Below are 288,358 nucleotides of genomic sequence, written 5' to 3' on the forward strand. Positions count from 1 at the left end.
ATTTCCCTGCAAGTTATTCAACTTGTGCTATGTAGCATGCACTGTCCTGTGAACACACTTTGTTTCTGATATTTGTTAATGACAAATTCAATATTAGATTATTATTTTAATGGAACCTGAGTTTTCTGTCATATCTGTATTGTGTAGGTGTCTCCTATGGTACAATGCATTTCTATTTATTTGAAATAAATAGAAACGCACCATTTCTATTTATTTCAAAATTAATAGAAATGGAATAAAACTCATATCCATATGTGTGTATTTGGTATGGAGAAAATGGATGTGTGTGTGTGCGCACGCCAAATAATTTGCATCTTGTGTGAGCTAAAAAAGAACTCGCAGGAAGAAATCCTATTCTATCTGCCTGATAATCGTTAATTAGTGTAGATTGAATAGGACTTTAGAAATTTCTCCTGTTGTTGGTGGGAATTGACCTGCACACATCCATTTTTCTACACACAAAATGTAGAAAAAATGTGTGCTGGTGATGTTTTGCTAGCACAAGGTGTGGGCTCTCAACACTCCTGCACACAATCTGACATGAAGTTTACATAATCAAGAGGGATTGGTCTTTCAAAAGCAGGCCACTTCCTCATTTCTATAACTGGATGCATGCCAAACAAAAATGAAAGGATAGTTTTATACAAAAAAAGCTTTATTTCCTTTTGTATTTCCACAAGCCGATGTTTTGTAAATTCATTTGGATATTAAAGTAATGCATTTCATTTTTTATAAAATGCAGCATTTAAAAATTTAAATATATTTTCTCAATTATTTGAATTTAAATATCTTGTATGTATAATTAATATAGGTTACAGAAGCGTAAGGATTTACCTCTGATATCCAGCATCTGCAAAATTCAGATTTCTATCAAGGAATGCCAACAGAAGCATTTCATTAGGATGAACTTATGAGCCAGATGGATCCTTTGGAGAATACAACAGAGTATAGGGGTAGCCCCAAATGTTGGGTACTGAAGTTCAGCCTGCAACTGGTATGTACTGTTGCATTTTTACCCCACCACAAATCCTTATAATTGAGAACAAAATAGATATAGGGAATAAGTATGTTTGGCCAGGTCAGCATTATCACTTCATTTTGTTTGGACCTGTCAACTTTTCATCTCAATCTGAAGTTTGAAGATGGTGGTTCAGACAAACATTGTAGCCATTGGAAATAGATTCGGAAAAGCTTTGAGTCAAGATTTAGCTTGAATAGTGATTCTCAATGGTGTTACATTTGGAGAGAATGTACTGCATAATATCAGTTCTTCAACATGATAAGGGATAGTTTTTCAGGGGGATAATGGGGTGATAAGGTATCATTCATAGTCACACAACCTTCCATATCTTTGAGAGTAAGGCCTTGAGTGCTCAACAATATAGAGATGATCTTAGAGCCTTATGTGGCTTTTTGGAGTGCATTTTGTCCTCGGTTCCTTTTCATGGATGATAATGCACTTCTCCAGTTTGAATTTCTGGAAAGTGAAAATATTCAGAGAATGGAGTGGCCTGCCAGATCTCCAACCTGAACCATATAAAACATACTTTGGATGTTTTGGGAAGATGAATAGAAAGTTGTCACCCTTCTACCCCAGGTAAAATCTATCCTACCTTATTGGTAGCATATGGCTTGGTAAGTGAGGGTATTTACATACCTTATTGATTCTTGTGTAACACATAATTCATGGTATGAAATGTGTATGGTTTTGTGATTTTTATTATTTTGTAAAATACGTGTTCATAGTATTTTCAGTTAGTTTTATGAGTTATAATGTCTATACAAAAGGTTAAATCTTAAGAGGTAGTGATAAAATTTATAAAAATACATGACTAACTTCAACACTTGAGTATATTTGTTCTATGCTAAAGGACAAGAACAGTATTAGTTTAATCCATTGTTATATCTTTTGATTTTTTTTTATGGGCTTTGAGTGATTATATTTTATCTCGTATATCAACAAAGGCAAACCTTTACTGCATTACATGCCATAAATAAGAATAAAACAAAAATTATAACAATTTTGCATGCCACAAAAAAATTTAAATTAACAAGCACAGCTCATCCTGCATAATGCACCAACTTGCAATGTGCGCTTCAAGTTATGCACCATATTTATTTGATGTTATGCATGTAAAACTGCACACTGCCATATTACACCACCCTTTCTTACCAGTGTCATTTTGGTTTATTGTTGTCTTTGAGCACATTGCCTATTTTGATTTGTTTTATATTTCATGTGTGAAAATTTATATACAATTCCTGTATGTGCATATTCTTACTACCCATATTGTAAGCAATGAGTTAAAGAAATGAATGGTTTCTGACATATCTGGACCTTAAAAGAAGTTGCACATTCAAAACTGGATGATCTGATGAGCAGTTACAGGTTTATTTTTGGAAAGGGGGGGAGCAAGCTAGACAGCTGATCTTGCATTCAATTTTTGAAAAACCAGCCCAATACTGTGATTAAAATTTAGCCACCAGAAATGTCTGGTTTCTTTCTTTCAAGAAATTTTTATTCAGTCTTTTGAGTTTCAATGTTATTTTCCAGTAATGGCATAATACGTATTGATCAAAATTGGGCAAAGTAATGATAGTTTATAGCTTTTGTGCCTGTTACACAAAAATCTCTGACTGTTATACAAAAATGTGAATACCATAGTGTGCATTTCTGTTCTATTTAAAATAACTAAATGCAACAAGGCATAATATGTTAAGAGTAAGAGTTTAATATCAAAACTCTTACTCTTAACATATTATGCCTTGTTACATTTAGTTATTTTAAATATTATCATATAAACCTTTTGGTATCTCTCATATTGTGTGATTATCTTCACAACTGGGTTGTCATGTCTGCAATACAAGGGTGCCTGCCCACCCACCAATGATAGGCCAACAGCTTTGAAATGGTGCCGTCTGGGTGGTCGGTGCCCACCGAGAATAATTAACAATAGTCTTCTGTATTAGTGAAGCGTTACTTATTTGAGGCAGTGCAATACCATGGCAACTCGTGAAGGATGAGCACAATATGAGATAGAGAGAAAATGATGCCTCCTACACTACTATCATAGTTTTTCTTAAGAGTTACCTATGGTGTATCTACATCGATATTATATAGATATTTATGTTCTATGTACAGGGTGGCACAAAATAAGTTGAACAGTTTTTCTCTGTAACTTTAGAACAAAATGTAATAAATGAAAGCTTTATTCTTGGGCATTTTTTACATCATATGTGAAAAATAATATCAGTCATTTAACATAAAATGTCTGTATGCTTTTTGCGTTAGAACTACTGACTGATTTTGTTTTCCAAGAATGTTGTGACTATTTTGATCTGCTTGAGCAATTGTGTACCTCTCCATAATTAAATTCTCCAAGGGTTGCCTGTAAGATAAACACAAAAAATTACAAACCTAAAAAGAACTAAAAAAGTTATGATTTTTTTTTAAAATGGTCAGTTTATTTTTCTCCATCCTGTACGTGCTTTTTTTTTTCTTTTTTGGGACGTATATCATGTTATAGCAGGATCAGCTGTCAGCTGTACTTTATTATAAGAAAAAGTAACAATTCTTAGACAGAATGATTTAAAATTGAGTAAATTTGTTTGCTCCTTGGTCCCAGTAACTGTTAATGTAATCTGATTTCATAAATGGCATGATGAGCATGAGAAAAGAATAGCACCTCATATGGTGGGATATTCTTTCTCACAAAGCTTACGTGGTGACCACTTCATGTTGTTAAAGCAGAAAGGATCTCCAATCTTTTTTGTTAGGGAGTCATTAACATTTATCAGAGTGCTGCCAGATTACTTGTTTTTTTTTCATAAGTTTTTTTCTTATTAGAATTGAAGATTTGGCTTTAGTGCCATGCTATATATTTGTATAAAAATTTAGCATTTGTTTTTTTTTTTTTTTTTTTTTGGTAGTTGTTGGCGCATCGGCTTCTGTGGCCATAATGCACCTCCCAAGGTTTTTGCAGTACTTTGATCCAAAAATTCCTGTATATCATTGACAAGACACCATGAGCTACTCTTGCAGCCTGTCTGCTCTGCTCAGAGAACTTCAAGTTTGCAGACGAAACAAAGGTTGGCAGGGTTGTTAAGGACACTACTGACGCTATGCTGCTGCAACAAGATCTGGAAAGGTTGAGCAGATGGGCTGAGAGGTGAAAAATCAAGTTTAACATTGACAAATCTAAATACTACATATGGGAAACAGCAACCCCAGAGCAGCATATCAACTCTGTGGTACTACACTGACAGTGGTAGAGAATGAAAAGGACCTGGGAGTAATTGTGCAGGCAGATATGAAGTTCTCTGAGCAGTGCAGACGGGCTGCAAGAGTTGCTCATGGTGTCTTATCAATGATATACAGGAATTTTTCTAGCAGGGATAAGGAGGTGATTATTCCCTTGTATAAGGAAATGGTCAGGCCAAACCTTGAGTACTGTATACAGGTCTGGAGGCCTCATTTCAAGAAGGATGTAGAGCTGCTGGAACGAGTACAGAGAAGGGCAACAAGATTAGTGAATGGAACAAAGGGTTGCTCTTACGAAGAAAGGCTTAGGTTTTGCAAATTACAGTCTGGAGACTAGGCACCGGCGAGGTGATCTGATAGAGGTGTACAAAGCCTTGAATTGTTTGAGCATGCTCAATGCTAATGAGATTCTTCTTCTTGCTCAGAATAATCACCTGAGAGGGCATAAATTCAAATTGTGAAAAGACAGATGTAGGACAGATGTGCGGAAATTTGCCTTTAGCCAGCGGGTAGTTGGTTGGTGGAACAGACTTCCATCCCTTGTTGTGGAAGTTGATAGCCTAAATAAATTTAAGGCTCAGCTGGACAGGTATTTCGAATGGACGGAGGGGTGAAATGGGAGTGGGTTTTTTTTTTTTGGCTGATGCTGCATAAGCTTGCTTTCTTGCATCATATACCTCTACTAATGCTAATTCCAAAAATAGGCCTGCACAATTACCCCAGGTCCTTTTCATTCTCTACCACTGTCAGTGTAGTACCACAGAGTTGATACGTTGCTCTGGCGTTGCTGTTTTCCATATGTAGTACGTTACATTTGTCAATGTTAAACTTCATTTGCCAGCTCTCAGCCCATCTCCTCAAACTTTCCAGATCCTGTTGCAGCAGCATAGCGTCAGTTATTACCGAAGTTATCATCCATTCAAGTATAAGAGATCTATTATATTTAACCAGTTTTTCAACGCTTACAAATATTCCACGTCTGAACCCACCTTACACTCAGAAATTGTTACACTAACTGACAGGTTTTTAAATAGAGGCTATCCTCACTCCGTTATAAATCAAATCAGGTTGCAGGCTAAAAATAAAATAGTAAATATGATACCCATTAATAACACCAATAAAACACATTTTATTTCCATACTGTACGTTAAACAATGGTACAGGCAGCTGAATAAACTGTTCCGTAGGTGTTTCCATTATAGTGTGCCTGCCAATCAATGTTCTCTGTAAATCACTCGGCTTCCCGCAAGATCAGACACTAATATTTGCATCCAGAAAACCTGGGTTTCATATGATCGTTTAGCGATTTATATTAGGACAAAGATCTTGTCTCCTCAAAACTTACTCGGATTGACATTGAGAGCAAGCTCGCATCATCGAAGATTGCATTGTGTCTACACTTTGGGCTCCTTTCTATATGATTGGGCTCCAAAGCGCCACATAACTATGGTCCTTCTTCAACAATTTGTTCAGTGAGTTATGTATAGCAGAGAATTGTCACAAGGCAAAATAAATAACAAAACAAGGTTTATTACACATACTAAATTGTACGATTAACCATTAAAGAACTTGTCATGATTTTGGTAACACTTGTATAAGACTGCTTGGGCACAAACTAGATAGTAGGTTAAAATATTGCTGCTATTGATGTAACAAATTAAGTGTTCTTCATGTGGGCTCTTCCCTCATTGCTCTCACAAGTATTTAAAATGATTGGTGCCTGTCATACCATACAACTGTTCTAATGCTAGAATAGGAAAATATGTCAACTTAACAGTTATAATTGGCATTTTTGACAGCTAGGTTGATAAGTCGCATTATCTGTTAAATCCTAATTACTAAGAGTTGATAAAACAATTGTCAGAATGTGTCCATGAGGAGAGAGGTCCATGAATAAGGATAAAGTTAAAGGGGGGGGGGAGTAGGATTAACTTTGAGTAGTCGGGTTTGGTTTATTCTAGAAAATGCTAGTCAACTTACCAACCAATTTCCGTTCTTCTTCAACACTTCTGGATTTGACTCTTCGCTCCATTAGTATGACTTTGGGGATATCTGTTTAATCGACAATATCTGCTATCTTCCTCGGCTTTCTTTATCTGGTGCTCTTCAAGGCTCTGCTGACTACACTTGGCTCTAGAAAATCTCTTCAAACAAAGAAAACCTCTTGAATCTCATCAACAACTCTCTAAGTTTCTGGGATCTGCTCATCATCAAGTCTCACCAAAAATCCTGTCTGCTATCCCCTCTTCAAATATATACCTCTGCATCCCCCCATCTGAGTTTCCCATGATCCGTTCTGATGTCACGGGTTAATTACGTGGGGCAAAGAATTATATTTAGGGACTGTCATCTTTTGGGACTTGACACTACTAAAAATGATATGTTATATGGAGAAGGGAAATCCCATATTTGTATATGGCAGTTTCTCTTGTTTTTCTATCGGGGTTATCGATCATAAATCTATTCACTTTTACGCACGGAATTTTGAAATTACAGTCAATGTGTTTATCAGATTCAATTGCATAAGAAATCATGTTTCTTGTTCTGCTTACTCATCTTTCTCTGACAAAAGTCGCGTTCTCCCTTCGCCGTTCTTGGGGCTATTACGTGTTTGATGCTTGCCCGTTACTATCGGGAGAACGACCTGACGTCACTAATTGACTAGCACTTAATGGTGGTATGGCATTTCAACGACCGCATCCCCTGGGGCAACGTTGATTGCACGTGCGAAAACGAAAGTGAAACGCATCTGTCTCTGAGGGAGTGCCATAATCCTAAATATAAAGGCCGTGACAAAAGTATAGGGCGTCTTGAAGCATAGAATACTTCTTATAGGCAAGTGATAGGGATAAAAATGAAAGCATTTTTATAAAACTCTTTAGAAATACTGAATTCAAAATAATAGCCAGGCCCATGCAGAAGCTCCATAATATATTAAAAAATCACACAATTCTTCCTTCTTGCTCGGCACAGATAAATGATCGTGTACAAGGTTTTGTGTAGTCAGTGTGATTCATTATATGAGGGTTCCACTCATTGCGTGTTAGAGTTACGTGTCAAGCAACATGCTGCTTCCATCCGCACGTCAAGCACAAACACGTTGGAGTTGGCCTTTCATGCGGTCAGTGAAGGTCACATTTTCCTATTCAATGAGGCGGTAATTTTAAATATACAGCACAATTACATTAAACTATTAATCGCTGAAACGCTTGAAATTAAACTACACGAAAATTCTATCAATGTGCGACGGCCTTATCTAATATCGGATTTTTGGTATTTTTTACGCATGCACTAATATAAATAATCTCTCTATATTTCAGAGTCAAATACACGCACAAGCACTTCGTGATATTCCCATCCTGTGATTTTCTTGGCACAGTATAACCGTAGTCGTTTTTGCACCAATAAAGTCAAAATCAATCAACCCAGCCTGTGAACATGGCGATCAACTGAAAAGCGTGGACTACTGGCCATAAATCATGAACTACTGGCCAGACAAGTTTCAACTTGCACTTGTTGGAAAGAGCGCACACTAGCGGATCTAATCATGTACTATTTTGGCCTTATACTAAATGCAGAGTGGATGCAGTCTCGTTATTTAATTGGTGCACTAACAGACTCCTACTCTCAATTTTGTTTTCCCAGTGATTATATCACACCAGACTGACTCAACATTTCATTGGTCATCCATATTGCCTGGATGCACTGCCTTAGATTTAATATGCTAATTAACTAGTATTATTTCAATATGCTAATTTATCATGCATAGGATTTTTCAGGCCTAACCTATTTTCATATTGTCTCAGGGTTCAGTTTATTCTGTTGCTTATGCAGTATGTTATTTTTATTTATTATTATTTATTTATTATTATTTTTTTTGTCTACAGTGACATACTCCAAAACTATATAATATCTCTGGCATCTGCCCAAAAACATGGCCAAAAATTCGGGAATGCTGCAGAGTTGGTCCACTTCTTTCTCAATGCGTGTCATGGATGATATTAAACCATTATGTTCCAAAGAAGAAATAAAAACCTCTTCAGGGACATATCATCAGAAACATTGAAGTACCAAATCCATCTTTACTGCCCAGATCTGCATTTTTCCGACCTGTGTAACACATTCCTGAAAGGATTAATAATCCAATAAGTCTTCATTTCATCCTCATCTGTTCTTCTAGCATCCTTCACCATTGAAGAATTGGAGGCTATATTTGTAAAGTAGTCAATGATGTGTATAACTTAATGGTTTATCATTTCATTATCGAAAAACAATAAGAAAACAATCAGCTGGTGATTTTGCATTCTTATCTGCAGCCTTCACACCTGGCAAATGTGTGATGACATTATGTTGTGCTGTTTGATTGTTTTCATGAGAGCAACTTTATATATTATCGAAAAACAATAATAAAACAATCAACTGGCGATTTTGCATTCTTATCTGCGGCCTTCACACCTGGCAAATGTATGATAACGTTATGTTAAGCTGTTTGTTTGTTTTCATGAGAGCAACTTTATACATTATCGAAAAACAATAAGAAACCAATCAGCTGGCGATTTTGCATTCTTATCTGCAGCCTTCACACCTGGCAAATGTGTGATAACGTTATGTTGAGCTGTTTGATTATCTTCATGAGGGCAACTTTATACATTATCGAAAAACAATAAGAAAACAATCAACTGGCAATTTTGCATTCTTATCTGCAGCCTTCACACCTGGCAAATGTGTGATAACGTTATGTTGAGCTGTTTGATTGTTTTCATGAGAGCAACTTGATACATTATCGAAAAACAATAAGAAACCAATCAACTGGCGATTTTGCATTCTTATCTGCAGCCTTCACACCTGGCAAATGTGTGATAACCTTATGTTGAGCTATTTGATTGTTTTCATGAGGGCAACTTTATACAATATCGAAAAACAATAAGAAACCAATCAACTGGCAATTTTGCCTTCTTATCTGCAGCCTTCACACCTGGCAAATATGTGATAACATTATGTTGTGCTGTTTGATTGTTTTCATGAGAGCAACTTTATATATTATCGAAAAACAATAATAAAACAATCAACTGGCGATTTTGCATTCTTATCTGCGGCCTTCACACCTGGCAAATGTGTGATAACGTTATGTTGAGCTGTTTGATTGTTTTCATGAGAGCAACTTTATACATTATCGAAAAACAATAAGAAACCAATCAACTGGCGATTTTGCATTCTTATCTGCAGCCTTCACACCTGGCAAATGTGTGATAACATTATGTTGTGCTGTTTGATTGTTTTCATGAGAGCAACTTTATATATTATCGAAAAACAATAAGAAACCAATCAACTGGCGATTTTGCATTCTTATCTGCAGCCTTCACACCTGGCAAACGTGTGATAATATTATGTTGAGCTGTTTGATTGTTTTCATGAGAGGAACTTTATACAATGCTTTTATCCCTCTTGATATAAACATCCTTGTTTTCTTCACTGGCATTGCCTTCAGTTTTGGTGCTACAGTAATGAAATTCTTTGCTAAAGTCTGTCATCTTCTGATTGTTGTAGATTTAATGTTGCTGAACTCAAAAATGGCAACAATATTGTTGTAACACCCACTTTTAAGGGAGAAGGGATTATTAAAGTAAAAAGATTTCATATATTTTAAGAAAACCCATTGCTAAATATTGAGCAATGGGTTGTTCCACAGGTGTTTCCATTATAGCGTGTGCTTGCCAATCAACGTTCTCTGTGAACCACTCGGCTTCCGTCAAGATCAGACACTAATATTTGCATCCAGAAAACCTGGGTTTCATATGATCGTCTAGCAATTTATATTAGGACAATAAATCCTGTGCCCTCAAGACTCACTCAGATTGACACTGAGAGCAAGCTCGCAGCATCGAAGATTTGCGTTGTGTCTATACTTTGGGCTCCAAAGCACCGCATAACTATGGTTCCTTTTCAACACTTTGTTCAGTGAGTTATGTGTAGCAGAGAATTGTCACAAGGCAAAATCAATAACAAAACAAGGTTTATTAAACATACTAAATTGTACAATTAATCATTAAAGAATTGGTCATGATTTGGGTAACACTTGTATAAGACTGCTTGGGTACAAACTAGATAGAAGGTTAAAATATTACTGCTATCGGTGTAACAAATGAACAGTGTTCTTCATGTGGGCTCTTTCCTCATTGCTCTCACAAGTATCCAAAATGATTGGTACCTGTCATGACATACAACTGTTCTAATGCTTGAATAGGAAAATATGTCAACTTAATAGTTATAATTAGTATTTTGACAACTAGGTTGATAAGTCACATTATCTGTTAAAACCTGAGTACTAAGAATTGATACAACAATTATCAGAATGTGTCCATGAGGAGAGATGTCTTTAAATGTGAATAAAACAAGAGGAGGGTAGGTTCGACTTTGGGGCAATTTAGTACAGTTTGTTATTAAGCAACAAGGGTTGACTTACCCAAATAACTCCGCACCGCCTTGGAGGCCGTAGTTCTAGAACAGAGGTTCATTGTGAATTCTCTTCTATCTCTTCCCTTCTGATTTTTCCCTCCTTCTCTTCTCAGCTCACAAATCACACACCCTCAAAAATCTCCCAAATCTCTCTCATCTCTCCTTTCTATCAAGTCTCACCCAAAAGTTCTTCCCCTTTCTTGCTATCGCCTTTTCATATACAGGGTGATTCACTACCAGTGCGACAAACTTGCAGGAGGTGTAGGGGGCACAAAGACGAATCGGAATCACATAGCATTGCAGGGTCCGAAATGCTTTCGTCATGCGGGAGGTCGCGTGAACAAAGAAGCAAAGAAAAAGAACAGAAACAGCAACTCGTTAGTGTAACATAAATCATTTTAATGACAAGTTTTACATTGGCAAAAAGCCATGCTACAGAAGGTGTTCGAAAGTTCGACCTTCTGCCTTCACCGCTCTTGGAGATATTACGCGTTCGACGCTTGCCCGTTACAATTGGGAGAGTGACCTGACATCACTAGTTGACTGGACAATTAACGGTGGTATAGTGTTTCCACGGCTGCATCCCCTGTGGCGATGTTGATTGCACGGGCGAAAATTAAAGTGAAACACAGCTATCTCCAAGGGAGTGACGAAATCCTAAATATAAAGGCCGTGACAAAAGTATAGGGCATCTTGAAGCATAGAATACTTCTTATGGGCAAGCGAAAGGGCTAGAAATGAAAGCATTTTCATACTCCTCCCTTCTACGGCCAAAATTTTTGAGCAAGGGGGAAAGAAAATTTCACACGCTCAAAATTTACAAGTTTCTTTTGAAGTAAACTTGGAAACATGAAATCTTACGGTGGGGGGGGGTGGGGGGTGTAGACACAAACATCTCTCCTCTTACATAATTGGATTACTCTTAACTAATATACATAATACAAAAAAGGATATTACATAACAATTTTCTATGTGTCATTTGGGTGCCTATGGACAACAATGTTATCTTGTCACAAAAAAAAAAAAACTTTCCTTTTTTTTTTTTTTTTTTTTTTTTCAACCTTACCTTGGTCGTTACAATTTCTTCTGCAAGATCACATATAAACAAGCACTAATATATTCTATAATGTTCTGATTATGAAATGGCAAATGTCTATAGGTTGTTAATAAAAAAAAAATGTCTCTTGTATCCTGCACTGTTCTTTATTGACTATGTTGTAAAAGCGTTCTCTCGTTGATGACTTGTCAATCTTGGGGAACCATGCTTTGATCTCCGGGAGAAACACTACACTAGCGGTCCAAAGGGCACTAGGGCGATTCTCTCTTCTAGAGCTGGCTGCGCTGCATGTAGCTGCTTCGACACTTTTCACTCCATGGTAACGTGATACGAAACAAGGAGAGAAAAAAAAAATTAGTATCTGCTCTTGGCCTTAAAGTCATCTACAAGATATTATATATATAATTAGCATTGGATATGAATTATGTTTATGACCATTATTGCAAAGGCAGATAACAGCTTAGATATACAAAGTTATTAAACACTTGTGTAGATATACATTTTGATTAAATGTAAAATAGATTGGTTATTCTTTGGGCTACACAATTACAATACATAATAAAACAATGTTTAAAGTATTCCACACCTAAAATGGTTTAGTCATAACATAGAACAATATAGTTGGTTACTCCATATTATAATTATTGGTAGGGTTACATGGCTATATATGCAATTCTATAACTCTGCAAGTGATGAGGGGGTAGATATATATATATATATATATATATATATATAAACTCAATCGATACTCGATTGGGTCCGACAGGAGTTATATTCCTGCCTGTTATTCATACAATATATAGCTAGGGTTAAATAATAAAAAAAAAGTTTCAAGCAACAAACAATTATGATGATAAAAGTAGAAAGAAAAACATATACAGTCGGTCCTCGTATAGCACGTGTTTGCATTACACGAATTCGATCATACACGATTTATAAATAGGGGAACGTTATCTTATATAACACGAACCGAATTCGCTTAAACACGATTCGCCTTTGTGTTTACAAGAAATGGCAGTCGAACGCGGAATCACCCCAACTGAACCCAACACGATAGCAACGAAGAAGATTCTGAAAATGTATTTATGTGTTTTATATCAGTGAAGGGGAAACACATTTCACCATAATAACGTAAAAACCAACAATTCCAGCTATCGGTATAATCGCAAATGCAATTAGATGGAGTTTACTACCAGTTTATAACAGAAACGCAACTGGAAATTGTTTTTATTGTTTTATGGTAGTAACCTCCAGAAATGTGCTTTAGTAAAATGTGAGGTGTTAATTAATAGTGTATCTCGGCCTTTACGGTGTTATTTATTCAGTTGCTACACGTGCGCAGCTTTGTTTATGTGTATCAAGCGTGCCACCTCGTTTTGTAATTGTGCTTTATTCCCTAAAAATTAGTAAAATACTTAAAAGGTGTGAAAAGGAAGCGTCCTGGCTAAGACACTGCAGATTCAGAGAGAAAAAAAAAGAAGCAATATCGATAAACAGAGGCGGACTGGGTCAAAAATTCTTACCCGGGAAAATTTATATTGGCCTCATACTACGGTTTATGGCCAAAATCACACCGGCCTCCGGCCCACCGTGGTTTCCCCCGTAAGGCTTATGGCCAGTCCGCTTCTGTCGATAGAGAAAAAATATGAAATTGTGAAACGCTTTGAGCGAAATGAAAGACCATGTGATATTGCACGTGCTACAGACCTAAATGAGGCAACGCCGAGAATTACAAAGAATGCAGAGAAAATAAAAACAACTTTCATAGCGGGAACAACTCAAAGTGTAATTAATATCCATTAGATTAAGACACAAGAATTGCAACGGCTGTCATCTGTTTGGATAGAAAATCAAACAAAAAGCATGTTTGCTTACGATAGAAGCAAAAGCATTAGCAATATTTTACTACGACTTACGTATTATAATTTATACTTATGTATTATAAAATACGTAAGTATTTTATTACGACTATTTTATTTAATATAATAATTTTTTACGAATAAAATACGTATTTTATTCGTAAAAAATACTTTTTTACTATTAAAAAATACTAAAAAAATACTAAAAATACTTTATAATATAATATTATTTTTATTACGTATTTTAATCGTTATAAAATACGTAAGTATTTTATAACGATTAAAATTACCCGATTATTTATTGTGTTTGGTAATGTTTTGGTTCCAAATGTGTGTTCAATCTTGGGTGGTCGGCACCTAACCCTACTTTTCCCATAGGGCCTGTTGTTTATATTGCACGATTTTGCATTGCACGAGGGTTTCTAGGAACGCAACTATCGTGCTATACGAGGACAGACTGTATTGAGTAATATACCTAATATGCGACTATAACATGGATATAGACACTTATATGGCTTAACATTTGATTATTATATAATTTTAAAAAAAAAGTTGTTTTTTTTTTTTTTTTTACAATGTAATTACTCAACTATTGGTATCAGATACATATATATATATATAGTTATACAGGGATATAAGTACTGTTTATGATCATATAATGTTGCCGGTTCTCCAAGTTCTCTATCATATAGTACGCTTGCAATGCACTAATGAAGAAACTACTTCTAATACCACCACTGTTAATAGAACTAGTCAAGAAAAGAAGCAAGGCCTTTCAACTCGGCGGGTTTTACTTGATTTTTCTGACCAAGAGTTGGGTGGGGATTACTCCCACCAAGCCATCAGGTAAGTAGCATGCCGTATCTTAATCAGGCCCTCGTACTCTAACCACTGTGTACACACATTAGCGGAGTACACGCCGCAGTGTTCTGTTTGATGGCCCCATGGGCATTGGAATCGGTGGTCTAACAGCTGGAAGAGCCTCTTGTTTGGGGCAGGAAAAGTGTCGTAGGTCGATGACTGTTTTAAATGGAAGGACCTCCTGAAGGGACCGAGCCTTCTCCTTCCCATCCACGATGATCGTTTTATATTTTTTGAGGATCACATTGGCCCATGACCCAAAACACGGGGAAGTGAGAGATTTTGGCTTTAGGAGGGAAGCAATATTCTGATTGTCATATGTGATGATGGCGACCTCCTGTGGCGCTAATGTCCCTTCATGACCTCTTGCTAAGCAGACTTCCAGGAATGCCCAATTGTTGAGGGGGGTAGATAGGGTTTTGTAGGGGCGTCTTGTTGACATAATTTGAAATGGGGAAGATTTGATGAAGGAAGGGGCGTTCCACAGTGTCTGAGTGATTCTCTGATGTCTGCTCTTTGCCCCTCCAGCTCAGAAGGTTTCTCCCGCTGTGGCGGGAAAAATATTTTTCCTGATATCTTTCAGGTTCATACTTCCTGTTTTTTTTGGGATTGATTTCAGGAAAACTGAGTGCCGAGGTCGTCGGGGTCTCTGTGGGGGTACAGATGGAACTCACGCCTTCAGACATGGCAGTTTTCCATAGCCAACGGACTGGTGTGAGAAAGGTCCACACTATACTTAATAGGGATTTGAGATTTTCTTTAGAGATGATTGATGCGACTGTGGGTGGAAAAAAAAAATATAGCAGAAAAGAGAATAATTCCATCTATTCACTCTCTCTCCTCATTCCCCATTTTTTTCAAACAAAGATTTGCTTCATTTTCACGTCTTTCTACTTTTTATTTCAAATTCAAGAGAGAGAAAAAAAAGGGGGGTATCCCACGTCATTTGTACTTCTCATTTACTCTTCCCATACGCTCTTTGACTCTCTTTCAATCATACATGTCCCATTCTTGATTCGCTTTCATACCTTTTCGAGAGAAAAAAAAGGAGCTCCTGATTTATTTGCAAAAACATGCCATGCATGAAGAAACAAAAAAAATGCCTAATAAAGCCATTGATAAGAGTATAATAGGTATTTAAATCAAGGAGAGTAATCCTCCATCAACCAATTGATGAAACCATACTGTCCAAGGTGACTGTCCGGGTGCGAAACTGGATGTGTAAGACAGTTGTGAAAGGTTTGGGTGGCTTACTTGTAGCGCTGGGTCTTCCAAACAATTCTATGTCTTTACAGGCTGTAATAGTTTGAGCAACTAAACACAAGTTTTCATTGTGGCATTTGGTATCAGTCTTAAATTGGATAGTATAAGTGGTTGTTTCTTGTGTTAGTTTAACTGATCTTGTGGCCACTAATATGCTTTGGAAGTTTACTGAAACAGTTCCAGCTAGGCATGGTGAAAATGCTTGAAAAGTAAGGGTAGCTAGTGTGTCACATGCAAAACATCCAATTGGTCTAGTAATGTCTTCCACGAATTTAGGACACACCGTATGGGTTTCCAAATAAAATTCAAATTCAAAAAATGATAGGTCTAACGTTAATGGAGCTGATTGTAACATCTTCGTTGTGAGTCTGCCAGAAAGCTCAATTTCTAACTGGTGTGATATTTGAGTTTTTGGAAGTTGATTAATTTTGCTAGCGACCATTTGTTCCAAATAAGATTCACTTTTCTGACATCTAACCTTTTCTTCATAAAACTGGCACTGTATCATCCGGTCATCAAAAATAAACTGTTTAGAGACACTATAATTTGATTGTGTGTTGCTGATTTCTCCATATTTTGATCGGGACACCAAGGCTGCCTGATCTAGATATGCTTCTGTTACCCCGCACACACACTCACTGTACTTACTTACTTAGGTCTTGTGGGTGCTAGGGTGCGGTCGTTACAGAACTAGTTAGTCTAGGCATGACTTATACTTTTTGTTCTAAGTGTAGTTAAGTCGTTTTTGACACCTTTCTTTTGGTTGGCCATCTTAATTTACCTTAACATGTTCATCTCGCCTATCTGGAATATAGTTCTGTTTATCGTCTGGTGGTTTTGTATAGGACAGTCTCGTATACCCTCAAAAATATAGAGTAAGAATATTTCATCTACTCTCCATTTTCGCAGTGTGGACTGTAGCGTTGTTTTTATCGAGCAATTAAGTGACTAATCGCTTGATACCGCAGTTAACCTCCAGTCATGCTTTAACCTTTAACTTTATCACTTTAGTGGTTGGATGTGAGGTTTTGGCAGAGGACAAGAAAACTCCTATAGTGCAAAACATAATAAAATTTAATACAAGAGAAAGTAAATCTTACATATTTTAGTCCTTCCGTTGATATAAATTCAACAAAAAAAAACATTATGATAATAATAGGATCATGTTCTTTAGAATTATCGTTCTTAAATACAGTTACAAGATTATAAGAGGCTAGAAAGAATACATCTTTTCAACGTCATGTTTTCATACTATACCTTCTCATCTAACTTACCCAACTTAAGATATTGCCTATGGCTTGAGTAGCTAATGCTCCTCGATACTCCGTTACTTCGGGCGACTCTCTCCCTTGCCTTAACAGGGGATCGCAGTTTTTTTTTCTTCCCCTCTTGATCGCTGGTCCTTACTCTCTCGACGACCCGTTCTTCTCTCAACGACTCGTTCTTCTCCTCCCCCAGTTCCCAGGGCCCACGTTTTTTATGTCCCAAATCTACCCATACTGTTTATCCAAATCTCCTTTTCTTATTGGCGAACTCCACATCCTCGTACGTTCGGACTCTACGTCAAGGAACACTTCATCTTAAGGAGTGATCATCATCTCTCGATTACGCCATGTATCAAACATTCTGGCCACACGTGTAGACACTTCACCAGCTCCTTATTAGGAAAATGAAGCTTACATATTCACAAAATGTAGCTTACATATTCACCTAGTTTACGAGGCTCGGAGGAATCTACCATATCCGTTCACACGGGTGTCTGTATCTCTTTCTCTCTGATTTCCCCCCCCCCCTTTTCTGTCGTCATTTGCATGTCAAGTTAAGCGCATCTTTCCTGTGTTTATAGAAATCTAACCCGTAAGTGGCTCCCGAGATAGCCGTCGCCGGCCAGCAACTGCAGGCTTATGTAGTGTTTTACATAGGCTTTCTTTTTAATACATAGTTGCCGTGGCTAATTTCACCATCTTTTAAGTCGCCAATAAAACAGGTTCCGATTTAAGGACATCTAATTTACTTTAATACTCAGTTTTAATAACTCTAAAATTGTCAATAAACGAAGTTTTGGGTAATAATTAAGTAGGGGAATTACGAGAAATTAAAATTAATATACTTATTATAGATTTAGAGGAAAAGGCAGAATTAGCACTGCAACATCTTCCTCTACTCCCGCTTTTTCAGAATTGAGACTGGGGATTTAAAAAAAAATCGCCCTTCTCAATTCTGAAAAACAAATCGGGCCGTAAACTAAAATTCCCAAAGTAAAAGATGGCTTCTTCCTCTACAACTAATCTATATATATTTTCAAACACAAAATACTAGAAGGTTAATATCTATAATAGTATAACATTAGTAATATTGGTATAACATTAGTAATATTGGTATAACATTAGTAATATTGTATCATGAACAATAATAGGTTCTTAAATCTTCCGTTGGATATTCTCACACGTTATCGCGCACGCACAGTCTTACAAGGTATACACTTCTTATCTTCGTGATGTCTTCTCAAGTGTCCATATCACACACACTAATTAATTTATTAAACACAGTCACAGTATTCTGTTGGTCTGTTAGGCTGTAGTACATTTCTGTTCTTAAGATTGATGCACGTCCTTTTCATAGCATAATCGCCTTCCAAGATTATTCTCCAAGCATGATACATTGTTCATGTAATAAAATAAACAAAGTTAGTACATATTCTTATTGTTATATTTATATATGTATTTATCATAATGCTAATATATAACTAATGCTGATATATAACTACAAATAACACTGACCACTAGTAGGAAAGTGACAATCAAATTATTTTTCAAGAGTTTAAACCTTTAAAACCATTAATATTTTCATAATTATTTCACAATTACTATTACAAGTATATCACTCTAACAGTTATTTCATTAAAACTTCATTTGAATGTCAATAGGAGTATTCATAAAGTTCAAAGTTCTAAGTGTCTCTTTTAATTCACTTGAATGTTTTTTTTTTTTTTCTCTCCACTGGACGATGAGTCCCTGCACACACAGTTTGGGGTTTCATAAAAAAAATAAAAACACTTCCGAAGCTCATTTAGACATCAGAAAAGAAGAGAAGAGAAAGACTTTTCCTCCCCTTTCTTCTTATTCTAGGCTGGTAATGCTCACACGATCATTGTCATTCTCACTATAATAGACTTGGTAAGTGCATGTTTGATTTGAGGTTTCCATATTGATGCTTCCACACTCCCACAACACCGCTCCTAGTGTGATTATGATCAACACTATGGGAGGAATTCCTAAAGTAAGGTATAATGCTTCACGAGACCAATTTCGTTCTAAACGAACAATTAATTTTAATTGTCCCCACTGATTCCATACAAGACATTCATAAAAGCCAAATTGTTCTGCTTGGACTGAGTCGATGTGGGGAGTACTGGTTACATCTCATTGATTCCATACTTCCGAATGAGTGGTTAACAGTTCATTATTCATAGAATTCTTCCAGGTCACATTATCCAGATGTGGAACATGTTTAAAAACACATTGTAGTTGAGCTCGTCTCCTAAACTTGCTAGATGTGTTTTACAGTTTCCTTCTGGTGATCTTTTTATATAAATTAGTGCGTCATCTTTCACTAAAGGATAGTTTGAGATTTCTGCTGTGCAAGTGTAGCGACATGTTTGACGTGACATCTTAGGAATTGATAAAGTGGAAATGATACTGCTTTGAATAATCTTACCCTCGAAATACCATTACGGGAAGTGGATTTCCTTTAACTTCACACTGTAGCAAAACTGGATTTCCTTGGATTGTAGCAATATCATTCAATTTGGATATGAGGATGGGTCCATAAGACACTGTCATTATAAAGGAAGCTTGGGCTGTTCCTAGTTCGTTCTGGACTAAGCAGGTGAAATTGTCGTTATGGTTTATTCTCATAACACTTTTAATTTCAAGAGAAGCATTTCCTTGTTTTGTTAGCAGTTTTCCGTTTTTAAACCATTTGTAAACGAAAACATCTGGGTTTGCTGTGGCTTCACATTTTAATTTGAACCGATCATATTCACGTGCGATTTTTGAGGTTGCTCTCATAGTGACTCTTGGCTTATACTTCACTATGACCGTAATTGAGATCATCATAGGATGAGAATAAGTTAGATGATTAGCGACACAGGTAAATGCTTTCTTATCATACTCTGGTGATAGAGTGGTTATCCATTTCAAATAAGCGTTCACTCTTATTTTGTCTGACCATAATTCCTGACTGGCTTGTACTGATCTGTTGATGGGATTGCCATTAAAATGAATCATATCTCAAAGTAGCTGGTGGTTTTCCTGCTAAAGATTTGCATGTAAGAGTGGCTTGCTCCCCTTCGTTTCCACTAAGGAATGAGCCTTCTCCGATTAGAGGTGGTAGAGGTGTAACATAAATTGTTACAATAGCTGTACTAGATCGGAATTGACGTCCGTCCTTAGTTTGAACGTGGCAAAAGTATTTACCTTCATCTGTCAGCTGCAGTTGGGTAATTTGCAATGCAAAATCGTTCTCTCTAGGTGATCCGACGACTTTGTAACCAGGGAGCCCTGGTGGTCTGTAAAGATTGTCTGTGCTTTTTCCATTGAAAAACCATTTTACAGTGATTGTGAGGTTTGAAACTAATCTACAGGGAATGATGATAGTTTGACCAGCAATGGCCTGGTCAAATGGCTGAAGAATGAAGATACCGGTATGATAAGGCGTACACCGAATAAGTAGTGTAACTAGCAGGAACATGGCCTGTGCTGGAGTGGTCATATTGATGAGTATTCTGATATGTATCCTGTCAAAAATATAGTGTCATCCCCTTTTTTTTCCTTGGCCTAAAGTAAAATAAAATTGTAATATGGGAGATAAAGGATTTTTTTTTTCATTAAATTTACTTCAAAGAAAACCTAATATACTAGAATCAGAGTTAAACATAATTTTCTTTTTTTTTTTTTTTTTTGATGGTAAAACACCTTTTTAATTAAATTTCACTCTTTCTTAAATTCACCGAAATTCTTTTTCTACAAAACCTTCTTGGTCGAGCCATTTCACATACTGGTTAACTGCCATCACGGCACAAAAAGTTACCGGATGATCCCAGTGACAACGAAATGGGAACCTCTCCCTAGGCAGCTGGCTCCTTTTAGGACAGCCTAGGTCGTCCAGATTAATAATCTGTTTGTCCGGCAGCACGTCTTAACCAGAGGGCTTTCTCGAACCCCTTGATGAAGATGTAGAGATAAGGCCGGGCTATAACTCGAATCCAAGGGCCGAATAATTGTACCAAGAATGCTCCACGCTTCCAGGGGAGGCCTAATAATTTATCGCAAGTCCATAAATTTTTCGCTTGGAGGTTTTTGGGCAGTTCAAAAAATTCTCCATCGCCCTTCATAACGGTATTCTTCGTTAACCCATCACATCCCATAAAGGCGGCTTCTTTAGGAGAAAGGTTTGCACAGGTGTCTCGACAAAATTGTAAATCTATGCAGCCCCAGTTTCGTGTAGGGATTGGGAAAGGAGTGGACCTACGTCGTGATGTAAGATCGCTCACTCTTTCCTTGATCAACCGGGGGGGTGTATGATGGAGCAGATGTGATGGGGTGATCGTGTTGTTCTCTACTCGAGTCCTGTGGCATCTGTGGATCTTTATGAATGGGGGAACTAGTGGGATAATTAGTAGCAGGCCTTGGGTCCCAATCTTCTTCAAATGTGGGATTCCTTGCGGGCCTTGGGTCCCAATCTTCCTCTTCAAAATTAAGCCTTTTGTTTTCTCTGTTATGTGGAGTGAAAAAACAGGGGTATGGTATCGGCTTTGGTATTGAGCCTTCCCAGGGGTAATGTTATAGCCATATCTTTTGGTGCTTCTTGTCTGCGTGGAAAAAGAAAAGGAGGTCCTTACCTTTCCACTGGGTCGTGATCGAAATTGATCCCTCTTGATCTCTCTCCTACCCTCCTCTTCTGGAATACTACCCCTCCTTCCCCCTCTCAGAGTGTGACATTCTCTGAGTGTGCCACGGAGACAGGTGGGATGCAGGAAATGGGTTGAATGGTAGGTACCTCCTTAACTATCTTGGCCTCCTCTGGTGTTTCTATTGAAGAAAGATCATCTGGGGTGGACTCCTGTGTGATACTTACGAGGTCCTCTCCTTCCGGTTCCGACCATGTGGTGACGAACATCCAACCGATTCTGATACCCCGAAGCATCCGAACAAACTTCAGCACCCAATTCACCCCTACGGTTAATCGTCTCCTGAGGTAGCCGACTTCCATTTTTTCCATAGTTCCCTCTCTTTTTTTTTCTCTGAAGAGGATAAATAAAACACTTTAAAAACTTTATTTATTGATCCATATATATATATGCGCAAGCAGTAAGATCTAGTAGAAAATTTTTTTTTCCCATAAATATACAGAAGCATTGCCTTTTTTTTTTTATTTTTTTTTTTACTTTGGAATCTCTTTCAGCAAGGCGTAAAGCTGAGTCGATGGGGTCTCCCTTTGATTCAAAGTGGACGGTCTTGGTTCGATGACCGCAGTCCTTGTCGAGTTTCTACCACTGGTTGTGCCCGAAGCTGAAGTTAGAATCGAAGGGGTCTCTAGCTGGTATGGCGTAGAGGAAGCTCGACTTGAGCTATTCCTAGGGGTTGTTAATGCCATGAGAGGTACAATCTGCTGCCATTTAGGAAAAAAGTAAAGGTCTCTGGTCAGGAGAGAGGTAATTACCGGGACCCGTTCCATATTCTTACTATTTGTCCGTTTCATAAGTCTAGCGTCATACACCATTTTCTTATTAACCATGGTGAGGAGACTGAGCAAGTCAGTCTTATCTGCTCTTGTTTCCAACATTTCACAAAGATTGTTAACATACCAGGAACCTTTTTTTAAATGTTGCCATGAGGCACAATATGGAACTACTGAAGAGACAACCAAAAGGTTAGCCTGCAAAGTGTTCTCTGATTCTAAACATTCTATGGTGGTGTCATCTACCGTGACCGGGTTTTCCATAGTCACATCGCTTCCTTGACAAACCTGAACTATGAAGATCTTGGGTTTTTCCTTCAATGTTGGGGCAGCACTGTCCCAAAACGGGGCAAACAACTGCTCTAAACCAAATCTACCGTCTCGGGCCTACAAGATCCCGTAGGTCCCGTGTGTCAGGACACAACTTACGAAGCAGTCTGCCTCTGAGTGGTCGTGGGTCGCTATCTGCTTTAAAGCTTGTAAGACTTAATTTACTGTGAAATCATGGTGTATAACCACATCAAAACCAAGGTTAGCAAAGCAGGTAGCTAACCGAACCGTGTCCCTTTCTATTGACTTGATGTCCTTCAAATGGGGACACTGGTGAAAGACCCTATGAGAAAATATCACACATGTGCCTCGTCGGAAATGTGCCATGGAATACATCGAGCTTTCTACTGGCATTTGAAATGGGATTGCTGGCCCCCTCATTTGTCTGGGATTCTTACCTATAGGGAAAGAGGTTAATAATTCGGTCAGCGTCGTAGCTTGTAGTCGTTCGATTACCAATTGTGCTATCCTATCTCCATGGTTAATCTTAAATCCAGTATTTCCAAAATTGAGTATATTAACTTCAAGGTTTTTGAAATATTCGGAACTTTGCATCTCAGCATTTATTTCCAAGTAGTGATTTAAAGGAATGCCTACCCGTGGTAGAATTCTCCCAGTGCAACCGGGTGGTGCACGGATTTGAAGATCTGTTTGAATAGTCACTTTTGACGAAGGAGGAACAAAGTATTCCCTTGGACTATATATGTCGAAAGCTGGATTATCCGGAGACATCCTGGTAGGGGAACAGGCTAGAGTAGATAACTTAGTACAGCAGGCCCCGTTATAACGTGGTTCGCTTTACGCTGATTCGCTATAACGCTGTTCTTATATTATAACCCGTATCTGACTATAACGCTGTCACAGATCGCTATAACGCTCGTTTACAGATTGAATTTTTGGCATATTTAAACGAAATCGTTTCATTTGTTGGAGTCGATAGCTTGAAAATGAATAGCAAAACAGCATTAAAACGTTTTCCACGCCGACGTGAGAAATTTTCCCACGCTCAGTGAAATTTTCTCGTGCGCTAATTTAATTGCAGTACAGTGACTTGTTACGTAGTTCCGAGATCAACATTTTAAAAAATGATCAAATATACTGCTTGTAATATTTGCGTTGTATGCATTTATCCGAAGTCTACTCATCACTCAGTATCGTATTAGACATCGTGCGATAGGCCGCCGTAGCCTAGTGGTCAGGCGCGCGGATGCATAAGTATACGTGCCTTGAATGACCGGGTTCAAGCTCGTGACTGCTGAATACGGTGCTGTTTCTTGTATTCTGTGTATCTTGTAAACTCCTCTGACCGTTTGGTCGCCCGAGTATAAAAAACAAACAAACAGACATCGTGCGAAACGGACAGTTTACTTGAACATTGTATCGTAATTAATGCAACCAACGCAGTTACATTTTCGAAGAGTTAATAATGGCCGATAAGAATGAAAAAGCAACAACATCTGAGCGCAATACGAAGACTATAAATGTAAGGAAAAAGACTGAATTTGAAAATTAAATTAGACGTTTTGAAACGAATCGATTCGGGTCAAAGACAAGCGAATGTGTGTGCCATAATTTAGGACTTGCAAGTTTAACTGTAAGAAAAATTATAAAAAAAAAATAAAGAATTAATTTTAGCAGCAGGAAAGATAACTGTTCCACTGCAAGCAACTAGGGCTAGGCCGGCTATTAGGATTGAAATGGAAAGACTAACTAATTTTATTGAAGATAATATCCAATGCAGAATTCGGTTAATATTATTAAAAGAGAGAGAGAGAGAGATTAGCCAATATAATGATCTGAAGAAAACTCACCTAAAAAAAAAAAAAATGTGGAACCATTTAAAACTAGTAAGGGCTGGTTGAATAGATTTAAAATCCAGGGAGAAGCCGCAAGTGCAGATTAAGGACCCGAAACTTTCAAAAAAGAACTTGTTAAAATTATTGAAGAGGGGTATTATGTATTATACTTCTTAACAAAGTTTTTAACATAGATGAAGCAGGACTTTTGTGGAAACGAATGCCTAAAAGAAGTTTCATATTGAAAGAAAAAAAAAAAAAAACATGCCAGGTAAAGAAGAAAAAAACATGCCAGGTTTCAAAGCGGTGAAGGATCGGTTGACTTTATTGTTGGGTGGTAACGCTGCGGGGGATTTAAAATTAATACCCCTTTTAGTTTATTTGGAAGAGGTCCAAAGTTCAACCCAAAATCGACACATTTTTCTTGATTAAATTCATCAATTAAATTAAATCAATTTAGATCAATTAAATTCATGATTTTAATTGGAATTTTATGTTTAATTTTGATACGTAAGTAGTTACTACATAATTATATACGTATGTAATGCAGAATATTTTATATGTACAAATATTTGAATATTAAATATTTTGACCGACATTTGTGCATCTTTTCACTACCGTTTATTATTGATTAGGAAATATCCTATGGCACCGACCGCAACTCACAAATACATATGTTACCTTATGGGAATGTGGCGCTCGCTTAGCGCGGATTCACTTAGCGCTCTGTTTTTACGGAACCAATTATCAGCGTTAAGCGGGGGTCACCTGTATATGAAGCAGACGGCGATTTTTTTTTTTTTTTTTTCATTTTAAAGCGTATAAGATCATACGTAGTGGTTCCTGTGGTTTGGTTCGAATTTTCCTGGTTTTCTTGAAATTCAGGTTCTGTTGCCCACTGAACAAGTCGATCATAGATACTCAGACCTTCAGAGTGCGGCGGTGCTGTTTCTGTCCTTTCCTCAGAGCAGATTTGAGCTGGCTGAGTCTGAAGTTCAATGTCATTCTCTATATCTCCCGAGGGAGCGCTATGTTTCATTTCATCATCTGTCGATTGGGCTATTTCAGGAGCAGTTATCTCATTTTGTGACTGGGGAAGTATTTTCATTTCCTTATGTTCAGGCGTCGATATAAATTGGGGCTCATGACTTCTACTCCGTAGATTATATTGGTGTGTTGGCTGCGAATGCACTTGCTGTTTTCTGCCTGGAAAAGTGGCATTATCCTCTTGCCTTTGACTGTGTGGAACTGTCTGTTGATCTTGCTTTACCACTGTTGGTTGTTTTTGACTCTTATTAGGTAAATACCTTAACGGGATCGAAACGGGCAAACTTGGCACTTGGAAAACCCCTGGGTCAATCCATTCTTCTTCCTCTGATTCTGATTCAACATATACTTCTTTTGGTTTTGTGTGTTCAGAGGTTTGTTCAGGTAAGGAAGTGACATTCCTCTAGGTCTAGCATAATAAGTATTCGAACCTATATTATTTTGAAAGCGATTTCTTACCCTGTTATCAAAGGGCATCCTAACTTGTGGAGCGCTAGTGTAGTTATTTCTTGGTATCGTTGGTCTCCGATAGCCCTGCCGATAAGTAGGCTCTTGACTCGGGGTAAAGATACGTGGTCCTCCCGTAACATTTTCGCTCCTCTCTGTTTATATCTCTTTCCGATGGTCCTAACGCCCTGCTCTGTCTACCGTAATTCGACCCTACTTGGCGGCGCGCAGCTTCTCTGTTTGTAAACAACACACTGTGCGGAGCACCTTCGGCAATTGGCCTCGCAGCGGTGTCTTGCACATTAGGCAGATAACCCTGGTTATACTGATTTTGTCTTATTTCTTGCAACTGTTGATCGATTCCCGCTGCGAAATTCTGAAATTTGCTGGCAAGGGTAGACAAGTTTCTTTCTAAGCTATGTAAATTAGTGTTGTTCGTTGTTAATGCTTCTAGCGATTGTTGTAACAAATTTATTTGTTCTTGTTCAGGAGTTACAATTTGTTTGTTAACGGTTTCGGCCAGATTTATAGTAACATGTTGTTTAGTTTGAGTCAATTTTTCATTCTGTTCCTCATGAATCGCAATTTCTAGAGCTTGCTGATAAGTGGCTGGATTTTGACTAAGAACCAACCGTTTCAATTTAGGATTTAATCCGTTCAAAAATTGTGCTAATAATGTCTGATCTCTTAACATAAGTATTTCTGGCATTTCGTTCTCAGTTTTAAAAGCTGCTCTCCACAAATTGTTTAAGCGAGTGCCAAACTGAATGACCATTTCGGAAGGTTCCTGCCGAGCAGAGCTAAATTTTTGCAATTGTGATATGAGCGGTTGTGATCGTTCAAAACGTCTTATGAATGCCTCTAAGTTTCTCATAGTCCTTTTCTGATCTTAACTCCATCGAATGAGAGAGAAAATCAGTGGCGGGGCCTTTCAGCCGGCTTTTTACCACTGCAATCTTTTCTCTGTCAGACCAGTTTGCAATGCTTGCAGTTTCTTCTAGTGATTCGAAAAAGAACGAGGCCGACAGCCCTTCGTCGTCTTTCCCAAAGTACATTGGAACTAAATTAAGAAAACCCGCGATTTGAGGCGGATACACCCTTGCAGGTGTTGCCTCATGTTGTGTGGGAAATAAGGGTTCCGATATTTCTAAATTTGCCCCGAATAAGCTTGGACTTTCCATTTTTCTGTGTAGTATTAATACGTTAAATACTTATATTAAGTTAATGCTAATGCACCTACCGTACAGTCCCAATTTTACAAATAAATATACTTACCGTTTTATGGCTAAATGGGCATTTCAAATATTAGTATTAAATTCAGCTTTCTAAGATTTTATGTAACCCACAAAAGTTTTAAAAAAAAATAAAATTCAAACAAAGTTACTATATAGAGAAAGATAAGAAATACAAAAACAACAAGCAGCAACTTTTAAATTCTCTCCTATTTGCTTTTAAAAACATTTATAGTATGTTTACATTACTAACTATTAAGTTTTTTTTTTTTTGTTTTTTTTTATGCCTATATTCTCAAGCCAAAATGTATGCAGCTAACTGCTTTATAATATGTTGCTAATTTTTGGTCTGCATTATCAAACAACTATAATGATAATAATATTGATATTTTATCATCACTAAATAAAAGTAGTACAGTAAAATTCTCTCTGCCAAGATCTCAAAAACACCACCGTCCATTTCATCTTTCTACTTATTAGTCCTGTAAGCTTAATCAGTTTCTCTTCACTACTCAAAACCATCCTGGGCGCAAGGCACCATGTTACCCCGCACACACACTCACTGTACTTACTTACTTAGGTCTTCTGGGTGCTAGGGTGTGGTCGTTACAGAACTAGTTAGTCTAGGCATGACTTATACTTTTTGTTCTAAGTGTAGTTAAGTCGTTTTTGACACCTTTCTTTTGGTTGGCCATCTTAATTTACCTTAACATGTTCATCTCGCCTATCTGGAATATAGTTCTGTTTATCGTCTAGTGGTTTTGTATAGGACAGTCTCGTATACCCTCAAAAATGTAGAGAAAGAATATTTCATCTACTCTCCATTTTCGCAGTGTGGACTGTAGCGTTATTTTTATCGAGCAATTAAGTGACTAATCGCTTGATACCGCAGTTAACCTCCAGTCATGCTTTAACCTTTAACTTTATCACTTTAGTGGTTGGATGTGAGGTTTTGGCAGAGGACAAGAAAACTCCTATAGTGCAAAACATAATAAAATTTAATACAAGAGAAAGTAAATCTTACATATTTTAGTCCTTCCGTTGATATAAATTCAACAAAAAAAAACATTATGATAATAATAGGATCATGTTCTTTAGAATTATCGTTCTTAAATACAGTTACTAGTTACAAGATTATAAGAGGCTAGAAAGAATACATCTTTTCAACGTCATGTTTTCATACTATACCTTCTCAGCTAACTTACCCAACTTAAGATATTGCCTATGGCTTGAGTAGCTAATGCTCCTCGATACTCCATTACTTCGGGCGACTCTCTCCCTTGCCTTAACAGGAGATCGCAGTTTTTTTTCTTCCCCTCTCGATCGCTGGTCCTTACTCTCTCGACGACCCATTCTTCTCTCGACGACTCGTTCTTCTCCTCCCCCAGTTCCCAGGGACCACATGTTTTATGTCCCAAATCTACCCATACTGTTTATCCAAATCTCCTTTTCTTATTGGTGAACTCCACGTCCTCGTAAGTTCGGACTCTACGTCAAGGAACACTTCATCTTAAGGAGTGATCATCATCTCTCGATTACGCCATGTATCAAACATTCTGGCCACACGTGTAGACACTTCACCAGCTCCTTATTAGGAAAATGAAGAGCCTGTAGCTTACATATTCACCGAGTTTACGAGGCTCGGAGGAATCTACCATATCCGTTCACACGGGTGTCTGTATCTCTTTCTCTCTGATTTCCCCCCCCCCTTTTCTGTAGTCATCATTTGCATGTCAAGCTAAGCGCATCTTTCCTGTGTTTATAGAAATCTAACCCGTAAGTGGCTCCCGAGATAGCCGTTGCCGGCCAGCAACTACAGGCTTATGTAGAGTTTTACATAGGCTTTCTTTTTAATACATAGTTGCCGTGGCTAATTTCGCCATCTTTTAAGTAGCCAATAAAACAGGTTCCAATTTAAGGATTTAAGGACATCTAATTTGCTTTAATACTCAGTTTTAATAACTCTAAAATTGTCAATAAACGAAGTTTTGGGTAATAATTAAGTAGGGGAATTACGAGAAATTAAAATTAATATACTTATAGATTTAGAGGAAAAGGCGGAATTAGCACTGCAACACTTCACTACTATCACCAACTCTTAAAATCAAATGATGTTCAAGAATGTTGGTGGTGTCTCCCGTACGAGATTTCAACAGTAGTCTGTCAACATATTGCCTGGTATCTTTTTTCCATTTGAGAAATATATTGGTCAAACCTTTCACCATGCTCATCAGAGACCACTCCCAAGTTTTCAGGGAAAAAAGTCTAAATGGGAATGTAGGAAATGAAACTTTAATGACATGTTGCATCCCAACTCTCTGTAGACTAAAATTTGCTTATCCACAATTTCACTGTAATTTTGTGATTTCTCATTGCCCTAAACTTTCTGGCAGAAGTTTTCGAATGCCTTTCAGGCTCTTATTTTTGTAGCATTTTTAATTTTTTAGTGAATTCCTCACCTTGGAATAGCAGTTTGACTTGGGGACTCACAAAAATTCCCTCTTCTTACCTTGGTCTCATTGATTCAAGGAAACTTTTGCCTCAAACAGGAAAATCCCTCTTTTCTTGTCCATTGCTTTCACAAATATTTTTATCAAACCTAGCTTGATATGCAACAGAGGTAAATGGATTTTTGGCTTATCAACCAAAGGAGGATGTGGTACATTTTTCTGTCCTGGTGTAGTTTTTGAACGATCTGGCCTTTTTTTTTTTCCTGTAGTGGCAATCCCTTGCTTGGCTGTCCCACTTGCATAAAAGCAGCAGTACTTAAGTGTATCCACCTTGCAACCAAGTCAGCAAAGCTACCACTTTTAGGTCTGCACAGATATTCCATTTGTATTCTTGATGGCATAATTTTTGCAAAAGAACCTGTAGGTTCTTGTGTGTTTCATTCATGTGAATTGCATGGGCCAATGGTATAGATCAGGCCTGTGCAAATGTTTTTTTAAGCTGGCAGCATCGAGACATTTGGGAGTGCTTGCAGGTCACAGTTGTTGTGGACGTAGGATCTATCTGACAGTGAAGAGAAAGTCACCTTGTAGTTGGCCTCAACAAGATAAATCTTGAGACCAACTACAATGCAATCAATAAATACAAGAAACATAAATTAACAGCTTTATTTTAATGAGATTTATGAAGCTGTTTACTATCATTAATTCTTATTCCAGTCGGGTATTAATTTTGAATTAGCAACTCTCAGAACACAATGAAGGTTGGTGTCCGTCAGGGATGCTTGGTGTTTGTTTTTATTAATGTTCATTACAGAGAATATTTGTTCACACTTGAGGTGGAACTAAAAATTTACATTTTTCTGACAAAATTTTTCAGGTTACAAAATTTTTTGGTTCAAGAATGTTATGAAATTCTCTCATTCTCGTTATGGAGTTTCGTTATGCTGGAGTCACATTTTAAATCAATGAGCTCAAGCTGAACTTCAGCTGGTGCATTATCAATGCTTGAAGAGAATGGACCCCACACAATCAATAAATATGATTCAATTTTTCAGAAGTCGAGGAATCTGGTCTCAAATTCTTTTTGGTTGATGTTGTATAACGAACAAATTTTATTTCTGAAATATTTCTTAGAGATGCCATTGTAGGAAAATGGACCAGGTTTTTAGAACTCAACTGGTGAGAAAACAAGCACAGTTTAAGAAGGATAACGTTACTAGTGAAATGACTGCACGAGATGGGCCGCACAAAAAAGCAAAAGCGGGCTGTAGTTTTCCCAGGCCTGGTATAGTTGGATACTTATTTCCATTATGGAGTAAAACTGCTTTCAAAACTGACCTTGGATGAATCAGTGAAACGCCCCCACTGCTTGGGGGCGTGCTCCAGATGTATCTTTCATTCCTGGACATTGTCACAATAAACCAAAGCACCATCCATGGATTAATAGGTCGTTATGTTAGATTGCCTCTTCCTGTAAAAAAGACATATTGACACCCTTTTCAAGAAGATTCCACAGCTGAAGTCATGATCCTGGTAATTGAGCCTTGATTTTGGAGAGGTCCAAATCTCCAACAAAATTGTTTAATTCTTCCTGAGAGATTTCATGCAGTTTTGTGGTATTGAGAGTTAGTCTGGATTTTTTTGTTCTGGGTTTTGCATCTTTGGAGACTCTTTTTCTGATCCTGAATCAGTCAGGTGTCTAATTAAACACAGTTCGTGATTTACTACTGTACACAATACTTGTTCACCACTTACTCTCTGAAACATATACTTTTTGAAATACGAAAATGCTTGCTTGGTGTGGAACCCACTTTTATATACAGTAGACTCTCGATTTTCAAGGATAGATGGTAAAAAAATAAAATCACGATTAATCCAAAAATATTGAAAAACATTCAGCAACATACCATAAAAAAAAACAAAAAAAATTGCCACTCACTACTCATGTGTCCAATACGATGCTTTCATGGGTATAAAACATACCTATGGTTAATGATGTATGCTTGAATCAGCCACCAAAGGCTACTGACAGGGGTGCACAATAATTTTTACAATATTTTATTTTATTTTTTATTTTTTACAAGTTTTATTTTAACTTAAAAAGTGTATTGATATCTTTAAAACATGTTTTCTTTTTAACATATTTTAATTATTTTTAACATATTTTAATTAAAATAGGAGAGAAGTAAAAATCAATCTACTTAGAAAAATATGAGAGTATAGAAGGTTTTGTTTTTTTTTTTTTTTTAACTTTTATTATTATTATTATTATTATGAGCTATGTGGTGCAAGGAAGCCTGAGGCTTATGCTGCACCAGCCAAAAAAAAAAAAATTCTGGGTCACCCAGAGAGAGAGAGAAGAAAGGGAATCACCAAGAAAGAGAAGGATTATGATATCCATTTCAGGACCATGGGTGTGCCAAGCCCATACTCACGAGATGTGAGCCCCTGGGATTTGCAACTTTTTGAAAAATAGCGTTTCAAATATTTCTTAAAACCTTTTTTTTCTCAATAGAACACTATTGTCTTGCTGCTCCAGGCAGTCAAGAAGTGCTCCTGCATGGTTTAAAGCAACACTGGCTAATTTTTTTTTGACAATAAACTTTCTTCCTCTTCTTCAAGTTCACCATCATGATTTGGTGGTGGTATAGTAGTCATTACGTGATGTAAAATTTCTTCATTTAGTAATTCATGGTCAGCTAAATCTTTGTTAGAATTAAACCAATCATGGATTGATTACTCATCAACAATTCATCCCCCCCCCCCAATTTGTTCAAATTTTGTAACATTTCTGGTACTAGATCTTTGCAGTTTTCTTCAAATCCTAGGAATCCTCCATTGTTTTCCGGTAAAATTTTGTGCCAAGACCTCTCTTTTAATTGATTTTGCTTTTTATTGATTTCCATATTGCCGAAACTTCATAAATTGCGTCCAAATACAGTCAGGTTTTTCCAAAATATCAATAAATCACAATCATTTTCTTCTGCTAACATGAGAGATAAATTTCTGCAATAAATTGCTTTCATTTGTTGGATGATGACACCTTGATCCATAGCTTGTACTTGTATTAAAGTTGTCACATGGGGGGGGGGATAAATATTGGACAAAAATATTTTGACTTGGTGCATTGTCTAATAGCAGGACAGCTTTCTGTGGCAAGCTCAATTGATGCCCTGAAGGCACAAATTTAGTTCTAAACCAACTGGAAAATATCTCCCTGTCTATCCAGGCTGACTTATATTATTGTAATAATCAGTGCTTTTTTTGTAAGAAAAGAGGTGCCAGAACTCACATCTTGTTAATCTTTTATTTAAAAAATTATATATTCAGTTCTTAACATAATTTTAATTTATTGTATTTAAGACAAATGTTCATAGTAAATTCCAAAGTTTTGTCCAATTCTCGTCCGATAAATCTCGACTCCTTTCCTTGCTGTTAGTATCTATGGCCGAATGTCGTCCTCTGAGTAACGACAGATCAACGTACTTTGAAGGATCGAAAAGTCTCAGAGGTGGTCCAGCAAGTTTGATGAACAAAAGTGCTGAAATTGTCTTAGTCTTAAACGAAGCTCATTCGAAAAACATTCTCAAGAGTCATTTTTTCGTTTTCAGCAACTATTTTTAATGCTGCTTTATGTGCAGCAGATTCTGTGATCAAAAATTTTTTTTCAAAGTGAGCTCAACTGTTGCTTCCTATATTTGCAAGAATAGGTTATCTCATTGTTGGTCCATTCTTTGGAAAGTTTCATCCCCATTTTCATTTCAACTCCAAGAGTTCAAACTTTTCTACAAGGCATACAGCCAAGTTTCATTCTGCAAACACAGAGCCATTCATTTTTCAAGCAAAAATCGTTTTTTTTTTTTTTTTTTATCGTTTTTTTTTTTAGGTCCAGCAGTCCGGCCAGTCATTTGTAGTTTGCCTTTGCTTCTCAAGATCAGATTCAGAAATATCAACAGGCATCGTTATTTTCGTGTGTTCTGTCGTTATGTCTGTTAATATTCTGGCCTTGTTATTAACAAGACAAGTGGTTGAGAAGTAATTAGTAATTGTTTTCATTTTTAAATTTGGAGTCACACTTTTACACTAAAAATTAAAAAAAGATTTTCAGTTCACCAACAATTTTTTAAAATAAAGAAATTATTTACCTTTCACACGTCAATCACTGTACACACACCCACACATGTCAGTTGTGTAATGAAACATAACGGTCGCCGCACTCAGTGTGCGACCACATGACCAATCACAAGCCGAGCAGTGCCATCACAACCAGCGTGGATGAAGTACGCATGCATCGGACTTGACATACAAGCAGCCCGCATGCACCATTTTAATGATTTTGCCGCCAACCTGCTATGCTTGACAGGGCGATTCAAGTCCACGTGGACCAAACATCAAATTTTCAAAGGTTATTTTAAAACTTGGAAAATCCGTCAAAAAAGGGGTGCCAGAACGCCATTCCGGTGTGTTCTATGCCAAAAAAAACACTGGTAGTAATCGTCAGATAAATTTGATATTGAAATACTCAAGAAAGCGAATGGTTTTTTTGCCGTTTCAAATAATGAGACCTGGCAGCATTAGCACAGCAAAGATTTCAATCCTGTTCTTTGGCATTGTAAATTGGCTCCGGCACAAGTTCATTGGTTTCAGTAAATTTTTGGAACTTGCTGGCGAATTCTTGTGTAGCCAGTGCATCACTACTTAGGTTTTCACATTGGATGGCAATCTGATGAATGCTGTGCCTCGGTTTTAACTGCATCAACCACCCAGAAGATGCATTAAAATCGCTCTGTAATTTTAATTTGTGGAAAAAATATTTTTTCCTTGGCTGTACAAACTGCTCCAGAGACTGGACTGCTTTCTGCTCTTTGTTGGCTAGGCCACAACACCATTGCCTTGTCGAGATACTCACATGTAGGCTGTTTCATAATTTTTTAGAAACTACAAATGGTGCCACCTAGTGGTGGACACCAGAGTATTTTGGATCACCTCTCAATTCACTGATTTTAAAAATTAATAATGCCCGCAAAATCTAATAGCTTCCCTTTATTTTTTACGTCTTATATGGTTTGGTCACCAATATTATAATAGTTTATTAAAGATTTAACCGATGCAACATTTTCAAACTTTTGAATAATTTCAAGATTTTGTTCAACTGAAAGTACAACTCTTGCTTTTACCCATCATTTTCAGGATTTCTAAACAAAAAGATATTTACTAAAAAAAATTTCAGCACTCCTAACATAACACAACAATCAATGTGACGCACTAAAACAAACTAAACATTTGTTCTCTTTCTATTGTTTTTTTGAGTGGCGGGTGTGAAGAAGATGGCAGGGGTTGCAGGATAATAGGTGCATCATCTCCCAGTCACAACTTGTAATGCTGCTTCTTGCTTATTTATGACTTGCAAAATGTCTGTTTATACCTATTCTATTTATTACTTGAATTTTATAATTTCCGGTGGATATCTTTTTTACTTTGGAGTCTTGAAGTGTCCCAGTAAATTGAGTCTGCTGTACAGTACTGCCAGAAATACTGTCACAATGTGTTACTGCATGTAGCCTCAAAATAAAAAGACAAGAACTCAAAACTCTGTGGGTTTATTGTTGAACACCTAACAAATGAAGCAACACAACACTCATTCAAAATGCCCCCCTTGTATTTTACACAAGACCTCAAATGTTCCAGCACAACATCTAGCATCAACATCCAGTGGGAAATTGGCCACAGCATGCTCCAGTGATCTCTTTAGGCTCTCCAATGTGGCATACCTTTTACCACACACCATCCCTTCCGAACTAGCCCACAAACGGTAATCAAGTGGATTAAGATCTGGGCTGGCAGGAGGCATTTGTCATGCTTGATGAACTCAGGCACATTCTCTGTCAGCCATGTTTGGGTGACATGGCTTTACCATGTGGGCAGGCGCTAAGTCCTGTTGGAAGATACAGTGCTGAAGAGAGTCTGATTGAGGGGTCTCGCATGCAGCTCCAGAATATCATTTAGGTACATCCTTGCACTGGTTTTCACCCCCTGAATACAAAAATGCATCTTTATTACACCTTTGTAAGACTCCCCACCGAACCATCACTGATGCTAGATGATAACCCCATTCAACCCTTTTAATGGCCTGACATGCCTCTGCACAGCTATGGGCATACACCTTGTCATTTTGATGGTTGTAACTCTCAGTAGTAAAAATCTTTTCATCTGCGAAGAGTATCTGTCAATGCTTACTATTCGTGTACCGACGCTGCAGTGCCTCTGTTGTACAAAGGGTACTAGGAAAGTTTTGCAATACAGCTTTGTTTATTTAATTTTTTCAAAGTAATTTCCTCTACATTCAATACACCTCTCCATCCTCCGAAACCAATCTTTAAACCAGTTCTGCCAAGTTTCACTAGGGAGTAAAGCACACTCGTTGTCCCAAGCCCGTAGAAGGTCCTCATCACTGGAAAACCGCCTCCCTTTTAGCTTCATTTTCACATGCGGGAACAGTGCAAAGTCACAGGGAGCAAGGTCTGGACTGTAGGGAGGGTGCTCGAGAAGTTTCAGTCCTGTCGTGGTCAAATATTCGGTGCAGGCTTTGGCGCGGTGAGCTGGAGCATTATCGTGATGAGGTACCAGGTGTCCATTCTTGACTTTGGCCGCAGGTTCTTCATAGATCCAATGACTTTAGGCAGGCATTGTTCAGTATACCACTTAGCTGTGACTGTCTTCTGCGTGTCCAAAACGACACGTTCCACAATTCCACTCGATTTTAAAAATACAGCTATCATTTTCTTCTTTACAGATCGGGATTTTCTGACAGTTACGGGTGTGTCGTCATCATGAAAGACCCAAACTTTGTTTTGAGCCTTGGTCGGCAGATCGTAATAGTACAGCCAAGTCTCGTCACCTGTCACGATGTTGTTCACATACCGAGATTGTCCCTTATCAAACTTTTTTAACATCTCCCGGCACCAAGTCACACGTCGTGTCATCTGCTCTTCAGTCAGTTGATGCGGCACCCAGGGAGAACAAAGTTTCTTCACGTGCAAATGATCTTGCAGAATCGAACGAATTGCTGGTGCATTTAGGCCCAAAGTATCCTCTATCTGTTGGTAGGTCACTCGCCTGTTTTCGTCAAGCATTTTCCTCACAGCAGTAACGTTTTCCTCCGTAACTGACGTTCGTGGCCTTCCCGGCCTCTCAGAATCCTCCAGAGTGAAATTTCCCCTTTGGAATTCTATATACCACCTGAATATCGTTGTACGATGTGGACAATCATCATCTATTGCAAGAGTCATTTCTTCTAAGCACTGGTCTATGGTTAAACCACGCACGAAATTATACCGCAAAACTGTCCTTATCTCATTTCGTGACCACGATGCCATCGCAAGCACTTTACACTCTCACTACTAATGAATAACTGAGCCCATCGACTTGGCGCGGCGGCTACTATGCACGTATGAACATGTCTCAACATGCAGCAACAAGCAGCTTCCTGTGATTCATTGTTGCGTCATATTGAGACATGTTCATACGTGCATAGTAGCCGCCGCGCCAAGTCGATGGGCTCAGAGCTGGAGTTAGGAACTATCCTGTTCTCCTGCGGTAGGCACTACTGCTCCAGTTCCTGTTAGGAACTGTCCCTTAATGCTGTCCTTAATTCCGTCCTCCACCCCTTGGGTGGAGGATCCAAAGCTCGAACGGACCTTTCCACAGCATCCCAAAGATGCTCTACAGGGTTCATGTCTGGTGAACGGGGAGGCCATTCCATGGTGGCAAAATCTGAACATGGTTTGAAGAGAATTCTTCAAACCATGTAGTAACAATGGCTCTGTGGGGAGGTGCACATCCTGCTGGAAGAGTCCATTATCCTGTGGGCATACGATGACCATGAAGGGATGCAGGTAGTCTGCAAGGATTGACACATAACCTGGACTGTTCAGAGACGCATCTAGATGTACCAGAGGTCCCAACGTGTGCCAGTTAAACACACCCCAGACAATTACCGACTGTCCACCTGCCTGAACAGTTCCTTGTTGACATATGGGTAAAGCTTTGTGAGGTTTCTGCCATATACACACCCTCCCATCCAGGAGATGCATCTCCAAGGTCCAGTGCCGATGTTCATTTGCCCAGTTGAGGCATAGCGTCCTGTGTCATGGTGTTAACAACGGGACTCTGGTTGGTTGGTGGCTAATGATAGCCTAATGGTGTTAGTGGCACCTCCCTCATTCAAGTTGGCTGAAAGAGACTGTCACTCTCTGGTTGGCTGAAACAATGCGAGACAGATGTCGATGGGTACATTCATCCGCCACATTTCTTTGCCCACATCGCTGTTCACGATGAGATGTTATTTCGGAACTGGTGTATTTCCAATACACTCTTGATACTGTCGAATGGCGACAGTGCAATTTCTGTACCACCTACACAATAGAGTGACTCGTGCATTGGGCACCCATTATCATCTCTATTTCACAGTCTGTTAACTCACTATTGAATAACTGACATTGTTAACTGACATTGAATTCCTGGCTGCGGGAATCCAGTGTACCTTGTGGTGTATTTAGTGGGATACCTACCTAGAAACAGGTAAGCCCACCTTTCGTCCGGATAAGGGCTGTCACACTGCGAGGCATTCAGCCCACTAGTTCACGAAAGCATTGCACAGGTACTTCCATCCCTGGTATGGTTGTTCTTTGGATATACGAAAGAGACTGGTGATCGCAGTAACTCTTCAAGGTGACATACCAATGCTTGTTTGTAGCCCTTTTCATACTCATACAATTCAGTCGAAGGCACCTTCTTGAGACGTTGTTATCAAGCATGCAGCTATAATTGGGAAGTTTCTTCTAGTGGTGATGGTTCGACGATTGTTGTTGAGAGATATGTTCGCAGTCTTCACTAACGGTACCGCAGAAAGATCGATGCCTTCATTTCTCGTGTGCGCCTCAGCTTTTTGTCTGAATATCTGGCCTACATGAGTAGATGAGGGGAAAGAAAGCCAGACACTTTGGATAAAGCCCTCTTCAGAATGCTCAATACGTTTCAAAGCGCCATTTGTCAAAACTTCTGATATAGCTTTGTTGGTTGGAAAGCCATACCTCACAATGACTAACATAGATATATCAGGAGTTTTGGCAAATGGCGCTTTGAAACATGTTAGAAACGGGCAATCCTCCCATTTCTAATACAGGCATCTTGAGTAGATTTTGACAAAGAAATGCTCCTTGCTCGAAATATTACAACTGACAAAAATATCTTGAGTGACAGAGACAGTTTTATTATGCATTGAGCTGAGCACTGTTATATTCTCCAAATAGGCCTCTGGGGTTGGGTAAATTCATAATATAATTTTAAGTATTTTTCGCCAACCATATGTTGAAATGACAAAATAAAACGAAAGCCAAAATTTTGATAACTTTATAATTAAGCTTACAATAAAATACTATTTACAGTATAAAACAATTAAAATACCAGGTTAAAAGCGATAAAATATCTGTAAAACAAATAAAATATCATAAAATACAATAAAATATACCAGGTTAAAAGCGAAAAAATATCTGTAGCTTTCTCAACAGTATGCTTTTTACTTTACAGTGCAACTTTAAATACCCACAAGTTCACGGCACATGTCACGTGATTCGATGGCACGTGCACTGTTGTCGTGCGTGTCAGAACCGGAAGTGGCTCGGGAGCGTGTCAGGTGGAATCGTTAATCCTCTCTAAGGATCACTGCCTCAATGAGGGGATGGATACGCATACCCCTGTCTCTATTAATATTGTTCTCAATGGAACTAATCTGCAAGCTCTCGAGCCACTTGTGGTCTCAAAACCTATGTGCCCGGTCAATGATAACTGCTTCGTCCGGGGAGATATGGTGCTGCTTCTCCCAAAAGTGTTCAGCCACAGCGGATTTTCCGTAGTCCGCATTCCTTATCGCCTTTGTGTGGTCCCCAGACGATCCTTGAGACGCTGCTTTGTTTCCCCCACATAACATTCCCCACAATCCAGGCACGTAATGCTATAGATGACCCCACTTGTATTTTCGTTTGAAATGGGGTCTTTCACCTGTGTGCATCTTCCGACCTGGAAGCTGCACACAGCGCGTCTGGTAGTTTCATAATACCCAAGCTATATGCTTGGTTAAACCCGGATAATAGGGAATGTATGCGGTGGCTATCGGCGTAAAAGACTCACCTCTCCTCTGGGGGTAGTCACACTTCAGGAGATCCGCCGTGACGCACTCATACTCTTTCTTTCTATCCTCGGAGGTACTACAATGTGACTTTGCCCTGTCTGTTAGTGCTCTAATCACACTGTTCTTGTGATGGTTGGCCTGAGCTGAATTATAATGTGAATATTGGGCTTTACACATGGGTTTTCTATAAACCTTTGTCTTTAAACATGGGCCTTCTCTGTAGACCAACAAATCCAAGAACGGCAAAGCCCCTCCTTCTTCTACCTCTGAGGTGAATTGTAAGAACGGGGAGAAGCCATTAAGAAAATTTAACACCTCATCTTCACTCCCCTTTCGAATAATTGAGAACGTATCATCAACGTATCTCTTCCATGGACGCATAGGGAGAACCATGTCACTAAATCTAACCTCTAGCTCCTCCATAGCCAGATTAGCTATAATCGCACTAATGGGGGAGCCCATAGCTGCATTGTGAACCTGCCAATACATAGTGTCGCAAAACACCATGGTGGTGCTTGAGAGACATAATTCTATGCCCTTACAAATATCTTCCAAACTTAGTTGTGTCCTACTGCTTAAGGTGGTATCTCTCTGTAGGGCCATGTGTGCACATCGCCCACCATGGTCAATTGGAATACATGTAAACAGAGATGTCACATCAAAAGATGTCAAAATTTCATTTTCTTCTATACGCTGCTCTCTTATAAAATGTACAAAATCCTTGCTGTCCTTAACACTAAACTCGGAAAGTCCTACTAACGGTGACAACAGTTTGGCCAGGAAACCGGATAGTGCATATGTTGGACTGCCTATAATGAAACTATGGGCCGGAGCGTCCATGGAAGAGATACATTGATGATACTATTTAAAGTTGCACTGTAAAGTAAAAAGCGTACTGTTGAGAAAGAAGGCGGAGCCTTCAAAAGCTACAGATATTTTATCGCTTTTAACCTGGTGTATTTTATTGTATTTTATGATGTTTTATTTGTTTTACAGATATTTTATCACGTTTAACCTGGTATTTTAATTGTTTTATACTGTAAATAGTAATTTATTGTAAGCTTAATTATAAAGTTATCAAAATTTTGGCTTTCGTTTTATTTTGTCATTTCAACATACGGTTGGTGAAAAATAATTAAAATTATATTACCGTTATATTCGTTCAGATTGATTACATAGAAACAGCTGGGCACAGTCATTCCACTTCCTCTCTTGAAAGTAATCTAGATTGAGTGAGAGCTTTTGTCTTCATTTAGTTTATCTCCGTTGCCTATTTTGGTGAGAGCTTCCGAAAACACATTTTACACAATTGTCTTTTTCCACCTTAACTTTAAACCTGTAACTACAGGGTTTTACAGTGTCACAAACCTTAATTATACCTAGCTCCCGACAGTGGAACCTGCTTTTTGATGCTCTGCATTACAAGTTGAATCCATCCATATCAATAATCATGCAGATCTTTAAAGCATCACCAACACCACATTCAATTCCCTAAAAGAAAAACAATGGTTATTAATAACAATTGTAGTTTTCTTTCAGTTATAGTAATTTATTACACATAACATAAAAGATGGTGACAGAATTTCCTTCTTTATGTGATGTTTTTATGATCATGCAAAAACCCAAATATCTTGTGATAAGCAATTTATTTAGTTTTAACATTATTTCTTACACTATTAAATTAAAAAAAAATAACTCGCTCATACACATTTTATAAAGAATTGAAAACAAATTTTTCATTCATCTACAACAAATGAATTTACAATTTATGGATCTTGGGCATTGTTCCACAGGGTTCTTCCGTCTTAACGTGTATGCTTGCCTAAACATCGTTCTCTATGAATCACTGAGCTTCTGACAAGGCTGCACGCTAATATATGTTTCCAGAAGGCCTGGGTTTCAAATGAAAGTCAAGTAGTTGGATTAGGACAAAATCTTGCACCCTCAAACTCACTCAGATTTAATTAAGAGTAAGCCCGCAGCATCAAGATCGCGTTGTGATAAACCCAAAGGTTCTCCTTAAGTTGAACCTTCAGCCCGCATAACTCCAACTCAAACTCTACCCAATCATTATATAATTTATTTGTATCAGAGAATTGTCACAAGGCAAAATGATCAACAAAACATGATTTATTAACACATAAGACATGTACACGAGTACAATTGGACTGGTCAATAATTAGAATAATTGGTATGTGATTGATAGGTAAATTAACTGAATGCAAGCATTATCTTGCTGATAGCAGTATTACAGTTTTGTAATGTTCTTCATGTGGCTTTTCCACTAAGTCTCTAACATTGATTCACCATCGCTGATGACAGATATGTCATACAATTGTTCCATTAATTGAATACGAATACTTCTGTCAACATAACATACTGCTGTTCTAAAGCTAGAACAGGGTAATATATTTACTCAATTGTATAATTCGTATTTTGACAACTAGATTAATAAGTCGCATTATCTATTAAAACTGAGTACTAGGAAGTTGTTACAACAATTGTTTGGGTATATTTATGAGGAAAGATGTCTTGTAATTGCTTTAAAACGTGTGTAGGTTCGAGTTTGGGGTAATTTTGAATAGTTTGTCTTTAATCAACAATAGTTAACTTACCCGAAAAACTCCGTGCCGCTTCAGGGCCCGTGTTTCTCTTCCCGAAAATCATTTTTTGTTTTTAACACACAAAATCCATAGAAATCTTCTTACTCTTTTACTGGTCTGTCTTCTCCTTAGTCACACCCAAACTTTTTGTGTCCTGCTTTCCCCTTTTCGAAATATATATCTCTGCATCCCCTATAAGCTTCCTATGACTTGTTCTGAATCTCAGGAGTCAATAAGGGGGGGCGGGGGGAGAATAAACCTTAGGACCTGTCAGCTATTGCGAATAGAGACTACTAAAAAATGAAATGTTATCTGGAGAAAGCAATACGACATTTGTACAGGGCAGTTTCCGTCGTTTTCCAGGGGGGTTGTCAGAAATAAATTGATACTGTACCATGCACGGAGTGTCGAAGTGACAGTTAATGTGTTTATCAGATTCTGATTACACGAGGAAACATGTCGCCTGTCCTGCTAATTTTCCTACTACTGCCCATAAATCACCTTCTGCCCTCTTCTTTCTTGGGGATATATAACGTGTTCGACACTTGCCCACACACAGGAGAACGGCCTGACGTCATTGACTGACTAAACGCCTAGGTGGGGTAATGTTACAGTGGGCGCCTCCCGTGGGGCGATGTTGATTGCGTGGGCAAAACTGCTACACGAACGCAGCTATCTCCGACGGAGCGACGAAGTCCTAAGTATAAAGGCTGTGGCAAAAGTAAAGGGCGTCTTGAGGTACTGAATACCTCTTAAGGGCAAGAAAAAAAAAAACTAGAAATGAAAATGTTTTTCATAGCATTATTGCTGATGAACATGTTCTTTTTTTAAACATGCAATACACACTGGTATTTTACAAAGTTCACAAATTGTATTAACTTTTTTTTGCAGCATAATCAAGCATAAGGAGTTCCTTTATCTCTGACCAAATTTTTGTAACAATTGCTGCACCTCTTTCATGTAACCCTTTTCCTTCTACTTCCTTCAAGATACGTCTCATTTTTGATGTAGATGGTGCAGGCTCTGGTATTGTTTTTGGCGTATTGCTTTTTTCTTTTTTTTTTTTTTTCTCAATTGTTCGTGAATTTTGAACACATCAATATATATAGAAATTTTTTAATTTCACATCTGAATTAAGTAACTGAAGCAAAAAAAATTATTTACAAGTTTATTTTACAACATAATTAACAAAATTATTACCTATAAAACACTTGTTTTGATGTCAAAAAAAATTTTGTCAACCACATATAGTACTCCAAAGAGCACCACCGTGGTACAGTGACAAGCCTCACCATTGGGAAGTAGAAAGTGTAAGCCGTAATCCTTTCTACCCGCAACAAACATATGAATGTCTGAAAACTGTGGGCAGTTGAAGATCTCTAAATTTACACATGGTATTCCCAACTTTTGTTGGGAATACCATGACGGTCATATAGAGCAAGTCTTGCTCTATATGACTGCCCTTGTATGCCACCATATACGAGTATTTATCTGTTGATCTGTAAACATTGTACATTTTTTTGTACAACTTCTTCACTATCACATTCTATCGGCTCACGATATCTGGGATGTAGAATGAATCCATGAATAAAGGATTTCGCATAATTTTCATTTCTTGAATCATTTTTTTCCTCCTTCACTTTAAACCTGTAACTACAGTGTTTTACAGCATCACAAACCTTAATTATACCTAGCTCCTGTCAATGGAACCTGCTTTTGGAAGCTCAGCATTTCAAGTTAAATCCATCCATATCGATAATCATGCACATCTTAAAAAGTATTACCAACACCACATTCAATTCCTCAAAAGAAAAAGAATGGTTATTAATACTCCAAAGAATGTAATACTCTAAAGACCACCACCATGGTACAGTGACAAGCCTCACCATTGGGAAGTAGAAAGTGTAATCCACTATCCTTTCTACTCACAACAAACATATACAGTACTGTGCAAAAGTCTTAGGCAGGCATTGAAATCCTCTGTGGGAAAAGAATTGTGTAGTATAAAGCAATAAAATCAGCTGAAATAAACAAAACATTTATTGTGGATCAAAGTTAAATTACAACAAAACAAATATGAACGGTATTTTTAATATTTCGCATATCCACCTTTTGCTTGCAAAACTGCTGATATTCTGTTAGGATACTGTCTTGAAGTTTTTGTAAATATTCATGTGGAATATTGTTCCATGCATCAAGCAGAACATTCCACAGTTCATCTGCTGATTTTGTGTCTCTTTGTCAAACTCCTTTCTCAATTTTAAATTTGCTACTGTCTTTGTCTAGTCTAATAAAGGAGGTGGCATTCTCATATATTTTCTTCAAAATCATAATATACGTGGTATCTATGCCTTGTCTTTCCAGTGCCCAAAACATTGCCTTACCTTGTATGGAGTTAAATGCCTTTTCATAATCCACAAATACCAGGCATAATGGTGTGTTATATTCATTTGCTTTCTCCATTAGCTATGATATTAAGTAAAGGTGATCCATAGTTGAGAATCCTGTCCTAGAGCCAACTTGCTCTTTCGGTTGGTTCTCATCAAGTATTCTTTCTAATCTGTTAGTAATGACCCTTGTGAGCAACTTGTAGATGTGGGATAACAAACTAATTGGTCTATAATTTGCAATCTCAGATTTATCTCCTTTCTTATTCAGCAAAACTGATTGCATTATTCCACTCCTTAGGCGTCACACCTTTTCTAATGCTTTTTGTGAAGAGTCTTGCCAGTTTTTGTGTCACATCTCTTCGTCCCAATTTTAACAACTCTACAGTAACTTCATCTTCCTCCGAGGTTTTCTGATTCTTCATTTTCTTCAACATATGTTCTACCTCGTTGGGAAGAATATCAGGTATGTTGTATGTGTTACTAATTTGCGATCCATCTTCCCCACTGCTGGCATCATTCCCTCGCTCCTTGTATAATTCTCTATAGTAGTCTTCTGCTATTTGAATTATGCCTTCTCTGCTATTTATAAGTACACCATTGCTATTCTTCTGTTTCAGTATCATTTGTCTTTCTGTATTATTGCTCATGGCTGCTGATTTAAATCCTTTGTTTTCCCTTAATGCTTGTTCTACTTTTCTTGTGTTAAATCTTCTTATGTCCTCTCTGAGTCTCTTTCTAATGGCTTTGCATAACTCAGTATACTCAATTTTCTCCTTGTCAGTGTTTATCTTGGTCTTCATTTGTTGCCTTCGGTTCATCATAACAAGTGTTTCTTGACTAATTTTTTCTTATTTGGATTTCTTTTTCCCTATAGGTTTCTTGGGCTTTATCACTTTCAGAAAGTTGTAATATTCCTCGTTGATATCTTGGTCCTGAGCAGTCTGCAGAAGCTCAAACTTGTTCTTAAGTTTCAGTACATACTGCTTTTTCTCCTCTTCAGTTATCTCAAAAACCTTCATATTATTTACTCAAGTCAGTTTTTTTTTCGTTTTCTTTTCCTACATCTATATCAAGTGTGCATCTTACCATTCTGTGATCACTTCCAACATTTACCTTATTCAGGATGGTAATATCATTCACGATATATCTTCTGTTAGTGAGGATGAAGTCGATTTCATTAGTTGTTAATCCATTTGGACTCTTTCTGTTCACCCTTTTCTTGAAAAAAGTGTTCATTACTGACAATCCTTGAGATTCTGCAAATTCCACAAGTCTTTAATTTCTTTCACCAATTCCAAAATTTCCTATAGTTCCCCTTTCTGTGCTGTTTTATCTTTTTCCAACCTTTGCATTGAAGTGGTCATCATCATGGCTCAACGTTGGTGCATAAATCATTATAACCTTTAGCTTGTACCTCTTAGAAATCCTGAGTATGTCTTGACACCCTTGGTGATGTACTTTTGAATTCCAAAATGTTGTTTTTTATATCTTTATGGATCAGAAAGCCAACTCCACCTTCGCTCCTTTCACTGTTTCCATTAGTGTACAGAGGATTTCCACTTGATAAATTTGTAAGTGATTCATTTCTTCTTGTTTCAGCCAAACCGATGATACTCCAATTCACATTTTCTTGTTCCTTTTCCAGCTTTAATATCCTTTCTTCACTGATGAGCGATCTTACGTTGTAACGGGCCAAGTTCAGTTTCCGTGCATGGCAGCCTGGTCATACCCATCTTAACACCCTCTGCTTCCACTCTGATCCTCTTTGCTGCCGTAAAAGGGGAGTGAAAGCCGCTGGGGACTGAGGACCATTTGTTTCGTCATGCTGTCATGTGCTGGAGGGTTTGGTCTTTTCCTCTTCACGCTGACCAGGCATCTTTAAGAGAACCACTCTACACGTTCGTTGCCACCTAAGTGACGTAACAGGGCTTACCATCGAGGTGTGCATGAGTGGATTTTAGGAAGGCAGGCCAACCGGACTTCTCCTAAATCTTCTGTAATAGAGAGATATTGGATCCATCAGTGTTTTAGACTGCATGTCTGATAACATACAGAATACCTGTTCCCCTCTAAGCCCCTATTGATAATCATGCAGATCTTTAAAGCATCACCAACATCACATTCGTTTCCCTAAAAGAAAAACAATGGTTATTAATAACAATTACAGTTTTCTTTCAGTTATAGTAATTTATTACACATATAACATAAAAGAAGATGACAGAGTTTCCTCCTTCTTTATGGGATGTTTTTATGATCATGCAAAAATCCAAAAAAAAAATTTCATTTGTGATAAGCAATTTATTTAGTTTTTAACATTATTTCTTACACAATTAAATTAAAAAAAAAGAACTCACTTGTAAACATTTTATAAAGAATTGAAAACAAATTTTTCATTCATCTACAACAAATGAATTCACAATTTATTGATCTTGGGCATTATTGCTCATGAACATGTTCTTTTTTAAAACATGCAATACATGCTGGTATTTTACAAAATTTACAAATAGTATTAACTTTTTTGCAGTGTAATCGAGCATAAGGAGTTCCTTTATCTCTGACCAAATTTTTGTAACAGATGCTGCACCTCTTTCGTGTAACCCTTTTCTATTCATCTTCTTCCTTCAAGATACATCTCATTTTTGAAGTAGGTGGTGTGGGCTCTGGTATTGTTTCTTGACATAGTAGTTTTTTTTATTTTTTCAATTATTCGTGAATTATGATCAAAGCAGTATATATTTATTTTTTTTTTAATTTCATATTTAAACCAAGCAATTGAAGCAGAGATTTTAATGAACAAAACTGTTTTATTGACTATAATATTTGCTCTATTAGTTTGACAATTCATGGTGTATTCAATATTAAGAAAAAGTGGGTGGGACATGCTGTATGAAGTAATGAAATTTTTGGATATGGCGTACATGTGATAAGAATATACCCAGATCCCTGACATAACGTGGCTTCGACAATACTCCCCGTATACACACTACTCGGACTCCCTCCAGTCACTATCTGGCAGAGTAGAGGTAGCAAGATTATACACTAGCTGATCAGGAAGCCTCCTAGACAGTTACCAGTAGGTTCGGCCCGGTGTACTAACTAGCGGCTGGCCTGCGAACACCGTTTTAGAGCTGTACCCTCGAAATGTAAGGAATATTGGATCTCGCCACGACGTTCATCATATCCTCAAAAGTCATCAATCATACTGCATGATGGAAGAGATAGGGAAGGGTTGACCGGAACTTAGCTCTAGAGACTAAACATGGGTTCCACCACTTCAAGTCTCCAATAAGCAAAGTTGTGGTATTTCACCGGTTGATGAGAGTCATCTACCACCTAGTACTGCCTGGTAACATAGAGGGGCGGCATGTGGTGTGGGCCCCACACCTCGACCCCTGCTTATGTTGGTTCACACCTGGGTGGTCACCCACCATGTACTTGTGCATGGAGGTTATACCCAGGATTACTAACAGTCCCACCATCGTGAAGGTGCAAGCAGAAGATTTGGCTGTCACAGACCGTCCGGACTTCGCCGAAATTGGGTCCACTTGACTTGAGTGTCACCCGAATATCAGTTCCATCAGCGTTTTAGACTCCCAGGTAGCAAGTACAGCTTGTCTGGCATATCTGAGAGAATGTCTGTGACAACCTCAAGGACCAAAGCTTGTGATTTCCTGAAGCATTACTACAAGCTATCAGCGTCACTTGCTCCTTATTCATTTTGAAACCTGGGGCACACATTTCTTGTGTAACGCCGCCTTTTCTCTCCGTTATAGCGCGGGCATGCTGTGTAACTTTCACCAATATCCATACAACTTTCAAGCATGCTCAACACTAAAATGAATGTCCAGAGAGTCAGGTTTTAATATGATCGTCTACTAGTTTGAATTAGGACATAAACCTCACGTGTTCTTCAATCTTATTCGTGGAATAAAATTGGCAACATCGGAGGGCGCTGTGTTCTCCACTCCGATTCCCTATTGAAATAACAGAGACTCGAGAGTGGCCGCAAATAAAGGTTCTTTCTTAATTCGGATTCCGTGGTCCGTGTGTAACCAGAGAACGTCATGAGGCAAAGTTAGCAAACAAACATGGTTTATTAAACAACAACATTACATAACAACATTACATATAAACGTACAATAAACTTAATATAATAGTATCTAGTATCAAGATAACTGTTAAGTTAGTTTAAGGGAAATTTGGTTGGTACATTAAGTCTGTGTATCTTCATGTAGTTAGGCAAAACGGTTCCTTTTCTTTAAATGATAACATAGATATTCTCCTATCTTCGTGTTAAGTGAGTAGCAAAGGTAATTGCTGGGTAAATAATAGAACACAATATGGTATCATTTAGATAATATTACTTTACAGTTACAATCACATCAAAATACATCTTGAAGCTTACTTTAATGAGAAGAAAGGTGGGTATAATATGACTTACTATCATATACAATTCTATTGATTAAAATGGGATGAACTTACCGCAAAGTTCCGAGCCACGTCGCAGCGAGGACTTCATTATCTCTGGCATCATCTCGTCTCTCTTCTAATCGGGAAAATACCGCTCTCTGCCTCTTTCTTCTTACTGCTCTCCAATCAACTAGACTACGACCACTGGACCACGACTACTGGACAGCAACTCGACAACTCTCTGACCAACCAACTAGACAACTCCCTAGACTTAGACAACCTCTCCTTTGTTCTCCATCTCTATATATAAGTTTGTCCCCTTTCTGCTTTTCCCTCTCATATGCAGGTGTTCATTTAGACGGCCAGGCAAAAAGTGTTTTTGCTTGACACTTTTAGGACCTGACTCACCCAGGGACGATATTTATGAAGGGGCTTGCATATTCGTGCAGGGTTGCTTTGGAGAAGTTTATGTGACATACACCTCTCCCCTTTTTAGTCTCCCCACTACCAAACATTCTTCTTACAAACATTTTCCAAACATTCCAAACATTACTCTTACAATAGTATGACTCTTACTCTCTGCAGAGTGTCACATCTCACTCTCTCTTTTTTGTAAACATGCGTCAGAATGCTGCCTTGGGCGAATACTGACCACTCTCCGCAAGCTGGCGGCACATGACGGGGCGATACTGTTTCACTCGCACGGCGTCACCTGCACACCACGGGGCAGCGACGCAACCTTCTCCATTGGGGGAGGGAGGAAGTTTTACTTATACAGGCCGTGGCAAAGTATTGGCGTTACCAAGGATTACTTATTAAAGAAGTCCAAGAGGTAAAATAAAGTTATTTTACACACCTTTACCCCACCAGAAGATTTTGCGCACGTGAAAAGTTAATTTCTCGTGCTCAAAATTTTAAAGGGGTGTACGTACTCGTCGAATCGAGCATGGAGTTCTTGGACTAGGGTAAAAAAACCACACATTTCTTCTCTTACATAATTGGGTTACTCTTTCTAATCTAAGTAATATCTAAAATCAATTTATAATAACTTGTTATGTATTAAGATGGTTATCTAAGAATAATTAGTATCAAAGCAATACCGTTATATTGTTTTCACATAAATAATTAACACAAATGTTCACGTGTTTCTGGGAGTTCAATGTTCTTAGATGTATCTATGAATGTCTCTTGAATTCACTATTTATACATTATCATGTTTACTGCATCACCTTCTTCTGTTTGTGACAGTTGATTCAGGATAAGCATAGTCTGGTTGAAACTGTTTAACACTGGAACGGAAGTTCTTTGAAGGTTTCTTCTCCTGGTATGCTGGAGACGTAGCTAGTTTGTGACACTCGTCATTTGTTGTCATTCAAAATGGTGATACAACATGAAACAAAGGAACACAATATTAGTATCTGCCCTTATTTCTAATATAATTTGCCAAACATATATATATTTGTTATTAAATATACAACACATTACCACCAATATCTAAGAACAATCCATTATATATGTACTACTATCTAGTAACTTGAAAAGTTATATATTTTGATTAACTATCATATTGATTAAATATCCCTTCAGATATATTCTCAAGGTTTGATAGCAAAACACACAATAAATGCTTATGAGGGTTATATTATGAAAGAATTAGGTAACATACTTAACCCATTTATAAAGCAATGATTTTAGAAAGTGCATAGTTGATATCGACAGGTGCTACAATGCTGCCGATTATTCATACGATTAATAACATAGACAATTATCTTAAAACCTACTTATCTATCTAAAAAAAAGTAATTTCTGCATACATATGATTATTTTTTTTTCATAATATATATATATATATATATAGATATATATATATATTTTTTTTTTTTTTTGATATATATATATAAGACCATTTAATACATAGCTGGTCAACAATTAAATTTAAGCAGTATTAAGCAATTAGATATTGGTTACTAAATAGCCAAAAATACATGTTAGCTACAATAGGATAATATGGTTATAGTCAATACAATCTGTTTGGAGAGAGGTTTTCTCCCCATTTTTTTTTTTCATTTACTAAGAGATCCCCCTGGGATACTCCTTTACATCAGTCCAGAGAGGATCACTCCCACCATTCAGTTGAGCTGGTCTCACTCCGCAGCTGGATCAGGCCCTCGGATTCTGCCCACTGAGTGAGGACACCGACCGAGTGGACCGCGCAAAACTTTTCTTGGTGACCCCAAGGGCATTTAAACTGGTGATTTCTAACCGCAGGGAGACGGTCTTGAGCAGGGCAGGAGAAGTCTTTGATGTTCAGGACGGTCTTGAAAAGAAGCGATTCACGGAGAAGCCGTGCCTTTTCTGACCCATCTGTGAGAATCACAGGGTAACTTCTCAGGAGTTGAGTTAGCCGAGAATCGAACTCCGGGGAAAAGAGGGTTCCTGGCTGGAGAAGGAAAGCACAACCCTGACCATCTGCCGTAATGAAGGCAAGTTCTTCCACTGGCCCTGACTCCTGAATATCTTGTGTAAAACGAGCGTCCAAAAATGCCCAATTTTTGAAAGGCACTTCGAGCGTCTCGAAAGGGCGACTCGTAGTGGCAATCTGGGATGGGGTAAGCTTAATCAGTGTCGGTCTAGCATCTTCAGCGTGCTGCTCAGGGACGTGACGGGGAAGACGACCTTCTAAGGAGCTGTCGTCTACACGTTTCCTTTTGACCACACGCATTCTTGCCGCCTCATGTCTTCGGCAGTGCCTGGCAAGTTTCTTTGGCGTCAATACCAGCTGTGCCGTATGGTCTTGGCAGGTACTCCGAGAGGGGGAAGAGAGTGCTGCATCCCTCCAAAACCAATTCAAATGAGTGCCGAGGAGGGTCCTCAGGCAACTCAACACATACACCCATAACTTGGTTATTGCTGAAACTGTGAGTGGGAAGAAACAAAGAGAAATAGGTGCTAAATTAATCTCTCTTTTTTTTTTCCATTTACTCTTCTCATTCCTTCCTTTTAGACAAAAATTTGCTTCATTTATACTTCTGTTCACCTCTTATGTTGGAATCAAGCGGAGGACATTTGCTGTCATTTACTCTTCACATTCATACTATCCATTTACTGTTCACATTTTTAATCTTCTTTCATTCCTCTTCACACATAGAATTTTATTTATTTAACTAATATTATCCTTATTTATTATTATTTGCGAAAACAAGCTAAGCATGTCGAGACAATAAATGATCCTAATAAGGCCATAGAAAGGAGCGTAATAGGTATTTTAATCCAAGAAATGAGGGCTCCATCAATTAATTGGTGGAACCACACTGTCCATGGCGACAGTCCTGATGCGTAACTTGCTATGTGTGAAACTTGTGAAAAGTTTGGGTGGTTTACTTGTAATGCTGGGTCTTCTAAACAGAATTCTATGTCCTTACAAGCTGTAATAGTTCGTGCGACTAGGCACAAGTTCTCATTATGACATTTGATATCGGTCTTGAATTGAATAGTGTATGTACTTGTTTCTTGAGTTAACTTAACTGATCTTGTGGCCACTAATATGCTTTGAAAGTTTACAGAAACTGTTCCAGAAAGACATGTCGAAAATGCTTGAAAAGTAAGTGTAGCCAGTGTATCACATGTAAAACATCCAATCGGTTTGGTAACCTCGTCAACAAACTTTGGACAAACTGTGTGTGTTTCCAAGTAAAATTCGAATCCGAGAAACGACAAGTCTAATGTTAATGGAGCTGATTGCAGCATTTTTGATGTAAGCCTACCAGAAGGCTCAACCTCTAGCTGATGAGAAATTTGCGTTCTAGGGAGCTTATTAATTTTGCTGGCTACCATTTGTTCTAAATAAGACTCGCTTTTTTGACAACGGACTTTCTCTTCATAGTATTGACACTGTATCATTCTGTCATCAAAAATAAAATGTTTTGACACACTATAATTCGCTTGTACGTCACCAATCTCTCCGTATTTTGGTCGAGATACCAAAGCTGCTTGGTCTAGGTAGGCTTCAGTACTATCACCAACTCTCAGAATTAAATGATGTTCGAGAATGTCGGTGGGTTGATCAAATGCTCCTAGAACTTGAATTTCAATGTTATTTCGTGTGATAGCGAAATTCTTTAATGACAACGTCTCAACAGTTGCATTAGCGTGTGATTGAACTTCCACTATGTATCTACAAGTAACTCCTTCAATCTTTCGGACTTCATACACACGTGTAAACAGGGCTGGCTATCGATAATGAAACAATTCGAACCACTATCTCCTGCAATGCAATTTGTAATCCCTGGCCAACTCAAGGATTCCTTAGTCAACGCCTCAAAAATATAGTCAGGCATACAATGGTGGCCCCAAGCGCAGTAAGCATTTTGTGGGCAGGCCACTTGACTAATCAGATGCAATTCAGTAGGAAAAGTGTAATACATCCGTTTCGTTTGCCAGTGGCACTGTACTTGTTTAAACGTCAACTGTAATTGAAAGAGTTTGATCAGTGTCGGAAACAAACCACATACATTGTTTGTATTCCAAATTTAATAGAGTCACACGGACTTTCGTAGAGATTTTGCATGGTTGAGAGATGTGTGCTTGACATTCCTTTATCTTCGCATGTAAAATCTGATGGTTAGTACAGGTTGAATCAATTACAAGCATAAGTGTTGACAAGTATAAGAGAATCTGTAAGGGTGTGACTCTTACAAGTGGTCTGGGTTCTATGGGAACATGTTCTCCTAAATACTGCTGCATTCTTCCTGTGGTTGTCCTAACCACTGCGCCTGCAGAAAGGCCTGCCAGGCTCGTGAGGCGCCAAGCAGTTCTAAACATTTTCCACATAACACTAACAAGTACAAAAAATCCCTTGACTCTTTGTACTATTGATTTGATGACCAGATTAAAATACCAGATGATTATTACTGCCATGATACCCAGTATCATGTATACTGTATAAGTAACAAAGGGTGGAAAACAGTGTCGGCTGTTTATCACCTCCCAACAAAAAATGCAATTCATTCTCTTACATTCATCCCTTCCTGTCAAATGTATCGTACCTTGTACCACTTTACCTTGTTGGGATACAAAAAGAAACTTTAATGGTCCTGGAGCTAACAAGAACTCCCTTGGTACTTCTGCCTGCAAAGGTTCCTTATCTATTACATACGTCCGTTCGTTCCCAAACTTCCTGATAATCAAGGTACCTTTCTTTAAGGTGGTGAAAACTGGGTCGGTAAACATAACTTCCAATCCTTGCTCTTGGAAATTTGCTTGTTCGTCAGCTAACATATGTCTTCCATGTCTAATCCGATCCAAATTCTCCATTTCCGATGTCAAACACATTCTGTAAGAAACAATTGGTGGATTTCTAACAGTTTGCGCACCGTATTCTGCTAGCCAATATGTTTCAGCCGCTTGTCTTTGACATATGCATGATGCTTGTTGATTACATTCGGTTTCGAAACAGTATTTGATACTACCTTTACAGGGCTCTTTGCTGCATTCGCAACTCTCTTCTCCTTTCTGACATTTATAAATGACAGAAGTGCCATTTTCTTTTAATGACTGTTTCAACATAAAGTGCCCTGGTGGGATCAAAGAACCATTTTTAAGAAGAATTCTGGATACTCACTGTTTAAGGCAATTTCCACAATTGGTAATAGAGCAACTATTCTGTGGAATTAATTTACGCAAAGACAGGGAGGTTTAGTCATTTCACAAACATATGCTCCATGTTTCACTTGGCACAGTTCAACATCAGCTTTACAAAATCGCAGAAATATTCCTAAGATCAACAATCTCAACAGAAATCTCAGGCTGTCGTAGTACCTGTTCCAGACCTCAATCTCAAATCTAGGGGATAGAGAGCAAAGCAATCATTCTAGCATACTCTTCTCATTAGTCAAAAACTAAAAATTTTATTTATTTATTTTTTTTAATCTCTCCAAGCATCTCTGAGGAGACTTGACCAATTAAAACTCTTGTCATCGTCCTGTGAATCAACCCTTGACGCAAGTGGTCCAAGCATCCACTGTAACGTCCTTTCAGCACCACCTGGTGGTTCATTTTGATCAGGACTACTAAGGTCTACAAGATTCTGCTCTTGAGCTTCATCACTCTGCATCTCTACTTCAAGAATGGGATTATTCTGTTCTGTTTCCTCTCTTTCACTGGGAACTGATTCAGGAACTAACACTTCATTTTGTGGTGGGGGAGTGATAGTCACAACATGCGGAGTATGAGTCACTCGATTTCGGCTACGCAAGTTGTAACCATGCGTCTGTGTTGGCACTTGGGTAGCTTCAACTGATTTATCAGCCAGAATATTTTTATTCCTACTTGGGAGATTCCTTAAGGGAATGGATACTGGCACAGTTGTAGGCCGAACTGGCCTTGTTATGGCCGGCCTAGGGTCTATTGGTGGGATTAAATCACAAGCTTCCACAACAGGTTCGTCAAATATCCAAGTTTCCTTAGGCACTGTTTCTGTACAAGTTTCTTCCACCGGTTCATTATCTTCAGCTTCTACTGTCTCTTCAACTCTCAGTTCAGGGAAAACTTTTCGATCAACTACCTTTGTCAATCGATCCACATGCACTAGTTGCTTGTCTCTTGGGTTGAACAAATTCTGAATCTCAAAATTTACTGGCGAAGTTTGGTTGGTTACACGGTAAGGACCTGTACTCAAACGAGCCAGTTTCTTTGTTGCGCCTACCTTTATCTTAGGAGTAAAAAGGTAGACAAGACTTCCCACACGAATATTCTTGTGTACAGCTACTGTAGCTCTTCGTTCTTCTTGTTTTTGCACTGCCTCTTCCAGATGTTGGGACACAATCTCATAGGTTCTTCTAAGACGTGCACACATTTTCTCAGAATAATTTTCCAAGGATGCATAAGACTGTTTTTCTTTCGCATGCCATAAATCAGAAGGCAACAGTAAGTCTCTACCATAAATTAAAAAGTTAGGCGATTCCTGAGTAGCACTATGGGTTGCTGCATGGTACACAGCTATCGCCAGTGGTGTCATTTTGTCCCAGTCTGATTGAGCCTCATTAGCATTAGTAGAGGCATTTGATGCAAGAAAGCAAGCTTATGCAGCATCAGCCAAAAAAAAAAAAAAAAAAAAAACCCACTTCACCCCTCTGTTCGTTCAAAATACCTGTCCAGCTAAGCCTTAAACTTATTTAGGCTATCAACCTCCACCACAAGGGATGGAAGTCTGTTCCACCAACCAACCACCCGCTGGCTAAAGGCAAATTTCCGCACGTCTATCCTACATCTGTCTTTCCTCAATTTGAATTTATGCCCTCTCAGGTGATTTTTCTGAGCTAGAGGAAGAATCCCATCAGCATTGAGCATGCTTAAACCATTCAAGGCTTTATACACTTCTATCAGATCACCTCGCTGGTGCCTAGTCTCCAGACACTGTAATTTGCAAAACTTAAGCCTTTCTTCGTAAGAGCACCCCTTTGTTCCATTCACTAATCTTGTTGCCCTTCTCTGTACTCGTTCCAGCAGCTCTATATCCTTCTTGAAATGAGGCCTCCAGACCTGTATACAGTACTCTGTATCATTTATGACATGTGACAAAATATTTGCTAAGGTGCGATTTAGACGTTCGACTTTGGCATTTGTTTGAGGATGATATCGAGATGTATGGATTTGATGAATGTTCAACCTCTCACACACTTGTCGTACCAACGAGGACATGAAATTTGTGCCCTGATCTGTAAGAATGTACTTAGGAATTCCATGCCTAGTGATTACATTATTAATAAAGGCTGTAGCAACTTCATCCGCTTTTTGAGTCTGGAGTGGGACCACTTGAGCATAACGAGTAAAGTTGTCCACTGCCAACAGCAAATACTTGTTTCCTTTCAGTGACATGGGAAGAGGTCCTAAAATATCTAAAGACACCCTCACTCAAGGGGCGTTTTCGACTGGGACTCTCATCAGAGCCGCTTTAGCTTTAGGATTATAACCCCTACGTTCCATACAAGATGGGCATGATTCAATATAATTCCGGATGTCTGCGTACATGCCTGACCAGAAAAAGTCCCTTTTGACTTTTTCCAGTGTCTTCTGTAACCCTAAATGGCCTCCAGAAAGTAAATCGTCATGGCATGATTTTAAAATTTCCCCCTTCAGACCTTCTGGAACGACTAACTGTTCATTTGGGTCTTCCCGGGTGTTTCCAGGGCCAGACAGAGTATAGTGGTATAATAATCCATCATTACTCATATAAAAGGAATCTGGCACTCTTGTCGATGCCTAGAGTGTTCCTTCTAGCGCTTCAATTAATTTCCGCAAAATCAGATCTTCTCTCTGTAGAGTTTTGATCAAAGTTCTGGTTTGATTTTGAGGAAAAATCACTGATTCCTGATTTGCCTCTGTTGATAATGGAGCGACTACCTTCGTATTTCTTGGTTTCCTATTCCTTTTTTGTGTCTCATCTTCCTCTAAAACCGGTCTAGAAAGAAAGTCTGCATTTGAATGCACTTTACCAGGACGGTAGATAATTTGAAAATCGTATTCTTGCAACAACATACTCCAGCGAGCTAAACGGGGCGATGGATTCTTTAAATTAAGCAAAAAGCTCAACGGTTGATGATCCGTTATTAATGTAAAATGATTTGACACTAAATAAGGCCTAAATTGCATGACTGCAAAGATTATAGCCAAGGCTTCTTTCTCTGTAGTACTATAGTTCAATTCTGACTTTTTTAACAATGTGGACGCATAAGCTACTGGCTGTCTAGAATTCTCATCCATCTGTACTTCTAAGCATGCTGCGACACAATATGAAGATGCATCAGCAGATACGACAAAAGGTTTGGAAAAGTCAGGATAGACTAGCAAAGGTAGTGTAGTCAAAACAGCCTTTAACTGATCGAAAGCCTGCTGCGTTGAGCTGTTCCAGACGAATGGTGTTTCTTTCTTCGTCAAATTTGTTAGAGGTCTCGCAATCTCCGAAAAATTAGGAATAAACTTCCTGTAAAACCCTGCCATTCCTAGAAAAGATCGCACTTGTTTTGCATTCCGCGGGGGACGCGCATCTCGAACGGCAGCCACGTTGTCTGGATTGGGGCGAATACCTTCAGAATTGATTAAATGCCCAAGGTATTTTAATTGTTCTTTTAGGAACTCACATTTCTTAGGTTTTAGCTTAAGGTCGTATTCTCTCAGACGCTGGAAAACCTTTCGCAGCTTCAAAAAATGAGAATCCAGGTCGGATGAAGAAATAATTATGTCGTCGAGGTAAGCGAAAATCGATTCTTCCCCGAGTCCATGAAGCACTAATGATAAGGCTTTCAAAAGCGACGTAAATCCATTCTTTAATCCATGCGGCATTCGAGAAAATTCATATAAAGATTCTCCAGTAGTGAAGGCGGTTTTGTGACGATCAGCTGGGTGCACCTCAATTTGGTGGAATCCGCTTCGCAAATCAAGTGAAGTAAAATAACGCGCTTGTGTGAGATGTTGAAGTACTTCACTAACATTAGGGAGAGAATAATTATCAGAAAGAATTTTAGAATTTAATTTTCGAAAGTCCACACACATCTTATAACTCGAATCAGGCTTTTTGACTAGAACTATTGGCGCTGCGTGTGGGGAATGGCTTGGTTGTATGATGTTGGATTCCAATAGTTCATTTACCTGCCTTCGAACTTCATCTTTTAGCAAATATGGAACTCTATAGGTTGTCTGTTTGACCGGTGTATTATCAGTCAATCTAATCCTATGCTTTAACACCTTCGAATTTCCTAGCTGAGCTGGTGATTTAGCGAAAACATCTCTATATTCGTATAACAAATCGGACAGTTTATGCCTTTGATCATCTGTCAAGTGATCGAGGTCAAAGTCTTGCAAAGTCACAGGAGATGTAGTTTTCTCATTAGCTTTCTCACCTGTAAAAACAACTGTATTATCCCTAACACCCTCAAGACGCAATTCCCATCCCTTTTGGAAGATGGAGCGGCTCGGGTGTCAGATTGGCAACAATAACAGACACTCTGCCATCTGGACCTAATCTGTCTATTGAGCATTTAACTGCCAGGTCATCACGACTTAAGTTAGAGTTAGGTTCTGTCAAAACTAACTGTTCGGCAAAAGCAGCAAGATGGTTACAAACAGCCGTTACTACTTTTTCTGATGAGGCGGGGATCAAATGTTTACCCGTTAATTTAGCTACCGACGGTTTTAAATTCAAATACTGGTCTCTTACGCCTTTCTCCTCGCTACCCTCTTCCCTTAAGCAAATGTTCAATGGGGCAGAGTGTATAATTCCCTTACTTAGATCTATGGTAAATGAAAAACGTCTTAAGACATTTAGTCCTAATATCGAATCGTAACGTCCCTTAAAATTACCTGAAGCTACTAAAACACTTTCTTGGAAAGTAGCATCATCTAACTTAAAATTCGCTGTAACCTCAGTATGAATTGGAACAATATAGCCAGAAACTCCGGTTATAGTTAGGTCTGGTGTTCTCGAATTTAATGACTTCCCATGCTTAATTTTATTATATAAATTTGTACTCATAAGCGTTATACTAGCTCCTGTGTCTACTAGAAATTTAGCCGGAACACCTTGAATAAACCCACTAATTAATGGCAATTTGGAATCATTATCTAATATATATACCCCTTGTTGTACGTGTTTACTACGGGCATACGATTTAGCGACTCCGTTTACATTTTGTTGCAATGAGGTAGTTCTATAACATGAAAAACTCTATTTGGTGCAGGAACTGATCTTTGTCACATATATCTCTCCCTATCTGTTTTTTTTTTTTTTTTTATGAGAACCCCAAACACGAGAGGTATTAGAACCTATAGTACTTAGTACCGTGCTTGGGTTTGAGGTTAAGAAGATGAAAGAAGATATTTGTTGACATTGGACTTGAACTTCTGTAGATTGTAATTTTCAGGAAATACGTATGAAGGAAGGTTGTTCCAGAAAACGGCAGTTGAATGAATAAATGAGGAAGATGAAAAGTTGGTTCTGTGGGTTTGAAGTTGGACAGTAAATGGATGTTGGCTGGTGGCGGCACGTGTTCGGACTGTTTTGAAAGAGAGAGCAGGAATTATAGAAGCCAATTCAGAAGAACAGTGCCCATGGAAGTATCTGTAGAAGAGGCATGCAGCAGAAACAGTGCGTCTATGAGAAAGCGAGTGGAGAGACTCTGTTAGAGATGAATCATTAATTAACCTAACTGCCCTCTTCTGAATGGAATCAAGAAGCTGGAGAGAGGTTTTGGGGGCACCACCCCAGATATGGGAACAATATTCCATGGCAGGGCGAATTTGCGATTTATACAGAGTGAGAAGCTGTTTGGAAGAAAAGTAACGCCGAGAGCGAAAGAGAAAACCAAGTTTTTTAGATGCAGAGGAAGCAATATTTGTAATGTGCTTGTGCCAAGAGAGATTAGAAGTCAGCGTAATCCCCAAAAGAGATATATCATTTTGCCTAGAAATCGGAGTGTCACTAAAGATAAGCATAGGAGAAGAATCCTTTTTGCGAGATATAAGACAAGACTGAGTTTTAGAAGGGTTGAAATCAACTAAGTTGTCTTTGCCCCACTGGAGAATTACCTGAAGATCGGCATTTAAGGAATTGGTAGCAGATTTTCGAGAAGTTGAAGCTGATTGAGCAGGACAAGGTTTCTCAAAGTGGAAAGTTGAATGCAATGTGCTATCATCGGCAAAACTATGGATAGGATTTCCAGTCAATGGAAGAAGGTCATTGATATACAAGAGGAAAAGAGTGGGGGAAAGAACTGAACCTTGGGGGACACCAGCATTAGTGGAGAAGTTAGTAGACAGAGAGCCATCTACCATCATCCTCAGTGAGCGATCAGAGAGAAAACTGGATAACCAATTACAAAAAACAGTTGGCAAACCATAAGATGGAAGCTTGTTTAGAAGACCTTTATGCCAAACACGATCAAAAGCCTTTGAGATGTCAAGAGCAACTACTTGTGTTTCACCGAACCTTTCCATTGCATTAGTCCATAAATGGGTAACATAAGCCAGAATATCTCCAGTGGATCGACACTGACGGAATCCATACTGGTGATCGTTGATCAGACGGAAGGTTTCTAGGTAGTTTAAGAGTTGGCGGTTAATTGATTTCTCCATTACTTTAGAGAGAGTAGAAGTAATTGCAATGGGACGATAATTGGATGGGAGGGATTTGTCACCCTTTTTAGGAACTGGCTGGATATGAGCAAATTTCCAAGCAGGAGGAAAAACACCTTTGGAATAAGAAAGTGAAAAAAGGCGGCAGAGAATAGGAGTAAGTTCAGGAGCACAGGTTTTGAGAACAAGTGGAGAAATACCATCAGGACCTGGAGCTTTCTTAGCATCAAGATTCATCAAAATCCTTCTGATATCCTTTTGACGGAAGACCACAGGAGGCATTGAATGGAGCGTGTTGGGAATGGTGGGAGGTGTTTTACCAAGATCATTAATACATGAGCTGGAAGAAAAATGGGATGCTAGCAGGTCAGCTTTATCCTTGGCTGAAGTGGCAACAGAACCATCTGGTTTGGACAGGTGGGAGCAAAGATGGGCAAAAGTTGCGGCCAATAGCTTTGGCAAGAGACCAGAATGCTCGGCTACCATTAGGGCAAGAAGCAAGTTTTCTACTCTTAGCCTGTTCAAACTCTAGTTTGGACTGGTTAATAACTGCTTTGCAACTGTTGCGAGCTTTGGTGTAGGCAGAAAATGAAACTGAAGAATTAGAAACAAGCCAATTACGATATGCAACATTCTTCTCTTGGACAGCCTTAGCACATTTATTGGAAAACCAAGGTTTAGATAAAGGACGAGATTTTAAAGTGGAGTGTGGGATAAAGGATTCCATTCCTGCAAGAATAATTTCACTGACACGATCTGAGCAAACGTTGACATCAGAAGTTTTGAAACAGTAATCCGACCAAGGAAAAGAAGAAAAGAAGTCTCGCAGATCATCCCATTTTGCATTCTTGTAATGCCAAACAACACGTGGTTGGGAATAGCCATGAGATAAAGGTTCCATTGGAGAAAAGACAATCACCAAGTTGTGATCTGAAGTGCCTAAAGGACCTCTCACTTCAACCGTGAATGGGACAAAGGGGTTCTCTTACGAAGAAAGGCTTAAGTTTTGCAAATTACAGTGTCTGGAAACTAGGCACCAGCGGGGTGATCTCATAGAGGTGTACAAAGCCTTGAATGGTTTGAGCATGCTCAATGCTGATGGGATTCTTCCTCTAGCTCAGAAAAATCACCTGAGAGGGCATAAATTCAAATTGAGGAAAGACAGATGTAGGATAGATGTGCGGAAATTTGCCTTTAGCCAGCGGGTGGTTGGTGGGTGGAACAGACTTCCATCCCTTGTCGTGGAAGTTGATAGCCTAAATAAGTTTAAGGCTCAGCTGGACAGGTATTTCGTACGAACAGAGGGGTGAAGTGGAAGTGGTTATTTTTATTTATTTATGTTACTTTTTTTTTTTTTTTTTTTTTTTTGGCTGATGCTGCATAAGCTTGCTTTCTTGCATCAAATGCCTCTACTAATGCTAATGCTAACCGTGTACTTAGAAGGGTTGTTTGTGAGAAAAAGATCAAGCGTATTGGCTGTATGATTAGGATTGTCCGGTATTCTTGTAGGTAAATGAACAATCTGTGCTAGGTCATTAGTAATTGCAAAAGCCTCAGCATCTCGACCTGCTGGGTCGGTGTGACTAGAAAACGGAAGCCAGCTGGAGTTGTGAACATTAAAATCACCAAGGAAAATTACTTCACTGTTAGGAAAGTTGGACTGGAGAAAGTCAAGTTGCAAAGAGAGGAAGTCAAAGAGCTCCAAGTGATTAGTGGAGTTGGGAGAACGGTAGAGACTACAGATGAATTTGACACAATGAGGTAGAGAGATTTTAAGCCAGAGAAGATCAAAGAGAGGAGATTCCAAATTGCCAAGTCTCTGACAGGGAATATCAGAACGGACATATGCACAAGTACCACCTTTGAGGCGAAAGGAATCATACAGCGAATAATTTGGGCATCTGAGATGAGCAGTAGATGAATCAACCGATATCTGAGATTCTGTCAGAAAAAGTACATGGGGTTTGGCAGACTGCAAGTGGAAATGGACATCGTTGAGATTAGAATTGAGACCACGTATATTTGTGAAATGAATTAGGAAGTCCTTGGGAGGTTTAGATCTTTTCGCAGATAAGCTTGCTCTATTAGTTTGACAATTCATGGTGTATTCAATAGTAAGAAAAAGTAGGTGGGACATGCTGTATGAAGTAATGAAATTTTTGGATATGGCGTACATGTGGTAAGAATATACCCAGATCCTTGACATAACGTGGCCTCGACAATGCTCACCGCATACACACTACTCGGACTCCCTCCAGTCACTATCTGGCAGAGTAGAGGCAGCAAGATTATACACTAGCTGATCCGGAAGCTTCCTAGAGAGTTACCAATAGGTTCAGTCCAGTGTACTAACTAGCGGCCGGCCTGCGAACACCGTTTTAGAGCTGTACCCTCGAAATGTAAGGAATATTGGATCTCGCCACGACGTTCATCATAACCTCAAAAGTCATCAATCATACTGCATGATGGAAGAGATAGGGAAAGGTTGACCGGAACTGAGCTCTAGAGACTAAACATGGGTTCCACCATTTCAAGCCTCCAATAAGCAAAGTGGTGGTATTTCACCGGTTGATGAGAGTCATCTACCACCTAGTACTGCCTGGTAACATAGAGGGGCGGCGTTCCTCCATGTGGTGTGGGCGCCACACCTCGACCCCTACTTACGTTGGTTCACACCTGGGTGGTCACCCATCATGTACTTGCGCATGGAGGTTATACCCAGGATTACTAACAGTCCCACCATCGTGAAGGTGCAAGCAGAGGATTTGGCTGTCACAGACCGTCCGGACTTCGCCGAAATTGGGTCCACTTGACTTGAGTGTAACCCGAATATCAGTTCCATCAGCGTTTTAGACTCCCAGATAGCAAGTACAGCTTGTCTGGCATATCTGAGAGAATGTCTGTGACAACCTCAAGGACCAAGGTTTTGTAATTATCTTGATTTATTTGCCTTCCCAAAACAGCCTTAGGTTGAGTTTGTTCAAAAATACGCCCACTTTTATTTATTTCCCTTCTTTCCCTATTATACGAGTTCATATTACCCTTATTTTGATTATTATAATACGTTCTATTTGCTATTTTGTCTCTGTTCCTGTTAAAATTGTAACCCTGACTGTTAGCATGGGGTGTCCCATTTTTTGGTAAGGTAGTGTACTCGCGCGCGGTATACCTCGCGCACCGAGGAGGAGAACAATTTGGGGTCGGGTAAGAGTTGCACCGACAGCCGCATCGATCAAAACAACGGCCCCTGCCTTCTGTAGTGTTAGCTTGGTTACGGTATGCTTGCTTCCCGGCATAACTCGGCTCTCCGTCGCGCCTGTGACAGCGAGTATTGCTAGCGTCTCTTGGCAACGCCCTGTTCGACTGTAAGTGCCTTACAGGGAACGCTTCGCGGTCGCATGAAGGGGAAGATGCATAAGTTTCAGTGCTCCATTTTTGATATGAATTATTTCCATTGTTTGTAGTACCTTGCGTTTCTAATTTATTTTGCATAACATTATTTACTGATAGAGTATATAACGATTGTTGTAGGTCTCGTATCTGTTCTTGTAACGGCTTTAAAAATTCTTTAAAATAGCTTTCTTGTTGATTGAGCATTTCTCCATCACTGTTAGTTTGCCCACAAAGAGTGTTAACGGATCTATGTTTTGAATCCGAGATGAGGTCATTTGTTTCCTCACGCTTCGCTATGTTTATCGCCTGTGAGAAAGTTAATGGATTTTGGGAGAGCACCATCCTTCTAATTTTATTTGATACCTCCCTGAGAAATTGAGCCAACATTGCCTGGTCTAAAATTGATAATGCCTCAGGGGACTCACTTTGGGTTTTAAACACTAGTCGTGCCAAATTTTTGACGCGGGCGCTAAAATTCGCCACATTTTCGGTGGGCCCCTGCACAGCATTTGAGAATTGACTCAAGCATGTCACTATTGGTTCCGTTTTTTCGAACTGGGCTAAGAAAGCATTCTTGAACACGGTATAATCTTTTTCTCTATGTAATTCTAACGACTGTGCTAAGAATTCCGCTGCAAGAGAGCGAAACTTAGCTTTACAGACTGCCAAAAGTTCAGAATTCCCCCAAAGAGCTAATTCCCCTACACTTTCGAGCATTTCGAAAAAATATTGAACAGATGGGCCTTCATCAGGGCTACCTGAAAAAACTGGAACAAGACTCAAGTAACCTGCAATATTAGCCAACTGCGGCCTAGCTGCATCGGGAGGAGACTGAGTCTGTTCTGTTACGAATAATGGAGCTGAAGGATCTATACCGACCTGTGTGGTTTGTGGGCTCTGTCCCTCCATTTTAAACTTATTCCTGTTTAAGTGAAATTAGATGACCCTATTAATTTTCAGGTAAAAATGTTGGGGTAAACCTATCTATGTACTGTGGGATCCCATTTTCCAAAAACAGTGTGACCTACCTTTACGTTGCTGAAAACAGAATTATATAACGTTAGTAATCAATAATTCTAAACAAAAGTGTCACAACATATAGCAACTATTTATTTTATTGGTTTCCCTTCTCTCTTAGATGTAAAAATAGTACTAGTTACTAGTTGCTAACTGTTATTCAATGTGGGTGTTCCTGAAGACGACCGTGTTACTTGTGCTGATGTGCTACCATTCTCTGCAAACACATCCACGGTACTAGTGCCTTCTCTTCTACAGTAGTAATTTTCTTCTATTTCTTCTTTATTTTCGTTGGTTCTACTGCTGTTTCACTCTTCAGTCTACAGCAATCCTAGTTACCAATAAGTACTTGTAAAACAGTTTTTCATCCCGAAATGACACATCCGATCCTGGTCACGGCACCAGTGTAACGCCGCCTTTTCTCTCCGTTATAGTGCGGGCATGCTGTGTAACTTTCACCAATATCCATACAACTTTCAAGCATGCTCAACACTAAAATGAATGTCCAGAGAGTCGGGTTTTAATATGATCGTCTACTAGTTTGAATTAGGACATAAACCTCACGTGTTCTTCAATCTTATTCGTGGAATAAAATTGGCAACATCGGAGGGCGCTGTGTTCTCCACTCCGATTCCCTATTGAAATAACAGAGACTCGAGAGTGGCCGCAAATAAAGGTTCTTTCTTAATTCGGATTCCGTGGTCCGTGTGTAACCAGAGAACGTCATGAGGCAAAGTTAGCAAACAAACATGGTTTATTAAACAACAACATTACATAACAACATTACATATAAACGTACAATAAACTTAATATAATAGTATCTAGTATCAAGATAACTGTTAAGTTAGTTTAAGGGAAATTTGGTTGGTACATTAAGTCTGTGTATCTTCATGTAGTTAGGCAAAACGGTTCCTTTTCTTTAAATGATAACATAGATATTCTCCTATCTTCGTGTTAAGTGAGTAGCAAAGGTAATTGCTGGGTAAATAATAGAACACAATATGGTATCATTTAGATAATATTACTTTACAGTTACAATCACATCAAAATACATCTTGAAGCTTACTTTAATGAGAAGAAAGGTGGGTATAATATGACTTACTATCATATACAATTCTATTGATTAAAATGGGATGAACTTACCGCAAAGTTCCGAGCCACGTCGCAGCGAGGACTTCATTATCTCTGGCATCATCTCGTCTCTCTTCTAATCGGGAAAATACCGCTCTCTGCCTCTTTCTTCTTACTGCTCTCCAATCAACTAGACTACGACCACTGGACCACGACTACTGGACAGCAACTCGACAACTCTCTGACCAACCAACTAGACAACTCCCTAGACTTAGACAACCTCTCCTTTGTTCTCCATCTCTATATATAAGTTTGTCCCCTTTCTGCTTTTCCCTCTCATATGCAGGTGTTCATTTAGACGGCCAGGCAAAAAGTGTTTTTGCTTGACACTTTTAGGACCTGACTCACCCAGGGACGATATTTATGAAGGGGCTTGCATATTCGTGCAGGGTTGCTTTGGAGAAGTTTATGTGACATACACCTCTCCCCTTTTTAGTCTCCCCACTACCAAACATTCCGCTGATACGTGATTCAGTCGGTATCAATAGTATGACTCTTACAGGGGCGACTTTTCTCTCTGCAGAGTGTCACATCTCACTCTATCTTTTTTGTAAACATGCGTCAGAACGCTGCCTTGGGCGAATACTGACCACTCTCCGCAAGCTGGCGGCACATGACGGGGCGATACTGTTTCACTCGCACGGCGTCACCTGCACACCACGGGGCAGCGACGCAACCTTCTCCGTTGGGGGAGGGAGGAAGTTTTACTTATACAGGCCGTGGCAAAGTATTGGCGTTACCAAGGATTACTTATTAAAGAAGTCCAAGAGGTAAAATAAAGTTATTTTACCCTTGTTGAGATGCTAGACTTTTTGTGGGCAAAGCCTTAAAATTTAAACTTGTCTCATCAGCGTTATATATCTGCTGAGGTGAATAATGTGATACCAAATCAGCGAACTCAGCCAAATATTTCTCTGCTGCACCATGATCAGCTGATAATTGCTCCCCAGTGATCGTTAGCTGGCAAATCCCATGGCACTTCTTCCAGCGATCAAACCAACCGGTACTCACAGTAAATGATTCATCACCTTTCATTAGTTTGTTGAGATGAATGGCCTTTTCTCTAACAAGAGGTTCACTTAGGGGTGTTCCCCTTTCTCTTTCCTGAGTGTACCACATGAATAAGGCTTCATCAAGCTTTTCAAACGTTGAGGGCCTTATTGTTTGTCGATTTTCAACTGATTTTTCTGAAGTAGAGGTACTAAACTGCTCTATCTTTTTGTGGTTTTTTTCCAGTCAGTTATTGTGGCCTTGCCCACTCCAAACCCTATTGCACTTTCACCCTTGTCCAGCCTTTTCAAAACTTCCAGCTTATCTTTCAACGTACACGTTGTGTGTTTCCGTTTCATGGCCATTGTGGCAGCAGACTGAACTGAACTAAACTAAACTACAGTAATGTAGAGCGAGGATTTAAACATTCACGTTTAATGCACAATGTCGCGTGCAATGAGTCGTACATGGAGGGGGGGTTGCTTCCGGTGTGTCACGCTCGCGTACAAACTCTAGTAGGCCTACTATACATTCATTCCTTAATAAACCAGACTTGTTTTACTGCTTGCTTCTGCATTATTGCAGTTATTTGACTACTCCGAACAGGGCTCGGTCCCAATTAGTTCCAACTAGCGGGACTCCAGTGTATAGACATATATCAAACACCAATTCCTCAACTATGTATTTGAATCTACTACCGTATTTCCCCGAAAATAAGACCGTGTCATATATTAATTTTTGCTCCAAAAGACGCATTAGGGTTTATTTTCAGGGGATGTCTTATTTTTTTCATGCACAACAATTTACATTTATTCATTTACAACAATCTACATTTATTCATATATTCCTGTACAAAAATTTACATTTATTCGAGTAGTCATGTCATGTCATCTTCTTCTGGAACATCGTCATAAAGCTCCAAACCCTGAATTCCAACCCGAATTTCTTGCGACTCCATTTCTAGTAGAACCATTGGCCCTAATCTTTCATGTCTAGCAATAGAGCTCTTCTTAAATTAGCACTTCTTGTCCATGTAGCCTGCTCGTAGTGCATTGGCAACACAGCTGTCAGTGATTTTATCCCATGAATTCTTCACCCAAGTCACGACCTCTTGCAGGCTAGGCTTCACAGAGTTTCCACGCTGATTTCTCTCCATTCTATTTTCAATTTAGTCATTGATTTCCATGCGCAAATGGGCCTTGAATTGCTTGTTTATTGCAATATCAAGAGTCTGGAGATAGGCAGTCATTCCTGCAGGAATCATTATTTGATCTATTCTTCTTTCTGCAAGGAAGTTCTTCATGTCTTTAGTGATGGCTGAATCCCAGACTAGCAAACCTCTTTGGCCACCTCGCAAAACAAGTGGTAGCATTAAATCGACCCACTTCCTTATAGCTGCTTGTGTGCACCAGGCTTTTTCAGTTTCAAGAACATAAATGCCTGAAACACGTTCAATCTTATCTTTCTTGCCCTTAGTGATGATTAGAGGCAGGGCTTTCTTTCCATCCAGACGAATTGCCAAAACACAGGTAACACGTGCACTTTCGTAATCAGTGGAGGGTATGTAGATTGAAGACTTACGAGACAGGAGTGGCAACAAAAACTGTTAAGAATGATGGACCACACAAAACCGACGAAAAATTGCAGGCACAAAATTCAGAAAACATTTCTTTTATTTCACACGAGTGCATTAAGTACATCCGTTACACCACACGACGTATTGAATTATGAAGATTCTAATTAGTCACAACTAGGGCTTGCATAAAACCGAGTTTAACCGAAGTTTATTCTTAAAACCGGTTTTAAAACCGATTTTCTCAGACTTAGGGAAAATAATTAAAAGCTTATAACACAGGTATTTATTTTATCTTGGGTAGATTGTACAAATCGTAATCAAATCTTTTAAACAAAGTCTATCACCTCTTATAGTAAAAAAAATAAAAAAAAATTAAAATGCTCCAAAAAAATAACCAGCTTGAGATTATACAAAATTACAAATTATATTCAAATCCTTTGAATAAAAACTATCTTCTCGTATAGTAAACAGAAAATAATAAGCCCTATAATAATAAATAAATAAAAATAATTTGAAAAAAAACAGCTTTGGGAAATTACTTTACTATTTATTGCTCAGCTTTTTTCTGAAAATGATCCTTTAAAAAACACAGTATATTACGCATTTTTCCTGATAGACTTGACCTTATTTTTGTGTTAAAGAGACCAGTAATCGAAAACACTCTCTCAGATTGGACATTTGTTGGTTTAATGGTCAGCAGTGCTCTATAAACTTTCTCCAGCTTTTCACTTCTACAGTTAGTTGCCTCCAAAATTTTAAATTCTTTGCTGATTTCCAATTCACTCGGATATTTTGAAGGCTCTTCAGTTAATCTCTTTATTACACTATCATACTCTCGCATGAGTGTATCTCCAACATCGGAACTAGACGAGTCTTTGTTTTCTTCTAAAAGAACAGTTTGCTTGCCAAACTTAATCATCATTGCTGCTCCATCGGTGGTGCAGGCAACAATATCCTCATCCAAGTTCAAACCAAATTCCTTCAAGTGTCCATTCACAATTTGCTCAGTTCTTCTGCTATCAAGTGAACCATTAATCTCAATAAGACCTAACGACCAACGATTGTCTTTTGAATGCACATTTATATTCATATACCTTTTATTTTGTATAGACGTATATTCGTCTAGAGTCAATGAATACTGTGCACCCAAAACCAATGAATTTTTGAAATGCTGAATGAGTTCTTCTTTCTTAGTTTTATAATAATTCAGAACCATATTTTTAATTCCATTCACTGAGGCTGGTGGTAATTTATCGTATTTATTTCTCTGAAGGTGAAGGCTTGATTGTATAAACTCACTCTTGGCAATGGAATTAAAAGAAAATCCATCTAAAGCGGCTAATTTTGAAATCTCTTCTTCCATAGATTTTTTAACGATAAAGTTTTCTAATGCGGGAGGTTCACTGTTATCTTGTTTAATGCCAATCTGATGCATTTTCTTTAAATGCAACATCAAAGATGATGTAGATCCTCCAGACGACTTCATTATCTTCTGACATTTCGAACATTGTGCTTCATCTTTGCTTTTTCGAGCAAAATAATTCCATACATTTGATTTCATCTTAGACATATTAAGAGTAATAAATATTAATTAGTAGGAATTTATATCACCGACAATTTTAAATAAAAATATTGAAGAAACAAAGGCACAATACTATGCGTCACTCGCGCAAGCACTGAATGAAGAGTCTAAACGGGGCAAGTTTCAAAATTTTCACGAAAGAAATTTTTTTAAGCTGCTTTTTGGAGAACATTTGATCGCAAATTTAATAGGAATAAAGAAGCAAAAAGCTTTCTACGTTTGAAATTTTATGCAATATTCAGCGAATCTGTTTCTAGTGGGTAACCATCAATAAGGCGCGTTCCATAACTTGCCTGGCGAACAAGATAGATGGAACGGAGAAATGTTGAGAATTTTCTTTTACGCTATTGCTCCGACTCACTCAGTCGTGAGTGAGTACACCTGCATCATGCCATGATACAGGTGGGAAGATAAAAGGTATCCCTCCTAGATTTGGACCACTTGCCCATGAGATTCGTACCTAAACATAAAATAAAATAAAATACATGTTTTAAACATAAAGCAGTTGAACGATCCAGACAAACAAAAGAAAACTATATTGGAGGGCTAACTAAAAAAAAAATATTCGAATCCGGTTTTAGAAGCTCGGTTTCGGTTTTAACAACTCAATATGAAAACCGGGTTTAACCGGTTTGCAAGCCCTAGTCACAACCACATCTGTTCGTTATCAAGTGCACACATGTAATAAGTCTGGCATCCATCTGGCTGACAATCTTAACTGGGGCTTATTTTTGGGGTAGGGCTTATATTACGAGCAGTAATTGGAACAAATAGAACAGGAAAAAACGGAACATGAAGAAACAGAACAGTAACAAAACAAAACAGTGAAGAAAAAGAACAGTGACAAAACAGAACAGGGGATTTATTTTTTTGTCGTATCTATTTATTAATGATATTTATCTGTATATTAATCTATATAAAACAAAATATAAAAGAAATGTATATAAAAAATTTTTTTTTAATCACTGCAGGTTGGCATTTGGCGTAAAAACCTCAATTTATCGTCTTGATTTTGGTATTCCTGCACAACTATTGCCACTTGATTACTAAGGGTCTCATACCTCTTTTTTCTGACTTCTGGGCGACCTGTATGGGCATTGGCTAATAATAATCACTGGCAAGCTATATCTCATCTTAATCCATCTAATAGGTTCCAAATGCTTGGTGACTACAATGGAACAATGAGTTTAAGGCATTGTGAAAACCTTCACAACAATTTGTAGTCTTAGGACATCTCTCAGCAGCAGCCTCAAAATGATTCCATATTCTAATTGGAAAGAGAGGTGATCTTCCTGCAACTCCTTCGATGTAGGTTGAGAAGAAATATGTGAGAACTTCATTGTAGTTATCCTCATCCAGAAATGTGGCAGCTAGTTGGTCAAAGACAGTTCTTACATCTGTTATTGGCATAAAGGAGAGAGCAGGTAGGGATTTCAGTTTCAACTTCATGTCGATATCAGACTCGTACACTTCCTTTAAGCCAACACTGTTGATCTTCCTAATAACACTCTGGCAAAGGTGAAAGTAGCACCCTTTTACTTCTGCTTGTGGAAAAGCAACTTGAGCAGCAGACATGCATGCTTTTTCAAAGTCCAGCAGAATCTTTTGGGGTGTTATATTGGGCACCAATTGTTGCAATATGGTAAACATTCTGTTGTATGTATCCATATTCTTTTTTTGCAAAAGAAAATAAATACATGGAGGATATGAATTGCCAAACTTAGCATGCCATGTATACAGCTGATAAAACGTGCTAGGTGCTTTATCAAATGTTCCATCTCCATAAATGACATCCTTGTCTAATTTTGAGAGCAGATCATCATTCCCAATTGCCAATATTCTTTCTGGGTCATCAGCTCCTGTATCATACAAAATGAGGTCAGCATACTTCTCTGTGATAGGAAAATCATTTGTAGCTGGATTGGGAATATAAGTAGTTTCTTTATGTTTAAAAAGACTGCGTGAGTGAGGATTGCTTTGGTAAGTGTTCCAAAACATCCCTATTCACTTCTGATAAAATATTTCCCATAACATTCCTTAGAGTTGCACTAACTGCCTTCATGGCTTGCTTCATCCTAGCCTTTAAAATGTTTGCCTGTGCTTTTTGAGGATTAGAATCATGGCAGTGTTGTGGGACCTCTCCAATGATATTTTTTTCCTGTGTCCTCAAGAATGCCCTGCATTTGTTGGCAAAGTAGACTCTGCATCTCCAGGTAATCACTCCACTCCCGTTTTCCCTATCCTTGGTATATTCATATCCTTGGTACAGTAGAACTTGATTTCCTTTCTCTGTGTCAGTGAAAATTCCACGATAATAATCTGTTAAAAAATAAATTTATAATTAATTAATATTCAAGCTTTGTCATAGTACTAAACTAACTAGTAGATTATATGGGCAGATAAGTAACCGCCGATATGATCATAAATGCATATGAATGCTTACCTTGCGAATAAATTGTATGTCTACAGTGAATATGTGGAAGATGGATCACCCTTTTATTCTGGCAAACTGGCAATACAATTGCTAAGACGGTTTCACAACAAAAATTCAAATGCCACGCGAAATATCTAACAGAAGATGCAGAAGGCCACTAAGTAAAAGTGTTATGTTGCAAACTTACTAGAAACTGCGTTAGGGACGTTGAGTGAAAGGGTACCTATTCCTGATAATCCTATAATCTGGTAAGCTGCTCAGTTCTTAAGAAGTACCTACCTACCTGGGATGAGTTGTTCACAACTTGCAATGCAGGGGCACACTTGAAAAGTGTTTTTCCTGTTTGGTGCATAACGGTAAAAGTATTTGTCTTTATAAATTGATTCTTTAAATTTATAAAGACAAATCTAGAAAACTGTCAACCACTGTAATTACTTAGTATTTTTGGAAATGTAGGCACACAGTTTATTTGTATTTTTGCTAGAACGAAAATGTTTCGTCCCATCTGTGAAGGACTTACTCATTAAATGTTATAGAACTATACATTGATGTTTTTACGCCGAATGGACAATCTGCAGTGATTAAAAATCTATACAACATATAGAGATACAACAATAATGAATGTTTTATTTTTCCCCTGTTTTGATTTGTCATGGTTCTATTTGTCACAGTTCTGTTTCTTCACTGTTCTGTTCTTTCATTGTTCTGTTTCTTCATATTATGTGCTTTCATGTTCTGTTTCTTCACATTATGTGCTTTCATGTTCTGTTCTTTCATGGAACCATTACGAGCATCCTGAAAAATCATGTTAGGGCTTATTTTCCGATTAGGTCTTATTTTTGGGGAAATAGGGTAAATGCATATAATGGATTATCCCTTTTTGTTGGAACAAGAATATTTAGACCCATACCCATACATTTCATTATTATAATTCACACTAGAATCATTCTTATTTCTTAATCTTCCTTACATACAATACTTCCCTAGCAGCAATTATACACACACTATGCTGCCACTTTATTAGGTACACCTACCTAGCAGGGCGATGAAGCCTCCTTTAGCCTTCAAAACAGCCTGAATTTGTCTAGGCATGGTTTTGAAAAAGAAGCTGAAAACATGCAGGAATGGAGTTGGTTGGTTGGTTGTTGGATTTTATTGGTGCATTAGCAACTAAGGCTATAATGCGCCAAAACCAGGTGATATATAAAAATTTAAATTTCACTGACCTAATTACTTAGGTCATGGAATGGAGTACCATGTAGACATGAGTGTGTGACGCAATTCCTTGAGGTTCAGCGGAGGTGTAGGCCTGCAGCAAACAGCCCTTTCCAGCTCATCCCAAAGATGTTTAATAGGATTGAGATCCATGAACTGGGCGGGCCACTGCAGCAAAGAAAAGTCCTTGTCGTGTTCCTGGAACCATTCCATAGTGATTCGGGCTTTGTGCACCACCTCATTATCCTGCTGGAAGTAACCATCTGACTGAGAAAAAACTGTCAACATGAACAGATGCACTTGGTCAGCAACAATGTTTAGGTATGATGTGGCATTCAGATGTGAATCTGTGGGTATCAATGGACCCAACGTGTGCCAAGAAAACATTCCCCACACCATAATACTGCCCCCACCATCTTGCACGGTAGTCGTCAGACATGATGTGTCCACGGATTCATGTTGTTTTTGCCAAATTCTGAGCCCTCCATCAACATGATGCACCAGGAACTTCAACTCGTCAGACCAAGCAACTCTTTTTCCAATCCTCGATAATCCAGTGCTGGTGTTGCGTTGGCCACAGGAGGCATGCTCTCTTGTTCTTCATTGAAAACAAAGGTACACGATGTGGCTGTCGTAGCCCATTCGTGACAGTGCGACTAGGGGTCCGTTGTGATATTTTGTTCTGCGCACCAAGGTTGTATTCTGATGTGATGTGTGACATTGTGGCCCATCTGTTTGCTTTGCTTGCCGACCGGGCTAGCCGGGTGGGTAAAGTACCTGCCTGGCAACCCAAAGGTCGCGGGTTCGATTCCCGCCTCGGGCTTGGATCAAAGTACTGCAAAAAAAAAAAACCTTGGGAGGTGCATTATGGCCACAGAAGCCTATGCGCCAACAACTACCAAAAAAAAAAAAAACATCTGTTTGCTTCCAATTCTAGCCATCCTCTTCTGACCTCTCTCATTAACAAGATTTTCTTCCACAGGAGTGCAGTTGAGAGGATGTTTTCTATTCGTTGCACCATTTTTGATACACCCTTGAAACTGTGGTGCGTGAAAAGTTCAGGAGAACTGCCGTTTCAGAGATGCTTTTTCCAGCACATCTTGCACCTACTACCATGCCTACGCTATGGGAAAAATCATTTGTGTGCACAACAGGAGTGTACCTAATAAAGTGGCAGCACAGTGTATCATCTGATTTAATAGTTACATTACACTTAGGGCATCTTTATCTCTAAACTTGCTTCTAGCCTTAACTTCCTTCCCTTTTATTTATTTCCCTTTTTTTTTTTACCAATATATTGCAACTTCTTGCACTCATATTGCTCAGAGTAGATTTACCTGCTTATTCACCCTTTTAAGTATTTATTACATTTACTTGCCCTGCAGTCCTTTCTTTAACCTAATGCAAGTTAAGTTAAAGTTACTTACTTTCTCATTAATCCCTTTTTTTTTTCCCTTTTTTTAAAATTTGTTAGAATACTAGAGTTTGATATCCTACCTCAATCTTCATTTTCTCTTTCTCTAACAGTTGCGTGACCGCTCACCTGACTTGACTTTCTAAACGCTTTATCACTACCTTTGACTCACTTGTCACTCACATGGAACAGTTTCTCCCCTGGACACCACTCACTTCCTTCAGTGCTAGTATGAGTAACACTTTCAGTTTTTTGAGGGATTTCTGTTACTAGTTCATCCTTCTTACTCCCTTTTCCTTCTGCTCTTTCACATAGGCTCTTCGCATTCTACAGGGTGTCTCAAAAATACACAGCATAAAATCAGGAATGAGTTCCTCATATGTAGACAATAAAAATATTTTATATCAACATAGTTCTGGATGTGCTTGGTTTCTGAGTTTTGAAGGTCTGTCTCTGACACTTAACTGTACACATCACCTTATAGTAATTGTTCAAATTGTCCACCTTCTGCCTGAATACAGGCCTCACATCGAAGTGTCATGGACTTGTGAAGACAATGCCAAATTCCTGGCATGTTTCGTATTGTCTCACAACCTGCCACAATTCGATTGCAGAGATTTTCCACATCAGCTACCGGAGTCGAATACACCAATGACTTTAAATAGCCCCACAAGAAGAAATCTAGTGGGTTTAAATCAGTTGAGTGTGGAGGCCAGGCAGTTGGTCCACCTCTACCTATCCACCAACAAGAAAATCTTCGATTCAGGTAATTGCGAGCTAGATGGCTGAAATGTGCGGGAGCGCCATTGTGCATGAAGTGTGCTTGTTGACGAATGATCAGTGGCGTGTCCAAGACATCAGGCATGTTGTTTTCCAGAAAGTTTCTTTTCGCCTGCCCTGTGAGTTTGTTTGGAAGTACATGGGGCCCAAATAACTTATCACCAAAAACACCCACCCAAATGCTGAGGCTGAACCGTTGTTGGTAATGTGATGGAAGAATTGCATGTGGGTTTTCCTCAGCCCATACATGCTGATTGTGAAAGTTTTGGATTCCGTCTCGTGAACTGTGCTTCATCTGTGAATATCACTAAGGCAGGAAAGTGAGGAGTTGTACCACACTGCTGCAAGAACCACTGGCAGAACATTACTTGCGCAAGGTAATCTGCTGGTGACAAGGCCTGTACCCGTTGCAAATGGTAAGGATACAGTTGATGTTCTCGCAATACTCTCCAAATAGTCGAACATTGAACAGCCAGTTGCATTGCTATTCTGCGTATGCTGATTCCAGGAGTCGTAGATCTTGGTCGTCCTCTGTCGGCAGCACGAGGTGTAAAGGTTCCAGGATCACAAAGGCGGCGATGGATACCTTCAAACATTTTCCTGTCTGGACATCTTCATTCTGGGAACCTTTCGTGGCACAAATGACTAGCCTCTAGAGCATTGCCATCTGCCAAACCGTACATAGAGTGCACATCCGCTTGCTCCTGATTTGAGTACATGGTCGGAATGGAAAACAAAGAGATTTTGTCAGTACCTGACCCAAAACAGATCCCGCAGGGATCTGTTTTGGGTCCTATATTTTGGAACACAGTTTTGGATCAATGGCTGAATAGGCCTAGTGCCTCAAGATGCCTGCAGGTGGCGTACGCGGATGACCTGGTTGTTGGAGTTTCTGGTGGCTCTAGATTGATGCTGGAGCAGAGAATACGAGAAGTTCTGGAGGACCTTTCTGAGTGGGCCTCCTTAAACAAATTAAAAATTTCATCTATGAAAACTAACTTCATGGTGTTTAAAAAACATTTTGATTATAACCGTCCGCCCAGAGTATTGTTAAATGGAAAACAAATTCCTTTTGTGTCTAGCACTAAATACCTAGGAGTTATTCTGGATGACAGGTTAGGATTCCATTTGCACGTATCACACCTCAATGATAAAATCAAGAAATTCACGTCTTCGGTGATTAGAATCTCCAAAAAAGAGTGGGGACTTAACAAACGAACGATGTCACTGTATTACAAAACTATCTTCCTGCCAATTGTTGCTTATGCGGCTGGTGTGTGGTCGGGATCAGTGATTAAAGTAAAAATAAAAAACAAACTCATGTCATTACAAAGATCTATGTTGTTGGCGCTATTGCATGCTCCGAGGACGGTATCTACGGCTGCTCTACAGGTAATTGCTGGATCTATTCCTCTTGATCTCTACATTGCATATCGTGGAATGGTATTTGCTTTGAGAAAAGAAATCCCTACTAATTATTTGGACATTTCCATCAACCTGGATGCCAGTGTTAAGGAGGAGAAACTTAGAATCTGGAATAAACTAATAGAGATATGGAGGAATAGGTGGATTTCGTCGGAGGTCAGAGAAATAACTAGGAAAATTATTCCTGCTGCGGACTTTGCTACTTCTAAAACAGTTTCGTCATGGTTTTGTCCTTCAATGTTCACCAACTATATGCTGACAGGATATTGGGTCCTTTCGAGACAAATTATGTTCATGGGGTCTGGAGCCAGATCCGTGGTGTTCTTGTGGTGATGCGGAAACTTGGCTGCATACACTGTTTCATTGCCAATTTTATAACGTTGAGAGGCGTCGTCTTTTCGACGTTTCGTTTTCGAATCAGTTCGTCTTTTCGAACTGATTCCCGATCTAGCTGAAAACAACGTGCAGGTGTTTGTGAACGGAGTGTCTAATTTTCAGGCATTGCAGGTTTTTGCTGCTGCAGTGTTCTCTAGGAGATCAATTATAAGGAACCTATCAGAAAATGAACTGGCTGTGTATGTTGGGAGTTTTGCTTGATTGCATCTGGGCTGGGAGCCTCAGACCTGGAAGCTTGTGTCAATAGTATAGCACCTTCTCTTTGGGTGTAGAAACAGGATAATGTTTCGAAGTGTTACTGTAAAGTTAATGTCATTCTAAGTGTATGTATTGATATTTGCATGTTAATTTTTTTTTTTTTTTTTTTTTTTTCCCGCCAGCCTCCAAGTTTGGGCAGCCTTGGGGGCAGGAATGTTGGCACCTACCAGTATAGCACTACTTCCGGTAGGGAGGGATTTGTGCATTACAGCACACTCCGAGAATGGTTGATCCAGGTGTTGGTTAATCCCTGGTGGAGAAGATTTTCCAGGCCTGTTTTGCAGACGTTCTGAGTTTTTACAGGAGTAAAAGGTGGAGATGGGCTTATGTCTAGGAGCCACCCTTTATATCAGGACACACACAATCAAATGTACAGAAAGACTACAGTATATATAAGAGTATGTATAATATCTGTATATAAATATTGTATAAATTGATTATTGTATATTTGAGAATGTATATACAGTTGTGTGTTAATAAAAAAAAAAAAAAAAAAAAAAGTACCTTGTGATGAAGGAAATCACCTGCGGGAGATAAGACATTCCGGTTAATAACTTGGGAACCAAGCATTTCTGGAACTATGTTGATATAAAATATATTTATTGTCTACACATGAGGAACGGAACTCATTCCTGAAGTTATACCGTGTATTTTTGAGACACCCTGCATAGTCCCTCTATCTTCTGCTTGGCCTTAACTGTCTATTTTCTTCTTTCCCTTCATGCTATTTCAATAGCTTTGTAGGAGTTCCCCACTTTTATCATCGCTTTCACAGTTCTCCTTCCTTACTGAGAACAACTTCACGACGCAATGTTCAGGGCTTTGCTTTCACCATTTGAAGGTTCCTTTGCATTCCCAATTTCTTCCTTCCTAGAGGATGGTGCTACTCCCACCCAAGAGAAGTAATCTCTCCTATCTCTTGCAGGATATCTTTCTTCTGCACTTATACAGGGTGGCCACTGAAAGACTGAATGATATAAAACAAAAATAACTTTTACAAACACATGTTTTTTTTTAATTTTTTATTATGTTATTTGGAAATATAATTAATGGATTTTTTTTAGTAATATGCGTGAAAAACATCATCCCTCAAATGACCACCATATTCCTGCTCACAAATACAGGCTCTTTCCACAGCATTTTCAATGACCGTACGCAAGGTTTCAGGTTGTAAATGTCGGATTTCGGCTCAAATGTTCTCCTTAAGTTCTTGAATTGTTCAAGGTTTATTTACGTAAACCCGTTCTTTCAAGTAGCCCCACAAAAAGAAGTCTGGAGCCGTCAAATCAGGTGAATGCGGAGGCCAAACAAATTCAGCATTTTTTGAAATTATTTGTTCACCGAAAATTTCTCACAGGAGGTCCATTGTCGCCCTGGCAGTGTGCGCAGTAGCTCCATCCTGTTGGAACCATGCCTCCTGATTATCTTCGACCGCTGGGCGTAAAAAATTTTCAAGCATTGTCCTAAAATAGGGGCCGATAACTCTTTCAGCCATAACACCGCACCAAACAGTGCATTTTTGGGGATACAATTGATGCTGATGTAATTCCCTGGGATTCTCAGTACCCCAAAATCTGCAGTTTTGTTTGTTGATGTACCCGTTTAAATGAAAATGGGCCTCATCACTCATCAAGTTGTTCAAAAAGTTGTTGTTATCTCTGGCTAGGTGTTGAAATCGAATGGCGTACTGAAGGCGCTGCTGAGTGTCTTGGGATAGTAAAGCTTGGACCATTTGGATCTTGTATGGAAACATTTTTAAATCCAGTTTCAGAATCTTCTGAAGCGATGTTCTGGCGATGCCTAGTTGAGCAGAGCGACGGCGGGTAGAGGCAGATGGATCCTCAAGGACACTGTGCCGTACAGCTTCCACCGCTGCATCAGTGCGCACAGTGCGCTTAGGACCTCTTCCCGGAAGATCGCCGACTGATCCAGTTCTTTCAAACCGGGTGATTAGGTACTGAATCATGTTATCGCTAGGAGATACTCTTACTTTAAAATGTTGCCGGTATTTTCTCTGAGTTTCAATAATTGATCTTTCACTGGAATAGAAAAACCCAATGAGTTTTACTCGTTGCTGGACATCGTACATAGCCATTTTAATCTCCAAGGGATCCTCTATAACCTGTAAAAAAAGAAACTAAAAAAGATTTAAAATGAACAAGTTGTGACTTTTTCAAGCCCTTCAGTCTTTCGGTGGCCGCCCTGTATTTCATCTCCTTTCCCTTACTTATTTTTCTTCCACTTTCTCTGTCCCACTCACTCACTTCCACATCTCCTTTCACTTACTTCATTTCAACTCTTCCACTTCTCTGCCAAAAATGAGAAACTTTTTTTTCTTCCTAACTCCTCTCTTCTTACTTCTTGCCAATCTGAAACTCCTCTCGGATTCTACTCTCTCTCATTTGTCCATCTTCCATTCCTTAACCGAAAACGTATCCCCTCCATGTTCCTCTGCTTCCCTCCCCAGAGGGTTTGGATTTCTGTTTTTAAATATAAGCTACATGGGGTCCTTCTCGATGGTCCTTGCTTGTTTCCATTCATCTCCGTTTCTCTTTTTTTGCTTCCAATTTTGTCTCAGGTTCCCCTAGAATTTCCATGTTTAACTTATTGACTTTCCTATATTTCTCTCACAATCCATACCTAAAACTGAAATTTATGTTAATGCTGGTCCTTTACTCCTGTCTCACACATCACCTTCCACCATTATTTATTCCCACTGCGGTATGCACTCCCTCCATCTCGAGGGTCTGTTTTATCAGGTGGCTGTAGCTAAGTTCCTTCCTCATGCCACCCCTCCTATGTCTAAAATTACTACATAACCCCCCTTAACTTAACAAATTTTACTTCACATTAAAAGAAAATATCTCCCTTTGCTATATTTTAAATCTAAATCATATTCTCATATTTTGTAAGATTGATATCTTACAGGGTGATGCACTTTCTTTGTGCTTTCTTCTATGTTTTAAACCTTGTGAGACAAGAAGACAAACTCATCATTAAATCTAAATAGGATAAAACTTACCAATTTTGCTGTGTGGCAAGGTGCAGAGTCCTGTTGAGAAATGCAGTTTTGGACGTCTGTGTAGTGATCCTAATAACGGGTTTCAGGCACTCCTCCAAGATAGCAGTGTAGGTTTCTGCATTCACCGTTATGTTAATAAACTTAATTCGCCCCGCCCCTTTGCTTGTAATGCATCCCCAGACCGTCTGACCGGCGGGGAACGTTACAGTCGGTGTTATGCAATCAGGATGGTATGCCTCCTATTTTCATCTGACATATCCTTCCCATACAAGCCATGCAGGTTGATTTCAATTCATCAGAAAAGATGACGGTGTCCCATTGCTCTTTTGTCCATGAAACATACATTTTAGCCACAGCGAGTCACTTCTTCCTCATTTGTTTTGTCAACAAAGGCTTCTTCTTGAGTCAATAGGCATGCAGACCACATTCCAAAATCTGTCTTTGGATAGTTTGTGCACTTGTTTTAACACCAGAGGCCATATAAAAGTCCAGTTTTAGATTAGGAGCACTACATGGCGATTACGAAGGCATAGCTGTTTCAAACATCGACCTTGGGAAGGTGTAGTCTGTTCCACAGTGTTTTCTGTCGTAACGTGTTCTTGCCTAATCAATATACTCATGATCACTTAGCCTCCAGCAAGCCAGCACATTACGAGGTCTATCCAGAAAACTCTGGGTTTCAAATGATCTGTCTAGCAGTTTAAATTAGGACAAAATAATCTAGTGTTCTAAATTTACCCTGAGAAGTAGAGAGCAAATTGCAACATCTAGACGCGCTGTGATTTTCACCCAGAGGTCCCTCTTAGATAAGGGGGCCCCAGAATAACCGCAATTAATGGCTCTTTAAATAGCTCATAAAACTAGTGTATAAGTAAGGTGTGTCTAGAGAATGGCCATCAGACAAGATTAATCCAACAAAACATGATTTAATATATATTACTCAATACAGGGATATTGTCACAACTAAAATGAAACAGTAATTTGTATATATGTACATTGGTTCTAGATATTACTTCAATACATCTCTGTCTGGTTCATCGTTTCATGAACAGGATATGAATAATGTGATAATAAATCAATCCATGAACAGTAAAGGCTCATAACTTCCCAATACTGTCATAATAATCTGATAGTGTACATCTTTATTAAGGTGCCACCTTTTGAGGAGTCATGTGGGAAGTAAAAGAAGACTACTTGATAAAAAGGTGGGTGCTTGTGTTTCAGGGGTTATATTCTGTGTCTAATTTAATTAAATATTGACTTACCCGAAAACAACGGAGTTACCTCCTGGCCTCCCAGCTCTCTGGAATGATTCATGGGAAAACGCATCATTACTTTCCTTTTTACTCTCGTCAGAGAAAATAGCCTTTTTTCTATATGTCAGCTCCAAAACACCGCTTCGTGACCACTTTCAATTCTTACTCTCTTTTTTTTCTTTTTCCCCCTTATATATATATCGTCTTCTTTCCCTTTCTCCTTTGGTATTTCCAAAGGCCTGCCCTGATTCACGGGTTAATTTTTACCGGGGCGGGAAAATGGATTTGTAAAACTAACATGCTCTGAAACCCAAACTGCTATCAAAACGAATAGACATTTACGAGGGGTCATCAAGAGAATTATTATATTAGTGTCGCCTTGCATTTCCAGCAATCAGACCTAGACTCATCTTCTCTCACGAGGGGTCCTCGTAATACAAACACAGGCTAAATACCCGGTTCAAGTTACGATCAGACAATATTCTCTTTTCGAAACTATTCTTTCTTCACCCGCAATCGTAACTCTTGCTCGCCGTTTTTATATAAACATTGCGTAACACACTGCTCCGAGCACTTGAGCTATATATCTCTCGTCATCTTCGAGTCGGACATCTGATATCGGTCTAATTGTTACGATCTACGCTCTCACGCCTAACAAGCGCACAGCAAGGCAAAAGAAACAAACATTCTGAGAGAGAAAATGTTATTCTATGCCTATATGTAGTGGCAAAAGTATAAGACGACTGCTCTCTCTCTCTCTCTCTCTCTCTCTCTCTCTCTCTCTCTCTCTCTCTCTCTGTCTGTCTGTCTGTCTGTCTGTCTGTGTGCTGTGTGTGTGTGTGTGTGTGTGTGTGTGTGTGTGTGTGTGTGTGTGTGTGTGTGTGTGTGTGTGTGTGTGTGTGTGCGCCCACCAAGTGAAAATGAAGACAATTTCACAAGTCACTCTTATGGTCTGATCCAGGTCTTCTCTTCACATTGCCGGTTTCACGCGTTAATTCCAGCACCCGGGATACTGTTGACTGGTGGCAGCCTATTTTATCAGTGTTAGCACGCGTAGAAATAACAGCTACACTTTTTTTTTTCTTGGTGTTAGCTGAACATATGGAGCCATGCTTATACCTCCACAAAACAGGATACTAATGAGCATGTATATCCTTCCAATGCCGTATTTATAGAAACGGCTGATGCAATACCTTTGCTTTGTTTTGCAACAAACAAAATGACTGTAATCAAACAATATCTTATATGTTTCACTACAATTGTTACTTTTTTTTAAGGTGATGCAGTTTTTTTTGTCCACCACTGTAGTTGTTCCATGAGGCACAAGACGTGTAACAAGAATACCTTTTATGTTGAACATGAACTATTTGTCAGCCAAACGAAGCTTAATTTCTTAGGTCTTGGTGAATCAATGCATTCACTCGACTGTTGTTTTATCTCTGGATCATAGTGAAAAATCCAAGTTTCATCACGAGTTACTATTCGATTTAAGAAGTCAAGGGATAAGAGAGGGGTGAGGGTTCTAAAGACTTCATGGAAAATCCAAGTTGAGATCCTTAAAATATTTTTACCAAGAAAATATTCCATCTCTGAGAAAGGATACAATTAGCGGCTCTCGATGACTCTGAGAGACATGCAGGATAAATGCTTGAACCTCTTTCTTTCTTTCTTTCTTTCTTTCTTTCTTTCTTTCTTTCTTTCTTCCCTCGTAAACACCACCCACGGAGTCAACCATTATTATTGCAACACCGCATCTGCTCGGAAAACCGTTTGCCCCCTTTAAGGTTCTTGCAGGTTTTGAAAGACTATTTCTTCAGCAATGAGAATTCTCCAACATGTATGTGAAGCGACAATTGGAACGGAATAAATAACTGGTTTTGGTTTTCACTCCGGCAAAAATAATGGTTAATTTCGGTTCAGTTCCAGTTCAGTGCCCTGGTTACTACATCTAAATAGGATGAGGGAGAGAGCAGTCAAATCACGTGACATCTCTGTAACATACTTTTTCGACTCTGTATGTTGTTTTGGTTTTACGTGTGGGTGAACCTGGAGTTCCATTAGTGTTCAAAGTTGCATTACACCTAAATGAAGAAATATAGGGAAAGTGAGGAATCAGCTTTTTATGAATAAGTAGTGATTAAATGGAGCTAGGAAGGGGGAGAACAAGAGGCTCTGGATTGCATGCTGCTCTGATGCCAGGATGTTATTATTTCTCACAGTTTTTAGATTTTTAAGAATGTACTGCTTTTATACTTTAGATTTACATGAGATTGTGAGATACCTGTAAAGAAAAAGGAAATGTCACCAGCGAACCACTGAAAACTGCTTAGGGTAAAATATGGGGATTTAAAATGTTGAAAGTGTGATTTCAGGTGGACTTCCTTCACATATAGTTTCCAATTACATTACACGTTTAGTGAAGGTATAGCCTGTGTGTGAAGGTATATATATCTCTCTCTCTGAGACAGAGTCCAGAATACGACAGGTTTGTTTGTCACCTCGGACAGCAAAAGGGAAGAACAGGCACAGATATTGAGCTTTTGCTGCAGATGTCTAATGTCCAGGTTGATTAACCAGGCATTGTCATTTAGAGCCACACCCTTGCATTTTGTCACCATTCTTTCTCACCAGGTCCTCAAATAGTAGGACTAATTATAAGTAATTTCACTAAGAAACACAGATTTTAATGAATGAAAGTCTTTTATTGAAAACTATTTACAGAGGAATAACTAATAATTCTGATGTTTTTGAGATCAAATAAAATTGTTTTTCCACCATAAATAATAGCTCAAAACCTCTATCATGGCACAATGGCAAGACTTATCATTACAAAGAGGTGTAAAAGCAACAGTTCTCTTTGTAAGCAGTAAAAGAAAGCTTTCATTCGTTGATTGCAGCAAACATTTGTAATAAAAGATGTTAGGGGAAAAAAATGAAAAGGTTGGAGATCACTTTAACAAAATTATCTGGTAATTAGTATTCTTCTGGGACCTGTGAACTAGTTATAAGCCTTTCTGTTTGAAATGCTACTTGTTTTGGAAATATCTTAAATGTTATCTTTGTGTATTTTTTTTTTTTTTTTTTTTTTGTAGTTCCTTAACTCAGGCTCTGTTGTAAACCCTAAATTCTGCTGCTATTTTTATATATATTTTTTGAAGTATTGAACCAATGTTTTCATGTATTTTAATTTTTTGACTAATGTATTTTTGGATGCCTAAATAAATTATTATTCAAAACTTTCTTGAACTGCATTTTTCTTCTGTAAGTATTGACATTTTCAAAAATAAAATAAAAAATTCGTTTTAATTGTAACTTTAAATTTATAAATGTATTTGCATTTGAACTTTTAGAACTACATGATTTTACATTGTTTTTACTGACAGGTTAAGATCATTTAAAGACAGAACTCTCTCTGCGTTAAAATAAAAAATAAATGTCATGCTTATGTCTAAATTGGTGATTCCCAGACTTTTTTTTTTTTCACTTGGTTCACATTTTGAGTTGAAAGAAGTTATTTGTTACTCTGAAAGAATGAGTGCCACTGAACTCAATGGAACTTTTCCTTTTTCCTAGTCTTAGAAGAAATGCTAGGGAACAGTTGAACCACTGATTTACACAATTTAAATAGTGTGAGTCAATAACAAAAATCAATGACCTAGGTTCTCAAGAATTTGCAGTAATCAATCAAAACCCCAATGGTATTGATCCTATAGTGCATAATAGCCATACATTGAGTGGGCTGAATAAACACATGGTGAAAAACCTTCCTCTCTTCTTCCTTGGAATCTCTGTAATACAGCCCCAATTGAAGAAGGGCTGTGAATAGAGCCATTTAAGAATTCCTCCAGTCTTGGATTTTAACCAAAACTTTTCCAATAACATTGCTAAACCACCTTTGTTGGTCAAAGACTTGTGGTTTCAGGCACTACTACCAATGGACCAGATGTGAGACAGTTCCTCATCTACGGTATGAGAATGTTTCACGTGATTCATATCTGGTCCACTGGGTGGTAGTCCACTGGTCCTTCACCAAAATTCATTTTCAAGACTACATTCTGACAGGAGGTGCTCACTGGGCAATCTTCACATTCAAACATGTTCATTAGAACAAAACATTTTAAGTAAGATTCATCACTTTGTAGCACCTGTCACTGCTCTAGTCTATTGGTAATAATAACATTTCAGATGCAGTTTCGTAGTTGACTGATACTGAGTTAACACACAACTGCCCCATCATTGAACCAACACTTTGAATCTCTCTGTGGGTTGATGACTTGCTGATGGATGTTCCATGGTGTTTTATGCATCAAGTGATTTGTGGCTAAGCACTTTCTCCCAATTATGATTTTCGTGGACAATTCTGGTTCTTTTAAATTACTGCTCTTTGATTGCAGCTCTTTCAAGCAGTATGAAGCATGCCAGGCACATCTGCCTGCTGGGAACTTGGGGGGGGGAGAGTCTGACCACTATGGCTAAAAGAATCCAAATGGATCTACAGATTTTTCCACAAATACAGCCACAAGCTGTATATATGATGCCTAAACCAGCACATTTCAAATCTCAAAAGCAAGAAAAAAGTTGCAAACAAGATTATGCACCACTTCTCATAATTCATTCCTTGACAAACTCTCCATTCAAAAATTTAGAAACTGCTACTGATCTATGTAAAGCAGTTGACTGCAATCATGAGACCATTAAGAATGGTGACATAAGGATACAGAAGTTCTGCCTTTATCCTTTGGTATACCCATCAAAATCTTCCTTGTGCCACTCTAAACACTTCAAAGGAATTAAGCAGATTTGGACCAGCTAAATGTGTCAAAAAGAAATAGCATGAGTTGCAAGAATAAAAGGTCATGCATGCAGAATGAATGACTAAAGAGAGGAAATTTATGTCCTCGTATTATCCTTTCCTTCAGTATGCTGGTCCTACCCACAACAGTAAAAGCAGGTTCAAACTTGTCAATTTGTCCTAATTCTGGGTCTAAAGACAATACACAAGCAGACCGTAATGTTTTGCATCCAGCAGAGTGTGAGCTATGGAAACTAGGTAAGGAAATTGAAAAGTACAAAATGAATATAATTATTTACCAGGAAGTGAGAATTCCATTCCCTTGAAAATCCTCAACCTGTGCTGTAGAATTTCCATCTGTTTTCCAATACTATTTCCAAGAATTGATTGGTCAATGTCAGATGACCTGTACAGCAATGATAATTACCCAGTAATTGTTGAATTGAAACAATCTACATCAATTGAAACAATATCTACATCAAGCAGAAAGGCAAGCAAAATAGAAATTTTCCAAAACTGATTGGAACAAATGCCACTCACATTACATTTAATATCAAACTCACTATCTAGTATCTGACTCATTGGTGAGCTAACTGAACACAGAACACAACCAATATTAGCTCTATCCAATATTGTTATACTGCAAATTATAACGCATGTAGAACATAAATATTCTAATCACTGATGGAATAGCGCACATGTGGAAAAAATGCATCGAAGCTGTTTTGCAAACATCCTAAAACGAATAACCTGAAAGACAGAGCAAAAGCGCATCACAACAGGCAAAAGATGACTCATGGATTGGGTTGCATCTACTATTACCAGATACTTGTATCTGGTTGAGTTTAGGGGACAACAGCAATGCCACCAACTTCTAATTTGCAGCTGGAATGGGCTGGATATGTCTGGAAACATTCTGCCAATTACCTTTAATGAATATGTATGATAAAGACTCAAAACACTACAAGCAAACACCGATGGGGTGTTCTATCTCATGTTCCAAAGTTAGTGCCATTTATTCCTTGATTTTCTTCAATCACATTTAGAAAATCATTGAAAAGACCAATTCCATTCCCCTTGTGGAGGAATGGAATTGGTCTTTTCATGTTTTGATAAAAGCCAGTTCAACCAACCGTTCTACTCGCAGTTGGTAGAATCACCAACACTGGGTGGAAAAACCAGAGTTCGAATCCTCTCAATAATGCGAGGAATTTTTATGGGCCCTTTTCACAACATGAAATAGTAGGTTCCAGGCAAGGGTAGCATGATTTTGGGGAGAAAGCAAAAAAACTAACTTTTTTTTTTCAAGCAAACGCAAATCGATCACAGAACATGCAGTTTACAGACTATATTTCTATAAATCGCTGATTCACCTAAAACATTACGCCATCCCTATATGAGGAGCGAGGAGCTACCACTCAAGTCAACAATGGAATTCATGTTGAATGATTAGTATTATCCATAGTGCAAGGAGACTGACTTTTGCTGCACTAAAAAAATATACACTCATTGATCACTGAATTGGGACCGCTTTATCTGTAATGGGCAACATAGCCCACAGTACACTAGAGGGTGATGATTTGCATCTGGTTATGCAAGGCAAAGTGATATAATAGCTACTACGTGACGTAATAGCTTTAATTTTTAACTATTATGCAATGTAGTAGATATCATGGAATGTCAAATGGACTTGATTGTTGGAGTGCGTGGTTGGGTGCTTCCATATCGGAAATGGCATGCCTTGTTGCTCATGGCCCAAAGAATGGTGTTGAATGGTTCAAACCACCATGCTGACAAAACTACAGGATTTTGTATGGTGGGTGTTCGGGGTGTGCAAAAGCTGTAGTGCATTTTACAGACTCAATGGCTGGTCATTGTGACAGTTGACGTCACACTACAATACAGAAATGTAAGAATAATATCCCAAATGACAATGCGCTGCTCAACATTGTCAGTGGTGAATGCTATGGCGTCGACACGCTGGTTGGACACTATAGGACTGGAAACCATTGTGCTTGGTGCCCACTATTCAAGCAGGCAGCAATGGTTGCTTCATATGGGACATGATTTGCTAGCAAGAACTAGTGTTCCTAGTGCATATGGACAAACGTTTCACTGGTGAAGTCTACTCGCAGCTCTTAGATCATGTGCATCCTGCCATGTTACATTTCTTCCCCGGCAGAAACAGGATCTTCCAAGACAATGTGCTGTGTCATCGGGTCTGCACTGTACACAACTTTTTTGATGAACACAGTACGGATATTGTCCATTTTGTTTGTCCTCCAAACTCACGTGTGGGATATTTTGGAACAGGAAGTGAGGCAGAGATGCAACAATCATCTATTCTGGCACTGTGAAAACCTTAGAGGCAGCATGGATACAGGTCGTTAAGTCTTCAGACATCTAGTGGAATCAATGTGTAGGTGAATAGTGGCTATTATGAGTGAGAATATTGGCCCAAAACGACAGTATAAGGTAGGTGGTTGTAATTCAGCATAAATATATAAAATCAAAAACGAAATTTAGAACAAAAAATAAACAATTTGTTTCTCTCATGTAAGTAATTATCCAGCTGACATTTGGATTTCCACAAACTGTTTGCCTCAAATATCCTGGGTGGTAATTGAAGGAAGGAATAACATAGCAGATTTCTTTTTCCTTGATTTGTGAAAATCAGTAAAATTTATTCAATATTGGGACATAACGAGATTCTGTATTTTTAACGTTGCTACTTACTAGTATTCCACTACTTGATGGGGGCACCTGCACTTAGTTATGGATATTTCAGTGATGCTGTTGGTCCTACAGTTAGCATCACTGGGATCTAATGGCTGCAGGCTAACATAATAAGAATTTAGTGTATTGATCATGGACTGCATCTGTGGAAATTTGTGGTTGGGTGGGGTCCTTGTGGTTGAGGGAGTCTATCTCTAATCCCTACTTTGACAAGATGAGTAGTACTGGGATGCTCACCCATAAAAACTACTGTGAATCCTGATAATTTCAATCTTTCTTCTGGGACCCTAATATGGTCCCTACCGGAAAATTCTACATTTGACCACATAGTAGTAGTAGCAGCATGTAATGCAAGAAAGCAAGCGTATAAGCTTATGCAGCATCAGCCAAAAAGAATTACAAAACAATCCTCTCTAGATATTTGTCCAGTTCCTCCTTAAATTTATTTAACCTATCAACTTCCACAACGACAAATGGAAGTTTGTTCCAGCAATTAACCACCCGCTGGCTAAAGGCAAATTTCTGCACATCTATTCTACATCTGTCCTTCCTCAATTTCAATTTATGCCCCCTTAGGTTCGTAATCTGAACAAGTGGAAGAATCCCATCAGAATTCAGCGTGCTCAACCCATTCAAGGCCTTATACAGCTCAATCAGATCACCTAGCAGGTGCCTAGTCTCCAGCTGCTGAAATTTTCACAACTTAAGCCTCTCCTGGTAAGAGGATCCCTTAATTCCCCTCACCAATCTTGTTGACTTTCTCTGTACATGCTCAAGCAAATCTACATCCTTCCTAAAATTAGGCCTCCAGACCTGCATGCAGTACTCAAGTGCGTGGCCTAACCATTGCCTTATACAGAGGGACAGTCACCTCCTTTTCCCTGGTAACAAAATTCCTGTATATCATTGACAACACCCCATGACCTGCCCTGGAAGGTTGTCTGCATTGCTCAAAAAACTTCATATCTGACTGCACAATTACTCCCAGGTCTTTTTCATTTTCTACCTCCTTAAGCGTTGTACCACACAGTTGGTACGTTTCTCTGGGGTTACTTCTACCCATATGCAGTACTTTGCAATTTTTCAATGTTAAACTTCAGTTGCCACTTCTCAGCCCATCTGCCCAAATTTTCTAGAACCTGTTGCAGTAACACACTGCCATTACTGTCATTAACAACCCTGCCAACCTTTGTATCATCTGCAAACTTTGATACTAAGCCTGATATACCTTCATCAATATCATTGATAAATATACAAACCAACAGTGGACCCAACACCGAACCCTGTGGGACTCCACTAATAGGATTAGTCCATGAAGAGCAGCACTCATTGATTACCACCCTCTGTCTTCTCCCACTCAACCATCCTTTTATCCATTGTAGCAATTTACCCTTAATACCATTCTGCTCCAATTTGTACAGTAGTCTTCCATGTGCAGCAGTGTCAAAAGCTTTCCTGAAATCCAAGTATATGATATCAAAATTATTTTTTGCATCCAGTTCCTTTGTAACAACATCATAATAACCAATGAAATTTGCCAGACAAGACTTTCCCTTAACAAACCCATGCTGTGTCTGAATTATTGCTGCAGTCTTGTCTAGATGATCCTGCAATGCATCTTTAACCGGTGACTCCATTATTTTACCCGGAACAGTAGTTAAACTAACTGGTCTGTAATCACTCATGTCACCCTTCAATCCCCCTTTGAATCTGCCTAACCTCCTTTGTGACTTGATTACAGACTAGCTTATATATATCATAGGCTTCTGTGTCGCCTGATAATTTATATGCATCCCATGCATTTTTCTTCTCTGCCACGAGTCTCATTAGTTCATTTCACAACCATTTAGGCCTAAACCTTGAACAATATTTCTTAATAGGTATGAAACGTTTAGTAGCTTCCACTATTAATTCCTTGAATGCTTCCCACTTAGAATTTGTTGTTGGTAACATCATCAGTTGGTCCCACTGTACAGAATTTAAAAACTGTCTGAGGCCACTATAGTCACCTTTACGGAAGCAAAAACCTTTCCTGACACATTGTACTTCCCAAATTTCAGTTCTGCATTCCTTATATCTGTGCGACACCACATCTCTGCTATCCCAACAAATCTGCCTTTGATATCTTGACCAGCACTTCAAATTCATCAAATTTATTTATTATACTTCTAGCATTGGTATACATGCAAGTATACATGTACCTATTCTTATCATTAGTTACCGTAACACATCCCATATACCCACCTGTTTCACGATGACTGCCATCAGTCCCTGAAACCCCCAACACCCTCGCTCCACGCCGCTGCTTATTTTAATTAGAACATAACATCACCTTAGTGAAGATGCCCAGAACTGAGGCACTATCGGGGCCGACACGTATATACTTGATACTCCATTCTAGTAGAGGCACGGTATGGGACGCATTCAAGGAATTAATAGCTACTAAACGTTTCATACCTATTCGTGTTTGGCATAAAGGTCTTCTAAACAAGCTTCCATCTTATGGTTTGCCAACTGTTTTTAGTAATTGGTTATCCAGTTTTCTCTCTGATCGCTCACTGAGGGTGATGGTAGATGGCTTTCTGTCTTCTAACTTCTCCACTAATGCCGGTGTCCCCCAAGGTTCAGTTCTGTCCCCCACTCTTTTCCTCTTGTATATTAATGACCTTCTTCCATTGACTGGAAATCCTATCCATAGTTTTGCCAATGATAGCACATTGCATTCCACTTTCCATTTTGAGAAACCTTGTCCTGCTCAATCAGCTTCAACTTCTCGAAAATCTGCTACCAATTCCTTAAATGCCGATCTTCAGGTAATTCTCCAGTGGGGCAAAGACAACTTAGTTGATTTCAACCCTTCTAAAACTCAGTCTTGTCTTATATTTGGCAAAAAAGGATTCTTCTGCTCCTATGCTTACCTTTAGTGACACTCCGATTTCTAGGCAAAATGATCTTGGCACAAGCACATTACAAATATTGCTTCCTCTGCATCTAAAAAACTTGGTTTTCTCTTTCGCTCTCGGCGTTACTTTTCTTCCAAACAGCTGCTCACTCTGTATAAATCGCAAATCCGTCCTACCATGGAATATTGTTCCCACATCTGGGGTGGTGCCCCCAAAACCTCTCTCAGGCTTCTTGATTCCATTCAGAAGAGGGCAGTTAGGTTAATTACTGATTCATCTCTAACAGTCTCTCCTCTCACTTTCTCATAGACGTACTGTTTCTGCTGCATGCCTCTTCTACAGATACTTCCATGGGCACTGTTCTTCTGAATTGGCTTCTATAATTCCCGCTCTCTCTTTCAAAACAGTCCAAACACGTGCCGCCACCAGCCAACATCCATTTACTGTCCAACTTCAAACCCACAGAACCAACTTTTCATCTTCCTCATTTATTCATTCAACTGCCGTTTTCTGGAACAACCTTCCTTCACCCGTATTTCCTGAAAATTACAATCTACACAAGTTCAAGTCCAATGTCAACAAATATCTTCTTCTGGGTAAAATAATGGAGTCACCGGTTAAATATGCATTGCAGGATCATCTAGATAAGACTGCAGCAATAATTTAGACACAGCATGGGTTTGTTAAGGGATAGTCTTGTCTGTCTAATTTGATTAGTTATTATGATGTGGTTACAAAGGAACTGGATGCAAAAAATAATTTTGATATCATATACTTCGATTAGGAAAGCTTTTGCCACTATTGCGCATGGATGACTACTGTACGAATTGGAGCAGAATGGTATTGAGGGTAAGTTGCTACAATGGATAAAAGGATGGTTGAGTGGGAGAAGACAGAGGGTGGTAATCAATGGGTGCTGCTCTTCGTGGACTAATGTTATTAGTGGAGTCCCACAGGGTTCGGTGTTGGGTCCACTGTTGTTTTGTATATTTATCAATGATATTGATGAAGGTATATCAGGCTTAGTATCGAAGTTTTCAGATGATACAAAGGTTGGCAGGGTTGTTAATGACAGTAATGGCAGTGTGTTACTGCAACAGGTTCTAGAAAATTTGGGCAGATGGGCTGAGAAGTTTAACATTGAAAAATGCAAAGTACTGCATATGGGTAGATGTAACCCCAGAGGAACGTACGAACTGTGTGGTACTACGCTTAAGGAGGTAGAAAATGAAAAAGACCTGGGAGTAATTGTGCAGTCAGATATGAAGTTTTCTGAGCAATGCAGACACGCTGCCAGGGCAGGTCATGGGGTGTTGTCAATGATATACAGGAATTTTGTCAGCAGGGAAAAGGAGGTGATTGCCCGTCTGTATAAGGCAATGGTCAGGCCATGCCTTGAGTACTGTGTGCAGGTCTGGAGGCCTCATTTTAGGAAGGATGTAGATTTGCTTGAGCATGTACAGAGAAAGTCAACAAGATTGGTGAGGGGAATGAAGGGATCCTCTTACCAGGAGAGGCTTAAGTTCTGCAAATTTCAGTGGCTGGAGACTAGGCACCGTTTGATATACTTAAATAGAAAGAGTGCAAGAATGCTTGCTGATGCTATAGAGGCATTATTAGGTTGGTTGGAAAAATTCTAGCTTGGAAGGATGCACATACTAACAGATTATTTGTTCATATCTACATGCCAACGTGTGGTTAGCATGTAGATATAGCAATTGATCACTAATTAAAGAATGCAAGACCATCTGCACAGGAACGTTGTTACATGGCAAGGATTTGTTAGGATCCATCTTTTATGACCTATCTAATTCCAAAATATGACGCAGTAACAGAGGGCCGGACACAAAAAAACCATTTTGTGATATACTTCAATTTTAGAAAGACTTGATACTGTTGTACACAGTTGGAATAGTTGTTGGGTTTTAGGAGCATCGGTGACTAATGCCATATTGCCCCACGTATATTGTCTGTAAATTGCATGCGTTCCGAGGTCGATTTTCTGTTTGCTGGACGAAAAAACCAAGTTTCCAGGAGAAAATCCATGCTACTCTGGCCTGAGACCAACTAACTCTGCCACGTTGTAAAAAAGGCCCATAAAAATTTCTCGCGTCAGCGACGTGACTCGAATTGGTCTTTTCCACCTGGTGTGGGGAGAATGGCAATCCAACCAACTGTGCTACCCACAAGGGCCTGTTTCACATAAAAGACTGCTGTACAAATTGGAGCAGTGTTGAGATAACCACATATGGATAAAGAAATTATTGAGTAGCAGAAATCAGAGGGGTACTTACTAATGGGCACTTCTTGCACTAATGCTCCTGCTGGTTGAATGTTTGTTATAGGGTTTGTGTGCATCAGTGATTTGGACTATATTGCCGTATTTATTGTCTTTAAATAGTGTATATTCTGTGGTCGTTTTGCTGTTTTCTGGGCGAAAAAACCAGGTTTATGGTAGGGAAACTATGCTACCTTCGCCCGAAAACAACAAACTCTGTCACGTTGTGTAAAAGACCATAAGAATTCCCCAATTCATCAACTGGATTCCAACTCAGGTCTTTACCATACGGTGTGGGAAGTAATGGTGATTTTACCAACTTTGCAACCAAAAGGGCGCTCTTTGTGGAGTCACTCAAGGTTTAGTACTGGGCCTTTTATTGTTTTCAATATTTATGAAGGCATATCAAGCTTAATGTCTAAATTTGTAAATGAGAAAAAGGTTAGTGGGTGGTTAATGATAGTAATAACAGTGTGCTGCTGGTTGGTTGTAGGATTTAGGTGTATCAGCAACTTGGGCCATATCGCACTGTACATAATATGTCTATAAGTTGTGTGATTCGCTAGTCGATTTGCTGTTTTCCGGATGAAAAACCCGAATTTCTGGGAGAAAAAATAATGCTACACTAATCTGAGACAGACTAACTCAGGCACGTTGTGGAAAAGTCCCATAAAAATTCCTCGCGTAATTCACAATATTAGAACTCAGGTCTTTTCTACCTGGTGTGAAGAGGAGTGTGATTATACCAACTGTGCTTCCCAGGAGGGCAGTATGTGAAGCAATAAAAAATTAGACATTGGATGAAAAGTGGCATTTAAACTTCGACAAATGCAAGGTACTGCATATGGGTAGCAATGTCCTACAATAACATAAGAGTATTCGAGGTAGTGCAAAACAATAACAAAAATGATGAAATATACATTACGACAAGTATATTTATTCTTTTTTTTTTTTACATAAAACATAAGTATTTGTAATGTAATAGTAATATTACTATTACTAACGTGTTAGAGATGTTATTATAATTTTATTAATATTTTAATGTTTTCTTTTCAGACCCATTATTCGTGATGAATGTTCAAGAGCGAATTTTTGTTGTAACATCATCCCGCATCAAAGAAATGAAGTTTTGTGAAATTAGGGAAAGATTTTCAAGGAGACTTCATAGTCCTACAGACAATGTGATTCGTGCACTGGTGAATAAGTTTAAAAGAACTGGGTCTGTGCGTGACGAGGAGAGATGTGGACGCCCAAGAACAGCACGTGAAAGCATTGAATCAATTGGAGAAACGTTCGAAGAGGACCCAAAATTATCAGTTAAGGAGGGATCTCGAAGACTGAACATACCCAAGACATCAGTTCAGAGAATTTTGCGTCCGAGACTGATGAAAAAGCCCTACCACATCCAAATGTTGCATGACATGCATGAAGAATTTCCACGTCGAGCAGCAATGTGTGCAGAACTTGTCGATAAAATCCAAAATAACAGCTTAATGGACCACATCTTGTTTAGTGATGAGGCGACTTTTCGCACTTGTGGTAAAATCAATCGCCGCAATTGTCGTATCTGGGCTTCCCAAAAACCATCTGAGTTCACATAATGGCAGAGACTCCCCCTAAAGTATGTGTGTGGCTTGGGATGACGAAGTCAAAAATTTATGGATCAATTTTTTTGCAGAAGCAACAGTCTGAGGAACCGTGTACCTTGATATGCTTCAGCAGTTTCTTGAACCCAACTTCTTGATGATGGTGTTATTTCAAGTCTAGTGTTTCAGCAGAATGGGGCCATGTCATTACGCTCGAACTGTCCAGGAATACCTCAACAGGCGCTTTCCGAAGCAGTGAATAGGGCATGGAGGACCTAGACCTTGGACAGCGCGTTCTCAAGTTTTAACTCCCATGGATTTTTTTTTGCTTGGGGTTTCATAAAATGAAAAGTTTATCGCAAGAAGATTCAAGATTTACATTATTTTAGAAACCACGTTAGGGAGACAGTACAGAAAATTACCCCTGATATGCTTGCAAATGTGTTCCGCAACGCGGCTGAGCGATTTGAAATTTGCAGGGACACTGATGGACACATATGGAAAGCAATAATTAAATTCTTGACCTTTGTATGTAATTTTTTTTTTTGTTGCAAACTTAGATATTGTATAAAAATAAACTTGTACTCATGTTATTAAGTCCGTCTCAAATTCACCAAATTTCACCAAAATAAGCAGTGACTTTTGGGACACCATGTAGAACAATATACAGCAACAGCAATTACTTGGAGTTAGGGTACAACAGTCCACCACTATCCATAGGATAAACAATACTCAGCTGTGGAGGATTTGTAAATAGTGAAATACTTTTTCTATTAATTGAATTATTATCACTTACAATTGCTACAACATTATAACCAGTTTTCTCCATACCCACAATTTTTTTCAAAACAATGTAATTTTTCTGCAGTAATTTTTTTCACGGATAAAATATATGGCATTTTTGTAATTTGACAATAAGCTGATTGTGTGTCCTGGCATTTGGCCGCAGTGCCTCTGGTGGGACTCCACGTTGCCCCCACACACCACTAGGAGATAGCCAGGCTGCCCATTATTCTCTGGCTTGTCTCCGCCAGGGTCGCCAGAGCTTCCTGGACGGAGACAAAAAAAAAAAAAAAAAAGAAGGCAGAGTCGGGGAAGTTCAGAGTGTACGCAAGAAAGGAGGGTATAGCTAGAAATATGGAGGATGTAGGCGAAGGCATCTTCCAGGTTATCAATGGAGCAATAAGTGCCATCAGGTGAAAGGAGGATAAATAAGACACAACAAGAGAGCTGCGAGTAAGTTGCCAGTGAGGAATCAGGTGGCCCGCCAGTTCACTTCGCCAGTTGATCCTATCCAGGTTAAGATCGGTTGGCCAGTTAGGTAAGGTTCAGATGTTTGGGGTGTTCCTATTTTGCGTTGGCAAAAGGGTGCTCCGCCTTGTGAAGAGGTCTTGTGCAAACTTGGTAAACTCATAGTAGTAGTTTTCTTCTGTGATAAATAAGTGTTCATTTCCTTGAGGGTTATCTTATATACGAGTAAACAGGATGCTGTGGAGGTCCTCATAGTGTTGACAGGTATATACTAGATGGTTCCAGTCTTCTATTTCACCACATGCACAGTAGGGGTTGCCAATGATTCCCATGGATGTTAGTTTGTGGTTTATTGATCCGTGTCCGGTAATGAAGTAGGTGGTATAAAGAACAGGAGAGAACCAATTTGGAGACTTGAGAAATACGGCATTCACATAAGGTATACATTTCTTGGTGATTGGGCCCGTGTCAGTAGCAATCCATCTGTCCTGCCAATTCTGAAGTAGTAGGATGGCAATTTGTTTCTTTTCCTACCTGATTTCATTCAGGTTATTGATGCGAGTGTCCAAGGATAGCTGCTGGTATGCCCCTGAATAGACAGTAGTGGAGGCCCCTTCGAATAACTTCCAGATCAAGCGGAAGGACGCCCGCAAGAACCTAAAGGGCTGGGTTGCTAGCTGTGCAGCATGCCCTTGTAATAGAAGGATGGTGCGCTGGATGGTTCCCAGTTTACGTTTGTTGTTGTAAAGAGTTGCCCAGCGAAACCAGACCCCAGATCCATACGTTATGAAGGGAAGGAAGACTGATTTGTACAGAACCTTAAGAGTGCGTCGATTCAATCCCCAATCACGTTTGAAGATGATTGAAACTATTCACCTTCACAGGAAGTTTCAGTGAGTTAGGCTTGCCTAAATTATTAATTTCAGTACAAATACCAACAACAAAAATCTTCACTAATCACGACTGAATAGGCAATGGAAGGTGCTGGCTGAAATATAAAAACATAAATACAGTTATATTTTGAAATAACTTTGCCAACATTCGGGTACTGTATTCAGGCACTCTGCTAGTTGGGCGAATATGAAATTCTCGAGCTTTTTCATAATCATATTTACTAATAATACTATTTTCCAGGGCCTTCTCACAGTTTTTTTCTTCTAATCTTCGCTTCTTCTTTTCGATACTGTCTTGTAAATGTTTGTGATGACAAATAGCTTGGACAGTTCGGAAATTGTGACAGGACAGCTCCGTCAATTAATTTTGGATGCTTGAAATGATGATTCCCTTTTTTTTCCCCCATAAAATTTAGATGCCCGTCTAACTAAGATTCATTTCGAGCCATCCCAGATGGCTCGAAATGAATCTCACATACCTGTAACAATATGAAATATATAAATGAAATATTATGCTCTTTTATATATTAGTTGTATATTATTACAACTAAAGATACCTCAGTTCGCGTGCACAGGCCAATAGTTTATCAAAGGTTGCATACACTTCGTGTATTTATCGTACAAATATTGAGATTTTTTTTATTTCTTAAATAAACATGAACTTTTCTTCAGTGTATCCAATACATGAAATGAATATTTTATATATAAATGAAACCAGCTGAAAATAAGTATAGGATATCTCACAATTTTGGCTGCTATGTCCCTGGGGAAGGTAAAGAAGAAGATAATGATTAGTTTTATGTACAGTTGTTGCAAAGGATCAAAGATATGAATACCCGAATGCCATATGGAGATAAATGGAGAATCAATTTGTAACAAAAATGGGAAAAGATTAAGAGACTTCGTTATTGGTAACGAATTAAAAATTATAAATACATTTTTTAAACATAAAGAATATCACAAATTTACATGGGAAGCTAAGAATCTCAGAAGTTTAATAGATTATATTATTGGCAATAGGAAAATAGCAAATATGATTACGAATGCCAGGGGGGAAAAAGCTATGGAATTGAATCGGATCATTATCTGCTAATAGGAAAGAGAAGGATGACACTAAGATGGAAAAATCAAATCAGAAAAATGAATTAAATTTGACTAGAACTTTCAGTTACTCTTATTATATGAAGAAAGTACTCGAACCCTTTATAAACAGAGAATAGATCAAATGTCAGAAAACATGATGATATAGAAATAGAATGAGAGAATTTAAAAAATATTTTCTCATTACAATAGCAAATGAATGTTTGGGAACTAAAGGCAAATGGAAAAGAAAAAGAGGAATCAGGAACTGGGATAATGATATTAAAATCATTATACAGGAAAAGAAAGAAGCCTATAAAAAAATGGTTAAACATCAAAACAATAGGAATTGAATATATAAAAAGCAAAAATTGAATATAAAAGAAAAAGAGCAATAGCTAGAAAGGCATGTAGAATGAAAAACAGAGAAATGTGGGACCATTTTATATCAAAAATGGAAAGAGATATATCAGTGAAAAGACCCAATTTTTATAAAATCATAAAAAATATGAATAAGGACATTAAAGGAAATATCGATCTCCAAATAATTAAAAAATAAACCTGGTTAGATTACTTCCAAAATTTATGGACAGAAATTGATACTAATTTGTATAATATATCACCAAATGAAAATACAGATAGGGAAGATATATCTTTACGAGAATTTAAAGATGCATTAAATAACAGTAAATCTGGAATCTTCGGGTAAAGACAATATAAACGTGGAATTAATAAAATATGCTGGTAATAATTTCCATAGACGCCTATTCTTCTTCTTCCAGTCACATAGCTCCTGAGGAGCTGTTGTGGCCACCAACAAATTCCTCCAACTGCATCGATCGTGTGCTATATGAGCAGCATCGCAAAGTGACATGTCCAGAAGTTCACTGATCCCATCCCTCCACCTAGTTGCAGGTCTTCCTCTGCACCTCTTCCCCTCGGTTTTTCCTTCCATTATATTCTTCAACACAAAGTTTTCCCTTCTTACTATATGACCAAAAAACTTGAGTTTTCTTTTGTTAATGCTATGAAGAAGAATTTTAGGTCTGCCAATGTTATTCAATACCCACTCATTTGTTCTTCGATCCAAGTAAGAAATACGCAGTATTCTCCTGTAACACCACATTTCAAATGCCTCAATTTTCTTCCTGTCAACTCTTTTCAGATTCCATCCTTCATATCCAACTGGATATGAAGTGGCAACTGGAAAAATTAACGAATCAATGATTCTCAGTTTCGTCTTTAGGGGCAGATCTTGATCTCTCTATAATTTTGTCAGATCAGTGACCAACGTTTTAGCAATTGCCTGTCGTCTCTTTACATCGTTCGAGCAGTCACTATTTTTATTTATTCTTGACCCTAAGTAATCAAATTCATCAACTTCTTCAATATCTTGCCCATTAACCTTCACTTTACTGGAATCGAGATTATCACCAACCACCATAATTTTAGTTTTGCACACATTCAGAAACAATCCTTTTTTCTTACTTGCTTCACACACTCTCCTCAGAGTTTCTTTAAGATGATCCTTAGAATTACAAATTAGCACAGTATCATCTGCATAACGAAGGTTGTTTATCTTCAGTCCTCCAATTTTGATGCCAGTCTCTAAATCTTCCACAGCTTCACGCATGATATATTCGGCATAAAAATTAAAAAGGTGAGGTGACAAAATACAGCCCTGCCTGACACCGTTACCTATTGTGAAAAAGTCCGTGTTTCCCATGTTCGTTCTCACAGTTCCTTCCTGTTCCTGGTACAGTAGCTTAATCAGCTGAATTATGTGAATTGCAAAATCCATAATAGTCATCGTTTCCCATAGTTTCTCATGTTGAACACAATCAAATGCTTTTGCATAATCTATAAAACTCAAAACGACTGGAACATTGAATTCTTTGCATTTTTCAATAATCAGTCGTAGGCTTGAGATCTGATCTCTGGTTCCTCTTCCCCTTCTGAAACCTGTTTGCTCTTCTGGCATTTCTTCTTCAAGTTTTCTTGAGATTCTGTTCAATATGATTTTAAGAAGAATCTTGCTAGCGTGAGAAATTAGGCTAATAGTCCTGTAATTTGAGCATATTTTCAGATCTCCTTTTTTTGGTAAGGGGATAAAAATTGATTTCTTCCAATCTGATGGCCACCGTCCCGTTTTCCAAACTTTTACAATCATTTTCAACTTGTAGCGCCCTTCAACTTGTAGCGCCCTTAAACTTGTAGCTTTAATCAATTCCGCTGGGATTTCATCAATTCCAGGTGACTCGCCACACGTTATTTCTCTGATGGCTTTTTTGACTTCTTCCTTCAATAGAACTGGTTCATGATCACACTCTTGAAAAGGGGGTGGCAGATCATTAGTGCCAGCAGGTGCTCAGAAGAGCTGCTCACAGTATTCTTTCCACCTTCCTTTAATTGTGTTCTCCTCTGTTAAAATTTGAGTCCTTAATTACATTAATTACATCATACATCTTTTTAATGTTGTTTCGTTTGTTGTGGTATTCGATTTCTTTACACTTTCGATTGATATAATCCTGTTTGTCCTGGCTTAAACAGCGCTTGATGACCTTGCTTAGTTCCTGATATTCTTCGTTTCCTTGTACACCCTGGCCTATTAAGACTCTATAATTTAGTTTGGAACCAAGGAACAAATCCATCAAGCTGGAAGAATGCCCTTGTCATCTCTATTGTTAAAAAAGGTGACAAATCTTGTGAGAATTACAGGCCTTGCTTAGTTCCTGATACTCTTCGTTTCCTTGTACACCCTGGCCTATTAAGACTCTATAATTTAGTTTGGAACCAAGTAACAAATCCATCAAGCTGGAAGAATGCCCTTGTCATCTCTATTGTTAAAAAAGGTGACAAATCTTGTTGTGAGAATTACAGGGGAATAAGCCTTATAAATGTTGGATATAAATTATATGCACCATTATTGTCAGCAAAATTACGGAGATATATTGATCCAGCTTTATATGAAGAACAAAATGGATTTAGATAGGGAAAATCCTGTATTGACCCAGCTTTTACATTAAAAATTTTAATAGAGAAAATAATATTGAAACACATTTCGCATCTATTAATTTCAGGAAAGCTTTCGATATGGTCTCTTGTGGAAGATTATGGGAAAATTTAAAACAATTAAATGAAAAAGGCCCCATTAATTTGGCGTAAGGAGCAAGTCAAATGGACCACCGATCAGTGGAAGTCAGTTATTTCCTCGAATGAGAAGAAATTCAACTGCATGGCTCTGAATATCATCCAGACAGTATGGTGTCTACTGTGAAATTTCCTACCAGTCAAATGATATGGGGGTACATTTCACTGTGACCTATTTCATTGGAATAGGTCACCTGCAGCTTATAAAAGGTTCCGTAAATGCCAATGGATACCTGGCTATACTGGAAGGCAAATTGCTGCCAACCATTAGAGACCATTTCAGCCTGCCAAGTAACTGCATCTTTCAGGACGACTCTGCTCCTTGTCATCGGGCGAAAAGTGTAAGTAAGCACTTCTGTAGTTACTTTAGCTTCATTTCTACATTAGAGGTTTGACAGTAATGTGTTTACATTTGTTACAGGTGAAAAAATGATTGGAAGAACGGTCCATTACAACCCTTAGCTGGCCAGGAAATAATATGGACCTGAATCCTATAGAGAACTGTTGACATCGTGTGGAATCTGCAGTTGCCAGAAAGAAACCAAAGACCCTTCGTGAACTTCAGGAAGTCATAATTAGTGTTTGGAACCACGAACTATCAGTTGATTATCTTCAGAAATTGATCTTGTTAATGCCTCGACGGTGTGCTGCTGCCATCAGGGCCACAGGCGGTTCAACTAAATATTAATTTGCACCTGGTGAACTTTTCATCTTGTTTTCCATTTAAAATAATAAACTGAAGCAAACTGATAGCTTCTGATAACATTTCTGCCATAATTGTCCTGTTTATTGTTGTACAAAGGTTGCAAATGCTCATTTTGGAATATTTTGAGAGCACCTGTCAAATATTACTTAGCTTTGCCTTAACTATTAATAAATATCTTTTGTTTATATTTCTTTTTGTGATGTTAGTCATTAATGTGACATACCATCGCGAAAATGGGTTAGAAATGTGAAATTCCTAGGTGATGCACTTTCTTTGAACACCATTGTATAACTGAATGGAAATCATTCAATCAATCGAAGAGTTCGTGAAGGATGCCCGATGTCACCATCGTTGTTCAATATTTATATAAATGCAATAGTCAAAGAATGGAAGAATACTATCAATTGTGGTTATTATTATTATTATTATTATTATTATTATTATTATTATTATTATTATTATTATTAGCTATATGGTGCAAGGAAGCCTGAGGCTTATGCTGCACCAGTCAAAAAAAAAAAAAAAAAAAAATTCCCGAGTTACCCTGAGAGAGAGAAAGAGAGAGAGAGAGAGAGAGAGAGAGTGTCAAGAGTAAAAGGGAATCACCAAGAAAGAGAAGAATGATGATTGATCGAGTAAATAAATTAAATACTTTATTATTTGCGGATGATCAAATAATAATAGCTTAGAATAAAGACGAACTTCATATATCAATTTTTACCTTAAATAATATTGCTAAAACATTCGGAATGGATATTTCAAATAAAAAACACTAAAGTTATGGCATTTAAAAGTGATTATCCAATCAGAAGCAAAATAGTAACAGAAAATGCCATCCTGGAACAAGTAAATTCATTTAAGTATCTTGGATGTTATCTTTCTTATGTCGAAGAAAAAGATACAGAATTAAAGCTTTTCAATTTAAAAGTTACAGGTTTAATTAACAATATCCTAAAACCCAAGAAAAAAGTTCAAAAGCATACAAGGATAAAAGCTTATAAGGTAATAACAAGATAAAGTGGGTCTTCACTTTACTCTATGGAAGTGAAACGTGGACAATTAAATCAAAAGATGAGAAAAGGATTAAAAGTGCTGATATGAAATTTATTCGCCGAACCAATAACTACAGATTATTAGACAAGAAAAGTTCTGATATTCGCAAAGAATTAGGTATTGATTCAATAATAGAGAGAATCTACAAATACAGAGGGAAATTAATTAATAATTTGGACAGGATGCACCCAGCAATATTACCAAAGAAGATTATGAAATATCGGCCAGCTGGAAGGCCATCTGGCCTAAATTCTTGAAAGGATGATAGTGAAACCACAAAATCCGAAATTCTAACAAGAATATATGTTTCATTTCCTTATGATAGCTAATTGTGTGATTAGATAAATGTACTATGCTATCGTTTCATTACTGTTAAAATGCTCATTTTAAGGTAACTATTATTAACGTACCACAAACTTATTTCAGTAAACTTACCTTTGAAAAGTCTTTCCTTGGTATAGCTTTCAACCATTTATTAGTTAAAACAGTATTCTTCAAAGGAAAGACAAAGAGGTGTACTTTCGGACCACCTTTATAATTTCCATGGCATCCAGGAACACAACATTTTCCATGAATTATTAAAAATTTCAAAGCACTTTTATGAGATGAAATATCACTAACACAAAAGTTATCGTGTTTATAATATTCACAACAGCACAAATAACACGAAGAAAAGCACTACGAATAGTAACAAAGCTTAAAGCACTACTAGAATTAGTTCTAGACCTTTACCCCTCGGCCCACTTAGCTAGTAGAACTTCTTGGTTCTAGGTTACAACGGTGGAAGTTGCTTGAAGCAGGAACTAAAATTACAGTACTGTATATTGAAAACGTCACAAAGCGGTTAAAATGCTTTTGAAAGAACTGGGCATTGAGCACAATCCTAATGAATGGCATATATTTATTAATGCCTCAAAACTAAGTTTAAAATCATATTTGACGAACGATGGAAATGCATTTCCTCCAATTTCTCTACTTCATGCTGTTGGCTTGAAAGTATGTCCAAGATCCTGAGTGCCAATAAAGTAACACATCTTTTCTTGGAATGTCCGTCGTGATCTTAAGGTAATTGAATTACTCACTGGTCTACAGGGAAGTTTCACAAAATAATACTGTTTTCTATGCTTGTGGGACAGTTGTGCAACAGAAAAACTATATTGTGCATCAGTGGAAAGAAGGAAGAATTTTTTCCAGGGTATTGGTGGTAGTAGTAAAGTTTTAAGCGCATCAGCAACTTAGGCTATATCGCGCCATATATGCCTGTAAATTGCGTGTGTTTTGTGGTCGATTTGCTGTTTGCTGGACGAAAAACCTGAGTTTCCGGGAGAAAACCATGCTTCTCTCGCCTGAGACCGACTAACTCAGCCACATTATGAAAAAGACCCATAAAAATTCCTTGTGTCATTGACTGGATTCTAACTGGGGTCTTTTCCACACGATGTGAGGAGGATGTTGATTATACCAACTGCTACCCACGAGGGCTTTTGTCAGGGAAAAGTAATATGAAATATGTTCCACTGCTTGAAACAAAAAAGGTTCTCTTCTTCCACCTATCTATATAAAGTTTGGATTAAGGAAGAATTTTGTGACGGTTCTGGATAAAGGAAGTAGATTCTGCTACGTAAAGAAAGTGTTTTCTAATTTAACCGTCACTGGGCCTCAAATAAAGAAACTCCTCAAAGATAATGTACTTGAAACAACACTACAAAATATTGAACTATCAGCTTGGCGATCGTTTAAAGCAGTTGGGGTTGTGGCCGTCTCAGAGCTCCAACCTTAACGCCCTGGTGGATAGCACAGTTGGTAGAATCGCCGTCCTCTCCACATCGGGTGGAAACGACATGAGTTCGAGTCCCGTCGATAACGTGAGAAATATTTATGGGCCTTTTTTGACAACGTGGCTGAGTTAGTCGGTCTCAGGCGAGGGTAGCATGGTTTGTTCTCCCGAAAATTCGGGTTTTTCGCCCAACAAACAGAAAATCGACCACAGAACACACCCAATTTACAAACAGTATACACTGAGCAATATGTCCTTGGTTGCTGATACTCCTAAAACCTTATTACATCAAACAACAACCAGAACCAACCTTAATCCCATCCTTGGGATGAATTGGAATACCGAATTTGGACCATCACGAAAGGTGGTTCCACCTTTCGTGACTGGACACCACCATCATGGTTCTTTGAAACATGATGGTAGTGTCCAGTGACTTTTGAAAATATAGTGCATATTTTTATTTCTGATTAAAAAACCTTTATCATGAATAAATTAAGTAAACATTCTTCAGTCATCTTTTCTGATTGAGGTAATTATATTAATTAAACAACCTATGTATTATTTTCTTGGTATTATCTCTCACTTAGAATTACCAGTAGCAAGGAAACTTAATTCAGAAAATATTGGAACCATTAACAACGGGAAGTGGAATGATTGCCTTCCACTGGCGTCATTTTTAACTTTTCACCTCACCCATACATCGGTAATATCCGGGTTTGTCTATTATTGATATGAGAAATGAAGCTCGTAATAGGGATGAATCACTGTTTTCTAGAAAGGAGGTGAAAAAAGACCAACCCCAAGATTAAAAAGATTACATCTCACGAAATACTGCTTTTATTTCCTTTTTAATCGTACTCTATAAATGTACGTACCATATCCTTCCCTGCCTGTGACATATGAATACATAAAAATACTTAATAATAATTTCCAAAACATTATTAAATTAAGAAAACAAAATTTGAAGGAGCTAGAAATGTTGCTGGCCACCGTGTAAATCTTCAACATAAAATAGAACTAACGACTAAAGATAATTCCGTACTGATAATCTGCTGAAATTACTAATTAACCTCTTCTTAGACTCCATGGAAGAGACGGATGGAAAACCATCATCACCACTATGGAGTTACCATCGCTGCCTCATGGAGGAGGATAGTTTACTAAATTTCCATATAATCAATTAACGTGGTTGAATATTCGTTATTTTCTTTTGAACACGTGGTTAATGAAATAAAAAAATAATACAAAAATACGACCTGTCAATCAACAGTATTGAGAGATTTGTCTCGTAAAGATTAAACATATTCCTCGCAAGGTGAAACACATAATCTGGACATTGAAGTATCATGAGAAAGCCAGACTTTGGCTCACCACCTTAGCTAGTAGGACAGACCCAGCTCCCAATATCTGACTCTCAGACCACACTCAGTTAGGAGGAAGCAACTACAAGTTAACCAAGTCTTCTACTTAAAGTCTGCTGCTATTATTTGGGAGAGAAAATATCAGGTAGTTCCCTTAGCAGAATTCAAACTGAGTTTCACAAACAAAACGGACAAGACAGAAAACATATCATAATTTTTTTCTGAGGCCATATTGGTTTATTTATAACTTTGAATTTGAATTATGTATTCAGTAATGCGAACTACTCTTGCAAATTATAGGTACGTAGCTGGTCATACAGCACTTGCTTGAGCTGATAACCAGTTTGACGTTACATTAGGATAGCTGTGAGCAAAGAGAGAGAGAATGAAAATTCTTATTGTGGGTACAGCTAGAAAAATGTATGCTTTATTACATAATATGTAATATTATGTTTTATTACATAATATTACATATTATGTAATGAAGCATACATTTTTAAGCATACATGTCAATGTTTATGGAAGAGATTAACCATATAATATTACATATTATTAAAATTAAAATAAACATATTGACTATGTTTATTTTAATTTGTTCACATTTAACAAATCGAACTGTTATTTACGCTTTAACGGAATAAATCTGGTTTTACTGAAATAGATGACCAATTGAAATCTGTAAATTATTATTTCTTTGTCCGTCCGCATGGAATAACTTGCTCTCGGTGAATGCATTTTTATAAAATTTTACATTTTCTTCTTTTAAAACGATTTCTCGAGCCCTCTCTAATTTTATTAAAATCTAATCTATAAAAATACAGCAATTATTATTTCTTTTTTGGCGAATTATAATGCCCAAAAAGCAGCTACTGTCTTCACTATGTCTGTCCGTTCGCATATAATAAACTGATTCTGTCGGCATATAATAAACTGATTCTGTCCGCATATAATAACCCGATGGATTTTCATAAAATTTTATACTTGGCTCTTTTAGAAAGTTTGACAAGCCATCTCAAAGTTCGTTAAAATCCGACTAATAGAAATACTGCAATTATTACTTTTTTGTCCGTCCACATGCAATAACTCGACTCCCATATTTCCTAAATTTTGGCGAAATTTGTTTGGCTCTTTTAGAACGATTTTTCGAGCCATCCCAAATTTCACTAAGTTGGACCAATAAGAAATCCGCAATTATTATTATTATTACTACTTGAGAAGTGAGGGGGGAGTAGCCAATCGGAGAAGAGGGATGCGGTTCGCGTTGTACAAGTGGGCGGGGAAAATACATCACTACAAATGCACAGGTAAATAATTACATAAGTCATGTCCTGATTAGTTATCGATCAGTACGTTTCGACTTTTACATAGAAAAAATTGACTTGCTCCATCATACCGCTACATTTTATGTAATAAAGCGTGCGCGGGGGGTTGGCGAGCAAAGCGACCAGGGGGCAAAGCCCCTACTTATTATTCCATATGCTGTGTATTGTATGTGAGGCATTGGATATTATATTTGTTGTCCTGCTGATTGGAGAAATAAATGTAAAACAGCGCAGAAAGGGGAACTATAGGAAATTTTGGAATTGGTGAAAGAAATGAAAGAGGTGAAAGACTTGTGGAATTTGCAGAATCTCAAGGACTGTCAGTGATGAACACTTTTTTCAAGAAAAGGGTGAACAGAAAGTGGACATGGAAGAGTCCAAATGGATTAACTACTAATGAAATCGACTTCATCCTCACTAACAGAAGATATATTGTGAATGATGTTACCGTCCTGAATAAGGTAAATGTTGGAAGTGATCACAAAATGGTAAGACGTACACTTGATATAGATGTAGGAAAAGAAAGGAAAAAACTGACTCGAGTAAATAATACAAAGGTCTTTGAGATAACAGAGGAGGAGAAAAAGCAGTATGTACTGGAACTTAAGAACAAGTCTGAGCTTCTGCAGACTGCTCAGGACCAAGATATCGACGAGGAATATTACAACTTTCTGAAAGTGATAAAGCCCAAGAAACCTATAGGGAAAAAGAAATCCAAATAAGAAAAAATTAGTCAAGAAACACTTGTCATGATGAACCGAAGACGACAAATGAAAAGGAAGAAAAACACTGACAGGGAGAAAATTGAGTATACTGAGTTATGCAAAGCCATTAGAAAGAGACTCAGAGAGGACATAAGAAGATTTAACACAAGAAAAGTAGAACAAGCATTAAGGGAAAGCAAAGGATTTAAATCAGCAGCCATGAGCAGTAATACAGAAAGACAAATGATACTGAAACTGAAGAATAGCGATGGTGTACTTATAAACAGCAGAGAAGGCATAATTAAAATAGCAGAAGACTACTATAGAGAATTATACAAGGAGCAGGGGAATGATGCCAGCAGTGAGGAAGATGGATTGCAAAGTAGCAACACATACGACATACCCGATATTCTTCCTGATGAGGCAGAACATGCATTGAAGAAAATGAAGAATCAGAAAGCCCCGGGGGAAGATGATGAAGTTACTGTAGTGTTGTTAAAATTGGGAGGAAGAGACATAACACAAAAACTGGCAAGGCTCTTCACAAAGTGCATTAGAAAAGGTGTGACGCCTAAGCAGTGGAAAAATGCAATCATAGTTTTGCTGCATAAAAAAGGAGATAAATCAGAAATTGGAAATTATAGACCAATTAGCTTGTTATCCCACATCTACAAATTGTTCACAAGGGTCATTACTAACAGATTAGAAAGAATACTTGATGAGAATCAACCGAAAGAGCAAGCTGGCTCTCTTTAGGACAGGATTCTCAACTATGGATCACCTTCACATAATATCACAGCTAATGGAGAAAACGAATATAAAACACCATTATGCCTGGCATTTGTAGATTATGAAAAGGCATTTGACTCCATACAGCATAAGGCAATGTTTCGGGCACTGGAAAGACAGGGCATTGATACTTCACCATGCCTGCTCGGTCACCCGACCTATCATGTCTTGATTTTTATTTCTGGGGTCATATGAAATCGCTAGTTTATGACACCCCTGTTGACAATGCTGAGGAGCTGGTTGCAAGAATCGCAGTAGCTGCCGAAGAAATTCGAAATTCGCCTGGAGTATTCCAGAATGTTCGGATGTCCATGCGTCGGAGATGTGAGGCGTGCATTGTAGCCCGTGGAAGAAACTTCGAACACTTACTTTAATCCATGTACCTTTTGCTTCTTTTCATGTATTATTAAAACGATTTCTCACTTACGGTCTCTTTTCTTTATGGTGCTTCTGTGTACAACACCGCTTCAGGAAAGCATTTCCGACCCCACATTGCTATATGATTTCGAGTTGTCAGGATGTACCCTACCCCTCTTAGAAGTTCTGAAACGTTTAACTGAAACACCCTGTATAAACTTTTTCTTTCTTTCTATCTTTTGTTTTTGTTCAAATACAAGAAATATTGTACTTTTTTGACTGCCGAAACCTTGGCTATCCAAAATAATTAAATAATTAAATATATAGAATTTCGTATGTTTATACCAATTTTTTTCTAAAGTGCTTAAATTTTAAGTAGTAGTGGTGTGTTGGTATTGGCAAATGATGCAAGAAGAGCAAGCTTACATAACACCAGCCAAAAAAAAAAAAAAAAAAATAGTTCACACATCCATACCCTTTAAGAATTTGTTTGGTTCTCCCTTGAATTTATTCAACCCATCCACTTCCACAACAGCAGATAGAAGCCTGTTCCAGCAATCAATCACCCGCTGGCTGAAGACAAACTTTCGCACATCTGTCCTGCAACCACCCTTCCTCAACTTGAATTTATGACCCGTCATGTGTGTAGTCTGGACAAGTTGAAGAATTCCATTAGCAATCTGCTTATTCAATCTATTCAACGCTTTATACATCTCAATCAGATCTCCCTGCAGGCGCAAATAGTCTCAAGATACTGCGATTTGCATAACTAGCCTTTCTAGGTAAGAGCGTCCTTTTTTCCCCTTCACCAGTCTGGTTGCCCTTCTCTGCACCCAGTCCAGCCGAACTACATCCTTCCTAAATTGGGACCTCCAAACTTGTATACAGTACTCAAGATGCGGCCTAACCATGACCTTATACAAAGGGATAATCACCTCCTTATCCCTGCTAGCAAAGTAATGACAAAACCCCATGAGCTGTCCTGGCAACATGTCTGCACTGCTCAGAGATTTTCATGTCTGGCTGCACAATTACCCCCAGGTTTTTTTCATTCTCCACTATCCTGAGTGTAGTACCATACAGTTGATAAGTTACTCTGGGGTTACTGGTACCCATGTGCAGTATCTTGCATTTGTCAATGTTAAATTTCAACCGCCATTTCTGAGCCCATCTGCCCAACTCTTCTAGATCCTATTGCAGTACGATACTCTTATTACTGTCATTAACAACCTTGCCAACCTTTGTATCATTTGCAAACTTCGACATTAAGCCTGATATGCCTTCATCAATATCACTGATAAATATTGAAAACAACAATGGACCCAGCACTGAACCCTGGGGGAACTCCACTAATAATATTATTCCTTGAAGAGCACTCTGATAACCATTCTCCATCTTCTTCCACTTAACCATCCCTTTATCCATAGATGCCCTTAATGCTACATTGTTCCAGTTATAAATTTTTAAAGTAATTTACTTTAAAATTTTAATTTGACAATTAGCTATTCATGCTTTACAGTTTAATACCAGTTTCAAGGCCTGTGTGGTCAAGGTCGACCAGAGTAACCCATCCCCCGCCTCTCCATACAGAAATCCCTTTAACCTTTATTTAAACATCCTGCTAAGCGTCGTGTACGTGGAAAAAATTCAGCCTTCTACAAAATGACACACCCCCACACCAAATTGGTACTTCCTAGTTACGTTACTCTTTCACTGCCCTTGGCCATGAAATTGTCAAACAAAGCAGACGACTTTTGCGTATAACTCATGATAGAGGGAGCCACATCTCCTTGTCACACTGATTTGTTTTGCCTGTTATAAAATAAGGAAAGGAATGGGCCTTAAAACTTTACATTTTTTGAATTTCACTTGCATAGCTGTCTTACAACTAATAGTGCAAATATCTGCTAACTATGCGCGGGAATTAACCCTGCCGATTCAGAAAACGTGTTTTTTCTTCTTCTTTTCTTCTTTTTTTTTTTTTAAATAAATCCTGGTGTCCTTGGATAAGCACGCTAACATTTAATTTTTAATAAAATGCGGTTTCCAGCTGAAACAGGGATTTCAATAACCTCATATTACGTATGGCTACTTTGTGGATGACTTGCATATATGTAGTTTCCTTATCCCAACTCCACTACACAGAATTGGGTTGGGCTATCTGGACTATTGCCAAGGCTTGTTAGGGCATGAGGGATAGATGTATCATGTCGGCAAAATGCGTATATTCTGAATCCGGTACGATGGCAGACAGAAAAACCCCGGGAAAATCCTACGCCCCCGAAATATTAGCAGATCTAGCGCATTCGAAGAGTAATGTACTTCTTGGGAGATCCATATGAAATGAATTTAATGAATTTAGTTTTGTGATATTCGTTACAATTTATTTCAATTCAAAGATATGGAACTCACGTGGAACAAAGTATGGGGAGTTCAAATTTTTACTTGAACCTTTTTTTTTTTTTTTTTTTTAATCCTAATAACCATTGCAACCCAAGTCAGTATTGGAAAAAGTGCCAGCTGATTTAGCGAAATGAGGTCGTTAATTTATACTAAAAGGAAACGCTGAAAGACTTGAAATTTATCAAAAGCCTTGAGCACAGCATAAGAAATCTAGCATCTCAAGCTCTTTAGTATTCAAATGATGCAAATCCTTCAAGGTGGATTGCAAACGCATGAAAAATGAAGCACACTGCAGCTGCAATCAACGCTCTGACAAACACAGTGGTTGATGATCTCATACGATGTAACGTAAGAATAGCAGTGAGTAAATGAGTGTTGAAACATGAAAATGGTTTGCAGTATTTACAACAGAACCTGTAACATCCTGGAATTCATTAAAATCAACATCACTTATCGTTAAGGAACTGTTGGAAGAAAAGGCGATGCTGGTTCACATTTAATTGGTATTGAATGAACGGTCTCATGTGGAAGGGAGATGACTTTTATTTTAAGTATAATCACCAATGAGCCATGCGTACATCATATTCCAGAGCGTAACTATTCCAGTATGGAACGGAGCCACAGAGCAACCAAGATTATGGTCACTGTTTCTTGAATGTCGAAGGTGGTATTTATATTGATTTCCTGCAAGGAAAAGGTTTGTAAAAAGGTTTTCTGAATGTCCTAATTAACTACCACATAATCCAATATTCTGTACTAAGGGAGCTGCTGAGTCGAGTAGACGATGCAGAAGACGAAAACCACGAGGATACATATCTCGGAACATATTGCATTATGAAGTTCGGATGAAGAACGGTAAATTTTGTTTTTCTTGTCAGAGGACTACAAGGGTCTTTTTCTCAACGTTTGGAAATGTGCGACGAGGTGAGTTGCTCATCCCAGGTAGCTCCTAAGTCGGTATAATGAGTGACTTTGTTTATAGCAAGACCATCCAGTAGGACTGTAATGCTATTTTTCTTTTTATTTGTAAAAGTGACCTGGGCAGACTTGTTGGGATTTACCTCTAAGCCAATAAATTTGAGGTAAATTACAAGTTACAAAATCTGATATGGAGCAGACTGTGAGATATGTAAGCATCTTGACTTTCTTGCGAGGGAACAAACATCTCTAGGTCGTCTGCATAGGAAATAAAGTTCATGGAACGACATGAGGAGATCTAGGGCTGCTGCAAAAAGTGATGCTGACAGAACACCTCTTTGAAGACGCCTCTGTTTGTGTTGAACTTGAAACCTGTTGCTATGCATCATGAGGATTTGTCTTCCTGTCAATAGCAGTCTAAAAGTCTCCAGTATGGAGCCTGTAATTCTGAAGTGGTTTTCGAAGATTTTAAACAGGAAATTGTGGAAAGTCTCTCGTATGCTGCTTTGATATCCAGGAAAAGTATATCCATTGGTACTCCACTGTTTAGAGAATGTTCGATTCTGCAGGTCTCAAGGAAGTTTGAGATTGTTGATCTGTTCTTTATAGTGGAGTGTAGTTAGCAGGGTCAGTGGAAAAAGCAGTGCTCATTTATATGTTTGAGTATGACTCTTTCAAAAATTTTTAGCAACCCATGTTGATTAGTTTATGTTCCATAATGGATTTTTGTCTGTAGTTCTTGTTATGGGCTTAGCGATATACTGTTTCCAGATAGTTGCTGACGCAAGAATCCTGTTGAAGGTGATAAGGAGGGGGATCTCTTATGAATGGATTTTTACCATGAATAAAGGAAATCCATCGGGTCCAACAGTACATTTTTTTGGCAGGTTGTTTATTGTGCCAACAAAATCTCCTTTGTTCATGGTGATGGAAGAAAGCAGAATTTTATTAGTTAACAAGATAAATTCACCATCAGAGCAGGGGAAAGGGAATCTGAGAACAATCCCAGGGAGGTGTGATATGCCCAATCGAGGAGCATATTCCGGTCTAGAAAACAGTCATTATTTGACGCGAAAAATTCTTTTTGAGCTGCAAAGTCTTCCCATAAAAGAGCTTAAGCTTATCTGTCAGCACGCATGAAGACCGCTCTTGCAATTTTTGATGAAGTAAAGCAAGAGCAGTCTTTTTTTACTTGAAGTTATCGAGGAAAGATCCTGAGGTCTGCTATTTGGCTGTGAAAAAAGGTTTAACGTTTCCTCTGTGAACCAAGGTTTGGTCCACTGAGAGGTTCCGATCTTTTTCGAAGCCCCAGCCAACACAACTGTCTGAGTTGTTGTGAGATGCATTTTAATGGTTCCTCAGCATAGCCTTGTTCATATAAACATCAACAGCGTAGCTCCTGATGTTTATATTAATACACAATATTTAAAGCTTCAGTTTTCCGATTCACTTTTGTCGGTGCAATCTATTTTTATGCTCTTGCGACAGCAAATAAAGACGCTTCCTCCTCCTCGCTTATAAGTTCTCTCATTTGAGGTCATACTGTAGGCTGTACACCAACTGAGGATGTGGATGTGTTATCTGCTTTTCGCGGGTGAGACACAAAAAGGTAAAATCTTCCTGTATAAGGAAATTCTGAAGTGAATGAAGCTTGTTTTCAATATTTCGAACGTTCTGGAAGAAAATGTTAGAGGCTCTGCTGAATTTGTGCAAGACTCCATGTTTTTTCGCTGCTGTCCCGTCCAGGTATTGTCATGAGTATTTATTTCTTGGAATGTTCTTGCTCTTGATACGAAAGGCCATATTTGCGGTGATTTCGGATGAAGAGTACGATGAACGTTTGGTCTGCATCTTCCTTATAAATTATATGGATGCAGTTCAGTTCTCTCCAGTATCAGAGTTTGAAGATCTGAAACTGTCGTGTTAGGGGCTCTAACCTGTCACAAATATTCTTTCCCAACCGGGTGCGGCTTTTAGCCGAACAAGACTGTCGATTCTGTGTATAAAAACCGTCATGTCTAGCTGGAGGAGAAGAGTTTCTTAACAGAAATTTCCGGTTATCGGCGGGCAGGTTCCATCTGGTGGAGTCTGGATCGTTGACCATGTACGGTCGATGGTTTTCAAGGTTTTGCGCGATCCCTGAGGATCGCTTTTATTATTTATTATCTCAGGTACCCTGGAGAGCTTAAAATATGAGTATACTGTATCATTTGAATCCATTGGGTACTCAGGAATTCCATGGTTCCACGTTTTAGTTAAATAATTCTAATGGCTGTTTGGTATTTGCAGCTCTTCGGGGCAACAAAGTGGTTGCTGAAGTAACATTTTTTTCGCCTTTTCTTTGGTCTCTGGGCTGCTTTTAATGCGGGTCTAGTGCAACAGCCCGATATCCTAGAATATAATGTACATATATCGTTGACGAATGGGCTGTGATCTCCAGCAGAAATTTGATTCTGCTTCCGGCCAGTTCGTGAACGCCATCAATGGTATATTGGTGTTTACAGGATCATTATGTTGATATTTAGCCTGCAAAGGAGAAGTCACATTTGATACATCGTACAAGTTTTTTGAGTTTTGGTTGAGAGATTATTGCGTTGTTAACAGATTATTGCATTCCTGCTGCACTGCTTCAGTAAAATTTTCCACACCGCTTTCACAGAGCAGATCAAATCGCGATTCTTCGGGAAAAATTGTCCCAGAAATCTCTTGATCTCGGTTGATAATTCACAGGCAGTTTGGTACAACCTATCCGTATATATATATATTGGTAGTTTGGTGAGGTCAATGACCCATTGTTGTGGATATAGTGTGTTTTGTATCAGTGATGTCCCAAATATCCTACCCCACCTTTGGGCCCTAGCTGGTGTAGATGCATCATTGCGAATATGTCAACCGTTAACCATTTGGAGATAGGTTAGATTATGTTAGGTTATGTGCGTGTTAAGCGCCAAAGGAACTAAGGATGTGAGGCGTCTCTATATTGTGTCTGTAAACAGTGTGTCCTTCTTCTGGTTTATTGTTTGCTGGATGAAAAATTCGAGTGTCAGGGAAATAAAAACCAATGCAACCCTTGCTCCAGACTCAGCCACGTCGTGAAAAAGCCCAAAAAAATTCCTCGCGTAATTGACGAGATACCAACACCTTTCCACTCGTGTGGATGGTGAAATATTGATCCCTAAAGAGAGCAGTCTCATTTCTTGTGAATCACTCTTCCATAGACACATTCTACAAGTTGGGCATATTCCGGGGATAGGTAGTCAATTCCTTCAGGTAGATTACCAGACGTCCCAGTTCTTGGCATAGACAGAAATGAAGTTAGAGAATTTTACATGCTAGAGGATTTTCAGATTATTTTTCAATAATTTTAAGAAATGTACTGAAAATCTCACTTTCCAGTACTGCTTTATAGAGTACGTTCATGTTCTTGACACTTCAGTTCTGCAAATTGCAGAAAAAATACGCAAATTATTGGTAAAAAATACGCAATTATTTCAGTTATTGACTCTTGAACACCAAAGGCATTATCGGAAAAGCAGTATGCAAAATGTTAAGTGGAAGTACCTGAGAATTTAACCAGAGAGTGATGCAAACTTCTATTTTATTAATATTGATATCACCACACCTACAAAGATGATGTCTACACAAGAACCAATCCAGTTTAACTATCTCAACTCAGGGAGAATGACTCATGATTCACTAAACCAAACGCACATGAACCAAGAACAAATATTTCCCTCCCTCACAACATTCCAACCTGAGTAGGAATGGAAAATGAACTATTTCATTTCAAATAAAATATTTATATATCTTAACCCATATATCAAGATAATATGACGATAAATGAAACATTTCATGAATATTCTGTATACAAGAGCGTAAATGTCATTCATAAGATCGACCTTGCTTTTCTGGTAGCCCATTTAATACTCAACGAGGGTAGCATAGTTTTTATTCAACAAACAGGAGATTAGGGTTATGTGTGTTAACCGCCAAAGCAATTAAAGCTATGAGGCATCAATATTTCGTGTCCGTAACTACTTGTGTTGTTCGGTCGGTATGATGCGTTGCATGAAGAAAAAGCCGAGTTTCTGGGAGGAAAAACCATGCGACCCTCGCCGAAGACCGACAAACTCACCACGTTGGGACAAAAATTCCTCGCGTTATTGACGGGATTCCAAGGAACATTCCAAAGATTTCTAACATCTCCTCTGGCTGCCTAATTCACCAAATATAAATCCAATGAAGAATGCATTAGAGTCTGGGTGCGAGGTTAGCCTGTGCAGACATTGCTCCTTAAAGCTCTTCAAACAGAGAAGTTTTTCCTGATTTATTTTCTGCTTTATTAGTTTAAATTGTCATATTAATTATTTTCTAGAGTAGCTTTATATTCCTAGTTACAGATACTTAGTTTAAAGTTTAACTTAGACAGAGATTTCGTAGATATTACTTAGTATCGGTAACGGTATCAAATCCACGTGTCACAAATTGAACGAGAGGTCTTTTAACCAAATTTAGTCGATTTATTAACCAATTGTTATATCAAATTATCTTCTATAAGTAGATTATAGACCTAGTCAGGATCCTTAGTTTATTCTAAATTGAGATAGCGAGATTTCGAAGCTAATCAATACTTACGAGTCCGTAGAAATACCGTTCGTGATTTCCCGCCATTTTTACACGATAGCATAAGCTTAGTGTAGTATACTGCATAATATAATATTGTCAATTAATCAGTAAATCTATTAATCTTGATAAACTTTATTGTCAATTAAATTGTATTTTTAACTCTATAAATATATATAACGACTTAATCGTAACAAATAATTAATACATAACTATAGTGGTACACGTGATACGGAAGTTGTATAAAGGGAACACTAGATACCGAAAAAAAAAAAAAAAATATATATATATATATATATAACATAACTGTTTTGGGATATAACTTAAGGATTTAATTTTTGTTTTAAATTTTATTGAATTAAATTGGAATCATGACTCTGACCAGAGCAGCAAAGCAAAAGGCTCAAGCTAATGGGAGTGCTGTGGTTCAGGGGAGAACTGAGGGGGGCAGTTGCCCTCTGAATCACAGTCTATTAAAATGCACTGTTTGCTTGATGTTTGCGGAACAGTCGGGTACGGGACATGATACTGCCAAGGGGGATGTCTTTGTGTGTGCACGATGTAAGGAGTGCAAGGAAATCAGGCGACAACTCAGCGTTGTTATGGGCCTTTATGAGACCTTGAAGGACAGGGTGGATGCCCTCGAAGGAAATAAATTGAGGGGCCCATCAAGCTCTCAGCTGCCCACATCAATGCCAGAGCTTGCACTTGGTCATCAGGCAACACAGGGGCAGCCCCCTAGGCAGAATGCGCTGGTCCCACAGGAACTAGTAGTTGTTGGTGACTCTATTGTCAGGGAAACGGGGAACATGCTTTGTAAAAAGGATAGGTGGAATAGGACCAGGGTATGTCTGCCAGGGGCAAAGGTTGATGACGTTGTAGAGCGGATATCATCTTTTAAGGGCACAAAAGGTGATATAGTTGTACACGTTGGCACTAATGATATTAAGAGTAGGAGACCGGCGGAATTACTTAGCAAGTACAGGTCACTGTTGAAAAAAAGCCGTGAATTAGGGTTGAACTTGAAAGTGTCTGCAATTCTGCCCAGACACGATAGGAGGGAGTACATGATGAGAGCCTTGTCGATCAATTCGGCCCTGGAGGGATTGTGCAAGGCTCAAGGGGTAGAATTTTTTTCAGCCTGGACTGTACTTGTTAACAGGAGAGATTGCTTCTACAGGGATGGGATACACTTAAATAGAAAGGGTGCAAGAATTTTTGCTGATGCTGTCGAGGCAGTGTTAGGTGGATCGGAAAACTGCTAGTTGGGGGGGGATACAAGGACTAATAGATTAACAGTAGCCACTGGCAGAGGTGGAAGTGATTCTTGCACTGCTTCTATTCAAATGAGCAGAAGTCTGAAAAACAAGATGCAGGATATTTCAGAGACAGCTGGTAGTCATTGCGTTACAAGTAAACACATGGGTTGTGTTAGGGTAGCTAAGAATAGAAACAGGTGCATGTATACCTGCGTGTACACCAATGCTAGGAGTTTGGTGAATAAATTTGATGAATTTGAGGTATTGCTCAAAACATCAAAGGCAGATATTGTTGGGATATCAGAGACGTGGTGTCACACAGATATAAGTAATGCGGAACTGGAATTTGGGGAATACAATGTATATAGAAAGGATAGACAGGACAGGAGGGGAGGAGGGGTTATGCTATTAATTAAGAAACACATAAAGTCAAAGGAAGTGAAGCCAGTTGACATCGATGGACAGGGCAGTGTCGAGTCAGTTTGGTGTGACATAAGCATAGGGAAATCAAAATTGAGAGTAGGAGTGTGCTATAGGCCTAATGACTCAGATGAGTATAATAATATATTGTACAGGGAAATAGAGTGGGCCAGTAAATCAGAGAGTCTTATAATGGGGGATTTTAATTTCCCAGATATTGACTGGAATTTGTGGGTTGGTCACTCGCACACTAGCAAGGCTTTTGTGGATTTATTGGATGATTGTTTTCTACATCAGCATGTTCGTGAGGCAACAAGAGGGAGCAATACTCTTGATCTGATTATCAGTAGTGATTCTTCATGCATTAAGAACCTGCAGATAAATGAACCACTAGGTGGCAGTGATCACAGTGTGTTGAAGTGGGATTTACTCAAGGAGGTAACTACCATCAGAGGTAAAGGGAAGGGTTTTTGTTTTCGTAAAGGCGACTATGATGGTCTGAGACAGTATTTAAATTCTATACAGTGGGACCAACTGATGATGTTACCAACAGCAAACTGAAAATGGGAAGCATTCAAGGAACTAATCTTGGTGGCTACCAGGCTTTACATACCAACTAAGAAATATTGTTCAAGGTTTAGGCCTAAATGGTTGTCAGATGGACTAATGAGACATGTGGCAGAGAAGAAAAATGCATGGGATACATACAAATTAATGGGTGACATGGAAGCCTATGATAGATATAAGTTGGTCTGTAACCAAGTCACAAAGGAGATTAGGCAGGCAAAGGCAGACTACGAAAAATCCTTGGCAAAGGATGCAAAGAAAAACAGAAAGGAGTTCTTTACATACTTGAACTCGAGAAGGAAAGGGATGAATCAGATTGGTCCACTGGATACTGATGGTTCAACAGTTGAGGATCCTGCTCAGGTGGCTAACAATCTAAACGAGTATTTTGCATCTACATTCACGCATGAGGAGTTATTCAGGAAGGAGAATGATGTAGGTAAAGTAAACATTGGCAGTGAGCTGGATGATTTTGTAATAACTGAGAGGAAAGTGGAGGAGAGATTGTTGAGGATAAACATAAAAAAGGCACCTGGGGTGGATGGGATCTATCCAGTTATATTTAAGGAGGCAGCAAAGGAAGTATGCAAACCCCTAGCCATAATTATGAGAGCTTCTTTGGACTCAGGGGAAGTACCCATAGACTGGAGATGTGCCAATGTAACCCCAATTACATTCACAAAGGAGGATCAAAGGCTGACACAAGTAATTATAGACCTGTTAGTTTAACTTCTGTTCCAGGTAAATTAATGGAGGCACTGGTTAAAGAAGCACTGCAGGATCATCTAGACAAGAATTCAGTTATAGCTCAGACGCAGCATGGTTTTGTTAAGGGCAGGTCTTGCCTGACCAATTTGATTGGATACTATGATGTAGTCACAAAAGAACTGGATGCAGGGAATAACTTTGATATTATATATTTGGATCTTAGAAAGGCTTTTGATACTGTTGCACATGGAAGACTGCTGCACAAATTGGAGCAGTGTGGCATTGGAGGCAAATTGCTGCTATGGATAAGGGGATGGTTGAGTGGCAGAAGACAGAGAGTGGTAATCAATGGACACTGCTCAACGTGGACTAATGTTATTAGTGGAGTTCCTCAAGGTTCAGTGTTGGGTCCATTGTTGTTTTCGGTGTTTATGAATGATATTGATGATGGGATATCAAGTTTAATGTCTAAGTTTGCAGATGATACAAAGGTTGGCAGGGTCGTTAAGGACACTACTGACGCTATGCTGCTGCAACAGGATCTGGAAAGGTTGAACAGATGGGCTGAGAGGTGGCAAATGAAGTTTAACATTGACAAATGTAAAGTACTACATATGGGTAACAGTAACCCCAGAGCAATGTATCAACTCTGCGGTACTACACTGACAGTGGTGGAGAATGAAAAGGACCTGGGGGTAATTGTGCAGGCAGATATGAAGTTCTCTGAGCAGTGCAGACGAGCTGCAAGAGTAGCTCATGGTGTATTGTCAATGATATACAGGAATTTTTCTAGCAGGGATAAGGAGGTGATTATTCCCTTGTATAAGGCAATGGTTAGGCCACATCTTGAGTACTGTATACAGGTCTGGAGGCCTCATTTCAAGAAGGATGTAGAGCTGCTGGAACGGGTACAGAAAAGGGCAACAAGATTAGTAAATGGAACAAAGGGTTGCTCTTACGAAGAAAGGCTTAAGTTTTGCAAATTACAGAGTCTGGAGACTAGGCACCGGCGAGGTGATCTGATAGAGGTGTATAAGGCTTTGAATGGTTTGAGCATGCTCAATGCCAATGGGATTCTTCATCTTTCTCAGAATAATCACCTCAGAGGGCATAAATTCAAATTGAGGAAGGACGGATGTCGGATAGATGTGCGGAAATTTGCCTTTGGCCAGCGGGTGGTTGGTTGGTGGAACCGACTTCCATCACTTGTTGTTGAAGTTGATAGCCTAAACAAATTTAAAGCTCAACTGGACAGGTATTTCGAACGAACGGAGGGGTGAAATGGGAGAGGGGGTTTTTTTTTTTTTTTTTTTGGCTGATGCTGAATAAGCTTACTTTCTTGCATCATATGCCTCTATTAATGCTAATGCTAATGCTAATATGTTGGAAAGGAAAGGTTTGGCTTTGCAGTTGTCTATCGACAAAGAATATACAGCAGCTAACAAATAATTATATTGGGGTTACCCGTAATTTCTTACATATATCCATATATGTATCGTGTCTGTAAATTGGTGTGTTCTCTGGTCGATTTTCATGTTTTGTTGGACGAAAAAACTTCAGTTTCTGGGGGGGGGGGAAACCTTGCTATCTACGCCTGAGAACGACTAACTCAGCCACGGAGTGAAAAAAATAGGCCATTAAAGTTCCTTCCTAGCGTCATTGACGGGATTCGAATCCAGGCCTTTTCCACCCAGTGTGGAGAGGCCAGTGACTATACTACTGTGCTACCCACGCAGACATACAGCAGCTGACAAGCAGCTTGATGAAATGAAAGAATGGTCAAATCTGGAACACAGTGGAACAGAGTGGAATCCATGCCAATGAAGTGTACGCTATATATAATTCGACAGAACATAGCCCTACTAGATACTGAATAAATGTTTCTAATATTTTGGCCAGATGAACATAAAACATAACTTTAAACTGGAATCAAGTCAGTTATTATTATTATTATTATTAAAATCCGTTTATTAAAAATAGCAAGTGTTTGCCTTCACCCCTTATACACAGCCAACCGGCTAGAAGGGTGTACAAAATGCAAGAATTGCAATTATATACAATATAAGAAGGGTGTACAAAGAGCAAAAATTACAATTATTTACAGTATTTACAATATAAGAAGAGTGTACAAAAATGCACGAATACAATTATTTACAATATTTATACAAATTGTTTACAAATTCACTCACTGTCAAGATTATAGTTGAATTAAGCTGTGCGCTTCTGAGATGCTCTTCACTCTGTACTTCTTGCTTTCGGAGTATTTCACAGGGTCTATTGTCAATGAGTTGAAAAGGTTCACTGCGTTGTTTGGGAAGAAGTTCTTCAGACAGCACAGGTTGGATAGTGTAGAATGCAACGGTAGGTAGGGGTTGTCAATACTGCGCCCAGCACGTGGAGTAGAGATAAGTCCTCGAAGACTGGGGGCGTCAATCACTCCGGTAAGCATCTGAGAAAGAAGAAGAATATTCCTGGATGCAATGTGAACTCTCCAGGGGGTGATATTTAAGTTGGTATATAACACAGCCCTGGAGATGGTGAAAGCATTGCCCGTGACCCTGTTCATCCATCGCATTACCCAGTACTCGACCGCGAGGAATCTATTTATGTACGACGTCGGGGCAGAAGACCAGATTGGTGATGCATACAATGCGATAGGTTGTAGGCACCGCTGGACGTATCCTCCGACTATATCTACGTTCAGTAACCCCGTCAGCTCTTGTCGAATTGCCCACATCGCCGAGAAAGTCTTCGTTTTCATGGTCGAGAAATGGTTCTGAAAAGTGAGGCCCTCGTCCCAAGTCAAGCCGAGGTCGGTGTGAGACTTCACTTTCCTTATCTGCACTCCATTGTGATAGGCTGTGATATCATTTTTTATTCTCTTTTTTGTAAAGGTAAGTTGAGCTGATTTTGAAGAATTTATTTCCAGACCTATTTGCAGTAGATATGCTACAAGGTTGTCGATCAGAACGGAGACTCGCTGATTAGTCAGATGAGTTTGCTCAGCTTCTTTAGACGTTATGTATAATTTGAGGTCGTCTGCATACGATGAGAAATCAGTATACCTTGCGAGGAAGGGTTCAAGGGCAGCAGCGAACAGTACACAGGATAGGACACCTCCCTGTGGTACTCCTCTCGTTATAATGCACTCCTGATGGAAGGATTTATAGCTGATGATGAGTTGTCTTGGCGTAAGGATGCGGTTGATGGTTTTTAGCAGGCTTCCAGTAATGCCAAAGTACTTTTCTAGAATGTTGATGAGAGCGGGAATTGAGAGTTTATCATAGGCAGATGAAATATCCAGGAAGATGACGTCTAGCTGAGATTTACTGTTGAGAGCAGTTTGAATTTTAAATAGGGTATCCAGTAGGTTTGTATATGTAGATCTTTTGGGGATCACGGTATGCAGATGTTTCGGTCTATGAGAGAAGCATTGGGCGATCAGTGCTGATAAGATAGCTTTCTCAAACACTTTTAATAGAGAGCAACCCACTGAGATCGGTCTCAAGTCCTTAGGTTCCTTTGGGTTTCTTCTTTTGGGTATGGGTTGTACCCTGTACGTATTACATTACGATTTAATCAACTACAGGATTTGGTAGATGTTAGTCGAGCGAATTTCCATATACACTGATGATCTAAAAGTACTGTGACACCAGTAATATCATATAAGTGATAACGAAACAATTTTAATATGATACTGGCCCATCTGTGGCCATCAGTGCGCAGTTGGCCTAAACGGAAAATTTTTCCCCAAATTCTGCAAAGCTTCATTGAAAATATTTCGCTATTAATGGAGAGGGAAAATTACCAATGAGAAACTGTGGTATTTACGCTCACTATGCGAGCTTAAATACCACAAGGCAATATTATATTTTTGCATCTACCTTTCACATTATCATTAAGATGTATAAAGATTCTTAATTTTAAAAGAGGAAGAAAGAAGTTGAACTCTTCATTGTCATATTTATTTTAATGTCCTTAACACACTTCGTTTTCGAGAAGCCAGTGAAGAAAAATAAGTTTCTATGTAATTTTCTCTGTGTTTCACTTAATGGGGGAAATCCTTCCAGGAAGTAATGCTTGTTGTATATTCATGAACTTTCGGAGAACTATAGGGTCAACTTGATTTGACTTGTTTGAGAAATTAAACTTTAAAAAGTTTTAATTGAAACAAATTGTTAAGTGTTAGTTCAAATTGTTCAAACAAATTGTTAGTTCTTGTCTGATTAAGGAAATTTCGTTTTCGATTTGTCACTTATGTGATAAGTGAATATAATAAACTATGTCAAAGTCAGGTGTAGCCCTTTTGTTGGAGCCAAATTAGTTTGTCTAACACGTAGACATAAACTATGATATGAGTTAGATTGGCTGTTTTTTAATAAAAGCAGAGGCGACCAACACGATCATGAGGTTCTATAGAAATTCTGATCAATCCGTGATCGCGTTAGCTATTTTGAGGGATGAAAAGTCGCAGACTTCTTGAGAAAAAACAACGACGCGCCCTCCTTCGAGACCGATTAACTTGGACACGGTAGGAAAAGATTATAAGGTTTACCTATCCCAATGGAAAGTATTTCTCAACTACACCTGATGAAGAAATTGAACCAGGAACTTTTCATGCAGTTGTTGTTGTTGTAATAGGACTTCAGGAGAATCGGCGACTCCGTGTATACCGTCTGTAAACTGCGTGTGTTCTGAGGTCGATTTCCTGTTTTCTGGACGAAAAACCCGAGTTTCCGGGAGTAAAAACCATGCTACCTTTGCCTGAGACCGACTAACTCAGCCAGGTTGTGAAAAAGGCCCATTAAAATTCCTCCCGTCATGGACGGGACTCGAACTGGTTTTTTTCCACCCAGTGGTGGGGGGGACGGCGATTCTACTAATGTGCTGTCCACGAGGGCATGGAAGAAGTGAAAAGACATGCTCTTAAAACAGCGTGCATTATGAAAATGCAGGCTGATAGCAGCGGTTTCGTGGTGTGGAATAATAATCACTCAGCAATGTGATTGGAAATCACATTGCTGAGTGATTATTATTATTAGCCATATGGTGCAAGGAGGCCTGAAGCTTACTGCACCAGCCAAAAAAAAAAATTCGAGTTATATTAAGATAGGTAAGAACAAGAGACAGAGAGAAAAAACAAGGATTAGAAGTAGAAGGGATCACCAAGAAAGAGAACAATGATAATATCTGGCTCAAGACCCAGAGTGTGTCAAGCTCATACTCACCAAATGTGTGAGCCCCTGGAATTAACACGGACGTACAGGAGTATATACGTTTGAGCTGACTGTGAATCGAACGAATCACAAAATATGGTTAATGATAATATAATTGTCAAACAACTAGTTGTGACTCCTCTGATCTCTGTGGTGGTGTGGAGGAATAAACAGAATATTTTTTAGGTCCTCTGATGCAAGTGCAACAATCTCTAACAGCTAAGACTATATATGTATAGCAATGGATCCACTGTCATTATTCCTGTAGCTCTTCAACGGCAATGGCATCAGAAAAATGAGCTGGACTAAATACTTTATGCGCAAATATGGTTTGTACAACATTTGTAAGACTTCACTCCTCTGCCTTGGCCAACGAACTCCGCAGATCTGAACCCAACCAATGGTCATTAGATGAGACAAAGCTTTCTGTTTAACTGAAATTTGTAACTTCATATAAATCAAATGAATGAACAATTTGTTCAATAGAGTTTCTGTTTAATATTATTTTAGAATATGGTTATAATACCTCCTTTATGACTTTCACGCAAGATAAAAGAAGTATTTTTTTATCCCAAAGAGCTGGGCATCACTTCCAACGGATTTTCATGCTGTTAATAAGAGTGTGTGGGGACGATCCTTGTAATCAAAATTTGTTTTTTTTTTTTTTTTTTTTTTAGTTATTTATATTCAAAGATTAGATCGTTCCACAAGCAACCTGACTAAGTATTTAAATCATTTCAGTTTCTGAGATTTCCTTTTCTGTCTTCCCCCAGCCAAGGTGGTATCAGCTTAGTGTTTAGGGCAGAGTGTTGTTCTCCTTGAAAAAAACTCCATGGACATGGTAATCAAAGTAAACATAATTTAATTCTTCAAAAAAACTATTAACATATTACAATATTGTACAGACATATATATAATTCACTTACATATGCTATTCTTATTACAGTTTCCCTACACTAGTTATTCTGGTTTGGCAATTAACTAAACACACCTGACATAAACTACTTCTTCTTGTCTCATCCCCTAATTAACTCCTAAAACTTTTACATTCACTATACCTATTTCCTTTACTCTGGGGTACAATACTATTTCATATAGAAATAATCAAAATGTACATTCATCCTTCAACTCATTGTTCTCACTACACTGTTACAATATTAAATCTGCACTACACTGTTACACTATTAAATCTGCACTACACTGTTACAATATTAAATCTGCACTACACTGTTACAATATTAAATCTGCACTACACTGTTACAATACCAATCTTCAGTCTCCTAATTTCTCTCCTTGTTTCTAATCATTCAGATAAACCAATTGTACACAAATCTTCATCAATTAGAACACTATATTCAGAGTTGCTCATATAACTTTAATTATCTATCTTTTTAAAACATATTCTGAATTCTTCTTTATATACTTTACTACCCTTCTAACACATTATGTTTATTTGTATCAATTTCATCTATCACTCATTCCTTCGTTTCCCTTGCATTATACATTAACCCTTTTTAACATAAACCCTGTTAGTATATCTACATCAGAGATAATTTATCTTTCACTTTACTTTCTATACTACTACACAAACTTTCATTAATTACCCTACTTTCATTAATTACCCTACTATTTTACTAACAGTCCTTGTTAAGTTAGTGTACTTAATATATCGCTCACCTACTTCTATCTTTTTCTCTTCTTCTCCAGGGAGGTTTCAGACTTCCATCTTAGGCTCTCCAGGCTATCTTCTAAGGCTTTCCTTCATCTGCTTTCTCCTGAATCTGCTTCAGATAATTTTCCGGAACTCTTGGCTGCTTAGGTCTGGCATCCTTTCTCCTGCTTTGAATACACAACTTCTCCTTTACTCCGGATTACTCAGATGTATCTTTCTACAAGGGGTCGTTACCTTTCCAGGTTCCCTTAACCGTCTTTCATAATCATTTGCTTATCATACTTAGCTTTGCCGTTTTACTTTTCTACTCTTAACTACTTTTCCCCTTACTGTCTAGGGCCCTTTTTGCACTCCCTACATTTCTGCATTGCCCGACTTACTTTACGGTCACTCTTACAGCCCCTTCTCCTTTCTTGAAACTCCTCACACTCATCCCCCACTTTTTCTCCGTCGTTTTGCATCTCCCCTCATAGGACTCTCCACCAATCCCAAGAATTCTCCTAGCTTTCCACCTTTTCTATTTGTTAAAAATTCCATAACCCTTTTGCCCCCGTGTGCAAACCAAGGCTTGTTCCCATAATTTTCTCGTCTAGTTCTCAGGGTAGCACAATCCTTTCATGTCTGCCGTCGTCTCCCAAGATAGCCATTTTCGTCCTTTCATATTTGCGAAAATATTGACAACTTACCAAAAAGTCGCCACAGTGACCTGGTCTTTTTCGACCCAACCGCTAGCCCATCCGGACTTATGTCCAGATGCAGCATAGATCAAACGTTTCTTAATCACTGGCATTTCGTTGACCCATTGTTCTGCTTCTAGTAACCCTTTTCCGCCTGTCCACTAATGACCAATCCTTCCCTGGTACAGGCAGGTGCATTTGTTTACTGTCATTTCACCCCTTTTTCTCTCACGCATATACATTTATGTTACTTTCTCTTCCATTTGAGTGCTATTCCATTTACACATCTATAATCGCTTATCTCTAAATCTAGTATACATCCCATATATGCTTCTGTTAAATGTCAAAAATTCCCTTCCATATCAAAGATTAAATTATTCGCAAATTTAAAAATTTCCCATAACCTATAAATCTCCATATTCGTAAGATGACATCTTACACGTGTTCAAAAGTCCTGGTTGGTACAGAAACGCAGTTTTCAAGAACGCTTTCCGAATGGAATTTTTTTTCCCCAGAGCATTCCATACATGCTCTGTGAGATTCAAATATGGAGACCTCGGGAACCTTCCCCTTTGGGAAATATCCTGACTACGAAGAAAATTCTCTATCACTTTGTCCTCTGCTCTATACCTTAACTTGAACCTGTTATACTCAAAGTCGGCCACACAAGATCGACCTAGAGTATAACAGGAGATTACAGATTGATAATTTATGTTAAATATTTATTGTGTTGTATTACTTATTGGAATACGTGAGTTGAGTAACTCTGACCTTGCACGCTTGGCTAGTCGTGCCAAAAATGAAAAAAAATAAAATAAATAAAATTATAAAGCACTGAACGGTCACTTTGAATATGACTACATAAGAAACTATACAGTACTAGTTACCCACAATCCCATATTCACATGCGTTGTTTAGCAATTATTTTTGTTGCGGTTATGACAAAAGAGTTGCATCATAGTGCTACCGAGAATTTTACAAGGCCAGCGACTTTTCCTAAAGAACAAAATTAAGAACTCTCAAACAAGGTGCATTTTTGTTTTTGTTTTCAGAGAATTTTTTGAAACCCACACGCTGTACCGTACATACTGAAATAAAACCAAATAAAATATAATGGGATAAATAACTACATGTATACAAATTTTGATCCATAACTGATACTCTATAAATATTTCCCGTAAAAACAAAATTCATATTAAGATAGTTGAACTGGGAAGTCTGAACTTGTAACTCGCCCCAGGCACAGACAACAAGAGGATAGGGGGATTATGAAGACAATAGGTATACACTAGTGATCACTGAATTATGACCATCTACCTAATACTTCGTAGGTCCTCCTTTTGCACTCAGCATGGCAGCTATCCGACGTGGCATTCATTCAACAAGATGTCGAAAGCGTTCGGGAGGTATGGCCAACCAAGCTGTGTGTAATGCGGCTAGCAATTCAGGTAGGGAGGTGATTGGTGTATTCAGACGCCTGATATGCCATTCCATAGTGTCCCACAAGTGTTCTATGGGATTAATATCGGCTGAGTTCGGAGGCAAATTGATACGCTGGAAGTCAGAACTGTGTTCCTCAAACCATTCTTGCACGTCAAGTGCCCGATGGCTCGACGCATTGTCATCTTGGAAGACACCATCGCCATTCGGGAAAAACAGCGGGGCGTACACAGTCAGCAAGCAGTTGACGATATCGGAGACCAGTGATAAGTTGTTCCACATGCACCAGGGGTCCAAGTTCCTGCCAGTGAAACATGCCCCACAACGTACAACTGCCTCCACCGGCCTGCACTTTTGATACTATGCATGATGGATGACGAGCCTCATGTTGCTGATGCCAAATCCGTACACGAGCATCCACGGTGTGGAGTAAATAACGTGACTTATCCGACCAGCACACCTTCTTCCAGTGTTCTAACGTCCAACTTCCATGCCTTTGCACCAGGCTAGTCTTTTAGCAGATGAACCTTGATTTGGAGATGATGCCACAGGGGTCGTCTGCTGGTATAGATCATACGTGCGACGCATGGTCATGCCAGACATTGTACCGGGTTGGCCCAAGTTGTATTGGGTAGTCAACTCTTCAACAGTGCTGCGCCTGCACGAGTCGTCGGGTCCGGTGCTCACCTATAACATCAACCTTTCGCTGACCTTTGCAGTTTTGCCGTCGGGTCGTTGTGTGACCATTTGATGCCAGTCCTGGTACACTTTAACAACGGCGGCTTTCAAACGCCCCACCAGTACAACCGTTTAGGAAATCGAGGCACCAGCTCGTCGAGCACCCACAATCTGTCCTTTATCAAAGTCCGATAAATCCTTCCTTTTACCCATCACGCTCGGAATTTTACTACCTACTGAACAATTGACACCTTATGTATGCTACGTAGGTCGATTAACTGCGCACTCTGGTACCTCAAGTGGTCAACGGTTCGCATTCAGTTTTCATAGAGATGGTCATAATTCAGTGATCACTCAGTGTGTGGCATCTATTAATTTGGTGGATTGCAGAATGAAGGCAAATACACTTGAATTATGAAATACCTTGAAAGCAAAAATCACAGAAGCCATGAACGCATACATACCATTAAGAAAATATTACAGGTGGAGGATGCCAAAATGGATGACTGCGGAGCTGGCCGATCAAATAGAACAGAAGAAGATAGCATGGGATAGTTACAAAGCGATGAAAAGTACTGAAGCCTACAATAGCTACAAGTTATTTTTAATAGTACCATAGATAAGGTTAGAGAGGCCAAGGCTGTGTATGAGAATGCACTGGCTCAGAGTAAAGAATGGGGACAAGGAAATTTCATGTATGCGAATACAAAGAAGGAAAAAAACGAATCAGATCGGACCTTTGTACACTGGGTTTTAAAAGTCTTAGACAACTCAGCTGATGTTGCGGATGAATTGAACAGGTACTTTGCACCTCTCTTTACTGAAGAAAGACCTTTCATGCTGAGAAGAAACTGTGCGAAGTTTATTTGGATTTTAGCAAGGCATTTGACCCAGTCCTGAGAGATTACCGTATAAGCTGAAACATGTTGGGATTACTAGAAAAATTCTAAGATGGACTGTTGGGTGGCTGCAGGGTAGAAAGCAGAGGGTTGTGATTAATGGATATGCTTCAGATTTTTGTGTAAAGTCAGAAGTGGAGTCCTCCAAAGATCGGTTCTTGGAGCACTGTTGTTTCTGATTTTCATAAACGACATCGACGATGGGATAGAAGGCTCCATTTCAAAATTTGCAGACGACGTAAAGATTACTAGAGTAGTTAATGACCAGTACCAAGCAGCGCTCCTTCAGGAGATGACTTGAACAGGCTGCAAGAATAGTCAGAAAAGTAGTAGCTACTCATATGTTTTCATGCAAGAAAATGACATCGACGAATACACTTGGGGAGTAGCAACCCTAAAATAAATTATACACTTGGTGGGGTTGAATTAAAAACAATAGAGGAAGGAACGGATCTATGAGTTATAATACAGACAGATATGAAGTTTTCTGAGCAGTGTAAACAGGCAGCCAGGAAAGCTCATGGTGTCCTATCGATGATTTATCGAACATTATCCTGTAGAAATGTGGAGGTCACAGTCCCATTGTATAACGCAATTGTAAGGCCACTTTGGGAATGCTGTGTTTAAGTATGGAGACCTCATCTGATAAACTGTATTGAGCTTCTTGAAAGGGTCCAAAGACGGGCAACTCACATGGTGAGATTGGAAAAAAGGGCTACTATATGAGGAAAGACTGCAATTATGTGAGCTACAGAGCTTGGCAATCAAGCACCTCAGAGGTTATATGATCGAGGTTTATAAGGTTCTGAGAGGGGTTAATAAAATGAATGAAGGCGAAATTTTCACCGTTATAGTGAATCCCAGAACTCGGTGGCATAAATTCAAATTACTTCACAGGTAGTTGAGGCTGCAGTTTGAATAAATTCAAAGTTGAACTAGATAGTTACCGCTATGTGAAGGGGGAAGCAAATAATTTCTGTGTTTTTTAATCTGCTGCTTTTTTTCCGGCCAGTGCAGCAGAAACCCATGTTTAGTCTCTAGAGCAAAGTTTCCGGCATCCCCCTCCCCCCCATATTTCTCCTTCAACCCATGCACGGTACTAAGTACTATAGGTTTTGATACCTTTCGTGTTTGGGGTTTTCATTAAAAAAAAAAAAAAAAAAAAAAGGTTATGGCTTCCTTGAACTATATGGCTATTATTATAATTATTACTATCAGTACATGCGAACGCGTCTAACAACAATCATATACTGTATTTCATTTGCAATATCCGGGAAACACGTGTCTTTCGTTGTATATTGACACATAATACTCATCTTTCTTGTAATCCTAAAAACTAAATACCAGCACGCCTTGTGAGCGTTCATGTTTTCCCATGCGAAAAATGCGGAAGTCTATTGCTTCTGAAAATATACTGCGTAAACTTTATTTTTAATTAGATGTATCACTTCAGGTATTTCGTTGTACGATTATTTTTACATAGACACTATAAAACAGGTTATTAAACTTAACTACGAAAATGAATATAAGTTTACAGAGACACATCCAAGCTGAGTTGTCAATTAGAGTGGAAGTCACACAAGTTGCATGTTTGAATTCACGTGATACTACAAAAATATTCCAATATTTTTGTTGTAGTATGATTTTAGGAGCATCAGCAACTAAGGCCATATTGCTTCGTGTATACTGTCTGTAAGTTTCGTGTGTTCTGAGTTCGATTTTCTGTTTGTTGGACGAAAAACCCGAGTTTCCGGGAGAAAAAACCACACCACCTTCGCCTGAGACCGACTAACTCAGCCCCGTTGTGAATAAGGTCCGTAAAAATTCCTCATGTCATCGAAGGGACTCGAATTCAGATTTTTTTCCTATCCGGTGTGGGGATAACGGCGATCCTACCCACGAGGACTGCGCCTGAAGTGTACCGTACAGCGTACATTACCAACTGGTCAAAAATTTGTTTATAGCCTTTGGTACAGGGATATGAGCGCTACCTAATAAAAGTACATGCAGATTACTTATATTTTATGCTAAAAACAGCCTAAAACACTACCGACGTGCATATAAAGTAATGAATTCCCCCACTGAACGAAATAGTAAATATTCAGGGCACGTACACTAAAAAGTACTCATTAACATTTTATCCAACCACTGCTGACTTATCGGACAACGTGTGTACTTTTTACACAATCCATGGTGGGTCTTAGTTTGATGGTGGCGAAACTCAGAAAATGATTTTCAGCAATATTTCGAGAAGCAATAGGAACATTAAAATTATGAATAAAGTCAGCAGAAAGCACTTTGAAGAAGACCAAGCCTATTAAAAAATACTAAAACATTCAGAAAATATTGGTCAATATTTTATGTGGTTCCTGCTGATGCACAGAATGTTTATTACACTTCTCCATTTTGTTTGTACATCAACGATCTACGCTGCCCTACCAATAATATCCAGATACATAACCATTGATAAATAGTTGGTCGTCCTACTATCTATCAATGGTTATGTATCTGGATATTATTGGTAGGGCAGCACCACATGTCAAACACTTGGTGCTTGATAGTTGATATAAACCACTGGGTGGAAAAGACTCGAGTTCAAATAATGACGTGAGGAATTTTTATGGGTCTTTTTCACAACATAGATGAATCAGTCGATCTCAAACGAGGGTAGCGTGGTTTTTTCCCCCACAAATGGGTTTCTCGTTCAGTAAACAGGCAAATCGACCACAGAATAGACGGCAATTCACAGACATAATATGGTCTAAGCACTGTAATATGGCGGACCGCTAGGTGGCGAAGGTCAGTAACTCGTGAGTTAGTGAGTTATGAGAAGTGGAATCTGGATATAGTGTCTATTAATAGAATCCTGAACAGGTAATATGTTTACTCTTAATTTTAAGCATTCATACTTCGGGTAATAGTTGAAACAATATTCTGCTTAAGGCAATACGGCACTTAAGCTCTGGACAAGGTCAAGTGGTGACAAAGAATAATGTTCAGAATAATCACCTGAGAGGACATAAATTCAAATTGAGGAAAGACGGTTGTAGGACAGATGTGCGGAAGTTTGCCTTTAGCCAGCGTGCGGTTAATTGGTGGAACAAACTTCCATCTGTCGTAGAAGTTGATAGCTTAAATAAATTCAAGGCAGAACTTGACAAACATTTGGAGCGAGGGGATGGGTGAAATAAGGGGTTTTTTTTTTTTTTTTTTTTGGCTGATGCTATATAAGCTTGCTTTCTTGCATCATGTGCCCTTGCTAATGCTAATGCTAAAGTTAGGGATTATACCTCCCCCACTCCCACCTGCATACTTCATCGGCTAGTCATCGAACGAAAGAAGTGCGCTATCTTTTTGTGCTAAAGACTACCTAACACGAAATTACCCGTTTGCATTGCAGAATGACAGATTTCAGCGCATCAGCCGTGCCGCTTACTTGCTGCTTATATCTGACGAATGATGACTTTATATTTAAATGCGTTACTTGTCACAAAAATAACAAAAAATAATAATAATAATGAAGAATTACCTAATGAAGTCATTTGTGAAGATTCTTGCGAAGAACAGATTAACGACCTTGAACAAGCAACAAGAGTAATCCTCTCGCAGACTGACCTAGGAAATGGCATCTTGGGCCATCCTGAAGGATCAATTCTTGAAACCATGGGATGCGATATTTGCCCGGAAGACTGCGAGCACTCTGAAGGGTGTTCCGCTAGACAAAGGAGCAATCATAGCCCGAATGAAAGCCAGGAAGAGAACCGTAAATAATATGCCTCGCGTGCGGAATTAAAGGATATCCTTGCAGACTGCATCAGCCCTTTTCGATGCGGAATATGCTGGAAATCTCGTAAGCAATTTCATCCCTGTACATAAAATGCTACAGGAACTGCAGGAAGAGGATTTGCTTCTCAAGGAACAAAACAGTGGAATATTGCACACCCTTAAACGACTGGAGGATGGTTTGAATCTGTCATTGCACAAGGTGCCTCGGCGGCCACCGTAACCGACGAATCGTGCTATACGAGGCAGAGCTACCCAAAGAAAAGAAGTGAAATGTATGGATTGCACATGAGATTAAAAAGCATTGAAAATCACAAACAGAAGACAAGAAACGAATGGAATTCGGGGTGGGGGGAGAAACACAGAAAGAATAACAAATCTACAAGACAGCCAAATAATATGTGAATTTCAAGCCCAGCCGCGAACTGTCTGTTTGCGGCAGGACCTCGCAAGTAATAGCACCAAACCCAGTGAAACTTTAGGAGCAGCACAAGGAAATGACTTCACGCATTCCACTAGGAAAAGTAGAAACCAAAATAAAGAAGTCTCAGAAATATTAGGACAACAGGAATCCATCAGTCGACACAATAATAGCGAGAGATTTTAATTTGCCTCTTCAGAAACACAGGGAGGCCAAGAAAGAGCTGGATACTACATTAGGCGCATTGCACTTAACGCAGCTTCCGACAACAGTGACAAGCGGAATGCAGCAACTTGACCTGTTGTACCATAGTTCCTTAGACATAAGGCTAACGCAAAACTTCATCAAATTTAAGTCGGACCACAGTCCCATTGAAGTAGAAGTAGCGCTGAAAATCCATAAATACATGCAGGGTAAGCACACGAACTGGGCAAACCAAAGTATCTTTTCTCCGTGAAGTATTAATGCAGAAGTCATTCTCAATCATCTAACTAGTTACAACTGGAATGACCTGCAAGAAAAGCCAGTAGACGAAGCTTTAGAAATGATCACTAAAAAGCCATACCAAACAGCATTGGAAGAGCAGCAAAATAAATTAAAATATCTGAGAGAACAAAAGAATTGTTCAACCCACAACTGAAAGCAAGTTTCCTCAAGAAGAAAAAACTGTATAGAAAATGGAAAAGAACGGGTCATCCCACGATCACATTCGTTATAAGAAGGAGAGAGCACATTTCAGCAAATCAAAAAGACAGGCACAATGCAAACAAATTAAAACAAGAAAAAATAATTACTAACAATATAAATAGCAAAGAGAATATGACCAAATGCATTTTCAAGGAATGGGCTAATAACACTTTTGGTAACCTTCCTGGACTGAATCAAATTGAGACCACTGATAATATGAACAAAATTTTGTAACTCCTGAAAGATTTAAACAAGCGAAACTAATCGACAAGAGAGGAACCAACAAGACCTCCTTTGAGTAAAATACAAATCAGCAAAGAGAGCGTAATGAAAGCAACCAACGATCTGCCCAATAAGGCCACTGTTGGATTAGATCAATTTCCAATGTTCATCCTTAAAATACACTCTGCTGCCACTTTATTAGATACACCCCTGCTGTGCACACAAATGGTTTGTCCCACAACGTTGCAAGTCACATGACCACAGTTTTGGATATAAATGCAGCAGAACAACCTTTCTAGTATCAGTTAATTGTACATACCGTAGCAAGAATGGGAAAAGGAGTGGTCTAACGGAATTCGAACGTGGCATGGTACTAGGTGAAAGATGTGCTGGACAAAGCATCTCTGAAACGGCAGTTCTCCTGAACTTTTGACACACCACAGTTTCAAGGGTCTATCAAGAATGGTGCAACGAACAGCGCACACCCTCTCAACGGCACTCCTGTGGAAGAAAATCGCTTGTTGATGAGAGAGAGGTCAGAGGAGGATGGCTAGAATTGTGCAAGCAAACAGACTGGCCACAATGTCGCACATCACCTCACAATACTACCTTAGTGCGCAGAACAAAATATCGCAACGGACCACTAGTCGCACTTTGTTGCGAATGGGCTACAACAGCCGACGGCCACATCGCGCACCTTTCTTATCAATGAAGAACAAGAGTGCACGCCTCCTGTAGACACAGCAACACCGTATCGAAGATTGGAAAACAGTTGCTTGTTTTGACGAGTCGAAGTTCCTGATGCATCATGTTGATGGAAGGTTCAGAATTTGGAGAAAACAACATGAATGTTGTTTTCGGAATGTTTTCTTGGCACACGTTGGGTCCATTGATACCCATAGATTCACGTCTGAATGCCACATCGTACCTAATAAAGTGGCAGCACAGTGTAAGTAGCCCATTTATAATAGATCTATTATAAGACAGGGATATCGTCAAATCAGGACGTTCCCGCAAGCTTGGAAATATTATATTGTAATCCCAATACCAACATCGTTGCTGACCAAGTGCATCCGTTCGGTTAACAGTTTATCCTCAGTCAGATGGTTACTTCTAGCAGGATAATGCGCCGGTGCACAAAGCCCGAATCACTATGGAATGGTTCCAGGAACATGACAATGACTTTTCTTTGTTGAAGTGACCCGCTCAGTCCCTGGATCTCAGTCTTTGGGATGAGTTGGAAAGGGCTGTTAGCTGCAGGCCTACACCTCCGTCGAATCTCAAGGAACTGGGTGACACAGTCGTGTTTGCATGGTACTCCATTCCTGCACAACGTTTTCAGCATCTTGTTCAACCCATGCCTAGACGAATTCAGGCTGTTTTGAAGGCTAAAGGAGGCTCAACACGCTACTAGGTAGGTGTAACTAATAAAGTGGCAGCACAGTGTAAGTAGCCCATTTATAATAGATCTATTATAAGACAGGGATATCGTCAAATCAGGACGTTCCCGCAAGCTTGGAAATATTATATTGTAATCCCAATACCAAAGATTAAATATCCAAAATTGGCTAAGGATTACAGACTAATTTCTGTTAGTTGCACTGTACAGAAAGTATTTGAAAAAGGACTGCTTCCTACCATCAACCAACACTGCTTCAGCCATAGACCACCACATTTTCACTCAGTCATTTCGGGGAGATCAACAATAACGAACTTATTGGAAACCCTTTTTCGCGTGCAGAAAGCACTAACTGAGAAAAAACAAATTGATATTATTTTTTTTGGATATCTCTGCAGCCTACGATAACGTCTCAATTCCAGCATTCATTGGGATTTTAAGAAATTATTTTAATATAAGAGGAAATTTGTTAACTATAATAAGCAACCTTCTAGAACAAAGAAAACTTACTGTTAAGCACCAAAAGCTATAATCTTGTTTTACCATCTCGCGAGGAGTGCCACAAGGGAGGAGTTCTTTCGGCTACCCTCATCGCGGCCGCCCTGGAGCCGTTTCTTGAACGGTACTACAATTTTATAACATATGCTGACGATGTAAAATTCTTCACCACTTCCAAATACCATGAACCAGCAGAAGGCATTTGCCAGATGGCGAATAGCACAATTCGAGAATTTCGGCGCTATCTGGATTGTATCGGGCTCCGTATTAATGCACAGAAGTCTGCCCAAATGACCATAATATACCCTGTCTGTAATTGCGGGGCAATTACAGACAGGGTATATTTGTCTGGACACCCCTCCATTGATGAAGAAACAGGTCCTATGCATGTAACACGTCACAGAACCTGCTATAAATATACACACTGGGCTTCGAACAGACAATTGCAAAAGTGGGCATGCAAGATGACACGTTCAATAGAACCCCTCGGCTCCTCCGTAGCCAGGTGGGAAGGAGCAGCAGTGCATAGCACACGCTTCTTGATTAGACCGGGGTTCGAGCCCGTCACCACCAAATACGGAGGATGTGGAAAGGTCAGGGAATGACCACCGCATATCCCGGAGCAATATGGCCTTAGTTGCTAATGCTCCAAATAACTAACTAACTAACTAACTCAATAGAACCTCAACAGTTCAACAGAATTGATCACTTCAACAAATGCTAGAAGCCGATTAACATGATGTAAGGAGCGCGAAGCCTGGACTATAGAGCAGTGGAAAAGAGTCCTGTGGACAGACGAGTCGAGGTTCGCACTCTACCAGTCTGATGTCGGTTCCTGGGTGTGGTGAATGCCAGGGGAACAGTTCCTTCCTGATTGTATCCTCCCAACAATGAAGTTTGGCGGTGGCAGTGTCATGGTATGGGGCTGCTTTTCATAGTTTGGTTTGGGCCCATTAGTCGATATCGACAAAAAACCATGAATGCTGTGCAATGCCAGAACAGCCTGGACAATTATGCACTTCCAACATTATGGCAATACTTCGAGGAAGGCCCATACCTGTATCAGCAAGACAACGCGCCATATCATACTGCTTGGGTGGTAACAGAGTGGTTTGAGGACATGGGTGTGGAAAAGGTGGATGGCCAGCCCAGAGTAGAGATCTGAACCCTATCGGGCATCTTTGGGATATACTGGATCGTCGGGTACGTGCACGTCGAGATCGCCAAAAGAACAAGGCCGAACTGGTGGCTACGTTAAAGACCGAATGGAGGAACATATCAAGTGGCATTTATAAAAACCTGGTTGAGAGTATGCCGCGAAGACTGAAGGCTGTCATAAAAGCAAAAGATTTCAGCACAAAATATTAAAAGACACAATAAAAGCTCTTTTTTTTTTTTTGTCTAAAGGCAGGTGTTCGGATATTAATGGTAGGGCAGTGTATTATGAAAGATGATCTTCCATATGTGCTTGTCTTACTTGTCTTACCCTTGACTTTTGCATCTAAAGAGGCATATCATATATCATTCGAAAAATCCTGAGGCGAAATCTAGTTTAAGATAATAACGAGAATTAAACAGAATCATTTTTAATGTAATAAATAATAAATAAATCATGTACTAAAACCACCTTTGTTACTATTTAAAATTAAAACCTACGGAAGCAAGAAAAATTATGGCAGCTATTTTCCAGACCTACATCAGATCTCCTATCATATACTGACAGCTACGAATTTTAAAAACTTAGCCTTGAAAGGAAGAAATCAAAATTGGACCTTTTCAGAAATATAGTTTATGCTATATATAATACAATGTATTTTTAAAATATAGAAATACAAGGTTCAGCTAAAATGAAACGAGAATTTTTGCTTAAGAACGCCTTATTACTGCGCATGTCAACAATATTCAATTGTGATGTATCTTGTTTTTTCCTGTACAGTTCAGTTTTTGCTTCGTTGCAATCGGTTAAGTTTTGATTGAACTGTACCTCGCGAATGGTTCGCAGTGAAAGAGTATTTAACGAAGAAGGTCACAACGTTGGAGTACCCGCCTTATTCGCCAAATCTGGCGCCATGCGACTGTTTTCTGTTCCCGAAAATTAAAATCAACCTCAAAGGAAAACGATTTGAGGCCTTAGCAGATATTCAGAAAAACACAAAGCAACAATTAAAGTGGTACTTTCCGAGGACTTTCGTTGCTGTTTTAGATCCTGGAAATCGAGAATGGAGCGCTGCATAGGCGCGGATGGAGAGTACTTTCAAGGGCATAAACATTGAAATTGTTGTATTTAAAATCGTAAATGATTTATAAAATATATCTTGTTTCTTTCTGGCTGCACCTTCTATAATTGAACTGGATGGAACTTGCATTAATCTGGAAAATATTGGCGGGTAAGATTATCGTCATGATATGCTTCGAAATAATAACGATATACTTCGTTATTATTTCGTGCTCATCGCATGGTATTTTGCTTTGCCATCCGAATCTTGCAGTACGAGAAGAAAGCTTTTCGATCTGCAGATGGAATCGTAGTTTGTGATCGAATGTCACACCCATTTGTCTTAATCAGCTGTAAGCTGAGGAATCTCAGATTACAGTTGATTAAGATCCAACTCTTAATTGTTGTTAAGATTCAACTTTTCTTTCGCCAACTGTTAATTGTTGTTAAGAGTTGGCGAAATCACAGATGCGATGAGCTTCCAAAGCCCACCCCATCTGTGATTATCAGGGCTTTTTTTCTTTTCGACTTGGATCAGTTAATTTTCAGCCTGAACTGCCCAAGTTAAAAAATGTAGGTAGATTATTGAATATTCCATTAACTGACTCAGTGGTCTGTCGGCAATAGTAAAGATGTTGGCTGCCCTTCACTAAATGCTAATATTGCAGTAAACAGCCTTTCCGACAAGACTCTACCTTATCGGATTCCTGTAGTTACTTCGCGTTCCCATATTCCACCTGGGGTTAGCAATCAAATTATCTGATTCTGAAGAAGTGATGATATGAAGTTCAGAATGTTCCCATTGAAGTTGTAGTGTGACCCAGAAGATGTAGTAGAAATGGCACTTGAACTGCATCAAAAACAGTTTCTCTATTTAGGTATGCTATTGCTAAGACCTCTTTTTTCTCAAAGCCGACCTTGGGTGGTGGAGAGTAGTTTGTAATGGTCAAGCGATGGGGAGATAAAATAGTGGAATTGGGGAAAGGGGTCTCCTAGTAGTTGATGGGCGAGAAGATGCAGCAGTATTCTCTCTAAAATAACTTTAGCGTGCTCGAATCATTATTGATCGAAACGAACGTTTTTTTATATCAGATGCATTTGGAACCATTGGATATTCCAAACTGGGACTGCCTTTCTCCCGAAATTTCTTTTCCCCGCCAGATCCCAGTCTCCTAAGCCACTCGGGGTAGCTGACTCCGCCTATCCCCTCCTCTTGTGACAGTAGAGTTGGCAGGGATAATGTCGTACTAACTATACTTTCGCTGAAGATCTTCAGAAAGCAATAATGGGCATTAAATGCAGAAATAAATGAAGTGCATCTTATGTTTATTGTATAGTTTTAGGTTTTGTGATGAAAAACTTAAATTAATGAACGTTAGTATTTACGTAATTTATTTAATGTCACATTGCATCCCAAAGCTTACAGCATAATCTTATTTCTTCTGAAATGTTTGATATTTATGGAAGTACAAATATGTACCAGATTATGTTGATTACTTCTTTAAAAAATTCAACCCTTGCCGGCGTGCCATCTCTGGGGAATAACTGCAGGCCCTCCGTGGTATAATTCAAAATACCTAAAATGCTCCTAACATGGAGTTTAGGATTAGTTGTATTGTACGTTTACAGAATAGGTGATGCAACAGACCACCAAACTTGACTCACATAAAAGCCTACAGCAACGAGTAGTTGCGTAATGATCATGGGCAAAAAAGTTTCGCTTTTGGATGGGGAGGTGTAAATTAGGTTTAAACTTATTACACAACTGTAGTTAAATAATAAGAACCGGTGGCTTACATTATTATATGAAATATCCTGTTTAAAAATCTCAATTAATATGACGAAAATTCTTGAGTTTAATCCCGTGATAGAAGCGAAGGAATTCAGGAAGAGAGGAGAGAGAAACATCTCTGTCGTTAAAAAAAAAAAGAAAAAAAGTACGGTCTATCTATGGGTCTGCTAGTTTTTGAGGCTGTTGGCCTCTCAGGTTGGGGGGGGGGGTGGCCCTTGCGGTAGCACAGTTAGTATAATCACCGTTCTCCCCACACTGGGTGGAAAAGGTCTAAGTTCGAATCCTGTCAACGATGTGAGGAATTTTTAGGGACCTTTTTCACAACGTGGCAGCTAAGTTAGTCGGTCTCAGAATAAGCGTGGTTCTTTTTTTCTTGGCATTTTCGTCCAGGCAAATTGAACGACATAATATATACGTATTCTATATATACTGTATATCTATATAATATCGGTGTAGATACACCATAGATAACTCTTAGGAAACTACGATGGTAGTTGTTGTAGTAGGCATCATTTGCTCTGTATCTCATATTGTGCTCTTCCTTCACAACGAGCTGCCAGGGTATTGCACTATCTCGAATAAGTAACGCTTCACTAATAAAGAAGGCTATTGTTACTTGTTCTCAGTGAGTACCACCACCCAGATGGCACCGTTTCAAAGCTATTTTGTATATGTGGGATAATAACTCTACTATCCACTTGTCCCTATTAGACTTAGAAAAGTAAAAAGTAAAGGGGAAACGGGATAGTAGGGCTGAAGAAGAAAAGAAACGGTGTAGAAGAATGAAAGGGACAGTAACTCCTTCAACTCACAGCACTCAAAAAAACTCCTCGAATAGGCAACGCTTCCCCAATAGAGAAGAATGTTGTTACCTATTCTCGGAAACTCCGTGAATATCAGGCTCCCCCTGGTGACCGTTTGAAATATGGTATGGAATAAAGATCTCTGTTATCCTCATGCTATCCCTATTAGACTTAGGAAAGCAAAAAAGATGTAGGAAGTTGTAGAACTCTGTGAATATCAGGCTCCTCCTGACGGCACCGTTTCAAAGCTATTGGCCTATCATCGGTGGGTGGGGAGGTACCCTGATATTGCAGACTAATATCTGCAATACCAGGTGTAATATCTATATAATATGGTTTAATATCTATATAATATGGTGTATCTACACCGATATTATATAGATATTAAACTCTTAACTCTTAAAGTATTATGCCTTGTGCATTTAGTTATTTTTAAATATATACTGTATATACATACTAATCCACAATAATATAATATAATATAATATATATACATAATATATTGTATGGTTAAATAAATAAATGAAAAAATAAAATAAATATGTATCTAATAAGCATTTATTGCAAAAGTACATTGTGTCTTTCCTACTTACATTGATTTTGTATTCTTCAGAGGTCAATTGGCTTCTCTTATTCAATATGGCGTACCCAAATGCTTAACAATCTTAAAACTTACATTTCCAACAGTTTCTATCTAATCTACTTTTGGTTAGGTCCTTAAATTCCTTTGTCAAATTGTGCAGGCAGAGCGTCACCAGGTGGCCAAGGTGTTAGATGTCTGTGATTTAGCTCCGGCTTGTGAGAATAAATACATTGGTGTATTTATTCTTTACTCGGCCTTGTAATTGCATAAAAGTATCGGTAAAGGTTTCCGCCTGTTTCAACTCCGCTAACCGTTCGTAATTTTCCCGCCTTTGTGATACGATATACCGTACTAGATAGCGTTAGTTGAACTTCGTTAGCAGTTAAATTGTACGTTTAAATAAATACATATAACGACTTAGATTACAAACGTAATATAATTAATTTTATTTAACATAATTAATTATACATATAACCACTTAGGTTACGTAACATAAATAATTAGTAAAAACAAATAATTAATACATAACTTGATACGAAAGTTATATAAAGGGATTTCGCAGATAACACTCGTTACTGAAACGTAAATATTTCGTAGATAACACTCGTTACTGAAACGTAAATATTCCGTAGATAACACTCGTTACTGAAACATAAATATAGCGTTATAACTGTGTTTGGATACAAGTTTAGGATTTAATTTTGTACAGAAATTGAAATTTTATTGAAAGTAAATCTAAATCATGACTCAAACCAGAGCAGCAAAGCAAAGGGCTCAAGCTAATGGGAATGCTGTGGCCCAGGGGAGAACTGAGGGGGGCAGTTGTCCTCTGAATCACAGCCTTGTAAGATGCACTATTTGCTTGATGTTTGCGGAGCAGTCAAGTATGGGACATGATACTGCCATGGGGGATGTCTTTGTGTGTGTGCGATGCAAGGAGTGTAAGGAGATAAGGCGACAACTCAGCGTTGTTATGGGCCTATATGAGAGCTTGAAGGATAGGGTGGATGCCCTCGAAGGATTACAAGTGAGGGGCCCATCAAGCTCTCAGCTGCCCACACCAATGCCAGAGCTTGCACTTGGTCATCGCGGAACACAGCGGCAACCCCCAAGGCAGAATGCGCTGGTCCCAAAGGAACTAGTAGTTGTTGGTGACTCTATTGTCAGGGAAACGGGAAACATGCTTTGTAAAAAGGATAGGTGGAATAGGACCAGGGTATGTCTGCCAGGGGCAAAGGTTGATGACGTTGTAGAGCGGATATCATCTTTTAAGGGCACAAAAGGTGATATAGTTGTACACGTTGGCACTAATGACATTAAGAGTAGGAGACCGGCGGAATTACTTGACAAGTACAGGTCACTGATGAAAAAAAGCCGTGAATTAGGGTTGAAATTGAAAGTGTCTGCAATTCTGCCCAGACACGATAGGAGGGAGTATATGATGAGAGCCCTGTCAATCAATTCGGCCCTGGAAAGATTGTGCAGGGCTCAAGGGGTAGAATTTTTTTCAGCCTGGTCTGTACTTGTTAACAGGAGAGACTGCTTCTACAGGGATGGGATACACTTAAATAGAAAGGGTGCAAGAATGTTTGCTGATGCTATCGAGGCAATGTTAGGTGGGTCGGAAAACTGCTAGATTGGGGGGATACAAGGACTAATAGATTAACAGTAGCCACTGGCAGAGGTGAAAGTGATTCTTGCACTGCTTCTATTGGAATGAGCCGCAGCCTGGAAAATAAGATGCAGGATATTTCAGAGACTGCTGGGAATCATTGGGGTACAAGTAAACACATGGGTTGTGTTAGGGTAGCTAAGAAAAAGAACAGGTGCATGTATACTTGTGTGTACACCAATGCTAGGAGTTTAGTAAATAAATTTGATGAATTTGAGGTATTGCTCAAAACATCAAAGGCAGATATTGTGGGGATTTCAGAGACGTGGTGTCACACAGATATAAGAAATGCAGAACTGGAATTTGGGGAGTACAATGTGTACAGAAAGGATAGACAGGATAGGAAGGGAGGAGGGGTTATGCTATTAATTAAGAAACACATAAAATCCAAGGAAGTGAAGCCAGTCGACATCGCTGGACAGTGCAGTGTCGAGTCAGTTTGGTGTGACATAAGCATTGGGAGATCAAAATTGAGAGTAGGAGTGTGCTATAGGCCTAATGACTCTGATGAGTATAATAAGAAACTGTTCGGAGAAATAGAGTGGGCCAGTAAATCAGAGAGTCTTATAATGGGGGATTTTAATTTCCCAGATATTGACTGGAATTTGGGGGCTGGTCACTCACACAGTAGCAAGGCTTTTGTGGATTTATTGGATGATTGTTTTCTACATCAGCATGTTCGGGAGGCAACTAGAGGGAGTAATACTCTTGATTTGATTATCAGTAGTGATTCTTCATGCATTCAGAATCTGCAGATAAATGAACCACTTGGTGGCAGTGATCACAGTGTGCTGAAGTGGGAGTTACTCAAAGAGGTAACTACCATTAGGGGTAAAGGGAAGGGGTATTGCTTTCGTAAAGGCGACTACAATGGACTGAGACAGTATTTAAATTCTATACAGTGGGATCAACTGATGATATTGCCAACAGCAAATTCAAAATGGGAAGCATTCAAAGAACTTATCGTGGAAGCTACTAGGCTTTACATACCAACTAAGAAATATTGTTCAAGGTTTAGGCCTAAATGGTTGTCAGATGAACTAATGAGGCATATGGCAGAGAAGAAAAATGCATGGGATACATACAAATTAACACGTGACACGGATGCCTATGATAGATACAAGTTGATCTGTAACCAAGTTACAAAGGAGGTTAGGCAGGCGAAGGCAGATTACGAGAGATCCTTGGCAAGGGATGCGAAGAAAAACAGCAAAGAGTTCTTTACTTATGTAAACTCTAGAAGGAAGGGGATGAATCAGATTGGTCCACTTGAGATCGATGGGTCAACTGTTGATGACCCTGCTCGGGTAGCTAACAAACTAAATGAATATTTTGCATCGACATTCACACATGAGGAGTTATTCAGCGAGGGGAATGCCAGAGGTGTATTCAACTCTAGCAGTAAGCTAGAGAATCTTGTAATAACTGAGAGCAAAGTGGAGGAGAAATTGTTGAAGATAAACACAAGAAAGGCACCTGGGGTGGATGGGATCTATCCAGTTATATTAAAGGAGGCAGCAAAGGAGGTAAGCAAACCCTTAGCCATAATTATGAGAGCTTCCTTGGACTCAGGGGAGGTACCCATTGACTGGAGATGTGCAAATGTGACCCCAATTCACAAAGGGGGATCAAAGGCTGACACAAGTAATTAGAGACCTGTGAGTTTAACTTCTGTTCCCGGAAAATTAATGGAGGCACTGGTGAAAGAAGCACTGCAGGATCATCTAGACAAGACTTCAGTTATAGCTAGGACACAGCATGGTTTTGTTAAGGGGAAGTCTTGCCTGACCAATTTGATTGGATACTATGATGCAGTCACAAAAGAACTGGATGCAGGGAATAACTTTGATATTATATACTTGGATCTTAGAAAGGCTTTTGATACTGTTGCACATGGAAGACTGCTGCACAAATTGGAGCAGTGTGGCATTGGAGGCAAGTTGCTGCTATGGATAAAGGGGTGGTTGAGGGGGAGAAGACAGAGAGTGGTAATCAATGGACACTGCTCATCGTGGACTAATGTTATTAGTGGAGTCCCTCAGGGTTCAGTATTGGGGCCTTTATTGTTTTCTGTATTTATAAATGATATTGATGATGGTATATCAGGCTTAATGTCCAAGTTTGCAGACGATACAAAGGTTGGCAGGGTTGTCAAGGACACTACTGACACTATGCTGCTGCAACAGGATTTGGAAAGGTTGAGCAGATGGGCTTCGAGGTGGCAAATGAAGTTTAACATTGACAAATGTAAAGTACTACATATGGGAAACAGCAACCCCAGAGCAACGTATCAACTCTGTGGTACTACACTGACAGTGGTAGAGAATGAAAGGGACCTGGGGGTGGTGGTGCAGGCAGATATGAAGTTCTCTGAGCAGTGCAGACGAGCTGCAAGAGTAGCTCATGGTGTATTGTCAATGATATATAGAAATTTTTCTAGCAGGGATAAGGAGGTGATTATTCCCTTGTATAAGGCAATGGTCAGGCCACACCTAGAGTACTGTATACAGGCCTGGAGGCCTCATTTCAGGAAGGATGTAGAGCTGCTGGAACGAGTACAGAGAAGGGCAACTAGATTGGTGAATGGGACAAAGGGGTTCTCTTACGAAGAAAGGCTTAAGTTTTGCAAATTACAGTGTCTGGAAACTAGGCACCAGCGGGGTGATCTGATAGAGGTGTACAAAGCCTTGAATGGTTTGAGCATGCTCAATGCTGATGGGATTCTTCCTCTAGCTCAGAAAAATCACCTGAGAGGGCATAAATTCAAATTGAGGAAAGACAGATGTAGGATAGATGTGCGGAAATTTGCCTTTAGCCAGCGGGTGGTTGGTGGGTGGAACAGACTTCCATCCCTTGTCGTGGAAGTTGATAGCCTAAATAAGTTTAAGGCTCAGCTGGACAGGTATTTCGAACGAACAGAGGGGTGAAGTGGAAGTGGTTATTTTTATTTATTTATGTTACTTTTTTTTTTTTTTTTTTTTTTTTTTTTGGCTGATGCTGCATAAGCTTGCTTTCTTGCATCAAATGCCTCTACTAATGCTAATGCTAATGCTAATGCTTTATAGTAATTTTTAAGTTCTTTTAAATGGCATATTTGTAAAATGTGTGCACCGCTATGTTCCTTAGATGATTAGCTACAGCCTGGATGGATTTTATGAAATCTTCATAAAGATAAGTACTATTTATTTACATTTAAGTTTTGATAGTGTGTAACGTTTCTCTCTGAGCCTTTGTTTAGCGTAGCTCCAAACAATAACGCTGATTTACATTTGACAACCCCACAGCAGCTCTTGCTATGCAGAGAAAATGACGACTACAGCACAGAAACAACGGAACCACCATTTACTTTGGAGGAACTTAACTTACAGCAGCAAGAATTAGGACACATAAGTCACCTGGTCTGGAAAAACGCGAGCCAGAAATTGTTAAGAAACTAATTGAATATACCCCACACCCTATCTTGGACCTCTTCAACCATTGTCTTCAAGTAGAACATTTCCCAAGTGCCTGGAAAGTAGCAAGTGTACGCTTGATCCTAAAAACTCCAAACAAGCCGCCAGATAGACCAGACTCCTACCACCCAATTGCTCTTCTCTCCTGCCTCAGCAAACTTTTAGAACATCTACATAGCAGAATAACAACTCATTATGTCAACGCCAATCTCCAGTCACACAACCAGTATGGCTTCAGGAAGGGAAGGTCTGGACAAACTGGAGCCAGACCTTCGATGTTCTAGACGATGTTCCAGAAGAGGGGTCCTTCTTCTGGAACATCGTCCTGGACGAGTTCCTCTCTAGCAAACGTCAATACTCAGGCGTTTGCAGATGACCTGGTCCTTACCCTGGAAGCCGATAACAGAAGACAGCTTGAAGATATAGGAAATAGAGCACTTGCTACCCTACAGAACTGGGTTAATGAGCACAACCTCAAGATCTCACCGGACAAAACCTGCGCCACACTTCTTAAAGGAACGCTGGATATCCAGAGACCTCCACAACTAAAAATACAGGGCAGAACTGTCAAGCTTGCCACCGAAATGAAGTATCTAGGCATAATCCTGGACAAGAACCTATCCTTTACCCCCTCATCTGACGTATCTATGTAATAAGATCCGTAACTACACCTCACTAGTAAACAGTCTCTCGCTGCGACTGGGGGCTGAAGAAACGAACTCTTTCCATATACTACAGAGCCATCTTCATACCAATAATCACATACACAGCAGGAATCTGGTATACGAAGGGCATAAGGGCAGTCAACTACAGAAAGCTTGAAACAATACAATGTTACTGACCATCACCAGGGCGGTGTGCACGGTCAGCACCCAAGCCATTCAGGTGCTGGCCAGTGTGCTACCCCTTGACCTTGACGTAATCAGATGCGGGTTACTATATCACCTCTATAAGGGCAAAGCAGTATCAATCATGGATTACACAACAGACCCAGCTAATACAGCTAAAGCAGAGAAAAAACGCCTAGCCCACTACCTACAACAAACCTGGCAATCCAGGTGGACCAACTCCTCTAAAGGAGAGATTACGAGGAAGTTCATTCCCGACACTACAAGGGTTTATTCGGAAATGCCAAAGTGGTTCTCCCCCGGCTTCCATGCCACGGCCATGGGTCCATCAAAGGGAAATTACAAGCACTAGGCATTATTGATGACCCCCTATGTCACTGTGGTTCCCCAGAAAGCTGGAGCCACTTAATGTATGACTGTGAACTCTATGAGGACTTAAGATGTACTCTCTTCACCAAAATCCACTATCTTCCAAAAGATAGTGGATTTTTGTGAAGCGTTTTTTGCTCCTTGTAATTTCCCTTTGAACAGCACATCCTTGATAACGCCACTGCCTTCACGCATTTTGCTCAAGAATTGTTCACCCGACGTAGGACGCTTCCACAAACACAAACTTCAAAAAACTGTACAGTACCACCGCCAACTCACGACGCACCTTTGAATCACTGACTGGAGCCTCGAATGAGAGAGAAGTTCCATTAATGCACAGCAGAAGATAAGGAAACTGACACACTCAAACCCTATCAAGTGCCATCTGGCGATTCAAACTAGGTGCCTAACTTAGTTTCCTATAAATCCCCTTCCCTAGGCTGGGGGGGGGGGGGAATACGGGTTTCTGTCTTCTCTCCTCCCCTGCCTCCCCCCTTCTTCTCCTGGTGGGGCATGCCCCATTGAATTTTTGTGGTCGCCTTATCTATCGTCCCCATACTTCTGTATTTTCCCCCAAGTCTTTAATCTCCCCTCCCCACACTGCCTAAACCGTCAGCGTACACTCCACACAATGTCAAAATTCAACAATGTCCAAAATTAAACCGCATTAATATAAACCTCTTTCGGCCTTACTTTTCCAGCATTTTTGCCCCCAATTTTTATTTATTTTATTTTATTTTATTTTTTGACGTGAATACGTCTTTAAATTCGGTCCGGTATAGGGGGTCTCTACGAAAATTGTAGCGACCAAAAAAATGGCAAGATTTGTGGCGCTTATATCTCGTAACTATAAATGATAATCTAATGATTTAAATTTTATTGGATAGAGGGTTTATGTCCGTATCTAAAATGGTGGGTAGTGGGGGTGTGCAGCGGTGAGGGAGGAGGGTGACGCTTGCGCGTGAACACTGAAAATGGCGACGCCACGCGGCGTTTGGGCAGTATAACTTTGGATTGCGAAGAGATAGTATGTTGAAATTGGTGTCGATTTGTAGAGAATAACAGAATCTATATTATTTAGCAATAATAACCGATAAAACAAAATTTTTAAAGTTATAAGCCGATAAGTGTGCTGAGTTGAAGAAAATTTTCATAATGTCCAAAAAACTGCAAAGGAAATAAGAACAGAAATGTAAGAAACGTATATCATTGGAAAGAAAAATTATATTACCGGTGATTATGTCGGTGATATGTGTCTAGATGATGTGATGGTGCGCGGTGAATCTCATTTCATACTCCGTTCTGTCTACATACATCCCAATGTATTACAAACTTCGATTGAACTGTTTCTGTTTCAAATGCTATGTAAATATTCAGATTCTATCAAGAAAATCGTACCCAATATGATTCCAGATACCAATGTACCCATTATGCTTACCAGTTATTTCAATGTCGATGTTACTCAAAACAAATTGCTTATAGAGTACATGCAACGTGAGTTCAACTTTTAAGTACATTTCTACATCGTCCACTACTCTGGGCAACACTTGTATAGCTTTAACCTTTGTAAGAAACATCGATGTAAATATTATTCCATATGTATCTTACTTCTCCTATCATCGGCCTTTGATAAATAAAATTATACTTCACTTATAACCACCAAGACTTTATTCGTTTACATCTTACCATTCCTCTAATAACACAAAGACGGATTCACGCCTTAAACAATTTCGGTTGTGTTCCAGTACACAACCCACCCCAATTTATTTTATTTTATTATTATTATTATTATTTTCTTTTTCTTAAGGCCCTAGCCACTGAAATCTCAGGAAATTAGGTGGCAGGACCTGCTAGAGTGAAAATTTAAAATTACTGGGTACCTGGTCTGCCTCCACAAGGCATAGTGTGGATAACGTTGGGCCCGAGCAGGGGTCTAGCGGCTAAATGCCCAGAAGAACGACGATACACAACACTACACTTACAAAATCCATACAATTTTAAATCTCTGGCCTTTATAGTGAACTGTTACACTTACAATGAAAGCAACGCGGAGATGGGGGAAACTCCTGGTGCCGTTAGACACGAACACACTATACACTATATGTCAAATTGTACAACAGTTGGTGCTAGCTCCATTTCTCTGGGAGATCATTGGGTGGCATGTCCCCCCCAAAATGTTACACTTGGCCCAACCCTTACTCTGTCGGATAGTAGACATTGACAGGGTGTTACTTGGGGCAACTCTCAAACTATTTAACTAACTAAATATTGATGCTGTACTGTTCAATGATGATTTGAAATACAAGGCCCAAATCATTCAAAGAGTTCTTAGCGACCCAACCTTTAGTGGTGTGTGTTGGCTTGGTACATAAAAAGTTCCGGTGTATGTCTGGAGACGACTGTTTGTCTTGTTTACAGCTGTACCAAGCCAAAACAGATCTGCATGGTATGGAGCAACAGTTTCTGGCTCTAAATCATCGCATCGAAAGGATAATGTGGCCTGTGCATTTGCTTATTTGATTTATCATGATGCAGCAACCAATTTTAAGAACACCATTTTACCATTCTTTGGACCTAATAGCCTATCGGACTGTTACTCCACTATAAAAATTTTGATCAACATTTTGAACTTGCGGAACTGTGTGGCGGTTCTTTTCAATACCTCAAATACCTCCTGTTAAAAATGTGATTTACGATTCAGAAACAAAGATTTTAAGCAAAGTTTTCTTTTATCACTGGTTAAATGATTTTATCCTACCCTACTGTACATGTTCTATTTATTTATTTAATCAATTTACCCCAATCAGACTTCACTTCTGAACAGTCAACATTATAACACATCGACCACAACTATAGTATAATCTTACTTGATATAAAATATTTATATTTAAATTTATTTTTATCATTTGTCTACATCGTTTTTAAAGAGTTTCTAAGAAAAGCAATGCGAGTATCTCACCATATACTCTTTACTACAACTACAGAATTACAGAAAGACAGGCTTCATTAAATTTGACAAAACATAAAGAAAATGCTCCTTTGTAATATTGTACAGGAAGAAAGTAATTTAATCTCTAAATCGTTGTCGTTGGGAGTGACATTAATAAAAAACACGACCGTCAGAAGAGAACAGACCGTTTTCTTTATAGGATTGTACTTGGAACTCTTTGGATTGATGCCCTATCCGTGGAAGATATTATCTCATTCTCAGAAAACAGAAACCAGCAGAGCCAACACTTCCCACTCAGGATGCTCTCATCACCTTGGACTAAAGAGAGATGTTCTCAAGTAACACCATCCATCATTTCCGCACCTTATGCATTGATCGAAATAAGTAAGATGTCAGTAAAGCCTACAGATGGCTTCTGGATCAAATTGCCAGAATTATCACAAAAGCCTGATCTTAATTTATATCAGTAAATTAAAATTTGAAGTAATGAAGCCTGAAATTAAAAATTAATGTAAATATAAGCAATTTCTAAGTAAAATAATGTCTAAATTTCTATTTATATAAATTATTTATGTATTTGAATCGTAAAAATATAATGTAAATACATAATGTAAATGGAGCTTATTTTATTTATTTTATTCTTATTTACTTTATTTTACTTTTTTGTCCCTTGAACCTCCTATTCTGTATAAAAAAAAGAATTGGTTAATGTGAAATAATTTTAATGCTTCTTCGACTTCGAATTATCCATGCACTATTGTAGTAATTTGGATTTCTGAAAAACTCATATGTCAATCCCTATTATATTTGTTTCAATAGTATTTAATATCATTAATCGTTTAAATATCTTGAGAATTTATATAAAATTGTATGTTGTACTCTCTCTCTCTCTCTCTTGTCCCACTGGCCTAACAAAGGGCGAACCCATAGTTAATAAACAGTTAATAATAGAGGGGGAGATCAAGAAGAAAAATCATCCCACCGCACACGTCCCCGAAATCAAACGATAGCTTGAATGGATGAAAATGCTATAGTTTATTTTACAGAGTAAAGGATAACTATGTGTATAGATGATAAGAATAAAGGGTAGTGTCTTGATAAATATTCCCACGCTACTTAGCTGCACCTCTTCTAGGAGTTGTCCAACTATTGCACATTTATTTGATGATGTCCTCAAAGTGCTTTCATATGGAAAGATCGAGTGCTAGGGTTGGACCAAAATAATTCAAATTTTATCACTACTTTGGAAGAGGAACGCATAGATCCCGATAGACAGACAAAACTGAGTAATTTCATATATGCAATGTCATATTAAGTTGCCCAACCTAAAACATATTCCGGGTATTACACACAACTCTAAAGTTGACGAATGCAAGATTCAAAGGGCAATCTCACTGACGTTTACGATATGAACATCCTTAAAATAACACACAAAAAATTATCAGTCGTTCTGTAGAGAGCATATTACACACCTCTCATGACGTTGTCTGCCTGGACCAATGAGGTTGCAGGAGCTTCTGTTTTATATGTGAAATGCCGGCAAACCTCAGGCATTACAATTCGTGAGCGAAGACCGTGCTTATCATCTAATTTCCTCTAAGTGACGCAATAACTCATTCGTCAGGTGTGACTGTTTCTCCTGTAGCTCTAAAGATGGGTGCATTATTAAGTATCCTTTGGGCTACTAGATCTGATCACGATGCTAGTTTAGATACCATTGAGAGTATTCTTTCGGATAAGACTGATGCTAGTTTAGACATACCTGATCAGTCGACTGGTTTAACCCCAAGAGAAAAGAAATTGGTTAAATTTACTTGGGGGTTTATAAAACAAGATATGAAGGGAAGTGGTATAGAAGTGTTTATAAAGTAAGTTATTTATATTTGTTCTTTACTTCATATTTACAAAAAGTATGGATTAATTGATAATAATATAATTTATTAAAATATCTGCAATATTGTGGATGTATTAATATTATTAATAATCTCTTTATTAATCTTGATTTTATCAATTTTACAGCCGCCTAGCTAGAAAGATGTACGTAAAATGTATAAAGTAGCTCTAGTACTACGAAGAAATAAGTTAGTTTAAGTTAAACATCTATTAACAAGGAAATAATTGAATTTAACATTAGTCATTAACATTTTACATGAACTTGTAGATGAGTTAGCTTGATGGCGTTAGCCAAGACACACTGCAGATCGTAGCACCGACCTGCAGTGTGTCTTGGAAGCAAATTTAGGATTTTCTTCCTAGATTTTTTTTCGTCGATTACCTTGTTCAGTCGTGTCTTCCGGAGACAAATGTCTGAGGCAGACAAGAGTCCACCCCGTTTATTCACCTTTGGAGAATTCATCCAATTGGTTAATAGCCTAGCGAGAATTTTTATTTTCCACGAGGTCGTGTTCATTTGCGTACAGTATTGATCTACAGGTAATGAACGGGTTTCCTCTGATCCTGTTCAGCCATCTCAGAATCCATTACTCAATTCCCAGAAACTTCTTTTGAATACCTGGTAGGATGAGGACCCTATCACACAGATGTATAAAGTGATGGGCATGAGACACCTTTAAATGTACTTGCAGATCCAAATACAATTAACAATTGTATTTAGCGGAAATTATACAGACTTAAATTCTGTATTGATTCTGAAGTTCTTTACATTAGTGAATTAGATTCGCATGGGAACCTATTAACATGGAAATGGATACAGTGCTATTAATTATAAACTATCAGGCCAAAATATCAGAAATCCTATTCCATTTTGCCTGACGCGGAATATAAAATATTCCGTGATACGTTCAAATATCTTCTACCTTGATGTCAGGATAGTCAACAACCAAAACTTAAAAGTTGAGATCAGCAAAACGTGTGATATAACCAGGAGTGTCAAAAGACAAGTTCAGACATGTTCCCAGCAATACAAGCAGCCTCACTGGGTTCACCCTTCCCCTCCAGTTCCTTTGAAATAAAAGCATCAAAGATCCGGCCCCCTACAGGATGTCAGGGGCTAGGGAAGCTGACCAGTCTGTTTCCCTTCCTCTCATTTTCTCTGGATATAGCTGATTTTCAAAAAGAACTTTCTGCTTTTTCTTGGCATGAGGACTAAAAGCTGAGACTAAACAGCAAGAACTGTGGAAATAACTGTATTGTCCAAAGCTACATCCATAATTTATAAATAGTCGTAAGGGAGAGCATGCATTCAGGAAATAGTAACTATGGCAGACAGGGAGGAAGCAAAAAAGAACGGATACTTATAAGAAGACTCCGACTTTACGTACACCTGTAAAGTTGAATCTCCAATGTGCTGTCGAGCAAATGAAGGATTCTTTCAACGTACATTTCGAACGATGTTCTGGGTCTGCGATTTATCACTCGTGATCTGCTGAATCGTAGACCGCAAATAGCATGGATTCAACTAGTAGCTGAATCCATGCCACTTGGATTCTAACTTATGAGAAGTATATTATCGTAACTTATTACTATTCGACAACTTAACTATGGAATCATTAATGAAAGTTATATCACAACTGGTTTGTCAAGTTCTGCACTGATGGGTTACTGTCCCCCTAACGATTATTTCAATAATTGATTCTCAGTTAATTGTGAGTTAAATTGCTTTAGCCAAAAGTATCGGTCCTGAAATAAATTGCTTTGCATACATACATTGTTGTTGTTGTAGGGTTTTAGGAGCATCAGAGTCTAAGGCCATATTGCTCCGTGTGTGTTCTGTGGTCGATTTTCTGTTTGCTGGACTCAAAACCAGAGTTTCCGGGAGGAAAAAACCATGGTACCCTCGCCTGAGACCGACTAACTCAGCCACGTTGTTAAAAAGGCCCATAAAAATTCCTCACGTCATCGACGGGCTCGAACTCAGGTCTTTTTCACCCGGTTTGGGGAGGACGGAAATTCTATCAACTGTGCTACTCACGAGGGCTACATACAATGTAAGCTACGAATTGCTCTTCGCATGCTCTGACAAAGCCAACCAACGAATTACCAACATATAAACGAATACGACTTTGGCATTTTATGTATACGATATTATTTTGTCGTTTGTGAGAGTACTGTGATATTTCTACTTTTGTACTCGTTTCAAAGACCTGCGTTCGAGTCCCATTCGTAGGCCGGAGGAAACTCTAAAGGCATCTTCAATGAGTGCTGTCTGTCAATCTCATGTGGTAGGAGTAAGGTTTTTCCGTGAGTTATTCTTTTGTAATTTTACACCACACATCATGAAAATCAGCTGGTAAAACACACAATGGAACTGACAAAATATATAGATGTTCCAGCAGGACAATAACCCCTGCCATAAATCGAAATGCATGATGACTGGATATGAAAAAAACAACTCCGATCTGAACCCAACTGAAAATTTCTCGGATGAATTTGAAAAGCATGTGCGAAATCACCACTGGGCGCTGACTTTGCTACCTGTGTTAAAAGCCCTCGTGGGTAGCATACCTGGTAGAATTGCCGTCCTCCCTACATCGGCTGGAAAAGAACTGAGTTCGAATCCTTTCGATGACGTGAAGAATTTTTATGGACGTTTTCACAATGTGGCTAACTTAGTCAGTCTCAGGCGAGGTCAGCATGGTTTTTTTCCTCACGGAAACTCGGATTTTTCGCCCATCAAACAGAAAATCGACCACAGAACACACCCAATTTACAGACAATATACACGGCCAATACGGCTTCAGTCGCTGATGGGCCTGAAAACCTACAACAAACTGTGTTAAAAGATTTGATTTTCAGCATGTTGAACAATGATCTTTTTACATTGAATCTTCCAGAAATTTCTGCTGTATTAAAATTGTGTTCTGGGTGACATATATGAATATGAATTGGCGTTCCATATTTATGATAACGTAGTATATGCACTGCATATGGCAACAGCCACGTTTCCTAACTTCGAACCTATTTGAAAGAATTCGTATTAATTCTCTTGTATTTAAATATGAAGGCTGGTGTATTATACAATAAGTAATATTTATTTATTTTATTTTTATATTGCGTTATAAATAAGAAAATACAGTGGGCAAGCATGATGGCTGGCTACAAAACTAACTTTCAGAACAAATCTTATCTGCCAGAGTTAATCAGCAAATCATGCTTGTAATATAATTATGGTTACACGTGCCGTAATTATAATTTCGCCTGTAACCTCTTCGTAATGCTGCGTCATTTGCAATTTTCGCTAGTCCGTTATGTTGATAAAACAATTTGTAATACAAGTGAAGTAAACGGACATTTTCTATTTTTTTTCTCTAACTACTGTGTCGATAAATGCAACTCTACATAAAAAATGCTGCAAAATTTGTTAATTTACTATAATTATAATAAAAGAAGTCACTTAAATCAGTTTAGTGAAGCTGATCATAATCGTAAGCGAAAACAACTTGAATATTTATTAATTTTGCTTGCATTAAAATAAAATTTAAAAAATAACTTTTAAGTATAAAATAACCATACCTCTAACTTTTAAAGATAGTCAAACTGTCGAACTACTTGTATATGTCCACTACTCCAGAAAGGAATGATACGAAAATAATTATTAGCATTAGCATTAGCATTAGCATTAGTAGAGGCATTTGATGCAAGAAAGCAAGCTTATGCAGCATCAGCCAAAAAAAAAAAAAAAAAAAACCCACTTCCACTTCACCCCTCTGTTCGTTCAAAATACCTGTCCAGCTGAGCCTTAAACTTATTTAGGCTATCAACTTCCACGACAAGGGATGGAAGTCTGTTCCACCCACCAACCACCCGCTGGCTAAAGGCAAATTTCCGCACATCTATCCTACATCTGTCTTTCCTCAATTTGAATTTATGCCCTCTCAGGTGATTTTTCTGAGCTAGAGGAAGAATCCCATCAGCATTGAGCATGCTCAAACCATTCAAGGCTTTGTACACCTCTATCAGATCACCCCGCTGGTACCTAGTTTCCAGACACTGTAATTTGCAAAACTTAAGCCTTTCTTCGTAAGAGAACCCCTTTGTCCCATTCACCAATCTAGTTGCCCTTCTCTGTACTCGTTCCAGCAGCTCTACATCCTTCCTGAAATGAGGCCTCCAGGCCTGTATACAGTACTCTAGGTGTGGCCTGACCATTGCCTTATACAAGGGAATAATCACCTCCTTATCCCTGCTAGAAAAATTCCTATATATCATTGACAATACACCATGAGCTACTCTTGCAGCTCGTCTGCACTGCTCAGAGAACTTCATATCTGCCTGCACCACCACCCCCAGGTCCCTTTCATTCTCTACCACTGTCAGTGTAGTACCACAGAGTTGATACGTTGCTCTGGGGTTGCTGTTTCCCATATGTAGTACTTTACATTTGTCAATGTTAAACTTCATTTGCCACCTCGAAGCCCATCTGCTCAACCTTTCCAAATCCTGTTGCAGCAGCATAGTGTCAGTAGTGTCCTTGACAACCCTGCCAACCTTCGTATCGTCTGCAAACTTGGACATTAAGCCTGATATACCATCATCAATATCATTTATAAATACAGAAAACAATAAAGGCCCCAATACTGAACCCTGAGGGACTCCACTAATAACATTAGTCCACGATGAGCAGTGTCCATTGATTACCACTCTCTGTCTTCTCCCCCTCAACCACCCCTTTATCCATAGCAGCAACTTGCCTCCAATGCCACACTGCTCCAATTTGTGCAGCAGTCTTCCATGTGCAACAGTATCAAAAGCCTTTCTAAGATCCAAGTATATAATATCAAAGTTATTCCCTGCATCCAGTTCTTTTGTGACTGCATCATAGTATCCAATCAAATTGGTCAGGCAAGACTTCCCCTTAACAAAACCATGCTGTGTCCTAGCTATAACTGAAGTCTTGTCTAGATGATCCTGCAGTGCTTCTTTCACCAGTGCCTCCATTAATTTTCCGGGAACAGAAGTTAAACTCACAGGTCTATAATTACTTGTGTCAGCCTTTGATCCCCCTTTGTGAATTGGGGTCACATTTGCACATCTCCAGTCAATGGGTACCTCCCCTGAGTCCAAGGAAGCTCTCATAATTATGGCTAAGGGTTTGCTTACCTCCTTTGCTGCCTCCTTTAATATAACTGGATAGATCCCATCCACCCCAGGTGCCTTTCTTGTGTTTATCTTCAACATTTTCTCCTCCACTTTGCTCTCAGTTATTACAAGATTCTCTAGCTTACTGCTAGAGTTGAATACACCTCTGGCATTCCCCTCGCTGAATAACTCCTCATGTGTGAATGTCGATGCAAAATATTCATTTAGTTTGTTAGCTACCCGAGCAGGGTCATCAACAGTTGACCCATCGATCTCAAGTGGACCAATCTGATTCATCCCCTTCCTTCTAGAGTTTACATAAGTAAAGAACTCTTTGCTGTTTTTCTTCGCATCCCTTGCCAAGGATCTCTCGTAATCTGCCTTCGCCTGCCTAACCTCCTTTGTAACTTGGTTACAGATCAACTTGTATCTATCATAGGCTTCCATGTCACCCATTAATTTATATGTATCCCATGCATTTTTCTTCTCTGCCACATGTCTCATTAGTTCATCTGACAACCATTTAGGCCTAAACCTTGAACAATATTTCTTAGTTGGTATGTAAAGCCTAGTAGCTTCCACAATAAGTTCTTTGAATGCTTCCCATTTTGAATTTGCTGTTGGCAATATCATCAGTTGATCCCACTGTATAGAATTTAAATACTGTCTCAGTCCATTGTAGTCGCCTTTACGAAAGCAATACCCCTTCCCTTTACCCCTAATGGTAGTTACCTCTTTGAGTAACTCCCACTTCAGCACACTGTGATCACTGCCACCAAGTGGTTCATTTATCTGCAGATTCTTAATGCATGAAGAATCACTACTGATAATCAAATCAAGAGTATTACTCCCTCTAGTTGCCTCCCGAACATGCTGATGTAGAAAACAATCATCCAATAAATCCACAAAAGCCTTGCTACTGTGTGAGTGACCAGCCCCCAAATTCCAGTCAATATCTGGGAAATTAAAATCCCCCATTATAAGACTCTCTGATTTACTGGCCCACTCTATTTCTCCGAACAGTTTCTTATTATACTCATCAGAGTCATTAGGCCTATAGCACACTCCTACTCTCAATTTTGATCTCCCAATGCTTATGTCACACCAAACTGACTCGACACTGCACTGTCCAGCGATGTCGACTGGCTTCACTTCCTTGGATTTTATGTGTTTTTTAACTAATAGCATAACCCCTCCTCCCTTCCTATCCTGTCTATCCTTTCTGTAGACATTGTACTCCCCAAATTCCAGTTCTGCATTTCTTATATCTGTGTGACACCACGTCTCTGAAATCCCCACAATATCTGCCTTTGATGTTTTGAGCAATACCTCAAATTCATCAAATTTATTTACTAAACTCCTAGCATTGGTGTACACACAAGTATACATGCACCTGTTCTTTTTCTTAGCTACCCTAACACAACCCATGTGTTTACTTGTACCCCAATGATTCCCAGCAGTCTCTGAAATATCCTGCATCTTATTTTCCAGGCTGCGGCTCATTCCAATAGAAGCAGTGCAAGAATCACTTTCACCTCTGCCAGTGGCTACTGTTAATCTATTAGTCCTTGTATCCCCCCAATCTAGCAGTTTTCCGACCCACCTAACATTGCCTCGATAGCATCAGCAAACATTCTTGCACCCTTTCTATTTAAGTGTATCCCATCCCTGTAGAAGCAGTCTCTCCTGTTAACAAGTACAGACCAGGCTGAAAAAAATTCTACCCCTTGAGCCCTGCACAATCTTTCCAGGGCCGAATTGATTGACAGGGCTCTCATCATATACTCCCTCCTATCGTGTCTGGGCAGAATTGCAGACACTTTCAATTTCAACCCTAATTCACGGCTTTTTTTCATCAGTGACCTGTACTTGTCAAGTAATTCCGCCGGTCTCCTACTCTTAATGTCATTAGTGCCAACGTGTACAACTATATCACCTTTTGTGCCCTTAAAAGATGATATCCGCTCTACAACGTCATCAACTTTTGCCCCTGGCAGACATACGAATATATTTATGAATATATGAAATTATGAATATATTTTGGAAATACTGAACTAATGCGACACTTTTTTTTTACAACGTGTGCAGGTAAATAATAATAAAACATATTATTCACAATAGCAGTAATTATTTTTAAGAAATGAAAAGCTTTCGTTTCTTTCAAACTCGATCAACATATAACATTAAATCTAGTCGTGTTTTAAAACTAATTAATTCCAGGGTGCGCTAGCGTACGAAGAAAATATTAATTCCAGAAAAAAATAAATAATAAATAAATGAATAATTATTAAATATGAAAACAATCAAAAATTTAATTTCCCTTCGGTATGGGTTGACCTTCGACTGGAGATGGTAAAGTATGACGTAAAAAAAACAAAACGATTTCTCATTATTGACACACAAGTGCACTGCGTGAAAAATTTTTGATTTTCGTTATTTTGCTACAATTTAACTCCTCAGGGGCCCACACTGGTCAGTATGAGCTTGGCGCACCCAGGGTCCTGAGCTGGATATCATCATTCTTCTCTCTCTTGGTGATTTCCTTCTACTTCTGACCATGGCCGGATTTACATATAAGCTAAACAAGCTGCATCTTAGGGCTTAACATTTTCACAAATGGACTGTAAGAGAGAAGAGCCTGATGCACCATATGAGTAACAATAATAATAATAATAATTACCTTTATTATTTGCCTTCAGATTTTTGTACTGTATATTGAACCGAGCAAAAAAAGTACAAATGACATCGTACATCTGTTGGTTTCGCTTCTTTGGGGAAGACTACTATTTTGGTAGCTGTGTGCTACAAATATCCGCTGGAAGAATGGCAACACTAGAACGAACTGAAGGATAATATTACAAATGGCACCGTTACTATTTCTTGCTTTCATTTCAAAATATTCAATGGTGTACAAAGTGCACCACAAGTGGTAAAATCCTTAAATATTTGTGGAAACATGAGCTTTCCGGTAAAATTCTTTGAACATGACTTAAGTTCGTTGTGTAATATAACCGGTCAATGAAAATTTTCAGTCAGATGAATAATTTTGCTGCTTGATGACATTCTGACCCTACTTTGATTTCACAACTCATGCAAGCAGATATGTAACAAACCACAAACAAATCCTGTCCTCTTTGTCTGAAGAATTCTCATTTGCCGCTGTCCTATTTCTGAGAAAAACACTATGGCCTTGATCGTGCTCCCGGAAGTCACTGTTCTGAACTGCTGATGTAATAAAGCCAGAATAATGTCATGCGGAAGTGTTAATACAATCCTTTTTTTTTTTTATTAATATAAATTTTTCTCTCTTCCTATATTTTAGGGAAGTTTCTGGAGGAAATAAAAAAAAAAAAAAAAAACACTGCCGTGTTCCGATAAACTACAGTTTAGCAAAATGAGATCTGATTCAATTTGCCCATTTTTTTAACATTATTTATTAGATTTTGATATATACAAAAAAAGAGTCATTTCTATGCATTTAAGGGAAACGGCAAAATAAGGGCAAAAGAAGTTATTTTTCGTATTCATTTCGTAATCCATGACAAGGGATGTTTTTAACTTGTCACTTGTTTGGAGAGGTCCTTGTTCGAATCCTCCTTGAAGACCATAGGAATTTTTAAGGTTGGGGAAGTTTTAAGAATCCCATTAAATCGGGGTTTCGGTAAGCAGATTTCAGGCGGATGGGGGATACGATTTTACCTATTTGGAATATCCAGTGTTTCAGGAGTAACAGCATGCAAATCAGCCCGTGAAAAATATTTTATGGTCACTTTGCCTGTTTTGCGGCATAATATGATTCCAAAAATATGTTTCTCTCTCAAAAATTTGTTTCAGGAGGTGGGTATCGTCATTTGGTTTCGTCCTCTCCACACTGGCTAAAAAAAGACCTGATTTCGATTCCCGTCATTGAGACAAGAAATTCTTGTGTGTCTTTTTCACAACGTAGCTAAGTTAGTTGGTCTCAGGGAGGGTAAAATACTTTTTCCACTTAGAAACTGGGTTTTTCGTTGAATCAGCCCGTTCACTTTTTTCACTTAGAAACTGGGTTTTCCGTTAAGCAAAGCAGGAACTCAACTAAACACACGCAATTTGTCGATCAATTCGACCCTGGAGAAATTGTGCAAGGCTCAAGGGGTAGAATTTTTCTCAGCCTGGTCTGTGCTTGTTAACAGGAGAGACTGCTTCAACAGGGATGGGATACACTTAAATAGAAAGGGTGCAAGAATATTTGCTGATGCTATCGAGGCAGAGTTAGGTGGGTCAGAAAACTGCTAGCTTGGGGGAGGGGGTACACAGACTAATAGATTGACAGTAGCCGCTGGCAGAGGTGAAAGTGATTCTTGTACTGTTTCTATTGAAATGCAATTGAGCAGCAGACTGAAAAGCACAGCAATGGAAATTTCCAGGACTGTTGCGAGTCATAGTGGAAAAAGTAAATACATGGGCTGTGTTAGGGTAACTAAGAGTAGAAACAGGTGCGTGTATACTTGCATGTACACCAGTGCTAGGAGTATAGTTAATAAATTTGATGAGCTTGAAGTGTTAGTCAAGACATCGAAGGCAGATATTGTTGCGATATCAGAGACATGGTGTCACACAGACATAAGCAGTGCAGAATTGGAATTTGGGGAGTACAAATCGTACAGAAAGGATAGACAGGACACGAAGGGAGGAGGAGTTATGCTGTTAGTTAAGAAACACATAAAATCTAAGGCAGTGCATCCAATTGATGTTGGTGGACAATGCAATGTTGAGTCTGTTTTGTGTGACATAAGCACTGGGAAAGAAAAAATGATAGTAGGTGTGTGTTATAGGCCTAATGAATCTGATGAGTATGATGAGCAATTGTGCAGAGAAATAGAGTAGGCCAGTAAATCAGAGTATCTTATAATGGGGGATTTTAATTTCCCAGAGATTTACTGGAATTTGTGGGTTAGTCATTCACACTTTAGCAAGGCTTTTGTAGATTAATTGGATGATTGTTTTTTACAGCAGCATTTTCGGGAGGCAACTAGAGGGAGAAATACTCTTGACCTGATTTTCAGTAGTGATTCTTCATGTATTAAGAATCTGCAGATAAAGCAGATTCTTAATGCATGAAGAATGCAAAGGATGCAAAGAAAACAGCAAAGAGTTCTTTACTTATGTCAACTCTAGAAGGAAGGGGATGAATCAGATTGGTCCACTTGATATCTATGGTTTAACTATTGATGATCCTGCTGAGGAAGCTAACAACACTAGGTGATAGTGATCACAGTGTGATGAAGTGGGATTTACTTAAAAAGTTCACTACCAATTAGGGGTAAAGGGAAGGGTTTTTGCTTTCATAAAGGTGACTACGGTGGTCTGAGACAGTATTTAAATTCTGTGCGGTGGGACCTACTGATGATGTTACCAACAGCAAATTCAAAATAGGAAGCATTCAAAGAATTAACCTTGGAAGCTACCAGGCTTTTCATACCAACTAAAAAATATTGTTCAAGATTTAGGCCAAAATGGATGTCAGATGAACAAATTAGACATGTGGCTGAGAAGAAAAATGCATGGGATACATATAAACTAACAGGTGACAGAAGCTTATGATATATTTAAACTGGTCTGTAACCAAGTCACAAAGGAGGTTAGGCAGACAAAGGCAGATTAAGAGAAATCTTTGGCAAAGGATGCAAAGAAAACAGCAAAGAGTTCTTTACTTATGTAAACTCTAGAAGGAAGGGGATGAATCAGATTGGTCCACTTGATATCGATGGTTCAACTGTTGATGATCCTGCTGACGAAGCTAACAAACTAAATTAATATTTTACATTTACATTCACACATGAGGAGTTAATCAGGGAAGGGAATGCTAGAGGTTTATTAAACTCTGGCAGTAAACTAGATAATCTTGTAATAACTGAGAGTAAAGTGGAGGATAAATTGTTGAAGATAAACATAAGAAAGGTACCTGGGGTGGATGGAATCTATCCAGTTATATTAAAGGAGGCGGCAAAGGAAGTAAGCAAACCCTTAGCCATAATTATGAGCGCTTCCTTGGACTCAGGGGAGGTACCCATGGACTGGAGCTGTGCAAATGTGACCCCAATTCACAAAGGAGGATCAAAGGGAGACACAGATAATTAGAGACCTGTTAGTTTAACTTATGTTTCAGGGAAATTAATGGAAGCACTGGTTAAAGAAACATTGCAGGATCATCTAGACAAGACTTCAGTTATAGCTCGGACACAGCATGTGTCCGAGCTATAACTGAAGTCTTGTTAAGTGGAAGCATTGTCTGACCAATTTGATTTAATACTATGATGTAATCACAGAGGAACTGGACGCAAAGAATGATTTTGATATCATATATTTAGATCTTAGAAAGGCTTTTGATACTGTTGCACATGGAAGACTGCTGCACAAATTGGAGCAGTGTGGTATTGGAGGCAAATTGCTGCTATGTATAAAGGGATGGTTGAGTGGGAGAAGACAGAGAGTGGTAATCAATGGAACTGCTCTTTGTGGACTAATGTTTTTAGTGGAGTCCCCCAGGGTTCAGTGTTGGGTCCACTGTTGTTTTCTGTATTCATCAATGATATTAATGATGATATATCAGGCTTAATGTCCAAGTTTGCAGACGATACGAAGGTTGGCAGGATTGTTAATGACAGTACGCTGCTGCACAGGATCTAAAAAAAGTTGAACAGATGGGCTGAGAGGTAGCAACTGAAGTTTAGCTGTTGTTGTTATTTGGTTTTTAGCAGCATTAGCAACTAAGGCCATATTGCTCCGGGATATGCGGTGGTCATTCTCTGACTTTTCCGCATCCTCCATATTTGGCGGTGACGGGCTCGAACCCCGGTCTAATCAAGAAGCGTGTGCTACGCACTGCTGCTCCTTCCCACCTGGCTACGGAGACGCCGAAGTTTAGCATTGACAAATGTGAAGTACTGCATACGGGACGCAGTAACCCCACAGTAACGTATCAACTGTGTGGTACTACACTGACAGTGGTATAGAGTGAAAAGGACCTGGGGGTAATTGTGCAGGCAGATATGAAGCTTTCTGAGCAGTGCAGACTGTCTGCAAGAGTAGCTCATGGTGCCTTGTCAATGATATACAGGAATTTTTCTAGCAGGGAGGGGGCGATTATCTCCTTTTATAAGGCAATGGTCAGGCCACACCTTGAGTACTTTGTACAGGTCTGGAGGCCTCATTTTAAGAAGGATGTAGAGCTGTTGGAACGAGTACAGAGAAGGGCAACAAGATTAGTGAATGGAATAAAGGGTTGCTCTTACGAAGAAAAGCTTAAGTTTTGCAAATTACAGTGTCTGGAGACTAGGCACTTGCGAGGTGATCTGATGATGTGTATAAAGCCTTGAATGGTTTGAACATGCTCAATGCTGATGGGACTCTTCCTCTTGCTCAGAATAATCACTTGAGAGGGCATTAATTCAAATTGAGGAAAGACAATTGTAGGATAGATGTGCGGAAGTTTTCCTTTAGCTGGCAGGTGGTTGATTGCTGTAACAAATTTCCATCTGTCATTATATAAGCTTGCATATACTATATATATACTATATAAGCTTGCATCATGTGCCCTTGCTAATGCTAATGCTAATTTACAGACGTATTACATATATACATATATATGGAGCAATACGGCCTGAGTTTCTGATATGCCTAAAACCCTTCAACAACCATCTGTCGGTTATACCTTTAATTTCTCCTATATCTAAGAGGAAGTTACGCAAAGTTTGGTTGTTGCATTGATTTTTGTAGAGTCGAAATGCATGTAGAAACATGCAGACGTTTTTCTACATATAGAGTGTGTTTAGTGTCAAACGGCACCAGGGGTTTCCCCCATCTCCGCGTTTTTCTACATATATATGGCTAGTCCACTATCTGGTATTATCCATGAACATAAGCTACTCAGTATAATTTAATCTAAAATGAATAACGTTCTTGCCGACGCCGACCAAACGGAGAAATAATAATAGAAAAGTGGACCAAAACGGTGTGTCAATATGCTGATAAAGTTTGATAACTAAATACTGTACTGATCTATATCTCCCTATATATAAAGTGCAAAAATGCTGCAGTTAAAGTGATATAAAGGACGATTGGAAGATATTTTAGACATGAAAAACTTTAAAAGGTTTGTAAGACGATATTCTTCACTTCTGAAAAAAATTCAGAATGACAGAAATATAAACACGTACAGTGTTTATATTTCTGTCTGAGCATTTTTTTTTTTTTTTTATGTTGTGTTGTTTTTGTGGTTCATTTTTCAAGTCTTTGGGTGCTTCCCTGATCAGGAACTTTTTTGCTTAATGTATGACGCACTTCTATCAATATTTTACCATGCAGACCCTATTTTCTTCTTTCTTTAAATTTATGATTTCAGGCCATGATGGTTTTAAGTTGGTTTTAATGGAGACATGCAGTCTCACCGATATTTTGGAGTTTTTCATCTCTTCCTATCGTTGTGATAACTAAAGTAAAGGAGACATACTGTCTCAACAACATATTGGAGTTTTTCACGTCTAAAATTTCTTCCAGTCATCCTTTATATTTTAGTAATTTATATACGTCAAGCGTTATTTTATTTCCTTAAATCAGCATTTAGTTTGCAAACTTTGTCAGCATGTAGAGGTACACCATCTCGGTTCATTTCTTTTCATTTCCCAGTTTGGTAGATCTCGAAAAGAACGTTATCATTTATTATATTCCCTTAACAAGAGCCTTTTTGGTATTCTTCGCAGCTGGCTCAGAGGTATACCACCTGGTTGTTGTGGGGTTTTAGGGGCATCTGCAGTTTTAGCCATATTGCGTCTGTAAATTGTGTGTTCTCTGGTCGATTTGTTGTTTGCTGAACTAAGAACCCGAGTTTCTGGGAGAAAAAAAGAACTACTGTACCCAAAAAAAAAAAAACTCAGCCTGACTAACTCAGTAACGTTGCTGAGTTAGTTGGTCTGAGGCGTGAAATGTTGCGTCATCCACGGGATTTGAACTAAAGTATTTTCCACCCGGTGTAGAGAGGACGACGATTATACCAAATGTACTAAACCCGACAGCGGTATACCACCTTGTAAATAGCTTTCTAAATGATTTTGAACACTTTCTGTAGTTTCGCCACTGTTATGGAGTTAAAAAAGTACTTACTAAAATATTTTTCATCCTGAACCAAACAGTTTCGTTGACTTTTTTTGACAAAAAGAATTATTGGATCATCCAGCAGTGGGGGAGGAGGAATATCCCCGGAGATGACAAAAGTTTCCAAACACAGTCTTCGATTTCAGATGAACACAGTGCCGGATTAAGGCATGGGCTAGCAGGGCCCTTGCCCGGGGAGCCATTCTTTAAGGGGCACCAAATTTTACAAATCATGAAATATATATGTATATCCTTAGTAAAGGAGTCACCGAAAAATCTTTCTGCCCGGGGCGCGAAAATACCTTGGTCCGGCACTGGATGAATGCGGAAATCGTGTCAAATTTAGTTGCATTTTCTTTGAAGGATCTGACTAAAGATATGACAAACAAACGTTGTCCCACTCACAAATTGCGGAAATGAGGGATCGAATAAAATGTTATGCTTCGTCATGGATGGGTGGAGGGGGAGAGAGAGAGATGAATGTTGAGTAACCGGTTTCTTTACGATAAAGATGATTTTAATATGCGTATTTCTTTAAGTAATACTGTAATGAAGAGAAGAGTCGAAACTACCATTAATAATTTTTACGGTTGTTTAAAAGAATAGCTTCAATTCAATTCTTATTTAGGTATTAGATATATCAGCATCGCAGAGGATTGGATTAAACTATTTCCCGGTATTACTCTGCGCATTTTGACGTTGTAGGGTGGGGGAAGTTGTCGAAGAGGTAATATATTACAAAAAACAGGAAAAAAAAACTTGTTTAAATAACCTAGTTCCTCCAAGGTCACAAGAGTAATTGAAAACAGGAAGATCAATAAACTTCAGGAAGTAAACATACACCCGCGAACTAAGTTCATTTCCAAGTCTATCCACAAAGAGAGAAAGAGAGAGAGAGAGAGAGAGAGAGAGAGAGAGAGAGAGAGAGAGAGAGAGATAACATAGCGCATTATGTTATCAAAATTGGGCTAAAAGAGGATAATTATATGGTGTGTAAAATGTAACCTATGCTATTGATATAGAGGACGTTATAGCAGTGAGTGTGCACAAATCGAACTGCAGAATACATCTCGTTCAGTTTAAAAGAATACGCAAGACGTGAAAGTTTCTAGTAGCAATCTTTATTACTTGCGCAGTTTCCTGCTGTTGATTAAAACTAGGCATGCGAGGTCATTTTTCTATTGCTGAACTGGGGTTGCAATATTTTGACATAAAAATACAAGTTCCTCAATAGGGCTACTGCTTTGAAGAGTAGAAGTACATTCCACTATAAATATCCGGTTATTTGGGACACATCTGGACTAGTGCATTTTGGCCCGATTAAGCGGCTGCCCCAATTATGCGGAGTTTCTCTTAAATAGTTAAAAATACAGCTTTACGATTGATTTTCTGTAAGATCAAATCACGTCACCATAGTAAAATACCCATCACTATACAATGTGTAGTAAGCGCCGGTCATTGTGATCATGTTTGTGAATTGAAGTTTAATTCTATTAAACAGCGATTCTAATTAGCGAAAATCGGAGGAATATTATCCACAGGCTATAAAAGTAAAGATATACTGTATTAAGAACAATTTTACACTTTATTACGTTACCAATTAAAAAATTAAATGATACGTGAAAATAGGAAGAATATTTTCCACAGGTTAGCAAAATAAAAATAAATTTACGCTTACGTGCATAGCTTAATTAATACGTACTGTAATATGTACATACTAACTAGTTGACACTTCTGTTCACTGACATTTGTGGGTGGGGGTTAAAATTTAAAACAGTAAAAAAGATAAGCAATCAATAACAAAGAACATGGCACACAAATTGCAAGTAACACGATACACGCAAGTGAGAACGGAGTAACAAGTTACGAAGGTTAAAAAATAGGAATGAAGAGAAGATTCTGAAAATTAATTTTTTTTATATGATTGAAGATTCCATTAGTGTAAACACATTTCATCATAATAACCCCCAGTATTCCAGCTGTCGGTATTATCGCAAATTCAATAAGATCGAGTTTACTATCCGTTTGTGATAGATTGCACTAACAGAAAAGCCCAATAAACAGGTGACTACTAATTGTTTTTACTGTTCTATGGTTGTGACCTCCAGAAATCCGACCGAACCACGGTCTCCTGCCCCGATTAAACGACATGTTGTCTCAATTAAGGAATTTTAAACCCTGGCTATTTTCTTGATTGGGTTCTATTCTTTAAGATTTGTCCCAAATAAATGGCTGCCCTGATTAACAGGTGGCACAAATAACCGGAATCCACTATATATATATATATATATTGCCGTACCATTCATATCCGGACACCTGCCTTTAGACAAAAAAAGAGCTTTTATTGTGTCATTTAATATTTTGTGCTGAAACCTTTTACTTTTATGACGGCCTTTAATCTTCGTGGCATACTCTCAACCAGCTTTTTATAAATGTCGGGTGATATGTTCCTCCACTCGGCCTTTAACGCAGCCACCAGTTCAGCCTTGTTCTTTGGGTGATCTCGACGTGAACGTACCCGACAATCCAATACATCCCAAAGATGCTCGACAGAGTTCAGATTAGCACTCCAGGCTGACCAATCTAACTTTTCCACACCCATGTCCTCAAACCATTCTGTTACCACCCGAGCAGTATGGCATGGTGCATTGTCTTGTTGATACAGGTATGAGCGTTCCCCGAAGTATTGCCATAATGTTGGAAGTGCATAAATTGTCCAGGATGGCCTGGTATTGCACAGCATTCTTGGTTTTGATGATAATGACTGATGGGCTCAAGCCAAACCATGAAAGAAGCCTCATACCATGACACTGCCTCCATCAAAGTTCATTGTTGGGAGGATACAGTCAGGAAGGAACTGTTCCCCTGGCATTCACCACACCCAGGAACGGACATCAGACTGGTGGAGTACGAACCTCGACTCGTCTGTCCACAGGACTCTTTTCCACTGCTCTACAGTCCAGGCTTCGCGCTCCTTACATCATGTTAATCGGCTTCTAGAATTTGTTGAAGTGATCAATTCTGGTCCATTGTTGAGGTTCTATTGAACGTGTCATCTTGTATGCCCACTTTTGCAATTGTCTGTTTGAATCTCAGTGTGCATATTTATAGCAGGTTCTCTGAGGTGTTAGACCTGTTTCCCCATCTGGATATTAATGGTTGGGCAGTGTATATATATATACAGGGTGTCTCAATGTTACAACAATTGTAACATCATGTAACAATGTTACATGATGTTACAAGAGATGCTCGAAGGTTCCACCATGAGACGCGATGCATGCGTGACGCTGACGCAGCATGGATTGGCGAACACGGTCGAACACATCTGGAGTTTCTTTGACAGTAGCAGCAGCGCAGACGAGTCTCGCCACGAGATCCATTTCCGTTTCCACAGGCGATTCATACACGATAGATTTGAGGTCCCTACAGAAAGAAATCAAGGCTCGATAAATCAGGTGAGCGTGGGGGCCAGGCAATGGGTCCACCACGGCCAATCCATCGACGCCAAAAACGCCTGTTCAAATGGTCAAGACCACACCTTCCATAATGGGCAGGCGCCCCATCATGTTGAAACCAAATGTTGCGTCTCACATTTGCTGGAACATTGTCAAGTAACCCTGGTAGGACTTGTTCAAGAAAGATCCGATATTTAGCGGAGTTCATGCGGGATGGTAACAGGTATGAACCGACTAAGCAGTCACCGACGATATCTGCCCACACATCTATTACGAAGCGATGTTGTGCCGCATGGGGGTGCACACCACGTGGGCCTCTGCTAATCCATACACTAGGTGCATGTCTGCCAGCTCACAGTTCGTATATCGATGCATGCTCTTCGTGCGGCGATTACTGCTTGAACGAGTAAACCAGAAATTTTTCCTCTCGCGAACTGATGAACAGCGCCGTGTACCGATTTACGGTGACGTTTCCGGTTATGGGTTCCTATGAGATTCACATTCCTTTAGATGTTACCTACCTCCCCTAAACGTTTGTACCAATATTTTTGAGACACCCTGTATAAATAGTCAAACGCAAGAGATGTGTTTAAAACAAAATGCAATGTACTCAGCATGTATACAGCTTATGTAGGCGGTTCCAGAACGTCACTTCAACTCGGCCATGGTATATTATGCTGAGGGTACAGAACTCAAGGCATAAGGTGCATAATGTGCTGTAGAACAAAAATCTGGCCTGTAATTCTGAATACTTTCCTGTTGAAAGCATTCTTAGCTTTGCACTCTGAAGTTTCTAATGTCTGTAAATAAATCATTTAATTCGTTTCAGATTATTCTTTCTTATTCTGCATTGTGCTGTTGTGTTGAAGGGAAACCAGAAAACCTTTCTTTAATGTCACCATTAGTTGTAACATCACCGAAATGTAAAAATTAATTGATTTGCATGGTTCCTTTACTTCTGATATTACAATTTATTTTCTTTTATTCACTTTTAAATTTGGTTAATATTTAGAATGTCTCTTACCAATGCATCTTTGCAACAACAAGTACAGGTCTGGCAACGAAGATCTACTGTGAGTAATTTACCATTACTTTGCATTAGAATCCATTAGAATCCATTTTATAGAAATTAAATAACTTTCGCCCTGTTGGCGCTGGATTATTCAAGAGATAGAAATGTTTTTTTTTTTTTTTTTTTTTTTTGTTTTTTTAATGGACTATCATTTTAAAACTCTTTCATTTTAAAAAAAAAATTCAGTTACATGAAATGAAAATGCCTAAAATTAATAAAACAAAGAATATTTCTTTGGCTTGAATAATTCAGTACCAAGAGGGAGAAAAGTGTCCACCGCAAATAAACATTAGGTTTCCTGGCCTGTACATCGTATTAATGTCGGCTGTGAAAACTGCAGCCATTATCAGTCCACTGAAGAATGGAAGCATCCTCAAGGATTCATATTGAGGGAAATGGACCATAATCTGCTACACTGGTCCAGTGCCAGTTGGCAGATCAACCGTATTTAGAAGTCAGGGGCTTGAACCTCAGTCTAATCAAAGAGCGTGTTCTACTCCACTCAACCCCCCTCCCTCGAACACTCGTCTATGCAGGCGACTGTACTAGCTTACAAAACGGCATCTACTCTAACGCAAAATCGTGGTGCTTAGCAGCCAATCACTAAGAAGCTGTGGGAGGAGCTAGATTTATCACCACTTGTCGCAAAGATGCATGGGTAAGAGCCTTGTTCTAAAGATTAACTTTAAATTTAAAAATTCACCAGAAGTTTTGAGGGAAAGATAATTGTTCTACCAGGTTCACAATTAGCATACATGATGCTTTAAAAATTCACCAAATTGACCAAGATATTCCAAGTAATTACCACCACGGCCAGAATGTATGTTATCATTGCTACCTCTAAATGCTAAACCAAGCTTACTTAACAGTGGCAATGATTATTTGCAAAAGACCTCGCCAGTAATTTTATGCAGATTGAATTTGTTTCATTAGCTTGAATATGATTCTTGATTATTCAGAATTCTGAGATATTTTTCCGATCATTGGAGCCATTTCAGTCAAGTTATTCGTTAAATGAAAATAATTTACAAATAAAACGAAGAATAAGGCGCTATCAATATTTAGTTTATTTAATTCGTTTAAAAACTTAATCAAGTCTTCTCACAGCTTAATTTCCAGAAACAATACCTGCAATTTGCAGAAACTAAGTCTATCTTGGTAAACGCACCCTTTCGTACCTTTCACTAATTTTGTTGCTCTTCTCTGCACCACTTAACAGACCCACATCCTTCCTAAAAGGAGGCTTCCAGGCCTGGATTCAGTAACCAAGGTGCGGACTAACCCTTGTCTTATAGAATAGGATAATCACCCCTTATACCTGTTTGCAAAATTCCTGTATATCATTACCAGAACCCCGTGAGCTGTGCTGGCATCCTGAGTGCACTGTATATAGAACTTTGTGTTCACTTCCAGACTGTTTTATAAACTGTTTAAACTGTTTTATATACTGTTTACCTCTGAGCTTCTTTCGTTCACCATCTTAAATGTGATATGACCCAATTGGTATATTATTCTGGGATTTCTGAAAGGCATATGCAGTACCTTACATTTATCAATGTTAAACTCCAATTTTCACCTTCTAGCTCATCTTCCTAGGTCTTAATTTTTGCATCCAACTCCTGTGCGACAACATTCTAGTTTGTCAAGTTGGCCAAACAATTTTTTTTTTTTAGATCTGTGCGGATATCAGAGTGGTTATAACACACCGCCCTCCCCACCACCGGGTGGAAAAGGCCCGGATTCGAATCCCATCAATGATGCAAGTTACTTTTATGGGCCCTTTTCACTCCGTGGTTGAGTTAGTCGGTCTCAACGTGGATAACAAGGTTCCCCCGAAAACTCGACGAATGCCATCATCCAATGATTACACTAATTTATGCACATGGAGAGATGATTTACTTTTCGGTCGTCCCAAATATGACACATTTTTTTTTTTTTTTTTTTAGAAAGCAGTACTGAAATACATTTAGGATTTTATACTTCTCAATTTGATCTTGAAATGCATTTCTGACCATAGGTTCTATTGGCTTCCCTTCTTCTAAAGTTAAACTGGCCACACTGTTATTCATTTCATTCTCAGTTCCTTCCCACGTGCACCAGAGAGATGTAATCCATTCTCCAACCAAAGGTAATAATCTCTGAGTAGTGATGGACTGGCCAATGGGAAATTTTGGCAAATAACAGAAGAGCTGGTGCTTGCAATGAACTTATGGGCGTGCTTGAGTGAAAATTACAAACTGTTATAATAAACCTCTAAAACTAATTTTATGACCATAACACTTAATTATCAGTGCAGGTTTTATCCAGTTTGCAAGAATTTATTAGTATTTCAGTAGCGGAAAACGATGCAAGAAAGCAAGATGAGAGCATCAGCCAAAAAAAAAAAAAAAATAATAATAATAATAAATAAAATAATACACACTTCACTCATTCAAACACTCCAAGAATTTTGTCTAGTTCTCTGAATTTGTTGAAACCACCCACTTCCAAAACAACAGATGGAAGTTTGTTCAAATGATTAACTACCCCCTGGATGAAGGCAAACTTCCACACATCTATTCTGCAACCCTATCCTCAATTTGAATTTATGCTCCCATTTATGTAGTGTCACCAAGAGGAAGAATGCCACAAACATTTAGCTTACTCAATCTATTCAAGGCCTGAAACACCTTAATCAGATTCCCTGAAGGTACCTAGTCTCCAGACAATGCAATTTACAGAGTGAAGCCTTTCTAGGTAAGAGCATTCTTTTGTTCACTTCACCAATCAGATTGCTTTCTCTGCACTGGCCAGCAGATCTACATTCTTCCTAAAGTGAGGACTCCAGACCTGTCGACAGTACTCCGAGGGTAGCCTCATAATCGTGGCCTTTTTTCTTCTAGCAAAGTTTCTACACTGGTGTTCAAAGAAAGTGCATCACCCCTTAAAATTGTAATTGTCGTCCGAATAATGTAAGTATATGGCAATATTTCTTACAGATTGCATCAGATAAGATTGACACGCATAGGTGATTATGTAATATTGCAATAGCTGTTACTTTCAGATATATAAATACACTCTGCAAGAGTTGCAGCTATTCCTTGATACGGGTGTGCATTTCGTATCACCGAGTAGATCACCTGCAGTTTATAAAAGGTTCCGTAAATGCCAATGGATACCTAGCTATATTGGAAGGCAAATTGCTGCCAACCATTACACTATTTCAACCCACCAAGTAACTGCATCTTTCAGGATGACTCTGCTCCTTGACATCAGGCGAAAAGTGTAAATAGGCACTTCTGTAGTTACTTTAGCTTCATTTCTGCATTAGAGGTTCGATAGTAATGTTTATTACAGATGAAAAAATGGTTGGAAGAAAGGTCCATTACAACTTTTAGCTAGCTAGGAAACAGCCTGGATCTGAATCCTATAGAGAACTGTTGGCATCGTGTGGAATCTGCAGTTGCCAGAAAGAAACCAAAGACCCTTCGTGAACTTCAGGAAGCCATAATTCGTTTTTGGAACCACGAAGTATCAGTTATCTTCAGAATTTGATTTTGTCAATTCCTCAATGATGTGCTGCTGTCATCAGGGCCAGAGGCAGTGCAACTAAATATTAATTTGCACCTGGTGAACTTTTCATTTTGCTTTCCATTTAAAATGATAAACTGAAGCAAATTGAGGGCTACCAATAACATTTCAGCCATACAGTATTTACCAAAACTGTTATATAAAGGTTGGAGATGCTCATTTTGGAATATATTGAGAGCACCTGCCAAATATTACTTTGCTTTGCCTTAACTAATAATAAATATCTTTTGTTTATATTTCTATTTGTGATGCTAGTCATTAATGTAACATACCACCGCGAAAAATGGTTAGAAATATGAAATTCCTAGGTGATGCACTATCTTTGAGCACCAGTGTATATATATATCATTGACAAACCCCATGAGCTGTCCTGGCTGTAGTAGTAGGCTTTTTAGAGCATTGGCAACTAAGGCCATAGTGCTCCATGTATAATATCTGTAAATTGCATGTGTTCTGAGATCAATTTTCTGTTTTGCTGGATGAAAAACCAGTTTCCAGGAGGAATAAACATGCTATCCTCCCCTGAGGCTGACTAACTTAGCCACATAGGGGTTAACTGCCACCAATATGCTTACATTTGCCTTAGTTAAAGTACCTTACATTTGCCAATGTTAAACTTCTGCCAGTTCTCAGTCCATTGACCTAATTTTCCTTGACCATGTTTCAGTGGCATAGTGTTATTACTGTCATTAATTATCCTGCCAACCTTTCTGTCATCTGCAAACTGTAACATTAAGCCTGATATACAATGGTGCCTGCACCGACCCCTAGGGGACTCCACTAGTACACTTTCTTTCTTCATGGACTTATATTAGTCCATGAAGAGCAGTACCCATTGATAATAACTGTCTTCTTCCATTCAACCATTCCTTTATTCATAGCAGTAATTTGCTCTGAATGCCACATTGCTCCACTTTGTACAGCAGCCTTTTATGTGAAACAGTATCAAAAGCATTCCCAAAATACAATTAAATGATATCAAAGAGGATATGATATTGAAGACTTATGGAACAATGTTGTTCATAAACTGAACTTGGAAAATTAAATGCACTAGGCATAATCCTTATGGGTTTTTATAATTAACTATATAATATCGGTGTAAATACACCATAGTTAACCCATATATTTGAGCTACGATTGTAGCGTAGAAGGCATCGTTTTAAATGTATCTCATAATGTGGTTGCCTTCACAACAAGATAGCTACTATTGAATTACTTCAAATAAATAACGCTTCTCTAGTAGAGAAGGCTACTGTTATTTATTTTCAGCGGTACCACCACCCAGACGATCGTTTCGAAGCTTTTTGGCTTCGTCATCAGTGAGCGGGTAGGTACCCAGGTAATACAACAAGCCATCTCAGTTACGAAGTTATATCCACATTATGAGAGATGCCAGAAGGGTGTGGTGGTAATGTATTTGGAAAATTAAATGCACTAGGCATAATCCTTATGGGTTTTTATAATTAACTATATAATATCGGTGTAAATACACCATAGTTAACCCATATATTTGAGCTACGATTGTAGCGTAGAAGGCATCGTTTTAAATGTATCTCATAATGTGGTTGCCTTCACAACAAGATAGCTACTATTGAATTACTTCAAATAAATAACGCTTCTCTACTAGAGAAGCGTTATTTATTTGAAGTAATTCAATCGTAGCTCAAATATATGGGTTAACTATGGTGTATTTACACCGATATTATATAGATAAACTGAACTATACTTTTTTTCCTTTAATATCCTTTCAGTTGTTTCCGACACACCTGGAAAGGTACAAGTGTCTACTTTTAAGAAATATGGTTTCTTTTGAGTAATTGAAGTAAGGGATTATCAGCGCATAATTTCTCATTTATTTATATATTTACCCCCCCAGGGGCTCACATCTTGTGAGTATGGGCTTGGCACATCCCGTCTACTGAGCTGGATATCATCATTCTTCTCTTTCTTGGTGATTCCATCTACTTCTGACTCACTCTCTCTCTCTCTCAGGGTAACTCGGGAAATTTTTTTTTTTTGGTTAGTGCAGCATAAGCCTCAGGCTTCCTTGAACTATGTGGCTAGTAATAATAATAATAACAATTTTAATTATTCTTACAAAAATCATATTTTCTATTATTGAGTCGGTTCTCTAAATTCAATGGCCAATTTCTTGTCCTTGTTGTCTTAGGAATATTAGTGACTTAGAACCACATTGTGCCATAATACTGTCTGTAAATTGTGTGCATTCTGTAGTCAAGTTGCATGTTTCGTGGGCAGTGAAAAAACCGAGAAGAAAACCCCCGCCCGAAACCAACTCAGCCATGTTACAAAAAAAAAAAAAAAAAGCTCATAAATTCCTTGCATCATTGATGGGATTTGAACCCGGGACTTTTTCATCCGGAGTGGGAGGATGGCGCTCATGTCCAGTGTGCTGCTGTGAGGGCATTTCTTTTCTGTCTAATGATGACATCCGATTAACTGCAAATGTTTAACACTCCTGTTTATCCACTTCCAATATGAATGGATAAATACCCTCTGCAACTATGATTTTAACCACTTGCAAGCTAATCAGTTTTTTTTTTTTTTTTTTATAATAAAAACAAACAAGGGAAGTGCATCGTTCTAAAAGTGAGCTTTACTTTTCTAATTACACATTCTGCTGCCCTGATTCTTATATGCTTATCATAGCATATGATGACCTTTCATAAAGTGAAATGTATGCACACAAGTGAATTTCCATAACATTGATTGTGCCCCTCCATCATATATTTTCCTTTCCTTTGAAGTTCCATGAGTAAAACAGTTTTTTTTTTTTATAGTTTTTCAATCGGATTGATGTCTCCATCAAAACCTTTGCATAATTTTATTACTGTCTGATCACACTGTACTTGAGTGAGAACATGCTTTTGATTGATACTGGGGGAGTGAAGTTTAGTTGGTTACTAGGGTTAGTCAACTCCAGAGGAATTCAACTATCGGCCCATGGTCTGAGAAGAATTTAACTGTGATTGTGGCATGTTGAAAATTATGGGATGAAATCAAGGTTCGGTCCATCTTTACTTGATACAATGGATTACTGGGACACGTATTCACTGTCCTGGATTCCCCTACAATCTGCTGTTATCTCTTATAGCATCTCTGGATAGCCAGTCTTATGGGTTATGTTTAGCATTGTACTGTATTGTATGACTGACCTCTTAGCAGTCAGCCAGTAGAAATGCATCTGAAAATTCATTGCTAGCTCCCATCCTGTTTTTTGGAGTTCCAGAAGGTAAGACCTTAAAAAAAACTGAACAATGTGAAAAGGAGCAGATTGATAGAGAAGTATGGGACCTAGAGTAAGGGACCAGGCACAGAAAGCAACCGTGGAAGGATTAAACGCCACGAGCTGCCCTAGCACGTGTTGTTTGACAACAGTTGCATGCCGATAATTTCTGCTTGGCAAGTGTATGTAAGCCAGAGGGAGGAAATCGAACCCTAGAGTACTGTATGCCACAAAGTAGCATGCTGCTTAGCAGTGCACGATATCCACTATCAGGAGTATCAACACTGTGCAAGTGTAGCGTGTGCACTCCCCCCCATAACACTGGGGCACAGGCTGTCTGTGGTCATTAATTTTTGTGCATTCACAAAGGTGACATCCACATTTCACATAAGGCACGGTGAAATCTTTTGAAATATACTCTCCTCTCTGTATGCTAGTGTATTTTTACTTGTGTTCTGTACCTCTTGTACTTTCTATATACCTCAGTGATCATCTAAGTTTATTTTTCTTTTTATCATTTATTATTTAGGCTCTTTATTAAGCATCCAGATTACCAGCAACACTTCAAGTCTTTTGCAGATGTTCCTTTTGTTGAACTGCGCACTAATAAATACCTTGGTGCTCATGCAACAACAGTCATGTTTGCTCTTAGCTCATGGATTGAAAATCTTGATGATCTTGAATGTTTAACGGAATTGCTACTCAAAACGGGCCGTAATCATGCTCTCCGAGGACTTACTCCCATCCATTTTAAAGTAAGTATGTAGGTATAAATTCAAGTACCTTTTAAGTACACATTTAAAGTTTTTAAGTACATTTCTACACAGGTAGAAATGTACTTAAAAACTACATTACATCTGCAATATTTCTCAGAAAATCAGCAAGCATCCTCAAGTATTCTAGATTTTAAAGTATTAAATATGCATTCATAGTATATTTATTTTGGGAACATTTTACACGAAATCATATGTTAATAGTATTAGCAATATGATGGAAAGATATATTCATATTAGTATTTGCAAATGATGCAAGAAAAAAGCTTATTTATCATCAGAAAACAAAACATAGCCTACCTCATCTGCCCTTCCCCTCTAACAATTTGTTTAATCCTTCCTTGAATTGATTCAAACTACCCAGAAGAATGTTCTAACAGTCATCTACTCTCTGGTTGGTTGAAAGCCAAATTTCAAACATCCCAAAACTATCCTACTTCAATTTAAATTTATGTTCCCTTATGTGTATTGTCCAAGAAAGAGTAAGAATGTCGTCAGCATTTAGGTTACTGACTCCTTAAACTTCAATTGGTTCTCTCAGGTGCCTAGTTTACAGGTACTGCACATTTGCAGAACTTAAATCTTTCTTGGTAAGAATACCCCTCACTAATCTTTTTGCTCTTCTTTGCATCCATTTCAACAGATCCACATCCCTGTTCGAAACAATTTTTTTAGTAAAATTCTACACATTAATGTGATCTGTTATGTGATACCAAGAATCTCAAGGTACGGCTCTCGTATGACAAGTTATTTTATCACTATCTCCTCTGTTAAACTACTAGCTTTAAGCTGTGATGGTATTGCTGGCTGCATATGTTCCAGAAGCAATGAAGATTGATATTTCTTACTTCAGTCCCTGAACTTTTTGAGCATGCCTCAAAAAGGGTGTTTGCAATTAAAAAGCATTATGGCCGACCTCGCTTCTTTTTAACTTAGCTTTTAACTTTTTAACTTTTAACTTAGGCTTATTGGTTGCACCGACCTTTTTTTTTTGTCATATTTGTGCTAAAAGTTATGAATTTGATGTTAAATTGGACTAAGTATTACGTTTAGATGTTATTATTTCTAAATTAAAATTTTGTTTAATCAACTCTTATTTATCAATGGGAAAGTTGTTCCCCATTTTTGTCTGAAAACATCATCTCTGTACTTCTGAAATGAATGTAAACTGATTTTATTTGAAACAAAAATAAAAACAAATACAATGGTTGTGTGAGATATGACAACTGTACTTGTAGTCAGCCGGTCACAGCTAAATAGTGAAGAGTGAACATCACACAACAGTTGTGTTCGTATATTTTTATATTTTTTTTTTATTAAAATAAAATTAGTTTACCTTTGTTTCAGAAGCAGAGAGATGTTTTTAGACTAAACCAAAGCACGGGGAATAATTTTCCTATTGAGGAAAAAAGCAGCTGATTACTGATTATACAGGCATTTAATTTAGAAATCATAAAAAATCTAAATGGTGATACTTAATCCAATTTTAACAACAACAAAGATAATGTTTCTCATCTTTCGGCTGAAAAAAATTTGAGCCCAAAGATAATAAGAAACATTCAAGATGACAAACAGTCTAAATCTAAAGATATGCAAGACAGACCCAGTGCATTTTAATTGAAGCACCCTGTATATGGCAAAAAACACTGTATATGTGAACAAACTAGACATATCAAACTAGTGGGTTGTGTGCAGCCCTCAAGTGTTGCCATCATTTACAGGCTGACAGAGTTAAACTCATAAAAAAAATAGTAAATGGTGAATTTGATGATATTGGTATATCTATTTGAAGGTAATATAACAATATAAATTTTAATGAAGTTTATAAATTATATAAACCTTTATTAAGGGCACAAGGGGGAAATATGTAAAGATATTTCTGTAAAGATATTTCTTTTGGTAATATCACACTCGTGTTGTGGGCTTAATATCATGGTTTAACTCCTCAAGAATCCCTTGTTGGCCTAACAGCATTTATGAGTTTGACATCTTTGCACTACAGCATTTTAAAATCTGATCTACAGACCATTACTTTTCTCGTAATGTTCCAATACCATTGGTAATAGTGTATATATACATACCACCTTCATCAGTCAACCCAATTTCTATTTACCTTTAATGTAATAATTATATTTCACATTGATCCTACAAGTCTAGCAGTCTCGGATTTCATTTATGCACTCAGCGATCGCTGAATTATGACCACTTACCTAATACCATGTTGGGCCACAATCTGCATGGATAACAACAGCTGTTCACCTAGGCACTGCCACCACTAGATGTCTGAAGATATCCATAGAGACTATAGTCATGCTGCCTGCAAGGCTTTCCACAGTGTTGGAATAGATGACAGGTGTGTATCTGTAACGCATCACTTCCCATTCCAAAAGATCCCACAGGTATTCAATTGGATTGAGGTCAGGTGAATTTGGAGGCCAATGAAGATGAGCGATGTTTTCACTGTGTTCCTCAAACTATTCATGTACAATGTGGGCATGATGACCCAGCGCATTATTGTTTTGGAAGATCCTGTTTCTGTCCTGGAAAAATTGCAACCTGGCAAGGTGCACATGGTTTTCTAAGAACTGCCAGTAGACCTTGTCAGTAAAATGTTGGCCTATCCACACCAGGGATCCTAGTTCTTGCCAGTAAATCTGCCCCATATTAAGCAACCACCACAACCTGCCTGGATAGTGGGCATTTTTGCATGATGGGCCCATGGACTCATGTTGCTTGCGCCACACAGATGGCATCTATTGGTGTGTTACACCAGGTGTTTTTACTCATCCAATCAGCACTCTCATTTCCAGTCCTCCAGTGCGTTGTTAACACCACAGCATTCTTCACTGTCGACAATAATCAGCAGTGAGGATAGAGTGCCTCTTGAGTCATATGCTGTGGAACTCTATACATCTGAGTGTGTGATGCATCATCATTTGGGATATTGTTTTTGCATTCTTCATATCATATTGCAATGCCAACTGTTGCACAGTGACCTGCCATTGAGCTTGTACAATGTGCTGCAATCTTTGCTCACCACGAACATTCATCTTGTGTAATCCTTTACAGTTCTGTCAGCAGAAGGTGATTTGAACTGTTCAGCACTATTCATCAAGGCCCACTGTGGTTAAGGTGTAACTTAACCACAGTAAGCCTTGAGCAACTGACAAGATGTGCCGTTTCCAATATGGAAACGACCCATGAGCTCTCACAATCGTGCCCTTTTGAAACTCAGTGATATCCTTGCTACATCCCATAACTGTTACTTTATCACTGTTGCATGATCAGATTCAAATTACCACTGCTGTAGCGTACAAAGCTGTCCGACTTTTTATGCTATGAGCTATGCTGCATAGTCAATTATGGGTGGGGTGGTCATAATTCAGTGATCGCTGAATGTATATAATTATTACTGTTAAGTTTGAACAAAGAAGTTTTATAAAAAATTATTTCCTATATATTCTAATTTTTGTTCTCTCTCTAACAGGATTTGCCAAGTATAGTTTTTGAAGTTGTTGGAGAAAAATTAGGAAATCACATGACACCACAAGCTGAAGAAGCTTGGAAGAAAGTTTTAGCTGTTGCGATCAGTGTCGTTGGCAATGGAATGCAAAAAGCATAAGATTAAGAATAATTCAAAATTGCTGAACTTATCCGGAAATATTCCTTTCAATTGCAGATGAGAATGACTACTCAAAACTGTAAAGGAATTTGAGTTATATGCTCAAATTATTTGTTACCGAAGAGTGATTTGTTTCACATTACAACAGCAAGTAACACCTGTATGTGAAATGACATCTGTAGGAGATCGGTTACCACTAAAATGTGGTGTAATTTGACTGAGTTGATAGATCTTATTTAAATGTTTTCGTGTCGTCAGATCTGTTTAGACCGTTGGTGTACCAATATGTGTAATATAGTAATAAATAGTATAGTCATCATAATAGCTATGCATTTTTCCTTGTTAGCATAATACACAACTTTAAAGGGGGGGGGGCTATATGGAAAGAAATGAATGTTTTTTGGAAGTGTGCCAGTATATGGAATTTAACAATCCCAAAAGATGATGCTCGATAAGTAAAATATGCATGCATATTACCCAGTATACTGTGTTTACATTAGAAGGAATATCTTGGAAGGCACTTATAAAAGTGCACAAACTTGCTAGGACCATCGTCTCCTCTGCAGCTCATACTTTCAGGTGTGAGTGAAATTTTTAAAATGAAATCCGATGATAAAAAAAATAAAAATATATAAAGCCAGAAAAAACAAATAGCATTTCAATAAGCCCTAAAATATTGAGCTGGGTTGAGGAGCTGTGGCCTAAGCTATGTAAACTGGAATCACAGAGCATTTCCTATGTTCATAAATGAATAACAAAAAAGCTATGAAACTAATTTTTACAAAACTCCAGATATCATTCTCTTATTGGTAGTCCCAATCAGAATGAGGTAACTTGTGGGAAGAGAAAAATAAATAAAGATGAAAGAATAAGAGATAATAAAATAAATCCCATAATAAAACCTTAGAACTAAAAATAAAAAAAAAATTTTTAATTCCAACAAGCTTTATGCATTTCTGCAAGTACTTTCTGAAATACTTCAAATTTCAATGAGGTGTAGCATATAACACATAGCAAGCTCAGTGGTACCAAATAATATGATATTGGTCCACTAAATTGCTCAATCAGTGCTAATTCACAGTCCCATGTAGTAGAAATTGCATTATACTGGTACTGCACATTCATTAGCTTTTGCAAAATTCTTTGAAACATGTTAAACTCATTCCTTCATGTTGGTGAGTGGAATCAGTTTATCAGCTGGTTATCATCTTGTAATCTAGTATACTTGCTGATCATGTGAAGAATTGCTTATTTTATTATTCTAAATTCTGTAATTTTCCACTTTTCAAATAACATTTCATAATACATCAACAATATATGACTGACTTTATCCTCTGTCTTTCATTTTAAGGAGGTGGACCTAAAACCTCTTTAACATGTTTGATATCCAAATGCAAACTCATGTAAAACTAAATTGCAATTTTTTGCCTCAATGCAAATATGCATCCGCTGAATTCTAGCCAATAAATGAGTGCTGTAAAAGGAAAAGCACATGACATAAACAACTGAGTGATATCAGCACACTGACTGAACCATGGGGCTATTGCATTATGGCTGGGATTTTGCTTAACATCAATCGCACTAACTAAAGAGTGCCATAAAGAGCTGTATGCTTGGTTCACAGTTTTATATGTTCTTTGCTTATGTTGAAGTTATTTTATCTAGTTTAGTATTTTCCACAAGAAGAAAAGGTAATATATTTTTAAAGATTATGATTGCTGAATTTTAATTCTTTAGTTTGTTTAAAACAAAACATCATCCTTAGTGTGTCTACTGATAAAATTTTGTGTTAAAAGTGTGTCTACTGATAAAATTTTGTGTTAAGTGTTTTCCTATAAAATTTTTACCTTAAAGGGTTCTTATAATGGATCCACAGCCAGGGACATCAGGACTAAAAAGGATAGTATGTTGAAGCTGATGACATTGAATCAGTTCTTTATAATATATCATCTGATATTAAAATAGAATTCAAATGCAGCCATTGATGTTAGAAAGCTACAAACAACAGATGCTGGTATTACTTGGAGTGATGATTCTTCACATGTGAAATCCATTTACTAAAAGGCAGTGCCTACTTGTTCCAGCACCCCCAAGAAGTGACCACAGAAATGCTTCAAAGCAAAAATAAAAACTCTCGCAAATATAAGTGGCAGTGAACATGTTAAAGTGTATGCTATAGTGTAGAAATTGTGCCAAACTATTAATTACAGGCTTACTCTAAATAATGGTGAAATACAAAGGTGTTCAAAACATAAACAATGGACATAGAAAATTAATCCATTAAATGGTGTTCTGATAAAAATAGTAAACTCCTATTGCAGCACCTCTGAGGGGACTAGCCTGAAAGAGCAATAAAAGTGGGTATATTTCTGGATGCTATTTTGTAAATATTTTGGTACATAACATTCATTTTTCAAGTTTTTTTTTCTTTTCACTCTTATTTTCTCTCAGTGTTTTCAAAGTAGTGGTTACATTCGTTTTCACAAGGAAAGTAACTATATTTGATTTTTCGGCACCTTCAACTTTTTTTTTTTTCATGATATTAAAAATAATGAAAATTTTTAAATAGATTTTAATTTAATTAAACATATCATGAGTATTATATACATGACAAATGTAGCTATTAACATAATAATTGCTGCCCTCATTACTGATGCTATATTACACACACACACACACACACACACACACACACACACACACACACACACACACACACACACACACACACACACACACACGCACGCACGCACACAATACTGTACTTGCAAGGAAAGCAGACTAATAATATTGAATTAATAGGGGGAAAAAAACAGAGGAGAGTGTGCAAATGTAACAGCAAATGGCTAGACACTTGAGTCATAAAGAGCAGTCATTTCATCCTTAAAGCTTCAAGTTAAACATGAAATATACAAACATTACCTGCACCAGGAACGATTTCCATGAAGTAAATAAGATTCAGTCCCTATTAACTCATTCCCAAAAGCACAAAAAAAAAAAAAAAAAAAAAGCGCAAGAGAAAGAGTTACATCTGGTTTATTCCTTCTTGGGACCTTAAAAAAAAGGTGATATAAGCAGAAAAGCAGTTTAAATGGGAGTGTCATAGATGTTAAAAAATGTGTGGCAGTTCACAGACCAGAAGAAAAGAGCATTTAAAAGTGGGAAAGCATTATAAGCAGGAGCACTGGAGTTTACTGTATGTGAATTAGAGGTTATATCATCTGTGCTGAGTCAGGACTTCAATGGAATTCACTAATACAAAAATGTAACAAATTTTAAGTTTTTTTTGATAATTTAAAAATAAACCACTATACTGATCATAAAGAGATAAAAAAGTAAGTCACTAAAGAAGAAAAAAGAAGTATGCATGGAAGTGACAGAACACAGCATTTATTTTTTGCCATAATCAGCACAGACATTTATACACTTGTTTCCATTGCTTTATTAAATTCAGAAAACCTGCTGCATAAATGATGATTGCTGTAATAACCAGTGATATACACAATTTTCAAACAGAGAAATGTTTTCCACAAAGTTAACTAGGATCATCACCTCCTAAATCTGTTATACTTAGTGGGAATACAGGTTACTATGACAGTGCAGTAAAATTGTGTTATAACGAATATTGTTTGAATAAAATTTTCACCATAATGAAAGTGTTTTTAGCTATCGCGTGCCTTCCCCTATTATTAGTATCTTAAGTTTCATTTGAAAAAAAAAAAAATAGTTTTGATGAAAACTTCAGTACAACAAATTATTTTCAAAGTTCAACTATGCATAAAATGCATAGGTGAACTTTGAAAATAATTTGTTAAGAGAGGAGTTGATGAATAAAAAAAAGTGATGTATGATGATCAATCTGAGTACCAGTCACTACATTTTTTTTTTGTTTAAATGTTTAAATTGAAGAAAATATATAAAAAAGTGGATATGAGACCATAATGTTCTGTGTTCTTATGATTCCAAGTTTTGTTTTAAAATATTTCCATATGAGGTTCATTCATTTGGCAAAAGAGCTTTAAAATTAATAATGTAATTCAATCCGAACCCATACATATTCAATTTCTCTGAAGTTTAATTTTCAAAAACAAAGATAAACATTAGAAATGAAAACTGATATAGTAATATGTCAAAAGTAATAATAATTGGCACTTTATTAAAGATTCATTTAAAGTTGGTATTTAAGTAATACTAATGATGAAATTACTACTTTTATATATTAGAATAGTGCACAATAATTTATTTGAACAAATAAATGACTCATTTAAAAAAAAAGTGGCGATATTCATTAAGATAAAATTTTCTAAACAATGAAATGATTCATGAAGCCCCAAAAAGTTTGTTATAAAAATATTTTAAAAATCAGTCCTTATGAACTATCACCCTTCAATTCACTATTTTCCTCCATGCCCTTCAAGTAAGTTGATAGCTTTCCTAAAATGAGGAGTCAAAACCTGTATTTTGTATAGTAGAATAATTGCTTCTTTATTTCTACTGACAGAAGTCCTGTATATCACTAACAGAACTAAGTGCACTGTTGTAGTAACCTTACTGCAGTGCTGAGAGAAACTCATGACAGACTGCATTACAACCCTCTAGAACCTTTTTAACTTAAACAGCAGTATGCTGTTCCTCCACCTGATCAATTAATTTCAGATTATTTTAATTCATATGCATTTACTATTTATAGTAACCAGCTGAAGCATGAGAAACTTTCACAGTGAAATCATTACTTTTAATTATAATCTTTTCAACTGAAAGACTAACATCTTTATATTGCTTTCACTAGATTAATCATACTTTATTTTTTAAAATCCCAAATAAGTTGTCAGTAGGATGCAGATATGCATCCCACCTATAAATTATGTTATAAAATTATGTGCAAAATGTCACTACTCTTATACAGTTTTTGCTATTTTAAAACTATTATAGCTAAGAAATTTTTAATAATTTGACACTTGTTAAACTGAGTCAATATTTTTTCTAGAATATAAAAAAATAATGCGTTATCAAAATGTGGTTAAGTTTTAAAGTTTATATATATTTTACATAAGGATATCCTCATGAATATATTTTATCAATAAAAATAATAACAAATAAATAAATGAACATGTCATGATGAAACGCAAACCAGAGCCTACAAAATGAAGGTAAAGGATATCCTCATTGGACCAACACATCTCATACCAAAGAATGTGCTAAAATGCTATTTCTTACATATGATTTCTCCAGATATCAATAAAAAGTTATTTTTAACTTAATATTATGTATATATATTTAATGCTTGCCATTCACCTCAACTATGAATTCAAAATTTTTGCCAATGATTTTAATATATAAGATAAGGAGATTATGATAAAAATTATTTCTTGATAGAAATAATGGTCCTACAAAAATATTTATGATATAAACAGACTGTACAAAGATCATTCAAACAAAATCTACAAAAGTTAAATGAAAGTTGTATTTCACAAATAACAATGAACTATTTATGTCAATCTTCAATGTAGTTCCCATTATGTTTTACATAATTCTTTGAACATTGTACTAATGCTTGGATTGAAGAGAAGTTTTATGGTTGATGTTGTAGCCATTCACAAACATGTCATGATGAAAAACAAACCAGAGCCTACAAAATGAAGGTAAAGAATATCTTCATTGGACAAACACACCTCATACAAACCATTATCCTTACCTCTTCATCTGACAAGAAGTGTTGTTCTCTTAGTCAATCTTTTAGTGGCCAAAAAAAGGTGAATCAAATGGAGTAGGTCTGATGAATATGAAGGATTGGTTAGATAATGTTCCAGTATCATTCCTTTATGATTCTAGAATACAGTGAGTAACTTTCTTGACTGATGCTTGGGTACAGATTTTCTTTGATCGAGGTGAGCTTGTAGGTTGCCACTCTGAACTTGCATGCTTGTTTTCTAGTGAATACCCAGGATTCATCCCCAGTCATTATATGTTTTAAGAAGGGCATCTCCTTCATGTTCATACCATCTTAGAAGCATGTAACACATTATTAAGTCATTAGAAAATAGGCCTTGTACGTCGGGTTGCATTATATCATCCAGGTTTCTTGCGACGACCGACTGACTGGTTAAAATAAATTTATTAAAATACAAATGATATATACATAAGATAAAACAAATAAAATAAGATAAAAGTGTTAAAATACAATAAGATAAAAGTGTTAAAATACAATAAGATAAAAGTGTTAAAATATAATATAATAAAATAAAAGCATTAAAATACATAGTAGCTTTCAAAGCAAAGTGCCTCTTCATCAGCTAGTCTGTGAACGGTGGTGTACTTTAGTATATATTGATGGTTACAATAGCACAAGTCAGCTGGGCATGATCATGTATCATGAGTCTGGTGTAGGTAGAACAGAATTACGTACACGTGATGGCTGCCAGCACTCATCGCACTGCAATACAGTACATTCTATAATAGGGTGTAAGTGTACTACCCTTGTGCGATTCATAGTACTATTATTGATGGTTATGTGCAGTGCTTCAAGCCATGAGCGCTGGCGGTAATCACGTGAATAGTCGACGATTTCAATATCCCATTGGGATCAAGATTGTGCTGCCCAACCCAATAATGCTTGGTGACTGCGGAGCATTCAAAATTAGCGGTTCGCAGAGCCACCTCATGCTCAGAAAACCAATCTTTCAATCTTCTACCAGACTCACCTACATAACACCCCCCACAATCCAGACATGTAATGCAGTATACAGAACCACTCTGTAGGAAAGGAGAAACAGGTGCTTAGAAATAATAGATTGTAATTTCCTCCCCAGAAGTTGCACACAGTGTATATGATGGAGACGCAAAATCCTAACAAGACGTTCCGATACGCCCGGATAATAAGGGATGTAAGCGGTAGAGATAAATTGATTGACGCAGGTTAGATTGTGTGCAAGCCAATTTACCAATTATGGGTCTGCATACATCCCTGGTCATTTGCGTAGTACTGCTCGTACTTTATTCTCCCGTACTTGGACACACTCTAGTTCGACTGGTGACAGGCAATTGAAGAATTCTAAAATTAGGGCGGAGCTTTCAAATTGCGGCTATCCACCTCATGTTCTAGATAGATGTGATCTTCAGGCTCATGAATTTTTTACGCAATCTAACCCGCCTCGTGTCAATCAATTTATCTCTATCGCCTACATCCCCTATTATCCGGGCGCATCAGAACTTCCTGTTAGGATTCTGCGTCTCCATCACATATGATGTGTACAACTTTTGGGGAGGAAATTACAATCTATTATTTCTAAGGTGAAAACACCTGTTCCTACTTTCCCATGGAGTGGTTCCATATACCGCATTACATGTCTGGATTGTGGGGGGGTGTTATGTAGGTGAGTCTGGTAGAAGATTGAAAGATCGGGTTTCTGAGCATGAGGTGGCTCTGCGAACTGCTAATTTTGAACACTCCACAGTAACCAAACATTATTGGATTGAGCAGCACAACCTTGATCCCCAACGGGATATTGAAATCGTTGACTATTCACGTGATTACCACCAGCGCTCGTGGCTTGAAGCACTGCACATAGCCACCAATAATAGTACTATGAATCGCACGAGGGGAGTACATTTACACCCTATTATAGAATGTACTGTATTGCAGTGCGATGAGTGCTGGCAGTCATCACGTGTACGTAATTCTGTTCTACTGACACCAGACTCATGATACATGATCATGCCCAGCTGACTTGTGCTATTGTAACCATCAATATATATTGAAGTACATCATTCACAGACTAGCTGATGAAGAGGCACTTCGCTTTGAAAGCTACTATGTATTTTAACGCTTTTATTTTATTATATTATATTTTAATACTTTTACCTTATTGTATTTTAACACTTTTATCTTATTTTATTTCTGTTTTATCTTATGTATATATCATTTTTATTTTAATAAATGTATTTTAACCAGTTAGTCGGTCATCGCAAGAAACTTGGATGACATTATTAAGTCATTGTCCCTTCAGTTCTGGTGCAAAAAGCCAAAGAATCCACCAAGCACACACACTTTTCAAGAGTGCAACTCTTAGCTGATAATACATACTGAATCACTGAATCAATACTAATCTCGCACACCATGGCAAATTCTTCAATAGTAATTCAACGGTTTCCTCATATAAATTCTTCTGCTGATGTTACAAGGTCTGGTGTCATCATATGGCATGACATGCTTGCCTTGGTCAAGGAGAATCACCCACACTCATTAGTGTTCTTAAACTCATTCGCTTATCCACAGAACTGATGTTGACTCATGCACACTTCACCATACTGAACTAAGGATGGAGCTAACATTCTTGATAAATTTCAGCTGGTTTTATTTTTTTTTTGCATTCAAAAACTGGATTACAGATCACATCTCTACCTTGGTGCATGCCTATAAAGATGTCACCATTTTGAAAATTGACTGTTTCAAAATAATGCCAACAGATGGTGCTATGTGGAAACAGTTCTGTAAACAGACTGATCAACAATCTTACACATATCATCAGCTTTTGCCTAATGTACATTTTATGTTGGTTCTGCAGTTTTCATTTGAATGACCTATGTATATACTTTATTTACATCTATTTTCTGAAAACTGTTAAATCAGATTCAACATTGTATTTCCAACTTTTGAACTATAAGAGTAATTCCTACTTTCTTTGATTTTTAATTTTATTCTGTTGTATACTATCAAAACTATTACTTTTGAAGAGAGTGGCAATTTCAATTATGACATTTTTGAAATATCCTTTTCTGTTCCAAATACTGAATAAAAATGCTCAAAAAGAAAGAGGAATAATAATTCATTCAACTGAAGTAATAGTTCACACTACTAAGAAAAATTAGATGGATGTGGCCATTTGAAACATTAATAATGTATTAGTTCTTAAAATTGCACAATTTCTGAATATAAAAGGATATTTCAGCGGTGTTGATAATGAACTTTGATGCAGATGATTTCTGCAGTGAAAATTATAAGAACACAAAATATGTCAGAAATTCTTGTTATAAAGACAAACATGGTTATGTCTTCGGGACTATTGTTGGAAAAGGAACATATAAATATACTGTGAAACTAATGCAGCAAATTAATTCTACAATTAGGGTTATATTTGGCATGGTGCGATTCTGCCATCCTTGTACCGAAATACTCCAATATTCAAAATAAAATAAAATCATAAAAATAAAAACAAAACAAAGCAACACTTACCTTCAGCAGTGCAAACACACAACTCCCCATTAAAGGAAATGCACCCTTGCACCTACTTCACACCTTCACAATAAATTAAATTAAAGACGGAACTTATGGGTACCACTCCTTTAGGGGAACATCTGCCCTTGTGAACTCTCTGTGAGTGCATCCCTTTGGGCAGGGAGTAAGCATTTGCACCATGAGAGCAAGCACTGTTTTGCTTTTTTCTTATTTTAATTATTTTATTTTATTTTATTTTGAATATTAGGATATCACTTGGTATGAGGGCAGCAAATTCAACCTTGCCAAGTACAACCCTAATTATAGCATTAATTTTTTGCATTAGCTTTGTAGTCTGTTTTAATGTTCTTTTTCTATAATAGTCAGAAATTTTTATACCAATGAAAAATATTTCTGATTGGAACAGACAAGAATATCTGTGAGGATGTATAACTTCACTAAATAAAGGTGTATTCATTAATTACCAGTCACATATGTGTAACGTTTACATGACAAATAAAACTTCAGAAAGCCTAAATGCCTTGTATATACAAATCATCTAAAAATATATACATACATATAATGTATATATTACAAGAATTCTAGACATTTATGATACACCACACATACACTTCTAAGCTCCATCTCTAAATGCTAGTGCTGTTAAAGCTTTCTGATGGCCCCTGTAAACCCGTCGTACTTCTCCAGTAGTAACGCTCCACAGCCTTGCCTGGGTATCAGAGGAAGCTATAAAAAAAAAAAAGAAGCATAGAAATAACAAATAAAAATATGTGATGTTAAAAAAACTGTGGCAGTAGCTGCTAAAAATTTATGTAAAATGTGATCTCTGTTTACTTTGTAGATTACTGTATATCTCTTAGAGAATACCATATGTTGAGTGAGCTAAGTTAACATATACAAATTCTGAGAGATTCATGAGTAAGCATGCAAGTTATATAGAAATCACAAGAATCTTATGTTAAATTTTGCTTGAAACATAAAACTTGTATGGGGCAACAGTTTTAAAAAAAATACTAATATTTTTGGTCTTTCAGTTTGCATCTATGAATGCAAATTTTTAGAATTTTTTTTTTCTCAATGATTTGGAGTATATATATTCCAAATCATTGAGAAAAAAATATATAAGGAGTAGTAATCATTAATACACTGACATTAATAAATTATTTATGGGCTAATGCACTTACAGTGGCAATGGATCCGCTATGTCCATAATGTGTTGTATATAGTCTTCCCCATAATAAATTATGGGGAAGATTATAGTAAGATAATCATGTTAAGATAATCATATTAAGATATATACCTCGACAGATCTATAGAGATTGATCTATTTTCCTATACGTTTTCTATAGATCTATTGAGGTATATATCTCAATACGATTATCTTAACATGATTATCTTACTATAATCTTCCCATAATATTAGAAAAATACTATATATACAGGGTGTCCCAAAAATACACGGCATAACTTCAGGAATGAGTTCCGTTCCTCATGTGTAGACAATAAATATATTTTATATCAACATAGTTCCAGAAATGCTTGGTTCCCGAGTTATTAACCGGAATGTCTTATCTCCCGCAGGTGATTTCCTTCATCACAAGGTACTGACAGAATCTGATGGTTTTCCATTCCAACCATGTACTCAAATCAGGAGCAAGTGGATATGCACTTTATGTACGGTTTGGCGGACGGCAATGCTATGGAGGCTCGTCGTTTGTACCACGAAAGGTTCCCAGAACGAAGATGACCAGACAGGAAAACGTTTGAAGGTATCCATTACCGCCTTTGTGAACATGGGACCGCTACACCTCGTGCTGCCGACAGAGGACGACCAAGATCTACTACTCCTGAAGTAGAGGAGGAGATTTTAAATGTTGTGCATGCCACTCCTGGAATCAGCACACGCAGAATAGCAATGCAACTGGCTGTTCAACGTTCGACTATTTGGAGAGCGTTGCGAGAACACCAACTGTATCCTTACCATCTGCAACGGGTACAGGCCTTGTCACCAGCAGATTACCCTGCACGAGTAATGTTCTGCCAGTGGTATTCAGGCAGAAGGTGGACATTTTGAACAATTACTATAAGGTGATGTGAACAGTTAAGTGTCATCGACAGACCTTCAAAACTCGGAAACCAAGCATTTCCAGAACTATGTTGATGTAAAATATTTTTATGGTCTACATATGAGGAACTCATTCCTGAAGTTATGCCGTGTATTTTTGAGATACCCTGTGTACTCTCTCTCACACACACACACACACACACACACACACACACACACACACTGCTGCTGCCAGAAAACAATGACAGGAGGGGCACCATTTGTGATAGGGGGACACCATTTTTTGTCCCCCTGTCACAAAAACCCCCGAACCCAGAGGGCACCTACATCCACCAGCATCGGATAAATAATACACATGCTCCACTTCCTGGTCTTTCTATCTTCACGTTCACCGGTGGTAAGCATACTTACTTATATATATATTTCACCAGGAATTTGTTCTATATATATTTATATATCAACCATTTGGTCCCTCATATCTACTTTATGCATAGTCTTTATTATATCTTCAGTTTCCTATCTGCTGTTACAATATATCTCCTACATCATATAGATATGATACTTACCATAAACCAGGATCCCTTTCTTTAAGGGATGGGAAGTTACGCTCCCGGTTTCTTCCCACGTACAATTGTATTCTCCCCTTTTTCTATACTTTTAGCCATATACTATAAAACCCTACTTTTTCATACCTCATGAACTATTAGAGCAATTCGAGGGGGATTGAGGTACTATTGCTATTCTATATCCTATTTCCATTCTCCTTCCTTTAGCACATGCTGCCTATTCAACATAGAAAATATAAAAATGTTACTACAGTGGATGGAACTCTTGCTCTATTATTTGCTTTATGCTACTATGCTATCTGTTGGGCTAATAGTCATCTCGCCCGTAAACTATAAATCAAAATCTGCTTATTACCAGCATTAGGCCATGATATCATATCATTTCTAAGCGACTTTACTTACTAAATTTCGGCTTATTATCAACTTTCGGGCTTCATTTCATAATACTGCTAAATTTCTTAATTCACTATGATACTACTGTATTATTATCTTACTATTTTATAATACGGCTAAATTTCTTGATTCTCTATGGTATTACTTTATTACCATCATACCATCTTTCATATATATTCGAAACTAGTTTTACGGGCGGTTGACAACAGAAACAGATAGCTACGTTAATTATGGGCTGATATATTGAGAGGGTTAACCCTAGATAAAGGCTACTAGAGACGGTCGTGTTCCAAGCCGCTAAGTGGATTTTTCTTATTTATTGATTTGAAATTATTGTTTTTCTAAAACTTTTGATTTAAATTTAGTAGTATAACATTATTTTGTGATTTTCTGATTAACTTGGTGTATTTATTCTTTACTCGGCCTTGTAATTGCATAAAAGTATCGGTAAAGGTTTCCACGTGTTTCAACTCCGCTAGCGTTCGTAATTTTCCCGCCATTGTGATACGATAGTTGTATGCCGCACTAGATAGCGTTAGTTGAACTTCGTTAGCAGTTAAATTGTACGTTTAAATAAATACATATAACGACTTAGATTACAAACGTAATATAATTAATTATATTTAACATAATTAATAACATAACATAATTAATTATAATTAATTAATAAATTAATAGAATCATGACTCAGACCAGAGCAGCAAAGCAAAAGGCTCAAGCTAATGGAAGCGCTGTGGCTCAGAGCAGAACTGAGGGGGGCAGTTGTCCTCTGACTCACAGCCTTATAAAATGCACTGTTTGCTTGATGTTTGCAGAGCAATCGGGTACGGGACATGATACTGCCAAGGGGGATGTCTTTGTGTGTGCGCGATGCAAGGAGTGTATCGATATCAGGCAACAACTCGGCGTTCTTGTGGGCCTATATGAGAGCTTGAAGGACAGGGTGGATGCCCTCGAAGAAACTAAATTGAGGGGCCCATCAAGCTCTCAGCTGTCTACATCAACGCCAGAGCTTGCACTTGGGCATCGCGTGACACAGAGACAACCCCCAAGGCAGAATGCGCTGGTCCCGAAGGAACTAGTAGTTGTTGGTGACTCTATTGTCAGGGAAACGGGGAACATGCTTTGTAAAAAAGATAGGTGGAACAGGACCAGGGTATGTCTGCCAGGGGCAAAGGTTGATGACGTTGTAGAGCGAATATCATCTTTTAAGGGCACAAAAGGTGATATAGTTGTACACGTTGGCACTAATAATATTAAGAGTAGGAGACCAGCAGAATTACTTAACAAGTACAGGTCACTGTTGAACAAAAGCCGAGAATTAGGGTTGAATTTGAAAGTGTCTGCAATTCTGTCCAGACACGATAGGAGGGAGTATATGATGAGAGCCTTGTCGATCAATTCGGCCCTGGAAAGATTGTGCAAGGCTCAAGGGGTAGAATTTTTTTCAGCCTGGACTGTACTTGTTAACAGGAGAGATTGCTTCTACAGGGATGGGATACACTTAAATAGAAAGGGTGCAAGAATATTTGCTGATGCTATCGAGGCAGTGTTAGGTGGGTCGGAAAACTGCTAGCTTGGGGGGAGACAAAGACCAATAGATTGACAGTAGCCACTGGCAGAGGTGAAAGAGATTCTTGCACTGCTTCTATTAGAATGAGCAGAAGCCTGAAAAACAAGATGCATGGTATTTCAGAGACTGCTGGGAGCCACTGCGGTACAAATAAACACATGGGTTGTGTTAGGGTAGCTAAGAATAGAAACAGGTGCAGGTATACTTGCGTGTACACCAATGCTAGGAGTTTAGTAAATAAATTTGATGAATTTGAGGTATTGCTCAAAACATCAAAGGCAGATATTGTTGGGATATCAGAGACGTGGTGTCACACAGATATAAGGGATGCAGAACTGGAATTTGGGGAGTACAACGTCTACAGAAAGGATAGACAGGATAGGAAGGGGGGAGGGGTTATGCTATTAGTTAAGAAACACATAAAAACCAAGGAAGTGAAGCCAGTCGACATCGCTGGACAGTGCAGTGTTGAGTCAGTTTGGTGTGACATAAGCATTGGGAGATCAAAATTGAGAGGAGGAGTGTGCTATAGGCCTAATGACTCTGATGAGTATAATAAGGAACTGTACAGGGAAATAGAGTGGGCCAGTAAATCAGAGAGTCTTATAATGGGAGATTTTAATTTCCCAGATATTGACTGGAATTTGGGGGCTGGTTACTCACACACTAGCAGGGCTTTTGTGGATTTATTGGATGATTGTTTTCTACATCAGCATGTTCAGGAGGCAACTAGAGGGAGTAATACTCTTGATTTGATTATCAGCAGTGATTCTTCATGCATTAAGAATCTGCAGATAAATGAACCACTAGGTGGCAGTGATCACAGTGTGCTGAAGTGGGATTTACTGAAAGAGGTAACTACCATTAGGGGTAAAGGGAAGGGTTATTGCTTCCGTAAAGGCGACTACGATGGACTGAGACAGTATTTAAATTCTATACAGTGGGACCAACTGATGATGTTACCAACAGCAAATTCAAAATGGGAAGCATTCAAAGAACATATCTTGGAAGCTACTAGGCTTTACATACCAACTAAGAAATATTGTTCAAGGTTTAGGCCAAAATGGATGTCAGATGAACTAATGAGGCATATGGCAGAGAAGAAAAATGCATGGGATACTTACAAATTAACACATGACACAGAAGCCTATGATAGATACAAGTTGATATGCAACCAAGTTACAAAGGAGGTTAGGAAGGCGAAGGCAGATTAAGAGAAATCCTTGGCAAGGGATGCAAAGAAAAACAGCAAAGAGTTCTTTACTTATGTAAACTCTAGAAGGAAGGGGATGAATCAGATTGGTCCACTTGATATTGATGGGTCAACTGTTGATGATCCTGCTCAGGTAGCTAACAAACTAAATGAATATTTTGCATCGACATTCACACATGAGGAGTTATTCAGCAAGGGGAATGCCAGAGATGTATTCAACTCTAGCAGTAAGCTACAGAATCTTGAAATAACTGGGAGTAAAGTGGAGGAGAAACTGTTGAAGATAAACACAAGAAAGGCACCCGGGGTGGATGGGATCTATCCAGTTATATTAAAGGAGGCAGCAAAGGAAGTAAGCAAACCCTTAGCCATAATTATGAGAGCTTCCTTGGACTCAGGGGAGGTACCCATAGACTGGAAATGTGCAAATGTGACCCCAATTCACAAAGGAGGATCAAAGGCTGACACAAGTAACTATAGACCTGTGAGCTTAACTTCTGTTCCAGGAAAATTAATGGAGGCACTGGTGAAAGAAGCACTGCAGGATCATTTAGACAAGACTTCAGTTATAGCTCAGACACAGCATGGTTTTGTTAAGGGGAAGTCTTGCCTGACCAACTTGATTGGATACTATGATGCAGTCACAAAAGAACTGGATGCAGGGAATAACTTTTATATTATATACTTGGATCTTAGAAAGGCTTTTGATACTGTTGCACATGGAAGACTGCTACACAAATTGGAGCAGTGTGACATTGGAGGCAAATTGCTGCTATGGATAAAGGGGTGGTCGAGTGGGAGAAGACAGAGAGTGGTAATCAATGGACACTGCTCATCGTGGACTAATGTTATTAGTGGAGTCCCTCAGGGCTCAGTGTTGGGTCCATTATTGTTTTCTGTATTTATAAATGATATTGATGATGGTATATCAAGCTTAATGTCCAAGTTTGCAGATGATACAAAGGTTGGCAGGGTTGTCAAGGACACTACTGACACTACACTGCTGCAACAGGATCTGGAAAGGTTGAGCAGATGGGCTGAGAGGTGGCAAATGAAGTTTAACATTGACAAATGTAAAGTACTACACATGGGAAACAGCAACCCCAGGGCAACGTATCAACTCTGTGGTACTACACTGACAGTGGTAGAGAATGAAAGGGACTTGGGGGTGATTGTGCAGGCAGATATGAAGTTCTCTGAGCAGTGCAGATGGGCTGCAAGAGTAGCTCATGGAGTATTGTCAATGATATACAGGAATTTTTCCAGCAGGGATAAGGAGGTGATTATTCCATTGTATAAGGCAATGGTCAGGCCACACCTAGAGTACTGTATACAGGTCTGGAGGCCTCATTTCAAGAAGGATGTAGAGCTGCTGGAACGAGTACAGAGAAGGGCAACAAGATTAGTGAATGGAACAAAGGGGTGCTCTTACGAGGAAAGGCTTAAGTTTCGCAAATTACAGTGTCTGGAGACTAGGCACCAGCGAGGTGATCTGATAGAGGTGTATAAAGCCTTGAATGGTTTAAGCATGCTCAATGCTGATGGGATTCTTCCTCTAGCTCAGAAAAATCACCTGAGAGGGCATAAATTCAAATTGAGGAAAGACAGATGTAGGATAGACGTGCGGAAATTTGCCTTTAGCCAGCGGGTGGTTGGTTGGTGGAACAGACTGCCATCCCTTGTGGTGGAGGTTGATAGCCTAAATAAGTTTAAGGCTCAGCTGGACAGGTATTTTGAACGAACAGAGGGGTGAAGTGGAAGTGGGTTTTTTTTTTTTTTTTTTTTTGGCTGATGCTGCATAAGCTTGCTTTCTTGCATCAAATGCCTCTACTAATGCTAATGCTAATGCTAAAGTCCCTTTCAATATATCTACTAACCCGTAATTAACACATTTTATAATTTTTATAATTTTGCATTATTATGTTATTTTTATATTTCATTTTATATTTTTTGCTCTATCATATTTTGCTCTATCGCATTTCTATTTTTTGTCACTACCACTACTACCTTTTTTCGCCTTCTGCTTTACCGTTTTACTTTACGTTCTATCTCATTTTGTTTTATTCTCACTTTACTTTTAGGTTTTTGCTACTGTGCCGGCGTTGGGACTTGGCACGTTACTTGGGCGTTTTTGACGCACAGGTTTTCCGCAGACTGTACCTAATCTCACTTATGCTACCTCATTGCCAACCCAATAAATTTTTTTATTTTCCTATCATATCTAGAACATATACCGTATATATATATATATATATATATATATATATATCACTTATATTTCTTTATTTATGAAGAGATTCAGATTAAATACATATAATCACTAATAGTTCTTAATAATTGTATTAAAAATATCAAAACTGGTAAGCTCATTGATTTTATAACGTGAGTGGATGCATGGAGTAGGTTACTATCCCTAATCTTTAAAGCCTTATAGCATGTTTTAATTCTTATTAATTTTTTCTTGCAAATAATATTTTAAGGATCATAAAAATAAGTATTAAACTAAATATATAAGAGATTCTATAATGCTACTGTTTTCAAAAATTTCTATTAAACAAATAAATGATAATTTAAAAGTAACAATTTTTCTGTCCCCATTTCCTTTTTACAAAAAGATCATGTAATTTGATACCTTATATAAACCAGGCCACCTAACTATCACTGATGGCCTCTGTAAACTCTTTTTGCCCAATTTATCTGCAACAATATTAACAAAGAGCAGATATTTCCCACAGAAAACTTAGCATTAGCATTAGTAGAGGCATTTGATGCAAGAAAGCAAGCTTATGCAGCTTCAGCCAAAAAAATAAAATAATAACCACTTCCACTTCACCCCTCTGTTCGTTCGAAATACCTGCCCAGCTGAGCCTTAAGCTTATTTAGGCTATCAACTTCCACGACAAGGGATGGAAGTCTGTTCCACCAACCAACCACCCGCTGGCTAAAGGCAAATTTCCGCACATCTATCTTTCCTCAATTTGAATTTATGCCCTCTCAGGTGATTATTCTGAGCAAGAGGGAAAATCCCATCAGCATTGAGCATGCTCAAGCCATTCAAGGCTTTATACACCTCTATCAGATCACCTCGCTGGTGCCTAGTCTCCAGACACTGTAATTTGCAAAACTTAAGCCTTTCTTCGTAAGAGCACCCCTTTGTTTCATTCACTACTCTTGTTGCCCTTCTCTGTACTCGTTCCAGCAGCTGTACATCCTTCTTGAAATGAGGCCTCCAGGCCTGTATACAGTACTCTAGGTGTGGTCTGACCATTGCCTTATACAAGGGAATAATCCCCTCCTTATCCCTGCTAGAAAAATTCCTATATATCATTGACAATACACCATGAGCTACTCTTGCAGCCCGTCTGCACTGCTTAGAGAACTTCATATCTGCCTGCACAACCACCCCCAGGTCCTTTTCATTCTCTACCGCTGTCAGTGTAGTACCACAGAGTTGATACGTTGCTCTGGGGTTGCTGTTTCCCATATGTAGTACTTTACATTTGTCAATGTTAAACTTCATTTGCCACCTCTCAGCCCATCTGCTCAACCTTTCCAGATCCTGTTGCAGCAGTGTAGTGTCAGTAGTGTCCTTGACAACCCTGCCAACCTTCGTATCGTCTGCAAACTTGGACATTAAGCTTGATATACCATCATCAATATCATTTATAAATACAGAAAACAATAATGGACCCAATACTGAACCCTGAGGGACTCCACTAATAACATTAGTCCACAATGAGCAGTGTCCATTGATTACCACTCTCTGTCTTCTCCCCCTCAACCACCCCTTTATCCATAGCAGCAATTTGCCTCCAATGCCACACTGCTCCAATTTGTGCAGCAGTCTTCCATGTGCAACAGTATCAAAAGCCTTTCTAAGATCCAAGTATATAATATAAAAGTTATTCCCTGCATCCAGTTCTTTTGTGACTGCATCATAGTATCCAATCAAATTGGTCAGGCAAGACTTCCCCTTAACAAAACCATGCTGTGTCCGAGCTATAACTGAAGTCTTGTGTAGATGATCCTGCAGTGGTTCTTTAACCAGTGCCTCCATTAATTTTCCGGGAACAGAAGTTAAACTCACAGGTCTATAATTACTTGTGTCAGCCTTTGATCCTCCTTTGTGAATTGGGGTCACATTTGCACATCTCCAGTCCATGGGTACCTCCCCTGAGTCCAAGGAAGCTCTCAAAATTATGGCTAAGGGTTTGCTTACTTCCTTTGCTGCCTCCTTTAATATAACTGGATAGATCCCATCCACCCCAGGTGCCTTTCTTGTGTTTGTCTTCAACAATTTCTCCTCCACTTCACTCTCAGAGATTACAAGATTCTCTAGCTTACTGCCAGAGTTGAATACACCTCTGGCATTCCTCTCGCTGAATAACTCCTCATGTGTGAATGTCAATGCAAAATATTCATTTAGTTTGTTAGCTACCTGAGCAGGATAATCATCAACAGTTGACCCATCGATATCCAGTGGACCAATCTGATTCATCCCCTTCCTTCTAGAGTTTACATAAGTAAAGAACTCTTTGCTGTTTTTCTTTGCATCCTTTGCCAAAGATATCTCGTAATCTGCCTCCGCCTGCCTAACCTCCTTTGTAACTTGGTTACAGATCAACTTGTATCTATCATAGGCTTCTGTGTCACGTGTTAATTTGTATATATCCCATGCATTTTTCTTCTCTGCCATATGTCTCATTAGTTCATCTGACATCCATTTAGGCCTAAACCTTGAACAATATTTCTTAGTTGGTATGTAAAACCTAGTAGCTTCCAAGATAAGTTCTTTGAATGCTTCCCATTTTGAATTTGCTGTTGGTAACATCATCAGTTGGTCCCACTGTATAGAATTTAAATACTGTCTCAGTCCATCGTAGTCGCCTTTACGAAAGCAATAACCCTTCCCTTTACCCCTAATGGTAGTTGCCTCTTTGAGTAAATCCCACTTCAGCACACTGTGATTACTGCCACCTAGTGGTTAATTTATCTGCAGATTCTTAATGTATGAAGAATCACTACTGATAATCAAATCAAGAGTATTACTCCCTCTAGTTGCCTCCCGAATATGCTGATGTAGAAAACAATCATCCAATAAATCCACAAAAGCCTTGCTAGTGCGTGAGTGACCAGCCCCCAAATTCCAGTCAATATCTGGGAAATTAAAATCCCCCATTATAAGACTCTCTGATTTACTGGCCCACTCTATTTCCCTGTACAGTTTCTTATTATACTCATCAGAGTCATTAGGCCTATAGCACACTCCTACTCTCAATTTTGATCTCCCAATGCTTATGTCACACCAAACTGACTCGACACAGCACTGTCCAGCAATGTCGACTGGCTTCACTTCCTTGGATTTTATGTATTTCTTAACTAATAGCATAACCCCTCCTCCCTTCCTATCCTGTCTATCCTTTCTGTAGACATTGTACTCCCCAAATTCCAGTTCTGCATTCCTTATATCTGTGTGACACCACGTCTCTGAAATCCTAACAATATCTGCCTTTGATGTTTTGAGCAATACCTCAAATTCATCAAATTTATTTACTAAACTCCTAGCATTGGTGTACACGCAAGTATACATGCACCTGTTCTTTTTCTTAGCTACCCTAACACAACCCATTTGTTTACTTGTACCCCAATGATTCCCAGCAGTCTCTGAAATATCCTGCATCTTATTTTCCAGGCTGCTGCTCATTCCAATAGAAGCAGTGCAAGAATCACTTTCACCTCTGCCAGTGGCTACTGTTAATCTATTAGTCCTTGTATCCCCCCCCCCAATCTAGCAGTTTTCCGACCCACCTAACACTGCCTCGATAGCATCAGCAAACATTCTTGCACCCTTTCTATTTAAGTGTATCCCATCCCTGTAGAAACAGTCTCTCCTGTTAACAAGTACAGACCAGGCTGAAAAAAATTCTACCCCTTGAGCCTTGCACAATCTTTCCAGGGCCGAATTGATCGACAGGGCTCTCATCATATACTCCCTCCTTTCATGTCTGGGCAGAACTTGAAGTGATTTAAAAAACAAAGAAGAAATCAACTGTGTGAAGAGAAAAAAAACCACCTTTTTTGGAAGCTGTTATCAAGTGGGGATAGCAACATGCACCAAATATTTTTATCATTTTCTTGTCTGATACTCATTCATTTTTTTGTGGAATTTTTAAGACACTACAAGTTAATGGCCAAAAAAGAGTTACATAATTTTTCAATTTCTCTATGTAGCATACTAGTTCTGTATCTCGGGAAAACTCAACAAATTTACCTCTAAATTAAACAAAAGTTTTTTTTTTTTTTTTCTTTTATTAGTTAAGTGAAAATTAGCAGTTCACTATTTTGAAAAAGAGGGTCTAACTTAGTTTTAATGGGAGAGGACAGATTTTTTAATACTTTCACATGTACAGTACTTAAATCATCATTCCCATTTTATAATGTATATTGACCAAATTTAAGTTTGAAAATTGTAAGAAGTTTTTGCATATTATAGCAAGTCAATGGTTCAGCATGGTTACTTCCTCTTGTTACCTAAGAGAAAGTAACTTGAATCCAAACTTTGCTTAAGATATCTATTGAATCATTACAGATAACATCTGTGCTGGCAATAAAAAAAAACCAAGGTATATTTATGATAAAGACATATTTGAGCTTCATCACAAATGTAGAAAATAATACAGACTTACCAGTAATAATGTAATGAGAGTCTGCACTAAATGCCACATCCCACACCCAACGCTGTTCCTCTGCCTTTAGCTCAATCATTGGAGTTGCTAAGGGTGGTTTAGTGCTTGATGAAGAATATGAGTTATTTTCTAGTGTACATGCAGGGGAAGTTACAACAGGTTCCTTTTGGTCCATTGACAACTGCAAATCTGATGTTCGCCAGATCTTTGCAAGGGAATCAGCTGAAGTAGTCACTAGCAAACTATGTGAATAAAAAAGTGAAAAAGTATACAAATGGAGAATATGCATCAAACAAATGACATTTTATTTTCAACAATATGTGAATACAAGTTGACAAAATCTGGCATACCACCAGGTAAGATTTAACTCTGAGTTAGGCACACTGGGTCAATGAGATCCTGACAGCAATTCATGCTTGATCTCCTCTGTCCACACAGCTGAAACTCCTAATAGCTGTTCTTTGATTTCTTTAGTGAAAATTCCAGAAATCTATGTTAATTATCATAGAATTAGGAAAAATCCATGATTAAGTACACCTAATTATATATATTTTTATTTTGCCATCTGTCATATACAGTTATTGATTGCATGCAGCTTTACTGCCACATGCTTTCCTCCAATCGGTAGTGCCCTCTGGCTTTGTTACAGTGGTGTAATGTTTGAAATCAAACTGTTGACACAAGCTTCATGTTTCATGTGGCATTTGTAGAAGCATGCAGTTTTTAAATTTGCATTTCATTTGCTGACAGGTCTAAAGGAAGTTTTAATTTCAAAAATTAATTAAAAATGTGTTTTTTAATACAAAACATAGATTTTTCAAAGCTTTGTTCAGAAAAGATTGAAAATAAAGGTGGCATCAAAAAAATTAACAATTTTGAATTTTAATTTTTAACAAGTCTGATTATGGATTAAATCACTGCCTTGCATATAGTTTTTTTTAAAAATAATATTAAACTTATAGCTATAGTATTAACTCCTAACATTTACCAGCACACATTCTCCTGTATCTTTCAATAAAGTCAAATTTCCAAAAATATTTTATTACCAAATTAAAGATATGAGTAATTACTGTTAATAAAACAAAAGAAAACAACAATTCTTATTTAAAAATAAGGATTATTAATGTTGAATTTTAGTTTAGTTGTTATTAGTAAAATCTTTTGCTATGATGTATTACTTGATGAATTGGTTATTAGCAACATCTTTTGCTATGATGAATGGGTTGAGCACATCGAATTCTGATGGGATCCTTCCACTTGTTCAGATTACAAACCTAAGGGGGCATAAATTCAAATTAAGAAAAGACAGATGTAGAATAGATGTGCAGAAATTTGCCTTTAGCCAGCGGGTGGTTAATTTCTGGAACAAACTTCCATCTGTCGTTGTGGAAGCTGATAGGTTAAATAAATTTAAGGAGGAACTGGACAGGCATTTGGAGGGAATGGTGTGATTTTTTTTTTTTTGGCTGATGCTGCATAAGCTCATACACTTGCTTTCTTGCATCACATGCCACTACTACTTTATAAAATCCCTTGACAGACAATATTTTTAATGTAGACTATCCTTGATGGGGGTCTAAGTCTGTCTTGTCTGTAACAAATGTGTTTATAAGCTGATTGGCATATTGTGCATCTCTCCCCCCACCTTTTCCTTCACTCTCATTACTATGATGAGCCATGATTATTATAATCCCATTTTTATCCAACCTCAAGATGTCTACTTGGATAAGCACTATACTTTCTGGCCAATATTATCATATTAATATTTCTGTTATCTCCTGATTTCTGAACTTTTGATTTTACATATAAATTTTTTTTTTGACACAACACATAAATATTGAAAAAACAAAATAATGAATAATGAAAAGTGAATGTGTATTCTACATACATTTTCAAAATAAAATTTCTATTACTGCATAAAAATACTGCATTGCAATTTTTTTTCATAATATACAGGATGTTTCAAAAATACACGGCATAACTTCAGGAATGAGTTCCTCATATGTAGACAGTAAAAATATTTTATATCAACATAGTTCGGGAAATGCTTGGTTTCCGAGTTTTGAAGATCTGTCTATGACACTTAACTGTTCACATCACCTTATAGTAATTGTTCAAAATGTTCACCTTCTGCCTGAATACAGGCCTCACATCGATGTCTCATGGACTCGCGAAGATGATGCCAAATTACTGGCATGTTTCGTATTGTCTCACAACCTGCCGCAATTCGATTGCGGAGAGTTTCCACATCAGCTACCGGAGTCGAATACACCAATGACTTTAAATGGCCCCACAAGAAGAAATCTAGTGGGTTTAAATCAGTTGAGCATGGAGGCCAAGCAGTTGGTCCACCTCTACCTATCCACCGACCAGGAAACCTTTGATTCAGGTAATTGCGGGCTAGGTGGCTGAAATGTGCGGGAGTGCCATTGTGCATGAAGTGTGCTTGTTGACGAATGATCAGTGGCGTGTTGTCCAAGAAATCAGGCATGTTGTTTTCCAGAAAGTTTCTATATGCCTGCCCTGTGAGTTTGTTTGGAAGTATATGGGGCCCAAATAACTTATCACCAAAAACACCCGCCCAGATGTTGAGGTTTAACCTTTGTTGGTAATGTGATGGAAGAATTGCATGTGGGTTTTCCCATACATGCTGATTGTGAAAGTTTTGGATTCCATCTCGTGTGAACTGTGCTACATCTGTGAATATCACTAAGGCAGGAAAGTGAGGAGTTGTACCACACTGCTGCAAGAACCACTGGCAGAACATTACTTGTGCAGGGTAGTCTGCTGGTGACAAGGCCTGTACCCGTTGCAGATGGTAAGGATACAGTTGGTGTTCTCGCAACACTCTCCAAATAGTCGAACGTTGAACATCAAGTTGCATTGCTATTCTGCGTGTGCTGATTCCAGGAGTGGCATGCACAACATCCAAAATCTCCTCCTCTACTTCAGGAGTCGTAGATCTTGGTTGTCCTCTGTCGGTAGCACAAGGTGTAAAGGTCCAATGTTCACAAAGGCGGTGATGGATACCTTCAAACGTTTTCCTGTCTGGATATCTGAACGAAGATGTCCAGATGTCCTGATTGGACATCTTCGTTCTGGCAACCTATTGTGGTACAAACGACGAGCCTCCAGAGCATTGCCGTCCGCCAAACCATACATAAAGTGCATATCCGTTGCTCCCGATTTCAGTACATGGTCGGAATGGAAAACCACCAGATTTTTTCAGTACCTTGTGATGAAAGAAATCACCTACAGGAGATAAGACATTCCGATTAATAACTCGGGAACCAAGCATTTCCGGAACTATGTTGATATAAAATATTTTTATTGTCTACATATGAGGAACTCATTCCTGAAGTTATGCCGTGTATTTTTGAGACACCCTGTATATACAGCACTGTATGTATATAAACATCCCCAATTTAAAAATTATTTCTGAAAAATGCATGGTGTTCATAAATTTGGAGATGACTATACACCTCAAGCAGCATAAAAGATAAGTGAGCACGTGCACCACTGTGTATGGTAATATGAGAATATTTATTATCAGAATTTTTTTAAAGGTTATAAATAAGGTAAAGTTGAATGAGATAAAAATAAGTAATGAAATTAAGTTAAATGGGGTAGAGTATATAGTGAATGTTTTAAAGGCCACTTTGCCTTCTGGTGAGCTGGACTGCTTGATAACACTTAACAACAAATTTTGAGTCATATCTTGTTATGGGCATGAAAGTAAGTTTACTTTATAGATTTTGGGGTGCTAAACAAGGAAATAGTGCTTAAATTGCAGATTGGCTCTCGTTTTTGAAGAAAAAGTAGTTTTTTTATATTTATACAGGTATTTTTTATTTATTTGGCAGTAAGATGTAGCTACGAACATACCTGTATCAAACACCTTTTTGCCTTTTTTATCAAATCTTTTTGGCTTTTGCTTGTATTCAGCTTTGAGAGCATTCCTCTTCACCATCCAACAATAATCGGCTAACACGGTGGCACTCCATTTGCTTTTATATCTTTGTTCCATCACTAAGATGTCTTGATGGAAGAGCTCACCATGTTCATCACTGATACACGGTGGCACTCCATTTGCTTTTATATCTTTGTTCCATCACTAAGATGTCTTGATGGAAGAGCTCACCATGTTCATCACTGATGGCACCACAGTTTGGTGAGAAGAAATCCAGGAGTGAGTGCAAAAAATGCATCTTCAATGACATGTTGCACCCCCAGTTTTTCATAAGAAGTAATGAGATCTTCCACAAGTTGCCTGTAGTTGCCAGCTTTAACATTTCCTAAAAAACCAGTTGAAACATTTTGAAAGGCTTTCTACACTGATTCCTCACCATCACTAAGTACACATTCGAACTGTTCATCTTTGAGAAGTTGCCTTATTTGTGGACAGATGAAAATGCCTGCCTTAATCGTCTCTGTACTAAGTTTTGGGAATTTCTCTTGCAAGTATGTGAATGCAGGAGTGTTCACTTCCAAAGCCTTCACAAAAATTTTTGAGTCCCAGTTTGATGAGGAGTGGTGGAAGCAACACTTTATTTGGATCTACCAGAGGTTCAAATGCTACGTTCTTCATTCCAGGTGTTAATGATTTTCGTTGAGGCCAACTCCTCTTCTCATAGTACATATCTTTGGCACAACTATCCCACTCACAGAGAAGGCAACAATACTTAGTGTAACCTTTTGTAATCCTAATAAAATGGTGATTACCTTTAAATCACCACATATCTGCCACTCATACTTCTGATAGCGTACACCTAAGAGGATGTTTGCATATGTTTCTTTTTTGTGGACGGATATGCCAGAGGTATTGAAGACAGCATATTTCCTTGTGTAATAACACAGCCTTAAGGCTAGCCTTAGAAGTGTCTATAAATAGTTGACATTCTTTGGGAACGTGCCTCATGTTCATTGCTACCATTAGACCATCAACATCCTTAAAAACAGTGAATTCATCTTCTGTTTGATAGAATTTATCATAGTCTTTATTTTGAGTATGAAATTTTGTCACTTTCACGAAGATTCCACTGTTGTAGCCTCCAGCCAAAAGCTCTGCCTTATTCTTCAGCAGTTCGAGATCCCTGATGAGATCATTATGCTCACTTTCTGTGATCGTATGTGGTTCAGAAGGATAAAGGTTTGGACAAAGTGGTGGACCCCTTGACATAGATGGCTGTTGTACTTCATATATATCAAATTGATGTTCATGTCTTCATTTTTCATCAGAGTGTACAGAAAAATGGTTGGGTGGTTAAGGAACATGTAGTACTTCACTGTGAGGCACAGGACGAATTGCAGATGGTATATTTAGGTACATCACTGTCCACTTTTTCTTCATTGTCATTCCTTTTCTAATAGGAGGCACCATATAGAAGTAACAGTCTGTGATGTGATTTGTTGGCTCCCTCCATATCATGAGCACTGCAAAAGGCATAAAATGCCCCTTTTGACTTGCCCATGCTGAGTTTGATGAACAGGTAGTGCAGCATATGTGTGGAGCCCAGTTCTTGCCTGGTCGCCTACTTTACACCCAAAGTACAAGAAGTAAGCCTTTTTTTATGGCTCGAGTTAAGGGACGCTTTCTTCAAGCTAATATAACTTCTCCACATAATTATGTAACAGAAGTCATCCAGACTATTCACACAATTACGGGGCATATTAATCCTACATGACACAAATACTGCACAAAAAGTAGGAATCTCACAGAGAACCATTAAATGAGAATAAATCACCCAGTCCAGTACTTAGCTGTATTTGAGTTGAAGATGCATTTGAGGTGACCACAACTTATCACGTGTTGATGAGAAAGGCAACAGTTGCTGATCACATGATAAGAGTATGGTGGTGCAGAAATTGCGGTGTTGCCATGCATTTTGCCAAGAATAGTTGATGATGTAGAGTAACTCACTAATATGAGACCAACTGTAATTCAAAAACAAGAGCCAATTGACAAATTTTAATGTGATTTTTGTGTTCAACAGCATAAAATTAGTCGAGATTGGGTATTTTTGTTTTTGTAACATTTTAGCGTAATTTGACTGTAATATTGACCAATGTACTTGGTTGTACACCTCATACAAGTGATCAAGTTGTCTTTTGTAAGCTGGTTATCAGCAACTCAGCCCAGAGGAAGAAGAAAGAAAACTGGCTTGCAAAATACTGGATATATACCAGCCCTCATTTAATTTAATTTCCTTACTTACTTTTATCTTACTCGACTTTAACTTACTTAAAATCTGTAAAAAAAAAAAAAAAATTCAATAATAAATGTTCTGATGATACTATACACAGTTATGTGTGAGCACACACACACCACTGTGTATAGTAAAATACCTGAATATCTACATAATTCACATAAAACGTACTAAAATGAGTTTTATCTGAATAGGCTTTTTTTTTATATTGGATAGGCATGCAACATTTTATTGTACTAAGAAATATTAAACAAATATAGAATTTTTCCTGTGAGACTATCCTATTCTTTCCAAAGCAATATTAAAATTATATTTGCCTTTTATCTTGCAAATAAAAAAAAAATTAAATATTAATATTCAATTTTTAAATTTAAAATTTTTTTAAATATTAAACAAATTTAAATGCTCTTGCCAGTGTTAAAATACACTGGCAAGAGCATCTAGTTAGCTGCTGCTATCCAGGTGGCAATCATTAAGGGGAGTGAACCATTCCCTTAAATGCAATCATTCAATATAGGGATTTTGATTACTGGTATCCATGTCAGCAATAAATATACAGGTAGTTCTCGACTTTACAAGTTAATTCGTTCCTAGCGCGTGCTCGTAAAGTGGGAATTTATTTCCCATAGACAATGTTAAAAATAGAGGTTACGTTATCAACAATGAAATTAGTTAGGTAATTAGTTTATGTTTAAACAATGATTGATATATCCAAAGAAATGAAAACGTAGCCTGTAAAATCAAGCAATTCATAATAAAAGAGAAATTATTTATGACTTACAAATGTTAAAGAATGTTTATTCTTCACCATTATCTTCGACTAAATGCACACTCATTGATCACTCATTACTGGCTCGGCACTCATTGATTTGTTGCACAAGGAGTTGTCTTCTTCAGAAATGCTTCAAGAGGCGTTTTTTTCCAAGCTAATCTTCTCTTTTCTTTTTAAATTTCATAGCATGCATAAGCATTTTTTTAACGGAACGCACAAATTGCAACTAACAGGATTTGCGTGGCATAACATGTTTACGAAGCTTAAAAAAAAAAAAAAAAAGGAATGAAGAGAAGATTCTGAAAATTTATTTATGTTTTTTATACGATTGAAGATTTCAGTAAAGGAGAAACACATTTCACCATAACAATATTAAGAGTAGGAGACCGGCAGAATTACTTAACAAGTATAGGTCACTGTTGAACAAAAGCCGAGAATTAGGGTTGAATTTGAAAGTGTCTGCAATTCTGCCCAGACACGATAGGAGGGAGTATATGATGAGAGCCTTGTCGATCAATTCGGCCCTGGAAAGATTGTGCAAGGCTCAAGGGGTAGAATTTTTTTCAGCCTGGACTGTACTTGTTAACAGGAGAGATTGCTTCTACAGGGATGGGATACACTTAAATAGAAAGGGTGCAAGAATATTTGCTGATGCTATCGAGGCAGTGTTAGGTGGGTCGGAAAACTGCTAGCTTGGGGGGAGACAAAGACCAATAGATTGACAGTAGCCACTGGCAGAGGTGAAAGAGATTCTTGCACTGCTTCTATTAGAATGAGCAGAAGCCAGAAAAACAAAATGCATGATATTTCAGAGACTGCTGGAAGCCATTGCGGTACAAGTAAACACATGGGTTGTGTTAGGGTAGCTAAGAATAGAAACAGGTGCAGGTATACTTGCGTGTACACCAATGCTAGGAGTTTAGTAAATAAATTTGATGAATTTGAGGTATTGCTCAAAACATCAAAGGCAGATATTGTTGGGATATCAGAGACGTGGTGTCACACAGATATAAGGGATGCAGAACTGGAATTTGGGGAGTACAACGTCTACAGAAAGGATAGACAGGATAGGAAGGGGGGAGGGGTTATGCTATTAGTTAAGAAACACATAAAAACCAAGGAAGTGAAGCCAGTCGACATCGCTGGACAGTGCAGTGTTGAGTCAGTTTGGTGTGACATAAGCATTGGGAGATCAAAATTGAGAGTAGGAGTGTGCTATAGGCCTAATGACTCTGATGAGTATAATAAGAAACTGTACAGGGAAATTGAGTGGGCCAGTAAATCAGAGAGTCTTATAATGGGGGATTTTAATTTCCCAGATATTGACTGGAATTTGGGGGCTGGTCACTCACACACTAGCAGGGCTTTTGTGGATTTATTGGATGATCGTTTTCTACATCAGCATGTTCGGGAGGCAACTAGAGGGAGTAATACTCTTGATTTGATTATCAGCAGTGATTCTTCATGCATTAAGAATCTGCAGATAAATGAACCACTAGGTGGCAGTGATCACAGTGTGCTGAAGTGGGATTTACTCAAAGAGGTAACTACCATTAGGGGTAAAGGGAAGGGTTATTGCTTCCGTAAAGGCGACTACGATAGACTGAGACAGTATTTAAATTCTATACAGTGGGACCAACTGATGATGTTACCAACAGCAAATTCAAAATGGGAAGCATTCAAAGAACTTATCTTGGAAGCTACTAGGCTTTACATACCAACTAAGAAATATTGTTCAAGGTTTAGGCCAAAATGGATATCAGATGAACTAATGAGGCATATGGCAGAGTAGAAAAATGCATGGGATACTTACAAATTAACACATGACACAGAAGCCTATGATAGATACAAGTTGATATGCAACCAAGTTACAAAGGAGGTTAGGAAGGCGAAGGCAGATTACGAGAAATCCTTGGCAAGGGATGCAAAGAAAAACAGCAAAGAGTTCTTTACTTATGTAAACTCTAGAAGGAAGGGGATGAATCAGATTGGTCCACTTGATATTGATGGGTCAACTGTTGATGATCCTGCTCAGGTAGCTAACAAACTAAATGAATATTTTGCATCGACATTCACACATGAGGAGTTATTCAGCGAGGGGAATGCCAGAGGTGTATTCAACTCTAGCAGTAAGCTACAGAATCTTGAAATAACTGGGAGTAAAGTGGAGGACAAACTGTTGAAGATAAACACAAGAAAGGCACCCGGGGTGGATGGGATCTATCCAGTTATATTAAAGGAGGCAGCAAAGGAAGTAAGCAAACCCTTAGCTATAATTATGAGAGCTTCCTTGGACTCAGGGGAGGTACCCATAGACTGGAAATGTGCAAATGTGACCCCAATTCACAAAGGAGGATCAAAGGCTGACACAAGTAATTATAGACCTGTGAGCTTAACTTCTGTTCCAGGAAAATTAATGGAGGCACTGGTTAAAGAAGCACTGCAGGATCATTTAGACAAGACTTCAGTTATAGCTCGGACACAGCATGGTTTTGTTAAGGGGAAGTCTTGCCTGACCAATTTGATTGGATACTATGATGCAGTCACAAAAGAACTGGATGCAGGGAATAGCTTTGATATTATATACTTGGATCTTAGAAAGGCTTTTGATACTGTTGCACATGGAAGACTGCTACACAAATTGGAGCAGTGTGACATTGGAGGCAAATTGCTGCTATGGATAAAGGGGTGGTTGAGGGGGAGAAGACAGAGAGTGGTAATCAATGGACACTGCTCATCATGGACTAATGTTATTAGTGGAGTCCCTCAGGGCTCAGTGTTGGGTCCATTATTGTTTTCTGTATTTATAAATGATATTGATGATGGTATATCAAGCTTAATGTCCAAGTTTGCAGACGATACAAAGGTTGGCAGGGTTGTCAAGGACACTACTGACACTATGCTGCTGCAACAGGATCTGGAAAGGTTGAGCAGATGGGCTGAGAGGTGGCAAATGAAGTTTAACATTGACAAATGTAAAGTACTACACATGGGAAACAGCAACCCCAGAGCAACGTATCAACTCTGTGGTACTACACTGACAGTTGTAGAGAATGAAAGGGACTTGGGGGTGGTTGTGCAGGCAGATATGAAGTTCTCTGAGCAGTGCAGACGGGCTGCAAGAGTAGCTCATGGAGTATTGTCAATGATATACAGGAATTTTTCCAGCAGGGATAAGGAGGTGATTATTCCCTTGTATAAGGCAATGGTCAGGCCACACCTAGAGTACTGTATACAGGTCTGGAGGCCTCATTTCAAGAAGGATGTAGAGCTGCTGGAACGAGTACAGAGAAGGGCAACAAGATTAGTGAATGAAACAAAGGGGTGCTCTTACGAAGAAAGGCTTAAGTTTTGCAAATTACAGTGTCTGGAGACTAGGCACCAGCGAGGTGATCTGATAGAATTGTATAAAGCCTTGAATGGTTTGAGAATGCTCAATGCTGATGGGATTCTTCCTGTAGCTCAGAATAATCACCTGAGAGGGCATAAATTCAAATTGAGGAAAGACAGATGTAGGATAGAAGTGCGGAAATTTGCCTTTAGCCAGCGGGTGGTTGGTTGGTGGAACAGAATTCTATCCCTTGTAGTGGAGGTTGATAGCCTAAATAAGTTTAAGGCTCAGCTGGACAGGTATTTTGAACGAACAGAGGGGTGAAGTGGAAGTGGGTTTTTTTTTTTTTTTTTTGGCTGATGCTGCATAAGCTTGCTTTCTTGCATCAAATGCCTCTACTAATGCTAAAAAAATGCTAAAATGCTAATATAAAAAAAACCACACAATTCCAGCTATCGGTATTTTCACAAATGCAATATTGAGTTTAGTACCCGTTTATAATTGATTGCACTAACAGAAAAGCCCAATAAACCATAAAGTGCAAATTGTTTTTATTGTTTTATAGTCATGACCTCCAGAAATGTGCTTTAGAAAAATATCACAAAGCCGTTCAAAATTGGTTCGTACAACAGAATATATGATAACGATGAAAGTGTAGTGCATTTTAATGATTTGAATTGGTAACTAATACAATTTACACTAAAAAAACGACCTTTTAGAGGGTTATAAAGCAAAAATTTCAACTTCCAAGGTTGTGGAACGAATTACCAAAAACAATGTGTTATTAGGTTCACATTATGATATTTTCATGATACAATGGTGTCTCTGGAATGGATTAATATTGTAAAGTGGAGAACACTGTATTGTCTACCTACGCGTGTGATTTGAAATGCAATAGTTAGGAACGTTTAACATTCATTTTTTGCAATTAATATTCGTATTTTCGATTTTGTTGATACTTGATAAAAAAAAACTCGTAAAGCAAAAACTCAAAGCGGGAACTATCTGTACAGGTGTGACCCCCGCTTAATGCTGATAATTCTTTCCAGAAAAACAGAGCGCTAAGTGAATCCGCGCTAAGCGAGCGCTGCATTCCCATAAGGTAACATGTATTTGTGAGTTGCGGTCGGTGCCATAGGATATTTCCTAATCAATAATAAACGGTAGTGAAAAGATGCACAAATGTCGGTCAAAATATTTAATATTCAAATATTTGTACATATAAAATATTCTGCATTACATACATATATAATTATGCGGTAACTACTTATGTATCAAAATTAAACTTAAAATTCCAATTAAAATCATGAATTTAATTATGAAAATGTGTCGATTTTGAGTTGAACTTTAGCCCTCTTCCAAATAAACTAAAATGGGTATTAATCTCCCACAGCGTTACCACCTAACAATAAAGTCAACCGATCCTTCGCCGCTTTGAAACCTGGCATGTTTTTTTCTTCTTTCAATATGAAACTTATTTTAGGCATTCGTTTCCATAAAAGTCCTGCTTCATCTATGTTAAACACTTGTTGAGAAGTATAACATATAATACCCCTCTTCAATAATTTTAACAAGTTCTTTTTTGAAAGTTTTGGCTCCTTGATCTGCATTGCGGCTTCTCCCTGGATTTTAAATGGAACCAGTTTTAAATGGTCCCACATTTATTTTTTTTTTTTTTAGGTGAGTTTTCTTCAGATCATCATATTGGCTAATCTCTTTCTCTCTCTCTCTCTCTCTCTCTCTCTCTCTCTCTCTCTCTTTTTTTATAATAATATTTAACTAGATAGTATGAATCAGAGCTGAAATACTCAATATGTTCTACGTTGATAATAATATTAGTAAATTAATAAGAGGAGTTTACCTCAATATAGTACGTGGAACACTTCCGTATGATACCCTCCAGTTTTCCGTTTTAATTTCTGGAGGGTATCATACGGAAGTGTTCCACGTACTATATTGAGGTAAACTCCTCTTATTAATTTACTAATAATATTTAACTTAACTGAATTCTGCATTGGATATTATTTTTAATAAAATTAGTTAGTCTTTCCATTTCAATCCTAATAGCTGGCCTAGCCTTATTTGCTTGCAGTGGAATGGCTATCTTTCCCGCTGCTAAAATGAATTCTTTATTTTTTTATAATTGTTCCTACAATTAAACTTGCAAGTCCTAAATTATGGCACACATCTGCTTGTCATTGACCAGAATCGATTCTCTTCAAAATGTCTAATTTCATTTTCAAATTCAGTCTTTTTCTTACATTTATAGTCTTCGTACTGTGTCCAGACGTTGTTGCTTTTTCATTCTTATCTGCCATTATTAACTCTTCGAAAATGTAACTGGGTTGGTTACATTAATTATGATACAATGTTCAAGTAAACTGTCTGTTATGCACGATGTCTAATACTGTACTGAGTGATGATTAGTCTTTGGATAAATGCATATAATGCAAATATTACAAGCAATATACTTGATAATTTTTTAAAATATTGATCTCGGAACTACGTAACAGGTCACTGTACTGCATTAAATTAGCATGCGAGAAAATTTCACTGAGCATGGGAAAATTTCTCAAGTCGGCATGGGAAACGTTTTAATGCTGTTTTGGTATTCATTTTCAAGCTATCGACTCCATCAAATAAAACAATTTCGTTAAATATGCCAAAAATGCAATCTGTAAAAGAGCGTTATAGTCAGATACGGGTTATAATATAAGAACAGCGTTATAGCGAATCAGCGTAAAGCGAACCGCGTTATAACGGGGACCTGCTGTATACTATTCCAACATCTTCTATGATACAAGGAAAATTGCTAAGCTATTGTAATATTGTATATTATGAGTTTCTGAATCCAGCGATTTATATTCAATACAATTTTTTGTAAAATTATTTGGAATAAAAATCTTCGGAAAATAAAGACTGGTATTTTCTTACGTGGAATCGGGACTAAATTTGCATTTCAATGCAAAGCGTCTATGGGCTGGCAGCTTCAGATGTTTGGCTGGATGACTAGCATGAGCAAGGCTAAATAAATAACAGTGGCCCTAATAAGGAAAAAAAAAAAAAACTATTAATATTGTTGTTTTTGAGAATTTATAAGGTATTAATGTTTAAATTTTGGAACATCCAATAAGTCTCTCTCTCTGTTTATTCTTATTTTAAAAAATTGCAGTTACATTCCACTTTAAATATTGCCATTTTATAGCCATTTTACACAATGAAAAAGTACTAATAATAATTTTAGCAAAAGCTTCAGGTTTTATCATAAGGTTAATCATAGTAAAATTAGAAAATTCTGCAGTGAATTAGTATTAGTACTGACAAATGATGCAAGCAAGTGAGCTTATATAGCATCAGCCAAAAGAAATCCACTTCCCACATGACTTGTCCAATTCCTCTAACATCTCGTTCTTCCTTAAATTTATTCAAACACTTTCGCAACACTATATGGAAGTCTGTTTCAACAATCAACTGCTGAAAGAAAATTTCTGTATGTCCGTCCTTCCCCAATTTAAGGAAAGATGCCATCAGCATTTAGCTTACTCAATAAATTCAAAGCCTTATATGCTTCAATCAGATCTCTTGATTGAGGCGTTTAGGGCTTGAATTTACTAAACCCATCTTTATAATGAGTTGTCTGGCTTCTGTTCAGCAGAGTAAATATGAAATCAAAAAATTAAAATAAAAAAAATAAATTAAATCTCAAAAATTAAAAAAATCACAATTTGTCCTCCATAGTAGATTAGTCACCATGATAAGTTATCATCTGTCACTTGTTTAAAGAGGCCTGGGTTCAATTCATGCTTATGACTGGAATAAGCAGGATTTTTTCCTGTGAGTTATTCTGGAATTTTTATTCCACACAATATGCAATCATCTCATAAACACAGACTTCAACAGACAAATATGCATAGAAATTTGAGGGAGAAGCTTGTTCATCTTTTTTTTTTTTTTTTTAACAGCAGACATGAAAGGTGCCAGAACCAACAATATTTATTTAAGGCCAAACTGGGTTGAAGGTTGAGAAGACAAAAGATAATTGTTGACATTAGATTTTTAATTGTCATTTAGAGAAATACCTGTGAAGGAAGGTTGTTCTAAAGAACCGAAGCAAAAGGGATAAATAAGAGAAAAGTTAGTTTTCTGAAAGTGGAACTGGACAGTGAATGGATATTAACTGGTTGAGGCAAAGCTTTTGGACTTGTTCAGCTAATTCAGAAGAATAATGCCCATGGAAATATCTATAGAAAAGATATGCAGCAGGAACTGAAAGTCTGTGAGACAGAGTGGAAAGACTTTGTAAGTTATTAATTAATTAAATTAACTAACCATTAATTAACCTAATTAATTAATGACTTAATTAATTAGGTCATTAATTAACCTGCCTGCCCTCTTTTGAATAGCATCTAAAAGCTTGAGAGAGGTTTTGTGGTCACCTCAGATGTGGAAACAATATTGCACGATAGGATGAATTTGAGATTTGTGCAGAGTCAATAGCAGTTTAGAAGAAAAGTAACGCTGAAAGTGAAAAAGAAAACCCAGATTTTTAAGATGCAGAGGAAGCAATAATTTGGAAGTGCTTATGCCAGGTGAGAAAGTAAGGGTAAGTTTCAATAGAGATGTGATCTTTCCTAGAAATTTGTGTGTCATTTAAGAGTACAGGGGTAGTATACTTTTTTTTTTTTTGGGTGAGATGAGAGGATCAAGTTTTAGAGGGTTGAAGTTAATTAAGTTTTCTTTGCCCCACTGGAAATTGGCATTTAAGGAATTGGTGCTGGATATTCAAGTTGAAGCTGTTTGTCCAAGGCATGGTTTCTCAAACTGGAAGGTGGAATGTAGTGTACTATCATCATCGAAACCATGGAGAGGATTTACAGCATTAGTGGAGAAGTTACAAGACAGAGTGCCATTTAACATCTGCAGTGAGCATTCAGAAAGAAAACCCAATTGCTGAAAACAGAAGGAAATCCATAATCCGATCAAAAGCAAGCCTTGGAAATGTCAAGAGCATCTGCTTCACCAAACTATTCCATTAAATTTGTCCAAAGATGAGTAACATAAACCAATAGTGGATTGACACTGATGGAATCCATATTGGAAATCACTGATTGGATGAAAAGTTTTGAGATAATTTAAAAGTCAGTCGTCAACGGATTTCTTCATGCCTTGGAAAGAGTAGCAATAAGTGCAATGGGATGATAACTGGAAGAGGGACAATTGTCACCCTTTATATGAACTGGCTGGATATGAGCAAATTTCCATGCAGAAAGTAAAATATCAATGGGAAAAATGAGGACACAAAACAGGAGCACCAGTTTTGAGAGCAAGTGGAGAAATGCCATCAGGATCTGGAGGTTTCTTCACAATTTTTGTTTTGTCAGAAGTCCAAGGGAGGAAATGAGTGGAATGCTTTTGGTATGGCAGGAGATGATTCATCATGATTATCGATACAAGAGTTCAAAAAAAGTAGGATGCAATGGTACCACCAAGTTGTAACATAGGTGAATGTACAAATGGAAAGAAATTGCAGCCAAGAGCTTCAGCAAGAAACCAGAAGGCCTATCTGCCATTTGGACAGGAAGCATGTTTTCTACTCTTAGTCTATTTGTTGTTGTTGGTTTGATTTGTTGGTGCAAGGGCTACTAAGGCCATAATACACCCTTAGTCTATTTGAAATAAAGTTTAGACTGGTTTATAATTGTTTTTAAACTGTTGCAAGATTTTAGTGGAGGTGGAAGACGAAGCTGGAGATTTTGATATAAACCACCTTGTGATATGCTACATTATTATCTTGAATAGTCTTAGCACATTTATTTGAAAACCAAGGTTTAGTTAAAGGATGAGATTTAGGGGTGAAATGAGGAACAGAGAATTTCATTTCTACAATAGTACAATTTCTCTGACACAATCTCAGCAACATCAGGATTGGTAGATTTGAACCAGTAGTTCAAACAAGGCAAACAAAGCACAGAAAAGATCAAGGTTGTTAGGTGTGTGATTAGAACTGTCTGGTATATAATGAACAAGTTGTATAAGATCATCAGTAATTGCAAAAGCTTCAGCATCTTGACCATCTAAATCCATGTAACTAGAAAAAAGGAAGACAGCTGGAGTTATGAAAATTAACATTAGCATTAGTAGAAGCATACGATGCAAGAAAGCAAGCTTATGCAGCATCATCCAAAAAAAAAAAAAAAAAACCACTCCCATTTCACCCCTCCGTTCGTTCCAAATACCCATCCAACTCAGCCTTAAATTTATTTAGGCTATCAACTTCCACAACAAAAGATGTAAGTCTGTTCCACCAATCAACTACCCACAGGCTAACTTCTGCACATCTATCCTACAACTATCTTTCCTCAATTTGAATTTATGGCCTCTCAGGTGATTATTCTGAGCAAGAGGAAGAATCCCACCAGCATTGAGCATGCTCAACCATTCAAGGCTTTATACACCTCAATCAGATCACCTCGCAGGTGCCTAGTCTTCAGACACTGTAATCTGCAAAACTTAAGCCTTTCTTCGTAAGAGCAACCCTTTGTTCCATTCACTAATCTTGTTGCACCTTCTCTGTACTTGTTCCAACAGCTCTACATCCTTCTTAAAATGAGGCCTCCAGACCTGTATACAGTACTCAAGGTGTGGCCTGACCATTGCCTTATACAAGAGGATAATCACCTCCTTATCCCTGCTAGAAAAATTCCTGTATATCATTGACAAGACAACATGAGCTACTCTTGCAGACCATCTGCATTGCTCAGAAAACTTCATATCTGCCTGCACAATTACCCCCAGGTCCTTTTTCATTCTCTACCACTGTCAGTGTAGTACCACAGAGTTGATACGTTATTCTGGGGTAACTGCTTCCCATATGTAGTATGTTAAATTTGTCAATGTTAAACTTCATTTGCCACCTCTCAGCCCATCTGCTCAACTTTTCTAGATCCTGTTGCAGCAGCGTACTGTCATTAGTGTCCTTAACAACCCTTTCAACCTTCGTATTGTCTGCAAACTTGGACATTAAGCCTGATATGCCATCATCAATATCATTTATAATTACAGAAAACAACAATGGACTCAACACTGAACCCTGAGGGACTCCACTAATAACGTTAGTCCATGAAGAGCAGTGTCCACTGATTACCACTCTCTGATTACCACATCACCAAGGAAAATTATGTCAGATTGAAGAAATTCAAGGTTTTTTTTAAAGTGCATTCTTATAAATTACAGTAAATGGCTGATTCTTAGTAGTGAGATATGAATTCCATACAGAATAAACACAATTACAAGTCATTATTTTCATTCAGGAATGAGAAGAATGACTTGAACATGTACAACTGAATAATGATTGAGTAATTGAATAATGACATCCATATGATATTTTACATTTCAAAAATTCAGCTATATATTAAAGGCAATTCTGAAAATAAATAACAGCAAAGAATTCTATTAGCATAACTTACTTTATTATCTACAGCTGCCATGAAAATACCTTCAGGATCAATGTGAAGACTTTGAATAGAAACCTCTGGATCTGAAGACTAAAATAAATTAAAATATATATACTGACCATTGCTTTTTTGTTTTAATTCACATAATTTATACATTATACTAGTATCCAAAAATTAAGTTACAACAATAAAGTCTGAGATATCAAGAAAAATACACTATGTACTTGATAGAATTGTCATCAAATCTTTTTCTTAAATCTATCAAATCTTTTTTTGGAAGATATTGTAAATTTGGAAAAGAAATATAAATCTAATCATGAGATAGATCACTATGCAAAATTGAGAGGCCATTCTGTGCAATTCAGGCATTTAATAGGGGGTATGATATCCCCATGACATGCCAAAAAACTTTCAACAACCTGTAATGCCCTGTCATCTGATAATGAGGCCTTGTAATAAATTGCACTGATATTTTGGAGGTGCCATTGGCCTTGAATTAATTTTCAGAGGTAATAATGTCTTTTCAGGTAAGGCTCAAGGTTCATGTACAGGCCCTTTGAGTAGGCAAAGGTACTTCCCTCAAAGATATGGAGAACAGAGAGGCCATTTATCTACTGCCACAATAGTATATATTCCCAGGAGATAAAAGGATGCAAGTATCCTTTTAATTTTAAGAGCTGATTTCTGAAACTATAAAGTTTTAAAAATCAAACCACAAGTTGCAACCATCACTTTCTTACATCATGACCTACCCCTGCTGTCATACAAGTTTAGTTTTTGTTGTTTGCCTTACCTTTCCTATAGATATTTTCATGTACAGTGTTCTGAATTAGCACTTGAAATTCCATCACTTTCTTCCAAACCAGTCAGCACCAACTAGTCAACATGCATTTACAGTTCAAATCCAAACTCAACAAACTAACTTTCTTCTTAGTCATTTATCCATTATACTTCTGTTCTCTGGAACAATCTTCCTTTGGCATGCCTTGAAAATTACAATCTGCATTCAGAAATTTAAATCAACAAGTATTTTTTAAACTCAGACATGGCACTAGAGTATTGTAATTTCTAATAACTTTTCTTGTTTGGGTTACCATTAAAAAATAATATACGAGACATAAATTCCCCTTATACCACTTCTGCCTATAAAAACGTGATACAAGTGAGAAAATAACCCAATCATAACCCTCATTCCTCTTGATTTTGGTAAAGGGATGATGGAGAGTAAATTGTAGGATTTCTTTATGGTGCAGCTAGTTTACTTCATGCAAATTGTTCCCAGTGCAGATGATGTTTGTTTATTTCATATTCAACTTGAAGTTTGGAAGCTAGATAGGCTGCTCTTTACAACTGTGTCTGGCCATTTTTCATTGGATTTGAATGCTCTCTTCACGTTTTTTTTTTTTTTTTAGTTGATTAATGCTATGTTTGTGTTCAATATGGCGTCAATAAGGTTCATTAACAATATTATTATTATTATTATTATTATATTAATACTACATTTATCATGTTTATAATACTCCAAGTATGTTTATTTTAATAATATCTTTTTTTTTAAATTGTCATTTTTTTAACAGTAGGGGGAGGGGAAAGTTTGGGAAAAAAAAAAGCAATTGTAATATATTACGTGTGCAGACTTTCAACCTACATATTAACCAGCGCAAAAATCAATGTTATCTCCAAAACATTGAAAACATATGAAAAATATCCCCCTCCCCATCAACCTATCCTCCATTTGGCATGAAACAACAGGAATCAGTATTTGCTAAGCCAGGCAACAGTTTTTTAATCCCTACTGTCCAGTGTTAGTGTTCTTGAACCCACTGTGACTGCACCTTCTTGTTTTTTGCTGACAGGAACAGAACTCAGTTTGGTTGTTGGGTATGATACCACAAGTATGGCAAGTTTTGCATTCTGAAATGTCTCTTTGGTTACCGCTCTTGTACTGGGCTGTCATTTGACTAACTGTAGCTGTAGCCTTTCTTCTCCAGGAACAAGTCTTGTAAGCTTCAATTTGCCTTTCACATCGATGAACTGTTTCTGATCACAGGATTTCCGAATGGCCAGATGCTATTTTGTTATTGGACCAATCTCAATATCCCCGGAAACACAGTCATACATGAAAACTCCAGTAGTCTGCTGTTTCTGAGGTACTCATACCAGCACATCTGATGCTGACTACCATACCATGTTCAAAGTCAATTAAATCTTTCTTCTTGCTCATTCTTGCACTGAATTGGCCATATATAGCATCCCTATTTTGCTGCCCACCTTCTTTAAAATGCATGGTACAAACACGTGATGTTGTTACTGAACGAGCACTCCATTTCATTAAAAGGGTAGGTGTACTTAATAAAGTGACTACTTATCATTAAAAGGGAATAGAGATTCCAATCCACCCTTAGGATAAATGGATAAAATAATAATCACCTTGAAAAAGTGTTGTTTTCCCAGAGTTTCACTTGAATCCGTTCGTAAATCCCACATGTATATTCCTCCTCCTTGATCACCTACATATATTTCGCCTTCATTTGGATGAAGATACACGCAATTTACAGGATGATTGGTGCGAAACAATCTTTGACACTGAATATTTCTTGACCTATATATATACATAAAAACAGAATGATTAAGATACAATCAAAAATTCACAATGCTGTGCTCACTTTTTATTTCCTATATAGAAAAATTAAATAAAAACAGATGTAAATTTAAAACTTCTACGTTAAGAAAATGAGAAAAATTGTTTCTCATGTTAATTTTTAAAAAGAATGTTGCATAAGAAAGTTGATTACTAGGCCACTTCAAAGATGAATATCATAAAAACAGCTGATTAGAAACAGCTAAAATTTCTTTGTGTAAGGTTTTCATAACTATGTGTTTTCAGAATTGTGCAAGTTTAATATTTTGCCCACAGCGACCATCTAACTGTCACATTTCACTCAGATCAATCATGTGGGGAATGCTACAGTTATCCAACTGCTTGCTCTTGTACATTACAATATGCCACTAGGAGGTTAGCAAGGAACTGGGATCTTAAAAGTGTATTAAACCTGGGAAGCAAAGCTATGGCAACCCTTAGAAAGTATTGCAATCTCATTACATAGCAGTACTGAATAGGCCTCACTGCACACTAATTCAAGCTGTATATGATCTTATGAAAAAGTTGAAGCAACAAGTTGCAATAGGTTATAAGTTAAGGACTAAGGTGCCTCAGGTATTTAAAGACTGCAGTTACCAAAGTCCAACATGCAGTAGTGAAGTAGTCACTGGGGCAAAAGAGAAAGACACCTATTACCCTATTCTTCTAAGGCAATATTAGTATTAAAATGACATAATGATGCAAGGAAGCAAACTTATTCTGCATTTGTCAATAACAAAAAAAAAAAAAACTTTTATATTTTTCTTATCGTAAAAAAGTACTTTGTTTCAAATTCTTTCTTGAAGTTTGTCTGCAAACTTATTTCAACCTCCCTCAACATGCTGCCCAAGAGTAAACTTCATAATGTCTGGCCTGCTGTTCTTTCCTAAGATTTTATAGTTGTGCCATCTGTTTCTTGTCACAAATGAGAACATTACTCCCTCCTTCCTTCATTTTACTAATTGCCTTCAAGATCTTATATAACCAAATCCCCCCCCCTCAAAAATGTCTAGTTGCTATGTGCTGCAGAGCACATCTTCTAAGCTGTTCCTCATTGGAATAATGCTTAATGTTCTTCACCAATCTAGTTGCCCTTCTTTGCATCTTCCCCAGAAGTTCTGTATCTTTCTTTTGATGGAGCCACTAGGACTGGATATAATATTCCATCAGTAGCACCATCATCTTATAGAGAGAGGGACAGATTATGACCTCCTCCTCCTCCTCCTCCTCTACTTGAAAACGTCCAATAAGCATAGATAAAATACCATGTGCCTGCTTATATTGCACATCGAACTTCATATCTTTTTGTATTGTAATCCTCAAGCCTTGCTCATTCAGCATCCTTTAATTGCTCTACCCTTAATTTATAAACTACTCCTGGATTTCTGTTCCCCAAATACAATACTTTGCATTTGGTAGCATTAAACTTTAGTTACCATTTTTCAGCCCATTTTGCAGTCAGTCTGAATCCCTTTGAAGCAGCACAGTATGATTTTTATTGTTAACTACACTCTCAACTTTTAAGTCATCACAAACTTTGGCAGCTTCCCCTATATTCTCTCATCAATATCATTTAGGAAGATGATATTGATGGTGATCCTTGAGGAATCCCACTTGCTATTCCAATCCACTCTGAAGAAAAAATTGAAAACTTACATTAGAATAAAAAATAAATAATTAAAAACCAATTTAACATAATTCAAATCAACTTAACACAATTAAAAATCAATTTAACGCAATTATAAATTAAAAGAATCTAATGAAAATATTCAAAACGATTTTCCTTCCTGAAGCATTGTCAGCTTCAGGCAGGAAAATCGTTTTGAATATTTTCATTAGATTCTTTTAATTTTAATTTTAATTGCGTTAAATTGATTTTTAATTGTGTTAAATTTGTTTTTAATTATTTATATTTTACTCTAATGTAAGTTTTCGATTTTTTCATTTTAATTTCTGGAGAGTATCATACAGAAGTGTTCTACGTACTATATTGAGGTAAACTCCTCTTATTATTTTACAAATATTAATATCAACGTAAAATGTATTGAGTATTACAGCTCTGATTCATACTATCTAATCCCTGTGTATTTATCAAATAACCTAGTTATCAAGCAAAACAACATTAAGTCAAATTCTGGCTCTCATTAAAAACATAAAAGAATAAGTAAGATATTTTATAGTAACAAAATATAATTATACTTATTTATCTTTATAAATTAGTAAATAAACTGAGAATTACTTACACATATCAGTGACTTTTGCATAACAATACTTGCCTTAGATCCCATATCCTAGCCACACAGTCTTCTCCTCCTGTATACATCCATTTACCATCAGATTGGAAACCTACTCCAGTTACATTCTTAGCAATTCCTTCATAATTCACAACAGGGTTTAGGTTGTTTGAGGTAATGTCATACATCCGGATATGTTGAAAACCTACATTTACAACAGAAATAAATGTGAATTAAAATTAATTGTCAGATTTTTCAAACTGACTGAAAGAGGTAATCCCTTTCTTTCAAAACAGAATCTGAGACAGATGAATATAACTACACGAGTTTAAGCCAAGAGCAAAGATAAAGAACATAAAATATGTTTCAAAAAAAATACTTGTAACAGAAATTCATTTTTTCTTCTAAAAAATTTACTCCTCATTTAAAAGTAGATTCACTCGGTTCTGGGTATGGTAACTGCATTAACATTCTATTTGTATTCTTATGTGATTTTCCAAAGATGAATTAAAACTAGTAAAATATATTTATACACAGAGGCTTTCTTAATTAGGAGGAATATTAAATATATGCATCTGAGTGTGCAGAAACTACAAAAAGTATGTAATGTAAAAAATATCAATTTCCAGATCCACCTAAGGATTAAGACCCATAGGTGGATCACAAAATGATATTTTTTCCTTATGAGCAGGATTAAGGATCAATCCACCTAGGGGTCTTTTTTTTTTTTTTTTTTTTTTTTTTTAGGAGCATTAGCAACTAAAGCCATATTGCTCCGGGGATATGCGGTGGTCATTCCCTGACCTTTCCCCACCCTCCGTATTTGGAGGTCACGGGCTCGAACCCCGGTCTAATCAAGAAGCGTGTGCTACGCACTGCTGCTCCTGCCCACCTGGCTACAGAGGAACCATAATCCACCTAGGATTATGGTGCCTCTCACATTCTTTAGTTGGATTGGGGCAGCTGAAGGATGGAAGACAAAGTATTTAAATAATTATCCGAATAAATCGACATAAGTATCTCCCAAGGATTAGTACTGGGGTAAGTATCTCCCGAGGATTAGCAATGTTCTCCTTGTTTCTAATCTTTATTAATGACTTTGATGAAGGAGTATACTGGGAACATTGTTATAGTCTGCTGATATGAAGGTAGGAGGATAAATAATAATCAGAATCAGGCTACTGCTTCAAAAGATTTGGCTAGGTTACAAAAACAGACTAATCTACAAAATGTAAGGTAGAAAACACTTGGAAAACAGAAACTGAAAAATAAGTGATGGACTAACAGGTGGTTCTGGTGGTAACAGGTGGTAACTGTTAGTCCACCTGTTAGGTGGACTAACAGGTTAAAAGGTGGTTCTGGCCAAAAAAAAAAAAAAAAGTACTTAGGCGTTACAATACGATCAAAGTTTATTATGCATTGTAAACAAGAGGCCATGAAGGCGCATGATATTTTATCAATTACTTATTGGAGCTTTCAGCAATGGATCCAGAAAAAAATGACAGGAGGGGCACCATTTTGTTCACTAGCATGGCGATCACATTAGCATCAGTGTTGCCAACTGTAGTCAGCTGAAAATTACTGAGATAATGCAAAAATAGAGAAAATCCTATGTTAACAATGAAAAAAAAATTTTCTTTTGTAGCTAAAGGGAATTTAAACAATTGGTGTATATTTTCCGAAAAACGACAGGGAGAGCACGTGCTCTGGTGCCCCATCCTGAATCCACCACTGGGACCTTTGCAAGTAGGAAGATGGATATCATTCTTCTTCTTCTACATAAGAAGATGGTAAGCATTCATTTGGAATAATATATTCAGGTCTAGAGCATATCTAAAAAAATAAAAAAGCACAAAATTTCAAGAGAGAGAGAGAGAGAAATTTCAAAGAATCGATGGGACAACGATTAATCATTATTCCTGTAAGAAATAACTTAAAACCGGGATCCCAATGTGTAGCTTGCAAGTCATGTGTGGCTCATGGATTCATCACCAGCATTTTCTGAAACTGCTTAGAATTTTCCCTACAGTTTCCCTAATTTTCTTCTACACAGAAAAGGAATACAATCTGTTGTAACTTTCAGCAAAGGATTAAGTTCAGGAAAATTGTACAATGTTGTCTATCCAATGATGCTACTGAGTAACAATTCTGAGAAATGAGGAATTAAATTTTAAAAGGTACAAAAATGTTATAATCATATAAATTAAAGTTTAAATAAAATATTTTTCAGAGTGAATTCCAGTGGTAATTTTTATTTTCATAATCTACCTATTTTTTTGGTGGCTCATCAGATATTCTGAATTTTAAATGTGGCTCACGGTCAACAAAAGGCTGCAGACCTCTGGATAGAGGGCACTGATTGCAAAAGCTAGCACTAGGGTCCTCCACTCTGGGGCATTATATACTGATTATATCAACTTATTTTGATTAAACTGATTATACAACCTTATTCTGATTAACATATATAATGCTCTGAAGTGAAGAAGCTGCCCAAGGATAGTTTAGTAAAGTATAATTGAAATATCTAGGGAAATAGAATGATCTTTCTATAACTGAAAGATCATTCTATTTCCCATTTGGTGATTAAAAAAGTACAAGGATTTGGAAATTTTTATTTTTCTATGTACTATTTTAAAGCAGATATAGAAAAAGTTTGGGTCTTCACATTGTTTTACCATTTTAAAGCTTCTTAAAACGAGCTTCATTCTAAAGTTATACCTAAGTTTCTCCTCAGTTGGTTTTTAGGTATTTTTGCTGTTTCTTCCTCTATAACTATTGCTTTCAACTTTGAAAAGTTTAAAATTCCATTTTCTTAACACCTGAAAATTCTATGACAGGCATTTAATAAAGGCTGCAAGAAAATTTGCACAGTTCACTAAAATCATATTACAAACATCATTTCCCCTGTACCACTATTCTCTCACATTTGGCATTATTTTTCTTTTAAGCAGCTGCAACTCTGTATAATTTGCAAATCTAGCCTACCACGAAATTCTATTCCCATTTGGGGGGGGGGGGTGCTTTCAGAACCACTACTAAAATATGATCAACCAGGTTATATAATAATTGCTCTCTCTCACACATTGTGATTCTGCTACAAGAGAATCAGAATGTGTTTTTTAAAGAGTGCCTTTTTTCTACGGATATTTATATGTGCACCATTCTTCAGAACTAGTTTGAACATGGGTGCTAACCAATCAGCATCCATTCACAGAACCAAATTAGGATGGCTTTCAAAACTATTGTAGGAAAACCATGAAACTAATACAGCATATTTATGCTAAACTGATGTTATATTTGGCAAGGTGCAATTTGTGCTAGAGAGAAAGAGGGTGCTCTGCTTCTGTTCCTTCTTTCTCTCTCTAGAACAACCTTCCTATAAATTGCAACCTACAGAAATTTAATGTCAATAAGTTTCTTCTCACTTCCTATGCATAACCCTGCATAGCACTGATGTATGATAGGTTTTGTAAATAATGAATATTCTTCAAGTAAAAAATAGCTAAAGTCCATTATGTGCCAAGCATAACACAATGCCCATAAGCATCTGCCATTTCATCAGCAGATATCAAGATGCATTTTTCTCCAATATCTTGATGAATTTTGTGAATAATACCATCATAAATAGCATTTATAAAAGTAGGTTTCATTGGAATGTTTTGATTTACAGAATTTTTTTAAAATCATTTTAAACAATTGCTTAGCTTATCAAAAAGGACATGGTTGCTTACCAAGGCAATAAGCCATTCTTTTCCCTCTTGCAGTACATGGCTTGGTTATATGCGACTAATGCATATATATAAATATACATAATTTCCATATATGGAAATTTTTTTCTGCATGGTACATTGTTTTTTTACAAATAACAAAAACAAAATTTGTTACAAAGACAAATGACAATTGCCCAAAGTCATTGATGGCACTAAAATTAAAGTAAAACACTGTTCATATGTTTTCTCAGGCTACTGAAATGTTTTTCCATGATAATTTATTATAACATTATGATGTTTTCAATGACTGAAGTCATCACATTTCTGAGTTTAATGTTTGAAAAGCTAATTGAATTAACAAAATATGCAGTGTTGCTAGTAATATTTGTGTTGTTTGTTATTTGATTTTTAGGAGCATTAGCAACTAAGGCCATATTGCTCTGGAGATAAGCGGTGGTCATTCCCTGACCTTTCCGCATCCTCCGTATTTGGTGGTGACGGGATCGAACCCCGGTCTAATCAAGAAGCGTGTGTTACGCACTGCTGCTCCTTTCCACCTGGCTACGGAGGCGCCATGATTCCACTGCATACATTTTCACACTACTCTTGAAAAATTTCAAAGCAAGAAGTTTTAAAATTTTATGAAACTATATTAAATTAATACAAAGCAGTACCTACCTGCTGCAGCTAATAACTGCCCATTAGGAGTAATTTCCAATGCATTGATTTGCTATGGTTGAAATTAGTTAGGAAAAAATATAATAATATCTTATTTAAAATTCTTTAATTTAAGTTGATTCAGTAGTTTCAATCTATAACAATGTTGAAATAATTTTGATGTCGCAATTTGCATCTCTTCAAAGATTCTGCATCTTTATTAAAATAAGATTTCAATTACTTTTGAATTTAACTTGTGCTATAAAGTCACTTCTTTAACCTATAAGAACATTTTAAAAATAAGAGAAATTATTAAAATCACACTGTGAAGTCACAGAAGTAAAAATTCATACTAATCTGCTCACCTGCTAAGATATGCTGACCAGATCTTAGAAAGATTATCAGGAAATTACAAGGTAACCTAGTAACATAATGGATAATAAAGCAAGCCACTCTGTTACAATGTAGCCATATTATAACAAGATATCCTACTTTTATTACAATTATGTAAACATAAGGTTTGTCACAAAGAAAAAAAATTGACATGTTAGTAATAGCAGCGGCAAATGATGCAAGAAAGCAAGCTTATAAAGCATTAGCCAATCTAGTTCTTCCTTCAATTTATTCAAACTATCCACTTCCACAACAGCAGATGGAAGTTTGTTTCAACGATCACTAACCGCTGAATGAAGACAAAGTTCTGCACATCTATCCTGTGAGCATTCTTGTCAATTTGAATTTATGCCCCCTCATGTGTGTAGTCTGAGCAAGAGAAAGAATGCCATGAGCATTGAGCCTAATCCATTCAAAATTCAAAGCCTTACACACAATCACATCACCTTGCAGGTGACTAGTCTCCAGACACTGCAATTTGCAGAATTGAAGCCTTTCTTGGTAAGACCACCTGTTTGTTTCCCCTAACCAACCTCATTGCCATTCTTGCACCTGTTCTAGCAGATCTACATCCTTCCTAAAATCAGGCCCACAGACCTGTATGCAGTATTCAACATGCAGCCTAACTATTGCTTTGTACAATGGGACAATTACCTAAATGAGGCTGCCACATTCTCTCAGTTATGCCAAGCTGGGCTTGCTACCTGGGAGTCTAAAATGCTGATGGAACTGATATTTGGGTGACACTCAAGTCAAGTGGTTTCACCTAATTTGGGTGAAGGTCTGTAATAACCAAATCTGCTGCTTGCATCTTCACGATGGTGGGACCGTTAGTAACCCTGGCTATAGCCCCATGTGCAAGTCCTGAAATATGGCACCTAGCATACTGGAGGTGATTACTCAGGTGCAAACCAACACAAGCAGGAGTTGAGGTGTGGTGCCCACACAACATGGATGAATGCTGCTCCTCTGTGTTACTAGGCAATACTGGTTGGTAAATAACTCTCATCAATCAGTGCAATACCACCACTTTGTTTATTGGAGGCTTGAAGTGGTAGACCCCCTCCCATCTCTTCCATCATACAGTATTACTGATGTCTTTTGAGGTTATGACGGACATCATGGTGAGATCCAATTTTCCTTATATTTCGAGGGACAGCTCTAAAACAGTGTTCACAGGATGGCTGCTAGATAGTCTACCAGACTATCTTACTGCTTCTACTCTGCCAGACAGTGACCGGAGGGAGTCTGAGTAGTGTGCATATGGAGGGGGGGGGACATTGTCAAGGCCACGTTATTTCAAGGAGCTGGATATATTCTTGCCATGTGTACCATATCCCAAAAATTTCATTTCTTCATACAGCATGTCTTCCTCAACTTTTCTTGAATCACATCATGAATTGTCAAATTAATAGAACAAACTTATCTTAAATATCTAAACCTCCAAAACACTTCCCCGTTCATTTTACAAATATACATGATCTCAGTTCTAATCTCAATGATGTCCATTTCCACTTACAGTCTGCCAAACCCCAAGTACATTTTCTGTCAGAATCCCAGTTATCAGTTGATTCAACCACTGGTCATCTCAGTTGTCTGAATTATTTACTGTATGATTCCTTTTGCTTCAAAGGTAGTACTTGTGCATACATCCATTCTGATATTCCCTGTCAGAGACTTAGTAATTTGGAATCTTCTCCTTTTCAATTTTCTCTGGCTTAAAATCTCTCTACCACATTCTGTCAAATTCATCTGTTGCTTCTATCATTCTCCCAACTCCACTAATCACTTGGAACTCTTTGAAACTTGATTTTCTCCAGTCTAGCTTTCCTAACAGTGAGGTAATTTTCCTTGGTGATTTTAATGTTCACAACTCCAGCTGGCTTCTGTTTTCTAGTCACACAGACCAAGCTGATCGAGATGCTGAGGCTTTTGCAATTGGCAATGACCTCGCACTGATGGTTCATTTACCTAGCAAAATATTTATAATCTACTAGAAGTATTTATAATCCTAACAGGTTTCTTTTTATTTATCCATTTTACTGATTAAGCATTGCTTATGATAATCGAATAAAACAGAATCACCCTCTTCCTCCTCTTGGGTGCTAAGATATTTCAAGGCAATCATTTTATTTGAACAATGCTCACTTGGAAACAGTGCCGGATTAAGGTATGAGATAGAAGGGCCTTTGCCCGGGGCATCAAAAACAGAAAACAATTTTGGCCTGATGTAGCCAAGTGATCAGGAGCGAGAGTGCAATCGCACAAGCTCTTTGAGTGGACTGGGGTTCAAGCCCATGATTGTTAAATACAAGCAACATTTTGTATCAATGATTTATTGTAAACTCCACTGACCTGGTGGTCATACTGGAGTATAAACAAGAACAATGAGGAAAAAATATATATCTTTAGTAAAGGGCGTAAAATAATATATATATCATTAGTAAATTCTTTCTGACAGGGGCATCGATTTACCTTGGTCCGCCCCTACTTGCAAATGTTTATGACATTAAAATACACAGTAGTAAATCAAAAAACCATTATCCACACACATCTTGCAAAAGGATACCGAACCTTGGTGTTGAACAGTTCTTAGACAAAGTCCACTGTGCGCTTGCCAAAAATGGATTGCATGGTCATAGCCACCGGTTGCTAAAATCACTTGTTCGGCAGCTGCAGGTTCCGAACCCATAACTAATCTCAGCTGAGAAACAACTTTCGTTTCAGTTTTCTTTCAGAAAGCCAAAAAAAAAAGTGCAAATGCTTTTTAGTCGCTATACTAAACCGCTTATAAATTCGAGAAAAACTGTACTATGAATGAATACACCATCATTAAATGCTGATTTTTATTCTGGACCCCATGAAATAAGAATCAACGATACACAGCTAATAAAACTTAGAACATTTTAAGTAACTTTCATTAGTCTGATATCAAACACGAGTTGTGTTGTAGAACTCAAAACCCGAAACAGAAAAATGTAACAAAATGGATACGTGCGTATTTAAATTGTTAAATATGAAATATAAAAAAATCGTTTTACTTATTGATATTTTGAATTTCTGCATACTTTTAGTTATATTAAGCGCCAAGCAGTCTAAATATATTACCACTGGTTGATCGTTAAATTTCTTTCACGTTTTCATACTACCAGTTTCAGTTATTCGCGGGGAATGGTGACGAAATGGTGTAGCGTGTTTATTGATAATAGTCAAGATTAGTTTTTGAGTGTGTCTGTAGAATAAAAATATCGCCTAGTATTCTGAGTAATAGCTAATGTGTCCTTCTGTGATTATATTTAGGAAATGGCTTCTAGATTTAGTGGTATATTGCAACTTACGGATCTAAATGACTTTATAACTCCTTCCCAAGTGAGTATGGTGTAATTTATTTGCAGTATAGTGCCTAGTAGAATCTCCTTTACAAATTTCAAGGGACCTAATTTTTGAGTTTTCTAATAGTAGTAGTAGTAATGGCAAATGATGCAAGAAAGCAAGCTTATATAACATCAGCCAAAAAAGAAAAAAAAAAGATGAAAGTATATCAGGCTTAATGTCCAAGTATGCAGATGATACAAAAGTTGGCAGGGTTGTTAATGGCAGTGTGCTACTGCAACATGATCTAGAAAAGTTGGGCAGATGGGCTGAGAAGTGGCAACTGAAGTTTAACATTAACAAATGCAAAGTACTGCATATGGGCATAAGTAACCCCAGAGAAACTACACTTAGGATGGTAGAAAATGAAAAAGACCTGGAAGTAATTGTGCAGTCAGATATGAAGTTTTCTAAGCAATGTAGATAGGCTGCCAGAGCAGTTCATGGGGTGAATGTCAATGATATATAGGAATTTTGCTTAGTAGAGAAAAGGAGGTGGTTATTATTATTAGTAGTAGCCATATGGTGCAAGGAAGACTGAGGCTTATGCTGCACCAGCCAAAAAAAAATTTGAATTACCCTGAGAGAGAGAGAGAGAGAGAGAGAACAAGAGTCAGAAGTAGAGGGGAATCACCAAGAAAGAGAAGAGTGATGATATCCAGCTCAAGACCCTGGGTGTGCCAAGCCCATACTCACCAGATGTGAACTCTTGGGGTTGTCCCTTTGTATAAGGCAATGGTCAGGCTATGCCTTGAGTACTGCATACAGGTCTGGAGGCCTCATTTTAGGAAAGATGTAGAGTTGCTTGAGTGAGTACAGAGAAGGGGAACCTCTTACTAAGAAAGGCTTAAATTCTGCAAATTTCAGCGGCTGGAGACTAGACACATGCGAGGTGATATGATTGAGGTATAAGGCCTTGAATGGGTTGAGCACGCTCAATTCTGATGGGATTCTTAAGGAGGCATAAATTTGAATTGAGGAAAGAGTTGTAGAATAGATGTGTGGAAATTTGCCTTTAGTCACCAGGTGGTTATTTGCTGGAACAAACTTCCATCTGTCGTTGTGGAAGGTGATAGCTCAAATAAATTCAAGGAGGAACTGGACAAACTTTTAGAGGGAACGGATGTGCGAAATTGTTTTTTTTTTGGCTGATGCTATATAAGCTCATACACTTACTTTCTTGCATCACATGCCTCTACTACTACTACCCTCCAAGAATTAGTTCTCCCTTGAATTTATTCAACACATCCATTTCCACAACAAACCCCAGGGGCTCACATCTGGTGAGTATGGGCTTGGCAAACCCAAGGTCCTGAGCTGGATATCATTCTTCTCTTTCTTGGTGATTCCTTTCTACTTCTCTCCTTCTCTCTCTTTCTCTGTGTAGCTTAGGAATTTTTTATTTTTTTTTGGCTGGTGCAGCTTAAGCCTCAGGCTTCCTTGTACCACATAGCTAATAATAATAAAAATAATAATAATAACAGATGGAAGCCTTTTTCAACAGTCAACCACCCTTGCTGAAGGCAAAATTTCTCTCATCTATCCTTTCTCAACTTGAGTTTATGCCCCCTTTTGTGTGTAGAATAATGAAGAAGTCAAAACGTGACCATTTTCTTTGGTACACATCTTTTAACATTAACTTAAGTTAATCCAACAATAATAAGAATAATATTTTCTTGATGTTTACTTTTATTTATAAAACAAATCATGAGAAAAGAAACAATGATTATGCCCAGTTACGTGTATGTAAACAACAGACATCTGGAAGTGATCAGAAATGTATATATATATGTTTTATAGATTTGGAAAAGGCTTTCAGTCAGGTACACTGGGAAAAATGATTGGATAGGAGTGTATTGGAAAGACAGAAGAATGATTAATAGTTATATTGAGGGCAAACGTAATAGGATAGGACATGGTGACACTGAAAGTGTCCAGATAGGGAGAGGAGTGTTGTGTGTCCTCACCTTTATTCAATATATACATAAATTGTTACAGCGGCATTTGATAAAGGAAATATGGATGAGGGTGAATTGTATGGGGTAAAGATGGTGGAGAGGTTATTGAGGGTGTTAGATTTGAAGATTCTGAGGAAGGATTACAGAAATTGGTTAATAGGTAGAGGAAAGTTGTGATAGGTTTGCAACAGATTATGTGAGTGGGGAAAGAAAGATACAAGTTAAATTTAAGCATTTGGGAAGCTTAATGGCAGAAGAAACAAAATACAGTAGAGAAATAAGACTATCAATGGGTAAAAAAGATTTTAAGAAGTGAAGAAGAATATGTGAGAGATTAGGAATTGGTTTAAGGAAAAGATTTGGTATGATACCTAATGTGGAATGTGGTATTTTATTGAGCAGAGATATGGAAATTGAGAATGGAAGATATTAGAAGATTGTAAAGTTTTGAGATGTGGCTAGAGGAGGGTAGGATAGGGAGATATTGAGAAGTAGTTGAATATATGCATGGACCTGCCCTTGGCATAACACTGATGACGATGTGTATATTAAGCACTACCGAAATGAGGGTATGTAATTGTATGTTATTCAGGAAATTTGCCAGACTAAAGATCTGAGTTTTCCCAGAGGAAAAAACTGCACAGTCTTTGATGAAGTTTCTACACTTGCATCCTGTTTTTTTGTAATTTAAAAAAATCATCTCATCATAAATGGATTTTCATTATATATTCTGTGCACCTTTGGTCAATACAACAGAATAAATAAAAATAATGCACTTGTCTAATTGAAAATTGATGATAGTAGATTATTTAACCAATTTATGAATTTTAAGGAATTTGTTTCTGAGAAAACCAAAGATTATAATTGGGAAAACTTATTACCCCATAGAAATTAGGCTGAATCTTTTAATCAATGCAAGAGTTCTGAAGAATGTTTCGAGCTTTTAAAAATTGCTCAATATGCATTTTCTATTTTTGCCCATAATGGGAACATAGGGCATGTATTTTCATTAATTAGCAATCAATACAGCAACATTAGAAATAAAATTGAAACAAATACATGAATGATATTTTGTTGATTACTTATAATTTGAAAATGCATTGTAAAACATTTTATAATTACTTACTTTGTAATTCAAACTTACTGAAAATGATTGGCGGTAACGATAAATATGTATTGTAATTTTTTAGTAATAAATATAATTTTAAAAATGTCCTTGTTTTGTCCTCATTTTTAAAACTAAAAATGTCCTAGTTTTTTCCTGTTTTGTTATAGTTTTTGAATTCTAGATCTGGTAACCCTACATTATGGAAGGATTGTGGTTATAAGCAGTGCCACCTGTGAGGAATAATATAAATGATATGAAAATATGCAGTTAGTATTACACAAATTAGTAAAAGCAGAATCACAGTATTAATATTAAAGGAAATACAAGAATCAGTTAACTCTAATAAATTAAGTTAAAGAGTTGATTCACATGTTTGTTAAAAATATATACAGGGTGTCTCAAAAATACATGCAAAACTTCTGGAATGAGTTCCTCATATGTAGACAATAAAAATATTTTATATCAACATAGTTCCGGAAATGCTTAGTTCCTGAGTTATTAACCAGAATGTCTTATTTCCTGCAGGTGATTTCCTTCATCACAAGGTACTGACAGAATCTGGTGGTTTTCCATTCCGACCATTTACTCAAATCAGGAGCAAGCGGATATGCACTTTATGTACGTTTTGGTGGACGGCAATGCTCTGGAGGCTTGTCATTTGTACAACAAAAGGTTCCCAGAACGAAGATGTCCAGACAGGAAAACGTCTGAAGGTATCCATGTTCACGCCTTTGTGAACATGGGACCTTTACACCTCATGCTGTCGACAGAGAATGACCAAGATCTACGACTCCTGAAGTAGAGGAGGAGATTTTGGATGTTGTGCATGCCACTCCTGGAATCAGCACATGCAGAATACCATTTAAAGTCATTGGTGTATTCGACTCCGGTAGCTGATGTGGAAACTCTCTGCAATCGAATTGTGGCAGATTGTGAGACAATACGAAACATGCCAGGAATTTGGCATTGTCTTCGCGAGTCTATGAGACGTCGATGTGCGGCCTGTATTCAGGCAGAAGGTGAACATTTTGAACAATTACTATAATGTGATGTGAACAGTTAAGTGTCATAGACAGACCTTTAAAACTTGGAAACCAAACATTTCCGGAACTATGTTGATATAAAATATTTTTATTGTCTACATATGAGGAACTCATTCCTGAAGTTATGCCATGTATTTTTGAGACACCCTGTATATATTAATATTATCATTATGCTTTGCTTTTACTAGTTTTTTTTTTTTTTTCCCCTATTACTGCTGCATAAAACTGGAAAGTGTTCTTCAGCTTAACTGTCTCAGTAGAATGCACTGTACAATGATATGGAATCATCAGAATGTCTTTTTTTTTTTTTTTGCTGAAGGAATTCTTCTGTCCATTCTCATTAACCAAAACTGAAAAATTTTGACTTCAAGCCTAGTACTTATTAGTGGCCTTATTGCTTGGAATTTGGTTAACATCTTAGCTTTGAAAATTTCCCCATCACAAGTGACTGCTGTTTAATACTGCCATATACTTGGCAGCATAACAGAATAGTAATTCTTTCTTTAATTTATTTTCCACCATTGCAATTCTTGCAATGGTGGAAAATAAATTAACACAAAACATAAATTAACATAAATTATTCACAAACAAAACAGCAAGCGTTTTGTTTGTGAATAAATGAAATTAGTTAGGATTGTACCAAACTTTGTATTAACCATACAGAATAACATAATTTTGTATCCTGGAGCCCATTTATTTCTCTCTTGTCTTTTTGCACCTACCTTCATACTTTTTCAAGCAGCTCAGTGTCTTTTTTTTCAGGTGTTGCCTTCATACATAGATGCAGTTTTCCAAATGCCTTACAATACACAGTATTCCAGGTGACTACTAATATAGGGAAATTGTTTGTTAAGTAATTGCAGGAAATTGTGGACCCTCCTTGTTGCCTATGTGCACTGTATAGAGAACTTCATGTATGCTTATGTGTTATCTTTCAAAACCCCTTCTTCCTCCAATTTTGAAGTTGCCATTCATCTAACTATCCCCGAAGCTTACCAAAGTTGTTTTTCCTGGAGTTACCGAGGTTAGGCTCATTTTCTTTTCATCACTTTTACCTTTCTACTTCATATTTTCAAATCCCACACTATTAGGTTAGCCAAAGACTGGGCGGGTTTGCTTTCTTCTCTCTCTCTCTCTCTCCTAATTATTGACTTGGTGCATTATAGCCTTAGACGCTCGTGTGCCATAAGATCCTAAAACAACCAGTTTACTTAATTAAATCTAGTGCCGACCGGGCTAGCCTGGCAACTCAAAGGTCACGGGTTCGAATCCCACCTCGGGCTTGGATCAAAGTACTGCAAAAACCTTGGGAGGTGCATTATGGCCACAGAAGCCAATGCGCCAACAACTACCAAAAAAAAAAAAAAAAAAAATTTAAATCTAGTGTTCCTCCTGTACTTGTTCAATATAATTTAACACTTCAACCCTTAAGATTGGAATGGTATGAATGGTATACAGTACAAATGAGGATGGTTTATATACTAGCTTTATGTTGGCTGTGGTCATTGGGATTTCTTTTTTTAAATTATTTGCTTCCTGCTGGTGAGGTGCCAGTTACTGCTGCAGCTATTGTCTGGAAAGCAGCAGAAAAAATTTTCACAATTTCAGTATATAGTCATTTTGAAATAGTCTTGATGTTCAGCATTTCTTATGAATGAGTCTCAAATTTAAGGTTGTTTTGCTGAATATAGTCATTTGGCAGAACTCAGAACCTTTAATGTGTGTGATGTGCAGAGGTCCAGGCTTCTGTGAGAAGTGTTTTATCAAGCCTTGCATTCATAGTAACGCTACACTTGGATTACATTATTTTGATTTTCTCATAAAATGCAGTGTTTAAGTTTATATCTGATATTTTTTTCCTGTGATGATGCCAGATGTTCCTATTATTTTTTATTGATTTATTTAAAAAACTTAAATTAAATGCTCTCTTTTTGGTGTACAGAGACATTTCGTTTTCTGCTGTGTGAATAGCAAAATATTCAATTCTTCTGTTGATCTTGCACAGGTGTTTTTGTAACTAGCCTTAAAATCCCGAAAACCTGCCCTGCTTAGGTATATACTTTTTTAGCACTTGGTAATCATACAAACTTGTTAAACCAGATTTTTTTTTTTTTTAGAATGGTAATTAGCATACTCTATACATTCTCATTGAGTAAATTTTAAAAATAATATTTTGCTCTTGTCATACTGAAATGAGTTTGTTATTTACAGGAATGTATTAAGCCAGTAAAGATTGAAAAGAAACCAGGAAGAACAGGAGCAATTCGAATAGGAGATGATGGAAGCTATAGTCATCTAACAGAGGTAAGTAATTTGTTTCATATAATTTTTATAGAATCATAACTACAAAGGGTACTAGGAAAGTTTTGCAATATGACGCAACAATGAATCACAGGAAGCTGCTTGTTGCTGCATGTTGAGACATGTTCATACGTGCATAGTAGCCGCCGCGCCAAGTCGATGGGCTCAGTTATTCATTAGTAGTGAGAGTGTAAAGTGCTTGCGATGGCATCGTGGTCACGAAATGAGATAAGGACAGTTTTGCGGTATAATTTCGTGCGTGGTTTAATTTAACCATAGACCAGTGCTTAGAAGAAATGACTCTTGCACTAGATGATGATTGTCCACATCGTACAACGATATTCAGGTGGTATAGAGAATTCCAAAGGGGAAATTTCACTCTGGAGGATTCTGAGAGGCCAGGAAGGCCACGAACGTCAGTTACGGAGGAAAACGTTACTGCTGTGAGGAAAATGCTTGACGAAAACAGGTGAGTGACCTACCAACAGATAGAGGATACTTTGGGCCTAAATGCACCAGCAATTCGTTTGATTCTGCAAGATCATTTGCACGTGAAGAAACTTTGTTCTCTCTGGGTGCCACATCAACTGACTGAAGAGCAGATGACACGACGTGTGACTTGGTGCCAGGAGATGTTAAAAAAGTTTGATGAGGGACAATCTCGGTATGTGAACAACATCGTGACAGGTGACGAGACTTGGCTGTACTATTACGATCTGCCGACCAAGGCTCAAAACAAAGTTTGGGTCTTTGATGATGACAACACACCCGTAATTGTCAGAAAATCCCGATCTGTAAAGAAGAAAATGATAGCTGTATTTTTCAAATCAAGTGGAATTGTGGAACGTGTCGTTTTGGACACGCAGAAGACAGTCACAGCTAAGTGGTATACTGAACACTGCCTGCCTAAAGTCATTGGATCTATGAAGAACCTGCGGCCAAAGTCAAGAATGGACACCTGGTACCTCCATCACGATAATGCTCCAGCTCACCGCGCCAAAGCCTGCACCGAATATTTGACCACGACAGGACTGAAACTTCTCGAGCACCCTCCCTACAGTCCAGACCTTGCTCCCTGCGACTTTGCACTGTTCCCGCATGTGAAAATGAAGCTAAAAGGGAGGCGGTTTTCCAGTGATGAGGACCTTCTACGGGCTTGGGACAACGAGTGTGCTTTACTCCCTAGTGAAACTTGGCAGAACTGGTTTAAAGATTGGTTTCGGAGGATGGAGAGGTGTATTGAATGTAGAGGAAATTACTTTGAAAAAATTAAATAAACAAAGCTGTATTGCAAAACTTTCCTAGTACCCTTTGTAGTTGGTAAAATTTGTTGGATGTTTAAAATTATTTTCTTAAATGGTCTTTTTTGGACATACAGAGACATTTTGTTTTCTATTGTGTGAATAGCAATCATCTGTTTTGTCCAAATTTTCATCCAAGGATTCAGATCCAAAAAAGATTATCTGTACTAAATTTTCAGCCATTTTTCTGCTTATCAAGTCAAAAACAAATTTACATAGAGATAATGTGTAGAATTTATGAACTGCAGAAGCCTGCTGCCATAGCAAATACAGGGACCTACCAATTGAAAAAGGGCATTGTATTACTTGTTTATCATATATTGCCATTCATAATGGTTATACATTAACATTTTTTCCTGCATCACTGAAATTTTACTTTTACTGGCAGTAAAAATGATTAAGAACTTGTATATTGTTATCTTAACCCCAGGCTTGTAGCTGTGAAGGGTGTTATATACAGCAGTGTGCCTTGTGTATACAGTAGAGTTCTTGTTCTTATATAATCAGTAATCCCTTTTGAAATTCTTTGAATTTCAAAAGGGATTACTGGTTATATAAGAAGTTTTTAACAGAAATTTTTATTCACAAATTTATGGATAAAAATTCTGTATTTTAATATGAACATATATCATGATCATCATCCAAATGTGTTATGCTTAGTAGTACAAATCATTTCTGGACTGTCAGCCTTCCATTTGCTTTTATTTTCTTACAATGCTTGCTTTGACAATATTAGCCAGGTTTGTTTTCGTATACCCCCAATAATATTAAGAATCAGTTTTGCCTTCGTTATCTGTTTAGGTAATTTCCCTTCTCTTATTCCTTCTTCAAGCCCATATCAGCTTAATTTTGCTTCACTTACCTTTAGATATTTGTTACCCAAAGTTTCTTATTTTCTCATTTATAACATGGTCTGCTATTGTTTCTATCTTTAATTCCATATATTTTTCTTAAAACTTCCATTTCTGAAGGTTTTAATTTTTGTCAAATATTTTTATTTTGTTTTCAACAGTCAACTCCATAGATCAAAACTAGCCTTAAAATATTATTTATTTATCTGGCATCCCATACTTCTTGCTTTACTTATTATATTGTTTATTTCCATTATTTCTAATTTTCTACTGTTCCTAGATATAAAAATTATTAATTTTTCCAATTTTTGGTTACTATTACTCAGTTTGGGGCTTAGAGGGGAACAGGTATCCTGTGTGTTATCAGACACTCAGCCTAAAACACTGATGGATCCAATATCTCTCTATTACAGAAGATTTAGGAGAAGTCCGGTTGGCCTGCCTCCCTAAAATCCACTCATGCACACCTTCTCGATGGTAAGCCCTGTTATGTCACTTAGGTGGCAACGAACGTGTAGAGTGGTTCTCTTCAAGACGCCTGGTCAGCGTGAAGAGGAAAAGACCAAACCCTCCAGCATGAGAACAATACAAATGGCCCTCAGTCCCCAGCAGCTTTCACTTTCCCTCTTACGGCAGCGAGAGGATCAGAGTGGAAGCAGAGGGTGCTAAGAATCTCTGGGTACGACCAGGCTGCCATGCACGGAAACTGAACTTGGCCTGTTATAACGTACAATCACTCATCGGTGAAGACAGGATATTAGAGCTGGAAAAGGAATTAGAAAATGTGAATTGGAATATCATCGGTTTGGCTGAAACAAGAAGAAGAAATGAATCACTTATAAGTTTATCAAGTGGAAATCTGCTGTACACCAATGGAAACAGTGAAAGGAGTGAAGGTGGAGTTGGGTTTCTGGTGCATAAAGATTTTAAAAACAACATTTTGGAATTCAAAAGTACATCACCAAGGGTGTCAAGGCTAATACTCAAGATTTCTAAGTGGTACAAGCTAAAGATTATAATGATTTATGCACCAACATCAAGCCATGATGATGAAGAGGTTGAAGAAATGTACACCGAAATTGAGAATCTTCTAGATGAGCAGAAAACCCACTACACTTATTATGGGGGACTTCAATGCTAAGGTTGGAAAAAGGCAAAACAGCGCAGAAAGAGGAACTATAGGAAACTTTGGAATTGGTGAAAGAAATAAAAGAGGTGAAAGACTTGCGGAATTTGCAGAATCTCAAGGACTGTCAGTAATGAACACTTTTTTCAAGAAAAGGGTGAACAGAAAGTGGACATGGAAGAGTCCAAATGGATTAACAACTAATGAAATCGACTTCATCCTCACTAACAGAAGATATATTGTGAATGATGTTACCGTCCTGAATAAGGTAAATGTTGGAAGTGATCACAGAATGGTAAGATGTACACTTGATATAGATGTAGGAAAGGAAAGGAAAAAACTGACTCGAGTAAATAATACAAAGGTCTTTGAGATAACAGAGGAGGAGAAAAAGCAGTATGTACTGGAACTTAAGAACAAGTTTGAGCTTCTGCAGACTGCTCAGGACCAAGATATCGACGAGGAATATTACAACTTTCTGAAAGTGATAAAGCCCAAGAAACCTATAGGGAAACAGAAATCCAAAGAAGAAAAAATTAGTCAAGAAACACTTGTCATGATGAACCGAAGACGACAAATGAAGAGCAAGAAAAACACTGACAGGGAGAAAATTGAGTATACTGAGTTATGCAAAGCCATTAGAAAGAGACTCAGAGAGGACATAAGAAGATTTAACACAAGAAAAGTAGAACAAGCATTAAGGGAAAACAAAGGATTTAAATCAACAGCCTTGAGCAGTAATACAGAAAGACAAATGATACTGAAACTGAAGAATAGCGATGGTGTACTTATAAACAGCAGAGAAGGCATAATTCAAATAGCAGAAGACTACTATAGAGAATTATACAAGGAGCGAGGGAATGATACCAGCAGTGGGGAAGATGGATTGCAAAGTAGCAACACATACGACATACCTGATATTCTTCCTGATGAGGTAGAACATGCATTGAAGAGGCCGACCGGGCTAGCCGAGTGGGTAAAGTACCTGCCCGGCAACCCAAAGGTCGCGGGTTCGATTCCCGCCTCGGGCTTGGATCAAAGTAATACAAAAACCTTGGGAGGTGCAATATGGCCACAGAAGCCGATGCGCCAACAACTACCAAATCAAAAAAAAAAAAAAAAAAAAGCATTGAAGAAAATGAAGAATCGGAAAGCCCTGGGGGAAGATGAAGTTACTGTAGAGTTGTTAAAATTGGGAGGAAGAGACATAACACAAAAACTGGCAAGGCCCTTCACAAAGTGCATTAGAAAAGGTGTGACGCCTAAGCAGTGGAATAATGCAATCATAGTTTTGCTGCATAAGAAAGGAGATAAATCAGAAATTGGAAATTATAGACCAATTAGCTTGTTATCCCACATCTACAAGTTGTTCACAAGGGTCATTACTAACAGATTAGAAAGAATACTTGATGAGAATCAACCAAAAGAGCAACCTGGGCTTTAGGACAGGATTCTCAACTATGGATCACCTTCACGTAATATCACAGCTAATGGAGAAAGCAAATGAATATAAAACACCATTATGCCTGGTATTTGTGGATTATGAAAAGGCATTTGACTCCATACAGCATAAGGCAATGTTTCGGGCACTGGAAAGACAAGGCATAGATACCCCATATATTATGATTTTGAAGAAAATATATGAGAGTGCTACCTCCTTTATTAGACTAGACAAAGACAGTAGCAAATTTAAAATTGAGAAAGGAGTTCGACAAGGAGACACAATATCTCTGAAGCTGTTTACTGCTGCCCTTGAGGAAGCTTTCAGAAGATTAGACTGGTCGCAGAAAGGAGTCAATGTGAACGGAGAGTACCTAAACCATTTACGATTTGCAGATGACATTGTGGTTATAAGCCACGATCCCAAAGAATTAGAGGAAAATCTTAATCAGTTATGCACAGTTAGTAAGGATTTTGGACTAACGATGAATATGGCTAAAACAAAAGTAATGATGAACAAGTATGCCACGGAAAGGGAAATAATAATTGAAGGAGTAGTAATTGAAAAGGTGGAGTCATATACTTATCTGGGACAAGTTATTAGTGATAAATGGCTGGAAGTCAAGAGAAGAATAAATTTTGGATGGATAGCATTCAGGAAATATAGTCACATACTGAAGAGCAATATCCCAGTTTGTCTGAAACATAAAATAATGAACCAATGTATACTCCCCACCATGACTTATGGAAGTGAAACTTGGGCACTCACCAAAAGAATGGAAGAGAAGCTGAGAACTACACAGCGAAGAATGGAAAGAATTATATTGGGAATCAGACTGTTAGATAAGAAGAGAAACACATGGATTATGCAGCAAACTCAAGTAAAGGACATTCTTATCAAAACTAAAGAACTAAAATGGTCTTGGGCAGGACACATAGCTCGAAGACATGATGACAGATGGACTAAGAAAATAACAGAATGGTACCCAAGAGGAGCTAGAAGAAAACCTGGAAGACAAAGGCGGAGATGGATAGATGAAATTCATGAGTTTTTGGGTAGTAAATGGATGGCCAGTGCTCAAAACAGAAGGAACTGGAAAGTTGCTGGAGAGGCCTTCATCCTGCAGTGGATTGAAAATGGCTGATGATGATGATGATGATTACTCAGTTTACACTCTAGATTAACTGCCTGGAAAATGTCTGCATGTATGCCAGATTTTTTGGTCTTTCCCTCAACCCAGTTAAGTCCATCAACCTTGCATTTAATTGCTTTGCTGAAAGCCAAGCTCCTCATAGCTTATATGAGGCTTCAGGATTTTTATTCCCTAAGATACATAAACCTTACATTTAGAAGCATTAAACTTTAGTTGTTGTTTAGAAAGCACAATGCCGAAATAGTCTCAAGACTGTTTCGCCATTGCACTGCAGTACACAGAAATCGGACTGCTCCACAGTTCTCTCCAGAAGTATTAGTCTTTAGTGCTCAAGTGGACAAACAGATATTTGTACCTGCCCTACAAAACCTCAATAACTTCTCTTACGAAAATTTCACACACACCTGCAAGTTGCAGAATCCATGTTTTCAAGGTCAAAGCTTTCCTCGGCTTATGCTCTGCCCAACAACCACATTTGGGAATTGGCTCTGTAGAATACCAACATAACTCAGGAGCACATCGTATTGTAATCTCAACAGACTTGACCTATTCAAAAAGCACATCCTGAGTGTAGCACTGCTCATCTTGAGGTAGATGTTCATTTCTGATCCTTTTTTTCTTTCTTTCTTTTTTTTTTTAAGAAAACCTCAGGCATGAGAGCTATTAGAACCTATAGTACTTAGTACCGTGCTTGGGTTGGAGGTTGAGAAGACAAAAGAAGATATTTGTTGACATTGGACTTGAATTTCTGTAGATTGTAATTTTCAGGAAGTACGTATGAAGAAAGGTTGTACCAGAAAATGGAAGTTAAATGAATAAATGATCAAGAAGGAAAGTTGGATCTGTGAGTATGAAGTTGGACAGTAAAACAATGTTGACTGATTATGGCATGTATTCTGACTGCTTTGGAAGAGCGAGCAGGAATTATAGAAGCCAATTCCGAAGAACAGTACCCATGAACGTATCTATAGAAAAGGCTGCAGCAGAAACAGAACATCTATGAGACAGAGAATGGAGAAACTCTGTTAGAGATGAGTCATTAATTAACCTACCTGTTCTCTTTTGAACGGAATCTGGAAGCCTGAGAAATGTTTTGAGGCACCGCCCCAAATGTGGGAGCAATATTCCATGGCAGGGTGGATTTGAGATTTGTACACAGTGAATAGCTGTTTGAAAGAAAAGTAATGCTGAGCGTGAAAGACAAAACCCAGTTTTTTAGATGCAAAGGAAGCAATATCTGTAATGTGCTTATGCCTAGAGAGATTAGAAGTCAGGGTAATCCCCAATAGGGATATATGATCCAGAAATCAGAGCATCATTGAAGATAAGCATAGGAGCAGAAGAATCCTTTTTGTGAGATATAAGACAGGATTGAGTTTTAGAAGGATTGAAATCAACTAAGTTATCTTTGCCCCACTGGAGAATTACCAGGAGTTCCGCATTTAGGAATTGGTAGTGGATATTCGAGAAGTTGAAGTCTTTGTGCAAGGCAAGGTTTCTCAAATTGGAAGGTGGAAGGCAATGTGCCATCATCAGCACAACTGTGATTGGATTTCTGGTCAATGGAAAAAGGTCATTATATACAAGAGGAAAAGAGTGGGGGGGGGGAAACTGAACCTTGGGGAACACCAGCATTAGTGAAGTTAGAAGACAGACAACCATCTGCCATCACACACAGTGAGCAATCAGAGAGAAAACTTGAATACCCAGTTAAAAAAAAGAACAGTTGGCAACCCATAAGATGGAAGGTTATTTAGAAGACTTTTATGCCAAACAGGACCTTGCCTTTAAAATATCAAGAAATGCCTTTGAAATATCAAGAGCAACTGCTTGAGTTTCACCAAACTTTTACATTGAATTTTTCTGCTGTTGAATAACATAAGCCAGAATATCACCAGTGGATTGAGACTGATGGAATCCATACTGGCAATCATTGATCAGATGGAAGGTTTCTAGATAGTTTAAGAGTTGGTTGTTAATTGATTTCTCGATTACTTTAGAAAGAATAGAAGTAACTTCAATGAAACAGTTATTGGATGGGAGGGATTTGTCAGCCTTTTTAGGAACTGGCTGGATATGAGCAAATTTCCAAGAAGATGAGAAAACACCTATGGAATAAGGTGAAACAGAACAGCAGTAAGTTCAGGAGCATATGTTTTGTGAACAAGTGGAGAAATACCATCGGGACCTGGAGATTTCTTAGTATCAACGTTGTTCAAAATCCTTCTGACATCCTGGCGCACTATGGCCATAGATGTCGATGTATCTAAAAAATTCCCAAACAAACAAAGAATCATTCTGACATCCTTTTGAAGGATGTCACAGAAGATCACAGGAGGCATTTAATGGAGTGTACTGGGAATTGTAGGAGGTGGTATACCAAGCTCATCAATACATGTGTTGGAAGAAAAGTAGGATGCTAGCAGGTCAGCTTTATTTTTGGCTGAAGTGGCAATGGAACTATCTAGTTTCAATAGAGATGGGCAAAAGTTGTGGCCAGTAGCTTTGGCAAGAGACCAGAATCTAAATTCTAAATAATGTTTGACTACCATTTGGACAAGAAGCAAATTTTCTACTTTTAGCCTGTTCAAAGTCTAGTTTGGACTTATTAATAACTGTTTTACAATTGTTGCAAGCTTTGGTGTAGGTAGAAAATGAACTTGGAGATTTGGATACTAGTCAATTGTGATATGCAACGTTCTTATCTTGAACAGCTTTAGCACATTTATTGGAAAATCAAGGTTTCGATAAGGGACGAGATTTTAAGGTGGAGTGTGGAATAAAGGATTTCATCCCTACAAGAATAATTTCACTGACACAATCTGAGCAAACATTGACATCATATGATTTGAATCAGTAATCCAACCAAGGAAAAGAAAAGAAGTCTCACAAATCATCCCATTCTTGTAATACCAAACATCATGAGGTTGAGAAAGGCTCCATTAGAGAAGAGATCATCACCAAGTTGTGATCTAAGGTGCCTAGATGACCACTCACCTCAACCATGTACTTAGAATGGTTGTTCATGAGAGAAAGATGTAGAGTGTTGGCTATGTAGTTCGAATTGTTTGGTAATCTGGTAGGTAAATGAACAATCCATGCAAGACCATTAGTAATTGCAAAAGTCTCACCATTTCAACCAGCCAGGTCCTTTTGACTAGAAATTGGAAGACAGCTGGAGTTGTGAACATTAAAATCACAAAGGAAAATTACCTCACTGTTAAGAAAGTTGGACTGAAGAAAGTCGTTTCAAAGATCGGAAGTCAAAGAGTTCCAAGTGACTAGTGGAGTTGGAAGAATGATAGAGGCAACTGATGAATTTGACAGAATATGGTAGAGAAATTTTAAGCCAGAGAAGATCAAAAAAGAGGCAATTTCAAATTACTGTTTCTGACAGGGAGTATCAGAGTGGATATATATGCACAAGTACCGCCTTTGAAGCAAAAGGAATCGTACAACGAAAAATTCAAATAACTGAGATGAGCAGTGGTTGAATCAACTGATAACTGGGATTCTGTCAAAAAAAGTACACGTGGTTTGGCAGACTGTAAGTGGACATTACTGAGACTACGTATAGTCAGGAAATGAACAAGGAAGTGTATTAGAGGTTTAGATCTTTTCGCAAATAAGTTTGTTCTATTAATTTGACAATTCATGATGTATTCAGTAGTAAGAAAAGGTGGGGAAGACATGTTGTATGAAGTAATGAAATTTTTAGATATGGCATACACATGGCAAGAATATGTCCAGCTCCTTGACAATAATGTGACCTCAACAATGCCCTCACATACACACTACTCGGACTCCTTCCAGTCGCTATCTGGCAGCGTAGAGGCAGCAAGATTATACACCAACTGATCCAGAAGCCTCCTAGAAAGCTACCAATAGCTTCAGTCCAATGGACTATCTAGCAACTGGCCTGCGAACATCATTTTATAGCTGTACCCTCAAAATGCAAGGAAGATTGGATCTCACCATGATGTTGATCATAACCTCAAAAGACATCAGTCATACTGCATGATGGAAGAGATGGGAGGGTTTCTGTTGTTTCATATATAGCACATTGTTATTAAAATCCCTAAAACCCTACGATTTGGTATATGAGTGTCTCATTTAAAAAAATTTAAACATTTTTGTTGTTTAAGCTAACTTTTCAAGCTAACTAAATCTCCCTTTTTACAGTAAATAATGAATATTATTTTTATTAATCCATTTTATTAAAATGCACCATCACATTATAGCAGGTGTGATGGTGCATTTTATACACTAAAAAAATTAAATTAAAATACCTGTTAAAATTATGTAAATGTGAATTTTACTATTTCTTCATTGTAGGTTTGACTTTCAGTCTGTCTAATATTAAAATAGCAAGAGCAGAGCTTCTTTTTAAGTAACTCACTTCACCTCAAAAAGAAACTCTTGCTATTTTTAATATTAGATTAATAAGACACAGTAACTAGAAATCATCAGGTTATAATGGCTTGGGTAAAGAAAGCCTGCACGAGAACGACGACAAACGTCGGATAACTTACGCGGTAAATTAGTTTGCCGATACGGCACTCTAGCGCTGCTCACTCGGTAAACAGACGGTAGGTGTTATCGGACTGGAGCAAAGTCGAGAACGATATACTGATTGACAGGTAGGCGTGGCAAACAATGAAATGATTTATTAATAAACAATTTATGTGCTAGTCCACTCATGATTCTAAAGAAAAAAGGTTAGGTTACCCCCTCCATTTCGGGAGAGGTTCAAGCTCCCATGGGATTCAAGTGGAGGTAACCTGACCTATTTTCACCATTAGGGCATATTATTGAACAAGAAAATAAAAATACGGTCATAAAAAAATTTATTTTTTTATGAATGTATTTCTAAATATGACTGATTCTAAAGAAAAAAGGTTAGGTTACCCCCTCCACTTCGGGAGGGGTTCAAGCTCCCATGGGATTCAAGTCGAGGTAACCTGATCTTTTTTCACCGTTACAGTAAATGTTAGGGCATGTACGATTAGGACAAGTTACCATTAGTGCTGCTACAGTGATACTAAACCGATGTTATCGTGTGTTGTGTTCGCGCACCAATCAGCACGTCGTTTGCCACGCCTACCTGTCAATCAGTATATCGTTCTCGACTTTGCTCCAGACCGTTAACACCTACCATCTGTTTACCGAGTGAGCTGCGCTAGAGTGCCGTATCGGCAAACTAATTTTCCGCGTAAGTTATCCGACGTTTCTCGTCGTTCTCGTGCAGGCTTTCTTTACCTTCGCCGTTATAATTAATGTCTGTACTTTCAGTCTGTGTTATTGCATCAGAATTTAGGAAAATGCACACACTATATTAGGCACCTGCTTGTGTACCTTATTTGAGATGACCAGTATAATTTTTTTTTTAATTTAAAAAGTTAAAATAAAATGAAATACAGTGGATTCCAGTTATTTGGGCCACTGGTTAATCGGGGCAGCCATTTATTTGGGGCAAATCTTAAAAAACAGAAACCAATCGAGAAAATAGCCAGGGTTTACTTCATTTAATTGGGACAGCATGCCGTTTAATCGGGGCAGGAGACCGCAGCACTGGAGATTACCCTACGATTGTCTCCGACAGTACCACGTGGTTTGGTCGAAATTCTGGAGGTCACATCCATAAAACAATAAAAACAATTAGTAATCACCTGTTTATTGGGCTTTTCTGTTAGTGAAATATATCATAAACGGACAGTAAACTCTATCTTACTGAATTTGCAATAATACCGACAGCTGGAATTCTGTGGGTTATTATGGTGAAATATGTTTACACTTCCATGAAATCTTCAATCATATAAAAAAATTAATTTCAGATCTTCTCTTCATTCGTATTTTTAAAGCTTTATTCGTTACTCGGTTCTCACTTGCACGTATTGTGTTACTTGCAATTTGTGTGTGTCGTGTTCTTTGTTATTGATTGCTTATCTTTTTACTGTTTTAAATTTTAACCCCCACCCACAAATGTCAGTAAACAGAAATGTCAACTAGTTCGTATGTACATATTACAGTACGTATTAATTATTCCGATATCATGTATATTCTTCCGATTTTCACGTATTTTTTAATTGGTAAGGTAATAAAGGGTAAATTTCTGCTTAATATATCTTTGCTTTTATAGCCTGTGGATAATATTCCTCCTATTTTCGCTAATTAGAATCGCTGTTTAATAGAATTAAAATTCAATTCACAAATGTGATCACAATGACCGGCGCTTACTGCACATCGTATAGTGAACGGTACTTTACTATGTTGAGTTCGTCGTAATGTGATTTGATTGTACAGTTAAACAATTGTAAAAAGGGGGGGTACATTGTATTTTTAACTATTTACGTGACACTTCGGATAATTGGGGCAGCCCCTTAATCAGGCCAAAATGCACTAGTCCCGATGTGTCCCAAATAACCGGAATGGACTGTATTAAAATACTGAAGAATGCACAGCCATCTTTATTGAAATTTGAAATTGTTGTATCCTTATTTATTGAATGATGATTAAAATACATTAAATGCTTGGTAGTGAAATACTCATTTTTGGTCCACCAACATGGTGGACCAAAATGCACAGATCCAACAGAAATGGCTGTAGCTGTTTCAATATCATCTACTATTGATCTTCTGTCACCCAGAACCATTTCCTCACCGCAGTGGATGTTATCCTCGGAATGACTGATTCAGAGTCTTGGTTCATGTACTTCATTCTTGCAGGACACCTGTCCTTCATGAAACTTATTTACCTAGCCATGAACATTTTTCACATCCATAAGGCCTACAGGACACACTTCTGATATTTCCCAATGGATTTCAATTAGACTTTTCCTGGTGAGATGCAAAAATCAGATAACAACACATTATTCTTGATGAGTGAAGGATGCCATTTTAAGTATTATAAATAAAATATACTGTTTCAGGTGCTGCAATCAGTATCTACTGAATTGTGCTACAAGGATCATAAATTTAGAATGATTTGCTTTTATGCTATTCAGAAATTGAAAAGTAGTATTATTTTATATATGCAGGACATTCATATTCTTTATATTACAGGATGGAACTGAAGTGAAGCTGGAGAGAGCAAAGATTACCTTAAATGATTGTTTAGCATGTAGTGGCTGTATAACTTCAGCAGAGAGCATTTTAATAACTCAACAAAGTCAAGATGAATTGTACCATATACTGCAAGAAGTAAGTTTGTGTTTGTAAAAATATATTGCAGTCTTTCATATTACATCTTGTAATCAATAGTGTTTTTTTTCCTTTTTTATTTTTTGGAAATTATGAAAATAATTAAGTTTATTAGGAATACCTTAGAAAAGAAGAGTTAGAATGTTATATATAAATAAGATCTGTTAGAACATTATTTATAAACAAGATCTGTTTTTATGTAATAAAAAGTTTTATATATTAAAATTTATTTTAGCCAGACTTATAAATTACTGGAATAAGTTACCTATATGAGTGGTAGAACTGACAGTTTGGGGAAATTCAAAGGTCAGCTAGATAGTTACCTACAGGAGGAGGGAAATGCATAGGCTGTCTATTTCCTTTTCTTTTATTAATTATTATTATTTTATTTTTAATTTTCTTCTTATTATTTTATTCTTTTTTTTGTCTGGTGCAGCATAAGCCATAGGCTTCCTTGCACCATGTGGCCTTTGCTAATACTAATACTAAAGTGATTCAGAATTATGCATAAATGCTTTAGTTGCTGTACCTTTTAGATATCATTAATAATTTGTATAAAAATTGCATTTTATTGTAAGACAGGTACCTTACATTCTAATTTGTTTTAGTAAACTGGTGTCTGATTAATATGGAGAGTAAGCAACTAACATTTGAGCAGAGGCATAACATTTTTAAGTGGTTCTAGAAGTATGAAGTGTTAGAGAGGTCCATTGTGCAAGAGCACATTTCAGTTTGCGATAACACATTTATTAATAGTCTTCTGATAAATTTGAAGAATGTGAAATTGTTAGTAACATCAATTAAGGCAGATATGGGAAGAAAAAGATGTCAGAAAGTCCTGAAAGTGTTCAGATTGTTAGAGAAGCCTATAAACAGTCTCCTGAAAAGCCAATGCATATTCTTGAGAATTGATTCTCAGAAGGATTTTAAAGGATATAAAATGAAAACCATATATGCCTCAAATATTGTATGCAATTCTGTGAATAGTACTATAATAAGTAAGGTGATGACATTAAAGCTACTTCAAACTAAATTTAATGTGAATTGTCACAATTGTGCGCACTGTGCTAATGAAAACTACACATTTCTTTTCAGAAAGATGCTATTGCCTGGGATTACTGTTTGGTCAGACTTAGTTTTTTTTTGTGGGATAATCAAACAAATAGAAATGTTCTGATTATTCCATATTCATGTTTATTTGTAGATAGTGGTGTACTTTTAGCAGGAGGGTGCAGAACCACCACTATAAAGGTCTGTTCCTATATGAATATTGAATTTTCTGAATGGTGGATCGGTTATCTGGGAGTGCTCACCACCAGACCTTTCTGGACTTGTTGGTGGGGGGAAGGGAATACCTTGTAGATAGGGTGCACAATTATAAATTTAGAATGCCCTCAGATTTATGGTTGAAGATACCTATAACAGGAATCTTATAAAACTGCAGTTAATATATGCAGCACTATTTACTCCTTAGAAGTGACACACTGTTCACATGTGTGTGCCAGTGATGGGTATTTTAAATGGTTTTAACTTTTTGCCAAATATGTATATCAGATGTGTCTATATTTGCCAATTGTGTAAAATTTTAGCTAAAAATTAGCCAGTATCTGCTAGAGGTGAAGGGTTTTCCTGGACTTTTTATTCGGAAGGTGGGTTAAAACCATAGATAGAGAGCCCATAGAATACATGCAATTAGTATTAATATCAGCTATTATATGTTGCAAGTAAGCCCCAGGGTTTTGATTTACCAGCCAAAAAAATGAAAAAAAAATTAAATAAAAATAAAATACCTATGTTTTTCCTTCTTCATGTAGATGAATTTGCTTTCCTCAAGCTGTCAGTGTCAACTAGCCATGGAGTTAATTAACAGTAATTAACAACTCGCTGGGGTTAAAAGAAGAATTCTTAAAATTCATGGAGCTGATAGCACAGGAATCATTAGCAGGGTGTGATCACAAAGTTCTAAGTTGAATGATGAGAAAAGAGAGGTAGCAGTTTTTAAAGGCAAAGGAATGTGTTTTAATTTCGGGAAAGGAGATATGGCAGCTTAAGATGATACATGGGCTCTACTAATTGAGGAGATAGCTCACAGAGTGCAAGTACATTAGAATTATCATTTAAAGCTAGTTACAGAAGCCTTGAATGCATATTTATACTGAGAAGAAAGTTCATCATGAAGAGAATACCACAATGGATGAATAATGAACTAGCCAGTTTAACATCACCAAAAAAGATGGCATGGAATATGATATTGTATCTTATATTGGAGGTTTTCTTTTAGCCAGCAAATTATTAATTACTGGAATAAGTTACCTTGACAAGTGTTTGCAACTGACAGCTTGTGGAAATTCAAAGGTCAACTGGCTAGACACGTATGTGACAGAGGAGTAAAATAGTATTTTATTATTTATTTATTATTTTTACTTTTTATTTATTTGTTTATTTTTTGGTTGGTGCAGCAAAAGTGTAGGGCTTCCTTGCACCATATGGTTAATGCTTATCCAGCGTAAAACTCTTCCTCCATAATTTGAATTGATTGCCCTTAGTTCTGGTATCATTTATAACAGTAAAAGTTTTGCCTTCATTCATTTTACTTTCCCTCTCAGAGTGTGATAAACCTTAATCAGGTCCCTTCTGAGGTACCTAGTTACCATGCTCTGTAGCTTGCATATTCAATCATGTGGGTACCCACTTATCAAGTGGGTTTCCCATCTTTGGACCCTTTTGAGAAGGTCAATGTCTTTTTTTTTCAGGTGCAGTCTCCAGACTTGGACATTATATTCCAAGGTCTTATGCTGGTTTATACTCTGGGATTATGACCATCTTATCTCTACAAACAAATGTATAAAAAATGATTTAGGGGGCACCACTGATGCTCCTTGCAGCCAGCCTACAATGCACAGAGAACTTTGTGTTCACTGTTATCACAACCCTCAAAGAAATCAATTTAAAAACATGAAACACTGACATGTCATGATGATGTTACCAACAGATTGTCAGATTTTAAGGGGGATAAAAGAGAACATTATTATTCATTGTGGGGACTAATGATATTAAACGAACATGACCTGACCAGTTGTTGGATTAATATAGGACCATGCTGAAAAAATGCTGAGAGTTAGATCAGAATGTATATGTATTTGCAATTCTGCCCAGACACAATAGGTGGGATTATATGCTGAAAGTCTTGTGGATTACCTAAATCAAGACTTGAGGGAATCTGCAAAACTCCGTTGGAGGGGGCAGAAATTTTTATCAGCATGGTCCACACTTGTAGGTAGGAATTTATTTTGTAGAGATAGTATTCATTTGAACAAGGATTTTTGCCCATATCATTGAGTATATCAGAAGGGTTCAGGGATACTGCTAGTTGGGAGGGGGAGAAGGGTAATATAGATCCATGTTTATCTGATGATATGGGTCAAAGTAATGCTTGCACTCATCTCAAGAATTCTTGTTTGCTGCCACAACAGCCAATGTTGGCAAGACATTTGGAGGGTAGAAACATTTCAAATGAGTGGAATAAGAAAGAGAGGAAAACAAGCCTAATTAACTTCAAGAAAAGGTATAACGTGTCAGGGTAGTAAGCTATAGAAGATTACTTATATATATAGAAGATTACTTAGTCTTAACTGCATTGTCTTCAGTGATGTCAAGCGTGTTGTCAATAAAATGGCTGAATTTGAACTCCTATTTAGGACAACTAATGCTGAAATAATTAGGACTAACAGAATCTTTGTTCCACCCAGAAATTGAGGATGATGAGTTCCATTATGGTATGTATAATGTATTTAGGAAAGATCGGGAAGATAGAAGGGGGTGTCATGATTGTTATCAAAAGTAGCCTGAGTGCGAAAAGAGCTTTTGCTGAGTCTGAAGTTACGTCTGCCAGCATAGAATCTATGTGGTGTGAGTTAGTTGGAAGCAAAGGTATAATGGGATTGGGAGTAATCTACAGACTAGAAGATTGTGAAGAGTATGATGAGAGTCTTTGCATGCATGTGGAATGGGCAAGCAAGTGTGAATGTCTTATTATGGGTTACTTCAGTCTGCCCCAGATTGATTGGAATAAGTGGGAGGGAAACTCACCTTGGGGAATATTTTTCTAAATGAACTAGATTATTATTTGTACCAGTATGTCAGAGATAATACTAGGAGTGAGAATATCCTTGACCTCATCATTACTCACGGATCAGATGACATCACAGGGCTTAAAATACAGGAACCATTAACATAGTGATCATGCAGTTAGTTGGAAGAGCTAAAGATGATGTTTATTAAACATAAAAGGCACCACTGGTTTTAATTTCAGAAGAGGAACTTTGACAGTTTAAGGTGCTATGGATATGGCATCTATTAATTGGGCAGGTCGCAGAGTGAAGGCGAATACACTTGAATTATGGAATATCTTTAAAGCAAAAATCAGAGAAGCCATGAACACAAACATACCATTTAGAAAATGTTGCAGAAGTAGGATGCTGAAATGGATGAATGTAGAGCTTGCTGGTCAAATAGAACAGAAAAAAGATAGCATGTGATAGTTACTGAATGAATGAAAAGTACCGAAACCTACCACAACAGCTACAAGTTGATTTGTAATAGTACCACAGATAATGTTAGAGAGGCCAAGGCTGCATATGAGGAAGCACCAGCTAAGAGAGCAAAGAATGGGGACAAGGAATTTTTCATGTATATGAATACAAGGAAGAAAAAAGCAAATGTGATCGAACCCTTGTACACTTGGAAAGTCTTAGACAACCCAGCCGATGTTACGGATGAATTGAGCAGGTACTTTGCATCTGTCTTCACTGAAGAAAGACCCTCATGCTGAGAAGGGTGTGTGTGAGTGAGCCCGAGTCATATGAAATTAGTGATTTCAAAATTACCGATAATTGTTCCAGGTAGGATAGTTACCCTTAGTGACAGCATTAATCGCTCCACTGCTAATGAGAGTATCAAACATCCAAAACATGTCAGGTAGTAGCGTAAATTCAGTTATGTGAAGATTCCTTCCCCCCCCCCCCCTTTTCTTTTTGGGAAATAAATAGTTGAACGTTGGTTTTAAAACTATATATGCTTGATATATGATAGATATTGGTTATATTACCAAACACATTTGTTAAGGTTTAAGTTCAAATGCTGTTAATGAAGCATTGAACCTATTAAGGCTTTTCAAGCAGAACTGAAGTAGGTAGTTGCCGGCTGCGGTGTAGAGTTTCCCAAGAATTTTGTCCAAATTTAATTAATTCTTTGAACAGATAAAATAGTATAGAAACAGTTTATACACATGTAACACTGATGCCACGTGACTTTGTTGCTTTGGCAGTTATACAAATTGATCTTAGGGCCTCCATAGCCTGAGTGGTCAGGAGTGGGAGTGCAGGTTCAAGCCCCTGGCTGCTAAATACAGTCGATCTGCCAACCCGCATTAAGCCAGCGTGGCATTTATGGTCCATTTCCCTAAACATGAATCATTGAGGAGGCTTCCACCCTGCAGTGGATTGATAATGGCTGTAGTTTACTTTTTTTCCTTTTTTTTTTTTTACTAGATAATAGAATACATTTCTGTGTTCATCTTTTAATCCACTGCATTTAAAATAGTTGACTCAAGGCTAAGTACTTTGTTCAACTTTAAATTTCTCGGCTATTTACAATATAATTATCTTACAGAACAGAAAAGAGAAAGATCAGAAAGTTGTTGTTGTTTCTCTATCCCCTCAAGCAAGGGCTTCATTATCAGAAAAATATAACTTATCAGTTCAAGATGCTGCAAAGAAACTAACAGGATTCTTTAAAAATCTAGGTATGTTTGATTCTCATTTTATATTGTTAATTTTAGTTAATTATTTCAACATAAATCTTTCTTATGCTGTTTTATATAATATTCCTTTATTCTGATGTGAAATAGTGTGCTTATTAATGGAAGTGATTGGGCAGATATTTCTTATTTGTATTAGAATCTGCAGTACCTGTATGGTGTTTTGTTGTATGCCCATCTAAATTCATTTCACTTCTTTTTCTTTAAAGCGGTTTTTTTTTTTTTTTTTTTCTTTTTGGAAATTTGTAACTCTCAAGTACCTTCATGCCCGAAGATACTTGCAGACACATTTCAACTGCATTTGATTCTTCATGCGATTCTCAAAAAATATGGATTCTTTATAGGGGTTAATTTTGTCTCAGAAAGAATATGTTTGCATCATTTGCTTTTTATTAATTAATGTTTAATTCTATTTTAATTTAGAGTGATGCTAGCTTAACATTTTCATTGTTATTATGAGTAATCACAATGCTTTAATTATCCATTTTCAGTTTCATCACATACTGCCACATCCAGGATTGTGGCAGTATGTGATGCAATAATTTTGGCTCTTTAATTGCTGTATTGATCATGTGAATTCACTTTAATTACATTCTGTTCAGGTTTTTATTTTTATTCACAGGAGTTGATTATGTTTTTGATACCACCTTCTCTCGAGATTTCACTATATTAGAAACCCAAAAAGAATTTATCCATCGTTACTCTGCAAGGGAAATACAAGATGGAGCTCTTCCAATGTTGACCTCTGCTTGCCCAGGTAAGAATGAGCTTGGAATTATGAAACAGTTCCATTATAATAATTTTCATACATTTATAATGGCATTTTTATATGATATTTTATTTATTTGAAAAGCAGGTTTCCTACTTCTGTACGATGAAATACAAGTGTTATATTGAAAGTAATGCCTGTTGGCAGGCCAAGGTATTACTTTCAGTAATGATTTGTATCATCAGTGATATGTAAGATCATTGATGATATAATCAATGATTTCATTATTAATTCCAATAATTAATGGTTTGTTTTATGAATATTTGTGCACTTAAAAAAACTGGGCGTGTGCCGAGCGTGCGGTAGATGGTTTATGTAAAACATCCTTGGGGGCACCTCGACCAAGTAAATCAGATCGGTCACGAAAGAGGCTAACAGAAGCCAAGCCAATAGCCTAATTACCCATTTGATTGTAGCCATTTGTTGAATAGCATGATTACAACAATACAGGTACAGTCGGACCTCTATATAACAAAATCGATTGTTTGCTTGAAAAAATATGTTAAACAGAAATTTTGTTATAAAGAAATATGACCTTTTCAACAATAAAAAAATACTATAATTCAACATTCAGAAATATAGTTAAAGATGGGAAATAAATCAGAAATAAGTTGGAATGAATAAATTTTCTAACATTTTTAAAACAATTAATTTATTAATCCATACATATTAAGAAATGACTACTTACATGATGCACACAATATATTAGTACACTGGATTTTACTGTTCATAAAAATGTTTGTATTTGTTTAAACACTCAAAATATTTTCTGGCACATTTTGTTCACACTGAAGGCTTCAATGCAAAGTTTCAAATGCTGCCAACGTTTCATGTTTGGAACGTTTCACGTAGCCATCATTTTTGTCCAACTTATCGTTGATATTGTCACTAGTTCTTTGAATACTCCCAAAATGTTGGAGCCACTCAGATATTCAGCTACTATGATATTATTATCAACATCTAAAAATTTATCAAGAACAATTTCTCCACTGAGCAAACCTATCATTGGGAGTTCTTCCCAAGATTGCTCAGTATCTTGTAGTAATTCATCCCTCTCATCACTGTTAATTGGAATTTTAGTAAAACCTGCTTTTGCGTAACAATTTTTAATCAATGTTTCTGTCACATTTTGATTCCACATTTTTGTCAACTCTGATATGCACACCACAAATCTATAACAGAATCTATAGGTTGGTTTGTTTCTATTCTCAGTATAACTGTTTTCAGTATGCACCTTCAGTAGTGCATTTTCAAATTCTTGATAATGCCTTGGTCATTGGCTGCAGTTTAGACAAGATATTCAGAGGGAAGAAAACAAGCTTCACACTTGTAAGTTTTGAAATTACCTAGTGAAAGTGGGCAGGGCAGTTGCTGACAATCAGCACGATTGTTCTGTTTTTGTTCGTCATCTTCCTATCGAAATTTAAAATCCACTGTTCAGAAATTTCTCTTGTCATCCAAGCTTTTTTGTTGTTGTTGTTGTTGTAGTCCAACTCTAACGACTTTACTCCTTTGAAATAGAGAGGTTATTTACTTTTGCCTATAACCAAAAGCTTCAGTTTTTCATTACCAGCCATATTTGCAACAAGACTGTAATTCTCTCTACTATTTTTACCACCTAAACATTTACGATCTTTAAAAGTCAGTATCTTGTTCAGCAAACATTTAAAAAATAGACCTGTTTCATCTTTCTTTCCATTAGGTACAGTCTTCTTCAATTACAACTCCACTTTCACCAGAAACAATTTTTTTTTTCAAGTAAGCCATGGTGCCTTTTAAATTTGGCCAGCCAACCAGAACTGGCTTGGAATGTTTTATGGCCCTGATATTGGAATGTTTTGGTCTCAAATCAACTTCATCCACTTAAAAACGGCTTCGTTTACATCTTCATACAGGCATAATTTTTCACGCTTCCAACTGGGTCCCGTTTCTTCAAACAGTTTGAGAATCAAAACATGGTTTTTCAGAATGGTTGAGAGACTACTGACAGGCACCAAATTTTAAAGCGATTTCTGTTTTTTTTTACACCCCCAATCTACACTATTAACCACGTCCACTTTTTCCATTACACTCAAGGATTTCCTCTTAGACATCGTAAGGTTACTTGCATAGCAGCTAAAACAAAATTGATTTAGGTACCACTTGTACCTACCATGAAAACAGAGACAGTTGAAATTTAGTGAAAGTGTGGATGACTCATTTCTGTGAAATAACAGATCAATTTTTGGGATAAAGGAAGATCACTCCTAATTCTCTGATAGGATTCTTACAGCGGAAAACAGATTGACCAGAGTCAATGTCTGTGTCGGGAATACGCCTTAATCTTAGATAGCAGTTGACCAGCATGACTTTTTGGTACAGTAGAGGTGGTTGTATAGGTTTTATGGGCACCACTAAATTTTTTAATGTTTTAGCTCTTAATTTGTGCTTTCTACAGCATCAGCTCTACTACCTAAAGGCCATAGGTGCAAACAATGCATATCCAGGCCTCTTGAAATCAGTTTGTTATATGGAAATTTTCTTTGTTATACGAAACTGTTGTCAATGTAATGACCAGAAGGAAATCAAAAAAAAATCTCTAAATAGAAATATTCACTACATGGAAGCTCATTTAAAGAGAGATCCAACTGTATTTGATTACAAATACTTTTATTGTTACAATCATACTTGTATGATTGCAACAGTATAATGTCTCTAGTGGAAACTGCAGATAACATCACTTCTGTGTCACATTTTTCGTGACTGATCAGATTTAGTCGGCTGTGGTGTCTCCAAGGATGTTTCACATCAAAAAGTAAATCATCCTTCTTATAATGTGCAACTTTCTAATTCTGTGAACATTAACCATGGATTAAAACAAAGAACTATTATCGATTTACTGTCCAGATGTGGTTGTTGTCATTGGGTGTGCAGTCTTTCAGCATCCTTGTCATTATTTCACCAGTAGTGTGTGTGTGTTCACAGACTAATTTGCATTTTTGTGCAGTTTGTAAAATCTGGAATAACCCTCACAGGGGAAAGCCAACTTTCTCTGTCTGAGGTCAGCTAACTACGTCCCTGGGCCTCTTCACCAGGAGTTGAAGAGGCCTTTCAGAATTTGTGTGGTATCCAATTGGATTTGAACCCAAACCTCAACAGGTGGCAAAAGCACCCTACTGTCACTAAGGACAGTTGTCTTATAGATGGGGGCATTTACTGCTGTTGAAATTCATAACTCAGTGACGACTAATGTGTATGGTAAAGAGCTAATTGTTGTTTGCAGCATTTCAGGATGCATGAAATGTTGAAATATTATGCATGATGCATAATATTTCATAAAATTAATTATGTAATAATTTGTAAGTTCAGTTCTTACCTTAATAATGATTCTGCAAGATCCACTTCATATACTTTGTGGGCGCCTCCGTAGCCAGGTGGGAAGGAGCAGCAGTGCGTAGCACACACTTCTTGATTAGACCGGAGTTCGAGCCCGTCACCACCAAATACGGAGGATACGGAAAGGTCAGAGAATGACCACCGCATATCCCGGAGCAATATGGCCTTAGTTGCTAATGCTCCTAAAAACCAAATAACAAATAACAATCATATACTTTGTGTGAGGATATCACAACTGGGGTGGAAATAGCCGTAAGTGATTCACGTATGAATCATAAGCTCATTGCTCATATAGCCTATGACATGTATTAGGTCAGTCTCCTTTATAATCATAGCTCAAATGTTGATTATTTTCTTTGTTCCTGATGTAAGGAGTACATCCTCATTTCAAATTAAAATTTGGTGAGTTACTAGAGGAAATTAAGTCACTGAAAAAATGGGTGGATGCCCTCCTGGTTTTCTTTTTTTTTTTTAGAAGCATTAGCAACTAAGGCCATATTGCTCTGGGGATATGCAGTGGCCATTCCCTGACTTTTCTGCATCCTCCGTATTTGGTGGTCACGGGCTCAAACCCCGGTCTAATCAAGAAGGGGTGTGCTACGCACTGCTGCTCCTGCCCACCTGGCTACGGAGGCACCAAGGTGAATACGCTAGAGACAGATATAACTGGGTACTCCTCAGGGACTTGAGTGTCTAGTGACCTGCCAGATGGTGAACCTCCAATGGAGATCCCAGAACAGAACAAGACAGTCAAGTGTATACTGTTCTGATTAAAGAGGATTTAGTTTTGTATGTTTTTTATAATAAGGATATGTTGACTAGAACCAGTGTGTTTGTAGGGGGCAACAGTTGACGATACTACCAACAGATTGTCAGATTTTAAGGAGAATAGAGTATCATTATTCATGTGGGAACTGTAGTGGGCAAGCAAGTGTGAATATCTTATTCTGACTGATTTCAATTTTCCCCTTTATTGAGTGGAGCAAGAAGAGGGAAAGTGACCATGAGGATCAAAATTTTTAAATAAACTAGATAGTTATTATTTGCATCAGGATTTTAGGGGAAAGAATGTTCTAGATCTGAACATCACCCATGAACCAGATTATATCATAGGCTTGACAGCACAGGTATCGTTAGGGAGTGATTATGCTTCTAGATAAGGGGGGGGGGAGAGAGAGAGAGAGAGAGAGAGAGAGAGAGAGAGAGAGAGAGAGAGAGAGAGAGAGAGAGAGAGAGAGAGAGAGAGGTTGTTAATGTCAAAGGCATGGGTTTCAATTTCAGGAAAGGAGACTATGACAGTTTAAGGCACTACATTTCCTCTTATCAGCTGGGTAGTTAACACAGGGAGGTTGAATGCACTAGAAAATTCTGGAATGGCTTTGAAGTACAGTAGAGCGTCAGTTATCCGGAATAATTGATGTCAGACGACCTCTTCCGGATAGCCAAATTTTCCAGATAATTGAACCGGAAAATTTTCCAAATAATTTTTCTGGTTAGATTAAATAAATTTAAAAAAATTATAAACTAATCTTGGAAAACAGAAACATCCATCTAGGCATTTTTAGGATTTTTATACAAAACAGGAAAATTAGAAAGATTTTTAAATGCTCGGTTTTTTCGACTTACCGATAACAAGCACAGATAATCTGTGCATCCCAGTGACATTTGCACACAGCAATTGTAACTCACTATTTTCTCATCTTAAAACTTGGTGTAGGCATTTCTCTTTTAGTGGCTAGGGTTTTTCTCAGTAATGCTTTCCATAATAAGCCCGTCTCATCAACGTTATAAATGTTTTCTTTCTGGTAATTTGCTTAACCAAAGCGAACTTACTTTTACAGGACACCACTGCCAATTCGTCTGCAGAAAGTTTCTTGCCTTGAATGTCTAGTTCACGTATACCGTGTCTCAGTTTAAAATTTTTCAGCCAACCTCTGCTTGCCTTAAAATCTTCATTGCCTCTCAATTTTCGATTAAAATCCAATGCTTTTTCACACAGCATTGGGCCAGACACTGGTTCACCTAAACTTTGCTTCTGAAGAAAACAAAAAAATAAAGTGCACTCTGTAAAGCGGCATTTTCAAGTTTTGACATCTTTTTCCTGCTGCATTCTCCTTCACTATCCATAATCGACACAGATTCTCTCATAACATTGGAATTTTTCTTGATGTCGTTAAAAGTCCCCACATTAAACACTTTGGAGAGATTTGCTGAATTTTCACCCTTTCTAATTCTAGTAATAATTTCCATGTTTTGTTGCAATGTTAAAACTGTGTTTTCTTTTTGTTCACATTTTACTGTAAAAAATATAGAAAAATAATAAATCGCACAGTTTCGGGCCGATATTATTCTTACTGAATTTGGAGCTAAACTAATCTGAAATCTGAGAAAACCCAGTAGTGTCTGTGATATTTCTGAAGGTCACAACCATAAAACAATGAAAACAGTTTGCAGTTTTCAGTTTATTGGGTTTTTTTTGTTTGTACAATCTGTTATAAACGGATAGTAAACTCGATCTTTCGCTTATTATAATCAAAATTCAATTTGCAAATGTGATCACTATAACCGGCGCTTACTGTACTACTGTTAATAAAAAAAAAAGAAGAAAGATCAGCCTTTCAAATTATTCCAGATAACCGACATTCTACTATAATTATCACAGAAACTATAAATGCATAAATACAGCATGAGAAGTGTGCTGAGATAAATGAATATTCATCCTGAATATCCGTCACAGAAATGGATATTTCTGAAACAGAAAAAGATGAAGCAGAAAGAAAGCCTCAGAGTGATGAAAACTTCCGAAGCCTGTAACAGCTACAAGTTGATCTGTAATAGTGTCATAGAAAAAGGTTAGGCTAGCAAAGGCTGAATATGAGAATGCTCTGGCTGAAATACCAAAAAACAGGGACAAATAGTTTTTCAAGTGAATTTAGAGGAGAAAAAAATGAATCTTGTGGGAAGGTTGTGGGTTAACCAGCTGATGTTGCTGATGTAAAGTTAAAGCTTTAAGTAAAACTCTTAATTTAAACCCGGATTCGGTCCTCTGGGTAAATATTAACCCAGATCAAATTACAATTCATAAATTCTATAATTTTTACACTAATTACAGAGCTGAAACTCGGTATAGCTGGAATCAGAACTTTTTTCTTGAGTTTTCCTACTTAAAATTTCAGAAGTTTCTATTGAATTTCACGGAAATGACAAAAATGTGACATAAAGTATGCATTTTTTTTAGGCCTTTTTGAATTAATTTTTTAATTTCCATCGTAATTAGCCTAGGGCTCATGAAACGCGATATTCCATTGGTTTTTTATTTTAGCGAGCGCGAGCTGTGTTTGCAAAACTTTGGCGTGGGAAACATTTTCCGTATGACGCCAGAGTTCTCCGCACGTACTCCAAAGGGGGGGAGGGAAATCACGCATCTATTTGTACAGTATACTGTATTATAACCTAACCATAAGAAACATTTGTTTTTGAAAAATAAAAAGACCGTATTTCTCTAGTAACACAAAATCAAGGAAATTCATTTATTGATAGCACCATTATAAACTTCGAAAACTGCTATGAATAACGGATTGTTTCTTGAAATATGTATTCTTCGCAAAGCTGCAATATTTTCTAACAATACAAATTGTGAGAAAATATTACAGATAACGAGTTACTGGCAGCAATATGTCTCCAAGAGAACATCTACAAGGAACAGCAGAAAGTCGCAATCCTGAATACCTGTCGGATAGTCAGATTTCCTGCCTATCCGACAGGTGTTCAGTAACACGAGACATTACAACCACCCTGTGTACTTGGTAGCAGTACCCGTCACGGAGTGGAATCCCCCAATCAGGGAGAAATAATATAAGAGCAATAATAATAACTCCTTGGTGTGACGTGAGAACACTTTGCGAGAATGCGTCAGAGTTTCAAGGGAGAAATTCTTTTACAGGGAACCGAACGAGAAAAGTCTGATTTTTGGTCCCGTTAGCCCGTTAGGGTTAACGGGACCAAAATCAGGCTTTTCTCGTTCCAAATCGGGACCAAATCGGGCTTTTCTGAACTTCGGTATCCTAAGATGAAGTTCAATTATTACAACTTCAGCATCAGTGATGAAACTTCCTGCACACCGATATTGTTGGCTACAGCAAATACGTAAACAAGGCAAAACTGAAACAAAACTGATTTTTGGTGGCATCAAATGCATATCAAGGAAATATTGAAGTATTCAGTAACAGTACAAATTTGAGAAAAAAGAAATCCGTTACTCGTAGCGTATTTTTATTATTTTTTTCTTCTTCGTTTACACACAAGGTGAAATGCATGCGAAGTTGCTTCGACACGTTTTCGAAATTTATAACGCAACTATAAATAGAAACATATTTTTGAAAATTTTTTTAGAAGATCAAATATATATCCAGAAGCCGACCGGGCTAGCCGGGTGGGTAAAGTGCCTGCCTGGCAACCCAAAGGTCGTGGGTTCGAATCCCGCCTCGGGCTTTGATCAAAGTACTGCAAAAACCTTGGGAGGTGCATTATGACCACAGAAGCCGATGCGCCAACAACTACTAAAAAAAAATATATATATATATATATATATATATATATATCCAGAAAACGTATATATCCAGTATCCGATATTGCTGCCTACGACAATTACGGTAAAACAGTAATGCAAAATATTGTTCTACAAAACAATTACAGTAAACTGAAGTTTTTTTTGTTTTTTTTTTTTTTCAAATGCGCATTGTGTTATCAGTTTTACGCCAGATTTTTTTTTGTTTTTTTACCGTTTCCACTGTGGCTTCCAATAGATGGATTTTCTTGATTTTTGGTTGGTAGGTACAATACATATTGAAGAAAGGAAATACGATGTTGTTATTTTTCAAAAACAATTCGTTGCAATTCTTTCTGTTAGTTTCTTATGCCAAGAAACAGTTGCGTACATATATTTTTTTTCTCCCTGTCGGCTACGTCAGTCACCTTGGTAACGCTGACGTGAAACTACGTCAATCACCTTGGTAACTGTGACGCACTTAGCTTAAAAGTCAATTACGGCTCTGTGTAAGTTGATTTGTTCTAGCCAGCTGCGAAACGATCTGGCGCGAATTTCAAACGTATGGAGAGACGCGTTATATAAATCAAACGAATTTCGCCGACTGTTTTTGCGCTCATAATTATAAAAGTGCAAATATGATCGTACATTTTTGCTGTTTTTGAGTTAATTAATAGTTTTTGCTGAACTTTAAAGGTAGGAAATCAAAGAAAAATATTCTGTTTATGTATATGGAGAGTTTCAATTTTGTATATTGAGTAGAAATTTCAGAAATAATTAGTTTCTATCATGAGGCCGGGTGTCTGATTTCAATAAAAAATTACGCTAAAAAGTGCAGGCCTCAAGTGGGGTTAAAAACTTTAAATCTGTTTGTTTCATTTAAAATAAGAAGTATAAAAACCACACATGAATTTTTGAATTATTCATTAAAAATATAAAATTGCATAAGTCTCTCTCTCTTATTTTGTAATATATAACTGTTCTGACATTTTTGCATTTCAGTATTGCAAAATATTATTATAACCAGTCTGGCACTTACTTGTACCATATGACTCACTAAAGTGTGCATGCACGAAGTGGTTCCTTTATTACTTACAAGGATGGGCATATATACTAATATGTTGGCAACATATACAGAACCAAGGAAATATCTTTTAAACATGGGAACAGCAAATGGAAGTGAACATAATTGTAGGGTCCAGAGACTAAGAAGCATCCCATACGGTGGTGGTATCTCACCTCATACAGGCTGAAAGAGTTCACATCACAGGTCTCTGTAGGGGTTGTGAGGGCAATTGGCTGGAATAACCAGCAAATTTTTTAATGGCTTCCTTGGGAAGAATCCAAAAGAAGAGGCAATGAAAGGATACTCATTCCATTCTTACATTTGATAAAACTTATCCTTGCACATATTTTGTTACAGCCACCACATCCATTGCCAAGGTGGGTTGCATTCCAGATTTGGCAACCTCTGACTTCCATTGGTTCATCTTAATGAAGGACAGTATTTGTGGACAGCAGTTTGATCATACAATCAGTCCTCATATAGCACAATAGTTGTGTTCCTAGAACCTTCGTGCAATATAAATAACAGGCCCTATGGGAAAAATAGGGTTAGGTGCCGACCACCCAAGATTGAACACACATTTGTAACCAAAACATTACCAAACATAATAAATAATCGTAATAAAATACTTACGTATTTTATTACGATTATTTATTATATATAATAGTCGTAATAAAATATTGCTAATGCTTTTGCTTCTATCGTAAGCAAACTTGTTTTTTTGTTTGATTTTCTATCCAAACAGATGACAGCCATTCCATCTCTTCCAATTCTTTGTGTCTTGATCTAATGGATTTTAATTATACTTTGAGTTGTTCCTGCTATGAAAGTTGTTTTTATTTTCTCTGCATTCTTTCTAATTCTCGGCGTTGCCTCATTTATGCCAGTAGCACGTGCAATATCACATGGTCTTAATTTCGCTCAAAGTGTTTCAAATTTTCATATTTTTTCTCTATCAACAGAGGCGGACTGGCCATAAGCCTTACCGGGGAAACCCTGGTGAGCCGGAGGCCGGTGTGAGTTTGGCCATAAACGCTAGTATGAGACCGCTACAAATTTTCTCGGGTAAGAATTTTTGACCCAGTCTGCCGCTGTTTATCGATATTGCTTTTCTTTTTCTCTCTGAATCTGCAGTGTCTTTACCAGGATGCTTCCTTTTCACACCTTTTAAGTATTTTACTCATTTTTAGGGAATAAAGCACAATTACAAAATGAGGAGGCACGCTTGATACACATAAACAAAGCTGCGCGTGTGTAGCAACTGAATAAACAACACCGTAAAGGCAGAGACACACTAACACCTCACTAGCTCACATTTTACTAAAACACATTTCTGGGGGTTACTACCATAAAACAATAAAAACTATTTCCAGCTGCGTTTCTGCTAGTGGAATCTGTTATAAACTGGTAGTAAACGCGATCTAATTGCATTTGCGATAATACTGATAGCTGGAATTGTGTGGGTTTTTAAGTTATTATGGCGAAAAGCTTTTCCCCTTCACTGATATAAAAAACATAAATACATTTTCAGAATCTTCTCTTCATTGCTATCGTGTTATGTTCAGTTGGGGTGTTTCCGCATTCGACTGCCATTTCTTATAAACACAAAGGCGAATCGTGCATAAGCGAATTCGGTTCGTGTTATATATGATATCGTTCCGCTATTTATAAATCGTGTATGATCGAATTCGTGTAGTGTAAACACGTGTTATACGAGATTGACTGTACAGATGAAATCAAAATAGCAGCTTGTACAATTTTTGATATTGGGTTGAATGATGGCAAATGTGTTCAGTGTTGGGAGTTTTGAAGATTAAAATGTAAACTAGTCATACATAATTTATAATAATGCCTGAAAACTTTTAAATTTCATTTAAAATTTTATCATAGTTTTAATGTATTCTTTTTTAAGTTCAGTTTTTCATTTTTTTTTTTTTTTTTTTTTATAAACACAAAAATTATTTATTTTATAATAAAAAAAATTGATAATCTGGTTGCAATTAAGAACTTACTGCATATTTACTACTTAGTATTTACAGTACAGTCTGACAATATATATTTTACTTTAAGGCTGGATCTGTTATGCAGAGAAAACTCATGGAGATTATATTCTTCCTTATATCAGCACAACCAAGTCACCTCAACAAATAATGGGATCCTTAGTAAAGAATTATTTAAGTTCAAAAATTGGGAAGAAATCAAACCAGGTAGATAACTGTAGTAGTCTTAACATAGCTTAAGCAATAAAGTGGAAAGTATTCAATAGAATTGGCATTTTAAAATTTTAACTACATTTTAAAAAATTTTTTTGCAGAAGTGTTATTAACAATTATTCTTCAACTATTCTGCTTAACCACAGATATAAAATTCTTATTGATATCTGGATAGTGGTCCATATACTAGCTCGGCTTCTGGTTGATGGGTTTTCATGCAATTTTATATTTGTGCCTTATAAAAAGATTTGTTGAGCTTTCCTAAATTGCATTAAAATTGGACCAATAGAAATCCGGCAATTATTTCTCTCTCTATCTGCATACAGTAATACCCCGAAGTTACGCGATAGGTGGGTCCGACGAAAATCGCGTAAGTCGGGGTACAACTTTGCATATAAATACATATAAATTTTGCTTAATTGGGACCAAGGACTAACAAAAACACTAGTTTAGAAGAAAAATATTAATAAAATTGCAGTTATTTATACATATTAATACAAAATATGTATTAAAAAAACAAATGACTTACGTTAAAAAGTTATTTCGATGTCGATGGCTTCATAAAATCTAACAAATTCGTCTGACGACACAGCGCCTTCTTTTTTTCACGCAGAATTTCTTCGTAGCAAGCTAATAATTTTTTTATTCCTTGCTTTGTAGCTATAACGCGTTCTTCATTGGAGTCTATGTTTTCTAAAATTTTTAAGCCCTTTTCAATTTTCAACCTGTCAAGTTTGCAATTGTCATGTGCTTTTCGCCGTTGCTTCATTTAGGCCTGTAGCACGTGCAATATCACATGGTCTTTCATTTCGCTCAAAGCGTTTCACAATTTCATATTTTTTCTCTATCGACAGAGGCGGACTGGCCATAAGCCTTACCGGGGCCAGTGTAACCCTGGTGGGCCAGTGTGATTTTGGCCATAAACCATAGTATGAGGCCACTATAAATTTTCCCGGGTAAGGATTTTTGACCCAGTCCGCCTCTGTTTATCGATAATTGCTTTTCTTTTTCTCTCTGAATCTGCAGTGTCTTCACCAGGACGCTTCCTTTTCACACCTTTTAATTAAGTATTTTACTCATTTTTAGGGAATAAAGCGCAATTACAAAACGAGGAGGCACGCTTGATACGCATAAACAAAGCTGCGCGCATGTAGCAACTGAATAAACAACACCATAAAGGCAGAGATACACTATTAACACCTCACATTTCTAGGGGTTACTACCATAAAACAATAAAAATCCAGTTGCGTTTCTGCTAGTGAAATCTGTTATAAACTGGTAGTAAACTCGATCTAATTGCATTTGCGATTATACCGATAGCTGGAATTGTGTTGGTTTTTACGTTATTATGGTGAAATGTGTTTTTCCCTTCACTGATATAAAAAACATAAAAGCAGCAAAGTTGAATTTTGTTCATCTTTCGCTCTCATTCTCCGCCGTCGCACCGTATATCGTTAACATATGAAAAACGACCTTGAAGATAGTGGGCGGCAACGTTGCCAAACGAAAAAATCAAGAACCGCGTAACTCCGAGTTCGCGTAAGTCGGGGTATTACTGTATTACTCTCAGTAGTCAAATTTTCATATTTTATATTTCGTTTTTAAAAGCAAAAAGTTTTTTTTTTTTTTTTTTTTTTTTTTTTCTTTGAGCTTTCCCAGATTTTATTAAAATCAGTCCAATAGATACCCAGTAATTATTATTTCTTTATCTGTCTGTCTGCACGTAATAACTCTACTCCTAGTGGATGGATTTGCATGAAATTTTATATATGATTCTTTATAGAGTGTCTTCCCATTATTGAAATCAGACCAGTGGTAATCTGGCAATTATTTATTTTTTTCTATATATATATATATATACAGGGTGTCTCAAAAAATATTGGTACAAACGTTTAGGGGAGGTAGGTAACATCTAAAGGAATGTGAATCGCATAGGAACCCATAACCGGAAACATCACGGGGAAAGTAGTAGCAGAGGCACAAGAAGCAGAAATGACACAAGACAGTAATTAGTGGTAAACATTTATTTGACATAATATTAACAATGGAGTACGAGATGGATGCATTTCATGATGTTACAACAGATGTTCAAAGGTTCCACCACGAGACGTGATGCATGCGTGACACCGACGCAGCATGGATTGGCGGACACGGTCGAACACACCTGGAGTTTCTTTGACAGTAGCAGCAGCAGCGCAGGCGAGTCTCACCACGAGATCCATTTCCGTCTCCACAGACGATTCATACATGATAGATTTGAGGGCCCCCCACAGAAAAAATCAAGGCTCAATAAATCAGGTGAGCGTGGGGGCCAGGCAATGGGTCCACCACGGCCAATCCATCGACGCCCAAAACACCTGTTCAAATAGTCACGAACACACCTTCCATAATGGGCAGGCGCCCCATCATGTTGAAACCAAATGTTGCGTCTCACATTTGCTGGAACATCATCAAGTAACCCTGGTAGAACTTGTTCAAGAAAGATCCGATATTTAGCGGAGTTCGTGCGGGACGGTAACAGGTATGGGCCGACTAAGCAGTCACCGACCATACCTGCCCACACATTTATTGCAAAGCGATGTTGTGCCGCATGTGGGCGCACACTGTGTGGGTTGTCGTGAGCCCACACATGAGCATTATGCTGATTGAATAAGCCTTCCCGAGTGAAATAAGCCTCATCCATGAACAAAACATAGGCTGGAAAATTCAAGTCTTGAACACTTTCTTGGAGACACTGCGCAAAAGCCACACGTGCAGGATGATCTTGGGGAAGCAGTAACTGAACCCTTTGGAGATGAAAGGGGTATAAGGAATCGTCGTGCCAGACATGCTGTACACTGCAACGAGACACTCCTAAGGCAGAGGCAATGGCACGTGTGCTGGTAGTAGGATTATTCTGGACAGCATTCAACACACTTTCTTCCATGGCGGGAGTTTGCATCGAACGTGGTCTGCCCGCACTACTCCTGTTAGCTCTAAATGACCCATAATCGCACAAATTTTGATGCACACATGCAAAGAAACGGTGGTCCGGTACATGTCTGTCTGGGAAGCGTTCTCCATAAATTGGTTGAGCGGCTCGTCCATTGCCCTCTTCTAATCCATACACTAGGTGCATGTCTGCCAGCTCACAGTTCGTATATCGATGCATGCTCTTCATGCGGCGACTGCTGCTCGAATGAGTAAACCAGAAATTTTCCCTCTCGCGAACTGATAAACAGCGCCGTGTGCTGACTTATGGTGACGTTTCCGGTTATGGGTTCCTATGCGATTCACGTTCCTTTAGATGTTACCTACCTCCCCTAAACGTTTGTACCAATATTTTTGAGACACCCTGTATATGTAGCGTATGCTATATACAGGGTGTTTCAGTTAAACGTTTCAGAACTTCTAAGAGGGGTAGGGTACATCCTGACAACTCGAAATCATATAGCAATGTGGGGTCGGAAATGCTTTCCTGAAGCGGTGTTGTACACAGAAGCACCATAAAGAAAAGAGACCGTAAGTGAGAAATCGTTTTAATAATACATGAAAAGAAGCAAAAGGTACATGGATTAAAGTAAGTGTTCGAAGTTTCTTCCACGGGCTACAATGCACGCCTCACATCTCCAACGCATGGACATCCGAACATTCTGGAATACTCCAGGCGAATTTTGAATTTCTTCGGCAGCTACTGCGATTCTTGCAACCAGCTCCTCAGCATTGTCAACAGGGGTGTCATAAACTAGCGATTTCATATGACCCCAGAAATAAAAATCAAGACATGATAGGTCGGGTGACCGAGCAGGCCAACGCACGGGACCACCACGTCCGATCCACTGTTGACCAAATGTGACATCCAGGTAGTTACGAACATCTCCGCTATAATGGGCAGGGGCTCCATCGTGTTGGAACCACATTGTCTGTTGCGTCGATGCAGAAATCTGTTCATCTCTCAAAAGTTGTGGCAATACTTGCTGCAGAAAGATCAAGTAGATAGGTCCGGTTAGACGACACGGTAACAGGTAAGGTCCGATGAGGTGATCTCCCATAATACCGGCCCATACATTGACCAAAAATCGAATCTGTGCTGCACGACGTCGTATTGCATGCAGGTTCTCAACCGCCCAGAGATATGGTCGTTATGCGTGTTGAAAATTCCTTCCCTTGTGAGGGATGCCTCATCGGAAAACAACACTTCAGCAGGAAAAAGGGGATTTGTAGCACATTTTCCAAGGTACCACTGTGCGAAAGCAATACGAGGTGCATAATCCTCCGGTTGCTGTGTCTGGACACGCTGCACGTGAAACGGATGCATGTCTTGTTCTCGGAGAATCCTCCAGACGCTGCAATGGGAAACCCCGACTGCGTTTGCTAGACTTCGTGTACTCGTTCTTGGATTCCCCTGTACATGCTGCAGCACATTCTGTTCGACGGCTGGAGTCCGTGCTGTTCTTACCCTGTCCCTGTCAGCTCTTTCAAATGAACCTCTCTCGGCTAACCTTTGGTGCAGTCTTGCAAAGAAATTATGACTGGGAATACGCCTCGTCGGATATCGTTCCGCGTACAAACGCTGTGCGGCTGGCCCACTACAATTTGCAGCCCCGTACGCCAAATGCATATCGGCTAACTCTGCGTTCATGTAATCATCCATCCTACTAACTTGGCGTTCTTGTGCGAAATTAAGATTCCCTGCACTAAAGCTCGGAATTTTCGATTCTGCCCATTGGTATATGATTTCGAGTTGTCAGGATGTACCCTACCCCTCTTAGAAGTTCTGAAACATTTAACTGAAACACCCTGTATACAGGGTGTTATATATACAGCTACAATATACAATAACTGTATATTGTAGCTGAAACGGGGAATATTATGTTTGTATTAGAATAATACAAACATAATATTCCCCATTTCTATTCTATTACAAACATAATATAATATTATGTTTGTAATAGAATTTTTATTCTCCTTATAAAATTATTGTTAATGCTGTATTTTTATAAAATTTAAATTTTTTGGTACTTTTAAGATCATTTGATTCTAAATAAAAGTTTTTTATCATGTTCTCGTGACTCTTCTGTAATTTGTCTTAGTACAAATATTTGAACCTAGCAGCCCCTGTAGCCTAAAATTTTATTGTTATCCTCTAGGTTACATTAAATAATACTTCAGTCTTTTATAAGCTACTTGTATGGGTTTTATCAGATATAAGTAAATCACTGACGAATTCCTCTAATTTTTCATATTAAGCTTTATTTCTCATTTTATATATTGGTAAAATTAATGACTTGCTTTGATCGTCAGAAAATTGTCCTTTAGAAAAAAAACCTCTGGATAATGTAAATTAATCACCACTGCACTGTTTTCCCTTCAGCTTTTGGCATTTCAGTTCCAATTTTATATATACTATTATCTTACTCTACTTGATGTTTTCTGTGACTTTTTCTAGCTCAGTAATAGCGATATTATCCAAAATTTCCACCATTTCATTGTTTTCCACTTCTTCAGCTTCTTTGTTAAGTAAATTAAAATATCCAACTGTTTGCACCTTTCTGAAATATTCTTCTCTCCTGTTTTAATTTTGTCCTTTTCATTTTTGATTATTTTAGTTATGGTTCCTACCTTGTTCCGAGACTTTTAACTAAACACCAAAACAGTTTTCAATATTTTTGATACTTGTTTTCCCTATCTTTGCAAGTTTATTTTTGCATTTTTCAGTTATATCTTAATTTCTCTTGCAGTGTTATTTTTCCAGTAAGGATTTGTTAGTGGTATTTATTTAAAAAAAAAAAAAACTTTTTTCTCTAACTGCCTCTAACTTCACAAGTCCATTTTAAATTCTCTATCTTTACTAACCTTTTTACCATATACAGGTAGTTCCCGACGTTACAAGTTAATGTTAATTCGTTCCTAGTGCGCACTCGTTAAGCAGGAATTTATATCCCATAGACATAATGTTAAAAAAGGAGGGTTACGTTCTCAAGAATGAAATTAGTTAGCTAATTAGTTTGTTTAAACAATGATTGATTTATCCAAAGAAGTGAAAACATAGCCCGTAAAATCAAGCAAATTGTAATAATAAAGAAATTATTTATGACTTACAAATGTTAAAGAATGTTTATTCTTCATCATCATCGACTAAATGCACACTCATTGTTGGCTCGGCACTTGTTGTTGGTTTTTGCACAACACAAGGAATCGTCTTCTTCAGAAATGCTTCGAGAGGCATTTGTTTCCAAGATAATCTTTTTTCTTTATAAATTTCACGTAGCATGCATAAGCATGTTTTAACAGCACGGACAAATTGCAACTAACTAATATGATACGCACATGAGATTGCAATTATCAAATATGGAGGATGTGGAAAGATCAAGGAATGACCACCGCATATTCCTGGAGCAATATGGCCTTAGTTGCTAATGCTCCTAAAAACCAAATAACAAACAAACAAACAAAGAGATTGCAATTAACGCGATCCGTGCAGAGTAATAAATTTACGAAGCTTAAAAAAAAACAGGAATGAAGAGAAGATTCTGAAAATTTATTTATGTTTTTTATATGATTGAAGATTTCATGGAAGGGAAAACATATTTCACCATAATAATGTAAAAACCCACACAATTCCAGCTATCAGTATTTTCACAAATGCAATAACATAGAGTTTACTACCTGTTTATAATTGATTGCACTAACTGAAAAGCCCAATAAACCGGAAAGTGCAAATTGTTGTTATTGTTTTATTGTCATGACCTCCAGAAATGTGCTTTAGAAAAATATCACAAAGGCGTTCAAAATTGATTTTTTAAACAGAACATAAGATAACGATGAAAGTGTAGTGCATTTTAATGATTTGAATTGATAACTAATACAATTTACATTATAAAATGACTTTTTAGATATATATATATATATATATATATATATAGTGGAACGAATAATTAAAAAACAGTGTGTTATTCGGTTCACATTATGATACTTTCACAATACGATGGTGTCGTATTGTGAAACGGATTAATATCATAAAGTGGGGATACACTGTATTATATAGCTATCAGCGTGGTTTGAAATGTGGTATTTATGAATGTTTAACATTCATTTTTCGCAATTAATGTTCATATTTTCGATTTTGTTGATACTTGCAACTTGATACTTGAAAAAACAGAATTTATAAACCCGGGAACTTGTAAAGCAGGAGCTGCTTGTACCTTCTTTGCATCGTCTACTAAATTTCTCTTAAATATTTTGCATTCTTCATCTGAAGCAGGGGTTTTTATTCAGCGAGGCTCGCCTTTTTATCAGCTGTGAGAAAGCCCCCAAAAATAAATAACACCTTTTTTTTTTTTTTTTTTTTTTTTGCCTCAGTGTGATTAGTAAATAATATGCACCATTAAAACAAATGAAACAATTACAAAAAAAATAAATAATAAATAAATAAATAAAAACCATCAAAGATTCTGCATGTATTTTTTTAGGATTTAAGCAGTGTTTTGTTCATTTAGAATGCATGGAATGTAGCTGTAAAAAAAAAAAAAGGTCTTTTTCAGTTTGAAATCTTTTACTATTTCATATCATTTACAGTTTTTAAAATTATTACGTGGGAGGTGACTGTACAAAGACATTAATAACCCCTGACCTAAAAGCATATTAGCATCATGCATTTACATTAGCATTTACAATAATCGTTGTTGCAAATCTGACAAGCTTCTCATTTTTGTGTTTTAACACTTTTATATACTTCTTACTTTTGTATTTAATTATCTATTTAATGATCTAGTGATACTTTTGCTATGAAGTTGAATTATAATTGATAATTTTTGCATCCTGCTTGCTTAATTATTTTATAGAAACATCATATAGTAAGAGTTAGCATTAGTAGAGGCATATGATGCAAGAAAGCAAGCTTATGCAACATCAGCAAAAAAAAAAAAAAAAACTGCTTCCATTTCACCCCTCTATTCGTTCCAAATACCTGTCCAGCTCAGCCTTAAATTTATTTAGGCTATCAACTTCCAGAACAAAGAATGGAAGTCTGTTCCACCAACCAACTACCCGCTGGCTAAAGACAAAACTTCCGCACATCTAGTGTTTATGAAACTGAAACTGTTTATGGTGAGTTAAGAAGCATAAGGGCATAAGTTTTTCCAGCCTCTTTAACTTCACTGTACACTAGGCTATAACTCATAGTTCATCATGCTGCCCTTGAAAAGGGCAGTGTGATGAATTTTAATGTTTTAAATTTATATTTATTAACAAACATTATTCAAGCAACAATAAGTCAAAAAAAAATATTTGGGATCAAGTTATGCTTCTCAATTCTTTAGAGAATATGAATTTTTAGAAACACAAACATGCAAGGTGGGCAATACTATTGATTGCACTTTGCTGTAGTCATGTTCAATAAGTTTGAAAATAAACGGAAGTGGTATGATGGTATGTTGATGTTGTAGTTCAAACTTCTTCCATGTTGGAGGAAGTATGGTGGTACCAAAATTTCCAGTAGGCTGACAGGTTGCGAGTAACAACTAGTTTCGTTACTGGTGTTAACATTCCATATCATGATTTTGCAATGGAGCAATGAATCTGGCACCAGCAGACTTTCCCAAGGTGAAAATTGCACTCAAAAGAAAGAGATTTCAGGACATTGAAGATATAATGAAAAACATAACTGTCGAACTGAACATCATATCATCTCTTTGGATGCCTTTGCTGACTTTCTTTAGAAACTTTTAAAACAGTAATAATTGCGTTCAGTCAGGTAGTGATTACTTTGAATAAAAATAAAATCATATTTGAGCTCCTTCACTTTGTGTTCTCTTTATTGCATCAGTCCACAAACTGTATTGTTACACCTTGTATATGTATAAAAGTGGCTGTTGTCTTCACCATCTACATTCATCTGTCAGTCTGCCCACATGTACATAATAACTCTACTCTTAATGGATGGATTTTAATAAATTTTTATACGCAACTGTTTTAGAATGATTTGTCAAGTTTCCCCAAATTTCATTAAAGTCAGGCTAATAGAAATTCAGCAATTATTATTATTATTTATTTCTTTTATTTATTATATTTTTACCATACATATCACATTAGCTGTCCATGTACTGTAGGCTATCCATATAAATATATTGTAGCTGAATAACTGGATATTATGTTTGTTGCTATACATTGACTGGAAGAATTAAAAAAAAAAAAACATGAACTAGTATCAAAATGTTTTCCGATTTATGCATTCAAATCGTTTCTTTTTGCTCTTTTTTTTTTTTTTTTAATAAATCCTGAATTATTACTATTTTCTATCTGAAATGCATCACATTAACTCACATGTTTTTCTTTTGAAGACTATAAATGTGAAGGCTTTAAACTGGAGTGTTATAGAAATGTGATTGTATATTGTTATATGTAATTCATTACTGTGTTCTTCCATGTTACAGATTTACCATGTTACAGTAATGCCATGTTATGATAAGAAACTGGAAGCCTCACGTCAAGATTTTTATAATGATATCTACAGAACACGGGATGTTGATTGTGTTATTACTTCAAGTAAGTTTCGAATTTTCTGAACAAGTGAGAAGATTATATTGGACTTCTTAATGGGTGAAACATTTAATTTCACTTCTAAAACCTTACTAAAAATATGGTACAGTAAGCCCGTTACAGTATACTTCTCAGGGTGAAAATTTGATTTTTTTATATTAAAATTTTGCTCTAATGTATATCACTGAAAATTTTTTTAGATAATTCATTATTTATTCATATAAATTCTGTTGTACTTTTCTTATTGACATAGTAATTTTGGCTTTATTTTACTTAAACATCAATGTTGAAATTGGTAATAAATAAAATGACAAAACATGTACTACAAAAGTAAAATTATTTGTTCAGTGAATATCATTTAAAAAGCATATTTTATAAGAAATATTGTATCGTATAAAATTTTAATAAACCACACATTCAGAAATATGGTACAGTAGATAAAATATATCAGTAATTAATATATAAGTTTTTGTTTTTAATGTTCAACTTTTTTGTAACCCAATGAGTGAACTGCTTATAAGAATGTTTTTTTGAGTAAAAGATTTGAAATTGCGAAAACAATAGATTTATTTTTTTTATTATCTAATATCTGGTTTTCTTCGGTTGGGGTTTTTTTTTTTTCCCCTTCAAAAAAAAAAAAAAAAGGAAGAAGTGAAGCCAGATTGGTCACCACACAGTTTTTTTGTTCAGTTTTATTTATTTATTTGTTTATTTATTATTTTTTTTTAAACGGTGCTGGTGTTCCATATACTATTGCTTTTTTTTTTTTGCTTTTTTTTTTTTTTTATGAAAATCCCAAACACGAAAGGTATCAAAACCTATCGTGCTTAGTACCCATGTTTAGTCTGTAGACTAAACATGGGTTTCACCACTTCAAGCTTCCAGTAAGCAAAGTGCTTACTGGAAGGATGCTGTGGGGAAGGGATGGATTGAGTTTAATCATCAAAAAAAGTAGAATACTTAGTAGAGGGTAGTACTGAATTCTTTTGTTTTATCTTTTAAAATTCCTTTTTTTTTTTTTTTTTTTTTTTCTTCAATTGTGAATTCTCCCATAGCCATATTTACAATATGAGGCTACACTGTGCCATTCATAACTTTCATGTAAAGTTATTCTTTGGTTGTAAATCCATACATGTTATAAAAAATAGATTTGAATCAGCTTGTCTTGGCTCATAATGGCTTTTGTTGTTAAAACACAATCACCAGGTCAGTAGAGTTTACAATAAATCAATCAATACAAATGTTAATTGTATTTAGCAGTCACGAGCTTGAACCCCAGTCCACTCAAAGAGCGTGTGTTACTGCACTTGTACTCCTGACCATTCAACTTCGTCAGGCCTGAAAGTTATGTATTACCAAAACATCAATAATTATCATCATCCATATTTGTTTTACTTGATGGAGATACTTATATATATACACTGGTGTTCAAAGAAAGTGCATCACCCCTTAAAATTGTAATTGTCATCCGAATAACGTAAGTATATGGCAATATTTCTTGCAGATTGCATCAGATAAGAAAGACATGCGTAGGTGATGGTGTAATATTGGAATCAGCTATATAAGCATGCTCTGCAAGAGTTACAGTCATTCCTCACTTGTGTCAGGAAGGCGAGTTATGTGCAGTTGACGCCACGAAGAAAGAGTGCTATTGTTGCTTTACGTGAGGAAGGATGTTCTTCCTGTCGTATTGCTTATAGAGTGCCTTGTAATCAATCGACAGTGAGTATATTTCTTTCCAAACTCAAAAATACTGGTTCTGCTGATAGGAAAAAAGGAACCAGACGCAAACAAGTCTCTACACCAAAACAGGACCGCATTTGGAAGTTTGTTTGTTATTTGG

The 288,358-nt window shown here is 37.7% G+C and overlaps 3 protein-coding genes across 6 annotated transcripts in view; 2 read left to right on the forward strand and 1 right to left on the reverse strand.

Annotated features, from left to right (window-relative positions):
• Positions 1-1,180: 1,180 nt before the first annotated feature.
• Positions 1,181-187,493, forward strand: LOC150082308 (globin-like). 4 transcript variants are annotated; one of them, XM_090380134.1, is made up of 3 exons: positions 1,181-1,635; positions 183,363-183,588; positions 187,094-187,493. In XM_090380134.1, the coding sequence occupies exons 1-3, from the start codon at positions 1,628-1,630 to the stop codon at positions 187,226-187,228; spliced, it is 369 nt and encodes a 122-aa protein (XP_090236260.1). In that variant the 5' UTR covers positions 1,181-1,627; the 3' UTR covers positions 187,229-187,493. The 4 variants fall into 4 exon arrangements, with proteins under 4 accessions (XP_090236260.1, XP_090236258.1, XP_090236257.1 ...); XM_090380131.1 differs by lacking the exon at positions 1,181-1,635 and adding an exon at positions 156,898-157,187; XM_090380133.1 differs by lacking the exon at positions 1,181-1,635 and adding an exon at positions 156,898-157,187 and having other exon boundaries at positions 183,363-183,592; positions 187,094-187,210.
• Positions 187,494-197,067: 9,574 nt separating this feature from the next.
• On the reverse strand, positions 197,068-239,082 carry Lst8 (MTOR associated protein, LST8). The gene is made up of 8 exons (XM_090380136.1): positions 238,926-239,082; positions 235,985-236,036; positions 231,639-231,801; positions 229,152-229,323; positions 226,734-226,811; positions 222,202-222,311; positions 208,959-209,200; positions 197,068-197,189 (listed from the first exon to the last, which is right to left on the reverse strand). The coding sequence occupies exons 1-8, from the start codon at positions 239,046-239,048 to the stop codon at positions 197,077-197,079; spliced, it is 1,053 nt and encodes a 350-aa protein (XP_090236262.1). The 5' UTR covers positions 239,049-239,082; the 3' UTR covers positions 197,068-197,076.
• Positions 239,083-239,608: 526 nt separating this feature from the next.
• The window catches only part of LOC150082310 (cytosolic Fe-S cluster assembly factor narfl), a 60,553-nt gene continuing 11,803 nt past the window's right edge, over positions 239,609-288,358 (forward strand). Inside the window, exons 1-8 of the mRNA XM_090380137.1 lie at positions 239,609-239,725; positions 246,049-246,141; positions 259,072-259,209; positions 259,985-259,995; positions 264,885-265,012; positions 265,650-265,784; positions 276,854-276,990; positions 286,410-286,521. Coding sequence (XP_090236263.1) covers positions 239,660-239,725; positions 246,049-246,141; positions 259,072-259,209; positions 259,985-259,995; positions 264,885-265,012; positions 265,650-265,784; positions 276,854-276,990; positions 286,410-286,521 — 820 coding nt within the window. The 5' untranslated portion in view covers positions 239,609-239,659. The remainder of the gene's footprint in view (positions 239,726-246,048; positions 246,142-259,071; positions 259,210-259,984; positions 259,996-264,884; positions 265,013-265,649; positions 265,785-276,853; positions 276,991-286,409; positions 286,522-288,358) is intronic.

The sequence above is a fragment of the Mastigoproctus giganteus genome, chromosome 8, assembly GCF_048544385.1.
Source record: "Mastigoproctus giganteus isolate SK-2022 chromosome 8, ASM4854438v1, whole genome shotgun sequence".
In the NCBI taxonomy this organism is placed as follows: domain Eukaryota; kingdom Metazoa; phylum Arthropoda; class Arachnida; order Uropygi; family Thelyphonidae; genus Mastigoproctus; species Mastigoproctus giganteus.

What these genes read in the sequence shown, in the direction of transcription:
- Lst8 (XM_090380136.1), bottom strand. Translation starts at nt 239,048, where the DNA reads ATGGGTTCGGAACCTGCAGCTGCCGAACAAGTGATTTTAGCAACCGGT. An exon ending in GCAGTTATTAGCTGCAGCAG is followed by an intron (nt 231,802 to 235,984) that starts GTAGGTACTGCT and finishes TTGTAAATGTAG; the next exon opens with GTTTTCAACATATCCGGATG. An exon ending in GCTAGGATATGGGATCTAAG is followed by an intron (nt 229,324 to 231,638) that starts GCAAGTATTGTT and finishes GTATATATATAG; the next exon opens with GTCAAGAAATATTCAGTGTC.
- LOC150082308 (XM_090380131.1), top strand. Translation starts at nt 156,973, where the DNA reads ATGGGTGCATTATTAAGTATCCTTTGGGCTACTAGATCTGATCACGAT. An exon ending in GGTATAGAAGTGTTTATAAA is followed by an intron (nt 157,188 to 183,362) that starts GTAAGTTATTTA and finishes TTTATTATTTAG; the next exon opens with GCTCTTTATTAAGCATCCAG. An exon ending in TTACTCCCATCCATTTTAAA is followed by an intron (nt 183,589 to 187,093) that starts GTAAGTATGTAG and finishes TCTCTCTAACAG; the next exon opens with GATTTGCCAAGTATAGTTTT.